General features: G+C 37.2%; 8 protein-coding genes across 14 annotated transcripts; 4 read left to right on the top strand and 4 right to left on the bottom strand.

Annotated features, from left to right (window-relative positions):
• Positions 1-52,801: 52,801 nt before the first annotated feature.
• On the top strand, positions 52,802-69,767 carry LOC137396806 (serine/threonine-protein kinase DCLK3-like). The gene is made up of 11 exons (XM_068083119.1): positions 52,802-52,920; positions 53,262-53,694; positions 55,280-56,068; positions 56,647-56,747; positions 57,708-57,913; positions 58,294-58,426; positions 61,031-61,291; positions 65,979-66,125; positions 66,748-66,880; positions 67,555-67,722; positions 68,730-69,767. The coding sequence occupies exons 2-11, from the start codon at positions 53,295-53,297 to the stop codon at positions 68,981-68,983; spliced, it is 2,592 nt and encodes an 863-aa protein (XP_067939220.1). The 5' UTR covers positions 52,802-52,920; positions 53,262-53,294; the 3' UTR covers positions 68,984-69,767.
• Positions 69,768-70,393: 626 nt separating this feature from the next.
• LOC137396816 (serine/threonine-protein kinase MAK-like) lies at positions 70,394-83,636 on the top strand. The gene is made up of 14 exons (XM_068083131.1): positions 70,394-70,518; positions 71,903-72,091; positions 72,256-72,310; positions 73,216-73,337; positions 73,774-73,853; positions 74,523-74,655; positions 75,002-75,173; positions 76,182-76,349; positions 76,777-76,971; positions 78,559-78,746; positions 79,912-80,054; positions 80,375-80,539; positions 82,690-82,789; positions 83,313-83,636. Exons 2-14 carry the CDS (start codon positions 71,991-71,993, stop codon positions 83,323-83,325), a joined length of 1,635 nt encoding a protein of 544 aa, XP_067939232.1. The 5' UTR covers positions 70,394-70,518; positions 71,903-71,990; the 3' UTR covers positions 83,326-83,636.
• Positions 83,637-83,780: 144 nt separating this feature from the next.
• LOC137396825 (dynactin subunit 2-A-like) lies at positions 83,781-85,246 on the bottom strand. The gene is made up of 2 exons (XM_068083139.1): positions 84,424-85,246; positions 83,781-84,312 (listed from the first exon to the last, which is right to left on the bottom strand). Exons 1-2 carry the CDS (start codon positions 85,237-85,239, stop codon positions 83,989-83,991), a joined length of 1,140 nt encoding a protein of 379 aa, XP_067939240.1. The 5' UTR covers positions 85,240-85,246; the 3' UTR covers positions 83,781-83,988.
• A 166-nt stretch (positions 85,247-85,412) lies between these two features.
• LOC137396836 (ras-related protein Rab-10-like) lies at positions 85,413-106,647 on the top strand. 2 transcript variants are annotated; one of them, XM_068083149.1, is made up of 7 exons: positions 85,413-85,625; positions 86,902-87,046; positions 93,407-93,467; positions 94,003-94,141; positions 95,266-95,355; positions 101,401-101,511; positions 106,093-106,647. In XM_068083149.1, the coding sequence occupies exons 2-7, from the start codon at positions 86,920-86,922 to the stop codon at positions 106,171-106,173; spliced, it is 609 nt and encodes a 202-aa protein (XP_067939250.1). In that variant the 5' UTR covers positions 85,413-85,625; positions 86,902-86,919; the 3' UTR covers positions 106,174-106,647. The 2 variants fall into 2 exon arrangements, with proteins under 2 accessions (XP_067939250.1, XP_067939256.1); XM_068083155.1 differs by lacking the exon at positions 85,413-85,625 and having other exon boundaries at positions 86,821-87,046.
• An 83-nt stretch (positions 106,648-106,730) lies between these two features.
• LOC137394436 (3',5'-cyclic-AMP phosphodiesterase 4C-like) lies at positions 106,731-203,277 on the bottom strand. 6 transcript variants are annotated; one of them, XM_068081157.1, is made up of 16 exons: positions 203,112-203,277; positions 126,863-127,036; positions 126,573-126,635; positions 122,841-122,939; positions 121,425-121,495; positions 120,107-120,219; positions 119,276-119,384; positions 118,958-119,070; positions 118,309-118,419; positions 116,909-117,007; positions 115,659-115,823; positions 113,605-113,704; positions 112,638-112,792; positions 110,992-111,114; positions 110,583-110,783; positions 106,731-107,581 (listed from the first exon to the last, which is right to left on the bottom strand). In XM_068081157.1, exons 1-16 carry the CDS (start codon positions 203,243-203,245, stop codon positions 107,384-107,386), a joined length of 2,028 nt encoding a protein of 675 aa, XP_067937258.1. In that variant the 5' UTR covers positions 203,246-203,277; the 3' UTR covers positions 106,731-107,383. The 6 variants fall into 6 exon arrangements, with proteins under 6 accessions (XP_067937258.1, XP_067937266.1, XP_067937288.1 ...); XM_068081165.1 differs by having other exon boundaries at positions 115,668-115,823; XM_068081187.1 differs by lacking the exon at positions 203,112-203,277 and adding an exon at positions 183,254-183,303.
• A 10,890-nt stretch (positions 203,278-214,167) lies between these two features.
• LOC137405931 (UPF0415 protein C7orf25 homolog) lies at positions 214,168-220,495 on the bottom strand. Its single transcript, XM_068092408.1, has 3 exons — positions 220,422-220,495; positions 216,568-217,308; positions 214,168-214,814 (listed from the first exon to the last, which is right to left on the bottom strand). The coding sequence occupies exons 2-3, from the start codon at positions 217,285-217,287 to the stop codon at positions 214,272-214,274; spliced, it is 1,263 nt and encodes a 420-aa protein (XP_067948509.1). The 5' UTR covers positions 217,288-217,308; positions 220,422-220,495; the 3' UTR covers positions 214,168-214,271.
• Positions 220,496-223,063: 2,568 nt separating this feature from the next.
• LOC137392157 (dimethyladenosine transferase 1, mitochondrial-like) lies at positions 223,064-238,622 on the top strand. Its single transcript, XM_068078791.1, has 7 exons — positions 223,064-223,134; positions 229,206-229,371; positions 229,805-229,923; positions 230,195-230,415; positions 234,128-234,270; positions 238,148-238,301; positions 238,396-238,622. Exons 2-7 carry the CDS (start codon positions 229,224-229,226, stop codon positions 238,619-238,621), a joined length of 1,011 nt encoding a protein of 336 aa, XP_067934892.1. The 5' UTR covers positions 223,064-223,134; positions 229,206-229,223; the 3' UTR covers position 238,622.
• A 36-nt stretch (positions 238,623-238,658) lies between these two features.
• Positions 238,659-241,704, bottom strand: LOC137392148 (UPF0415 protein C7orf25 homolog). Its single transcript, XM_068078782.1, has 2 exons — positions 240,611-241,704; positions 238,659-239,858 (listed from the first exon to the last, which is right to left on the bottom strand). Exons 1-2 carry the CDS (start codon positions 241,646-241,648, stop codon positions 239,664-239,666), a joined length of 1,233 nt encoding a protein of 410 aa, XP_067934883.1. The 5' UTR covers positions 241,649-241,704; the 3' UTR covers positions 238,659-239,663.
• Positions 241,705-265,651: the final 23,947 nt, after the last annotated feature.

The following is a 265,651-nucleotide window of genomic DNA, read 5'->3' as shown; positions in this document are numbered from 1 at the left end:
TTTACCTCTAAACATAAAGTAATAACCTCTAAGCATAAAGTAATTACCTCTAAACATAAAGTATTTACCTCTAAACATAAAGTAATTATCTCTAAACATAAAGTAATTACCTCTAAACATAAAGTAATTACCTCTAAACATAAAGTAATTACCTCTAAACATAAAGTAATTACCTCTAAACATAAAGTATTTACCTCTAAACATAGAGTAATTACCTCTAAACATAAAGTAATTATCTCTAAACATAGAGTAATTACCTCTAAACATAAAGTAATTACCTCTAAACATAAAGTAATTACCTCTAAACATAAAGTAATTACCTCTAAACATAAAGTATTTACCTCTAAACATAGAGTAATTACCTCTAAACATAAAGTAATTATCTCTAAACATAGAGTAATTACCTCTAAACATAAAGTAATTACCTCTAAACATAAAGTAATTACCTCTAAACATAAAGTAATTACCTCTAAACATAAAGTAATTACCTCTAAACATAAAGTATTTACCTCTAAACATAGAGTAATTACCTCTAAACATAAAGTATTTACCTCTAAACATAAAGTAATTACCTCTAAACATAAAGTATTTACCTCTAAACATAAAGTAATTACCTCTAAACATAAAGTAATTACCTCTAAACATAAAGTAATTACCTCTAAACATAAAGTAATTACCTCTAAACATAAAGTAATTACCTCTAAACATAAAGTATTTACCTCTAAACATAAAGTAATTACCTCTAAACATAAAGTAATTACCTCTAAACATAAAGTATTTACCTCTAAACATAAAGTAATTACCTCTAAACATAAAGTAATTATCTCTAAACATAGAGTAATTACCTCTAAACATAAAGTATTTACCTCTAAACATAAAGTAATTACCTCTAAACATAAAGTAATTACCTCTAAACATAAAGTAATTACCTCTAAACATAAAGTAATTACCTCTAGACATAAAGTAATTACCTCTAAACATAGAGTATTTACCTCTAAACATAAAGTATTTACCTCTAAACATAAAGTAATTATCTCTAAACATAGAGTAATTACCTCTAAGCATAAAGTATTTACCTCTAAACATAAAGTAATTACCTCTAAACATAAAGTAATTACCTCTAAACATAAAGTAATTACCTCTAAACATAAAGTAATTATCTCTAAACATAGAGTAATTACCTCTAAGCATAAAGTAATTACCTCTAAACATAAAGTAATTAAGTCTAAACATAAAGTAATTACCTCTAAACATAAAGTAATAACCTCTCAACATAAAGTAATTACCTCTAAACATAAAGTAATTATCTCTAAACATAAAGTAATTACCTCTAAACATAAAGTATTTACCTCTCAACATAAAGTAATTACCTCTAAACATAGAGTAATTACCTCTAAACATAAAGTAATTATCTCTAAACATAGAGTAATTACCTCTAAACATAAAGTAATTACTTCTAAACATAAAGTAATTACCTCTAAACAGATTCAAGAGCGCATAACACTGACACTGTCTCTTTATGTATCACACATTATTACAATAATTTTATCTCTTCTACAGAGATAACATGGCAGATTCACATAATAATATTGAGGATGATTTAAGGATCTCAGTTATAGATTCTATATTGTTTAGCACATTATATTAAAGTGAACATTTCAAAAACCTTGAACGCTGACCCATGTACTTTAGCGCAACTAGCTATGAAGTGGAGAGGCTCACTAATCTAGTATCGGTTTTGCTTGCCACTAATGCAGTGAGTGAGAGATCATTTTCTGCATTGAAGCGAATCAAAACATCGATGAGGAGCACCATGGGACAAGCTCGTCTAAATAATCTTCTAATAATTAGTACATATATATAAAGATGTTGAAATAGATACAGAATCAGTTGTGAAAGATTTCTGCCATGGACAGATTGACAGAACAAGAGCTATTGCAATAAAGAAGTAATAGCTCTTGTTCTGTCAATGTCCCTTACAGAAATCTGTAGTGTCATGAGTTTTATATCATTCGTTGAGTAAAGAAAAAGTTTTGCCTACCATAAACAATATATTTATGTAGATTTTGATACTTGTAATTAATTGCATTTATGCATACTTTGAGGGATGTTGATGCTTGAAAGGTTGAGAGCTTCGAGCCGCTGCCTCGAACCCCATTGGGGGCTTACAATGCCCCGCAAACCCCAAGGTGTTCATAACTAGTCGCTTAACATTTACAGCCACCCCAACTTGCAACCAGGGAATACAGGCCTGCTGCGTAGTACGCAAAACCATTGGGTATTTGCTCCCATATAGTGACATATATCGTCTAGCAAAGAAATCAATCTCTGTGGACTAATGGTTACAGTGTTGGACTAACAAATGAGAGGGTCTGAGATCGAATCTTCTTTGGAATGGGTCCTTTATTCCAAGATTTTAATAGCTATAGGCGGAATGCAGACAGATCCACATACATACATACTTTGAGAAATACAATCAAACATGGATAACTTGAACACATGGTTAACTCGAATGGTTTCTTTGGTCCGTTCTCACGTAATGATAAATTGTTATAGATAACTCGAACTCAACACTGCTAACTCGAACTGTTTTTTGCCCAACGGCTACCGAAACGGTTGTTATCGCTTTAGAAAATCACTTTATTCCAAGCCATAGAGGTAAACCTCAACTTTTTCGTAATTCATAGGCGTCGTTATTACCACAGTCGGCAAAATATTTTTGTCAACGACTTTTCTAAAGGTTTGGTGAAATTTGATTTATACCAAAGATCCGCTTAGCAATCGTCCTTCGGAAGCAAGGTAAAGTGAGGTAATCTTTGCATAAACTTCAAGAAAAATCGGCAAAATTGATCGTGGGTAAAACGCTCAAAAGAAAAAAATGTCTTTTTTTTGAGCATTTCAACAACGATCAAGTTTTACCAATGTCCATCTAAAAAACGTCCTGGCAATAACATCACCTCAAACAACAAACCAATTTCAAGTAATAAAAAAATCTCTATACTTTTTGATAAAAACGTTTTAAACTTTACATTAGAAGCATTTAATTTGAAACAAGCCATTTGTGCTTTTGATTTATATTATAGTTTGTATATGTACATGTATCTACTAATAAATAAGTAAATACATGGGCTTGTGACAGTGCTCTGATAACTTGAACGCTCTGATAATTCGAACACTTTCGCTCGGTCCCGTGAAGTTCGAGTTATCCATGTTTGACTGTATATAATACTAGCTGTGCTACCCGGCATTGCCCGGGTAATAAAAAAGTCTTTGGACAGAAAATTGATTTGTAGTTAACATATCACAACATTTCCCATTCTAACTTTCAAACTACATATCATGAGAGAAGTGTTTTGTGTAGTTGAAATAAATTAAGAGAAAAATAAAAACAACTGTAAAGGTTTTAAAACTTTGTTTAAACAACTGAAACTTTCAAGCTATTAGCCTGGCACATTGCCAATAGAAAATTCCACTAAGCTAGTTAGTAAGCTTCAAATGCCGGTAGGAAATGACATCGCATCAGCATTGTTGTGCAGCTAGGCTATTCTAATAATAGCTATAGCTGGAATGCAGACAGATATACGACATACAGACATACAGACATACTTTGAGATATATATATAGATATAGATTTCATTTTGTAAACATAAGATGAATTAATGGTATAGTCTGAAACAAAATATAGCAATAGGAGGTGACTCGATAGTTGAACAGTTTCTCAATCTTACTGATCAGTAGCGTGATTGATAAATAAAGTGTAGCTACAGTCAGTATCATGGTGAGCTTTTTCTAAACCACTCCATAGATACGCATTTAAAATACTTTTTATTACTTCATCTGCAAAGACTACTAATAGGAAACTTTCAGCTCAATTATCTTGAAAAGGACCCAAAGCAAAATTCATTTCGGCTCATATGAACCAGATAATTTTAACCAGTTTTTTGGTGGATCATGTGGACCTACAAGCAAGTCTTACTGTTGAGCTTTTAGTGTTTGCAATGCATCATTGGGAGGACAACTCTGAAAACAAATTTAAAATTTCTCACCTCTTCCTATGTGACAGACTGAGCTTTAGCGAAATACTTTTAAAAAATTGCATAACCCTTCTATAGACTTCCCAAGAAGTGCGAGTTGTTAAGACTACTTCCCGACATTTGAGTGATTACATTTTTTTTTCATGACATGTTCTGACATATTCATTATTGTAATTTCTGTATGTTCTGTATTATTATATAACCAACAATTTCTTAGTGCTTTGTATAATAAGGCTGCATTGCTTGCACTGTCAAGTTTCCATTTAAGTTTTATGCAGTCTTGTTAGATGACACGAATTTTATAGTGAAGATGTAGAATTTCTTTTTAATCTGAAGATTTTTTGCCTGAATCATTGAAATTAAACAGTCACCTAAACTACACACAAGTCTACTCGTGCAATTTTAATGCATTTTCATATGTTTTACTATATCTCACAGCAATATGGCCAAAATTGATGGAGATAGAGAAAGTCTACTCGTTAGTAGACTCCAGGTTCTGGCAGGTTTGTTTGGCTGGCAGTTTCTGGCAGGTTCTGGCAGGTTCCAGTTTAAGTATCTTACCTATCACTTTCTAAACATCTTTAATCTTGCTGTTTTCTCTCTAATTAAGACATCATGGGGCCGATCTGGCTCTCATCACTCGCACTAATTCAGTACTTCATAATTTGACCTGCGATTCTTGTCAGAACCGGTTAGATGAAGGCTCCTTAGTTCCTGTTATGAAGCGTGAGTCAAAAATGTAATCAAAATATTTTGTGCGAACAAGTGCATGGTATCAAATTAATTTTTTATAAGAGAGCAGTATAGCCCAGCATTTCCTTATTTGTAGCAAAACTAAGTGCCTCGTTACGCTGATTTGATCTACACCAAAAAATATGTCATTAAGCATACCATCACAGTTGATGAAAAAAACGTCTTTTTAAAAATAAATTAACTAGGTAAGGTTATACCAGAATATAATTTTTTAAAACTAGTTGCATCACATATCAGCATTGGTGATTCTTACCAGCTGCTTATGCTGTCAACAGCATCTTTGTCCACCAGCTACTTTATATTGTGGTGCAGGGGGCATCCAACTCTATCGTACTTGTATGACATTGTAGGTAGACTGTGTCATATTTTATTGGTATTACCAATATAAACATACTAATGACTACAACATGTTTTACCAGGAAAAGTATTTATACATGTATAGATAAATGAGCTAGAGATGTATAAATATAATGTAGATATGTATAGATAAACAGATAGGTATTTTCAGGGTATCACATTAATGAGTACAAAATGTGTTACTCTGAAAAGATTATTTTTGAATGTCATCGCATGTCCTCATGATGTTGTTGACTCACTTCAAGGGCTACTGACCCACTTAAAGGTTGACTTGCAATAAAATTCACATTACAGTTATTTGGTATCAAAAGATTCACCATGTCTTACTCTGTTGTGTTGTAGGTGCCAAATATGTGGAAATGGGATTACAAGCTCTTAAAAGCTCAAAAACGAAAAGCGACGGTAGATTGGAATCTCTTCATTTCGATGACGTAGCCATGAAATTTGGTTATTGTCTTGTCATGCGATGTTCTCACGTGAATTGAAAGGGCAATAAAAAGCTCAATATAAAACTTATCGTAGCACTAGTTTATGACAAACACTTTGGGTTTTACCAAAGACCCCGTATCAAATATAGATGCTCGCTACTTTACAGTTTTGTTTTGGTTTGGTCTAATCGGCAGGTCGTAATCTGATCATGTGACCCAATACTTCGCAAATAATTTTTGCAGCACTTTTCGATTATCACAACTGACCAACAGGCTCGTCATGATTATCAGACAATGATATGTACTCCTTCAAGCTAAGGCTAAAAAAATAAACGAATTTTTACGGTAAGTTATAGGATATCACTGCTAAAAGTGACAGCATTACGATGAGGATGAAACAGACGCGTAAGAACAATAGACATAGTTTTATTGAATGCGTGAAGTATATTTGTGAAATTATTTTGATGAATAAGATTGCATGAAAGTATAAACAGAAACCATCTCTCACAACTACGTCACATTTGAGCCCTTTTGGAAAGAGATACCAAACTACAGCGGTCTCGTGTGGCTGCGATTAATTGTTCGTTTTTTAGCTTTTAAGAGCTTGTAATCACATTCCCACATATTTTGCACCTACAACACAACAGAGTAAGACATGGCGAATCTTTTCATATCAAATAACTGTAATGTGAATTTTATTGCAAGTCAACCTTTAATATAATGCCTTCAGCACTCAATGACTGCCTACTTCAATATTTTATGTATTTACTATAAACCCCTACGCAGATGAATAAAAAGATTTTTGCTCTTTATTTCAGTAAAAGCCTTTGAATTGCTTAGATGCACTCTGATTTGAGTCAGCTAAAAGAGAAATTATCAAAGTGAAATATCTATAGAAGTCAACTTTAGTTACTAGCTGTTCTATGGTGCGGTCTGCGAGTGTCTGGCTCAAGCTAAACGCATAGCTCTTTATATTAAAATGGAGTTCAAATTAGTTTGGTAGATTTGATGAAGAACTGATACGCAAAGTGCTTCATAGATGTAAACCTATATAGTCATACATTTATAAAAAAGCCGGAAAACCAGCTGAATGTAACAAAGTTAGTATTAACAGTTTTAGATGAGGGTAAATGTATCTGGTAATACATTTTGTATATTGGCAAAAACAACTAGGTTTTGTTTTACCAATGTACAAGATATATAATAAAAGGGATTATGAATACAATTATTCATAATCCTTTGTATCTAACAGTTTTGTTTTAGAAATTTTTGATTTGAAACTCTACATTGTCTCTGGCATTTCTTTTTATACAAACCTCTACGTTGTGTCATTAGACTGTAAAAGATTTCTGTTGTTTTAGTCATCAGGCGATAATAACAACAAGTATGCATAGATTTGTGCCGCCAATGTACATTTGTCCTCAAGTCGTCTAGCTAACTCTGTGTAATTGAAATGGTTTCAGTGCCAAATCTTTACTCTCGTGCATCATGGCAATACTTGTTTACTATAACTACACCTTTTAGCTATATTATGAACTATTCTTGTCAAAATTTATGGCACTCCCATAACAGTTTTGAATTTGAATATAATTAGCAGTCTGTATCTAGTACCTAATTGTGAAATACAAATACACTGCAGCATGTAGATTGAACCAAGATCTCTTAGCTTGTTTAACTATATGCCCTCTTATATCTGACTTTATTAATACTCAGTGCTTAGTACCCGATAGCTTTTTCTGATGTTCTTTTTAAAACAATCTTTCTTAACTTAATCAAATGGGTTTGTACAATTGTTTTTATCGATTTGGCTGATTTTTATTGTGATTAGTAGAGTGACCCAGTTTTTAAGCGATAACACATTTAGGAAGGTAAGTAATAGTAGAAGATTATTAAAATCAAGCAATAACACAGCATAAAGGGTAAATAGCAGTTGGAAGTTAACAGAACCACAAATAGTTTAAAAACATTAGTAGCAGAAGGTGAATGACGACATTAACCTACAAGTAGTCTATCTGTATGCTTTTTCTAGCTGTCATTAGTATAATCTTGTTAGAATATATTGTACAGTGTATGAATATTATCTATATAAAATACATTAGTCTGTGACAAACACCTCAATGTATAAGGAGTGTTTGACTAACAAAGACAGCAAGTTTTATATGTAGTAAAATAACAGCAAACTACAAAAGTAGTTGTATAAGGCTGCTGATAGGTCAAGCAACTCCTCTTAAACTGACTAACTCATACCGCAAAATGTTGCTACACATTTCTCATATTTTACTCCACCTACTCTGTATACGAAATCATATTCAGTTCTCCATGAGCATCTTATTACATCCGCATTTCGAATGAATCCTCTACACTCCTCATCTTCGTTTCCAGTGTATACAAATATTTGAGTGACAACTTCAACATTCAAAGGCATCTCTGAATTGGTCCAGAATGAGTAATATCCTCCACAACTTTTTAATGGTGGACAAGTGTTTAGAAAACGGTTTCCTGTGAACATGAAGTTAATTATCGATGCACTTTTTATGGTTGCTATTAATAACAGGTGAAATCAACTCTAGTAAGGCTTTATTTGATAGTAATACAATCGATGGCTGACTTTATATATACATGCTCTCTTAAGGAAATACATGTAGAATATATAATCTTTGTTTTGTATGCCTCATAATGTCCAAAGGCATATAAATAATTGTTGTTAAACAAGTTTACTTCCTATTTCTAGAGTCATCATACATCTCGTCAAATTTTTAATAGTCTGGCTAAATTACGAGAAATTTCCACACAAGTAGAAAAATTATTTTACTTCAAGTTGTTTGTAGAAGTGGCGGCTGCTATTCTGCTAGATCCATGAAGCAACAAGCCTACATATGAATTTATGGGCAGTGTATCACTCTATCAAGTTATCTGCTAGAGTGTCTTTACATTGCATCAAAACCTTGCGCAAAGAATGACAGTGAATTACAAAAGAACCCAACTTCAGTTAGGCAAGGTCATAGTAGAATGAGCCCACAGCTTGACACTTAAGCTAGTCAAAATAGTAAAGATGTTATTTCAGGACAAAAATGTTTAGGTTTGACTTGTTAACTTTGGAACCTTGATCAAGTACCAGACCCAGGGTTCAAAGGCTATTTCACTCATATTTGTTGCTTACAATTGTAAATTAAGTGCTGTATTTAGAGGTGACTACACTAACACAACAGCAAAAATCTTGATTATGACTAAAGGAAAGCCTTTGTACAAACACTCGTGAAAGTCTCACTCTTAGGCAAGCTAGAAAAAGTTTCAATTACATGTAGCCCTACCAGATTGATAAAACTTTGTAGCAACAAATATCTACTGTTTGTATAATGACCAAGTGAAACCTTAAAATACTATCCCTTGGTAAAGTGAACAGGAGTCAGTGTTATGAACAGGCTCACTATCCTGCAGTTGGTTTATTGCCAATATCACCATGGTCTAAAGATGCCTTGAAAAGCACATGACTCCCTAATATATGGGAAGGGTAGAGAAATGTATAAGCTCATGGGCGAAGCAGATACTTCAGTGAGATTGGCTGACCGTAAAAGCAAATACAGATCCTAGGTAAATGGAGATTGTTTCCCTTTCCATACCAATAAGGTCAGATCATTATTTTGATAAATTGATACTCAACAAGAGACTATTGCGCCTGTCTGTTGTGAAGATGGCTTACTATAGTTGTCTTAACTGGAAAAATGAAAGTTGAGAATTTCAATGAGGAGTTATCTTTCTGTGAAAAAGCGCTGATTACTTAGAGCCATACATGTCGCTTGAAGATGAATCTGACGTGTAATGCTGAACCTCTACAATATTTTTATTAAAATATTTGCTTCACCTGTTTATGCTTGGCTTACCTGCTGCTTCAGTGAAACGAAACCATTCCAAGTTTTCATGGAGATCACAAGCGTAGCCAAGACTGGCATGCGGCCCAATTCCTAGTCTTATGTCAGCCCCATTGTGCTCCAGTCTCCAATAACGTGTTAAGTTTTGTGCAGTTTGACAGGCTCTCAATGGGTTGGTTGTTGTGGCGCCAGGAGTGCCAGGGGTTTCAGGGATGCTAGGGGTTCCAGGGGTGATTGGGGTGTCAGAGGTGCTTGGGGTGCCAGGGGTGCGAGGAGTTCCAGGTGTGCCAGGAGTGCCAGGAGTGCCAGGAGTGCCAGTGGTGCCAGGAGTTGAAAGCTCCGAGGAAATAGTGGGCCGTCCGACAAAAGGGTTAGTTGTCCAATCATCATTCCCAAAATCAGCCAATGTGGTGGAGGTGATTCCTATTTTCTTGTCTGCAGGGTCAGTTTTTTCTGCAGTGTGATAAGTAAGAGAAAATTGAAATCTCAAAGTTTACACAATAGCAAGAGCACACACAAGACAAAGAGCACACAAGAGCAAATACACTGTGTTATTTATTTGAAAGTAACATCACAGTCACTATCCTTATATATAACTATATACTATTTCAGCTCTGATATATACAACTGGTTGATAGTATATACTAGTAAAGGTAACATCACAGTCACTGTCCTTATATATAACTATATACTATTTCAGCTCTGATATATACAACTGGTTGATAGTATATACTAGTAAAGGTAACATGACAGTCACTATCCCTATTTGTAACTGTTTATATCCTATATTATATATCTTATTATATACACGTTAAACATATAATATTATCCAAATCACTAACCTGATAGATATTTTCCCATAAAGAAGATGAAGCCACCGATGAGGCACAAAAGAAACAAAAGAAACAAGCAGGCAAAGATAACAATGGCAGCAATACATCTTTTCTTTTTAAATGTGAGTTCTACAAAAGCATCATAGTTTGCAACACTGAAACAGTTTAGATAGGAGATGCAACATACCATGCACAATCACATATCACTACTTAGCATTGTGGTCCAATACAGTTCTTACAAAAGCCTTCCTTTGAGAAATACATGTAGGTTGTAAAGCCCCATGTTGATACTGTCTTAAATACTGGTTAGGCCGAGTATGTACAGGTTGTTTTGGAAAAACTCATATTTTTATGTACGCTAGATTATGAGCGACCAAATTCTTAACAATCTTCCTTTTCGGCCTTCTCATAAAAATACAGACGCTACCAATGATATCTCAGCACCGAACTTCATATTTCTTTTACGATAGTATTGTTAGGAACCTGCTGGTGTTGTTGAAGGTGCCGAAGCTGGGTTAGGTTGAATTTGTATATAGTCAGGAGTCACATACTGAGGAGAGGACATCTGCAAAAGAATAACAAAAAGAGATGATATTTACAATTGTTGCAGGATACGTACCGATGACCTTGTAACTGAATAAACAGCAATGACTCAAACACATCACTACAGTGTTCATATTACTAGAAATGCTATGAAACAGGAAAAAAGTCACATGTAGAGCATAAGCTCTGTGGCTATGAGTTAAAATTAAACACTAGTTTTGGCATAAATCTTCAAGAATTTCGCAAAACTGATTCGCGGTATCAATCTTAAAAGCAATAAAATGTGAAAACTAAAGCTCTGCCAAATACCATCTAGAATATGTATATGTTGATTAAAAATAAATTTTCTGTGAAAAAGCTTTTTTTGTGATTCTTGCAACGCCGGGCATTCAGTTAGTCATCTATAACCAGAACAGCTCTAAAATTGACAACAATATGCAAGATTATTACATCAGCAACTCATTTACTTTGTGTTACCACAAACACTACTATCACCAACTAAAGACCTAGTAAAGACAATCAAATAATTCAATAACAGACATAAAGCATTTACCTCACGAACATTTTCAAACTGATGAATCTGGTTGTGAGAACTTGTAAACCCCATATTTTGAAAGCCTCTGTTTGCTGGTCTGCAGAGTCAATATAAATCAAACATATTAACAACATCTTCTAATTTCTATATAATGGGGAACTCAGGTAACTGAACCATGCTTTTACAAGAGAAGCTTTTACATTAGTTAACATTAGTCCTTTTAGTTTTACCTGATCATGGGATGGCCAGACATATCAATATAGTCATATATTGTCTCCTGGGGATTTGTTTCTGGTGTCATTTGGCTGCGTGACAGCTGTCTGAAATTAAAGTAGAATTCAATACACTCTTATTTGGTAGTACCTGTACCTTGATATCTATGCATCTTCAGCATATATCTGGTTCAACTGATCATGAGAATCTTTCATTAAAAGATACTGACTAAATGACCCAAATGAAATGTGTGATGGAAATACTGACACCTTATGGATGTCCAACTCTAATTAGCAGGTTATCGTAACCTGGTTTATAGTGTTTATGATATAAAATATATGTGCTGTCATAAACGTGTTGCAGTAATATCAAATATGTAAAGATTGTATAGGCATGTGATTCTTTCTGCATGTAAGATTTAACAATTCAATTGTGTTCAGTGTGTTAGCATTCTTCATATTGAAAAAGTAACAATCTACTTCTACTGTGACTCGTTCACTGGCTTTAGTTCAGCAGCTAAGGCTTGTCTACTTCATGGACTATGATGAGAAATGCAACTACCTTCCATTAAGGTTTTTACATCTACAGTAGTTAGGAGCTACATGCGTCAACTACATGCTGTTAGAGAGAGCTGACTATAGCTAGCCTTAAATCTCTCTAGCAAGCGCACTAGGTAGTCAATAAGCACCACCTAGGAAATTAAGCTTTATGTTAATAAGAGCTATGACTATAGGCCTCCAAAATGTGAATACTTTTAAGCTAATTGGGTTGATAGCTGATTTTGGTTGAGCAGAGAACTTCTACAATGTATTTCAATACCTTTTAACTCACGTACAAATTTACCAGCTAGTCTGATGTCTGTTGAGTTATTTACTCCGTGAGAGACAGAGTTAGCGTGAATCACATTGTCACAAAACTTGGGGATGTTAAAATGTTTCAAAATGTAGTAACTTTTTAAAAAATAATTTGTGAACAGGCAACATACTTGAATACATTAATTGGTATTGGAGCATACCAGAAAGTAATGAAGCAATCACTGCATGTCTCGCAGTAACTATCACATACATGTATAATGAGCAATGCAGAGTGATAAATGTGCTAAAACACTAGGTAATTTTGATCAGAGAACTACGGCATGTGATCAAATATTATTCGTGTTCTAATTGACTGTAATCCATAATAATTGAGTTACCTCCTTTGTGCTTTGATTCTTTTAGGAAACAAATACTCTCTGTATATCTAATTTTGACTGTTCATCAAACACCTTTTTAATTAGTCGGCGAGGCTTTTACATAACACACACACACACACATATATATACATATATATATGTATATAAATATTTATATATATATACATATATATATATATAAATATTTATATATATATATACATATATATTTACATGTACATATATATATATATATATATAGATGTTATGTGAAAGTTAAAAAAAAGTGAAAATACTATAGGTTACTACCAATACCCTTGAAGATCATGATTGCGTGAGAGAATATTAGGCGTAACGATTATAAGTACAATTCTGAGCGCAGCTCTTATTATATTAAATATTTACATTAGTTTACGTTACTAGCTTAAGTTACTCAAATTTATTGAGTATAAAGACTTAGTCAATGGCAAGTGCATTAGCGAATGAACGAATGTGTAGCATAAGCAGTAAAAAATGTTTTTCAACAATTTGTTTCAGCTTTTAAATATTTTAATTATGCACTGGCTAGACCCACAAAAATAAACACACTCATTTAAAGGTTAGAATGGTAAATGTTGTATATGTTGATCTAAGATAAATTTTCTGTGCAAACACCTTTTTATTACCCGTGCAACGTCGGACATTCTGCTGGTACAAACTAATCATTGTCTATGTCAGTAGTGTTTGTATACATTGTCTATATCAGTATAGTATTTGTATACATTGTCAATTTCAGTAGTGTTTGTATGCATTGTCTATATCAGTAGTGTTAGTATACATTGTCTATATCAGTAGTGTTAGTATACGTTGTCTATGTCAGTAGTGTTTGTATATATTGTCTATGTCAGTAGTGTTTATATACATTGTCTATGTCAGTAGTGTTTGTATACATTGTCTATGTCAGTAGTGTTTGTATACATTGTCTATTTCAGCAGTGTTTGTATGTATTGTCTATATCAGTAGTGTTTGTATACATTGTCTATGTCAGTAGTGTTTGTATATATTGTCTATATCAGTAGTGTTTGTAGACATTGTCTATATTAGTGGTGTTTGCATACATTGTCTATGTCAGTAGTGTTTGTATATATTGTCTATGTCAGTAGTGTTTGTATACATTGTCTATTTCAGCAGTGTTTGTATGTATTGTTTATATCAGTAGTGTTTGTATACATTGTCTATTTCAGTAGTGTTTGTATACATTGTCTATTTCAGCAGTGTTTGTATGTATTGTCTATATCAGTAGTGTTTGTATACATTGTCTATGTCAGTAGTGTTTGTATATATTGTCTATATCAGTAGTGTTTGTAGACATTGTCTATATTAGTGGTGTTTGTATACATTGTCTATGTCAGTAGTGTTTGTATATATTGTCTATGTCAGTAGTGTTTGTATACATTGTCTATTTCAGCAGTGTTTGTATGTATTGTTTATATCAGTAGTGTTTGTATACATTGTCTATTTCAGTAGTGTTTGTATACATTGTCTATTTCAGCAGTGTTTGTATGTATTGTCTATATCAGTAGTGTTTGTATACATTGTCTATGTCAGCAGTGTTTGTATATATTGTCTATATCATTAGTGTTTGTAGACATTGTCTATATTAGTGGTGTTTGTATACATTGTCTATGTCAGTAGTGTTTGTATAGATTGTCAATTTCAGTAGTGTTTGTATGTATTGTCTATATTAGTGGTGTTTGTATACATTGTCTATGTCAGTAGTGTTTGTATACATTTTCTATTTCAGTAGTGTTTGTATGCATTGTCTATATTAGTGGTGTTGGTATACATTGTCTATGTCAGTAGTATTTGTATACACTGTTTATATCAGTAGTATTTGTATACATTATCTATATCAGTAGTTTTTGTATACTTTGTATATATGTATTTGTGTATTTATGATGGTGGGTAATTTTGCCATTAGTATCATGCTAATAACATTGCTAACATTTTGTAGAGTATGTATTCAGGTGGTACTAAGTGCTGCCTTCTTTAGCTGATCCAGCCTGCTACATTTACCTAAAGGAGAAGACAGAATTGTTGCCACTTTGAAGTTAACAATCTATTGATGAGTAAAGCAACAATAGATTATACATTAGATATATAATATATTTTACCTCCACCATACACAGTTATTGCAAGAAAAGGAGCCTTCCTACCTTTCCGTTATCTTCCTCTCTTTGATCTTCCAGCTTACTCAGGTGCGTGCTTTTCTGTACATGTCACAGCAAATTAGGTTAAACAATATGATACAAGGAAATACCTGAACAACAAATATACTTTATTATGATTTACCTTATATCAAACTCTTCAAGCATAACCAAACTAGACTGAGATCATGATTACAGCTGAGTCATGTTGTGTCTGCATATGTACATATGCATAGATAGTAGGACTAGCAACTTGCAAATTCAATCTTGAGAACTCGGTCTGAAAACTATAAACCGATTAAATCAATTAATATTTTTCTTATTAGCATCATCTTAGTTGTTTAGTTACTAAAATGAGACTAATAACTCTCAGTTTCCAGTATTTGAATAAAACTCATAAATTTATTCTTAAATGTTTTAAATTTGTTCCCAGTATTGAATAACTGGTAACAAAATTATAAATTTGGCTGCAAAGCCATTTAATGTCATTAAATACATTTCTGGCATTCTCAAAGGTTTGTTTATCAGAGTTGTAAAACAGAGTTTTAGCCATAAATCTACAACTTACGGTCACAGGGAAGATGGAGTCGTATGTCAAATGTCCCATATTCTTAGAGCGATTACCATTTAACTCTCTGCTCTTATTTTAAACCAGCTCATCCCCTTAGGTTTACTATATAGCTGGGGTTCATAGAGGGATTTCAGTAGATCACAGGGAGGTCAAAAGAGTTATTACTCTATTTTACCAGAGGTAATGCACTCTTTCTGTATATGGAATAGATAGAGAACTTGCTGATGCTTATTATAGACCTCATCACTGCATTTAACTAATAATAAGTGTCCATACAGTGATAGTGTAATGACACTTGAGTGCGCCTGTGACAAACTGATTCGCTCTGTTGACAAGCAGATTATTTTTCTATAAGGAGCTATAGTAAGGTGATGGTTATATAACGGATTATGTCCAGGTTGTATCTTTAAAAGATTAAGGACAAACGAAGCTACGAAGCAACAGGAAAAGCAAGACCCATGCACATGCACATGTGCAATGTTGTTGGTTGCTAAGGCTGTTGCCATGGCACAAAGATGGTGCATTGCAGACAGCCTAAATTAAAACAAATCCGTGTATCATCTTTACACACATTTCACAAATTTTTTTGGAGCAAAAGGCAACAGTTTCACTAACACATTTATTTTATTTGTATTTTCCTATAATCAGTTATAAATAGTGATTAGTCAGTTGGCCTGTGTTAAATAATATTTTTATTAGCATGCCGAGACAACTTTTATCTATAATCAGTGCAGTTAGTTGTCTTCTTTAGAGCCAAACAATTGAGAATTAGAATTTATGTTTACTAAAGAAATTCATTGTATAAATGTGTTATAATTAGCTGTACTCGTAAAACCGCTACTGTAGGTAAAAATATAACTACAAGTGTTTCATTATTCATTTTTAATTTAATAAAATGTATCAATTGTGGGTATTGATAAACTAGTGTTATATAAACCGACCAATAAATTATTGCTTTAAAATCTACAAAGAATGATTTGTACTGCATATTTAAACGATTTGTTAGAATACTGTGCTAGCCCATAACTTTTACCTTCATATTACTGTGCTGCTTCACTAGACAGTTAAATACAGTTGACAGCTGAGTGTGAAATTATCCTTTCTAGAGACAGACCACTCACAATTAAAAACTCTGTTTGCTAAAGGAATTTATTGTATAAATGTGTTATTCTCAGTTGTTATACTTATAAAACAACGAATATAATTAAAAAGATAACTAAAATTTTTCATTATTCAGGTTTGATTTCATAAAATGTATCAATTGTGAGTATTGATAAGCTAGTGTTATACAATCTGACCAATAAGTTGCTTTAAAAATCTACAGAGGATGATTTGTACTACATATTTGAACGATTCGTTAGAATACTGTGCTAATTAATTTTGGTTCACTATTACTATGCTGCTCAACTAGACAGTTAATAACATCCATGTGATGACAGCTGAGTGTGAAACCACAAAAATAAGAGGTCATCAGCAAGAATATGTAAATATGGACATTTAAAAGATGAACAATAAATGATAAATTCTGTAAAACTTTATGATCTTTTATAGAGACATGTGCAAGTATATGAGTTGGTTGATAGAAAAGATTGACTTATATGGGTACGGTTTGATGCTTCTTAAGAACACCTGGATCAGAGACTAAGTCTATATTTAGACATTTGAGTAATTAAGATGTCAATGATGTTTGATCTCTACTCTCCCCAACATTGTATTGTTTCTATTCACCATGTACTGAGTATGACACAGTAATTGAAGGGATTAAAATATTGTCTCATGTCATACAGTCACTCACTATATAAACTGGTTCCGCTGTTCCAGTAAAACACAACACAATCTGATATCAGAAAAAAGACTCACTGCTCAGAATGTCTAGTGGCAGCGCTTATGAAACAGACGATTATAATTTCAGTGATGAAGAATATTATGTACTACAACAAATGTATGCAGCAACATCTCAATATCATTGCCTTGGTAGAAAGTTAAGAGATGTATCAGTGAGATTAGAGAAAGCTGAGACAAGAGAGAACCCACATCACATGATTATGACTTTACAACTACAGTCCCCTTCTCTAAACATACTAAACTCTAAACTAGACTCTTGTCCATAGTGAATTATTTTGAGTCTGATAATTTCTCTTAATGCCAGTTACAAACTGCAATAGATAACAATAAAGCCTTTCAGATTCATAATTATGGCAACAGCAAGTGCTTAAAGCTATTAAGCACAAAGCCTAGGAAAAACACTATGTTTTAAAAATAAATAAAAATGAAAACCGAAAATAGAATGAAAATGTTTTATTCCGTTTTCGGTAAGCTTACACCAAAAGATATTTGTTTGCACATAAAATACTATTGTATTCAAAATACTTGCTGAAACTAAAAGTAATAACTTCACGGATGTATTCACGCGGTTTTAAAAATATATTTGCTACAGAAACCAATAGAAGTCAAAATAATTGAAAAAAATCTTGCAAACGTTTAAAAAAATTATGGCCTTTGCTGCTACAAACAGTGTCTAGAACCGAGGAAAGGTACTATACAATAGGCACTCCAACATTGTAAATAATTTGTTCCAGGAGCGTTTATGTCGTAGGAATTTTACGTTATACGGACAGTAAAATACATGTAAATTGCTTAAAGGTTGACTTGCAACAAAATTCACGTTACAGTTATTTGATATCAAAAGATTCACCATGTCTTATTCTGTTGTGTTGTAGGTGCCAAATATGTGGGAATGTGATTACAAGCTGTTAAAAGCTAAAAAACACAAATAATATTTGGGCTATGCTGGGCTTTTTAGAAAACTTAACTGACAGCAGGTATTTCCATGTTTCAAAAAAATTCTTTAACTCCTTTAGCTCCGTAACAGATATTTCATTTTATTAACAACTTGAGCTAACGGTAAGGGAATATAAGTCAAACAAGAAACCTTGACCTCTTTTACAGTAAACTGATATTAAAAGTTTATTTTCATTGAGACCACTCAGAGGAAGGCTAGAACCAGCAATGGCTAGTTTAACTAATCGTGGCACAGATGTGGTGGGAAACTATTACTGCGAGTATTGTAAAATGTTGACACTGTTGCAAATCAGCTAGAAAGATAATAAAGAAAGATACCTTCTGGCAATATGGGAAAGTATATTGCTAAAGAAGGTATACCAGTGAGCATCATAGAGCAACTCTATCTGGTCAAAGACCTCTAGAGAACAACACTCTTTAACAAGTGAACATGAAAGACCAACAAACATTATGGAGCAATCAAAATCAATTATAGATACAATATCAAGTGTCACTTCGGCATCTTTAGACTAAAAGGCAATTCTATGTCTTGTGTATAAATTATATGTCATGATATACAGAATAGTAAATAAAATAAAGACCTAATAAATCTAGCCATTGTTGAACATATCTATTGAAATCTATTGTAGTAATATCGGTGCCAAGCAATTGCCTGTGTTTTAATAGAAAATTTTTAACAAAACCAACTAATGCCTGAATTGTCACTGTTGTTAGTCAGAAATGAAAAGACTGGTGTTTGTTGCTGCAACAACTGTAGAGGTTAGATTGGATTAACTTGTTAACAGATATTAGTGGTCAAGCCTAAGCATTTGGTAAAATAATTAGTAAAATATAAAACTATGTTTTTGCATAAATACCTTTTCGAGTATAAGAGTTCTTTTTTAAGGTTTGTACATGTGAGTAGTTGGAGAGTTCATAAATACTTTTGGTAAGTATGATAAGATGTCAGTTTTGATCAACTTAATAGAGCTCGCGTACCTAGCCACAGATCTGTACTTGCCCAATTTAGTAAATAAGTCAAGCCTGATTTGTCTTTTTAACCAAATTTAAAACTAAAGTTATGCATTTGTTAAACATTTCTAGAATCGATAAAACTTCAAGTTAATTTTGTAATCTTGTGCAAGAAAACACGCTTACATACATTTCACATACTACACATATCTTTAGCCAGAGAGTTCTAGAAATACAAGAACTGCCCTACTCTCAGTTTTTTCAATATAGTAAGATTGGATTTATTACTTAAGCAATTCAAAAACACACAATTAACAGCATTTTAACTTACATAATAACAAACAGATTAAGTGTAAGCTTTAAAATAAACCAGCAAAGGTTATGATTATTTCTTTTAAATATTTGCCAAATTCAACTCTCTCCTCCCGAATGACATAAATCTGAAAAGGTGCTGTTGACTAATAGAAAGAAAAAGTGTTTTTTTAACTCATCATTAGCTTCCTAATAAGCAATATTAATATACTCATTGCTAATATATTGGAAGTACCAACCATATTCTCCTTCTGACATTTTCTAAGGTTATGTCAATTGCTGAAGTAGTAAAACACTCCACGGGTAGTTTGAAGGTGAGTACCTTCAAGATAAAGCGGGTTCTAATGAATGCAAGCTGTTTATAGCATGAACCATTCATTGATCTGTGTAGTCGATATGATCTGTGGACAACACTAAAATAAACTTAAATCGTATAATTGTATCCCAAATAGTTTTGATTGTAATCATAGCAAAACAGACTATATTTAGCCATTACTTGCTAATTATTTCACACTTACATTTAAACACCTTTACAGTTTTCTTTTTGTTCCTAATTTATTTTAAGAAAACACTTCTTTCATGATATGACATTTAAAAGTTACAGTTATTTGAAAAAGTTTGAAAATCTTGACAGTTGTTTTCTTTTTTCTCTGAATTTATTTGAGCTGCACTAAAAGCACTTTTCCCATGATATGAAATATAAAAGTTAGAATAGTAAATGTTGTGTATGTTAAATAACAATAAATTTTCTGTGTAAAGACTTTTTATTACTCGGGCAATGTCGGGCATTCACGTAATTTAAAATAAAACACCTTCTGCAATATCATTGATGAACAAAGTTTTAAATGAGCAAAATCATGCTAGTGTGCCTATTTTCATAAATCGAAAAATTTGCAAAAATTATTGTCTCAGAGTAGGAACCACCAGAGCCCCTAGTGAAACCATCTCTCATCTACCAATGAATGCACATAGTCTTTAATTACTACACAGAGTATAGATAATTCATGATGGATATTAGAAATAATTTAGTCAATCTTCAAAGGAATGTACATGTACTAGTATATGATTACTTTTGGAGTTGTTTTTACCTTACAAATGTAAGAGTAGATAAATACTCTTGAATATATGCATGTAAGCTGATGCTGTGACACCGCCACTATTTGATTTATCAAATACCCTAAGACACTTATGTATTCGCCTCATCTAACTTTCGTGTTTTCATGGAGTAATCCTCTCGCGAAAATTTCGTGTGCAAAACTAAACCATCCTAAAGAATGAGCGAAAACGCGAAATTAAATAGCTTTGTTTATTGATAGTCCAAGAAACAAATGGCAGCGAGCGATCAAATTACATTATCGACCTTTCCCTCACCATTTTACCTGCGGTTCACCATTACAAACTAGCCCCAATTTGAATGTTTTTTCTTACCGATGAACCGAACCTGAGGAATCTAATTATGTTTGTTCCACTGCATTTATTTTCCCATCACTATATTTTCGCACTCATCAGAGCTGCGAAATTAAGTTGCAGCGAAATTTTACTCTGTATGCTACTCACAAAACTAAATACTAGCGAAATAAAAGTGTCCTAGGGTAAGTTGATGGATCCATGAAAAAGTAATCAATTAGTATTTGAAAAGTATGTAGTGTGTGCATCCATCAATTAAATTGAGACTGTGATGAAAGATATTTTATTTTAACTCGCAAAGTTTGCCGGGAATGTTGCTAAAAAGTTCTATGCTACTAGTTTTACCCTGTTTGTTAGACTACATTGATGTGAGATCAGGCATTCTCTATAACTCGTGTAAGTATATCTTTGTCTCATATATAACAAAAATCTTGGCTATAATTGGAGCTTTGTCTCTTCATCTGTCTAAAGCTAAGGTTGGGTTTGGAAAACTATTACATCATATGTTATTCTAAACTACCTCTGCCAGCATGACAAACCAAAACTCCAACAGATGTGTTAAACGACTGCCAACAGTATTCCCAGGTATTTACAGAAAGTGTTGTATATACATGTACATATTTATCTTATACACAACATCAAGGTCATCCTTCTACCAATCTTCTGAGTCCTCTAATAACCTGTGTTGTGTTATATGTAAATGTTCTTAGTTATACATGTAGCTTAAGATACAAAGTAAACTACTCAAGAGATAATTTGCATTAGTTTATCATTCTACTTGCGATCATCTATTTATAGTTATCTGCTTTACTTGCTCCAAACAATTACCTATTCTTAAATTTTTTCTTACCTTTATGAACACTTATATTGGAACTTAATGAGTGCTTTGTAGTAATGAATGCAGATAAAAATATTTTGAAAAAACATAGATTTGTTATGGCTTGTTTTGTGGCACACTATGTCAACTTGCTATGTCCACTAGACAGACGAGACAGCTAATAATATTTAGAAATCAAAGCTTAACTTTGCTCTCTTGGTGCCAGCTGGTCAGACCCAGTTTATGCAACATTTCATTAAAACTTTAAGGTTTTCATTAGGTGAGGTATATTTTTATTAAAATCAAGCAGAGATGAGCACAAGTTCTAATTTAATAAAAATATTGTTTTAGCTTTTCAGAAGGTATACATTTCTTATAGTAGTGTAGACAACACTAGAAATACATTACGCTTTGTCTGTGGAAGCAATGATATAGGTATGATTCCACCAATGATATACAGCCCCCATGGAGGGCTGTATATCATTGGTGGAAGAAGGTAAGAGTAAATTAGATTAAAAGGTTGTAATTAGTTATTACATAAAATATTCATTTTTGTATTCATAAAAGTTGCACACAACTTTGAGCTCAGTGAAATAAAATCACATAGACATCTAGCAGTTTCCAAGCCTATCTAGTCCATTCCTGGCTATGCAATATAAAACAGGGTGTTTCGGTCGACTCCCCTTCGATTCCATGACAGCTTTATAGCAGTCCTTGGCCTTCTCTTTGTCTCCAATAGTCTCATAAAACAGTCCCTTGTCACTTAAGTGTGACTGTGAATATGATTCACGAATCCAGATATGCTCAAAAGACCTTTCCACATTTTCATGGCTGTCTCCCAGCAGCATCAGAATTCTCGGGTAAAACCTGGGCGCAAAGACACAGCCCGGTATCAACGCATCACGGATAACATTTTTGGCTTCCTCGAGATAAGGTTTGGTTGTAGAGGAGTCATCCGGTTTTAGAGTATAAAAATACCAGACCAGGTAATTCCAGTACCTTACCTCGCCCTCTACAACAGTAAACTTGTTAATCATGTGTTTGGGGTATACTGCTTCTTAAAGGTTGACTTGCAACAAAAGTCACATTACAGTTATTTGGTATCAAAAGATTCACCATGTCTTACTCTGTTGTGTTGTAAGTGCCAAATATGTGGAAATGTAATTACAAGCTCTTAAAAGCTAAAAAACGAACAGTTAATCGCAGCCACACGAGACCGTCGTAGTTTGGATTCTCTTTCCAGAACGGCTCAAATGGGACGTACTTGTTACAGGATGGTTTCTGTTTACACTGTCATGCAATCTCATTTGTCAAAATATTTTCACAAATATGCTTCACGCATTCAATAAAACCATGTCTATTGTTCTTACGCGTCTATTTTATCGTCATTGTAATGCTGTCACTTTTAGCACTGATATCTTATAACTTACCGTAAAAAATCGTTAAACTTTTTAACCTTAGCTCGAAGGAGTACATATCATTGTCTGATAATCATGACGAGCCTGTTAGTTACCTGTGATAATCAAAAAGTGCTGCAAAAGTTATATTCGAAGTATTGGGTCACGTGATCAGATTACGACTTGACCATTGAATAATGCCGAAACAAAACTGTAAAGTAGCGAGCCTCTATATTTGATACTGGGTCTTTGGTAAAACTCGAAGTGTTTGTCATAAACTAGTGCTACGATAAGTTTATAATGAGACTTTTAGTGGCCTTTCAATTCACATGAGAACATCATGTGACAAGACGATAACCAAACTGTAATGAATACGTTAGATAAATAAAGATATTCCAATCTACGGCGGCTTTTCGTTTTTGAGCTTTTAAGAGCTTGTAATCACAATTCCACGTATTTGGCACCTACAACACAACAGAGTAAGACATGGTGAATCTTTTGATACCAAATAACTGTAATGTGAATTTCGTTGCAAGTCAACCTTTAAGCAGACAGTACATTGTGAGATAATATGCAGCAGCAGTGGATAGCACTGAGCACCAGAACCTAATGTAAAATAATATTTGGCAAACTCTAGTACTAATCACTCATAGTACTTAAGGAAAATTACTTGGTTATTGGTGTAGCCAATTACATGATAATATGAATACTGCTGCGACCTTCCACAAGGCACAAATTGCTTACCATAGCGAAACACCTTGTTCGGTCGGTCTATTCTCTCTACGTAGCTCTCTACTTCATCTTTGTTCTCTTCATAGTACTGAATGGCCCATTTCCACATGAATATCTCAGCAAAAAGGTTTGGTCCTCTCTCTATTCGGCTGGCTTTGATTTCTTGTGACTTCTGGCAATATGTTAGAGCTTTGTCTAGCATTTCAATTCGCCTATCTTTCTCGTTCAAGCGGAGTGACTGCTGTAAAAATGCTTTTCCAACTTTCGCATAATAATTGGAATAAACTTTAGACTGGTTGCCACTCTCTATAATTTCAATCATTTTATTAGCACATAGAACAAAATCAATAGAGGCAGCAGACTCAACTTCAAGTGCTCCAAGCAAGCTAGTAAATTTTAGACCTGACCAAACATTCAGGTGTCGCTGCAATTCAGCAAGGACGCTCCACACTTCCAGCTCATATATCTGTTCCCTGGAACTTTGAAGTATGATGAGCTGATCAACGACACACTGCGCAATTCTTGTTCTTTCTTCTTTGTGGTTCCACTCCAACTCTTCGCCTCTCAGCATTTTCATATAGTAGTAGTGGTGTGTGTAGTCATAGGGTGGTACTTTGGGAAGTAATTCTTTGAATGTTTGTAGACCGCTTTTTCTCGACTCTTTAGACCTTTTGTGAGTGTGCCGCCAATAAGCTTGCTCCAACTGAGCATCTTTTGCGGGCTTGTCTTCTTTGCAGAGTTCCTCTATCTCCTTCACCGCTTGTTTAGCCTCATCGAGCCGAGGAGGTCGTTGTGCAAGATAAAAGAGACCTTTGTTACACATTGCATGGATACTCTTTGGGTTTTTCTGAAGAGCGAAATCGATGTTTTCTTTTATTTTTGATCCCCATTCTTTTTTCAAAATAAATATGGCAGCATTAAAGTTAGCTTCTGTGTACCAAATCTCTTCATCCAGCGGCATTGTATGCAGTTTCTCAATTTCATCTTGAGAGAAGTCAGCGAACAGCGAATATTTCCATCCTTTGAGACGAGCCTTTACATTTCTTGTCTCTGCAATATATATGTGTTTTATCTTTTGATAATTTGAGGTGAGTGTAGGTGAACATAACAGCTGTATAATGAGCAATTCAAACAAAAGCATATTTAGCTCTATTTAATTAAGTTATTTAGTATTACTACAACTAAAGCAAGAAAACTTGACCTCAAGCTATGTGTCTCAAACCAGCAAAAGCTGGTACAATAATCTCGACACAGGTTCAGTAAGAAACTATTACAGTTGTTGTAAAATGATAGCACTTGCAAACAGTTTTAAAGACAGAAAAGAAAAATACTTTTTGGCAATATCGGAATATATATAGCTAAAGAAGAAAAACCAATGAATGTAGTAAGACAACTCCATCTATCCGATTACCTTTATAGACAAGCCTATTTCTACCATTAACAATTGTAGAGTGACACCTTTTAATCAATGAACATAATAAACCAACACCTTTTATCAGGTGTGCAAAGACAACCCTTTTAGTCAACAAACATTGTAGAACAACAAAAAGCTTTAAAAGTAATAGGGACAGTGACCAGTATAAATTTGACATCTTTAGACTAACAGCCAATCCTATGTCATGTATATAAATTGAATGTCATGCCATACTATCTGATGAATAAAACAAGGCCTAATACATGTAAATCTAGCCATTGTTGAACATATCTATTGAGATTTATTCTAATAATCTTTGTGCTAAGTAATTATCTGTGTGTTAATAAGAAAACATTTATCAAGGCGATCTAATGCATGCAGGACCATTGTTGTTGGTCAGGAATGAACACACTCGTATTTCTTGACACAAAAATAGAGGTTATATTATATTACTTTGTTATATCTATTCAAAACTCAGTTTTAGCCTAAATAAACAATCGGGTATAAGAGTTCTGTTCTTAGGTTGGTACATGTGAGACATTGTAGAAGTTCAGGAATACTGAGCATGATGAGATGCCTTTGTGAATCGATTTACAGAGCTCTCCTACTTAGCCATATCTCAAAATTTTCCTATTTTAGTAAATGAGTTAGGTATAATTTGTTTTTTGTAGCAAAGTTAAAACTAATATTAAGCATTCATCAAACATTTCAATGTGGTTCAATAATCACTAACATTTTTGCCTTAAATATTCTAATCAATAATTACATATATATAAAGATTCTAATCAACAATTACATATACCTGGTATATAAAGATTATAATCAACAATTACATATATATAAAGACTCTAATCAATAATTACCTATATATAAAGATTCTCATCAACAATTACATATATATAAAGATTCTAATCAACAATTACATATATATACAGATTCTAATCAACAATTACCTATATATAAAGATTATAATCAACAATTACATATATATAAAGACTCTAATCAACAATTACATATATATAAAGATTCTAATCAACAATTACATATATATAAATATTCTAATCAACAATTACATATATATAAAGATTCTAATCAACAATTACATATATATACAGATTCTAATCAACAATTACATATATATAAAGATTCTAGTTAACAATTACATATATATTAAGATTCTAATCAACAATTACATATATATAAAGATTCTAATCAACAATTACGTATATATAAAGATTCTCATCAACAATTGCATATATATAAAGATTCTAATCAACAATTACCTATATATAAAGATTCTAATCAACAATTACATATATATAAAGATTCTAATCAACAATTACATATATATTAAGATTCTAATCAACAAGTACATATATATAAAGATTCTAATCAACAATTACATATATATAAATATTCTAATTAACAATTACATGTACATGTATATAAATATTTTAATCAGCAATTACATGTATATAAAATAAGCATTTTCCTATTCATAAAATATGTAACTTTCCACTCGGTATAATCAAATCGCATAGCCATCTACCAGTTTCCTAGTTTACGTAGTCCATTACTGCTGTGTAATATGAAACATTGTGTTTCAGTTAATTTTCCTTAGTAACAGCCTTATATATCTATATATATATTTTTCAAAGTATGTCTTATGTATGTATGTCTTGTATTTGCATTCCTGCTATAGATATTAAAATCTTGGAATAAAGAATTCATACCGAAGAAGATTTGATCTCGGAATCTACTGTTTGTCAGTCTGACACCCTACCCAATAGGCTACAGAAAATGAGTTGTTAGTGTGCTAATATAAGTCGCTATATGAGAGCACTACCCAACGGTTTTGCATACCATGCAGGGTGATTGCTAGCCTGTCTTGACAAACTGTTGTTTTTGCGGAGTTGTTCACCCATCGAGCGGCGAGCAACACAACGTTGTGTTGCTCGCCCGCTCGATGGGGGATAACTCCACAAAAACAACAGTTTGTCAAGACAGGCTAGGTGATTGCATAAGTAGGTGATCGCCATTAGTAGCTTATTAAAATTTTCCATTGGCAATCTGCCGTTCTAATAGCGAGTGGCAGGCAACTCTCATTACTTCTCATTGTTTATAAGCTGATTTTTAATACTCGGGCAACGCCGGGTAGCACAGCTAGTATATAAATATATATAGGTCCTTACATATTACTATAATATGTACCTATAATTATGTACTTATAATATTAGTGTAGTATAAGTATATAATATATATCTATACATATAGATATATAATTATATATATAAATCTCAAAGTTTGAGATTTATATATAAAAGCGATTGTTTCCATACCCTGATTAACCCATATGAATGGTAATTTTTGCTCTAACTCGGGTCTCCTACCAGAGACCTGGGAGTTTGACCACTTGCCTCAAGATTTTAGCTGTTCCCAATAACGCACTTTTTTGCAACTCACTTGAGTTGATTGCTGCCGGTATCTGGGCAAGCCACATTTTATTTTCCGGGTTTATTGCGCCCAGTGCTCCAATGATTATTGGAATTACAGTTGTTCTTACAGCCCAGCATTTTTCAATCTCTTCTCTAAGAGGGAGATATTTATCCACTTTTTCTTTGCTGGCTATATTGTAGTCATTGGGTACTGCTATATTTATTATAGTAGCCCTTTTGTTCTCCTTGTCCCCCACTATATCTGGTTGGTTTGCTAGGAGATGCTTGTCAGTCCAGATGTAGAAGTCCCAGAGGATCTTAGCCCGGTCATTCTCATTGACCTCACCAAGAGCTTCCCACCAGCATTGTGGTTTATTAAGGCCATACTCATCAGATAGACTTCTATACACAACACCTGCAACATGATTATGTCGCTCAATGCATGCACTTCCAGCTAGCTGCTTGCATCGACTGATGATGTATTGCATGGTCTCAGATGCATCTTTGTACAGTCTGCATTTAGGATCGTCTCTAGTGTAATAGAAACAATCTTCGTTTGAAGTTGCCTTGTTGGGAGCACTTGCTCCTGGGCTGCCATGAGTAGCGACTCTGTATTGACAGTAAAGTTTCCTTTGTTCAGCCACATATATGTCTGGTAGAGATCGCCAACCTTAGATATTTGTCGGTGGTAAGCACCATGAAGAGGTTTCATGTGCCAGTCAAGTTTCTCACCATCACTGTGAAGCTCCATTGTCAGAGCAGCTGATTCAGCTAGCAACTTATCTGTGGTAGCAATGGAGGCTGCATAGGTTTTAATGCTTTGTTCTTCTTCTCTCACTGTCTGCTGTACACTTTTGAGTTCCCTACCCCCATCTTTCCTATTGAGATACAATCTAGTAGTATCAGATTTTTGGTGGAGTGCTCCATGCATCATAAGCAGTTTGCGAGTTGCTATATCTGTTGTTTGATAGCTTCCTCAGTCCACTTTATTATGCCTGCTGAGCATCTTATTACTGGCATTGTGTAGGTATTTATTGCCATGACTCGATTCCTGGATTGAGCTAGCTTCATGGGACCTGCCAAACACGTTTCTTGTATTCGGTAATGGCTTTGTGACGTATTTAGGGTTCATGGTTGATGTTGCTTTAGATAATCCCCAAGTACTTGTACTGTACCCTTCTTCTATATCTTTGATAGTACAAATTGGAATTTCTAGGTCATCTGTGTGCACAGAATGGCCTTTCTTGAGCATTAGCCTTCCACATTTCTCATTACCGAAAGTCATTACCGATTTCTGTATACCTGGGTAAGGTGTATTAGCGAATCAATGGCCTTGTTCCTGTTAGCGTATAGCTTGATTTCATCTATGTAAAATAGCTGGTTTATCTTATTGCCATTTTTAAACTGGTACCCATGTTGAGTCTTCTCCAGCATATTACTTAGAGGGTTTAGGCTTATGCAAAAAAGCAGCGCTGATAAGGAGTCGCCTTGATAGATGCCTCGCTTGATTTTGACACTAGTCAGCTTTTTGCCGTTAGCCTCCAGTTCCGTCTTCCATTTGATCATTGATATTTTGATGAACACCACAAGAACAGGGTGAACATTGTACAACCTTGGGCACTCAAGTATCCAACTATGGGGAATTGAGTCATAGGCCTTTTTGTAGTCAATCCAAGCCATGGTAAGATTGGTATGCCTTCTCTTGCTGTCTTGACAAACCGCCCGATTTACCAGCATCTGATGTTTGGCTCTTTTGGTGTTGCGTCAATTTTCTTTCTGAGCACTGGTCCTATAGTGACTCATGTGCGTTTCCAGTTTGTCTACAACTACTCCTGAGAGCAGTTTCCAGTTGATGTGCAAGCATGTTATTGGCCGATAGTACTTGGGAATTGGCCCCTGTTTTGGGCCTTTCATCAGAAGTGCAGTTCGTAGTTGATAGGCTCAGTGAGAGATCTAACAACAGTTTGGAGCGTCCAAAAAGGGAAGCCACAATAAAAGCTCTAGAATCTGCCAAACAGCAGCTAATAGCACTCTCGGCACGAATGAAGCGGTACACCAAAGAGCGGGATAACAAGAGAATGAACAAACTGTTAATTAATAATCCATCTAAAGTGTATTCTCAGTTCAAAGGTGAACTGCGGAGGCCAATGTCAGATCCTCCCCGATCCAGCACCTCAAAGTTCTGGAAGGACATTTGGGAAAAAGAGACTACTCATAACACCACTGCAGATTGGCTGAAGAGGCTTAAAGAGAGCCACCAACACACTGTGGCTCAGCAAGGACTCACCATCAGCGAAGTGGACATCAAGTGCAGAGTGCAGCGTATGAAGAACTGGGCAGCACCTGGCCATGACATGATTCAAGCCTTCTGGTTGAAGAAATTGACATCACTTCACACTAGAATGGCTAAGCAGATAGAATGCCTAATACAAGAAGGCGACCATCCGGAATGGCTGACCAAAGGACGAACAGTACTTCTGATAAAAGATCCAAAGCAGGGCCCGATTCCCAAAAACTATCGACCAATAACGTGCTTACCCACTACTTGGAAACTGCTCTCAGGAATAGTTGCAGACAAACTGGAAGAGCACATAAGTCACTATATGACTAGTGCTCAGAAAGGAATTGGGCGCAACACCCGAGGAGCCAAACATCAGTTACTGGTGGATCGGACGGTCTGTCAAGACAGCAGAAGAAGGCATACCAATCTAGCCATGGCTTGGATCGACTACAAAAAGGCCTATGACTCAATTCCCCATAGTTGGATACTTGAGTGCCTCAGTATGTACAATGTTCACCCTGCTCTTGCGACATTCATCAAGATGTCAATGACCAAATGGAAGACGGAACTGGAGGTTAATGGCAAAAATCTGACTAGTGTAAAACTTAAGCGAGGCATCAAGGTATCAAGGTGACTCCTTATCACCGCTGCTCTTCTGCATATGCCTAAGCCCTCTAAGCAATATGCTGGAGAAGAGTCAATATGGGTACCAGTTTAAGAGTGGCACCAAGATAAACCACTTCTTCTACATAGATAACATCAAGCTGTACGCTAACAAAGAAAGGGACATTGATTACTAATACACCTCACTCAGGTATACAGCAAGGACATCGGAATGACCTTCGGTATTGAGAAATGTGGAAGACTAATTCTTAAGAAAGACCATTCTATGTTCACAAATGGCCTAAGAATGCCAAATGGAACCATCTAAGATATAGAAGAAGGGTACAAGTACTTGGGGATTATGCAAAGCAACATCAACCACGAAGCCGAGGTACGTCACAAAGCCATTACTGAATACAAGAAATGCCTTTGGCAGGTCCTACGGAGCCAGCTCAATGCCAAGAACCAAGTCATGGCAATAAATACCTACGCACTGCCAGTAATAAGATATCCAGCAGGCATAATAAAGTGGACTGAGGAAGCCATCAAGGAAACAGATATAGCAACTCGTAAACTGCTGACCATGCATGGAGCACTCCACCCAAAATCTGATACTACTAGACTGTATCTCGATAGGAAAGATGGCGGTAGGGGACTCAAAAGTGTACAGCAGACAGTGAAAGCAGAAGAGCAAAACATCAAAGCCTATGCAGACTTCATGGCCACTTCAGATAGGTTGCTAGCTGAAATTCAATCGGCTACTCCTACAATGGACCTTCGCCCTGATGAAGAGGAAATTGACTGGCACACGAAACCTCTTTATGGTGCTTACCACCGACAAATATCTAAGGTTGGCGATCTTCACCAGACATATATGTGGCTGAACAAAGGAAACCTAACGGCCAATACAGAGTCGCTAATCATGGCAGCCCAGAAGCAAGTGCTCCCAACAAGGCAGCTTCAAACAAAAATCTATCACACTAGAGACGATCCTAGATGTAGACTGTGCAAAGATGCAACTGAGACCATCCAACACATCATCAGTGGATGCAAGCAGCTAGCAGGAAACGCATACATTGAGCGGCATAATTATGTCGCAGGTGTTGTGTATAAAAGTGTATGTGATGAGTATGGCCTTAATAAACCACAACACTGGTGGGAAGCTCCTGGTAAGGTCAATGAAAATGACCGCGCTAAGATTCTCTGGGACTTCTACATCCAGACTGACAAGCATGTCCTGGGAAACCAACCAGATTTAGTGGTGGTGGACAAGGAGAGCAAGAGAGCTACTATAATAGATATAGCAGTACCCAATGACTGCAATATAGCCAGCAAAGAAAAAGAAAAGGTAGAGAAATATCTCCCTCTTGGAGAAGAGATTGCAAAATGCTGAGATGTAAGAACAACTGTAATCCCAGTAGCCATTGGGGCACTGGGCGCAATAACACCGGCGCATAAAATGTGGCTTGCCAAGTACCAACAGCAATCAACTCAGGTGAGTTGCAGAAAAGTGCGCTATTGGGAACAGCTAAGATCTTGAGGCGAGTGCTCAAACTCCCAGGTCTCTGGTAGGAGACCCGAGTTAGAGCAGAAACTACCACCCATACGGGTTAACCGGGGTGGGGAAACAATTATATATATATATATATATAAATATACATATATATCTACATGTATATCTATATAATGATATATCTCATCAAAACAGCTTATAAAGCTATGACAGGCCACTACATTACCTGCCACTGCTTTATAAGGTGTTTTTAACACCTATGCAACGTCAGGCATTCCGCTAGTCTAGCAAATTGATAAAAAATCCAGCAAGACTGATACAAAGCAAGTCTTAGATAGTTGTCGGCCCTTGTTCGTGTCTATGAGTAAACAAAGTAAAAAGAAGGTGAGGAGATTCTGTGAAAGTCAAAATAATGAACTGAATAAAAACTGCAAAAAAGATTTCAATTCTACACACTGACGCCAAGATTTGAAATGGCTGAAAAATTATTTTTGCTGTAGAAAAAGAGAATGAATTACTTGAATTAATTATTACTTACCTGACATTTTTTCTGTTCTTGTGACCCTACTAGCTAAATTTAGCTAGTTGAAAGGAAACTGCCTTGTGACAATTGTTTAGCATCATGATATAGACTTTGGAGTTTAAGCTGTGATAGATAACAACCTGATTGTATCTTTGATGGTTGATTTAAACGTGCATTTGAAGTAGTTTTATCATTTTGTCTATATCAGCAATGCTGCTTCCCCCTGTAGCTATCTTATCATTAAATATATTGTGGTGGATGGCGTCCCCTTACATTTAGCCAAGCCAAGCCGATGTACAGCCGAGTCAAGCATAGCCAAGCCAGAGCCGTACCGACTGAAGACCGAGCCGAGCTGGACCGAGCTGAGCCGTGCCGTGCTGGGTCTAACCAAGCAGAACAGGGGCAAAGTTTAGCAGCTATATAAGCCCGAACATTTGTCTAGTGGAGGAGAGCTGTTTTGGGCCTGTTCATTGCTTGTCACTTGATTCATTTCTTGTACACCTTGATGAACTAAGCAGAAATATATGTATTGTACTCATGCACGAGTTTTGTACTAGTGAAGGAAAGTGAAGGTCGCACAAAACCTTTACACTGGTGGCAGCAGTGAGATTGGTAACAATCCTAAGAACTCCACCACATGACTTGCATTGGATCACTGGACTCTGGATAAACTGGGCTGCGGAAAAAATGGCAGTACCACTCTTACTGGAAGAACTTCCTACTGGAAGAAACCCAGAGAGGGTTGTGGAAAGACCTACCGGATTGGTAAATGCACCGCTCCGGAGCAGAAACCTACTAAGAGGACCTATCTGAGGAGGCAGCCGGCTCCTACTGGAAGAACTTCTTACCAGAAGAAACCCAGGAAAAGCTGCGGAAAGCCTGCCAATCGGACCGGTGGATGCCCTGCTCTAGAAGCAGAAACCTACTAAGGGTTCCGACAGGACTTGCTTAAGGAAGCGGTGTGCCTCTACTAAAAAAACTTCCCACGGGAAGAAACCCAGAAAGGAGCCAGCAGCCGCGGACACAGTAGAGGCACCGCTCTGGGAGAAGAGTAGAAACCTACTAGGAGCCAGACATGGCTAACAGGAAAGCCAGGAGCGCTGACCCGGGACCTAACCGACTAGTCGAGGCACTAGAGCGGGTGTTGCTGATGTCGAGAGCTCAGGAACCGGCGCCGCGCTTCAGGACTCCCCAGTATATTGAGAAAGGAGATGTGGAATATTTTATTGCTCGCTTCACAGAAGTAGCCGACGCCAACCAGTGGACCGAAGGAGCAACTCTATTGCATCTCCGGGAAGTGTTGGGCGAGCAGGCTGAGGACTGTGGGCGAGCCGAGGACCAGGGGGCCATTTTCAATGCCCTCCGGGCAAGGTTCGGACTATTCGCTAGGCAGGCGCTGAGCCAACTCAACACCCTTAAGAGAGAGGAGAGAACGACGCTGCAGGAGCATGCTATGGAGGTGGAAAAGCTGGTACGCATTGCGTACGGGGACCTGCCAAACTGCCACCAAAATAGCATGGCTATAGAGACTTTCTGCAGCTCGCTGAGAGACCCTGCCCTGCAGAGACATCTGCTGGCCGTACCTACGCCCACGCTGGCGGACGCTGTACAAGACGGAAATGACTATCTCCAAATCCCCGAGGGGGCGAGCGTAGGCCCACAAGATTCTCGGTGCGAGTCCTGGAGGAAGGAATCTCTGACCAGATGAACTCGGCCGAGACCGATGTCATAGGAAAACTAGCCTGGCTGGTCCAAACTCTCACGGACAAGGTGGAATGGCTCCAGGAGCAAGTGGGCACCCCAGCTGAGAAAAGGAGCCAGCCAGCTACTCTTTGCTGGGGATGTGGCCAACCGGGGCATGTACAAAAGAACTGCCCTCACCACACCAAACCGGCTTTGGGAAACGGAGGACGGCCACAGCAGTAGCTCCGGCTACTGGCTGTGCCAAGGCCAAGCAAACACGAAAATATACTAGGATTTCACGGGACTCGACGACAGTTGATGGCTGGTCTCAACCGGCAAGGACTAGGCCAAGGAGAATTTGTGTACAGGAAGGACCTGTGGTGACACGGAATTATTACCAGTCCTTGGGTGAGATTAGTTTGGACAGCCCCCTTGTCCCGGATATTGCCTACGCCCCTTCATGCGAACGGCAGGGACGTAGCCCAAAGCGTAGGAGGGTGACCCCCAAATCCCTTCCGCCCCAGACACTGAGAACCATCCCCACTGGACTGAACAGTCGGAAGCCTGCCTTAAAAGTGACAGGGCTGACCCTTTCTCCGCCTTGAGAGTGGCAATCACGAGAGCAGCAGAACTGCTCCGGGCGTGGTACGGCCCGAAGTGCTGACCTCTGCTGACTGCTGAAGGAAGCCTTCCAGGCCTCACGGAGAATGTCCTGGAGGACACCCCTAAGGCGCAAGTCCTCAGCCAACCGCACTCCACCAGCTATTTCCTCCCAGGAAAAGTGGAGGGGCGGCCCATCCAGTTCCTACTAGACACCGGATGCACCACCAACCTGATCAATAAGCAGGTATTTGATTGATTGCCAGGAACCGCGCGGGACCGACTCGAGGAGAGTGACAGCCGCGGACTATTGGCTGACGGAACACGGCTTCCCTTCTACGGAATAATCCGTCTAGCTTTCCGCTTGAGGGACGTGAAGACGGAGGCGGTTTTCGTAGTGAGCCGACTAAGCGAAGATGCTATCCTCGGAATACCGTTCTTCGAGGCTCACCAATGCGCTCTCGAGTTTGAGCAACCGGTGGTTCGGGTGGACGGCCGACAGCTAATCTGCACGGACCGGCATGGGCGGTTGCTCCAGAGCAAAGTGCAGGTAGTAAGGGGGGTAGTGGTTTTCGCCCGGACAGAGATGGCGATACACTGTCGCATCACCACGCGGAAATATTGCCCCATGGGACTAATCGAGGGATTTCCTGATGGACCTCTCATGGCCAGTAACCTGAACCAGCCGGGACCCAAGAAACAAGTCATCACCTGCTGTATGAATACCACGGAGCGGCCGCTGACCTTTCGGTACGGAGCCACTATTGGCACGTACATGGGAGTGGAGGCCCCGCAGGTCGAAGAAGACGATCTCTTACTGTGTGACGCCGGTCCGACTTCAATCAATGGTGTGCCGGCTCACCTTGAAGAATTGTTCCAGTCGGCCCGGCCGAACTGTGAGGACAGGGGACAAACGTCCAGGCTGGCAACCTTGCTGCGTCGGTATGTCACCGTATTTAGTATGGGTGATGACGACGTAGGAAGGACCTCGAAGGTGGAACATTCTATTCCACTTAAGGAGAGTACTCGGCCAATCCGACAACCCCGTCACAGACTCGGACCAGAAAAGGAAGCAGAGGTAGGTCCAGGACCTGCTCAAGCAAGGACTCATCGGGCCCGCCAGAGGAGCTTGGAGCTCCCCCGTAGTGTTGGTCTAGAAGAAGGACAGGAAATGGCGCTTCTGTATTGATTAGTGGTGTTTCAATGCCGTCACGGAGAAGGATGCCTACCCACTACCCAGGATCGATGGCAGCCTGGACACCCTGTCCGGCAGTCACTAATTTAGCATGCTCGATCTGATGAGCGGGTACTGGCAGGTGCCCCTGGATGCAGAAGCACAGGAAAAGTCAGCCTTCTCGACACGGTCCGGGCTGTGGAAGCGGAAGGTGTTGCCTTTCGGTCTGACGTCTGCTCCCACCACCTTCCAAAGACTCATGGAACGCGTCCTACATGGCCTCCACTAGAAAACACTGCTGCTATATCTAGATGATATTATCGTCATTGCCCTGGATTTCGACAAGCATCTACATCGGCTAGAGGAGATCTTCCAGAGACTCCACAAGACCAGACTAAAGCTGAAGCTCTCTAAGTGCGAGCTACTACAACTTCAGGTTTGCTACCTGGGACACATAGTAAGCCAGAATGGAGTCTCTACAGACCCCGACAAAGTGGAGGCAGTAGCGAAGTGGCCGAGTCCACACAGAGTAAGGGAACTCCAAGGATTCCTTGGGACAGTCGGTTATTACCGACAATACATCCCGGAGTTTGCCACTATAGCACACCCCTTGCACTGACTGACTGCAAAGAGAGAGCCCTGGAGATGGACGGAAGGGGAACAGGCCGCCTTCGACACGCTGAAGGAAAGCATCAGCACCGCCCCGATCTTGGGCTATCTGGATCCTCAGAGGCAGTATATCCTGGACACGGACGCCAGCGGATGTAGAGTAGGGGCCGTGCTGTCTCAAGTACAGGAGGGCTGCGAGAGAGTCATTGCCTACTACAGCAAGACTCTCACCCTCTTGGAACGCAGTTACTGCATCCCTCGACGGGAGCTACTTGCAGTAGTAAAGACGGTCAAGCACTTCCAGCCGTATCTGTATGGCTAGGAATTCCTCTTGCGGACGGACCACACATCACTTTGGTGGCTATGCCGAAGGAGGGAACCCTCATACCAAGTAGCCTGGTGGCTTGAGATCTTGGCGGAGTTCCGCTACATCCTGGAGCACCGGTCAGGGACTCGCCACGGGAATGCGGATGGATTGAGCAGGCAGACCTGCGAGGACTGCTGGCAATGCGCGAGCATTGAACAGAAGGACAGTGGCCCCTCACGGAAGGAACTAGCTAAGGAACAAGGGCCGTTAGCCATGTGGGTACCGACCAGTTGCCTGGATGGGACTCCCGCCCTCGATAAAGCGGGATCGACCCTGGGCCACGTCGCATACCTTGGGGGACTGGCCGGCAACTCGCATGGGACTCCCGCCCCAACAGTGGCGAGATTGAACCTGGGTGCCGGAGGTTCCCCCGAGGGGCTATCAGCCCCGCCAGGTGTGACAGGACCAAAGGGCGAACTGGCAAGGACACAGGCTACCGGACAGGGACCAGTGGCCATCATGTACCGTGCCATCGCCGCAGGAGAGGAGGTGCCAGCAGAACACCCAGAGGTCGGGGGCAGAGAGCTAGACATCGTGCATCGCATGCGGGGCTCTCTGCGCATACGACAGGACGGCATGCTGGCAGCACGCGTGGCCCCGCAGGGCCACGCCAGATGGTGCGCCATCTGCCCTCCGGCCATGCGAGAAACCACGGTGTGGCAAACGCACGCCCTGGCTCACTCTGGGGTGGAAAGGAGGATAGGTCACCTCCAACTGACGTGGTACTGGCCCGGACTGACATCCACAGTCAGACGGCTCATCAAGAGTTGCGAGATGTGCCAGGCCGCAAAGCATGGAGGGACAAAGGCAGCCGGAGAAAAAAGGAGGCTCTACGCAGGACGACCCTGGCAGAAGGTGGCCGTGGATCTGGTGGGGCCATTTCTTGTCACGCCAAGGGGGAACAAGGGGGTGCTGGTTCTCACCGACCACTTCACCCAGTGGCAAGATGCCTTGGCACTACCTGACGCCACGGCCCCGGTGGTCTCGAACGCACTGGATGAGCCGGTGTTCTGCTACCTGGGATTGCCTGAGCAGATCTATACAGACCAGGGGGCGCAGTTCGAGAGCCAACTGATGGCCGAACTGTGCCAACTCTGGAACATGGAGAGGACCCACACGACTCTGTATCATCCACAGACAAATGGAATTGTGGAGCGGAATAACCGGGGACTCGGAGACTCCTTGAGGGTGCTGCTCCTGGCTCGGGGACAGGACGAATGGGACCTACTGCTTCCCCAGCTGATGAGAGCATACAGAGGCACCCCCCCCCCCCTCCGCGACTGGAGAGACGGCCAACATGCTAATGTTGGGACGGGAGCTGAAGTTGCCAGACCAGCTGGAAAGTCACCCCCACCGACCGAGTTCTTTCCTGCCTACAAGCACGCTCTTGACGTGCAGCGGAGGCTGCAGACAGCACACGAGGCGCTCCGGCGAAGCCAGATGGAGGTGTAACAAGAGGATAAGGAAGAACTACCGCTGTATGCCCCAGGCGACTGGGTATGGCTCACGAACAAACGCTGAAGACGAGGAAAAAATCCCAAGCTACAGGCAAAGTTCGTGGGACCATACCAGGTCTTGAAGGCTGGGGGAACCACATGTATCTGGTGGAACGGCAGGGACAGTCTTCCATCCAGAGCGAGAGAAGGCTGAAGCCTTACCACGCTTGCCCAGAGAGGTTGGGGCAGGCCCCAGTCACTCTGGAGCCAAGGAGGGGTCCAAACATGAAGGGCGCTCGACCCAGCAGGTCGGAGAGAAGGCAAGAGGAGGGCAGGATAGATCCTGTACCAATAGTGCCACCCCCAGCTGGAAAAAATTGCTATTAGAGGCTGCAAAGAATTGAAGAGAGGAGGTAACTCCTGGGGAAAATCTAGCCAGACTGGAAAAAGAAGGAAGTCAAGGATGCCCTGCTAGTTCCGAAGAAATCAATCCGGCCACACGGGATAAAATTCCGATGAACCGGAATCAAACCCGGTAGAGACCGGAGAGACCGCAACACCAGATCCCATCAGCCCCGCAATCCAATCAACTCTGGTCCGGCACAGTCTGAGGTCTGCCCGAACAACTAGAAGGCTGGAACGATACGGAGATGGTATATTCTACTCGATGGAATTAACGGAAAATGGTCCGGAGGTCGCGCGGGAAGGAGGTAGAACGGTTCTCACGGACGCAACCAAAGATTTCTTATTAAAGCACTCGTTTTTGCTGAACGACATTAGAACGCTAGAAAAGATGGAGAGCGAAGGCAACACACTCTACAGGATTTACTGACTTCGGTCACAATGAGTTTGAAAGAAACTGGAGAAGGAGTGGGTAAGCCAACACTGGCAAACGTGGTGGCCTACAAAGGAGTAACACGGAGAGGGACGAGGCACGACAGCCAGATTCTGCCGTGTTGGAGATTACGGAGGAAGGAGAAGAGGCGCTACTGGATGCCACTCTGACAAAAGATAGTGTAGAGGAGCTACTGAATGAAGTTATGCCAGAACCAGTGGAAGAGGAGTGCCGGGTGGCTGCTGTACGCACGAAGAAGTGATGGATCATTCTCCTTTCATCGGAGTTGTCTTTTTTTCCGCCGGCCATTGCCGTGAGGGAAAGCCCACCCCTGAAGCAGCCGGAGCCAGAGAGGGTCAGGCCACGGAAGAAGACCATCGTGAGGACTATTAAGTACCTGTCTTCCCCGGACTGTGGCACGGGCGGAAGAGCTGGCGCAAGATGGAAGTTGCCGGATCTGCCAGTTCACAACCAGCACCCGGTGAAGCCAATTTCATGTGCTGCAACGCTACGCCGTGTTTGTGTGCCCCTGCGATTGGCAGCACGTGTCAAGGGACCAGATGTTACTACACCACGCGACTCACCAGCAAGGAGGAGTAGAGCCGGTGGTATATCTGGTGGATCAAGACTCCTGGGAGCAGTTTTGCCAGGAGAGCACGAGGGGCTCTCTGATGATGGCTGCCTGCACACCCACTACCAGAGGAAGGAGACGTCGCAGCCCCCTGAGAGGAGTACAGCGGGCTGGGACACCACCGTGCCCCCAAGCCCGGGTCTGCCCTGCTTTGACCAGGAGGAGCAGGACGACCGTGGAGCCCGCTGGGTCACGCACCCTGGCCGAAGTGATAGGACGGACTCCGGCTAGCCAGACCCTCCTGCAGGCGCAGCGCAGCCGGGCCCGGTTGCTAGCGCAGGATGCACAGGAATGGATGAGGACTGCTGAGACTATGCAGGCGACCCTGCGGCAGGAACACCTGGAAGGCCGGGAACGCCAGCTACTATTGGAGGAGATAGAGCACCTCCGATATGGAGCCTGCCAACATGAGGCTCTGGCCCAGCTAGTCCTCCCACAGGATGTGAATTGGAGACCCTAGTCACCAATGGGGGGAGTGTTTGGTGGATGGCGTCCCCTTACATTTAGCCAAGCCAAGCCGATGTACAGCCGAGTCAAGCATAGCCAAGCCAGAGCCGTACCGACTGAAGACCGAGCCGAGCTGGACCGAGCCGGGCCATGCTGGGTCTAACCAAGCAGAACAGGGGCGGAGTTTAGCAGCTATATAAGCCCAAACATTTGTCTAGTAGAGGAGAGCTGTTCTGGGCCTTTTCATTGCTTGTCACTTGATTCATTTCTTGTACACCTTGATGAACTAAGCAGAAATATATGTATTGTTTTCATGCACGAGTCTTGTACTAGTGGAGGAAAGTGAAGGTTGCACAAAACCTTTACAATATTAGTAGTTTTGAAGCAATATTACAACAAGTTTTTTGTTTATAAACTTTTAGATATTTTTTTCAACTAACTTGACAAAACTTCTGTAGAAAAAATTATAATGTTCAGTTGTAGATATTAAAAACTGTTATTTCACAAAAAGAGCAGTAAATCTTGAAAGTTATTGTTAAACAATCACTCCAAAAATTTAATTGAGGAGAAGGAAACTTACAAATTTGTTTGTTAGTGATTCTAGAATGTTCTAGAAGGCATTGGTAGTCTATAAAAGCTTTGGTATGCTAAAGGCAATAAAACAGTTTCTGTCAACAATAATAAGTACCTGAACAAAAGTGTCATGAAGTGAGATACTTTGAGATAAGGATGAATGTTAGGAATTATTAATCAGTGAATAAGTTTGCCATCACAAGATATGGAAAGTATGCGCACGCTTATCTCTCTTATCACGCTTATCAGCTAAACTTCAGAGAAAGTATGATTTGTGTAAACAGCATCGTGAGTCCACTTTGAGTGGTTGAAGAATGTTTCCTAAAAATTTATAAAAAAAAGTTCTGCATCTGAAAGTGTTTCAAGGTTGTTGTTTCTGAGATTGTTGTTCATGAAATCCTGCAAACAGGCTGCATGTTACATTTTTCAACGAAGGCATTTTTTACACTTTAGTAAAGTTATTATACTATATATAATTAGTCCTAATGCTATCAAAGTGAAAAGGTGCAAACGAATAGATATTAATGGCAGTTACAGTTATATACTGTATGCAGTCTTCAAAGGTCTTAAGACATTATTATTCTTCAACTGGTAAACATGTAGTGCATCAACTAATAAAGTCAAAGTAGACAGTTCTGAAGGATATAATTTTATTGAGTCAGCCAGGAATTACTTGTGGGATTTGGGGATTTGTGCGATCAAAGACAATGGCTTCACAAAAGATGACTTGGACGCTAAACTCTCATCTTCACTGTGATTAAATCTCACTCTGGTATCTCATCAATACTTTCACATGACCCTGATACATTTAATACAGAAATAATAAAGCTCGTGTCCATATTAACCAATGTGTGAACAGAGAGATAAACAAATTCTGCTCAGCTAGCAAGGATATTCCAAGTTCAAGTTCCTCAGTGATAGCTCTCCTACCCTTGTCGATATAATAACTATTATGAGATCATAATCTGTGTGTAGGTATATCTAAACACTTACAATGTGAGTGCATGCTAAGTTATTGAGGAATTAGCTATGCTGTTCATTTCAACTTAATGTCATACGAAGCCTGCACCTAACCAAAATGTTTTTTAAAATAAATTAAAACTTGGTTGTTCGCAATCTACAAATAAATTCAGTCTGCATTAAAACTTATTTTAATACAGGAAGACACAACTACTGTTTAACTTGACAGTATGAGTAAGTAAAATGTTGAATCTTACTGCCGTTTGCATTGTATTATGTAATGTATTATGTAATACCCCTTTGTCACGTAACTACAACTAGCATTGGTGAAAATGCATGCATAGCGTCAAGGTGGAAACATGTGATTTTTCTAATAAACCACAAGCTATTTCAGCCCTAAAACAGCAGTAAAAATGTCAGTGAAGGTATCCGAGTTATTCAAACCCTATGAAGTTGGTAAAGCGGTGACTTTATTGTCTGGGTGGATAAGCTAGAGTTGGTGGCTAAGCTTCAAAAAGTAGATGATCTTACAACATTCTTACCACTATTCTTGTCAGGAGCAACATTTACTGTTTATAAACATTTAGAAGGCCATGTCAAAGAAAACTACTGTAGCTGACTGCTCTTTGTGTTAAATTAATTAATCCAGTGCGGTATGTCACCTGAAGTCTAGTGGGCTATTTTGGGCTGATTCATGCTTCCGAATCTGGCCGGTGTCATCTGGATTGATGCTTTCAGCGCTCTGTGCTTTGGGTGCCATCAATAGAGCAGCAATTATATTGGTGCAATTTCTGAATCTTGGCTTGGCAGCTCTTGAAATTAGTTAGGTTTATGTCCCATTTTATTGCCTCTGCTTTGGCGTTGTCTGCGAGGATTGGTGCACCAGCCGTTCAGCTCATAACAGTAACCCTTAGACCATTTTTATAACCTATTACATGCCAGGTACATCATATAAATACACCTCAGCGATGATATGACTAATCATCAACTTTCTGACTGTTTTAAATTTTTTAAGCTCTCTAGCTCTGAAATGAATCAGCACATTTCTGCTAAAAGACTGCGCTACCATTGCTTACTTAATTCTCATGCTAGAAAGGATTGTCGAAGCAGTTCAAGTGTCGAAAGTGTCAATGTCCGCATTACACCAGCATGCACTTCAATGATCCCCTACCCAGGGTAGATCAGCACCAGCAAACGACTAAATCAGAATGTGAACCTGAACCTAGTCATCAGTCTAAATCTACTTCTACAGTAAACAATGCTATTGCTAAAGTCAATTCACTTAAATCTGAGGAATCAAAGCCTCATCATGCTAGTATTCGAAGCCTCAAACATTCCAAGTTTTTGTAGAGGTCACAAGCGTATCCTTCATTGGCATATGACCCAAATCCTAGCGTTTTGTCAGCCCCATTGTGCTGTGAAAATGGCTTACTAGTTGCTTTAACTAAAGAGACTCATCCAGATCAGTCTCTACTACTCACCAAGATGGTAACATAACAAAGTTAGCTCTTGAAAACTTTGCTAAACTTTACTTATCGATTTATCAACATAATACTTTTATTATAGTAGAGACTTTCCGGTATACAAGAGATTATACCAGTTAGATATTTTAAATACTTTCAAGTGAGAAGAAAATAGACGTACGTTAATTTTTATCTTTCATGACATATACATCTGGTTTGTTTACCTCTAGTAATATCTACAAATTATATATGCATATTTTATTCATACATTTTATCTACCACTGACATCATCATAATCATTCTTTACTCTTTATAACTTCTAGTTTTTACGAGATTTACTGGTCAATAAACCAATTATCTCTGTCCAAAAAGCAATCTCCGAAACCTCAATATGAGCCTCAGCTACAACTACCCTAAACTGAAAGCAGCTTTGTTGACAGCTTATAGTGTAGACAAATTCAATGCTTATAGTCAGCTGCAAAACCGAGCTTTAAGAGATGATGAAGCTGTGGGTGTATATCTGGCAAATCTGAACCGTTTAGCAACTTTGTTGGGACAATCAGAGCCTGACTCGTTGCTTAAATGTGCATTCATGACAGGATTACCTTCAGAAGTGGCTACACAACTGAAATCTATTGCTTCTGTAAAAGATATGGCTCTTTTGACACTAGTGAACAGGGTGAACATGATGTTAACTGCAGGAAATGGTGAAACTACCTCATGTGCTGCTGGAAAAAGGAGGCAGCATTGGCAGCGCCATGAGGTGAGATGCTACTGCTGTAATAAACTTAAGCACACCCAGAAAAACTGTTTTCAGGTGCAGGGAAATGCCAGTGAGGAAGTGTTTGCACCGGCTCTCTCCCCAATGTATAAACTCTGTACTACCATTTTTTATGTGTGGGTGGAAGGCACAAAAATAAAACCATTGGTGGATAACGGATGTGAGCAATCAATTATACAACAATAATGGGCACAGCAACTAGGATTGCTGCCGAAAGGTCCTCAGCAACAAATTATGATGTCAAATGAACATATCACTACATGCAATGGTGAGGCAACTCATGACGTAGAACTGGATCACTCTTGTAAAATTACAGTACTGTGTATAATTGCTCCAAAGCTAGTAAGTGGTTGCCAGATGATGCTAGGAATAAATGGCATTGCAAAGCCAGGTGGGATTTCTATAGATAAAAATAAAGTGTACTTTTTGGACCACAATAGTTAGGGACAGTTGGTGTGATGCTACGTAACAAAGCTAGTCCTGACAGTCATAATGAGGACCAGCAGCCACAAATAGTTATAGCTGATCGAGACTTTAAAGCGTAATTTGATGGTCACAAGTGGACAGTTGTTTGGAAATGAGTATGTTGAGAGCCTACATTGTCCAATACATGTGGCAAATAAATAATATCGTCAGAGAAGAATATGAAAAACAGGTTATGCAATGGATAGACATAGATGGCTGCAGCCACACCGAGAATCGCTTGTTGGACCTGTAACTGGCATTATTCCATTGTTGGCGGCTGCACAACCTAACAAAGAGACAAAACTACGACCTGTAATGGCTTATAGCAGAGAACTGAATGGGAATGTCAGCAGTCATCCTGGTTTGGATACCGCAGTATGTCAAGATAAACTGCGCGAGTGGCGCAAATTAGGCAGTGATGCTTGCTTGTTAGACTTAAAGAAAGCATAGCATTTACAACTGCATGTTGATGGTAGTTTGCCAAGATTTCAAGCTGTTATGTTCAAGACTAGGTTTTGGTCTCAATGTAGCACCAAAGATTATGTCCAAAATATTGTCAACAGTGTTATCATTTGATCCTAGGGACGCTGTTGGTACTGATCATTATATTGAAGATATTTTACTAAATAAGTCAGTAGTGCCAGTCGAAGCTGTGCGCAACCATTTGTTAAATTTTGTTCTAGTCACAAAAGAGCCTGTGGATTTACGTGAAGCGCGGGTTTTGTGGTATTGCTTGACAATTAGTGAAAAAAGAATATGTACATAGCAGCCCGACTTAGCTGTGCCAACAGTAGAAAGCGATAGTACAAAAGGAGATTTGTTTTATGCGTGTGGTAAACTGATTGGTCACTACCCAGTAGCTGGCTGGTTTTGAGTCACATGCAGTTACATGAAGCGGTGTGCTGCTGGTGGCAAGTGGGATGATGCAATAGCAAAAGAAGCGCTGAAGATATTAGATAAAAGGCTAAATAGGGTATCGAGGCATGACCCAGTGCAGGGCAAATAGTCTGTGGATAGAGTTGAGCATTGCAAGGTCTGGTGTGATGCGAGCTCTATAGCTATTCGTGCGAGCATGGAAATGAAAGGTAGCATTGTAGAAAACGTATCATGGCTGACAAAAATCGATCCATCAACATCAACCAATCAACAATCATTAACCAGCCAACAAAAACCATCAACATTGGTATACATATCAATGTAGCTGAACTTGAAGCAGTACATAAAGGATTAAACCTAGCAATAAAGTGAGGAGTAAAACAAGCTACGATTGTTACAGACTCATTATCAGTGTACAACTAGGTTAATTTTATTATCACAAAAAGCCATCGCTTCAAAGTCAGTAGATTTTCAGAAATTATACTCAAAAGATGGCTTGAGATTATTGCGCAATTAGTAGAAGAATATGGCATCACTCTACGAATGTCTTTGGTCAAGTCAGCTGATAACCGTGCTGATGCTTTAACTAGGTTGAACCAAAGATGGCTGAAACCACTAGTATCATGTGTGGGTGAAGCAGCAGAGGAGGTTCATGCATAAATTTCACCATCTAGGAGTTGACAAGATGGATTACTTAGCTAATCAGAGGTTTGGTGACAGGGGCTCAAAGGATATAAATGAAAAGGTTGTGAAAGAGTGTCAAATCTGCAAACAAATTGATCCTTCACCGGTGCATTGGGAGAAAGGAAGTAGGAAAGGTGTGGCATAGACTTGCTGTTGACACCACACATGTGGGCCGAATACCTTATTTTATCACCATGGATTGCGGCCCTAGCAGATTTGCAATAATTAAAAGTGTTAAAACTGTTAAAACTTAAAAATAGTTAAAACTGAGAGATGAGACAGCTAACTCTGTAATAGCACATTTGGTACGCATATTTGAGGAGCGGGGTCCCCTACCAGAAGTGCTTTCTGACACCGGTCCATGCTACAAAATCGCGCACTTGTCTAGCACACTAAAGACGTGGAACGTAAATCATTTGCTAAGTTGCACTTACAGGCCATGTGGTGATGGCTTTTTCGAACGTAACCATAGGAAAATTAAAAGAATGGTTGCACATTCAGGCAACGCTGTTAACAGAATGGTGTTTTGGTACAACAATACCCCAAACAGGCAAGGTGTTGTACCTTCACAAATGGTATGCTACTACGAAGTAAGAAATCCTGACATTGTTGTAGAGCCTCAAAAATATGCCCGTGGAGTGTTAAGAAACCCATACAAAGTTGGTGATACGGTGTACGTTAATCCAGTGCATGCTAAATGTACTAATGTTTGGAAAAAGGAACAGTCACTGCGCTGGTATCCGGTGTAGTCTTAGAGGTCGATGGCACAAACAGACACATTGCAGTAATATTTGTAATAGCGAGGATACCGGCAGTGATAGGGTGTCAAGTGACAACGCTGTGAAAGTTGAATTTGATTTTGATATTCTCAACATCTGTAAAAATGGCAATAGTTCTGCAGACACAGATGCTGAAATTGACAGTGATCATGACAATGAAAATACTGTAGTGAGCAATACCAGGCCTATTAGAGGCAGGCGACCTCCAGAAAGATATGGAGAATTTTATGAACACTCGAGCTGTGTTTGTGTTGTGACGGTCTATATTTTCAGTTCCGATATACATGTACATGTTCAGATTATGCTAGTCTGTAATCTATTAAAATTTCTGACTGCGCTCCTTGTGATTTATAAATCAAGGGGTGATATGGTTTGCATTATATTATGTAATGTATTATGTAACACCCTTTATCTTGTGACCACAACTAAACCTTAAAGCCAGCATTGGTGAAAATACATGCTTAGCTTCAAGGTAGAAATTTGTGATTGCTCTCATAAACCACACTTATATCTAACAATGATCAGAAATACGAGTGAAACATAAAAAAGATTTAACGAAAAGTCATTGAGTTGAACCTGTTCTCATTCACTTCATGTTAGTTTCAGTGTGCTGTTTCCTCTCTAGCGGGTTAACTAGTGGATATTGTAATAAATCATAAATAAATAATGTAGGAAAGTCGTAGCATAATCAGTCATTTGGCAGGCATTAGAGTCTGGGTCTGAAAGCATCCTAAATCTTTGACTGCAAAGCTACTGACACGCAGTCAGATTGTCGCTTCTTGTTTTACATTGATCTGTATAATAGTCATCATAAGCAGTCTGGAGTTATTAGTCATCATAAGCAGTCTGGAGTTATTAGTCATCATAAGCAGTCTGGAGTTATTAGTCATCATAAGCAGTCTGGAGTTATTAGTCATCATAAGCAGTCTGGAGTTATTAAGCATCATAAGCAGTCTGGAGTTATTAGTCATCATAAGCAGTCTGGAGTTATTAGTCATCATAAGCAGTCTGGAGTTATTAGTCATCATAAGCAGTCTGGAGTTATTAGTCATCATAAGCAGTCTGGAGTTATTAAGCATCATAAGCAGTCTGGAGTTATTAGTCATCATAAGCAGTCTGGAGTTATTAGTCATCATAAGCAGTCTGGAGTTATTAGATTATTTAGTATTAGCTTGGATTGCAAGTAGGTTCAAACCTTTAACAGAAAGTTCAGTTTTTCTAGTACAATTTATGTTATTATAGCAAAAAAGAAAATGCCAAAGTGAAGCAATGAAGTGAATTCAATAAACTCTGCAAGAACTTGCTTTATTAAATAACACACTAAAACACACACGCACACGCACGCACGCATGCACACACATGCACACCCATGCCCACACATGCACATACGCACACGCACATACACACACACACACACACACATGTGCACACATGCACACATACACACATCCGCGCATACACACATGCTCATACACGCACATGCACACACACAAGCCTCATAAATATCATACCTATTACCAGTAAGGCTCAGTTTAGTTTCTTTCTTTACCTTGGTGGTATTCACCAGGCCTGGCAGTTCACTCTGATTCAAACACACACGGAGATTGTTTTACCTTTGTTTTCCATCGTTCACTTTCATTCAGCAAATCAATAATTCTGCTTTTTGAAAGTTTAACTATTTTGATAAAAGACGTACTTTGACTTGTACATTTACAACCACTTAGTATAGGAAACTAACTAAAAGGATTTGACTTGAAATCCATAGTTTTAAGACTCATTGAATTCTCGCTCTAAGGCTGACTATAAATAGTTTTAATTACTAGATTGATAGAACTTTGTACCAACGTAATAGCTATTAACCAGTTATATGACTCGAAATTCCACTGTCATACAGCCCACGACCAAAGTGATAATGGAAAAAGAAAGGTACTGCTGGTTGTTGAAAAAGTAGTTGTCAGCAATAATTGACAGAGTATAGTGTAAATGAGAGTTGTTTGAAATGATATAAAATAAATTTGAGGGAGCACGACTCCAAAAAAAACAGCTAACAATTTATTTTGGAGGCAAAGTTGGGTTGAAACCAGGTATATGAGTAATTGGTCAATTGTTGATATTACAGTTGCATTTGGTAGTGTAATATAAATAGATATATGAAGGTGAAAAAATTCTATTTTAGAAGTGTAAGTATAGAAAAATGTTAGGAATGTTGTGAATGGAAAGTATATGGAGAATGTTAAGTTGTATATAAAGTAATAAAATGGAATAATGGTATATGATATAGAATAATGTAGTAAATAGATTTATATGTAGGCCCCATATAAGTGTATGTAAAGTACCCATTTTGATTACTTCCCAGACTCTGTTCTAGTTATTCTTGACCATTTATTAACCTGCCTCCTATCTGACTTATCCTACTGATAGTCATCAGGTTGCATGTAGAGTTATAACACAATTTTGCATTAACATATTATAGCCCATAAAGTTCTACATAGGAAAATATTTCAGGAAACAAAATAGCCTTGCTTTCAAAAGAGAAGCTTTTACATTGATTAAACATTTCCTTTTTTTAATCTTTCAGGATCATGGGAAGGGCCAGCTATTCTAGCATAGTCATATATTGTCTCTTGGAGATTTGTTTCCGTTGCCATCTGGCTGTGTGACAGCTGTCTGAAATCACGGTAGAACTCGATACACTCTTGTATTGTTGTATCAGCATCTAGATGAGTCAACTGACGATGACAATGTTCTATAGTACCAGACTAGCCAGAAGACTCAACTAGAATATGAGAAGGAGTTTTCCAAACTATTATGATGTTTATTTTTGTAGCCACTTTGTGATAGATAAAGGTTTCTTGTGGAGCTCATTTTTACAAGAAAATAATATGTTGCAGTGCATGCGCCTGTTGTCTGAATATATCATTGATAAAACATAATGTTTAGGGCTATGCTCAGCCTCAGTGCTTTAGAATAAGTATTATATAAACTGCTCTCTATGCTAAGTTTATAATAAGAGAGCTAAGTTGCGAGGTAATCTACTTTTCCATATTACGGCCAATGAGTTATTTATCAAGGTTGGTTCATAGAAACACATTATTTAGTGTTATGATTTGTTTGTAAGTATGAATCTTAATTCTTTTATTTGTTCTTTGGTAATCAAATATCAAATCAGTTTTGTATTTGGCCAAATCAAATAAAAACCAACTCAAATCATAATATGTACATGTAATTTGTTTTACATGTTTGATCATCAAAATCACCACTAGCTTGAGATTGGGCACAGATTTTCTTACAACCTCTGCCTAAAAAATAGCAGATTTATGTATTACTCCAATTCAAAAAGTGGTCATTTAATTATACTTTTTGATATGAACACACAATATTACAAAAATATTAATATATTATTATAGACAGCAATAACTGATCCAAACAACTGATTTTTGTTGTCAATGATAATGACCATATTTCCATTTTTAGTAATTGACCTGAAATATATCAGAGAAAATGAATACATCTGGAAACTGAAGTAGTTACCAAAAAAACTATTATCATCAACCATCTTATAGTGTATGTATTGAACCGGTGGTAAGTTCGGACATCTCTAGCTAGCCCAATCCGCTGCCTTCACCAAAAAGAGAAAACAGCCTTACTATCACTTTGAAGATAAAAATCTATTGATCAGTAAAGCAACAACGTAATTATTATACATTAGATATATATTATATTTTACCATCACCATACGCAGTTATCATAAAGAGAAAGAACCTTCCTACCTTTCTGTTATCTTTCTCTCTATAATCTTCCTAGTTAATTAGGTCCATGCTTGCTTCTGTACATGTCACAAAAAAGTAGGTTAAACAATATGATACAAGGAAGTACCTGAACCACAAATATACTCTATAATGATTTATTTTATATCAAACTCTTCAAGCGTAACCAAACTAGACTGCGCTCACTTTACAGCTGAGTTATGTTATGTTTGTGTATTATATGTATGCATAGATAGTAGAACTATCAACTTGATCAATTTAAAAATATTTATAAATATAAATTATTGCAATAATAATGAATCTATATAATTAAAAAATCATTAATGAATGTAGTGGACCTCTATTTTTATTATTTTAGTGTAGCAATTTTATTTAGTTCAAACTAATGAGGGCATTATGTTTTTTTAGCAACCATAGATGTATTGTACATAAAGTGCCATCATAAAGGTACAAACACTTTCAAAAAAACAAAAGAACAGTTAGTTGTCTTTAATCTGACAGCTTTCAGTAGTACGTACATATGTTGTACACTTTTATGGCTTCTGGAAAACTAACAGAAAACCAACAAGAAGGCAATATAAGTTTTTAATATCTTACTTTGGCTGGCTCTGACAATAATGCAGGTATAACTTATGACAACTTCATCTTACCAACCGAGACTCTAACAATGTGGAGAATTAGAAATAAACTGTTTTGTCACCAGTACAATACCACTATACAACAGAGGGATACCTTTTCATGCATTGAAAATGCAAAAAAGAACACTTTTGTGAACACTTGTTTCAAAACGCATAATATTATTAGTTGTAGAATGATTGTGAAATATAAAGTAAGGCGTATTCAGATTCCTGATTCAATTCTGTTCAAGCTTTAGTACAAACTTATAAGAGAGTATTTATCGAGGAAAGCGCATAAAGTTGGCACAGCTCTCCTGTAAATTATTTAACAAGAGAAAAATAAAATACTTTATGATTTCTTGTATCAATTCGATGATGAATGTACAAGATGGGTGCATGCACAGAGTTTTGAATACACATTTAGACCTTAAAAGGCTATAGATTCCTAACATGCTGAGACATTAATAGGCATCTCTTAAAGGTATGGGTAGAGATGGAAGTCATAATTTTACTAGCATGACAGATTCAAACTAAGTTCTTTTTTACGCTGGAACTCACTTGAAAATCCTTCAAAAGACTTTCAATAGATCCCTTGTTATTACTACAAATCAACCCCTTTAAACCTATACACTTGAGTGTTAGTAGCCATATTTTACCAACTTATCTTAAAATTTAAATGTGTGTATCTACCCTATAAGAATCTGTTAAATCACCATTAGTTTATTGATTTTTTTCTAAATCATACCCATCTTTGTTAAGTATCAACTAATGTACCGTATATAGATTCACATATGTACTCGCATTTGCAATATTAGAAACTACATGTATTTAGTCTTAGTGTCATTTGTTAGTGTCAGTTGAAATCTCAAAATATTAATTTGGAGTTGTCAAACTTGTATAAAGAAACATAACTCATAAAGAGACGCAGCTGATGGCTTACATTATTAATGGGTTGTTGGGGCAACCACATGTCTACAGTTAACATTGACCGATCAACTAAATTGTTAAATTATATTTTAAGATAACAACACGTATTTTTTTGTTTAGTTTTGTATTTTTGTTTGTTTTAAACATTAAAAAATTTAAAATAATAATTTCTTTACGAATTGTGCAATAATTTTGTTTAGTTTGATCGATATTGACTGTTCTACATTTTACGTCGATGGCGCCAATGTCGTTCTCGGCAACTAGTAATAAAGTTGAGAAATTTTTCGCTGTCGTTGTCGTGTGATACTGTCTGTTTTTTATTATACTATATATCTTATACAGGCAGCATACGTAAAGCTTTGCAATGTGACATCATTTATATGGCGTTATGATGATGTTACGTGTTCTTTTTTCCGTCATTGGCTCGTAAAACCCATTAACAGCAGTCATTACTGTAGATAAAGAAAACTCAATCATTGTTATATATCCCGCTATTCGGTTTGCTTTGCTGTTGAAAGACGACAGCAACAGTGATCTACAGATAGTTCAATATTTTCTCATCAAAGGTAAGTACAGTGTAAAAAAATTAGTTGTAGACATACACGAGAAGCAATATACATCACGTTTATTATTAATCCTAGATTCGTATAGCGTGTTGATTAGCTTTGCTTAACATTAATACAACGTTATAGGTTAACTCATATCTACTGAAATGCTATAGTATTATATGACAAAATGATTTGAGTAAAACAGTGGCTCAGTTACCTTTTGTGCAGCTTGCTGATTCTTGCTAGGATAGCTAAATTGTTTTAGTACAAGCTCATTACTTGGCTCACCATTTTACCATCACATTACACATTACTTATTTGGAAGGTCTTATTTTAAGATTTCACATTTGGTGTTTTAGAATAATCTAATATCATCACAAAAAGGATCAGCCATGTTGCATGCGGATGCGATGCCACAAATTAAACCAAAGAGATACTTTGCTGATGTTTCTCAGACTCACAAAGATTTAACCAATCAGAAATATCGGAATTTAAGGCGACCCAAGAAGGTGACATTTTTCTGTAACGGTGATAAGTTCTTTAAAGGAAAGCTACTTTTTATAACACCTCATCGCTACCTCTCCTTTCAAGACCTGCTCGGGGATCTCACCGGCAAGCTTCCTACCACTTCATCTTTGCCATACGGAGTTAGGCAGATCTACACACCTTCGGGTGGTAGAAGAGTTCGTGATATTGAACACCTGCAAGATGGTAAAGAATATGTGTGCGCCGGGTTTGAATCTTTCAAAGCGATGAATTATGGAACACAAGCTTTGGATCTGTGGTCTACTGGTTAGTACTCTAGTTCAGCCTTCAAGCTGTATGAAATTGTGGGATCTTTTTAAATTAGCTGAGGCTCATAGAATTTTTGAGTTTGTATCAGCATTATTATTTCATTTCAGATGCGTAGGTAACTGACAGGATGTGGATCTAGGGCTAGGTGTTTTTAAGTACATTCTTATCCCAGATGTCCTTACTCACTTGTTAACCATCCGTTGTTTAAAACAAGATGCAGTGAGGAGTTTATTGCTAACCAATCTCAATGAGAAATCCTCTGGTGAACCCTTTCTGCCTCAGCTATGCCAACAATTACATCACCTCAATTCGTACATATTGGCAGCGTCATCTAACCTATGGCAGCCATCAATACTTTCCTTTTACAAAACTCTTTAACCTATTGATGTGACCTTTAGTGGTAGCTGCTGTAATAATATTGTTTGTTGCTGTATGCATTGTTTCTCTGTGTATGTTCATTGCGCATGAGATACAATTAGTCACTCGAAATAGGTAAAAAAACATAACGTTTTTACAAAGTATATTTAATGGATTCGATGGTCTATTCAACAAGCATTGAAACTCCTGTAAGGGCATTCTTAGTTGCGCTTTACTGGCATGGCTATAAATATATCATTCGTGCTTTAGATTTCAGACATTATTCGACATCTAATAACCTGTTGTCTAATGTCAATAGCATGTGTTTTATCAGCTAGCCCTCATTGTGTTTCATTAGATGCAATAAGCGATAAAAATATCAGCTTAAAGGCAGCGCTACCTGCTGACTTCCAGTCGCAGCCACTGCTGTCTCAACAGGGCTGTTCATTGAAATGCAATTTAAAATTGATTATTCTAGTTAATTACACAGCAGTTGAAGTGCTCTAATATTCAGTATGAGATATAAAAATGAAATTCTTATAATAATATCTTAATTAAAAATTAACAATATAGCCTCACATTCTCAACAGCCTCCTTCATTAACGAGAGAGGTAGTTGGCCACCCAAACAATTCCCTCACTCTGATGAGTTTGCTACTCGAGTTTAATTCTGGTCAGTAGAAGATGAGTAGGTATGCATTTGACCTTGGCTCACCTCTACTAGTTTACGTCATTGTAACCAGCGAGCAAGGGCGGTACGCAAGGGGTACTAGGAGAGAGAGAGCTGTTAGTAGTGGCTGCCGAGGGCTATGAATAACTACTATTATCTTTATCCGAGTGACTACTATGGGCATGTGAGGAGAAAGGCAAAAGTCAACTCGCAGTATGTCGATAATATAAACAAGGTTATAGGAACTGTTGACATCGGTGCCGGACCACCACTGCTCACGAGGAAATACATTTGGGGTCGAGAATGTAAGATGGTAACTTGTATTTTAACCTCTAGTGTATCTGTATTTGTATGGCCTGTGGTGGTATCATAGCTTTTATAGCAAATGTATCCGCACTTGGAATTGTAGCATTATTGTAGAGACCGTTGAGTTTAAATTAGCTAGCAATATATTTAGTTTTACAATCTATAAAGTTATATCATGTCATAATATTTATTTAAATTTCAATTCCACTTGTCATTGGAAAATTTTTCAGATATGCAGTCTATTTGGTAGGTCGCCCACACCGACACACGGAGCATCCGTCTACTCTCGACTTGAAGGGGGTGTCTGCTCTTCCAAACTCTTCTTCCCACGGGTTGACCCCACGCACACATTTCGACTCCTATCCTCAGCGAAAGGCTCTTCGACCAAACAATGACCCTTACACTCTCCGAGATGATGACCGCAAGTATGGCACCATCACAAAACCAAAAGTCATCACAGTGGTTCGGGCTGGTCGGAAACCGTATGCAAATATCAAGATTCTTTTGAATCGTCGGTCTGTTCAGTCGTACGAGAGACTTCTGGGCGATATCTCCGAGTCGTTTGGCCCAAAGTGGAAGAACAATAAAGTTCGGTCACTTTACACTCTCACCGGGAGAGAGATTATGAGCATTTCTGATTTTTTTCGAGGAGACTCGATATTTGTGGCTGTAGGCAATGAGAAGATCTCGCTGACGGATGTGCAAGACATCATTGAGACACTTTACCCAGATAGTCCGTATGCCAAAACGCTGCTTAAGAACATTGAGAAACAGAAACGTAAGGCCAAGCAGCAGATGCTGCAGTCATTGGCTGAGGATAACCAGGAGCTGCAAGACAAACAGGCCCCTGAGCGTCCTCATAGGAAGGCAGCTAAGCCATCAGAAAAGGGTAACAATCTTGACTCCAACAGACCAGAACAAGATGCTGATGTCGATGACACCAGTAAAAGAAAGTCGCGGCAGCAGAAGCCAAGCAAGCGTGCAGCTATGGACTCTCCACGGGAGGACAAGGAGAATGAGGTGAAAACGAAAGTGAAAGGTATGTCCCATGGCATTGCTGACAAGCCATCGCTGACTCGTAACTAAACTTTAAATTATAATAATGCCAAGTCTAGTTGCTTGATAATTGTATGATCATTTTTCTGCCATTGCTGGTAGTAGCTCCACCACCTCTTTATTTCATAGACAGTGTAATAACATTACGGATAGTCCGGTGGTAGCTTTATGATGAAAATTATAATGTGAAGGTAGCTTTTCAGCTAGAGTTGTTGTATCTCTATAAATTTTAGCGGTACCTCTATGATTTGTGTTGTCATTGTCGGTTGAACAAGTCCTAGGGTTTTTCTATGCCCTATGATCGCTATGACAACTGTTCCGCAAGCATTTTAAAATCTTTCGGCTTGCTGCTGATTCCAGCTGTCAAGATGTCAGGGGTTGAATTGTATCACTCTTTGAACAACTCTCTGTCAGACTGGTTAGACTGATCTACTAGATGCATAGTTTAAAGCAAAGATGTTCTAGCTTGGCTGTTTTGACCATTCTAGAATAAATCGTCTTTTTCTTTCTTATGGTTGTAACCTTAATAAATCAAATGGTCACACAGCCGGTATGTTTTAGAAAGCCCCGCAGAACCTGAGGAAAACTTGGAAAAACTCAAGCCAAAGAAGAAGCTGACAAAACGAAGCTCTCAGATAAAACCAGTTGATATTCCTCCACCGGTAGGTTTTGGGAATTACACCTTTTCAACGTTGGCCAAGGTGTTGGGCTTATGTAACAGGCGCCTGCTATCATCGGCTATAGCCGGAGGGTATACCATGAGCACTCGAAGGACTGCCCACTCAATAGAGACAGCAAATATTTACTCCACAATTAGACCCTTGATATAGCTTAACCCTTTATTGAACAGAGAATTAAAACAGCTTACTCTCGGAGACCTATTTGCACAATTTAATGGATTCTTAAGCCAGATCTTGTTTTTTCTTTAGTTAATTTCCTGTTATCTCTGCGTTGGCCAGTTTTTCCAACAGAGGTGGCTAGCCTCTCAGACATTCATGCTAGTCTCCTGCATGCATTTGACCTGCCTTCGATTATCCTAGTAGCGATCGCAATAATTCATTTGTTCCGCAACCCAGGCACGAGCCCTGCGCTGACGGACTTCAGCTAGGCTGTCGCATTGGAAACTTTCCGTAGGTTTCAGGTTGCAAATTCCGATTCATCAGCAGTCCTTTCAAGTTATATTTAGAGGATTATCACACAGTTAGCTTGTATATTTGCTGCCAAGCAAGTATTTACCAAACCCTCTGCCGTATTGATATTCGCATGAACTATGTTTGCTGCCAGTGAAAAGCATCTATTCATTGCTGTCACTAATGCGCTATTGTGCGCGACCATAGGTAACCAGATGCCCCTTATAGCAGCGGAGTGTAAAATATAATAGCAGGTTGTCAAACCTTTGTTCTATTTATTGTTGTAATATACTCACTGCTAGGTATTATGGGCCGTGTGTGACACTGTAGGTCTGCTGTCTGTGGTCTGTTCATCTTAGTAGGATAAGATAATACCGTAGCTTCAACTATGTGACCACTCCAGCCTCCAGTATGGGTGTCATTTACACATGAGTCCTGCTACGTAGTGCACCTCCTAATATATAATATTAATTTATGATACGGCCATTTTAGGATGTGCTTCCAGAGGTTGTGGAGGCCGAAGAAAAGCCACACCCTTCTCCTCGGCAGCCATCAGATGCAGATGAGTCTAAAGATAAAGCTAAGCCTTCTCCTGCTAAAACTAAGCAACAGATAAGAGAGGAAAATGACAAAGAGAAAGAACGCCTTCTCCAGGAAAAGCGAGACGCGGAAGTGAAAGCTAAGGCTGACCTATACAAGTTAGTATGGAACTAAGGCTGACTCACTTTAGTAAGAGTGGAGATAGCGGCTAGTAATTACAAGTTAGTATGGAACTAAGGCTGTCCTGTTAATTGACCGGAGCGTGGGACTAAGACAGACGTATACAAGTGAGCATAAAACTAAGGTTGGCCTAGATTAGTGAGCATGGACCTAAGTCTAACTTATATGAGCAGTTATAAAACTATGACTGACCTACATCAGCAATTATAGGAGTGATAATGGAACTGTACATGACTTCTGTACATGACTCCTGTACTGAGTCACATACATGAGTTGTGAATAGCTTTACTGTTGTGGTACAATTCATATGATGCAGTATCTTATAGTTTGAGAGTTCTTATACAACGTACCTTTCTAGGAGTCTGGAACATCAGGTCAACCTTGATTTAGCAAAGAAAGAGAATCAGAAAGAGGTTGTTCCAGAAGTTAAGGAAGAGAAAAAGAAGCCTTCAATCCGTCAAGCTAAGAGCAAGGCGGAACGTACCATAGATGTAAGCGTATAGCAAAGCTATTCACATTTTATTGCTGTTGTATCACAGGATGCTCTGTTGATTTAAATGTGGTATAGTTGATGCTTACATGCCATTTCTGGCTGCAATCAGCACAGATTTATCTTCTCTTGACAATGTATCTGTGAATCAAGCGACTAGACTTGACATCGTTATAACTCCAAATCTAGTTAAAAATTGTGACTCGATTCAAACTAAAAGCAGGGGCTTACCAACCCACAATGTTCAACATCTCCGGTGAAAAAAAGCAGAGATGAACACTCCGGTTGACATGCTTGCTCGAGTACATCTCACAAATTAATCTAATTGAATCGATTCTTTGGTATCTGTTACTCGCTGTAGAGTCGAGTTGATTCAGACCACCGTATCAGTAAGAATTGAATCGGGTCTGTACTGTCACTGCAGTAGATGAATTGACTCGATTCTTTTTTTCAATAAGCAAAACGACTCGAGTCAAAATGCACCAATGCTTTTCTTTATTATTACTGAGTTGACGGAAAATCCATCACAAACAATGATATCCTAAGTGACCCAATCTGTTACTTATCTGTGCCAAAGCGAAGATGTCAGTGCAAACCCATATTGCCAGTTACACACGTTTTCACAAGACCTCAATATCATTGCATATATTTTATTGGTCAATAATATGTAGGCTACTGCGCACTAGTATAGTATAGCTCTATGGTTTGCCTGCTCTATGGTTTGCCCGCGCACTGACAATAAGCTTATTTATAGGCTTTATAACTGATCGCGAATATCGTTCATTCTGCTGAAAAGCCATTATAATGACTCGCCTTTGTACTTATACAAAGCAATGATCACAGACCGCAGTGTCAAGATATCCACCCTAAAATGTTACAAGAGTTTTATGAAGTTAAGTTATAATTTTTTCAAAAAACGAACCAGTTACTTTAGGATGGATGAAAAGAAATATTATACACAGCAACCCAAACGTATTTCTGAGAGTGAAATTCTTTAACACTAGACCAAAGACATTTTTGACTTGTACATTTTTATATTAAATAATGTGTGTTTGCATTTTGTCAAACTGCAAAAACAATAACTTTTTTCTTTTGCATTTTGCAGTCGGTTTCACTAAACTACAAAATATTAAACGTTCCTTTTGTTTGTCGAATGCATTGATTATTGTTCGGAAATTTTTTGCTGATTCTAAAAAACTTTAAATTGAAATTATATGACAGAAACTCTGCTTTTACAACATACTGTGAACACAGAGTGTATGCCAGCAAAAACTGGTTGGCATGACTCAATTCCATCCGAAAAAGCAATAAACTCCATAGTAAAATAGTTAATATTTACTAAATAAACAGTAGAGATGCTGAACAAATGTGTGTAGCTAAGTTAGTGATTGTGGTTTATTGTTATTTTGATAGATCACCATAAGTCAATTTTTTTGGTAGGAATTGATTTTCTTTATTTGGGAGAATTGAACTGATTCATTGAAGTTAGGATCCCTACAGAATTGAGAATTAACTGGTGGCGTTTTACAATGAATCGTGAATTGAATCCATTCTTACACGACAAATGATGCAAAAGAATTGGGAATTGAATTGTTAATTTTTTGATGAATTTTAAATTGAACTGATTCATTTTTAACGTTTTAAACATCTCTGGAAAATAGCTATCATGCTTACAGTCTTGTGGGAAAACTAAAGCTTGCTCAGGTTTATGGTTCAAGCCGAAGAGCTCTTTAGTATTTATCATATGTAATGGTACTAAGTACAGTAGACCCCCGGTTTGATGTCGTATGGCGGTCATCCGCTGTAATGTACCATCTTATGGCATCTGGTTAACTCCATCTAGGGTTCTCACTCCTCCTTTAGTTGTCAGTAATATTACTTGTTCCAGATTAACAGGGTTTCTGATAGGCTCTAACTCTTTGCAAGCTTGACTTGTGTAGCCTGTGTAAGTCTATCAATTATTCATCTCATGATTATAGGCCCAAGTTTGTTCTTCTTTGTCAAATCTGTCGCCCTATTTGTTTCATTCTGCAATAAACTCGGTCAGAGTGTGGGTGGAATTCCCTTGTTTCTTCTGCCTGCATTAGTTAACTGAGCCGTCCAAGTTAATGCATTTTGATTATCTCTAGTTCCTGTTTTAATTAATATATGAATGATAATTATACGATATTACAATTATTGGTAGCTCTATGCTTCCATATAGCCTAAAATTAATAACTGTTTGCAACTATATGTTGCTGTATATCTTCACAACTATTTGTAACTTTATGATTCTATATAACATCACAACTATTTGTAGCTCTATACTTGTGTATAACCCTCAAGCTATATTTGTTGTTAGTAATATTTTTTGATGCATGATTTTGTGGATTTGTCAGACTCTTGTACGTCTTCATAATTGTGAACGCAGCATTGTATAACCATGATTCAGCTCAATAACCATATAACAAATTATTGTAACAGAATATTGTAACAGAACATTATAACATAATATTGTAACAGAATATTGTAACAGAATATTCCATATAAGAATGTTTCTTAGAGTCTTGTCGTTGTCTCTCTGCTGACAAATTCTCCTTCGTAAACGTCTCTGACTCCATTTTAGGCCGATGAGATTAAGGAGAAATTTGACATCGGTTCAACATTAGGAGATGGCAACTTCGCAGTGGTCAATGCTTGCCAGCACCGTGATACGGGGCACCGGTATGCCATGAAGATCATAGACAAGACAAAGCTGAAAGGCAAAGAGCACATGATAGAGAATGAAATCGCTATCATGAAGGCGTGTGACCAGGAGAACCTCGTGCAGCTCTATGATGAGTTTGAAACTCGGGAGCACATCTACCTGGTGCTCGAGTACATCAAGGTACTTAAACATATACTTGAAGTACTTATCAACATACTTAAACGTATACTCAAAGTACTTATCAAGATACTTCAACTTATACTCGAGGTACTTACTTATCAAGGTACTTACACTTGAGGCACTTATCAAGGTACTTAAACATATACTTGAGGTACTTACATATCAAGGTACTTACACTTAAGGCACTTATTGAGGTACTTAAACATATACTTGAGGTACTTGCTTATCAAGGTACTTAAACATATACTTGAGGTACTTGCTTATCAAGGTACTTAAACATATACTTGAGGTACTTGCTTATCAAGGTGCTTAAACATATACTTGAGGTACATACTTATCAAGGCACTTAAACCTAGAGCTTCACAATTTCCAAAAATCATCAGATGTTTCGATATTGCAAATACATGTACATGTATATGATTCGCGATGTCGTGATATTATTACGCTAGATGCTCCTATAATGTATACTTCCTATTACATAAATTCCAGATAACGTAAGGAGTTTGTGTGAAGTTTTTGCTTCCTACTACGTCAAAATTCCATATAACGTAAAGTGTCAAGACAAGTGAGTTCTCAATTTTGATTTGGACGTTAATTTACCTTGCCGTACTTGCAAAAGAAAAAATGACATGCGTGTAGCATTATATTTGTTATATATACAACTTTTGCAACAATCTAGTTCATCGCGATAGATCGTCAGAAGTGTCAACAAAACGGAGAATAGAAAAGCTGCGCAATTGTTCATAAATACAAAGGCAATCGATTGGTGCAGGTGTTACATCGTCGATCCACTAATCCAAATGTCATGAGTTAGAGTATCGTTTATGTATTCTTTTATCCTAATATTGACTCCTGGATACAGATAGATGACGAACAGGTAGTACCACTTTTTTTGAATTATTTTACTTTCACGTTTTACTTTGCAAGAGTAGACTTGACTATTTAGAAAAAATAAGCAAATCATTGTAACTGAGGATCGAAGGTGTACGCTCTACATCAACTTATTGTAAAGTTACCACAATCATGGTCTATTAAACCAGTGAGATTGATCATAAAAAGGAGAAAAGTCGTTGATGCAAACTAATATTGCTGCAGCTACTGTACAGATCACAAATTCAAAAAGTTAAAGTTTTTCCTTTTTGTATGCCGAAAGGAGTGAGTTTGGAAAAATCTCGGAACGGATTAGACAATTTACAAGTATTTTACTGTTTTTATATCCCTATAATGTAGACGTTCCTGGAACAAATTATTTATGTAGGAGCGCCTACTGTATTATGTAAAAAACTTGTAAATTATTTTTTTCGTTTTTTTGTATATTTTAACTCAAAAAGAAGCTGTTCTCTGTTCATAATAATTAGAAACATTTATTTCATGGATGCCCGTGTGCCTAGTAAGGCCATGGAATAAGCTTATTATATGACTAGAAGGTCCGTGTATTTTAGTTCCAGTATCACTCACTCTGAAAATCGTCAGGTGTGAGAGAAATTGTCATTACACAATTATATCGTTTATACGATTGGGGATATTTCTTTAAATGTTAGCGATATTCAAATCGTCCTTCAAAACCACCACCAAGCAATTAAATCGCCATATTGTGAAGCTCTACTCAAACTTTTTCATATGGACTCGTCTCTTCCTCTTTCGTCATTAACTGATTTTTCGTATTTCTTAGATACCTAAGTAAACACTAACAAACAAATACATCTGAAAAATCGCATCTATGTGTAGGGAAGGAACCGCCTCTTCTATGGGAAGGAACCGTCTCTCAAAGTTGGCAAGTCGTGCCATTTAAAATGCCAGGAATAAATACAATAATGATAGCAGATCAAGCGAAGCTTCAAAAAGTTTTCTAAAACACTTATTAATAGAATAAAGTTTTTCAATTCAAAAAATAAAACCAGGCAATGGCAGCATTAAAGATTTATATGTTATGTAGGCATAGATTGCTATGAATGATTTGAATTAGTCGTCTATGACTTCAATTGTACTATGGCCACGATCTAAAGAGTAAAGTGCAATGAGAAACCCTGGTTAGACACAGTGTGCTGTCTATGTCTGTAGTTGTTACTATGGTTACTGTCTGAAGAGTAAAGTGCACTGAGAAACCCTGGTTAGACACAGTGTGCTGTCTATGTCTGTAGTTGTTACTATGGTAGCTGTCTGAAGAGTAAAGTGCAATAAAAAACCCTGGGTAGACACAGTGTGCTGTCTATGTCTGTAGTTGTTACTATGGTTACTGTCTTAGGAGTAAAGTCCCATGAGAAACCCTGGTTAGACACAGTGTGCTGTCTATGTCTGTAGTTGTTACTATGGTTATTGTCTAAGGAGTAAAGTCCAATGAGAAACCCTGGTTAGACACAGTGTGCTGTCTATGTCTGTAGTTGTTACTATGGTAGCTGTCTGAAGAGTAAAGTGCAATGAGAAACCCTGTTTAGACACTCTATGCTGTGTGCTGTCTATGTTTGTAGTTGTTACTATGGTTACTGTCTGAAGAGTAAAGTGCAATAAAAAACCCTGGGTAGACAGTGTGCTGTCTATGTCTGTAATTGTTACTATGGTTATTGTCTAAGGAGTAAAGTGCTATGAGAAACCCTGGTTAGACACAGTGTGCTGTCTATGTCTGTAGTTGTTACTATGGTAGCTGTCTGAAGAGTAAAGTGCAATAAAAAACCCTGGGTAGACACAGTGTGCTGTCTATGTCTGTAGTTGTTACTATGGTAGCTGTCTGAAGAGTAAAGTGCAATAAAAAACCCTGGTTAGACACAGTGTGCTGTCTATGTCTGTAGTTGTTACTATGGTAGCTGTCTGAAGAGTAAAGTGCAATGAGAAACCCTGTTTAGACACAGTGTGCTGTCTATGTCTGTAGTTGTTACTATGGTAGCTGTCTGAAGAGTAAAGTGCAATAAAAAACCCTGGGTAGACACAGTGTGCTGTCTATGTCTGTAGTTGTTACTATGGTTGCTGTCTGAAGAGTAAAGTGCACTGAGAAACCCTGGTTTGACTGGCTCACATAAGTAGTGGAAATAATTTGAGGCTCACACATTGATTTGCTCAGACTTAGCAGAGCACACGCTTAAATTGGTAAAAATTAAGCCACTATCATATCAGTGTAAATATGTATTTAATACCGACTGCCGTCCCAGTAAATAGCCTCAGGTTTATGGCGTAATCTCAGATTGATTATTAGAATACGAGACGCGCCCGTGGCAGGTTGAAAGGATGAACATACCGTGTGTCAGATAATTAGTTATTGATTCTGTAGAAACACAATTGTTAGCTTCGTAGGTTCAACGAATCACTTGAATATGTTGCCAGGCTTGTTGTGTTTGGAGGAGTTCGACAGCGCCGCTGACTCTAACAGTCAAAAACCTTGTATCTATACTGCATCTACAAATCTTTTCTTGAAAAAGTTGTTAGCATCCAAACGAATGGGGTTAACAAGTATTTAATGTTGAAAACTGTTATTTGCTATCAACAAATTATTATAAAACCCCTGCTGTTTTTACCATCGAATGAAAGGTTTCTTAAAGGTTGACTTGCAACAAAATTCACATTACAGTTATTTGATATGAAAAGATTCACCATGTCTTACTCTGCTGTGTTGTAAGTGCAAAATATGTGGAAAGATGATTACAAAAGCTAAAAAACGAACAGAAAATCGCAGCCACACGAGACAGCCGTAGTTTTGATTCTCTGTCCAAAACGGCTCAAATGTGACGTAGTTGTGAGGGATGGTTTCTGTTTACACTTTCATGCAACCTTATTCGTCGAAATATTTTCACAAATATGCTTCACGCATTCAACAAAACCATGTTTATTGTTCTTACGCGTCTGTTTTATCGTCATCGTAATGCTGTCACTTTTAGCAGTGATATCTTATAACTTACCGTAAAAATTCGTTTAATTTTTTAGCCTTAGCTTGAAGGAGTACATATCATTGTCTGATGATCATGACGAGCCTGTTGGTCACTTGTGATAATCGAAAAGTGCTGCAAAAATTATTTGCTAAGTATTGAGTCACATGATTAGATTACGACTTGCCGATTAGACCAAACCGAAACAAAACTGTAAAGTAGCGAGCATCTATATTTGATACGGGGTCTTCGGTAAAACCCAAAGTGTTTGTCATAAACTAGTGATACGATAAGTTTTATATCAAGCTTTTTATTGGCCTTTCAATTCACGTGAGAACATCATATGACAAGACAATAACCAATTTTCATGGCTACGTCATCGAAATAAAGAGATTCCAATCTAAGGCGGCTTTTCGTTTGTGAGCTTTTAAGACCATGTAATCACATTTCCACATATTTGGCACCTACATCACAACAGAGTAAGACATGGTGAATATTTTGATACCAAATAACTGTAATGTGAATTTTGTTGCAAGTCAACCTTTAAGCCAGGTTTACTGGCTGTTGCTATGGTTATCCTCTGGATTTCTTCAGGTAGCAGTTGGAAAACCAAATTTTTTTCAGTTGGTCCAATAAAAAAGTACATTTCAAAAAGTGATGGTGTCCATGGGTTAGTGAAGGCTAAATAAAATTGAATCACTTTCAAATTTTGGCTGAAACGTATTGGTTGTATTTTCACGATGAAAGTGGCTTCGCTGGTCAAATACATCGTAAGTGCTGCTCATAACCCTGTTTCACAGCCTCTTAAAGCTGCTCGATGCTCTGTATTACAGGGTGGAGACCTTTTTGACGCCATTAAAAACAGTGTGAGATTTACAGAGCCAGTTGCCTCGCAGATGACCACTGATATGACCAACGCTCTGTTTTACCTGCACAGTCGAGGCATTGTGCATCGAGATCTCAAGCCTGAGAATGTTATGGTGAGTGCACATTTATTCTGGTGCCACATGCTGCGTTTAGGTAAAACCTTCCGGAGTTGTCTTTACTCGATTTCGTTATTCAGCTTTTGTTGATTGAAGATAAGCTATTAGAGTAACCAGAGGTTTGCTACTTACTGAATGAGATTACATTATAAGAGGCAGGAGAGAACAACTCATCAAACTGACATAACAGTAGATTAGGTATGGTTTATTTATTGCTCGCGATAAAGATCACCTGGCATTCCCTCTGGAAATAATTACCTGTGTTTCATCTTGTTCCTGTTTGAGTAATCTCACCGGGGCTGAGATTTCCGTTAAAATTGTTTATATCATGAGGAACCATGTCTTGAACATGACATGAGGAATATCGTCTTTACGAATATCAAGTTTACCCATCATTAAAAATAAAAATTTTTGCATCTTCACACAGTGGTCTATCAAATTAAGCTTTGCTTATCAAAAATACTGTATTAATGTTTTAATATGTCATTAACAGCATCTCACTTTTCATAGCAGAACTAGTCGTTTAGCTCAAGTTTTCTGTGTAGCATATGGAGCCAGCCTCCGCTAGGTAGACAACGGGTTAGCGCTGTTCACTTTAATTCTTATTCAATTGATGCAGGTGATGAGAAATAAAGACGACTCCATTTCTCTCAAGTTAGGCGACTTCGGTCTGGCTGTGGAGGTGAAGGTACCGATATTCACGATCTGTGGCACTCCTACATACGTTGCACCTGAGATCCTTTCCGAGATAGGTACAACCTTTAGACAGCAACCATAGTAACAACTACAGACATAGACAGCACACTGTGTCTAACCAGGGTTTCTCATTGCACTTTACTCTTTAGATCGTGGCCATAGTACAATTGAAGTCATAGATGACTAATTCAAATCATTCATAGCAATCTATGCCTGCGTAAGATATAAATCTTTAATTCTGTCATTGCCTGGTTTTATTTTTTGAATTGGGAAACTTTATTCTATTAATAAGTGTTTTAGAAGACTTTTTGAAGCTTCACTTTATCTGCTATCATTATTGTATTTATTTCTGGCATTTTAAATAGCACGACTTGCCAACTTTGAGAGACGGTTCCTCCCCATAGAAGAGGCGGTTACTTCCCTACATGTAGATGTGATTTTTCAGATGTATTTGTTTGTTAGGTTTTACTTAGGTATCTAACAAATACGAAAACCAGCTAATGACGAAAGAGGAAGAGACGAGTCCATATGCAAAAGTTTGAGTAGAGCTTCACAATATGGCGATTTAATTGCTTGGTGGTGGTTTTTAAGGACGATTTGAAAATCGCTACAATAGCCTTTCATCTCGTTCGCTTTAGTTTTACTCAGGCCTTTTTAGGCTATATATATATAAACTAGTGGTATTACGGGCTATTTCCTGATAGTCATGCGGTATGTTACCAATCGTTAGGTTATGGACTGGAGGTGGATATGTGGGCTGTTGGCATCATCACTTACATCTTTCTCTGTGGATTTCCTCCTTTTCGATCATCCGATAACAACCAGACAGAGCTGTTTGAGTACATAAAAGCGGGAGAGTATGAGTTCCTCAGCCCATACTGGGACCACGTGTCAGTAGGTAAGAAAAAATTGTTGTAAGTCCTGGTTAGGTTTTGGCCTGCACCAACATAGTCATTTTATAAGGTAACTTAGCCTCGGTCAGGTATCATTTGTGATAGGCTCTATGTTACTAACCAATAAAACCTGAACTTAGATTTGCTGCTACGGCAAGGCTGCTAATGTTTTTTCTGATGTCTAAAATTATGCCTATCGTAAGTGTACTTACGTGCAATATGTGTAGATGTGTGTAGATATACGTGTGGTATGTGTAGATGTGTGTAGATATATGTATGGTATGTGTAGATGTGTGTAGATATATGTATGGTATGTGCAGATGTGTGTAGATATATGTATGGTATGTGCAGATGTGTGTATACATGTAATATGTGTAGATGTACATATTAAGCATCTACTTGATGACTTTCTATTTCCATCCACGAGGTATAAAATTGCTATGGATTTATCAAATTAGAGGGCAATTTAATAACGTATCAAGGTCCCAAATTTTTGCTAAACAAAATTCGTAGTAAATGAGGCTTAGCTTATGTCATGAACAAACAGCCGTCACACAATAGTGAACCTATATTTGGGTAATTGGTTATAGTAGTAGAGCAGAGTAGTTTATGGCTGTAGCTATTGTTAGTAGTCGGACAGAGTGACTTATTTCTGCTTTAGGCCTGAAATTGGCAAATGATCTTTGTTAGATTGTTCAGTTTTCATTTTTAAGCAAACTTATCTTTTTATCACTGTAATGATAGTTAGCTAGTAGCGTGTTTCTCACTTGTTTGAAGTTTCAAGTTTTGAACTCAGATCTGATGATTTTCCAAGGTGAAGTCTGTTTCTTGATATTTAAGATTTTTTTCATCGTAAAAAGTAAAAATAATCCTTAAAAGTGTTCTCAAAAGGTTTGAAACTTTATACAAGCTCAACCGCTGCTCAATGCGCTGGCTTATAGGACGAGTTCAATGCAGTCAGCTACCTGATACCGCATATTAACCTCTGTCGATAAACTGTTTGTGTTTTTAGAGGCCAAAGACCTTATTAGCCATCTGCTGGTCGTCGATAAGAAAGTACGATTTACAGCTATAGATCTCTTGTGCCATCGCTGGATTATAACGCTCGGAGGATCAAAAGAGCTGCCTGCAAACTTTTCGGACTACCAAGACAATGTTAGGAGTGAGTTGGTGACGAAAGGGCGTAAAAACCTAGCAGACTGGCGGGAGAATCGAGCTTACGTGTTCGCTAACTCTGTTTACCACACGTCCGCTAGCCAACTATAGTCTCAAATCCTTTTGCGGCTTAGCCAATTTAAGTATGAGTTACCTCTAGGGTTGATGCGCTTAGAACTCACACTAATCGACTCTCTCAGTCCCCGATGCCTTCCTTTTGCCTCCTTCATGCTTAGTCCTACTATTTGTCCATTTTTGCTCTCTGTAACATTCGTGTACATTGATTTTATTTTTATATGACTTCTATTGGCTTAGCCTGTTCAAATTTGCTCAGCCGAGTGTATAGCAGCCATATTTGTTATTTCGTCAGCTAGTTATTTAATAATTCTTCGCAATGTTTTAGATATTTGATATCATGTTCTCGCTGCTCCTTCCATGTTCAATGTTCATGGACTGTTTTTCTATTGACACCAGCTGTGTGTCACTTCAATGACCTTGTCAAGTGCGCATGCCATTTTGGCCTTTTTATATACATGTACACTCACCACATTCACTTGTAATAGGTTATATTTCAGGACTTTTGAGTCGCAGTGCAAGTGCTTTAAGAGACCCTGAAATGATATTTTTGATAAACTGTCCATATATATGTTGCTCCAGCCATCTATTTATTTTGGTAGAACTGTTATAATGATTGACTACTATATTCTCGATAGTTTTGCTCTAGCGAGCTCTAGTCAGTGATAAACTAATATGCATGTAATTCATTCATATGCATATATGTATTTGTCTTGGAGTGCAAGTTTTTATACAATATAATAACTTTTATGTGTAGCAAAGCATTCATTTGTGGAACATTCTGTATCACTTCTTTTTTGTTGCCATATTATAGTAGGGATGATGCGTTTGCAAAATATATAATAATAATACATTTTATCCTAGCCTTTTATCTTTGCGGTATTAAAATAAAATACACGTAAAAGACGCACAAGTACAAGCATTACCTCTGATACTTTGATAAATGAGAAATTAAAATTGTTAGATCTATTTGGCATATCAATTATAGCCAGATTTATTAACAGTTGCATGTTAGATTGTGTCGTGCAAGCAAAAACAAACAGTGAGTAGTGCTTTCAGTCATTACAAACAAGACGGGTTATAATAGCAAATTTCCAGATAACTAATTTTATGGTCATTCCTGTTATATCAACAAAAAATCTTGCCTAACCATAAACTCTGCTTGCTTCTTAGCAAATGATCATCAAAATTACATTGATGGATGAAGAAAGTCCAAAAAGGTAACGGATAGTTCCGGCATGATAAAAATGTGATGGTTTGTTGGAGTTGCGTAACTCTTTTGTTCGGAGGAAACAACTCACGTTTAACATAAATTGTTGAGTAGTAGTAGTTGCCGTCACTCAGAGGACGAACTATCTCGTATTCTGGAGTCGCGCAGTCTGCGTGAATGGTTGCTATAATAAAAGGCAAGGTTAATATGGCCGATTGACAACGCTGACATTCACATTGCTCGACTGAAGTTGAATCCAAAAGCGGAAAAGGAGCATCTACTGGAGTTCTTTACGCGTTCTTCTTCATATTCTTCTGTTTTTAGTGGGCAAAGCAACATTTGTAATTGTTTGAGCCGTAAAGTAAGTCAGTCAAAGTATCTATCAGAATATTATTAATCGTTGCAGTTGATTGCTATAAACTTCCATCATAAAAAGTATCTTCCTCAGACTGACGGTTATGTTATTGTATGTTTTAAACTGCTTGTTGTATTTTGTTAACTATGCTAGCTTAGGAATAAAATTTGCAGTTTCAGGCATCTCTGAGTTAGTTTGCTTCTGTAACACTAAATTATTTGAGCCTAGACTACGCACATCGTAGTTCTACGCTGTTTAGTTTTAGAAGGTTTAATTGAATAATTTAGTTAGTTTAAACATATTACTGTAGTTTTTTTTATCTATCAGTAGCGGTTAATCAGATTGGGTATTACAAATTAAAGCAACACAAAAAGCAGTCTAGTATTTTTACAACCTTGTTTTCAGTTTACGTTAACATCGTTACATTCATGGATAGGAAAATGTTTTTAGTGCATTGATTGGAATATTATTTATTACCAATTTTATTTTAATTTATTTTATGCATACACACTTACATTAATATGTAAAACGTATTAAAAGCGTAAGGTAAAACACACACATGTTAGTCGGTTAGCTTCTGGGTTGTGTTTTCAACCTTAGAGTAAGCAGACTTCTAAGAGATACGAGGTTTGCGAAAGTTTTCTTTGTTTAGTCTGAAAGTAATTTTGACCATATCAGTTTTTTAACTCAGATTTGGGCTGAATAATGGCTTTACATAATTAATATAACAGTGTATAAGAAACTTATTACAAAAAGTTGATATCATGGTGGTAAATGTCAACAACAAATCTTATTCGTGTAATAGTATGTACATATGTAATGAATTGATTAAGAAAACACCTTCTCAGCTGTTTAAACGTTTCCATCAATGAAGGTGGTAATCATTCAATAATACTAATTGAAAAACTTTATTAAAAATTACCACAATCCATTTACTTCTGCAAAACCCTTTGATCACGTTTGTGGTTCAGGCCATTCAACCCATGCAATAAGTTTACCTCTAAGCTCTTTACTTTGCATGTTATGAGTTGTCATTGATTACAGCATAGGCCTCGCTCCATCATACTCTTAACGTGTATCATGAGGTATACCGAAGGCTTTAATCACATGATTTTTCATACCTTGTTTGCTATTATCTTTTGAAAACACTCTAACTGTAACTGACAATTTGGTTTTCATAGTTAAAAACTTGGTAGCCTTCATTTGTCTTGCCTGAACTATAGGACAATTGACAAAATTTTTACTTGGTATTTATCTCTACACATAGATAATAATCATTAGTTGAAATGAAGTTTTGTACTGTTTGCGGTAAGAGCTCAAATCGAGGCTTGTTCTATTACTATTTGTTTAAAACTCTCATCTAACATACCATTGACTTTTTTCTCTACAGAGTTTTCTTTAAGATATTGACTGCGTCAACTTCAAATGGTTATAACGTGACTGCCAACCATCAAGATGCATGCATAGAGTGAGACAACATGAATCGATATAATGTGTCTAAGCAGCTTGGGGACGGTACCTATGGCAACGTCCTTTTGGCTGTCAACCTTGAATCTAATGAAAAGGTCGCCATAAAACGGTTGGTATCAGCTTTAGTTGGTCATGAGATATTCTTGTCTAACTGCTTATTGACACTAAGCATAAACTACTAAATGTAGATAAGCCGGTCATACATGGCAACTCCTATTTTTTTGTAAAAAAAATTTTCTTTGTGATAAATTTGATTCCTTTGTTGATTTTCAGCATGAAAAAGAAATATTACTCATGGGACGAGTGCCTCAACCTACGAGAAGTCAAGGTGAGTGATAACATGCACAAAACTTGTGATGTATACCTAACATGGAGTGTAATTTATGTTCGATAGTAACCTGTCTCTCTGTGTCATCTATGGGACATGTAGACAGTTTTGTTAGAGTGTGGTGGCATTATGTCAATGACACTCTATACAACCTGTTGCGTGTGATAATGTGAGCAGGTTAGTGTTGATGCACTAGGGTCTGGTAGCAGGTGCTCGCATAGTTTTGTTATTATTGTTGGGAAGATGTTTCGCTTTCATGTCGTTCCAATCGATGAAGTGAACAGCCTTCCATGAGTCTCGGTGTTTGTACTAACCTTTTGTTTAACTTCATAAGTTATCCATTCTGCCAGTTTGATTGAGTCCGGCAGCTAGCTATAATGACTGAAGTCAGTGTCATTACCAATAAATGCGGGCGATGCTCTCTGCACTTAATCAGGCTGAAGAATAATATTGTATTATCTTTTGCTAATAACGACTCTGATTTTGCTGGATGGCGGCATGCTGAAGAATCGACAACACAAGAATCAAAGTTTGCTGACGTTGACAGCAGGCTAGTAGCTCGCTAAAATATTCAATATGCTCATCGCTGATGTAATATTTTTCACACAGCATGGAATATGATGCACATTGTATGTGTAATACAATAGGTAAATCAAATCCATATAGGAATAATAGCATTTGCAGCATGCCATCGCTACATGAAAGCAGCAGCTTTATTGATGTTGATGCGCTCTATTATGAACTATTGACCAAATAAACATAAAGTTGCCACAACTGATCTGTATTGTATTTAGGCATGAGTTGTTTGCCTCTATTGATGCCATTATGCAGGCCCAGTCATGCCAGATGGGAATACCGCATAGAGTTGACAATATATGAACCTTTTCTATGTTTTTGTTGGACAGTCCCTGAGGAAGCTGAACCATGCCAACATAGTCAAACTCAAAGAAGTGATCAGAGAAAATGACAACCTCTATTTTGTCTTCGAGTTCATGAAAGAGAATCTGTATCAGATGATGAAGGACAGGTATGTTTCTCTTTGTAATGACTCATTTTTCTTCAACGTTGCATCACTTTATTCAACCATTTATAGACAAACCGGGGACCAATTGATCTGAGGGCTAGATCTATTCCCAAGATTCTCTGTTTCCAATGGTGTTTGTCACACGAAATGTCGATTTACTTGATTGTGTTCAGCTTGAAACAAACTCCTTGCAAACGTTACTTCGACTAGCTTCATAAAAATTGTGCTTTATGTGTTTTCGCAAAGATATAAATTGAATCGGCATTTACATGGCTCTTCCATGCTGGTCGGATAGTAGCTGAAGATGGTCTAGTCGTTATCGAGGGTTATCTGACAGTAATCAAAATAAGACTGACTGGAGTGAAATGTCTGAAACAGTGGCATCTCTGATTACTTTTGTGTTTGTACCATCTATTAAGATGAATCTTTTGTTCTATAGAGATAAGCTCTTTCCGGAATCATCCGTGAGGAATGTCATCTATCAAGTAATGCAGGGTCTTGCTTTCATGCACAAGAATGGTATGGATTATTATATAGTATCATATTCAGTATGGTGTCACTATATATCAACTCTTATCATAACAGTCTAGCTTTAGGCTCCACAGGAACCCCTTATACCCAGGAACTTATAGTTGAATTATTTCATTTTTTATAATTTTTGTTTCATGCCCCGATTAGACTACAACTAAGATGCACAGAGTATATTAAGAAATACAAACAATGCAATAGTAAGTATACCAGGGTACACATGCTCTACAGCAGTTCGAGTGCTCCATACTTGTTGCAGGATTTTTCCACAGGGATTTAAAACCTGAGAACTTGCTGTGTGACGGAGTACAATGCGTGAAATTAGCAGATTTCGGGTTGGCTCGGGAGGTTCGCTCTCGGCCTCCCTTCACAGACTATGTGTCAACTCGATGGTTCGTCAAGAGACTGGGCTTGTCTTGATGCCAGGCTAATCCATGACTATGCTAACAATATAGAAGTGTGAATGCCCCTTCCATGGAAAAAAGCTTAACACACATGCATTATCTAATTATTTCATTGTGAATAGTGTTTTAACCATATATGGCTGAGCTCTTCTATGTCGGGGCATTCCCTTAACCCACCTTTATTTCTGTTGCACTCAGGCTTTAATTAGCCAGGCACTACTCATTCTAACAATTATCCTCTCTTGCTTTTTGCCAGGCTATTTCCACCGCGACTTGAAGCCTGAGAACCTGCTTTGCGGCGGGCCTGACAATGTCAAATTAGCAGATTTTGGTTTAGCTCGTGAGATAAGATCAAAGCCTCCATTCACAGACTACGTGTCAACCCGATGGTTTGTAACCAACCTTCCTCACTAATCTAACTGCACTAACTAACATTGCCTACTAACAGCGCTAGTGATATTCGTTAGCAGCCATCTCACAACCCAACCTATTATATTCAGTTCTATCATCAGTGGTGGCTCTTGTGACACACAAATAATGATATAATTATATTATTTATGGCTGTTTAACTGAAACTAAAGAATACTTTTACTATGTTTTTGTGAGTGGAATATTAATTGAAGGCTGTTGTTAACTTGCCTTGTAATAGTGAATTATATTTTATGTTTTTTTAATTTTCTTTGTAATTATTCGTCTTGATTAGTTCACGTATGACCGTCACCTTTGTCGCCACAGGTATCGGGCTCCTGAAATTCTTCTACGTTCTACCAACTACAACTCCCCCATAGATATTTGGGCTGTTGGCACCATAATGGCGGAGTTATACACACTTAGGCCTCTCTTCCCCGGCAGCAGTGAGATAGATCAACTGTTTAAAATATGCTCAGTACTTGGAACACCTGCCAAGGTAGGACCACTGAAAGTCTAAGCATATCTTTAAAAACTACAAGCTATTCTTAGATGTGACATCGTGAAGCTAAATTACATATTTTATTTTCTGAACTTCACTTATAGACTAACTGGTTTTATCCGAAAATATTTAAAAAACTAGATATGTATATTCGTACATGTATATATGTACATTCGTACATGAGAATTCTCGGTATAATCTCGGTAGTCTTCGATTGCAGTAAACAACTCAAAGGTTATTGATCATTATATACATATATATATATATATTAACTAAAAGCAAGTGCTTTAGCACTTGCTTTTAGTTAATATATAATGCGAATTCGGTAAAGCTTTTCATTTTAGTACAATCGCGTCTGATGAGTGCTCCGCACGAAACAAATTTGTAACGCAAATACTAAAAGTTTACTTTTTTCACAATAATTTTTCAAATATATATATATATATAGTCTTTGCACCTAACTTACAAGACAATTAATCTATAAATAGCATTGGTATAATGCGAATGACTATTATATGGTCTGCTACCAGTCAACTCGCCACTGTGCTCTATTTGACCTAATTTACCCTCTTATTTTCATATAATCTTGGATCAATTTGTTGAGAGCCTAAAGTACCCAGCTTCTTTGTGTGTTCTAAGTTATTATATAGTAAGTAAACACTTGAACTTTTAAGTTTCTCAAGTATGTCTGGCTCAAGTCATTTCATGAGCTTACATAATGCTCTCACATTTCTGTAACACACTATCTATGATTTTTATTTATTACTAATAATAATATTGAACCTTGGAAAAGTTCTAAAAAAAGGCTGTTCAACTTCTGTACCAAAAATTACTAAATTAGTTTGTTGAAATGTAAAAAGCTGCTAATGTACAGTATTATCGTGCTCTTCTCGAGGTTGAATACCATCTTAATAAAATGACCACAAACTGTAGCCCCCTCCTGTCACTTTCAAATCTCATCTACAACTGGTTCTGAAAGATATGATAACTTCTCTGTTGCTACAGCAAACTTGGCCAGAGGGCCACCAGCTAGCCGCAGCTATGAACTTCAGATGGCCTCAGTGTATAGAAACAAACCTACGAACGTTGATACCGAATGCCGGTAATGAGGCCATCCAGCTAATGAAAGAGACCATGATGTGGGATCCTAAGAAGAGGCCTACTGCCGCACAGGTACAACTTCCTACTTGTTACAATTTCATGTACCGCCTCGATTTCTTCCAGTGCGTCTTGTCACGTCAGAGAAGTATCCCTGTGAAAGTATCTAACTCATCAAAAAATATACTTCGATGGTGACACATTCAGCCAGTGGCACTTTGGAGAACCTACACATTAAACTAGTACCAAAATTATTAGAAATGTGACACATTAGGCAAGTAGTACATTAAGCTTGTGACACGCAGAGGAAGTGATGCAATGATGTTGTACATGAGAATCAAATGCTTCATCGCAAAACACGAATCTTTCGTTCAGACAAAATATTTGTCATGCCAAACACTGTCATACATTCACATCGCTCCACTAAAACAGTCTCATAGTGCTGTCTCGTTCATAGCTAATGTCTTCATGCCTATCTGATATCAGTAACCTTATTTTGCAGATACTGAAAAGTCCCTATTTCACAGTGGGCCAGAATCTTGGTGCTAAGCCTTCCAACACATCTCTCGCGCCCGCTTTGAAGCAAACTCAGCCAGTACGGCAGCCCTTTGCGGACACAACCAAGCAGCAGAACAAAATGGATTTGCCATCTATCGTTCCTGAGAAAAAACCTCATATGGAATATGAAACATATAAGGTGAATGCTTCTTTTTGCTTTTTTGATTTCTAAAGTAGGAGGAAGGTTTTTGCTAGGCGGTGACTAGCTACGTTAATGATACGTGATGAGGCTGTTGTACAGCTATTCTCTTAACTTTGTTTGTAATTTCAAAAAGTTCATAAGTTCACTAGGTGTGAGAAGCATTTAAAATAAACAATTCAGTACAAACAAACAGAAAAGTCATTAAGAATACATTGTTTGAATTTATAAAGGTTCTTTGAATGGCTGCCAAGAAGAGTAAGGATTTTCGGATAGCTGCCAAGAAGCTTAATGAGTCATATATTAGATTTCCTACAATAAAATATTTTGCAACCACTGCCGAGATACACCTCATGTTGCAAACATATTCATTTGCTGATAGAAAAAAGGTTCCTGCTCTCAATTTGTACTTGCACCGTGTCTCGGTAGCATTACGTAGTCACAAATAAAAGGCTTTGTTGTTTATCTAAAGCTGGTATCTGCTTATTGCAGTATCAAGTACCTGGTGCTATAACTACGGCCCAAATGAAAGACAATAAAGCAGATAGTGTAGCTAAGGCTAGCAAGCCTAGCAAGGCTGCTGGCAGTAAGGTAATGCAAGAACACACTATCAGAGGTCACTTGTAAGGGCCTGCCGTCAAGCACCTGTTTTAGAACCTCATGATTGAAGGCTATACAAATTGAAAGCACTTTCGTTCTATTTCAGTTCTGCCTGTGCTGTGCTTATCGGTTTTGAGTGATTATTTGTCTGCTCAGTTGGTCTGACAAATTTTACGTTTGTCGTTAAGGTGGCGAAGTCAAAAAGGATTTGGTTGGCGCAGTTCGTTAAAATAAACTTTTGGTGAAAAATGAAACAACCTCTGTGTACAAGTGATGTAGAGTCGATCTTAAACATACCAGATGCTAGTTTGGGCATTAGATAAAAGTACAAGAAAACTACAAAGCTAATTTGCTGTATAGGTCAATAGGTCAGAGTCTTTTTTTCTTGCTGTATTAAGCATTGTTTTTCTGGAGACTGCTAACTTTGATTTAAAAATCTCTTTGCATTTCAACCAGCATCGTCTTACATTCTCGTCACACATTTAGTCGACCTTCATGTAAAAGGGTCATTCAAGTGTATGTCAGTGTTGTTGGCTTAGTAATGTCGTAATGTCAGAGTCGTGTGACATTGTGAGGCTGCGATTTTATATTGAAAGTGTCAATATTTGCTTGATGTCACTGTAAAAATTCTATCACATGTGATAACATGAACAGCAAGTGACTAAAAGTCGCAATATGTGTAAACAGACATGAGGATATGCTGACTAACATGTTGACGAGGTGTGAATTTTATGTCATTACGCCAAACATTAGTAGCTCAAGGCCTGAGAGGCTCATGAATGTTGTTGAAAACTCTTTGGAGATGCTGACACGCTCAATATTCTGTCAGCATGATTGGTATTGGCAGCAGCTATAACAATGGCAGCTGTCGTCTTCCGACCCGGGCAGCTCTTTCCTCTCGTAATGAAGGCTAAAGTCGCAGTACTACTTTAGAGTTGTGTTAGGGTAGCTTAGAAACACTAATTATCGCTCTTATGGTTGTTACAGCCTCCAGCGGCCACCAAGTCAAACAATCCCCCTGCTGCACCCCGTAAGAGGTGGGGTGCACAAGATAGCTGGGATGACTGGGATGAGTTTGGTCTCGATGACTTTGGCAAAAGCACGGCAGCAACAAAACCTAAAATGGCAGCCCCGGCGAACAAGAAAGTGGATTTTGATGATGACGATTTTTTGAAGTGAGTAAGACGAAGGTGGCCATTTTCAGAGTCTAGGGTTTGTAGTCAACTCTGCATTTATAATCACATCATATTATTACTAGTTTCTTACCTTGTATAAACCTGGTTTTTGCAAAGCTGGTTATTATTATGGGCATGCAACATGTGAGTTTTCAATTTTTCTTGTTCTACCTCTCACTACGCCCAATTTGCAAAAACTAAGATACCGTATCTGTTAACAAACATACTAATAACTGTTTGTTAGCACATTCAAGAATAGTAGATGCTATATAAATTTGTCATTTTTGTGTCATGTAATTGTGTTATGCGTACACTTTTCATTAATTAAATTTCTACTTTGTTTTTTAGTTTCTGAATGTAACTTACAGCAAAACATCAGCTTTTAAACATCTTTCACTCGCTTGGTGTTGAAGTCACGCATCTGCCTCAGGCCCAGCGCTAGCAATACTTTCACTCGCTTGGTGTTGAAGTCACGCATCTGCCTCAGGCCCAGCGCTAGCAATAATTATATTCGTATAATCATCAGTGATCATAACATCATAACTGAATTCACGTAGAACGTAAAAAGCAGAATGAGGTATTTTGGAGCAAAACAAAATTATATAACGTACACAATGCGAAAATATGTATACAGTCTATGGTTGCATGCTGGCAAAGATCTTTATTTTTTAAACATCAGTTTTTCGGTAGCAATTTTACAATCTTCTCTTTTGCCAGAACTTTTTCTAACAAATAAATATTTGCTAGAAAGGGCTCAATACAAAATTCTAATAGTTCAATAAAATTACTAGAGCTGATCAACATGCTGCCAATCAAGAATAAACCTTTAAAAAATACTTATTCATATGGCTATGTTACATCCTAACAATCACTAGCTTTTCAACTTTCCTCTATGTGAGTGCTTTTTACTCACATCTTCTGACTTGGCATACGCAAGACGATTCTTTAATCTGTTGTCCTGCAGGTAAAACTGCCACCAGGGGGCACCAATTAACCAAAGCAGTTAACTTGCTGCCATGCTGTTTTATTTCTTCTAACCAACTGCACTCCTTCAGCATACCAAACAATTCTAGCCTACCAAACTGCAGCTGCTCAAAGTGTATAATTTGTCAAACGCCGCGATGCGTCGCTCGACCTTTCGGTGAGTTGCTTTCTCTTTTTTCAGTTCTTTCGGTGGTGCAACCAAGCCATCCTTTAACAATAAGAATATGTTTGGTGCTTCACATCGTCGTAGCTCTATCACATCAGGACGCTCTTCGGCCTCTTCTGCCAAGCAGCATTACATGAATAAGGCTAGGTACATGCCTGGTAAGTATTCCTTGACTCGCTTTCAAGTTGTGAAAGCGAAATTAATAATCTATAGTAAGGTAGAAAGTACACCTTGAAAACTGAAATTTAACGATCATTTTACTCAAATATTTAAATTTAGCAATTTGTATTCCAATTAAACTCTAATAGTGATTACGATTCCTGTCTAACTAACTCTGATTCTAAAACTAACTCGTTATGTCACCATAGGAACTTCTCTGTTTCTATTCAAAGCATTGTTGGCCATTCATAAGCTTGGAATAACGAAATTATTTAACAAATTGTTACTCCCTGAAGCTACGGGTAATTGTCTATCGCAGGAATAAACTCAAAGCAATCCAAAGACGGCGGTGATTGGAACTCGTCGTTTGGCAAAGGTCAAGCTCTTCCCGGTATCACCCTTGGCAAGCCAGCTGCTAAAATTAATAACATCAACAATGCAGGATACGTCTCCTCATTCATGGGCTCTGCCAAGAAGCCATCTAGTAAGTCGATGAGGTACTCTTGCAAATACTTATTTGCATGTACCAAGGTGGAACATGACGCTGTCACCCTTTATTAATGATACTTTTGTACTTAGGAGTCGTAAATCAAAGTTGTGACTCGTGTTATCATCAACGCAGCGATAGTTTTTAGCAGCTCTACCAGATTAAAGCAATAACAATGGCCGAAACTTGTGTAAAATTTTTTTAATATTTTCAGTTTCAAATGGGCAAGCGTTCCGCCATCTATTTTTGAAACACTCAGTTTTCAAAAACTTAATATTGAGAAAATGAACTGTCAGTCAGATATTCACTGTTATTAGAAGTCTCCACCTTTTACTGAGTGAGATGTGTCAGCCATAAATGAAACTTATTTCATGTTACTTACAATATTACAAACATAGACTCCTTAAATGCTGACCTTGATTAGATGCCGCATTTCCGAAAATGAAGTATGTGACCAGACCAGGTCAACTTTCTGACAATCCTCGATGCCAATCGTGACAAGAAATGATTAACTTGTGTATAACTTCAAGTGCTAAATTTAGGCACGCTTTACTAGCCACCTGAAGAGCTTGAAATATAAAATTGGAGAGAAGGTACTGATCCTTTTTCCTTTGAAAGTGCATGAGGGTAGTACATGTATATATTCAGCGATCTAGCAAATTTTGATATGAAAGCCTCAAAAATTAATCCTCAAGGCTTGTGAATAATACTTGAAAAAGTATACATATCTCCTTCGGTAGCACAGGTAAGTCTATGGCAAGTATAATCCCACGACCAAACACGAGCGAAGCGATTGGTTGGGAGATTTATGATAAATGCACATGTGCACACAACTCCCGAAAATTATTCATTAACGGCCGTCGCAAACCCTTGTACTGGAATCTCATCAACAAATTTGACCATTTTTGTGTAGAGTCGTTTAAATATAATAACGATACAAAACACATATAAACCTATTTAAATATGTTACCAAGTCTTTGAAAGGTTACCGCAAGACCCTAAAACTAGCCCATCTGATCGGATTATACATAAATAGACAGATTAATTTGGCCAAAAATCGCAATAAAAACTTGACAAGCTTTTTCTAATCAAAATTAAGACTGGCCAACGAAACGTCAATAAGGCCGTGCGACAAATAGTAGAACTATTAAGTCGTGCGCATTTCACCAGAAAAACGTGCACATTTCACCAGTCTATAGCATTGTCTAATTGCCGAAGGTTTCTGTAATTAACGTAAAAGTACTGAAAAGTTATCGTTTCTTTTTTGCTGATTCTACGGGTCTCTGACATTTTGGACACTTATAACGAGTACTTTAGTATTCCAACTGATGTCCAAAGCAGTGAAAGTAAACGAAATGACGATGATATTTTTCTAACGATTCTTACAATATTACCTGTAAAATTATTACAATATTTAATTGTAAGAATGATTATTCAATTTTATAAGATTTAGTTATAAGAATAATCATTCGAATTTACAAGATCGAAGTATATAGTGACCAATGGTGTGCAATATGTTACTGTTATTATTTTTTAAAGATTTTGTTGATGATACTGCGGCTGTGCCCAATATCGCGGTACTGCCAAGCCGTTTTTAATATCTGCAAAATTAAGTAATAGTCCTCCATTTTCTTATAGATATACATCTATTTCTATGATAACAAGTTAAAATCTGTTTAGATTTTTAAATTCAGCATAATTCTTTAGATATAAATACAGAAATCTAGATAAATATCACAACCTCTTGATATTGGTTGCTATGACCAATGATATACAGCCCCCCCCCCCCAGTCTGTGTATATTACACAGCAGCTTTCCATTTTACTTCTAATATTGCATTTCTCCTATTGCAGGGTGAGATATAAACATATAATCTTTTCCTTTCATTATTGCTGTTTGTTGTACATAATATCACCCAGTACATTACAGCTACCATTGCAGCTACCATTGCACTGCAGTGCCATTTGACTGCTAATATTGCATTTCTCAACCATCAGTACCCTTTCTTTTTTCCATTATCACTTTGGTCGTGGGCTGCATGACAGGGGAATTTTTACTAATATCATAAAGAAAATGTCTTGGAGTTCTCAGAATTCTTGTTGGCTATGATTTGTTTGGCGTGTAATTAAATGCACTTTGTATTTTAGACACACAGCCTTGGAAGGCAGCCAAGTTGGCTCCTATTTCTGGACAGCAGCCAAGTGCTAAGACTGGGGTGACCGTCGGAAGAACTGACTGGGCTGCCAAGTAAGTTACAACAGTGTATGTGACACTCATAGTATCTGTCACACCTACAGTATATGTGGCACCTACAGTATATTTTACACCAACAGTATATGTGACACCTACAGTATATGTGACACCTACAGTATATATGACACCTCCAGTATATGTCACACTTACAGTATATGTGACACCTACAGTATATGTGACACCTACAGTATATGTGACACTTACAGTATATGTGACACCTACAGTTTATGTGGCACTTACAGTATATGTGACACCTACAATATATGTGAAACCAACAGTATATGTGACGCCTACGGTATATGTGACACTTCCAGTATATATGACACCTACAGTATATCTGACACCTACAGTATATACGGCACTAACAGTATATACAGCACCAACATTACTATATACAACACCTACAGTATAGATGACACCAATAGTATATATGACGCTAACACTCGGTTGCACTTTGCTACGAGTTGCTCACACCTGTTTAGACTCATCGCTTACATGGTGTGCTTGTCTGTTGCAGGTACTTGAAGTAAATCAGCCCTTCAGATGCACATTTTAGCTACATGGAAACCTCCGATGACACACACACACACACACACAACTGCTGTATAAACTACATCTGTTGTGTTCAATAACTGTTTGATGTGGCTGGCTTGGGGTGTTCCATAGACAAAATAGATTAGGTTTTAAAGTATTTATTTTTACAGTGCATGTGTGGATTGTTTAAGGCCTGTATGGTACTGTTACCTCCTCTCATATTCCATAGCATCTCAAGTGACTGAATTAAGATCAGCTTTGCTTTAAGCTGGCATATATACTGGGGGTGTCTTCACAGAGCTATGTTATACGATAGCGCAAGTTACTTTCCTTCATATAAAACACATTACAATTAAATGCTATATTTTTTATAAATTTCTGGCCAGATATTTAGAGATTTTAAGCCTAAATTAAGAAACATACATTCGTCAAATACACTGCATTATAGAGGTCAAATGGCTAGAAACAATGTTTATTTGTTAGTCAACATCTCCAGCTAGTTCATCATTTTTGTAATGAAATAAAAGCTGATTGTGAATTCATGATGACAGTAAATGCTGAAACAATAAATACACGAAAGGTTCACCATCATTTTCTAGTTACAAACAGCAAAAAATTAAATATTTCAAAAAGCATTACAAAACATCAATAGCAGGATATTATTTGAGAGCACTAATTCTCTTCTCCATATTCTCTACATTACTCTTAATGGTGTCCACATTGTCAGAGAAAGTCTTTTGAACATCAACGAGGAGTTTATCATGAGCACCCATACTCGCAGACAATTCACTCTGGGCTGCTTCTAATGCCTTCAGGCTAGATGAGAATTCCATAGCTTGCTGGTGTAGTTCTTGCAATGTATAGAGCCTATCCACTATTGTTGGTAAGGCATCGGCGCAGGAATCCCACTTCTTTACCAACTCGTATAGTTCATTCACCTTTTCCATATCCTGGGCATTTTCTGTCGCACTGCTTTCATTTACCTGTTTACAGACAATCAAATTTGAATTTTTCAGAAAACAAACAGTTGGTTTTACTCACTGGTATATAAAACAAGTTGGGCAGTGCAGACGATTCAAGATGGGCAACTTTACCTTGGACATTGTTTGCAATAGAATTTGCAATCGAGCTGAAACTTTATTCACATTATCTTCATCCAACAAATGCATCTTTGAAGACAATAACTGAAGTGTGTCCATCAGAGAATTGGTTCCAACACTTTCAGCTAACATCTTTTGATCACTAGCAGAACCTAGCAGCATCTCCAATTGACTAATTCGAGCCTCAAGATGTGCCTCCTTTTCAGCATGCGGTGTACTACTCATATGTAGCTCGAATACCGTCTTGTTAGGCTCAGTGTCATGACTCGTTGTAGGTTGGCTACTCTTCTTCGGACTCTGCCTTGCTGGGGCTCCAGCTTTAAGTTGGTTTAATAGTTGACCATAATTTTCATCCTGTTTGTTTCCTACTGCCGATGAGTGTGTACTGAACAGCTCTAGTTGATGTTGAAGCTCTTCTACTTCCGTTAAAATTGTAGTGGGGTTTACCTCGTCGTCACATATCTTGCCAGCAGCTTCTTGGACTTCTTTCAATTCGTACTTTAAACGCTGAACTCTCTGTAATACTGTTTCCTCGTCCTTGTGTGCAGATGGAAAAATTTCATAATGCACTGAGTAACCTTTTCTGCCAGCAACAGCTTCTTCACTGAAGTTTGACCCACTACTGTCTATTGTCGCTTTATTAAAACGTTTAATAGCATCTTTAGGATCAACTAAAAGTGTTTCGACCGTTCCCTGGTGTTCGTCTGTTTCGTAAAACGCTTGATCGGATTCAGGAAGATCTCCTGTTTCGTACACATCCGCTTGTCCTACCGCTATATAGCGTAAATTTTGATACTTCGGGTCAGCCATTGCAAACTTAACCGGAAACTCTTGTAGGTCATTACCGAAATATTCACCCAATGGGTTTATCTAATAAGTATATTACCTCGGTAACGTCCAATAGCAAGATAGTTTTCAATGTCACGTGGTAGGTTATCGAGGGAAATTTTGCGTTTTCTCTTTCTCTCCTATTATGAGCAATTTTTCCTATGTTAATAGTAGTTTTAACGCCTTCATAATGAGTAATTGTATGCTGTTAGCACTCCTGAAGAATTTTTCTATCAAAGAATAAAAATATGCAATGTGTCATTTTACTATGTTTTATTGCTATAACGAAGATTTTGTATCTAGAAATTCATATGATTGAGGATACATACACCCGAGATCTAAAATGAACTACTGTTAAAAACAATATGGTAAGGTCTCACTGCAATGTTCTAAGCTGGGGGATTTTTAACACTAGGTGGTATTGTAACGACTTTTTTTGGATTTTATCATTGTCATATCACTAAAAAACATCCTAAGTTTGCATGTTTTAATTGAGTTCACAACCAAGGGGGCGCCTTTAACACCGATCGGTGTAGTTCTATTGAGATGCACTAAACGGTGATGCTTGCAAAGGTTTTTACCTGATGGGCATCTACAATTTCTAAAAAGCCACATTGCTATCCAAAGTGATTAATGCAGTTACTGTTTGATGATTCATACTAGTAATTTAAGTTGTTATTACAAATTTAAAAAAAACTACGCAAACCCCAGAACGAATTGCTATATAAATTGCTTCATCATTAATTGTTCTAAATTGACTGTACACTGTTACAAGTGAAATGATAAATCAGTTTCAGTTGATAGTCTTTGACCGAATGACCTGTTTTTGTGGATTGTCCAAGCAGTATATATATTTATTTGTTGATTTGTTGGCCATCATCTTTTATCTTCACATTGCCTTGAAGACTTGCATCTATTTTTGGCGGCTTTTTCTCAATTAACTACTACTTGATTTAGAGCTATAGCTCACAAAGTGTATTTATACACATAATCTTTGCAAATCATCTCGAATGGATAATTGTTAACATGATTAGCTCAGTAGGTTTGTTACAGTTTTTAGACTAGAGAATGACCTTTGCATGTCCTTGACCATTTTAACATGATTGGTCATAACATTTATTAGCGATAATCACTAACATTTTGCTAGATTTGAACTATGTATTAAGATGTGCTTTTAACTAGACTGCCGTCAAGGCTCACTATTTACATAGATATTCTCTCCAAAAATATTTTTCAAAAATAGTCTAAATTTTCAATAAAAAGTATTTCAGCATTCCAGACCTCAATTTGGCACAGGTCATGTTGCATTGTTTGTATTTGATCGTTATTGTGAAAACAATTGTCTACAACATGCAAAATGATGTATATTGCCAAATGCTCAACAAATTGCTCAAATACATGTTAGCTCAAGTCAAGCAACAATGCCGAACCTGAAAATCAATATCGAGCCCTATGGTGTAACGACTCTGTTTTGTTTAACAATGTTCAGGTTTCTTTCTATGTGGGTTGGAACAATGTACGTGTTTGTTGGACAGGAAGTGTGATTGCAGTAGAGGTTAGCTATCATTATATTATCGTAAACTTGTTTGAAAAGATGTTTGTTATAGATAGATTAGATTTATCAGTACCAAGTGCCATTTTCAGGTCAACCGATAAGAGACGATGGCAAAGAAAACATACGATTTACTCTTTAAATTGTTGCTTATTGGGGACTCAGGCGTTGGCAAAACTGCACTTCTTTTTAGATTTTCTGATGATGCCTTCAACACCACCTTTATATCTACTATAGGTAACTCTTCAACACCACCTTTATATCTACTATAGGTAACTCTTCAACACCACCTTTATATCTACTATAGGTAACTCTTCAACACCACCTTTATATTTACTATAGGTTACTCTTTTCCACTGACCACTTCTTACTACCTCTGTTTTAAGAATTACTCTGAAGGTAATGGATGATTTGTGCTTGTAAATATATTAGACTAAGATGTAACATTATAAATACTGTATATTTCAATATATATTTCAATATAATTGTGATGATATGATAATTTCAATATATATATTGAAATTTATCATAAGTAGAAATAAAATCAGTGCTCAACGTAAAATGGAGCAGTATAAATTTGTAGAGAGTTAGATAGTTTGCTTATCTTGGTTAGCTACTGACAGTTTCGTGCTTCATCAGGCTTTCGTGCAGTCATCAGGCTTTCATGCAGTCATCAGGCTGTAGATCTCAACTCTAGGTTGAGATCTACAGCCTGATGACTGTGCAAGCACAAAACTGACAGTATCTAACCAAAATAAGTGTTTTATCTAATTCTCTACTAATTTATATACATTGTATGTATGCAGTGCTGTTCTTAAATAATGAAACTCTTCTGTTTTTCCATGCAAAATTGTGCTTTAAACTTTGGCCGCTATTTCTGAAATGTTCTCATAGTAATGCCTCATCAAATTTATGTATCAGCAAAAAAAGCTCATTCTCCTCTTCTATCTGGTTTAAAATTGACTGAGATTAGTTGATGAGGTTTTTAGTAAGACTGAAAACCAATCATGATCATATTAACTGAAATAATCCGGTTTTTTCTCCTTTTTCCTCTTTGTATTAGTGAAATTTTCTCTATGCTGTCAAGTTTGGTAAATCCAGTTGAAGAACAATGCCGATGGTAGTATGTGCTACACATAGACATGACTTGGTGCTATAAATGTGCGAGAATGTAACAACAGTTGTCAGTAACACACTGCTACGATGAAGAAACATCTCGGCAGTAAGAAGTGTGCCATCAAAATTCACCTGTACAGATCTGTAAAATCGTTCTTAGAAATGGTCTCTATGGCTGCAAAGCAAAACGAAAACAATTCTTGAGACAGCTCCAGAGGAAAGCAAGATTGCTTTGGGCAAAAAACCATCAGTTTCAGACTAAATCACATTTGCAAGAGTACTGTTTAGTGATGAGAGCACTTTCACTATACAAAACCGCAGCGGCAACAATTTTGGTCGTGGAAGACCAGGTGAGGAATACCAGCCAAACTGCATTCTCCAAACCATAAAGCATGCAACCTCTGTAATGATATGAGGCTGTTTTGCTACCAGTGGTCCAGGATATTTGCATGTGGTTGAGGAAACCATGAATGCAAAAATGTATGGTGAAGTGCCGGAAAACAAAATTGTTCCATCTGCAAGAAATTCGTTCCAAGAAGACAGGTTGTTTCAACAAGATAATGCGCTTTGCCACACTCCAAAAGTCATTAAAAGTTGGTTCAAAGATCACAACATCAAAGTGTTAAGCCGGCACGAGTGTTAGGCCGGCACGATCACCAAATCTTAATCCAGTAAAGAACTTATGGCAGATGGTTGGATTCTTAATATCCAAAGACAAACCAACCTCTAAAGTCAGTTTGATTGCATGTAGCATCAAGGCATGGCACAGAGTGGTGACAAAAGAATATCTATGGAAAGTATGCCCCATTGCTGCAGGGCAGTCATTAAAAGAAAAGGAATGCCAACTACCGTAAAACCTCTAATTGAACGCTATGGCGCTCTATTTTTCAACCCTTCCTTTATGATGGCGGCCAATTGGAGGCGGCGGTTCAAATAGAGGCTGGCAGTGTATTTTCCAAATAGCTTATCAGAATTTTCGGAAAATTATTTTAGCCCTATTACCGGCGAAGCGAATGTCATCTATATTTTGCCCTCTTTTTCTGGTGGACTGATATTAAACATTTTGAATGCATAAAATAGGCTAACTTACCTCTAACATGTCAATGTTTGTCAAAGACCTCTTAATAAATATCCACCAAGAAACCGAGAAATATCTCTACCAGTTGATATCTATCGCTTGCAATTGACCTGCGATGATATCGCCTGTGTCCATCTTTGCAATTTGTTGACATTTTCAATTTTTATTTTATTTCAAGGTTGAAGACATATTTTTATTTTATGTTTATATTTAACAATCTTGCGTAAAAGCTCATTACACTCACTGATATGTTTGCTACAGTTTGCAGCCACAACTAGCTTTTTATGTGCAATAGAAGTGGAGTTATGAGCATCGATCCATTGTAAGCCATGTTATGATAGCCACAAAATGCTATTAAATAACATGCTATAAATATGCATATTTATAAGTTATACAACATTAATCTATTACATGATACAAATATATATATTCATGAACAAGTGACATAAATGAACCACACTTATATTACATGAAGAAACAAAAATTAACATTTTTAAAACAAAAAATATTTCTATTGATTGCTCGGATAGCTGCGTTCTCATTGTTACTTTCGATGGAATGAACATCTTCAAGTTGTCCAATACTTTCCACAATATCTTCTAGCTTCAATTATTCTTCTGCACTGCTGAACTAGTCAGTATTAGCATCCAAACATTTTTTTTGGCAGAGCAAAACTTTCACGTGCTGCATTTAGCATTGATGTAGTGCTAAAAGTTTGCTTGCTAAATGTATAACCTTTGGTCCAAAACTTGCGAGCCGGTTTTCATATGCATGTCCTTTGAAATATTAGAACCACGTTAAACAAGGAACGATTTTTAGCCTGAGATAGTTAGTAGTTATTTCTATGGCGTTGCTTTCCAAGTTCCATCTACCATCATAAATTTAAACCATTTTTATATATATGTACATGTACTTCGAAGCATAAGGACCGCGTTAAACAAGGAACCACTACTAGCCTGAGACTAATTATTTCTGAAGCGCTGCTTTGAAAGTTCATCTACCATCGTAAATTTAAGCCGTTGTTTATATATGTAGGTTACTTCGAAGTAGAAAGACTGCATTAAACAGAGAGCTACTACTAGCTTAATACCGTTATTGATTATTGCTACGGTGTTGCTTTCAAAGTTTTAAGGACAAAAACGAAAAAGTTTTGGAATTGGACATCGAGAGAATTAACTGTTATTGATATAAATGATTCATTATTAATACGATTTTGTGTACACTTTTTTACTGATCAGTTGATAATATGGGTCGGAAAGATCAAATAATGTCAAAGTGGCAGTCAAATGGAAGTGGCGTTCAATGGGAGAGTGGCGGTCTACTTTTCAACCTTTTTCTCAGGGTGGCAGTCAATTGGAGGTGGCTTTCAAATAGATGTGGCGTTCAATTAGATTTTTTACGGTAAGTACTAGTGCTGCCAGAAACATACCCCAACGACCTTCTTCAGGGCCACCAACCTACAATAGATTTTGTTCTGACTTAGTCATTTCTTTTGGCATACGAGAGCTGTTTTTAAAACTGCTACGGTCACTTAAGTTGTGTTATCAAATCAGAATATTTACGTAAAAAGTACATCTATTAGTTTTTATGCCCGATTTTTTTCCGTTTAGCATATATGCAAGTTTTTGTATACCAAACGAAAGAGGTATATACAAGCTTTTTCTTTAAATATATTGTTGTGATGTGGTAATGTAAGAAAAATACACGTGCTATGGTGAAATTATGTATGCATGCGTATGCTCAAATCATTGAGGCGTCCCATTATTAAGAACAGCACTATATATATATATATATTACATTTGTTTTTTGTAGTCTTGTAGCTTCTATTGTTGGTAAGATACTAAATATAACTATATACATGTATGTAAATATATATATACACTATTGTTACAAACACTAGTTTCATAAAGCACAATAAAGAAAGAGCTCTCAATATACTACGTGTAGAGTAAATAATACCATAATAAGAGGAAGAACACAGGTGCTTTTGTGAAGTATATTTGTGAAAATATTTCGACTAATGGGGTTGCATAGAAGTGTAAATGCAAGCCATCTTATTAACTATGTCCCATTTGAGCCGTTTTGGAAATGAATTCCAATCTACGGCGTTTTCTAAACGCCGGCTGCGTTTAGAAATTTGTTTTTTAGCTTTTAAGATCTTGTAATCACATTTCTACATATTTTGAACCTACAACGCAGCAGAGTAAAACATAGTGAACATTTTGATACCAAATACCTGTAATGTGAATTTTGTTGCAAGTCAACCTTTAACATATACAACATATATCGTTTGTTTTCCCACGACCAAACACGAGCGAAGCGATTGTTTGGAGGTTTATGATAAATGCATATGCGCACACAACTCCCGAAAAATTATCTGCCAACGACCGTTACCAAACCCTTGTACCGAAATCCCATCAAAAAATGTAACCATTTTTGTGTAGAGTTGTCTAAGTATAGTAAAAATACAAAACACATATAAACCTATTTAAATATGTTACCAAGTCTTTGAAAAGTTGATGCAATATCCTAAAACTAACCCATCTCATCGGATTATACATAAATAGACAGATTATTTTGCCCTAAAATCGCCATTAAAACTTGACAAACACTTTTTAATCAAAATTAAAACTGGCCAACAAAACGCCGATAAGGCTGTGCGACAGAGAGTAGAACCATTAAGGCGTGCGAATTTCACACACAAAAATGTGCACATTTCACCAGTCTATGGCATTGTCCAATTGCCGAAGGTTTCTGTAACAAACGTAGTACTGAAAAATAATCATTTCTTTTCTGACATGTTGGACACTTATAATGAGTACTTTGGTATTCCAACTGATGTCCACAGCAGTGAAAGTAAAGGAAATGACGATAATATTTGTCTAACGATTCTTATAAAATCATTACAAAATTTAGTTGTAAGAATAATTATTTGATTTTATAACATTATTATAAGATTTAGTTGTAAGAATAATCATTCGAATCTACAAGATCGAAGTATATAGTGACCAATGGTGTGCAATATGTTACTGTTATTATTTTTCTAAAGATTTTGTTGATGATACTGCGGCTGTTTCCAATATCGCGGTACTGCCAAGCCGTTTTAATATCTGCAAAATTAAGTAATAGGCCTACATTTTCTTATAGATATACATGTATTTCTATGACAACCAGCTAAAGTCTGTTTGGATGTTTAATTTCAGCATAATTTTTAGATATAAATACAGAAGTCTAGATAAATATCGCAACTTGATATTGGTTGCTATGACCAATGATATACAGCCCCCCCCCCAGTCTGTCAATATTACACAGCAGCTTGCCATTTTACTTCTAATATTGCATTTCTCCTATTGCGGTGGAGATATATAAACATATAATCTTTTCCTCTCATTATTGCTGTTTGTTGTACATAATAACACCCAGTACATTACAGCTACCATTGCGGTTCTCATATTGCACTGTAGTGTCATTTGACTACTAATATTGCATTTCTCAACTGGCAGTACCCTTTCTTTGTCCATTATCACTTTGGTCGTGGGCTGTATGACAGGGGAATTTCTAGTAAATAGAACTGTTCTTATCAGGCGATAACATACTATATATATATTTGCATGTATATAGTATGTTATCATATGATAAGAGCAGTTCTATTTAAAACAGATTTGTAGTGAATTGACTAACACTTGTGTTCTTCCTATATTTTCTATTATGGCATAGTTAGCTGTGCCACCCGGCGTTGCCCGTGTAATAGAAGAGTATTTGGACAGAAAATTGATTTGTAATTAACATATTACAACATTTGCCATTCTAACTTTCAAACTACATATCATGAGTAAAGTTTTTTGTCTTATAAACAATGAGAACTAGTGAGAGTTTTGCTATTAGGCAGTTTAATAATGTGAGCGAACAGCTTCTCGTGACGTTATGCTATGACCCGCGTCATACGTAAAGCAGTTAGGTATTGCTCTGATATATCGCAGTATATTGGCAGGTTAGCAATTTGACTTCCATAGTTCAGTGGGTTAGGCGCATGACTTGTGAATGGCTTGGTCCGAGATTGAATCCTCTTTGATGTGGAACATTTCTTTTAAGATCTATTGCCGGATTTCGGACACACGGACTTTGAAAAATATATATATATAGATTTACTCTACACGTAGTATATTGAGAGCTCTTTCTTTATTGTGTTTTATGAAACTAGTGTATCTAACAATAGTGTGTATACATGTATGTAATTATATTTAGGATCTTGCCAAAATTAGAATTTTCATATACCATATATACGTGTATATTAAATTGTTGTCACGCAGCATAGGTCGACATCTGCTCATGCATATTTCAGGGTGCTGGTGCATTCTTTTATTTCAATTCAAGATGATTTTATCACATTTGTTGTGTTTTAGGAATAGATTTCAAGATAAAAACTGTAGAAATGAATGGAAAGAAGATAAAGCTGCAGATATGGTTAGCACAAAGCTTATAATATCAGAGCCTTGCATTGCTCCCAATTAACTACTACTTACCCTGTATCTCACATTTCATCAGTTATGGTAGTCACGAAGTATTTATTGGTTGTAAATTTAGTTTCATTCTGTTTAAGCAGTTCTGTCCAGTAATATTGCGCAGCTTTTGCTAGTGCTGGAGTGTGGCATTTGATGCAGTGTTGGGTCAGCAGCCTGTCATAGCATTCTGTTATAGCAGGTTGTTATAGTGGCCTGTTATAGTGGCCTGTCATAGCAGGTTGTTATAGTGGCCTGTCATAGCAGGTTGTTATAGTGGCCTGTCATAGCAGTTTGTTATAGTAGCCTGTTATAGCAGTCTGTGTCAGTAGAATGTTTGTTATTAAATAATTTTTTTAAATAAGGTTCATCTGCAAATTTTTTTAATTGATTTTAATTTTACTCCACTCGCATTTGCAGTTTTTGCATTGTGTTTCTAGTTGGCAAATACTTTTGTTCTGATATAGAGATATATAGCTGTAAGACATGGAACATTCTAGGGATACAGCTGGACAGGAGAGGTTCCATACAATTACCACATCATACTACAGAGGAGCCATGGGAATTATGCTTGTGTACGATGTCACCAACCAAAGATCTTTTGAAAATATTTCCAAGTGGTTGCACAATATAGACGAGGTGCGTTTCCTTTTGTCTCTGAGCTTAGCTGGTGCCGTACTTACGAATAACCTGCAGCAGGAACACTGGCATTTGTTCACTTAAATTTAGTTCTCATGTAAATTGGAACACAACCAGAGACTGTTTACGTGTGACCTGCAGCAGGTATTATCTAGTAAGGCATGCTTGTATTTACTGTACTTGTTGTTGCCCTACATTTGTAATTCTTTATAGCATTTCTTTAGGAAGACACAAATTATTTGTGTTTACCAATTCATGTTGTTATGTTTTTGTGTGTATACAATGGAAGATCTACTTACAAAAGACTACATAGAAAATATTGAAGTTACGAAACGTCTTTTGGCAGAAATTTTGTTGGACTATTGAAAGATATCTCGAGATACGATAGGCCGAAAAGCCTTTCGGGCTTTGGCCCGTTTGTTAGTTCCATGTCTTGGCTGTTTGTTTCTCATGTGTGCGACTTGGAATGCACCTCACTCATTTTTTTTTTTCAGGCAAAAGTTCGTAACTCACAGGTGCTTTATTTTCGCTTGTTATATGAATTGGAGTTATCGTATGACGCATACATGGTGGGACAACTTCAGTTCCTACCAATTCATTTTCTGTATAATTTGTTTTTTAGTTCATGCCGATGTAACATTTTTCTACTTGGGTTTTTAAAAACACTTATTTTGACCAAAACAACAATACAACACTCACCACTTCTGGCCGTCATCTTCCAACTTTCTGTAGCCTTTCCTTAGCTTAGTTTCCTAGATGGCCAGCGTCAAGGGTAAACAAACATCATTTATAATTTTTATTAGTTATTTTTCTGATTTTTCATTTTTTGCTTTTTACTTTTTCCATTCTGTGTAGCAATATAATTCTAACATGTATCTGTTACAGGTTTTAACCATTACATGTATTTATAATGTGTGCAGATATTTTATCTGGGCGTTGTGGAGGCTTGAAACATATTACGGAATTTATCTGGTAACATCGGTTTTTACTTGTAAATTATTCTACTTATGAAAAGGCTTCCAGAACGAGTTACTTTCGTAAGTCGAGGTTCCACTGTATATGGAAGATTTTGAGGCCATAGGATATTAGTTGCTGTTTGATAACAGTAAAGGTATATCTTACAGCATGCCAATGAGGATGTTGAAAAAATGTTACTAGGCAACAAATGTGATATGGAGGAGAAGAGGCAGATCAGCACGGAAAGGGCCATGATGGTAAGTACCCTACAGGATGAATTTATTCGCGGAGTTATATTTCGCGAAAATTGTCTTTTCATGCATATTCGCGGATGAATTTACTCGCGGCTGAAAACTGCCACTCTCTATGAAAAGTTAACTCTATTGCGGCTAGTAATAGTTATTCCTACGTTTGCGCACACCGCGTGTTCCGGTTTGTATTTAGCTTACAACTGCGAGGCGATCGTGCTATTCTACGGTAGACAATTTTTGCTGCGTCCAGAGGTTTTCACGAATACTCATTGCTTTGGATGCCTTTGATAAGCCAACAACTTGTGGTAAGTAATGAGTTTTTTACATTTACTAAATTAGTTGAATTTTACTTTGATTCTTCGGTAAAACGCAATACTAATTTTTTCCATCCCTACCGCTTCATTATTTGTTTTAGTGTGAAAAAGAGATTTTTCATCATACACCGAAGAACAATGATTGCAAGGTTGGTAGATGTCATTCTTAGAAGATCACTAATCATTCAGGGAGGTCTGGAAATTGAGGTTGAAGTGACCGCAGCTACTTACGAGAAGAATATATCTGTTTTTAAAAAAGGAACAAAAACGCCTTTACGAGCACAAATCTTTGGCCAACCGGCAGAACTTTGCAATAGTAAGCCACGAGGAGAGTTCTGATGATAACTTCCTTACCAGCCATGTAGTAGCGAGAGAATCGCCTGCAACACCTACCCAAGACAGTGACTGCGACAGAGCTGCTATTACCAAAATAACTAGTCAGAAAGCATCATTACACGCTATTATTCACATATCAAGAGTACCAGTTTAATTTTATTGCTAGACAACCGCCATATGGACTAAACTGTTTATATTTACTGCATTCATCGTTTGTAAAATTTTATTTGTATTTGAAATATTTTATTTGTACACTCAAGTTTGTAATAAATTATAATATATCTATACATGAAATAAAATATATAATTTAATCATGTTTGCTACAGCGATATCAAGGAGTTGTTGTCGATGAAGGGGTCTAGGTTGACTGGTTGCCTCTCTGCCAATATTCCTGTCTTGATGAATATTACTACTTGTCTTTAGTTTTCGTAATCGGAGTAGGTTGTTTCATTCTCAATCTGCAGTAAACAAAAAAAAGATAATATTAAGGAGTGTTGAGGAAGTACAAAAACAATAGCTGAAGTATTTGATGAAAGCGATCAGTTTTTAAACAAAAGAATTAACTAAGGCAGTTGATCATGGAAAAACGTATCTGCGCTGCGAATCAAATACATACCATAATGTCCAGATCAGAATCATGATCGTCCTTGACTTCGGTATTAGAGATTGATGGAGTTGATTCTAATGTAAAAAGACTAGGAGAGTTTTTTTGCTATGCTGAAGCCATGCCGAAAAACTTGTAAAAACCTTGAATAATTTTGTAAAGTTTGACGCAATGGCAATAAAGCTCGGAGCCTGGCGATGATTTTAAAGAAGTTTTGGAACTCGGCTCCGTTTAGTACTTCTGCCTAGCGGCTATTTTTGCGATGACGCCATTCTGCGTATCTTGTGGCAACCTCGAATAATTTTGTAAATAAATGTGATGCATTGCCAATGGTGTTAGCTCAAAGCTCAGGCAATGATTTTAAAAATGTTTTGAAACTCAATTACGTTTAGTATTTACATTAAAAACTAGGCTAGCGACTAGTTTTCAATTTTATGCAGTAGTTATTATCTCTTGTGATTAAAAATAAAACTAATTATTCACTGAATTTAATAATTCGCGGTATTGACTGTTCGCGAAATCGCGAATTTTTATGACCAACGAATATTTTCATCCTGTAGGGTATTATATTGGTGGTATTGTAGTATATAGTGGTATTATATTGTCTTCCGCTTCAGATTCTTCAACACAACATATGAGCCTCCTCATAGTTGGAATTTGTCACTTGTAATGATGAGCATCCCATTATTCTCTGTGTGTAAAAGAACATTTTAGATGCAGTTAACAGTCTAGAGATTAGATGCTGTGAATATAATTTCTTATACTTGCCTGTTTAATCATCGGGATTTGTTTGCTCTTGTTATTAATGCTTCCTTGGATACTCCGTACTCTAACATGAAACATGGCTCATTCCTATTTATCTGAATGCTTGTATTGCATGTATAAAATTCGCTACAAGTTTATTGTTTAATGTGCTAAAGTTGAGAGCTTCTGTCTATCCATTTTTACATGATGCTTTTTGTTTCTAAGATAGGCTCTTATAAGCCATATATAGTCTGAAATTACATAACATCGAACACTTTGATTTTTTATTTTAACATAGTTGAATTTGCATTAAATTCTTAATTAAAAAAGACCGCCCTTAACAGGTTTATGGTATTACTGTTCTGTTAGGTGGCATCCATCATTTCTCTCTTAGCATTTACATGGTATAAATAGAAACATGCTCCAGTATAATAAATTTTTACCTAGATGTATTTTATTTAGATAGTATATTTTATTTTCAAATATTTATCATGATAAAATTAAATAATTCCTTAATTGTGATTTTGAGGAAAGAAAAAAAAACAGTCAGACCTCAACATACAAAGTTAATCCATTCCGCCGTTTGCTTCCTAAGTTGCGACTGTCAAAAGTTAAAGCCAATACCCTATTAGCAATGGAGATACATGAACTGAAATGTAGGCTCAGAAATGTGTAGGTTCGATAGTGGAGTACGTAATAGATATATGCAGTACCGTACTTTTCGGACTATAAACTGCACCCCTTATATAAGCCGCATCTGCTTTATTTTCCAAAAACCGATAATAAAACAATACATAGGCCGCACCTTTGTATAGGCCACAGAACTCAGGACGGTGCTTTTTAACACGGCAGCAACCTTGCTGTTTAAAACGGAACAATGTAATGGCACGTTTCGTATTAACCGACGTTTTTTAACCTAGTGCCTAGCGGAACAGTACCGTGAGGCATTATTTCGTATTTTCTTTCATCGCTTAAGGTGCATTAACCGTAGATTATGGTTAATGCGCCCTAGCAGTCAAAGAAAAAGCCACAGAATAACCGCACCCTTATATAAGCCGCATGGCTCAAATCATCAGAAAAAAGTAGCGGCTAATAGTCCGAAAAGTACGGTATATCGTACTGTATATAGTACACTGTATATAGTACACTGTATATAGTACACTGTATATAGTACACTGTATATAGTACACTGTATATAATATAATTTTACACGGTGTAGATTGTTTTATTTTTACATTTTATATTTAATTTCTATCATCGCTGTTACTTTTATTCATAAAATGATACTGTTTTGAAAAATTTTGGTTGTTATAGGCTGAAACTTACTTTGCATTTCATGACAAAAAGTCCAAAAGCCATTTTGTAAATGTTAGACGGTGTTTACAACTTCGGAAAAAAATTGATCAATGCACTTTTATTTATATAGTACAACAAAAATGCGTTCACATTATTCGCATTATAATTTGTATAGAATAATTTGGAAAAATACATATTTTTACAAATTCATGAATACGTTAAAATCAACGATTATTTTACTATTAGTAGAAAGGAAGTTATAAAATACAGCATTATACAGCTAACTCACCTTGTACAGTAAGCGCCCCTACAACGTAATTAATCCGTTCCAGGAATGTTGGCATTATAAGGAATTTACGTTATAAGAACGGTAAAATACATGTAAATTGCTTAATCCATTTTAAGATCTTTCCAAACACACCCCTTTGGCCTTGCAAAAGGTAATACTTGATGTAACTCTTTTAATTGGTGGGCTGTACCGTAGTTGCAGCATTATTGGTTTGCATCAACAACTTTTCTCCTTTTTATAATAAATTTCACTGGTTTTATAGACCATGATTGTGGAAATTTTACAACAAGTTTGAGGACTGCACATTTTCGACGTTCATATACGCGGATTTGCTTATTTTTTCTGAACAGCATAGTCTATTCTGCAAGGTACAACTAATTTCAAATATTTTGTATATCTACAATATGGCAAAACGCAAAATATTTTTACTATAAAAAGCAGTTCGACTTGTTCGTCATTCATCTGTTTCAAGAGGGTTAAGGTTAAAACAAGAGATAACTTTCGACGATACTCCAACTCGTTACATTCGGATTGGTAGACTGACGCTGTAATACCTGCACCAATTGATCGCCTTTCAGTAAGTATTTATGAACACTTGCGCAGCTATCCTGTTCTATGTTTTGTCAACACATTTGACGATTTGTTACGACCAACTAGAATGTCGCGAAAGTTAAACATAATGGATACATAACGCTACACGCACGTCTTTTTACTTCAGCTAGTGCAGCGACTTGAACTAACCTTCAAATTGATTTTGAAAACTCGTCCGAATTGGCACTTTACGTTATATGGAATTTTTTACGTAGAACGAAGCAAAAACTTCACATAAATTCTTTACGTTTTCTGGAATTTACGTTGTAGAAGGTATATATTATAGGAGCCTCTACTGTAATTATATAACAGCTGTAAATAAACACTAAACCGTTGCAGTTTCGAGCAGTTTGGGAACTATTTCAACAGGTTCAGAGGTCGAATAAACAGTGTACAGTGATTTTGATCAATAATTTTATGGCCTATAGTTACCATGAATTATTTTACGAAATATTGTGAAATTTAAATGTTTCTATAATGTCGTGAATGCCTTTGCACTTGAAATAAAGGTTGGAGCTTGGTTTATTAGAGAAATAGAAAATTAAAGAATAGACCGTTTACCAGTCTTGGATTAGACAATAGACTGTTTACCAGTCTTGGTTTATAGAATAGACTGTTTACCAGTCTTAAATTAGAGAATGAACCGTTTACCAGAATGAACCGATTTACCAGTCTTAGATTAGACAATAGATTGTTTACCAGTCTCGGTTTATAGATTAGCCTATTTACCAGTCTTGGATTAGAGAATAGACTATTTACCAGTTTTGGTTTATAGAATAGACTATTTACCAGTTTTGGTTTATAGAATAGCCTGTTTACCAGTCTTGGATTAAACAATATTAATATTATAATAATACTATTTTGTTGATTTATGAGCTAGTTTACATGTTTTTAACCAAGAATTTAACTCAGAGCATTAATCTATTGAATGTAATGAATGTTTGCAAACAATGTGATTTGATTAGGTGTTATCTCCACTTACTGCGTTGCCTGTTGTAACAGCGGTGTGGCTCTTGGACACCTAGCAAAAATGGTGGAAACATTCCACACTCTTTGAAACAAATGAATATTATTCAATTATTATTGTTATGCAAACAAGTTTTATGCTGTCAGTACTGTTACCAAATATTTTCTATCATACACACTTCAAATACCTTAAATAACATAATATCATTGAAACCAACTAACTTTCCTTGATATATTGTCTCATTTACGGTTTATTTCTGTACAACTTATAAGTCACTTGATACCTTACGTTCTCTTTTCAGTGAAATTACACTTTACTAAGGTCAGGGTTGCAGATAGTCCAAAAGCCCCAGAAACTTGTTTATTCATAGTGGATTTTTCATGGCTTGCCGCAGAGAGTAAAATTTTTGGTGTCAGTCTAAGATTAACAAAGTTTTTATGTGAATGACTATGCTTGTTTTAGCATTTTAGTTGAAACAATGCTGTAGTGTTGACCAGGTGATTATCACTGTCCTGTATTGTCTATGTTCAAGATGGAGATGACCACTAAAATGTTGCTGCAACTTGGTCGATTGTCTCAAGTAACTGCAAACTTACATAGCATATTAGATAGCTAATAGCTTTAGTTTGTATTTAGGTAATATTAGTTTTATATTCAGGTTACTTTGGATAGCTTTATTACAACATATTATTATATTATAATTGCTCAACTCGGTGTCATTGAACCTTTTTGAGGCAGCAGTATACTTTCTAGAAGATCTGCCATTCTAATATTTTGATCCATAAGATGCAGTTAGTCACAACTCCCAGTTTCTAGTCTTGCGATGTCCGTCTGTTCACCGTTTGTAACAAGATGCAGTTTTATACATTGTTCGTACTTGGCTCAGTTCATTCAGTGTCAACACTTGCAGGTGGCCAAGCAGCACACCATAACATTTCTAGAGACGAGTGCCAAGACGAATGTGAATGTGGAGGAGGCGTTCATGAAACTAGCAGGAACCATCCTAGAGAAAATGAACAAGGTAGGGGGCTATGAAGACTTTCCCATAGTTTGCATGCTTACAAGGCTCCAGATTTCTTGAGGTTCTGATCACGTAGGTCTAGTGCTGCACGATAAAACGATATTACATGATAGGTGTCGATTTTGTGTGGGGCGATATCATTTTGAGGCGTTTTGTAGGTCGATTCTGTAATCGGGTATATTGACGTTTTCAATATCATGTCAAGACTATAAATATCTGTGTTTAATTGGTAGAACCAACATCGATTATCGTGGGCCTTTGTGACTCAATATCGGCACAGCACTAGTTCCTGAAAACTTATTTGCAAGCCCGCGGATTTCCTTTCTCTTTGGGAATTCTCTAGAAACAGACCGACGAGGTAGAAAAAAGTTTCTTAAATAGAGTTAGAGAGAAAAGACAACTCCTAATTTTTTTTGTATTTGGACACCATTATTGTCCTTGTATTTCCGTTTTTTGTGAAACGTAACAATTTATATCGAGAGAGCATAACTCCAAAGTTTCGATACTGAATGATATTGATAGCTCACAGGGCCAATATATCGTTTTGGCATGGGGTGTCATATCGCACAGCACCACCTAGGACCTTTGAGAAGCTATAGCTTCTCTGACCACATAGCAATTTAGTTGGTACTACAACCGTTGTAGATGTCTCGATCGGCTAACTGTTTTCCTATGCATCAGGGCCTAAATTGAACAACAGCATATTTCTGTCAACAGACTTGGAAATAACTATAAGTGCTGCCGCAGTATTTGGCAGCGGTTACAGGATTTACTTTGTGTTTTTATTTTTGTAATAGTTTTCTCACACCAGTTGTAGAGGTGTCTTAAGTCCTAAAAAGGGTACAGCTTGTGTCACTACCATGGATGTGTACATATACACATGTACTAGCAGAATGCCCGGTTTGCCTGAGTAATAAAAGTCTTTGGACAGAAAATTTATTTTTTGCTTAACGTATCCGACATTTACCATTCTAACTTTTAAACTTCATATCATAAAAAAGTGGTTTGTGCAGTTGAAATAAATTAAGAAAAAAAATAAACAACTATAATAGTGTTTAATTGTAAATGTGAAATAATTAGCAAGTAATGGCTAAATAAAGCCTGCTTTGCTACAATTAGCATGAAAAAGGATTTGGTAATGATATGATTAATACAAACTGAGAAAACAAAATAAAAATCATCAACATGCTGGATTAATAATAACAATTCTACCTACTTAAGTGTATTTAGTGGTTATGATCTGCGACAAACTGTAATATTACAATGTACTATGTGCAGTATTGGAAGTTACCATAGGGAGTGCTTACCTTCAAGACAGACATATAACATAAATGTAGAATTTAATTTAAATTAATTTAGCTTATTAAACACACACTTAGCGCTAAGTTTTAGTATGTATTTCACTGAACTTCAACTTTTTCATTGGCTAAAATTTTATCGCCTATCTGTTTTCGCTTTCACTATGATTTATAACGAATAACGCTGAACTGAGATGAGGCGAGTGAGCATCGGACCTCTTTTAAGCGTTGTGTGCAGACTTGCGGCAAATAGTATATTGGCATCTTTGTTATTTCGACATAATTAGCACACCGGTTACCAAATTTTAATTTCAAGAAAACTTTTTTTGATATCGTGTGGCGGGGAGAAAAGCCGAAAAAAATTTTCATCATCGTACGGCGAGGATGGAAAAACATCATGTTCCACTTTGTAAGATGAAAAAATCGTATAACAGGGGCATCGTAACCCGAGGGTGCACTGTATTTATTAATGATAAAAAGTGTGCATTTAGCGTGCGCAATTGTGAAAAGGATATATACAGTATAATTATGGCAAAAGCGATGGGTGTGATAAGAATCGCTTAGTCTTGTGATTACACGCTCACTTATTGAGACTTGCAAATTGAATGTCGGGAGTTCAAATCCAGTACAAAGGAGATTGTTTGTTGCTAAGACTATCGCTATAACTGGATAGATGAAGACAGAGAATTATGTATATACATGTAAAAGTATGTCTGTCCCTCCAGCTATTATAGATCTTAAGATCTCAATATTACAATTCTGTTCTCTGATGGATATGAACTCTCTACGAATGCATCATCAAGGTTCATACGCGTATGCTCTACCACTGAGCCACCACGACTTAGTGATCAGTTGCGCTATCATATACCACATAATCCATGCGTGTGCTAATTATTTTAGCCTTGGGTTTTTCACCAAAGATTTTGAGATTCGGTCGTCTCCGAGCTCGAATATAAATTCGGCTCTCGACCAAACCAGAGCATGCGCATTGCAATTGAAAAAGCTCCGGAAACGCATGGAAACATTCGCTAACAAACGGAGAAGCATTTTACGATGCATAAATTCTTTACAAAAAGGGCGGAACCATCTGGGACGACGTCTCCTCTACTGAAGAAATTTTCTTGGGATATAGCCCCTCCAGTCGAGCTACCCTAAATTTTTTTTAAGGATTTTCCTTTAACGATGTGAAGTAAACGTGCCACTACTGTTTATATTTTCTTTTTCCTACGATTTTTTATGTAACTGATCTGTTGCATTTTTTGCTGTTTCATTATCATTTTTTGCATTTTTAGAATTGTATCTTAACCTTTGATGTTTTTGATGTTTTAAGAGCCAAACATACAAAATGTTTACTCTTGTTTTCTATTTCCATCATCATTAATTGAAAACCTTTTATTAAAATTAAACACGATCTGTATCTACCCGTTTCTATTTATAGCATGCAGTATACAGTACAGCTTATGGTGTAAAATGTTGAAAAAATACTTTACCGAAGTTGTTTTCTTGCCTTAGAACGGATTACATAATTTGCATAGTTTTATTTTAATGGGAAAAATTGTTTCGGATTTAGAACAACTCGGTTTTCGAACAACCTTCTTACATGTCGCTGAAAGTTATGCAATTTTAAATTCAAAGTGGTTTGAAAACCTTTACAGTTGTTTTATTTATTTTTAATTTGTCTTGCACAAAACCTTTTTTTCATGATATGAAGTTTGAAAGTTACAGTTGTTAGAAAAAGTTTAAAAACCTTTACAGTTGTTTTTATTTTCTCTCTTCATTTATTTCAATTACACACAACACTTCTCATGATATGTACAGACGCTCCCCAACTTACGAACGAGTTACGTTCCGAACGATCGTTCGTAAGGTGAATTCATTCGTAAGTTGCTTCAGTGCTATATTTTGTATTATAATTTATGTTCAAGGCCTATATAAGTATATTGAAGGTTTATATAAGTATGTTAAAGGCTTGTATAAGTAACCTGTATTGGTTTGTACTGAAAAAACAGTTAATAAAATGGAGAGAATACTGTGGTGGACGCCGGGCCATGACACGGCATTTCTTATTTATTGTATGTGTTGTCCTTTTTATTATATCGTTGTTTTACACGTTATGCTATCACTTATCGTCACTTATATTGTTGTCATACCAACGCACTAGCGATCCTATGTATTCACCTTGTTAGCTGGTGTTCTTATCGTGTGCCGTTAGCCGGAACGGTTGATATTATTGTATATAAAGGAGTGCGCTCACTTAGTTGAACAGATAGCCGTACGCTCCTCAGCTAGTGAAATTTCCTTCGCTAATAAAAAGCTGAATGAAACTACACGCACTCTCTTCTCTTTATTTATTAGTTTAGATCGTGCCAAGTAAAAGCCGGCAAATTCCTTTACAGTACGTACAGTAAAAATAAAAAAAGTTCTTTGCGCACTGGAGATACGTTCACGCACTTATGCACTGCAACGAACTGGGCAGAGGAAGGTGGATGCTGGGTGGTGCTTCCGAGTAGTGCCTCTTTTCGACGGTAATACCGTCACCAATAGCGTCGGTTTCAGCGGCGGACATGTGCAGACATGTTCGTATGTACCGTTGTTCGTAACTCGAATGTTCGTAAGTAGGGGAGGTTCTGTAGTTGGAATGTTAGAGTGGCAAATGTTGTTATATGTTAAATAAAAATAAATTATACTTGATTATACTAAATTATAATTGTATAAAAATAAAATAGACTTTTTTATTACTTTATTAAATAATTTTTCATTGTAGTCATAGCTAAACATATTATATTTAGCCATTGTTAATTATTTCACATTTACATTTAAACACATATACAGTTATATTTTTCTTCCTAATTTATTTCAACAAAACACTTCTTTCATGATATGAAATGTAAAGGTTGTAGTTGTTTGAAAAAGCTTGAAACCCTTTACAGTCATTTTCTCTTTCCTCTTAATTCATTTGAACTGCTTAAAAATATTTTCTCATGATATGAAGTTTAAAAGTTAGAATGGTAAATGTTGTATACGGTATGTTATATAAAATATATTTTCCTTGTGCTAGATTTATGTTAAACTCCACAACTCTGCGGAATTTGCTCTAAAACCGAATGAACTTGGAAGCTGATTGGTTGAGCCATTTTTGACTGGACCTATAGCAGTTGTGGGAAGCTTCTCAGTCACTCGCTCAAATTTATTTTTTCTTTAAATCCCATAGTTATAAATGCAGGCAAGTTTAGCTAGACAAATTCAAATTAAGGCTAGTAATGCTGGTTCCATGCATTTGTAGCAATCTGCGAAGGTTAATGCTACTGGCGATCGTGCAGACGTGAATCTTACCTCTACCTCTACATCAAAAAAGTGCTGCTGACACCAATTGTGACGTCATCATGCATCTGTGGCCATGTCGGGTCACAGCTTACTCAAACCAGGACCACCAACGTCAAGTGTTTATCACATGGCATACCTTTCCTTCATCACAGCGGCGTGAACTAATCAATTTATTTAACTGGGACAATCACAGCTTATATTAATATAATATTATCTATTCATTTTCTCACTGTGTGTAGTATGCTTGACAAGTTTGTTCAACTGCGCTTGGAAGTATTCTCGTGCTAGTAATATTTGGAGTTGTACACTTTTTGTAATGATGGGCAACTCCAGTTATCCTGTTTTACTATTTATTACATTGTTATTAGCTGTTATTCTCGCAAATTAATTTTGGATGTTCTTATATATTTCACTCCTTCCTGCTCATACAATCTCCTCTAGATGGGTGTTGTTTGTTACCACCTCTTCTTTACTCGGATGTCTAGTCAATTGTAAAATAAAACAGTGCATTTGGGATAGCCTTTGCGTTTCGTCTGTAAAATGATGGTGCAGTGGGACAAGTCACTTTACGTATGCGAAGACTACAGCGAGTTAGGATTTCATAATATAACAGTATATTAGACCATATAATTATATAGCTCATGTCTATGACGTGACTGATTGTATTACGTGAGGTAAAAAATAACATCTATGAAAGGCGGCATTTGCTGCACAGCACATACAAGTTTGAAAAGGTTCATAAATTACATTAGGCAAAAATAGACTCTGGGAACTGAGGCTAGGAAAATACGACAACAAAGCGATAAGGCTAGTACAATATTTATGACTGATATCAAGATAGAAATAGAAAGGCAAACTAGCAATATTTCAAGACTGGAACAGAGTTATTTTAGGAAATGAGTTGACGATGTCTGCTGCAGTGCGAGCTTCTGAGTGGAACACAATATTATTTTATTTGGCAATTTTTTAAGCAATGGACAAAGAATGTTAAAAGCATCCATTTACATAGCTGCATGTCAACCACTGTTGTACACTAAAGCTCATAGTTACTAATCTCATTTGCTATAAGCATATCTTGTATTGTCAACATCTACATACTGTGAACGATTTGAATACTGTACATGTACACTGTCATTGATGTAAATAAATACTGCAAGACCAGGCTAGTAGGTGGCAGTGTTCAAGCGGTGTGAAATGGCTGCGCGTGGCAACCAGCGTAAAATGGCTGCGTGTGGCAACTTGTAGAGAGATTATTTGCTTTTGGCTGAAGCAGCCCCTTCCGATTCATCAGCCGCTGAGGTCGCATCTCTTTTTTCTAAGCACTCTTGGTAGACTCGGTTATAGTAATCACGGTTTTCCTCAAGGTGGGCGAGCTGAACCTCAGCGTTGCTCACCAGATCTCCCCATGTTTCCCACAGGGGATGTACTATGTAGGTTATGAAGCCAACCTAAATAACAGACATTCCACATGACTACAAACACATTCAGTGTGTTTCGACGCTTCAATTGGGTTCGGAGTTGCTTCCACTCTAAATCTTTAAAATGGAAAAATCCGAAAGCAATCTACGCTATTTCGCTTCGCTAAATTTGCGTGAAGGCATTTGCTGCGGGAATACTATTTGACATCAGAGAAATGCTCACTGCTGATCGATATGAATAGATAATACTCAGCTAAGCTCTCACCAGTGGAGGTAAAAAATTTCAGCACACAACCCGGTGGTTCTCTGCTACGAAATCGTTTTACTGCTACTCGTACTTTTTCTGTTTGACTTTTGTTTTTACTTTAACATTCACATGCCAAGAATAAATTGCTCGAACAAGGCTAACGAAATAATTACTTTTTAGATTCGGTGATTTGCTACGCATGAATTGAAATGCAACTGTGACCCGAAGGCGAGTCTACTTTAGCAAGCTCTTTGTTTTGAAGGATACATCGCAAATCTTTAAAAAGACCTATAGAGTGCGACCCTAAATCACTGAAATGGTAGGGTGCGAATTCGTCGACAGTGGCAACTTCAAACCCATTCGAAGCATGGAAACACAAGGATTGAAAGGTAATCAGCATCATTGAAAAATTCACTGATCAGAAAAATAAATCCAGATTTAAGTGTGAATAATGACCTTGCCACAAGGTCATTAGTTTGTTATGTAACTCTTGTCTTTCTTGTCTATTGCTTAATAGATTGACTAACATACAGTAGTTATCTGAGACAAATATTGTGGATAAATTCACCGGTGAAACAATGATAGATATACATGAAGGTATGTGTATATGCATTGATAGAAGTACGCACAAGTATATGCGTTGATAGAAGTACGCACAAGTATATGCATTGATATGTTTTCAATTATGAATAAATATAATTTTTTGAACAACTAAATTTTGGTATTCATTACAAAAACTGTTTTAGTGTATTAAACAATTTTAAACCCACTGCTTTCATGAGCCATCTATAAGCATCTATAATCTGTGGATTCTGGTGAGTAAATGAGTGTTGACCTTCCACACAATGGCATAATTTCTCCCCTTGAGTACATATAGTTTCAATCTTAATAAAAGACCAAGGAGCCTAAAAGCTAGCATCTGCTAATTGATCGCACAAACCAAACATTTATAGAAAATTTAAAAATAATTTGTCCTCTTAAAATGACATCAGCACAAGCTTTTGATAGTAAAACTAGCGATGAGGCACATAGGTAAAATAACATCTTTTTTTACTGTATCATCTGGAATCTACCAGTCTCTCGTTAACACCCATAGCAATATTAAGAATTAAAAATATCAACTGTTAATGAGGTTAACATCTTGAGAAGTTTGTTAAATAAATGGATCTGCTCAATTAGCCTTGAGTCCAGTGTTGAATAAAGTCCCACATTCTCATAGTACAAAAGGTTAATAGGTTGTCCTAATTTGCCCCAAACTACATGAGGAATAAATCTAGTCTAGAGGTTGAAGTGATTGTAGCCTCAGAACCAAAGCTCAGCAAATGTCTGGAGCTGAAGTTAAGAGAGACCAGTAGCTTAGCTATAGTTGGGTAACCTTGAATTTTTGCAATTGTAATAGAGTGGCTATTAGTAATATATAACCAACTAGCTGTGCCACCCGGCGTTGCTTGAGTAATAAAAAGCCTTTCGACAGAAAATTGATTTGTATTTAAAATATAACAACATTTGTCATTCTAACTTTCAAACTACGTATCATGAGAAAAATTTTTGTGTAGTTGAAAAAAATTAAGAGAGAAAATAAAAACAACTGTAAAGGTTTTCATACCTTGTCAAATAACTAATTTTCAAACTTCATGTGATGAGGAAAATGTTTTGTGCAGGTCAAATAAATAAAAAATAAATAAAACCACTATTAAAGGTTTTAAATATAAATGTGAAATAATTAACAAGTAATAGCTAAATTAAGTCTGTTTTGCTACGATTACAATAAAAGATGAATCGGTAATGATACAATTAATACGAACATAGAAAACAATAAAACTCCTGAATATGTTGAATTAATAATAACAATTCTTGCACAGAAGTCTGTGTGTTTAAAAAAGTTACTGTTCCACCAGAAGCTATCCATCAAAACTTTGAATACAACGATAGTGGTACAAATGTAAAAATGAAATTGTACTGTCATTGTCTGACAGAAAGGAAAGAAAATTTCGAGGCTCTTACTACGGAGATAATATAATTGTCCACAAAAGAAGAATTGGCCTTGACCCCAAATATAGTAATTGAACCTTACGACAATTGTTTATTAACAAAAGCATCGTAACGCGTGGGCACAATGTTAAAGTAATGATAACGCGTGAATATGATATGGGGAATATAATAACATCATATATTAAGATGCTATTTGTAGCTCAGTGGTAGAGTGCTTGGACAAACAACTTGCAGATGCATTTGTTGTGAGTTCAAATCCATCAGTATGTGACACTTTAATTTATGTGAAGATTTTAATATTGTAGCTCTTGATGAATCCACACACATACCCACAAACTTTGAAAAATATATATATTGCATGCCACCAAAGACTACAATTGTGTATTCTAGAATCCCAATGCTCTCAAATGGCTTCAGTTTTTAGCAGTTCTCCCAATTTTCATGTTTGCTCTTTGATCTTCTGGTGAAGGCATGAGGAGAGTTTCTCAAGCTTACTTTTCACCAGCAAGTCATAGATTTAAGCTTGGCTGCTAGTATTACAACAATTAATAGCTATCAGCCATTCATTTATATTTTAAATTTGCTACAGTTTTCTCCTTGTTTTCAGCTATAAATGTTGTTGCCATAATTTGTATTAAAAATAGAATTTATCTTGCTGGTAGATCCAATCATACTCTGTAAGTATATCGACTCTGTCTATTTTATTACACTCTGAATTAGCATGTGGTTTTCGAGTTTTCCAAAATTACAACACACTTCAAGGTGAGAATCCCAAGCTATTTCTCTGCTTACCTGAGTTTTGGCTACACACTCATTGTACTCCATGTCGCTGTTTGGTCTCTCGCACATCGGGCTTATCGCTATATCCAACTTTTTCTCCTTGTCGCCTTGTCGGAAGAACTCTTCAGTGATTCGTGTTGTCCACTGATTGTAATAGTTTCGTGGTTTAGTTGGATTGCTTAAGTCAGCGCAGTGAACGAGGTTTTGTAAAACCTGCAACAAATGATATCCCATGTAAGCTAATAACAGCTTGGTTGTTTAGAAGCACCTGTATCCTTTGACAATATAGACAGTTCAATTAGTTCGAGACTGAACCAATTATTCTCAGGTACCTGTCTACTACTGTCAATGACTCTTCAACAGCAAATAGCAATAGTTTAGCAGCTCTTTGGCACCTGCTTGTCCCATTACTTTTACACACCTGTATTCTTTCAGCATAGTTGTCTAGTTTCAACTCGTAGGCAGCGGCTACTTTCTTCGTCTCCACCATCGTCTTCAGATCCGCCAACAGACCCATATGTTTAGACATATCCGTTGCTAGCACCTAGTAATACAATAATTTTTTTTTTTACTTTTCAATAACATAAAAGTGCATCGCAGAGTTTTAGTATATTGTTGTGATGTTAAACTCTGGTACTGCGTGTTTGGCAAGTATAGACTAATATTGGGATACAATTATAATATCATTCTATATAATTATCATAACGCCATTTATTAAAACCTAAACCTTCCTATGGCCATTATAACTTTTGCTTAGTGACAATTTATTATTTTCTGTAAATCATCACCTTTGATGCTTGCCTTTTGTGTTTGTCCTTTCACGATATACTAGACTAGCCGCTGATCATACTGATCTGAAGATTATCATAGATTTTGATCTGATATTCAGCAGGAGCATTGCTCAATATAACAATACAATGACAGACAAATTTGATAGCCTCAGGTAGCGTCAATCTTAACAAATATGGAAGAAAAGTCTTTTGTTGTCAATCATCAAGGGCTTTGGGGGCGGCCTTAGCTATCCTGGTTTTCACCCACTCACGCCCCCCTTAGCTAGCAAATAATTTATGATTAATATTTCCCAGGATTAGACCTTCTCAATAAGATGGGCTGACAATCAATAAATAATCTATGCGAAGCACCGATAACTCTAAACAATTTGTGATTAAAAGGAATTCTACTTGTATATGTTAAAAATGACAAGGTGAGATAAACCACACACTCTAGTAAGTCTATATGTTAAGCTTCAGGACGTTAAGTCATGCATACTGCTGTAATTCAGAATATGAAACTCTGTCATCATATGCAAACACTAGTACAATGCTTTAGTTACTTTTAAATACGCTATCTAAACACGAATCTCTGAAGTTCATGTCTTTGTTCGCTGCCGACAGCGACCACACACCTCAGTCCGCTGAGAACAAGGAGATTATATTCTATACTGACATCATCCGTCCTAGGCAACGTTGATAGCATTGCACTCTCACCTCAACGGCTTAGATACCCATTGCCTGAGAGAAATGAGCTCAAGCAGAAATTGAATACTATGAATTCTAAGTAAATATTGACAGAGTCACTTGTTTATCTAGCGTAGATTACACTAGAAATAATAGCCTTAGTCCTCTCTAATTCTTTGTATTTATGTAATAAGTTTGTGTTCCCAACTATTCATGTACAGAGATTTAATGATATATAGAATATATCGGGGATTGGTTGTATGCAGTGGCAGTCAAAGGGTACTAAACTTTTAGCTGCATTCAAAAAGCTCAAGCAGGAAGAAGCATTAGCAGCTTGTGGTGAAATGACTCCGACAAAAATTTACCTCACTTCAAACCACTCAAAATACTATTCGTTCAAGTCACACAAAAAAAAACAGAAGCACCAGGGAAACCAGGAACACCAAAGGCTAGAACCATGATTACCAACTAAATAGGAGTTGTCTTCACCCATTAGGAATAAGCTGGTCAACTATTTGTATAGTCTGAATTGAGTTGAGACTAGCTGCCATCAGCAACTTCACAGCCAGCTGACTGAATAAAGCTTATTTATCTCTTACTCTTTGCTCACCATGTCAATAGCCATTTTTCTTACAGTCTTCCACTGCTTAGGGGTGAGTTGGGAGAAGACATTGCACCCTTCGTCCTTGAGTAGCTGAAAGCCAAGTGCTATGTGATGATTCTCAAGGACAGATTCGTCATTGTAGAGATAGGCTAACTCCGCCTCTGCAATGCGCAACAGATGTGTTTGGCCTGCTTTATCATTAGTGAAAAAGCAGGGAAACCATGTTATTGCTGCAGATGTCAAATCTCTGATAACTATACAGAGGTAAGCAAGTAAGAACACATGAAATAGGTACACACTGGTTTCTTGGAGAACATAGTTCCACATTTATTAGAATGCAACTGCTCGGAATCAGACAAGTTAAATGCTAAATCTTATTCTATTTTTATATATAAAATATGTATTTAAACTAGCGTAATTAATGATTAAATTACTTATTAATTAGATAATTACTTACAGATAAACCCCTCATCACTATAATTGGATATTGAGTTTACGGAATTGTTTAAAACAGAAAATTTGAATATGATCAGGATATTCTTAGCAGATGTAGTTGGTATTTATTTTATTCTAAATCTAGAATATATATCTATACTTTATAGACTGCTCAATAAATCATTTTTATAGAAAAAGTGTGTCACATATAGTGACACAAAAACAAATATAATCAATTTTTTCTTATTATTAAGCATTTCATTTTGTTATTAATTCAAGTATGTTTATTTTAGTCAAATATTTCATAACATTAAACGCATTATTTTAATTAGAGAGCTGTATTTCATAGTCTAAAAATATTTGAAGTCCATGATAAATGTTTCAAGCCTTGAATGATACCTAAAATTTCTGAATAAATTAAAAGACCACCTCAATCAACTAGCAATAAAAATTTAATTTATTTTAATTTTAAAGATGTTTGACATTTGATGGATGCCAGAGAATTTTAGCTGTCTGTTTGAATACTCCATATATTTACCTGTAACAACCAGAAACTGGTTGGAAACTCCAGGATGGTCGACATCATGTGCAGCACAGGCAAATAATGTGGCTAGCACTTCCAAATCATTAAATATCGGCTGCAAGACAATGTGCTACATGTGATAGTTAAGCTATTAAATATAACACAATTTAATAAAGTATAAATTGTCTAAAGTGCAGTAAAAAAAGCTATTGGAGCCATATGTGAGACATGGGAAATATTTGACACGAACAAACAGGTGTTCATAATCCAGCAGTTTGACCGCAAGCAACATATATAATCACCAGATATAGCACTTCAGCACCTTTTGCCCGCATATTGAATGCATAGCTTTGTGACATTTACCAGTCAGTGAGCGTTGCCATTGAATAAAGCGTTTTATGGCAAGGGCTAGCAAGTGGTTGCTACTTCAACATATTGCGACACTTGCCGAGTGAAACAGTATAACATAAAAGCAAGCAAATAATATATTAAGTAATTAGCATTAGTAATTAGCAAATAATTGTTTAGTAAATCCTAGTCACTCGATGACGCAATTAATTTCTAGAGGAACAAATAATGGTTTGATGATATAGCGGGTACACTAAACTAATATCTTGCTTGCACTGCCTCAAGCAGCATAAAATTAACTATTGCTTGTAGCCAATAATAGCCAAGCTATTTGTATAACTACAATTGTAAAAGCTGCTTTGAGGAGTGTATGACACATATTGATATATCGGCATTGCAAGCCTTGAGTTCTAGTTTCTCTATATCGACCAGTGCAGTCACCCCGCATATCAATAAGCAATTTTTTTCTAAACATAGTTTTGTTGCCCTCAAAGGTACAATTATGTATTTCTTTGATAATGTCGTTGCGTGATTGCGCAAAGCTTGTCATAACCTTCTACAGTTGTCATAATCTTCTCCGATTGTCATAACCTTCTACGATTGTCACAAACTTCTACGATTGTCATAACCTTCTACAATAGTCACAAACTTCTACGATTGTCATAACCTTGCTTCAATGAAATGTTAGACTGGGGAGTTGTAGAGGATTTTGATATGACTTTTACTACGATACGACTTTACACAAGAATTTCCTAAGGGCTCAGAAAACTACCGGATATTTACTAAATGATTTGTTTTCCAATTAAGACATTTTATAAATATAGTATTGTATAGAGTAACTAGGAGCACAGGCTATGCTTCTCATCAATAAAAACACTCTGTAAGAAAATTCTTTGCATATTTATGTTGCAAGTCAATTGTTACAATATCTATAACAATCTTGCTAGTAACACTGTGTGAAAGTTTTTATTGCCACCTGCACATATTTGAAAATATTTATTGTATGTAGTGTTCAAAATTGCTGCTAGTTTTAGTAAATCATAAAAACCTACATTATTACACAAAACAATTAATTAAAAGAGTGACTTCAAGTCATAGCAGGAAATAACTTCTATCATGTTTATGCAATACTCATCTACCAACAATTTTATATGAACAGAAAGTATGATAAAAATTTGTCATTATTTTTGTTACAAAATAATCAAACTGGAATGTCAAAATTAATTAATTTCATTTTGTACTTTTAGCAACTGAATATACAAACTTATTTTCTAGAATAATCATTGCTTTTTAATAAATTCTAAATAATATATTCTTGTAGTTCGCAATTAGATTTTTTCAAATATTTTTTTAAATTGCATTTTACACTGCAAAAAGTTCATGTAGGGTTATCCTGGTTTGTAGAGCAACCAGCAACTATTTAGGATAACTCAATAAAGAATGTGCAATGGTATAAGCGTACCATATAGGGCAATTTAGCAAGATATGTTTAAACATACTATATAAGGCTACAGAGTAAATAGTCTGTTAGGAAGAGCTGTTTAGACATACCGTATAAGGCAAGAGATTAAATAATTTGTTACAGTGTCAGCATACAAGATTAGGCAACTAAACGAATGTTGTGTAGTGCGATAAGCATACCATATACGGTAATTTAGCAGAGAAACACCTGGGAGACAGTACGAGCTCGGCAACAGAGACTAGCTGAAGCAGCAACCAACCTTCAATACCTGTGCATTAAGTAGAACATGAGCTGACTGTACGACATCGGCAGCGTGCATGTTGTTGTGATAGGGCACATCTGTGTGATAGTGCGCCTCCAGGTGCATGAGGTAAGTGACAAGAGTCTGTGGATTTATCTGGAACAAGTTGAGTAGATTCCTCTTCTACAAGAGAAATGAATAGCTTGTTAGCAACTCAAAGCTAGAAGAGAACTTGTGCTACGGGTGTGATAAATCTATACAAGGATGTGATAAATCTATGCAAGGATGTGATAAATCTATGCAAGGATGTGATAAATCTATGCAATCTTTGCCAGAGTGAAGTAAAACACAAATCAGTCATACAACTTTAAAAAAACTGTGTTTATGAACATTTTTAAATGTTTTGTACAAAATAATTTTGGAAACATGGACAACTTTTAAAATTAGTATACTTAAAAGTTAGCTTACATTCTTAACAATCAATTATGTAATTTTTCGACCTATAAAAAGTCTATACTCCATTTTTACCAAATTTGAATGTACTCAGTTAAGATTTTTGCGATTTCCATCCAACCTCTTTTTACGATCTGTGAGTTGATAGCAATAAATGATAACTACAAGAATACGTGTTTCTTTGATAGAATAGCTGAAGCAACTAAAAATATTGTAATACTGTAGCATTAAATACGACTAAGGCATCGTTAGAGGATCAGTTTAACGATGATGTTTAGCTTGTCAACTTTCCGACAAAAATGTTGCAATCGACATTTTTTTGTAATACGCTAAAATGTTAGTTTTTCATTGAAGATTTTCTAATAGACAACTTTAAAAAGACATATTGAGACCTCGGATAAAAGTTAATACAGGTGGCAGCAGGCGATTTTGAGTAGCTGCAGAACAATTGTTGAAGTGATATTTCTCAGCTTGTCCTTCTTAGGCATCCAAAACCAGAGCCATGTAAGCTCTCAGCGATTAGATTAAAGCCCTCAATAGACACAAAAAGTCTGCTGACATCAGGCCAAGTCAAGGTAGTTGAAGCGACTAGCGCATTCATCATCTTTCTTCATAGAGTGTAAATCTTGCACAATCACCATCATTGTAGACGAATGAACACCGACTATTTATCAAATAGCAGTCACAAAGAAAAGAAAGACGATGCCTACCATCGAACCGCTGACTCTAATGTGCCAAAAGATGATTCAGCTAAGTTGCTACAAGACATAACACGCAGGTGGCAGGTCGTTGGAAGGAAGTAAGTAACCCAATACCTTCATAATTGTGTAGGCAATGCAGGTAAGAGGTCTGTCATTAGAGAGTTGAGCTATTTTAAATACGTCTATTCCCCAGTCGTCTACCTTCTCTAGGTGCTGTAATAAAAAATCATAAAGTACTTCGCATGCGTGGACATTTGCGTGCAAAAATAAATCCAGATTTAAGTGTGAATAATGACCTTGCCACAAGGTCATTAGTTTGTTATGTAACTCTGGTCTTTCTTGTCTATTGCTTAATAGATTGACTAACATACAGTAGTTATCTGAGACAAATATTGTGGATAAATTCACCAGTGAAACAATGATAGATATACATGAAGGTATGTGTATATGCATTGATAGAAGTACGCACAAGTATATGCGTTGATAGAAGTACGCACAAGTATATGCATTGATATGTTTTCAATTATGAATAAATATAATTTTTTGAACAACTAAATTTTTTTATTCATTACAAAAACTGTTTTAGTGTATTAAACAATTTTAAATCCACTGCTTTCATGAGCCATCTATACAACGACAAATCAAGGTCGCAGGTCCCACTTCAACTTTACACCCTTTTTCCAGTGTTATCATAGGCTCTTAGACAGTAAAAATCCTGAGAGCTCTCAGAGACTCAAGTAATGTTTCCTACTTTCATTGTTTGTTGTTCTCCCTACTATCAACATTATCTTCAACTCATAGCTTTCCCACAGTATAGAAACTTCTCGCAGAACTTCTAGTTGGTATTAGAATAGCATTTTACATATTCTCTAGGATCAAGTTGTTTTGTCATTTGCACATGCGCATAGCACGTAACATTCTTTGAAATGCTTTATAAGTTTTTTGCGTTTCAATAAAAATAGGCACGCTTTGGCTGACTTTGGATGATTGTTTTTGTTATGGCATTGCTGTAAAGGTAACATGTCTTCACGTTATCCGTATGTTATATACGGAATTACGCATAAGCTTAGTTTTATAATAGTGTGTACCTCTGGAAGCTAGTTGAAAGAGATTTTTAATTTAGACTACATTCATTTTGACTGCTTACAATTTCCCTATTTATGTTTGGGTATTACAACATGTTCCCTTTCTACTTAGTTGATTCCGAGGCTATGCTTATTGTTTTGCATTTGTTTGAGGCTACGTTTCTTGTATATTAGCTACTCAATATTGTGCTTTTTAGATGCTATACCGCCTATAAATAGAACTTTGGAATTTAAATTCTCGGTACATAATAATTTGAAGCTATGTCTTTAGTATATAATCACTTGAAGCTATGCTATTGACATACAAATTGTTTGATCTTTCACTGCCAGTAAACAGATTGCTTAAAATTATGCCTTTTACGCATGAATTGTCTGAAATGTCACCTCCAGCACCAAGCGTTGTTTGATGTTTCATATTGAAATACTTACTTGCATAAGCTCTGGCTCTGATGGAGTTGTCACACCAGAGACTGGAATATCTTCTGGGCATTCTGGGATACAGCTAGCCGAGCTAGTTTTGGAAAGAACCTTATGAGAGATCTGCAATGAATAAAAACCCAAGTCAGGTGTTAGGTTAAGAATATCTTGAATCCAATAAGCTGAAAGCCATGCCTCAGGTCAATACTCCTGTTTGCATTGTAATTGGTCTCGGGCTAATCAAGCATGATGCAATGACGTCAGTGCTGACTCATGCTAATTGCTTATTGATCGGTTGCTTAAGACAGAGGCAGTTTTCTAGTCGGCTAGAAGAGTTGTCTGACATCATAAGAACTCGCAACAGGCAGTTCTCTATGTATCTGAGCAACGATCATGGAATCATCGACCTTTCAAGGTCAAGGCTTGTTCTGAGATTGCTACATGTAGAAGGCTCTAGTATTCTGAGAGTTCACAAAATTAAAATATACTAAATATTAGATTTATGGTTTACATGACTTTCAAAGAATAAATCTTTTGTAAATATTAACAATAGGTAAATAGATTACTTGGCGGCAGATGTGAACACGCCACGAATCGAAGACTGTTTTGTGTTTAATTCATTTAAAAGGGTTTTCAAGTGAAACAAAGGAATGAGCCATACCTTGGGTTGAATAGCCTCTGTCTGTATATACTCTGAGCTACTTGCGGCCTGTGGAGCTGACTTGCCGCCTCCTGAACCTTCTGGGTAAGGCAGTTCAAGTTCCTGCTCTTTATCTAAACAGTCAATAGATCGTCGCGAGAGGCTGGTAAATCAAGTGGGGCACAGGCTAGCCTTGAGTATTTGTTCCAATAAATAGAGAGTATTGGTTGGACCTAACATGTTACTTACCCAGGTAAGTATTTATAAGGATGGGTCCTAACACGACACTTACCAAGGTAAGCAAATATTTATAATGATGGGATCTAACATGAGACTTACCAAGGTAGGTATTTATAATGAATTCAGACACTCTGCTGTTTCCTGTTGCTCCTACGTTGTTGCTGGCAGCTTCGAAAGCTGATAGCTCTTTTCCAAGCATTTTTCTAAACTGAAACCAATCAAAACTTTGCAGAATGCGATATTGAACAGACGATAAAAAATGCAAACAAGCTACGTGAACAATATGGCAAATACAGATGCCAAATCAGTCTTGGTTAAGCTACCCACTTTTAAAAGAAAACGGATAAATTTATTGGTTTGTTAAAAAGTTATCGTAAAGCTTTCAGAGTCAATCAGCCACATATGTATGATTATAATATAGCCAGTTGGAATGATCAAATCACATTCTTTGCAGAGTTTAGTGTGGATTAATACACCCTGTTTTCATTGTACAGATGATGCAAATTTGGAATTGTGTGCACATGGTGTTCCCATGTGATAATGCAGGGGCTTTGTTGAAGAAGATAAGGAATTCAATGCCAGAGGTCATGGCTATAAGTTCTTGTCTCACTTAGCAGTTTGCTTGTGAAATAGGAGTGGCTGAAGAGTGGAAAATATTTAAAATGGAATGTCTTGTGGAGCATTTTTTGTGCATTATTCGCAAGGGCCTTTTTTCTTCTTTTGCAAGCAAGAAACATTCAATAAAAATTTGCGAGTAACAATTTAAGTCAATCAAGTCAAATCAAACTCGCAAGGCAAGGGAATCGAGTAACAAAACTCGATTGACTTGCGGGTTTTTACCGATATTGCAGATGACTCAAACTTGCAGGTTAACCTCATTGAGAAACATGGTGATTATTACTATGTGTGCTATCATGTCTGTTTTATTACCTTAGTGGAAGCCAGATCACCGACAGACCTGTGGGTATGCATTGTCTCTAGCTGGTCCAAACACCAGTCTAGTTCCTCCAAGGTAGTCCTTGCTATTTGTTGGTTTTCATCCTCTGTCCAAAACACATCAAAAATTTAACTGATTTGCTGGTAATGATATACCATCGATCGCTATTATCATGATATATATTATTATTCTGTGTTATTATTATTACTCTCCCCTTGTTATTACTTCCTGCTCACAAGGTTCAATGTATGACCAGAGTTTCACAAATTAACTTCTACCCTATGCATGTACGACGCTAGACTGCGTATTGAAAACTACCGAAAAGTTTACTTACCAAATTATTTATTACAAGAGCGCAGTAATAAAAAAGTCACATTGAAAATAGGCAGTTAAACTCTCAGGAAATGACCTAACCCAGTCAATAGCCAACAACCAACATATTGAAGTTATATAGCTACTTTACAAGCTTGCCGCACACTGTTGCGAAGCTGTCTGTACCACGTTACAACATTTTTAAAAAGCATTCCTTTTATTTTCATCAGCATAGAAGAGGCTCACAGGAACTGTCACGTGGCACATCAAGCGTCTAATTACAGTTAGCTAGTTTGTTTTTTCTTGTTGCTATAGAACACAAATTCTAGAGAAGTTTAACTGCTGCCTCTGAGCAGAACCTAGGCAATTAGCAGAATTAACTAAACAATTTGCGTTAGCTAGCTTTTACGTTAGCTAGCTTTTACGAAGGATACAAGCTGTATAATGAGAATTCACTACAACATACAATATTGAATTAGCACTCGCTGCCACTAATGCAGCTGCTAATGCTGCTGCTAATGTGGCAAAGCTTTCTTAGCGTGGAGAAGGTCGTGCGTTCTCAAGGGAGCTTCATTGCAGAGCCTACGTCATCTCGCATAACACTCATAACTGTTAATCCGTGCCACTAGCTTAAGTAAACCTTAAAGAGACAATAACCTTTGTTGACCAATTAAAAGCTTGCTATAGACAGTATAGCATAGCACTCCCAGCGCTACTGTGTGCCAAGTATGTCTGTGTATTCTGACAACTATAACAAGTGCTTGTCTTCTGACTTTATGTCAGGGAGCTCTGATCTAGATCCACCAAAAAAACTTGGAGAGGAATTATTTTATATACATTCATAGAGTTAATTTAGATATTACTAGATCTTACAATTATGCGAGGAGGTTCAGAAGAAATGGCTCTGTTGTCTGATGTAGCACTATAAAAATAGATAAAACTAATTATACAGAACCTATGACAGAAGGAGGCTAAGTTTAGGACAGCAAACGGTCTCACCTGCCATTGTATGCTTCATGTTGTTAGCAAGAGAGTTGCTAGGCTGGGGAGTAGTTGAGCCTCGACTGCCTCTACAATGTTATCAGGAATGATCACATAACGTAACAAAATAATATATGTAAAAGCTACACTTTTTGCTAACTTTAATCATGGTAGAAGCTTTGAAGTAAGTTGCCTCCCTTGAATACTTCGCAATAATTGGCTTATGTTGAGACAGAAGAACGGCAAGGTTTTCAGGATATCAACATTAGAACAACGAGCGTTAGCTTGTTTGCATAAATTATATTATGGTCAGTGACCTCTAAAGGGAAGGTTTCTTGACCTTTGTTGCGTCAGACAGCGCTTGAGCGCAGCATCAGTTGATGTGTTTCCCTTAGGAACAGCTATTTGTTTATCATGCCTATCATTCCAACCATCTCGCGCTAACGATGTCACAAAAGCTCTGCACCAGATAATAACTAGCTTGCTTGGTTGACTCTGACGTGGTTGTCTACCTGCCGCAATTTCCATTATGGTCCATAGAGCAGCAGACTACTAATAATTATGACAGCAAATAATTACCTATTCATCGTTTTTTTGACGTCATCAAGCCGTTTGCACATGTGCTCGTTCACGGAAAGCGGCCATATTTGTAGAAAACGATCGTTACTCTTTTATTTAATAGTATTTTTTGATGTTGTTTAGACACTTTAATAAAAAAAAGGCAAACAAAAGCATCCTTTTCCAAAATTCATTGCAAAAGCTTCACGTTTTTAACGATAAAAGTTGTCTATAAAGATGACCGACAATGATAAAATGACGTCATGAAAAAACGAAGGATTGTTTTTGCACTAACCCTAGTAAAACTTTTTTTGTATATTACGTTACCAAAAAACCAAACTACATGTACGTTTTAAATTGAAAACAACATGTGACTTGCATTGCAGAGATTTGTAATTAGCCATCAGCCCAAGTTTGATTAGGCTTTGTAAAGACCGATTTTACTAAAATGCAAAGTTTATGTTTTTTGGTTGGCCCATGAAACGTCATATTTGATTAAAGCAATGTGTTTCATTTGATGTAATGATCGCTGTCGCAGTGAATATGCAATTGGTGTGCCAAGGTCAGCAAGAATGTTAGCTTACTCAGCCTTGAATGTCAGTATATTTGACTATATATATCACTGTGCGACTTTATGGCTCCGCTTGGGCCCAGTCAGAACAATTTTAAAGAGTTGATTTTCTTCAAGAAGCGAAATTTCCTTGATTAGATTAAAGATTTGATTACATTAATGTAATTTTTGTTGATCATTATGATTCATGGCTACATTTTTATCGACCTTTTACCTTAATGATCTTTTGCCGATTAAATTTCTGTCATGTACAGTAGCATCATAACATCGACCGTTTTTTTGAGATCGGTAATATAATCACTTACTTAGCATTGGTAATCTTGGTAATGTTTATGAAGTTGCTTCGTACAGTTCTCAGTGTTTGGAGAATCTGGGCGAATGGTGTGACAATGACATCTTCGTGTCTACAATAGTAATCTTTCATACATGGGACAGCAGCATGAACATCTAGCAATTGAAACAGCAAGGGAAAAATAGAAATAAAGAGCAACATAAATTTGCAAGGGAGGAAAAGGAATTAGACAAGAAAATGGGGAGGAAAAACATTTCATGGCGAACAATGACAGGTGACGGCAGACGATGGTAAAAGATGACAGGTGATGACAGGTGATTTCTTGTTATCTCACATCCCAGTTGAGTATTAGACAAATTACAACAACAAGTATAATTGTAGTATTTAAATTTTTATTAACAAATTACAGCTAATCATTTTATTAATTTGAAAAAATAGAAAGCAAGGAATCTTTCTGTTCAAAAATATTTACACGTGCATACAATCTTTTGAGTAATTTATAGTTTGCTTTCATTAAAAGTGAAGTTTTGCAATGGTATTTCTACTGTAACTTTGATGAAGGTTTATCCTATGTATTTCAAACAGTGATTAATAACACGGTGAATTATAAGCACACCTGGTAAGCAATTAATGATACTCTTTGTTTTTTTTTGTGGTTGCTTCAGATTTACGCTATTAAATCTAACCAAACGGAGAAACAAGTACAAGTTTAAAACTGATATGCAAGATTTTTCGTCATAATGTTGAGAACTTGTACAAGCATGAGTACCTTTTTATCTATTCTTTATCTTTAGAATCTCTGCATACTTTATGATTCACAGAGTTGTCAGCTAGTTTGCAGACAGTGTAAATACATGTATGTGCTAATTCCGGAATCGTACAGCAAATACGGTGTATGCAGGGTATACTGACCATAGACTTGTGGTGAGCTAAGTATACGAGTTTAAGAATTTTTAATTTAGAGTCAGCAGGAAAGCTTACTGCTGTCATAGCATCAGGAGAGCTTACCATCACTATTACATTATTAAAATTAAAAACCAAACAATATAAACTTCTACACCTGATAATTAGGTTTGGTCCAAGTTAGACAAGCTTTGAGAGTTATCTCCCTGTTGGAGTAGCTCATCGTATATAAATGCTTGACTGACTGTATGATGCCTTACCCTGGGTTATAGCTAGAGTCACTCTCATCGATGCCGCTGTTGAAAAATGAGCTCCGGTAGTTTCGCAGCGGAGTCGCTGATCGCTTGATTCCTCGATGAGGAATTTCTAAAGTGTTAGACGACATGCACGCTATAGCACACCTATCATACGTCAAGTCGTATCGCGATGAGCGTAAACCGAAGTTAGCGCTGGCCACAACTGCCATTAGCGACGAGCCGGAGACACTTTATAACATCCGAGAAAGACCTGCGTTACAATCAGCGCTGAGCATGTTCGCACCATCCTCACAACCCCAACACTGAGCTGTGAGTGAAGATTTTAAGTAGTGGAAGTAGTGTGTTATGCTACGTCAGAGAGGCCTTATTATTCTTGCTAGCGTTAAATCAATAATCCGTGTGAATTGACAGTTATAAGCAACGCGCTTTGTACTCGCCTCCTGCCTTCATTCCAATGTTGTTTCTTTATTCTCTGAAAGGTGAGCTCTGCATTTCTTAATTTACGACATTGCGGATTACATAATAGCAAAGGTGTCATACGCAAAGAAATATGGATATTGAATCTAGATTAGTTGCTGGCGTTATGCAATGTCTACAATGTCTGCCAAGCCTGTAGTAGCTTAAGTACAAGGATTATTTTTGACAGGGCTGCACAAGTGCTCACAGTTGCTTTTTAATAGCAGTTTTGCTAATGCTCATTATGTTTATACCATGGATCAGGGCATACACGATATTGCTTTGAATATACATGTTTTTGTGCTTTTTACAGACAATACCGTAATAAATTAACTTAATTAAAGTGATTCTTAAGTAAATTAGATTATTGGTATCTTATAAAAATAGCAAACATGTTATATTTTTTAAACTTGTAAAATATTTTCATGATAGGATTTTCCATATTGACATATTTTGTGTGACTTTTTGTTATCAAGGCCATGGTAGCACACAAGTTACTCACAGCATAAAACAACTCTCAGGTTGACAGACAGGCATGAGGAGATGACCATGAGCTGATGAGATGAGATGAGTATGGTAAAGGTAGTGAGCGTGAGGGAAAATGCAGAGCATATTTACAATGACTGTTGCGATGAGTGTCCTTTCTTCAGAAAACGAATAATATAAAAACGGCAAAAATTCAACAACCTTACTAAACATTAGAAAACAATTTAACTAATATACTGGGCGCAATTTCATGTTTTAAAACTTCTTAAAAATTCGAAACAAGCAGCGCTTTTATTGGTAAAATGTCAAATTAATGACAGTATCAACATGGTTAGCATAAATGTCTGCAGAAAACTTGAAAACGCGGATAAAACTTGATAACTCTTGAGGTAGCAACAAAGTCTCTGGCAATACATGTCTTTGTTAAAAAACTTTTAGTTACTACAACTAAAAATAATAATTATTAAACTGGTAGTGTTTTCAATACCCATTAATTTACGCAAGCTTCAAATCTTGCTTGCCCGCGTTTGACCAAATGGTTTGGAATGCGGAGTTGTCTACTTAATTCTATGAGTATATAAATCCAAAGTAGATAATTTATTTTGAAAAACCTCAGTTTGCAGTATCAGAAATTTGAAATTCTATAGGAAATTTATAAATTTCTAGAGCAGACTTTTTAATGCATTTGGTGAATCATCAACCGACGAATTAAAAAGTTCTATGCTTCTATATAATAATGATTATAAGTCTGACGAGCAAATAGCAAGTATCTATTCCAACGAGATATTGAGACTGGAAATATTTTATTAAAAGTTTTGCAATTTAAGGAAGATTATGTGATGATACCAAATTTATTAACAACAGACCAGCACTGAGCGTAAGATACAGCATGACGCGGAAAAGCTGAGCGGTGTGAATTATTATGAAAGCGGGAAACACTTGGAAACAATGGAAATATTTCTCAGATTTTTTACGAATTTCAATGCATAATTTAGAATAATTTTGGTGAATACAAGTTTAGACATTTGAGTTATTGTCTTTGTTTCCATGATTACAAAGCCTTTGGTCACATGATAAGCGGGTAGCCAAGCATTGGTGAACCCAAACATCTTGTAGCATCATGTTCAAGCTAGGTTCTCAGGCAAAGAGAACTTCCTGCCTCTAATAGAGAAACATAGATTGCTATAGCGAGGCAGGCAGTAAGTTGGCAAGCAACAGGGTTCTCCCTATAAAACGGATGATATATTTGATAAAAATTTCAAAAGGTTCATAAATCTAATCGGTAAATGCGAAAGACTCAACTAGCAATGCCTCGGAACAGTTTTTAGGATTTTTGTGGTTACAAACTACATGCTACAAACTCATTTGTTAACAATAGCTTATAACATTATAACAATAAAAATATATTTAATAACACAAAAAGTTTACCAACCAAAATATTAGCTAAAAATTATAACGAACTTTTAAAAACATATAAACAAAGGTGAGCACATGCGAACTACTCCTATTGCAACCTTGCTAGGATGAGCCTAAACCAGTCTTAAAGAAGGTAGATTCTACGGATTTGTGAAGGAATGGCGTGATGTGCAACTAGCTGTAGGGGGAACCCTGTCACCGCTAACCATTGTAATACAAGAACGTACCTAGTTGTGTTTCCTGTACTCAACTGACTCACTTTCTGGAGTCGACCCAATGTGGTCGCATCTCTGAATTGGATCAAAAACAAAACTAACTTTCACACTAAGAGATTTCATGAGCAGCATTTAAAGATTATACATGAACATCAATATGCGCTAAACATATTTCTTTATCTATTCAATCAATGAAATTAAATAGAACATTTGAGCAAGCTTCCTAAGGGAGTTACCTTCCCATGACCTAGTCTGCTCACGACCAATACTTAAGATGTGATACATGAGCCTCAACTACTCACATGCATGTTTCGCTGGCGAGTGATGAGTGGCGAGAGATGGACTTGTTGGAAATATCGTACTCGCTATCTGATCTGTAAAGGAAGGATTCTCGTCTATGCTGACCCATGCTGCTGAGATAGAGGCTGGAGGCAGGGCTAGCTCCATCAGCATATCCTCTATCATCTCCATCAAAACTGTAGCAAAAACCATGACTTGACATCAAACAAAGGTTTTGATGTAACCATGCAAGATACGTACAGAGTTGTCTTATTCTTCCCTCATAAATATAACAGGAAAGTTCAGACTTGTAAATTGTTGCTTAATTACTATAATATTTCATATTCAATTAATTGAAATATGATCTCTACAAGTGTCATGCACATGGTAAACATAGGCAAAAATACCGTAGCTCAGTCTGAGGTTGCTAAGGAGTGATAAAATAAGATAACAACCTACTAAGACAGCTGTCATGCTGGGTAAAAGGGTACAATTGATAGAGATCAGCTAAAGCCAAGCCTATCTTAAATGCTACTTCTGTTTAAAGAAGTACGTGTCAGATGAGGAGTGGCTAGTCATGAGCATGCTAACCAAAACTGGCTAGTTATAAAAGTTACCAAGGGCCAAAAGTCTTTTGTGGGTCAGCAAATATCATGGCGACCGACGACCTGTTGCAGGATTGCTACACCCTGTTAAAACGAGTATGTCTAGAAGTCTAGCAACCCTAGAACTAGTCAACCATCAGACTTCAAAAAGCTATCAATGGTCCAAAATATAGGCAGCATTGCTGACCTGATTGTGAATAAAATAGCGGTAATTTCCCATTTGTGTTATCCTGTCCTATATAAAATGGTTGTTGCTATAAGATGGACAGTAGATAGTAAGAGAGATTACCTGAAGTAAGTGCCGTTACCCAGTGTCCTATGCATTAGCGGAATACGTTGAACTCACGCAGACTAGCTTTATACTGAGACTACGGTTGATCTAGTGGTATGTGGGCAGGTATCCTATAGCCGTGCTCTCTCTTAGGCAAGTCATACACCGATAGACTCTATTAATTAGCTAGATGCCTAATCAGTCAGGGTTCAAATTCTAAAACCTCATTATTCTTTACACATATTTACACGTGTTTACACTTGATGATGGAACAGCAAGCAAAGCTATATGCAAATAATTTTCTCCAAAAACAATTACAGTTCAGGTACTTAAATATTGTTGTAGTTTTGTATTTAGTATTTAAAGGAGACTTTTTAAGATGGTTTTGATGGATCAATTTTATTATTACTAGGTGGCAAGTGCTAAAGTACCTTTTTTAAACGGAATGTCTAAAAAATTTTTTCCTTTCTAACAGTTTCCTAACATACAAAAAGGTATTATGTACAAATTATGTACCAACCTTGACCTCTACACATATTCAACCATTTTGGTAGTGTCCTCAAGACTCTTTTTAATAAAACTTCTAAAAAGGTTAGTCAAGATAAAAGGTATAAAGTAAAATCCATCAAACTGAGTCAATAGAGAGAAAACTAGTTCTGAGTCAGTCACAGAGAGAGGAGGAAACTCCCACAATTTACTAGACACTCGCTGTTGTACTTATTGAATACAGTGCAAGAAAGTTAGCATTGGATTTACCTCTTTCGTTTTTCTTGATAAGAAGATGGTGGGTGGGGATTAATAGTAATAACCCCAACCATGATCATCAGTCTTTCAAATCACTTTACTAGCCTGCATATTTCAAAGTGTCAACATTGACAAGATATTTGTAAAAAACTTTCTGGCATTCACTGTGATCATTTTGTGCATACCAGAGTTAATTCCTAATTCTGAGGTCAAATAATCAAATGAGCAGCTTTCATAGGGTTTTAAAAAGAATATCCTTGATTAAATGTTATATAAATACTTAATGAGTAAGATATGACACTGGAGCAGAGCACTCGATACTGAGTTCACATGCGCTGGCAAAACTCAGCGGGTAATCAACTATTGGATAACAAAACATGATAGCAAAATATGGCCTACCCGACAAGCTCTTAAATCACTCCTCTGCAGGCGATAGAATTCAACCTTCCTTAAATCTTTACAATCACTTGAGACTTATTGTTAGCTATTAGGCAACAACCAGCAGGCGTGTCTCTAATTCTCATTAAAAACTTATGCAAAGATGGTCGCTCCTAAACTAATTCATAAAGCTGTATACTGCATGAGAGGAAAAGCTGCCATCAGGACAAACCATGACAAAGAGATGATCACTGGTCGCTGTAAGGCCAAAGTCAATGAACGACAGCAGACGATAATGGCATGGAAGAAGATTGCCAGTGACCTTAGTATTATAAACCTAATGCATATCTAAAAAGTGTCAAGGCCATCAGGCTTTGAGAGAAGAGAATATGTCAGCTACTGCAGTTCTGTCTACCGCAGACAGCCTGTGAATACTGGCTTGTTTTTGGTCAACTGACACCAATTCAACTGAAACTCGATAGCGAAGTCCTGTTTCTTTTTAAGGGAAAATGAGTTATATCCGCTCAGATCAAAGACTTAGATAGCATTAGCTCTATAACCCGCGTTGTAAAACATAGAAATTATGACAGCCTTTATATGCTATAGTTTACATATTAGTATAAGCTCAGTGGCTAACTTCAACACAAGGGCCTCTGCAAAAGGGCGTTAAGCTTGGAAAATCTGATGCAGCTAATGAGGATATATAGATCTATGGCTTGATGACATTGCACAGGGCTGAAGTTCATACGAATGTATATGTCTATGGCTTCATTGTCTGACTTCAGTCAAAGTGAAAGCGAGGAAACATACACAGAACTATTTATATCCGTAACATCATGATATTAAAAAGGGATTAAAAAGATCATACAAAACTGGCTGTGGTTTAGCTCTATGTATGCAGCATGCGCAGAGGAAGACCAGAGGAAGACGAAAGGAAACACTTTATTCATTTTGACTTTTGACTTCTCTGTGACAAGAGGGACACAGCTTCTCTGGTGGAAAGTGTATTAGTAAAAATAATACCTACTTACTAGTCAGATCTAAGAGATCTACCGCAGTGGTCTTCGAGCGTGAATCATAGTGGTAATTGGTAAACATGTATGATTAATGTGAACATTAAAAAGCCTGATTTGGGACTTAAACGTAGATAGTCATTTTTAGTTGACTCTTTTACAGACTTATATAAAGTGTAGTCTATCTCTTGACTAACACAACAAATGACTCAATTTTTCTAGTCAACATCATCTATTATAAATCTTTTTTAAACGCAGATTTCAGTGCTTTTTCTTTTTAAATAAGTCAAACATGCAGCTGCGATTGGCTGAATATTCTTATTACAGCCAACTTACATTATATAAACTAGTACGCTGGCAGTCTGGCACACCGTAAGGTATCGTCAACTGTAATAGTTATGTGTACAATTATTCTTCAGTTTGGCAAGGCGGTTGAGTGGCACAGTTAGTAGTGTGCCTGGTACAGAATGGAATATCTGAGTTTGATTCTCATGCAAGGCAATCTTTTTTCCTACACAATGTTTTGCACTTTGCGTGGCTTCAGATGGACAGACAGACAGACTGACCCGGCTATTATTATAGTAAAGATTTACAACCCTGTTTTAGAGAGGATATCAGGTAATACCTCATAAGACATCCTATAGCAACAGTTCCTGTCTGCTAACAGCATTGGCAGACAAAGACCACCATGCTACACACAAAATTCCAATTGTGATACCGTTCCTCATCGTTGGGTGATTGCAAGAGGAACATCTCTTTCAAGAATTTAAGTACAGCAGCAGGTGTAAGGTTCTGCCCAGATATTGGTCAAGTCTTTAGTTTTAAGCAGCTGATATAACTATAGCAAGCTTCTGAAGACTTTTAACTGCACAGTTAGGAGCTGTATAGCAAGCAGTACGCCATAAGTCTGGAGACAGACATGTTGTAAAGACCAGGCGACACTTGAATGAAAATTGCCTAGCGTAGACACATGTTATGGCTACACACAACAACTGAGCTCACCAACAACACCTTGCTGAGTAATGGTGTTGTCTTATAAATTGATCAATAATAAATTGGCCAATAAATTGACCAATAGTAGTGTAAACAATGGTTTACACTATATCACTGTATGCAGGCGTTAATCCCACAATAGGTACTTTGGTGATGTCTCTGATAGCAATGTTCACACTTTCACAGATCAATCCGCTTTTACATCAGCGAATAATTCGCAGCGACGAAACAATCTTTGGAAACAACGAAATACTAGACCTGTCGCAGCTGCCATGGAAAAAAGATATAGGTCAAGCTAACTGCGACAGTCGATTACCATCACTGAACTGGTGCAAATTGCACGGACTGTCATGGATGTTCGACGAACTACCAGGAAAGCTTGACAGCTGCAATTCTTTTTTAACATATACGCATTGTTTCGACGATGCCATCAGTATTCGGTGCACATAGTTGACGAATAATCGCTGAGAGTACAATGCGAACGATGCGGTGTAAACCGGCCTGAATGAGTGCCCATGAAGAAACCTCAAAGGAAAATGGGACTGATTTTAAAATGAGTAACATCAGTAGCCTACAGGTTACGTTTCCACTGACAAAGACCCAACTTGTCTGTCAGCCACCCATTAACCAGGTCAATTATGTTATTCGAAGGTGTTTGTAGCAATGGTTTACAAGAAACAAGACAGGCAGCTTATAAACTGCCTATTTCTATAAAGTTCGTCCTCAGCAGCATGTTTGACCTTTACTATTAGTACATTAGACTTACTGTGACCGTCTATTTTTATACTCCCAGCAGTTCTAGAAGAATACGTGACACCCATAAATATACATGGTATTATCATTGTTTGCACACTGCCAGCATGTATGTTTTCTGTTATTCACATTATCCTTGTAAAATATGGCTTTCGTTCTACAAGAAAGATTAACTATTGATTAAATATTTAATTGTGAGTGAGGTGACAGAAATCTTGCTCTGGTTTCGATATTTTGAAAATCATTTACAATAAATCCGTTTATATCTGAATTACTTTAAAGTGAAATATAGAATAGGAAAAAGCAGGAATAACAGCAGTATCTTGTCTTAAATACACATTATTTAGCCAAACAAGGACCGACATCATTGTAGGCAGCTTAGTTTAGATCAGTAGGCACAGAAAACTCGCTAACGATGAAAGTTTTAAAGTTAGATGTTGAAAAGATCATCACATCTGTGGTAAAAAGCAACAACTTTCACAAACGGAAAGCAAGAAGGTGAGTCTTGCTCCATGATTATTGCAGCACTTTTTGAGTCATTCAGATATCTGTACTGCTATTACTTCATTTGAATACTTACACCTAGTAGTACGTGTATCTCGTTATGCTATAATATTGTGAACTCTGTTAAGACATTGAAAAATGACGGCTGCACACAACTAGTACTATAGTTATTAACCGCGTAATAACATACCTACGGCTCAATCCTGTGTAGTTGTCCCTTTCTTTACTCAGGTGACATTAGTAAGGAGAAGAACAATACACAAGATATTCTCGTGATCTAGTTATGCTTGTATATGTAATAGCTCTAAATATATATCTTATTATATATATTGAATATGATATAACATATATATTAGTAATTGTTGCATTATTATTTATGATATTCACATTTATATATCCATGTATTCATATATTTACATGATGACATTTATATGCGATAATAGGTATCTACTGGTCATAATTAATATATCCTGATGGCAAATATTACATGATGGCAAACATTACGTAATAATATAAACGGCGATAAACACTCAGGAGCAGTAGTGGCGCAGGCAAGTTCTAGTGTGTATATACAGTAAGGTCTGAACAACGATAGCGCCATTCAAGAAATGATTCCAGAGAACTTTTTGGCATAAAAAATTAGTAATGCAAGATTTCTTTTTATATTACATAATATGATATTTACTACAACAAAACCGTGTTTGTTCATTAGTCTGTCCACAGGCACACTTATAGGTTTGGAAAAATATTGTTTTTAATGGGAATTGAGCTCACGGCTTTCAGTTCTCTATACCTAAGCTCAGCCAGCTGCGCGAATCGACTGCCCTCCCACATTGTGCAATATCTGTGTAGTTGGTTATTACGCATGACGATGTCTCATGGCGTATGGACAGCCAGGATACTATATAATATTATAATAATGCAATGTTTTCATACATTTTATGATTGCTTGCCAGAAACATCAAAACTCTGTTCATTGCCAGCACCTCTGCTACAACCACCAGTACCTCTGCTACAACCACCAGTACCTCTGCTACAACCACCAGTACCTCTGCTACTACCACCAGCACATACCATATGCATATCTTACACTTAACCCAGTGGCCATAGTTGCAGCAAGTTCTCTGTGTATTTCAATTTTACTGCGTGCATCTCAAAGAATGTCACAACTAACTTATCATATCAGATGTGTCTGGCACACAATAATCCATCACACATTCAGCAACAGCTGCTGTACACGACCAGTATTAGGGTATAGCTGGTGTACATGACCAGTATTAGGGTATAGCTGCTGTACACGACCAGTATTAGGGTATAGCTGCTGTACACGACCAGTATTAGGGTATAGCTGCTGTACACGACCAGTATTAGGGTATAGCTGCTGTACACGACCAGTATTAGGATATAGCTGCTGTACACGACCAGTATTAGGGTATAGCTGCTGTACACGACCAGTATTAGGGTATAGCTGCTGTACACGACCAGTATTAGGGTATAGCTGCTGTACACGACCAGTATTAGGGTATAGCTGCTGTACACGACCAGTATTAGGGTATAGCTGCTGTACACGACCAGTATTAGGGTATAGCTGCTGTACACGACCAGTATTAGGGTATAGCTGCTGTATACGACCAGTATTAGGGTATAGCTGCTGTACACGACCAGTATTAGGATATAGCTGCTGTACACGACCAGTATTAGGGTATAGCTGCTGTACACGACCAGTATTAGGATATAGCTGCTGTACACGACCAGTATTAGGGTATAGCTGCTGTACACGACCAGTATTAGGGTATAGCTGCTGTACACGACCAGTATTAGGGTATAGCTGCTGTACACGACCAGTATTAGGGTATAGCTGCTGTACACGACCAGTATTAGGGTATAGCTGCTGTATACGACCAGTATTAGGGTATAGCTGCTGTACACGACCAGCATTAGGGTATAGCTGCTGTACACGACCAGTATTAGGGTATAGCTGCTGTACACGACCAGTATTAGGATATAGCTGCTGTACACGACCAGTATTAGGATATAGCTGCTGTACACGACCAGTATTAGGGTATAGCTGCTGTACACGACCAGTATTAGGGTATAGCTGCTGTATACGACCAGTATTAGGATAGCGCCACTGTACACGACCAGTATTAGGATATAGCTGCTGTACACGACCAGTATTAGGATTAAGCCACTGTACACGAAATTCAAAGTACATGTATTCAAATCTAGCCTCTGTGCACGACTAGTGTTAGGTTGTCCTTTTATGAAACCATTTTATGGCAGCCCATTTAGAGCATTGATGAACAGCAATAAAAGTAGTGGCAATGCCAGAGAAATGTCAAGGACGATAACATGCATTACACAATTTTGAAAATGTTCATTTTTATTTTGCTCCTTATATTAGTATTACGACTTATAAAGGGAATTGTAATCTGAAATTTTCTCTTGCCATATTTGTCAGTTCGTGAGAGCACAACTATTGCTTGTGATCAGGTATTTTAGGGCAGATTTCTTTTACTAACAGAATTTTTTCAACATTGTTGATTTCTAAAACTGGGTGAGAACAGCTTTTGATGTTTTTACTGGTCCGATTCAGTCAATAGCTAGAATAATATTAATTTTCTGATGTATCAGTTGTTTTTTATTTAGTTATTGTCTTTGACACTGGGTCATTGACATGGATACTGCTGAAGACGTGTCCAAATAGGCTATATAGACAGCATCACACTAGTGCCACTTTATGACGATTTTGATGAGCTTCACTAGTAAAGATAATAATTAACTAGCATGAACCTATATTAGCGATAGAGAGTGTAAAACTATGTATGAAAGAGTTAATGAACAAATACAAAGAGATGAATTTCTTTTGAGACGTAGTTTGTGCTGTGATGGTAAGATAGCAATAGAATCGGCCCTGTTTAGTAGCTAGTATACGCAGTGTAACTACTGCACACTCAAATCTTTGTACTGTTTGAACATTAATAGGGCTAGTTATATCAAACATTTTGCAACCTCAAAACATCTACTGCAGAAATCACACCCATAATCACATGTCTTGACAACTTTACTCGCAATAATCGCATGCGATCTGTCTCGGGCGCTTTGAAGCGATTTGCCACAGCCTAATACCCAATAACAGGTAGTATAATGTAGGTTTGTTACAGGAGTACATCTTATTTGCTGGCATGACCATATGACTAGGCTCATCGATTAACTATTTTTAAAAGCAAGCGAGATAATATATAGTATTATCGATCGTTTTTTACTGACTTCTTTTAGCCATCACTAAAAGTAAACAAACTACCATCGACTACCGGTCCATCGAGTACCAGCTGTGATCGAATTTTTCTCAAAATATTTGATTACAAGTTACCGTATATCTCCAAGTCAGCTATTGTACAGCAACCTTAAATACCTTATGTTTTTCTTTTGAATCAAGATTGGGCTTTGTGATTGCCTTGTGTAGGTACGAATTGCCGACGTAGTAAGGATTCTCGATAGCATTCGAGTTATACAATCTCGTCGTTAGTTTGTTGTCAACTAACACGCCTTCAGTCTCTCTTTATGAACCAATGCCTAAAGGTTACCTGGCTTCTTCAACTCGGCTGTCACAGTTCCCAGTCAGTCCCCTAAGATATTCTACCAGTGTCCTTGACCCTAGCCATGTCTAATTCAACAGCACGGACTCGACCTACCTAAATATGGGAATGGACAGAGTAGAAGAAGCATTTGAGATGACCGAGTCCGCTCTTGGAATATTGTGAGTCGAACATTTCCGATTGATTGATTCGGCAGAGCATTTTCTGTTTGTCCAACTGCTTTCTTTGCGACTACCATGACTTTTGTTCGAACATTGACTCAAGGGAAGACCACTCCACGAATCCTTTGAACCTCTTCTTGACTCCATAGTCAGAGAGTTTGTGCTGATCTCCTTCATCCTTTCTCCAGATATCGATTATGCCATTTGCTTTATGCAATCCTACCAGAGGTGACTAGAACTCGTTATAGCTAGCTAAGCGGGTCACAGCGTGTGTGCTCTCTTGCCCTTACTTCACCAATCCTTATCACTGTGTACAGTTGTGCTAATAAGTGAAAACCTCTGCTAATTTATACAAGCCGAAGAATAGCGCTATAAATAGACAAAGAGCAGCCCCACACAAGAGATTGTACAAATATCTTATCTGGCATTATAGCAAGGGTCAACGCCTTAGCAATAAGCTAGGTGAATCTTTGTTTAAACGAGTCAGTTTTTTTCGTGTGACGTCTATATTTGTAAACTTGCAATTTGTTTTGTGTTACGTTGAGTCTTCCTGCAAAAGTGCTAAATTGTTTATGGGTGAGGCGATTTTCTTTATCTCAAAAAAGTAAAATATTTGCATAGAACTAGTTAATAATTAGTAGCAAAATAAAATGCTATTAACCATTATGAAAGAGAAGAGACGAGCTAACAAACTACAGGTGGGCACCAAAACATCATCGGTAGCTGACGGAGGAGTACGGAAGGAACTTCCACATACAGTTTGATTATCAGAAGTACAAATAATTGCTGAGGAATTCTTATTTCATATTTGCCAGAACACCTGGACGCCAAAACACAAGTGTTAAAAACGCCTAATTTCAGAAAAAACAACAACCATCTCTCACCTGTTAGAGACTTGCTAAAAATGGCTACTTGTAAAAAAGACCACCTCTCACCTGTTAGAGACAACAAATGTAGGAATATGCAGGTGCAGAGAATGCGCTGCGCAGTCACAATCTCCATTACAGTCGAGCCTTTCCTCTCCAGACATGGTAGATTTTTAATACTACGAGCTGTCTGCTCAGTGCGCTACGATATACTGATACTTGCATGCAATGGTCATCCTATTTAATTGAATGTCTCTTTGGAGATATACAGCGTGCATAACAGGGTCGATAGCTGTGACCACGCAAGAACAATACATAATATGCAAACTCTCTCAACACTGATTGGCTTTCACAGCGGAAACCCATGAGCCAGAACAACAAACAATCGTTATACTTTGTGGGATTACGCTCTTCTGAACCCACTGTAGGAAATCTGCACTGATGACTTATTGATAGCATGAATAATATCTCTATGCCGCATGATTATAAGCTGTTAAATCTACTGTAAGAAATCTCTACCGACTGATTACACGCCGCACAAAGGGCACACGTCACGCTTCGCATAGTCGCATCCATAAAACATTTTTGAAGGACTGACTGTCCCAGATTTGAGCCGATAAGGCAAGACACTAAATACAAATTCTGTGGCAGAGATGCTTGTTGATGATAAGCAATGTTTTGTTAACATGAGTAGCAGAATTTTAAAGATATGCATTGAACTTTATTGTTTTCTGCATCGAGGTTATGAAAACGCATTTTAGACACTAGTATTGAGCAATCGACTGTTAAGCTACTGGCTACGTCAATATTACGAGTCAGGCAAGCAGTAATTATCAATTAAAGCCTATTATGATAAGCGTTTCGCTGACCACAGGACAGTTGATTGCGTGTGCGCACGAAAATCTGATGATTACAGGGTTGGCAAAGTTTGTCTCGTTCCTGTGTTGAATCTAAAACATCTCTCATGAAACTCTTCTTTTTAAGTATTCTTTTGCTTTACCTCTTTTTCTGTTTTCTTAAAAGACTTTTAAGGTTAAAACTATCCACTAGATAAACCGTTGTTTCAGTACTCTAGCGAGATCGCTTACTAAATATATTATGTACTGAATCTAAAAAACGAAGCTAGCATTAGCCAGACAGGCAGCTGCAGAGTATGTTTTATCAAACGGCTTGCTCTATTAAAATTTTTTTAGCATAAAATTGAAAAAACAACTTTCTTTAAAAAAATAATTTCTATTTTCTTGTATAGTAAATGAAATGAGATTAGGGAAGGACTTTGCTGTCATATGGAAAGAAAGTTATCCTGCACCTCTGACTGGTTCCTTACTTAAAATTGGTGAATAACGCTTTTCAGTTGTTCGGTCAAACTGGGTCCATCTCATTTCTAGGGTGTTTGTTTAATTTAAAACTATGATTGAAACTTTTTCATAAAAATATTTTTGATAAAAATTTCTGCATATTTTTACACTAATAAAAACCATTGTTTTGTTCAGAATTTTGAAAACCAAATCTTTATAAAACTGTTTGCTTGGGGTTACCATAAAGTTTAAGTGGCCACAGAGTTAAAATGGTCAAGTTTTGCCAACCATTCACTTTGCTACGATAGAAGTCGCCATAATTATGTAAAACAAAAACACCAAAATTAGTAAATTCTAGCTTGTTCACACTCTCATGCGCCTTGAGATATCACCATAATGTGTAATTCCTGCAAGGTGGTCCAGTGGTGAGGTTGGTAGTGCACCTGGCTGCAAAACTCGGACACCTAAGGTTGCACCCGTGCGGTGTAATCTTTTCTCCTCTAACACTCATAGCTTGGCTTCAGACAGACGGACAGATGGACAGACGGACAGACATGGCTCTTATTATAGTAAAAATTTATGTTCTTACGGCTAAACTATTCGTAGCACAAATATCACTGTATTTTATACCAGCTAAACTTCATCACTGCGTTCTGGCTAAAATATTTGTAGAAAACCTATTCAAAATCTCAAAAAAATTACACAAAGGCTTCTCATCACACATTAATTTCCTCATCATCAACCATTTTTTAGTATCAAAATACCAGATTATCAGTAATTGAAAATAACCTATAATTATAATGAACTTTTAAGCAGCAATTTTATGTCTTTTCATGGTTATAATATGAGTTGCAGCCAAAAGATTATTGTACTTGCTTTTCTATAAAGGTTGATAGCTGTAGCAGTGTACATAATCTGCTGCAGTGTTTATAGTCATCTGTAGTAGCGTACATAGTCTGCTGCAGTGTTTATAGTCATCTGTAGCAGTGTACATAGTCTGCTGCAGTGTTTATAGTCATCTGTAGTAGTGTACATAGTCTGCTGCAGTGTTTATAGTCATCTGTAGCAGTGTACATAGTCTGCTGCAGTGTTTATAGTCATCTGTATTAGTGTACATAGTCTGCTGCAGTGTTTGTAGTCATCTGTAGTAGTGTACATAGTCTGCTGCAGTGTTTATAGTCATCTGCAGTAGTGTACATAGTCTGCTGCAGAGTTTATAGTCATCTGTAGCGGCGCACATAGTCTTCTGCAGTGTTTATAGTCATCTGTAGTAGCATACATAGTCTGCTGCAGTGTTTATAGTCATCTGTAGTAGCGTACATAGTCTGCTGCAGTTTTTATAGTCATCTGTAGTAGCGTACATAGTCTGCTGCAGTGTGTGTAGTCATCTGTAGTAGCGTACATAGTCTGCTGCAGTGTTTATAGCTATCTGTAGTAGTGTACATAGTCTGCTGCAGCAGTGCACATAGACCTTTGGCTATTCACTCAAATCGCTGCCTACTTAGCATATTTGGCATTAAAAGTGTTTAGAGCGCGCCTTCTGCCTGCTGTGTAGTTCAGCAGTCCAAGTCATAAATTATGCTCATTCGACATTTCTCTTGGTCTTTGCCAATGATGTTCACTTGATGCGTTTGCAAATCTTCAATGAGGTAGCGCTGTCGTTTGCAAAACTGTTAGCCAGCAATATTTTCTACTAAAACAGCATGCTTTTATTTGCTAAAAATTTAAAAGTTTCATTTTTACTGCCAAACTTATTATAGTAATTGGATCTACGAAATTCTTTTCTGTTACCAAATGGTGGTTAAATGGTGGTTACAAAATTATTTACAAATATAGCAAAAACACCTATACATAGATGTTAATGTAGATGTATGCATAGATGTATCTGAACTCTTACTGTCAGCAACTCTGCTTGCGATATGGCCAGTACAACTAATGACACCAACTGATATGAGAGCACCAAGACTGATCTAGTTCATTCTTTACTAAATTATTTTAAGAATTTCTTTTCCTAATTATGATCATGGAAAACTATTCAAAATATCTATTCTGGAACATTCTTATACAAACAAGATTTTACAAGCGACGAACGCAATTTATTGTAAAGATATAATTTTAGTACTAAATGGTTCCAGAGAACAGAAAACTAAATTTGAAGATGCCTCCAGATTCTGAGTCATATAGTTAAACCATAACTGCCACGTACAACCTTTATCATTTTATCTAGGTAGACCAGACACGCTGATCAAAATACACGCTCAAAATAAAGATTGGTTCACTAACTTTTAAAATCAAAAAGGTTTTTTTAAAGCGTTTCAATATCCATCTCAAAAACAACACAATCGGCTCAACAAGCTCCGCCCATAAATATGTGACGTAGCCTAGCTTTTTAGGAACGGAAGTTAGGAATGTTTAGTCCAATTTAGAATGATAGAGATGGGTCTCTTAAAACTAATTATTATCTAAATTCAGCCTTCAATATAATCTCAGTCTTTTATGAAAGGTAGATAAACTATTTAAAATTGCTGGTAGCTTGTTACACGATGTTTAAATAGGCTGAACGCTGAGAAAAATGAGCTCAAAAAGCACGATTTTATCACAAGCTAGCTCATTTTTAAATAAGCAATATTAAATAGCTTATCTACCTTTTAAAAAGACAGATTATTTGGAAGGCTGAATTTAGATAACAATGGGTTTTAAGACACCCATCTCTATCATTCTAAATCGGACTAAACATCCCCAATTTCTGTTCAATAGGTATCAATTTCCGTTTGACTATCAATAGCTGTTGATAGTCACATAAATTCAGGCTGCATTTAATTTTTAGCGCAGATGTAATGGAATCTCAACAAATCATTGGTTGACTTCTTAAAATCAAGATTTTAACATTTGGTTATAAAAGTCTAAAAAGCTGATAGTAACATGAATAGAAATATAAGGTTTCTCTTTTGCAATAGTTATAAACTCTTTTGAATCGTTTGTTTGTATTTATGGCAGCAAGGCAGCAAATGTTAAAAAAATCATGAAAATTTAAAATATTGAAAAACTATGGTTCTTTAGTTATATGTAAAGTATGCATTAATGTTTTTCCATTCTTGAATTTGCAAAAGGATCATTGCATTTTTTATGAAACCCAATAATAAAAATGAAAATAATAACAATAATGTGAAAATTGTGTATAACAAAAATTTAAGGCGTTTAATTTATCAATTTGCAAATATAAAAGCTGCATTATGCAGTCAATTAGTTTTTTGAAGTACATACCTGTAAAGGCCTGTATTTTATTACAATGCTATGTGTTAAGTATTTATCTGATGTTTTTAATTCCCGATTATCTTTATAATTGTTCAAACTGTATGTAGTAAATCATGCTAAAAAAATGATACAAATGATAATATTGCGACAGAATTAAAAGAAACTATTAAAACAATGACGAATAAGTTTATAAATGTCTTTGATTAAGTCTTATAAAAATGTAAACAGATGATAACCCGTTGAAAAAATCAAAACAGAATATACGTACTTCTTACCAAGCGTGTTAAGCAAGAATTGTTACCCTAAAGAAATTTATGTTATGTAAGAAAAAGGGATGCCAAAGACACTCCCGAAGAGCAAGGCCAGTTGCCTCTTTACCTCATATCCTTTTAACAGATAGCGTTGGCACGTGCGCTCAGAGAGGCAATTTAAAATATGCTACAGCTTGCCAAATATTCATAAAATTAGTTAGGGGTGTAGCAACTTATCCTCCAACCTGCACAGATCATGCATAATCATGTATAATAGGAAACTCGCTGCCACCAACTTGGCAGCAAGCATTATGCCTGGAGTCTGACGGGATGTTTGCAGCTATCTTATCAGTATATCTAAAGCTGGAGACCCAAGGCTGGCGCAGGCTTGTTTATGCAAATGGAAACGGTACTTTTGGCTGCATCACGCCTGACAATGATATGATAGAGGAGAGGAAGCCACGTCATTTACTCTGACGCACATGGCATTCCTTACAGTTAATCAGCTGAGAGACTCTGAAAACCCATGATTTGTAAAGTAATTGCTTTATATTTCCTTGTTATTGCGAGTGACTGCAGTTGGAGGACGGTTATCATTGCCAAGTGTGATTAACCTATGGAATTCCCGCAAAAAACCAGCTAGCTTCTTACGAATGTATTAACCGTAATGTGCTACAAATCAAATAAGAAATCAAAGTCTCTGTGTGTTACTTTTGCTGAAAGTAGGACAGTCCTTCAGCCATCACGAGCTATTTGAAAGTATAAATGTATTACTGTCATCGGTACATATGTTGGTAGTAGTTTGGAAGGGCAGACAACCCTAATTTGTTCAGACTAATCCAGACATCGAAAATGTCTAGACATTGAAAATAGAGTGCATCATTGTTCATAAAGCAGCCTATGTTTTCTATGTTGTCTCATAAACATACTCTTAAGGTCCAAACACACTAGGCGATTTTATCGTGTGTGTCATAAGGAGCACGGAGATATCGCTGGCGTGTGCCGAAACACACTTGATCAATTCACCAGCAAACGATAACGTGGGCACGCTCACAAACTGCCAATAAAATTCTGTATCATTTGTTTCTTCGGAGTTAATAATAAATTTAAGTTAATATGGCGTCTTCTAGGCAACGATGTGAATAACTTCTGCTTTTGTTATTAGGTCTATCTCATTTTCATGGGTTGTTCACTACAAAAAGACATAAGAAAAAAACGATTGTTGTATTTTTAACAGCAATATTTTATGATTTTTTTATTTATATATATATATATAGTTTACTATATAGTAGCTTTTTTATTTTTAATATAATAAATATTTAATATTCTCAAGATGGTCAACCTGCACAACGATTGACTCCCAAATGTTGGTTTTCAACTGGGTTTCTTTGTAAACCTTGTGTGTTGTGTCGTACAGGACTGGGTGTTGTCTTATTAAATCTATGAACAATTCAGTGTTTGTTTTGATGATGTTTCAATTGTAAAAAAATAGCAAATGTTGTTGCTGTACGTTGGCAAACATCGATACGAAAACATTCCCAGCCATAGAACTGCATTCCGAGAAAAACCAACCGATCGAAATGCATCTCCCGCGCGATAAAGTTGTGATAGAGAATGTCTAGCGTTACCGCTCACCATTAGCTCGCTGAGCGAGTTCTAGCGCAGATTAGCGCCATGCAGCGCAAGATCGCACTAAACATCGCCTAGTGTGTTTGCACCTTTAGGCTACGATAAGGTAAAATATGCATATATAGTATACATGAGAGAGTAAAATATGGTTATACCTGCAATAGGGTGCAGTATAGTATTAATACATGCAACAGTAACAATGACAAACAATGTCTGTGGTGAGACCTATCGGTCAAGGTTGTCATTCTTTGGACAGATACGGCTGCATCGGACAATCATCCGGACACGGGTACATTGTTTGAACAATTACAAATCTGGTGAAAAACTCCCACGCAAATGTGTCACTCAAGTCATCTGCCGGGGAAACACATATAGGGCCTAAGTCAAATTGCCATCGTTTGAGCAGACATGGCTGCTGTACGGACAATTGAAAGCCTGAAAAGGCGGAAGTCAATTGTATTAGGGGAGCGGGAGTCAACTGTATTAGTTATTTCTGATATCTCCTGAATGTACGCACAAGGCCTTCGAGTTGAATTATTGTTTTTTAGTCTGTTTTATCAAATGTGTGGAGTCAAAAAGTGCTTTTGATAGTTAATATTCTTGTCTATACCTTAGTTGTAATAGGTCAGTAGGAGAAATAGCTCTTTATGAGATTTTTCTTAGAAAAGAATTTCATTAGCTAAAGCTAGTTATTACCATTATTAGGTTTTAAAACTTAACAGGAAGTTAACCTTACTAAATCTTAAGGCTATTACGTTTCTGAAATCTATTCCCCGGCTTCATGTATAAAACAGTCTTTCGAAATGCATAATACAGATATTTGATTTCAATTTGATATAAAAGCTTACTCTAAAACCTTTATTTGAATGCCATGGTGCTCTATTTTTCAACCCTTGTCCTATAGTGGCGTTTAACTAGAGATAGCATTCAAATAGAGGTTTTACGGTATATTGATCTTTGACAGCTGAAGCCTTAGTTTAAATAATGGTCTCATAATTTGCTCGGATATTCAGTATATTTTTCTTCTGCGTGGTCTCCAACGGCAGCATTAGTTTCATGTCCTGCGAGAGCACTTCTGACAAATTTAGCCTCTTAGTAAAATGAGATATTACATGTATACTCGTGATAGTATTAGTACTTCAACAGCTGACGTCTTGATGCAGCTTGATGCCAAACACCTGAACAAGCAAGTGTAATGCTGTCAAAGTATTGTGGAGGACCGGGACATACATGTATATTATTTACTGCACTTATATATATATATCCGCACTAGCAATTACCCGAACCTCTCGAACTTCCTTTATCGCATACTTGAACTGCCTTTTTATTATTATATAACTATACTACTGAACTGCCTTTTTGTTACATAACCATACTAATCCTGTTATATCTTGCATGTCCTTTGTGATATAAATAGATCGGTAGGCGGAGCTAAACTATAGGCGCTGGCTATATAAGCCAGCGCGGTAGATAGGCAAGGTGTGCTTGATTCCACTCATACTTGTGCATACTTGTATTGAAGATATCGATAATAAACTGCTATATACTCATACGAACTGCTTCTATTGACGCCTGCCTGGTTGGCTCACCGATTGTACAAGCAGGCTCAGTGCAACCAACAGACGGAATTGCCAGGGTGACTCTAAGAAGGCTAGGAGGCGATCCACGGCCTTGTCTAGGCTCGATCGGGTGTGCCATGGCACTAGAGATCCAGTCTTAAGACCAGCCATTAGTGGATCCAGACTAGCCTGGGATAGAGATCCAGAGGCAGGCCGGGGGTTTGGTTTCGGAGCAAGCCTGACTACTAGATTCTTGTCTTGGACTGACTGGACCGCCACAGGCAGGTCAATCAGGCCTCGGACAAGGTCAGACAGTAGCCCAGGTTGCGACTCCCTTGTTAGGAAGTAAAGCTGACTCAGCTACCAGAGTCAGATCCTTTACACTGGTGGCAGCAGTGGGATTTGCTTAACCCACAACAGGACGACTAACAGGGACTAAAAAGACGACGCAGGTATGACCAGACGGACTCGCAGCGCGGAAAGACCGGAAGCTCTCCGAACGGAGGGACTAGGAGGTCTAGAGCGACTGACAGGTGTCTTGGAAAGACTGCTCGTCAACCAGGGAACACAGGGACCCCCTGCACCAAGAGAAACATTCAGAGCCCCAGAATATGACGGGAATAGCGATGTAGAGGCTTTCATCAGGCAGTTCAACGATGTAGCCGTTGCAAATGACTGGGGGCCAGGGTCCGCGCTGTTACACATCCGAGAGAGACTGCGAGGACAGGCTAAGGACTGTGGACACGGGCAGACCATACACGGCGTATTTAACAACCTCCGGGCCAGGTTTGGACTGACACCCAAAGAAGCCAGAGCCAAACTGCAGGGCCTAAAAAAGGACCAGCAAGCAACGCTATTTGAGCACGCCACCCAAATAGAGAAGCTGACCGACATCGCGTTTGGGGAAATGTCAGATCGCCTAAAAGAGGAGATGGCCGTGGACACGTTCTGTGGTACGCTGGGCAATGTTTATTTGCAGCGACATCTGCTAGCGGTGCCTACTCCTACGTTAGAGGCAGCCGTGAGAGCAGGGAACGAGTACTTACAGGTTCGACCTAGTATGGCGTCTCACCAAGCCCAACCCTTCAAGTCGGACGTCAGGGCAGTCCAGCCAGACGAGACAGGACAGGGCGAGGGAGAACAGGGCCCCGAAGAGCCGATTGTGGTGGCTAGGACTACCCCGAATACCCTCGAGCTGCTGTTGACCTCGGTGACGGACCTAGCCAAAGAAGTGGCCAAGTTAAAATTGTATATCCATCGACCGCAGTCTATTACAGAAAGCGGGACGAAGAAAAAGGAAATGGCGAGATGCTGGGGGTGCAACCAGGAAGGCCACCAGAAGAGAAGTTGTCCGCGGAGGCAGGCAAATCAGAGGACACCCTATAGGCAGGACCAGGGAAACGCCTACGGCCCGCAGCAGTAGGTCTACCTGCTGGCTGCACAAGGGCACCTGGACACGAAAAACACAGACAACGTAACAATACAAGTCGAAGGGAATCTGGAGTTGATCCGGAGGGTTGGCAGCATCCGACTAAAACGGCGGCACCGGTCAAGAGACCCCCGGTAGAAACGATTCCCGTCTACAACCCATATCAAAGTCTATGGGAACTGGACGAAGAGGAAGAGGGATGCGAGGCGAGCCCCCGGGACTCATCGCGGGCGGCCAAACAGGCGCAGCGGCAATACCTCCACCAGATCCAGAGACTGGATGAGAAACGAAGAGTTTATGGACGTACCAGAGAACCAGAGAGGCCAGGGCGGAAGAGAGGTCCCACTAGGGCCAAGCACCCCGAGCGATCTGGACAGCAAGGGTCGGGACAGAGAGCGGATTCAGGGGTAACTGAAGCTCTCGAGAGACCAACGCTGTACAGATCAGGAAGGAGGGAGCTTGCGACCCAGATGGAACCCTGCCGTAAGCCTAGACAGGTTAGGTCAGAGAGAGATGGCCCCACCGGCGCTGATCCGTTCAGGAGATCCGTATCAACCGGATCAGGATGGAACGAGGACCCAGCAATGGTGGAGCATCTCCAGAGACTGGAGTACCATAGACCCAGAGACGAAAAGGGCTGGAATGAAGCCGAACCCCCGAGACGGGGGCCGACCCGAGGCGGCCATCTCCGAGGAGGGAATCTAGGCCAACCCACGAGTCCGGTGTCGGGTTCGACGGGCCGGTACGGGGAGAGCACAAGGCCAGCTACTCCCGAGGAAAGCCTGGAGGACCAGCTCGAAAAGAGTCCACCACCGGACAGGCCTAGGGGACGTCCGAGGAGGAAAAAATCGGAAGAGATGCTCGATACCGCCGCAACGGGGGAAGGGTTGCCAAGGGTTGGAGCCTTGGAGAAACCCCATAGGTCGAGCTACTTCCTACCGGGAAAGGTAGAGAGGCAAGACCTCCTGTTCCTCATAGACACCGGCTGCAACACTAACCTACTCTCCAAAAAGGTGTTCGACAGAATGCCGGAGCGAGTGAGGGTGCAGTTAGAAGAGAATGACCGGTACGGACTCATGGCAGATGGTAGCAAGCTCCAGTTTTATGGACTGATAAGGCTAACCGGAAGGATCAGTGACGTGGCTATGGAGGAGAACTTCCTCGTAAGCCAGATCAGCGAAGACGCTATTCTGGGTATGCCTTTCCTGATCTCCCACAAGTGTCAGATTGAATTCGGCCGACCCGTCATTTCCCTAGGGAATAGGCAACTTACTTGCACCGACAAATACGGGAGGATAATGGTGTCCAACGTTCACGCCTGGAAGAAAGTTACTATCCCTCCCTTGTCGGAGGTAAGAGTGACGGGGAAGATCTCCGCCAGAAATTACGTCCCGATGGGCTTGATAGAGGGCTCTGATCCACACATACCCGTGGCATGCAGCCTGAACAGGCCTGGAGAAGGGGGTGATGTCACCATACGATGCCTGAACCCCGGACGTCAACCGATAGAGTTGGGCGCCGGACATGTCATTGGCTCATACACGGCTGTGGAAGAAGAGGACATACAGACGGATCTCTGGTCTGGGCCGGAACACGGGAGCCTCGACGAATCAGGAGTGGGGTGTGCCACTGTAAGGACGGGGGAAGCCGTCCCGGGTCACCTGGTTGAGCTATATCGGCAGGCCCTCCCAGGATGCCGGCACGAAGGAGAGAAGCAGAGCCTGGCCCATCTTCTGACCAGGTACCAGGACGTGTTCAGCAAGTATGATGGCGACGTAGGAAGGACCGACCGAATCGCCCACAGCATACCCCTGATGGAGGGTGCCAGGCCGGTCAGACAACCCCCCCACCGGTTGGGACCCCTCAAGGAGGCAGAAGCGGACAAACAAGTACAGGAACTACTGGAAAAGGGTTTGATCAAGCCTGCCAATGGGGCATGGAGTTCCCCGGTCGTCATGGTGAGGAAGAAGGATGGCGGATGGAGATTTTGTATTGATTATCGACAGCTGAATGCGGTCACCCAACAGGATGCGTACCCCATCCCTAGGATTGATGAAAGCCTGGACGCCCTGGCAGGAAGCCGATTTTTTAGTACGTTGGATCTGACCAGTGGATACTGGCAAGTACCGCTAGATCCGGACGCTCAAGAGAAATCCGCCTTTGCCACGAGAAGCGGGTTGTGGAAGTGGAAGGTACTGCCCTTCGGATTGACGTCGGCCCCCGCCACCTTCCAAAGACTGATGGAGTCTGTACTTCACGGGCTCCATTGGAAAACCCTCTTGCTATACTTGGACGACATCATCGTAATTGCTCCAGACTTCGAGACCCATTTGGCCCGTTTGGGAGAGGTCTTCCAGAGACTCGCCGCCGCGCAGCTGAAACTGAAGCCCTCTAAATGCGAGCTCCTCCAGAGGAAAGTGAGGTACCTTGGCCATGTGGTGAGCCCGGAGGGAGTGTCCACGGACCCAGAAAAGGTAAAAGCAGTGGCCGAATGGCAAACCCCTCGAAATATAAAGGAACTGCAGGCCTTCCTGGGGACCACAGGGTACTACCGACAGTACCTGCGAGATTACGCCACTATTGCCAAGCCACTCACGATCTTGACTAGCAAAGGGAAGCCTTGGAGGTGGGGAGAGGAAGAGCAGCAGGCATTCGAGACCCTCCGACAAGGCCTGATCTCGGCACCAGTGCTGGGGTACCCCAACCCAAAGAGTCAATATACTCTGGACACCGATGCCAGTAATGTGGGAGTGGGGGCCGTCCTGTCCCAGAACCAGGGGGGCAGGGAGACCGTAGTGGCATACTACAGCAAGACCCTCAGCCCCGCCGAACAAAATTACTGTGTAACGCGCCGAGAGCTCCTGGCAGTAGTAAAAGCCGTCAAGCACTTCCGGCCCTACTTGTATGGTCAACAGTTCGTGCTCCGCACGGACCATGCCTCCCTGAGATGGCTGTGTAGGAGGAGGGAGCCGTCGGCTCAAGTAGCTCGGTGGCTGGAGATTCTGTCAGAATTCTCGTACTTACTGGAACACCGATCAGGGGTCAAGCACGGGAATGCCGACGGCCTGAGTCGACAGGTCTGCCCAAACGACTGTCGACAGTGTATCCGAATAGAGGAGCGAGACGGGGGCCCTAGCAAACAGGCATTGCTGGAAGGAGAGTCCGACACCGTGGCCGCAATTAAACTACCAGGAGACCGAAATTTCCGACAGCTGGTACAGAGCCAAATGGAAGGGACACAGGCCGTGGCCAGGATGTACTGGGCAGTAAAAAATGATCAAGAGCTACCAGAGGAGGAGCTGACTCTAGGGAGTAACGAGCTCCGGGTCCTACACAAGAGACGGGAGGCTCTGAGGTTATCCCCAAACGGCGTCCTGGAGGTCAGACTAACGACGGACGGCCACCCCAGATGGTGTACCCTATGTCCTCGGGCGGACCGAAGCCGGGTAATGTGGGACACGCACAGGCTTGCCCACGCGGGGGTTCACAAGACTGTAAAAAGATTACTACTCAATTGGTATTGGCCGGGACTGAATGCCGACGTGAGACGACTCATCAAGACGTGTGAGATCTGTCAAGTGGCAAAAACCGGCGGGAATCACGCAACTAGGAGCAGACACCGATTGTACGCCGGGCGACCGTGGCAGAAGCTAGCGGTCGACCTGGTGGGACCAATGCCAGTGACTAATCGAGGGAACAAGTGGATCTTAGTGATTAGCGACCATTTCTCCAGATGGCAGGATGCAATAGCGATCCCGGATGCAACTGCCCCGGTGGTAGCCACAACCCTGGACGAAAGGGTGTTCTGTTATTTTGGCCTACCCGAAGAATTACACTCCGACCAAGGGGCTCAATTTGAGTCTAAACTCATGGGAGAATTATGTAGTCTATGGAACGTAGACAAAACACGGACTACACCATACCACCCCCAGGGGAATGGCATTGTGGAAAGAAACAATCGGAGCCTGGGAGATTCCTTGAGAGCCTTGCTCCTGCGCCGTGGGCCTACAGAGTGGGACTTGTTGCTGCCACAGATAATGAGGGCTTTCCGGGGCACTCCCCACTCCGCCACGGGAGAAACCGCGAATTACATGATGATGGGCAGGGAACTGCGATTGCCAGACCAGCTCTCAGAACCCGTTGCAGTCACTGGCCAGGCGGTACAGCCCTACGTACTGGAACTGGCCAGCCGGCTGGAGGAAACGTATGAAATTCTCCGAGACCGCCAAATGAAAATCCGGGTGGAGGACGATGAAGAGCCCCCATCGTTTGGGACCGGTGACTTGGTGCTGCTGGTCAACAAGAGACGTAGACGTGGAGAAAACCCCAAGTTACAGCCCAAATATGTGGGACCCTATACAGTCACTAGGTGTAATCCCAACCATACATACCAAGTAGAGAGACAAGGACAAATATCAGTACAAAACGAGGAGAGATTAAAACCATACTATGCGTGTCCAGAGGCGGATGGGAGGGCCCCAGCCACCAAGGAACCCTCCAGAAGGCCAAACATGAGAGGTGCCACTGGACGAAGAGAGAGGAGGCTGGAAGGGCTAGGAGAGATGCTGCCCACAGTAGAGTACACTAGAAGGGAGCCCCCTCCGCCAACGCGGCAGGAGAGGATGGAACCTCTCCCGGATATGGACAGTGACACGTTTAGGAGACGACTTCTGGAGGTCCTGGCCAGAGAAAGAGGGTCCGCCTCGGGCAGTCACGATCCTACCGAGGGGGTTGGAGAGGCAACAGAGCAACCCGGTATATCCAACACAGAACCAGAGGAACCGAGTCTCGGGCCCTGTTCCGAACCCCCGGTGGAGCCTCCCGGACAGGAGCTGACAGAAGAAGAGGCAGACAATACCGCAGTCGATGAGACGTCCGACTCCGGGGTCACCGAGCAAAGGGATCCGCCCCAACCCGAAGTTTCTATACCAGCACCAGCTGAAGAAGAGGTGCGAATAAACTCAGAACCAAGGGGAACAGAAAATAGTATGGGAGAAAGACGAGACGGGAGACCCCGGCGAATGGTGGGTCCTCCCATCAGATACGGCCAGACTGTGTGCCACCAAATCGACCCTGAAGAAGAAGGATCGGAAGCCAGAGAAAGACAAGCCGAACTCAGGGAACGGTACCAGTCTACCAAAGTTATGGTGGAACAACTGGAGACCTTGATAGAGAGGGAAGGCCTGAGGACGAATCTAGAACTGATGTCTCAATACACAATTTTAAAGGAGTCAGTTGCCGAGCTAGAAGAGATGATGGCCGCGAGCCACCACGGAGAAGAGCAACCAGAATCAATCATACCTGACCGAAACATCTCGGAAAAGGGGGCGGAGACGGAGGCAGACGAAGAAAATCAAGCAGGAGAGGAACCGTCCGGCAATGAAGGCTTTCGACAGCAGACTCCGAACGGCAGAAAAATTCAGGAAGAAGAGCACGGCGGGACCGGAAAGCGGCCATCTTCTATTGAGACTGCCTCCAGTCACTTCAACCGTTGTACGCTAACGAAGAACCAGCTCTCTCCACAAACCTATATCGCGAAATTAAATATGAGACCAACTTCAAATGAAACCGGAGCCATCGAGGACCAAGAACTGCAGGAATTATTGACAGAATTAGATGAGGTCCTGGAAGAAACCGAGATAACGACAGGAAAACAAGAAGTCGATCAGGTAAAATTACCTGGGAATAACGTAGCCAAGAGAAATATCGCATCCATTGCCTATAAGGGAGAGAGGCCGGTAGAACCGGCAATAACCAATACCAGGATGGTGCAAATGGTAGGGAACAGGACGCCCCAGGACAAAGCCAAGCCAAAACAAGCCAGGCAAAATTCTGAGGGCCAGAGTTTCCAAGTCAGGAGCAGAGGTAAACCACTCCAGGGTGGCCCTCCGCTAGAGACTAGCCAGAGGCACCAAATGTATACTCCACTACGACCAGGACCAATGCAAGCCTGCTCGATAAACCTACCAACGATTCCGGTCGATCAGACAAAAGAGAACGGACTGCCCAAGAGAAGGAAAAACCGGGAAACCCTCGACGGAGTAGCTGAGGATATCTGGTACTCCCCCACTTCCTACGAAAAGATGGAGGCCGCAGAAGACCGCCAGAAGGGGGAATGCAGACTCTGTGGCTTTAGAAACAAGGACAGTAGGGTAGTAAGGAGACACATACGGCAACACTTCTGGCGCTACTGGTGCAAATGTCAGAAAAACTCATCGTCGTTCTTTAGTATATACAAGCACCAAAAGAAAGCCAAGGATTCCCGACTACACCCTAGTATTGTATACCAAGTAGACCAGGAGTGGTATACCGATTTTTGTACATACATGAAATGGACAGAGTGCCCCCCGTTTGGAACCTGCCTTCCCATAAAGGATGGGAATAGATGGGTACGAGGTAGAAGGATAGGACAAAAACGACTAAGGACAAATTCACCAGAAGAAAAGGGGTGTGCTGAACAGGAGACCCTCCAAGAAGACGGGAGGGACGGACAAGCCGACCTCCGCGTCCACCTAAACCGATGCCGAACCGCCGAAGGAAGGGAGGAGCGGGTCCAAAGGCCTTTCCCCCAAGGGTATGTAATCCCAAGGGTAAATCAGAGGAAAGCGAGACTCATTAGTCAGGAAATAAACACACCGCCTAAGGGAGCTGGGATAGAGGTAGCAGGAAAAGGCGAGACCGCTTTAGAGATACACGTCAGTGCGGACGATATCGCTGGGGTATATGCCGGAGCCGGTGCCAAGACCAAGGAACCTACCAGCAGCAAGGTAACCAGGGCCAACGAGAACACACGGCCCCGGCGGGAAGAGTACAACCGTAGAGCAGAAAGAGAAGAGGAACGATACCAACGTTACACCCGGATGGCCGAGGAATGCCGTATAGAAGCTCAGAGGTTGAGAGCACAAGCGCGACGTTTCCGCTGAAACGTTACTTATGGTCATTACTTAATTGTTCACCCCTGGCCAAACAATTGGGGGGGAGAGTGTGGAGGACCGGGACATACATGTATATTATTTACTGCACTTATATATATATATCCGCACTAGCAATTACCCGAACCTCTCGAACTTCCTTTATCGCATACTTGAACTGCCTTTTTATTATTATATAACTATACTACTGAACTGCCTTTTTGTTACATAACCATACTAATCCTGTTATATCTTGCATGTCCTTTGTGATATAAATAGATCGGTAGGCGGAGCTAAACTATAGGCGCTGGCTATATAAGCCAGCGCGGTAGATAGGCAAGGTGTGCTTGATTCCACTCATACTTGTGCATACTTGTATTGAAGATATCGATAATAAACTGCTATATACTCATACGAACTGCTTCTATTGACGCCTGCCTGGTTGGCTCACCGATTGTACAAGCAGGCTCAGTGCAACCAACAGACGGAATTGCCAGGGTGACTCTAAGAAGGCTAGGAGGCGATCCACGGCCTTGTCTAGGCTCGATCGGGTGTGCCATGGCACTAGAGATCCAGTCTTAAGACCAGCCATTAGTGGATCCAGACTAGCCTGGGATAGAGATCCAGAGGCAGGCCGGGGGTTTGGTTTCGGAGCAAGCCTGACTACTAGATTCTTGTCTTGGACTGACTGGACCGCCACAGGCAGGTCAATCAGGCCTCGGACAAGGTCAGCCAGTAGCCCAGGTTGCGACTCCCTTGTTAGGAAGTAAAGCTGACTCAGCTACCAGAGTCAGATCCTTTACAGTATTATCAAATTTAAAAATCCATCGCCAGTCGATAAAATATAATAAACTCCTGAATGAAGCTACTTGAATTGTTTCTGACATTCGAATCGTGCAATGCTTGGGTTGAACCTCTCGACTGAAGGAATGAGTAAGGATCAATAGAGGAGTTGTTTACTTCTGACTATTCCTTATCCGTGTGCCTAATTTGGCTTTTCCCAAGGGTATGAAAATCAACCCTTTAGTGGTCAGCCACACAATCTTGAATTAAAACTTCGCAGCCTGAACATGTCAGTAACGGTAAACAGCAGTAATAAAAATAATATCATGATTTTTTGCTCATGTTTGTCAACTACGGATTAATTAATTTTCCCTTTAATCTTTACTATAATAAGAGCCGTGTCCATCAGTCTGTCTGTCCAACTTTCCGTCTGTCCGTTTGTCCTATTCAACGCTTAAAGGTTAGGAAAAAGATTACTTCCTATAGGATTCAGACATACAATTTTTGGCATCACTACCCAGTACACTGCCAGCTTCACCCATCATTGGCCTTGCAGTAATTTATAATTATTGTGCGTATACATGCACATGTTTTTTGTGCTTTATGACAGACCTAATAATTTCTTGCTTCGCTCGAGACTTCATTGATACTAGTAATAATAAATACAATAAATATTTTATTCAACAAAGAGTAATTGATTAGATATGATTGAACAGTCTGCATAAAAATATTGCATGTCACATGACATGTCACATGACTACAGATTTTGGGCTCTTGTAGTTTACCGAGCGATTGGCCGACAGCCTAAATAACTTATTTTAATGTAAATGTCACATGACTATCATGTGACCATACCCTCGAAAAGCTATCGGTTTCTCACACCTCACCTGTTATACCCTAGCTGCCCCTTTATTGGCTTCTTAGAAAAATTAATGTAAAGTTGTCTGTCAGGAATGTATTAGGAAATATGGAAGTAGCTGCTCGGTGAAGCAAGACTGCAATGCCTAGTTTGTGCATTGGCATGTTCAGAAAACATCTGACAAATTATGTAAATTATTATTCATCGGGTTTTCCATTATTACGTAAGAAACTTTTTGTGAATCAGAATCATGATTAAAAACCAAGGTTTGACATCAATGCCAATTATCTGACGTAGGTTGTATTGTCAGTGCACGGAGTGGAAACCTTTGGGGATTACCGCTTTATCGCATCATCTGCTAACTGTTGTCACTCTTAAAAAAGCAAACAACAAACTTTGATCGTGTGCTGAATGCTTTTTGATGGTTTAGCACGAATTGCAGCCTACATGGTTTCCTCTTTGCCTCCTATGAATGCTCACTTAATGTCTAGATATTATGTCAACTGAGTATACGAGTGGGCTAAACCATCTACGGTTTGATAGAATTTGCTCTCTGAAATGCAATATCATGTTATGGCTATCTACTTGCTCATGCTTTCATGCCAAACAAATTGATAAAATTTTTTAAATATTGAACTTGTTTGTATTCAATTTCAAGCAACTATTTCATAACGAAATTAAATTAAAAAAGACTTCAAAGCTGAACAAGTTTGCTTTTTTACTTTTGTTGCATTTAAACAGTTTCAGACCGGTTAACTTTTTATCTTTGCAATTTGTTTCATAAAGATTATTGATTTCAACAATGGTTGTTGTAATGTCTTTTTTAAACTACAGTTGAACACCACTTTGATATATCCTTTGATAAAGGCAGAGCAATAAAATTAAAATAGAAACCATAGAAAGAGGATTGTAAGGAACAAAGCCTCATCTCAACTTGCCAAAATAGTCTTGCAGTATTAGTATAATTGTATAATTATAGTATAATTATTGTATAATTATATTAATAGTATAATTAACACACTGTGGTATAATTTGGATACCAACCAAACTCTTAGTAGTAAATAACCTTGAAAACAAATAACTTATTGTATCTAAAATGTCGCAAAATTGTTCAGGATTAGAGATCATTGTTATAAGACATGTTCAAGGTCATGTCATCTAGCAGAGTCCCTAATTACAACAATCTCTCAAGGCTCAAACCACTAAGAAATTTTAAGTAAGTCATCAGAGCATAGAGTAACCTTGATTGTGAACTTTAGCTCATTTTTTGGTGTAGCGCTGTGTCATCATTGCTTATATTAATTGTCGAAAACCATGAAAATTGGAATCTTGATGAGGTCATAGCAACAATCTTTAAACAAGATTTATATGATTAACAATGGTGGATTAAAAATGGTTGCTCTAGCGTAACGCTGTGATGTCAATATACAGCGTCTAAGGAAACTTTTGCAACCTTGACCTCCTAACTAGCTTAATATTATTGCTCTGAGCTGCATATGTTTAAACCTAAAGAAAGTCAAAGTGATAGTAAAGAGCACAGACTACTTATTGTCTTATCAGCTAAAATGATGTAAACTGGTTAATATACAAATCGGCTGAAATCTTTTAGCAGATTTATTTAGATAGAAACTAAACCGTTTGTACATTAACCGAAGATTAGGTCGATTTGGCCAAATTCTTCATTGACTAGTAGATTTCGAAAAACTTATTTTCAGCCGGCTAACAATGTCTCAACCAATCAATTAAACAGCAGTTTGAACTTGTGTTCAACTTGCAAACGATTATACGACTGCCTGCGAAACCGACAATAGCAAATTGTCTGTCATGCCATTTTTCCACTCATAACTACAGTACATTGTAGCTAGTTTGGGCTAACAATAACAAACTCGTAAGACCAATCATCAGTGTAGATCAATCCATGTGTTGAGAGAAGCAAATTACCACTCACAAAAATCTGCGAAAGCTAATAACAGACTATTTGCTAAGGTATGCATAGCTTATGTAAAAACTGGAAATTTCTCTACGATTAAAGCTGTGTTCACACTAGTCGATTTTATGCTGATAACCTAGCCTATTTTCCGACTGAATGAACATCGCATCTTGTGAAAAGAGCAAATGAGCCCTAACTGAATTTGTCTAGAGAAAAAGTTTATCTGGCCGTGCACGATCAGTGAACAATTCTAGGCTGATTTTCAATTTGAGTAGCCAATGAAATCACTCTCACAACGAGTCATACAATGTCATTTAAAGTGATTGCCACAATTTTTTCACATCTGTGCACGTTTACTGTCATAGCTTCAATCGTAACAATAATTCCGTTGATAGCGCTCTTCAGGGGTGTTATCATGTTCAAATTTTATAGCAACAGCATGAGGATTGAAGCATCTGCCTCAATTATTATGCAGTTGCTATAATAGCTGAAGCAGATTATGATAGCAAAAGATCGTTCTCTATATAGTTATCTATTATTAATGAGCTGACAGAGCGAAATAATTAGTAACCTTGCTATAAACGTAGGAAGCAGTCAACAAAATGCAAAGTATAACTCACTGAAAATATATCAGCTAAAGTTATCTGACTCGGCCAATAAAAACTGGTAAAATTGCCCACTCTCGGTCCAAACTCATCCTGGTGTGAACAAAAAATATCCGGCTGATGGCTCCCATAAAATCGTTCAGAGATCGGCCACAAAAACTCGATTTGCAAATCGGCTGGTGCCAGCGTAGCTTAAAAGAAAGTTAGTTCTTATGTTGTTTCTATTTTAACATCAAACAACATCAAACACTAATGCCATAGAATGTCAGGTTTCTTTCATAAGCCCTTGTAATATAACCTTTGTTATTTAGTCTGTAGGCATACATCATTTCTGGCTAGTTTACTTTGGAAAAACAGCAAATAATTGTAGATCAGTCTATGCAAACACTTTAGTTTCTCCACACAATCCATAATCATAACGCGAAGTTGATTGTAAAGAACTATGGCTATATATATAGCAGTTTGCAGGCTTCGGTTGATACTCAACAGAATGTTTAGTCGAATCCTGACATAGCAGTCGCGTGGATTAAAGGGCTTCACTTTGTATAAAAAAGGTAAACATATTTTTTCAGTAGAGCTGACCACTCAATGTTCACAAATTCTTATGGAAATCAAAGTTAATATTAAACAGTACTAAAAGAACACTATTTTATAAAAGCTGTCTGTAGTGAAAGGTTGCTAAAAGGCTGCTAACAATGCTGCAGAATCTCTCAATTCAAGCCACTAACTAAGTTACAGCAGGTATAAAAAATGATTTGGCTCAAACAGCAAGCCTAAAAAATGATGTGTTGAATAAATTTTTTCTCAAAAAACAAAATTTCTCTAAAATCTTCGCTCGTGTAGCATAGTGATATACTGATCTATATTCTGTGATGCGCTGACAAAAGGTCGTTATAGAAAGTGCTTCTCTGTAGAAACCCACTCAGAGCACCTCAGAGTACTCAGAGCAGGTATCAGCTTCATTTATATACAGTTGCCATGACAGCAGAGAGGAACCAAATATGCATGTAGGCTAGAAACCTTATGATGCAATGAATGATTCCAAAAATTGTTACATACACATAGTGGCAAGAATTTTTTTTCAACATTCGACATTCTATCAGTTTTGTAAATTTCTCTGCTGTTGTTGAGGTAGACAAGTTATACAGTAGTATCTATGTCTAGTAAATCTATGTCTAGTAAAGCCTTTTCAACTGTGGTAGTAGATACGCTGTGGAATCCACCAATGACAGCACTCTTTACTTAACTTTAATAGATGTTACGTATTAACCTAATGCGATGGTTCGTAGTAGATTATGACGCAGTGATTATGTATATACATGTAGCTTAGACATACGTAAGAAATGTTTTGACTAACTAATAAAACCATTGATAGATAATAAATCAATGTATAGGCCATGAAGGCGTCATTGGATATTTATTACCAGACACAGACCATGGATAGTATTGAGAAACTAAACTATATGGGAGGCCGGTCTTTATAATCCCTGCAATGAAAGTAATATTCAATATACATTAGAATGCTAGAATGAAGCCGAAACCATCGCAAAGGAGGTTCTCAAACCATTTTCCGACTTAACACTGTTGCAAATTGAGCACAGGTATATTCAAAAGAACGCACCCTGTCCTGAAACTCGCTTGTCCATGATGACTGGAGCAATGTTGGACTTTAATCAAATTCATCAGTTAGATGTATACATCGATTAGTAAGCACTTTCACTACTGCTTGGTAACAGTTGACCACTGCTTGGTAACAGTTGACTAATTATCGTTTAAAAACAGCTGATTAACTTTCTGGTAACAGCTGACCACTGTTTGACAGCGGCTGACTAAATGCTTGATAACAGCTTACTAACTATCTGGTAACACTTGACTAACTATCTGGTGACAGCTGACTAACTGTCTGGTAATGGTTGACCAACTACCTGATAACCTCTGACTAATTGTTTGGTAACAGCTGACTAACTTTCTGGTAACAGCTGACCACTGTTTGGCAGCGGCTGACTAAATGCTTGATAACAGCTTACTAACTATCTGGTAACACTTGACTAACTATCTGGTGACAGCTGACTAACTGTCTGGTAACGGTTGACCAACTATCTGGTAACACCTGACTAATTGTTTGGTAATAGCTGACTAACTGTTTGGTAACAGCTGACTAACTGTTTAGTAACAGCTGACTAACTGTTTGGTAACAGCTGGTGAGTTGTCTGGCAACAGTTAACCACTGTTTAGTAGTGGCTGACTATCTGCTGTTTAGTAGTGGCTGACTAACTGCGTGGTAACGGTAACAGCTGTCTAACTGTTACTGGCTGGAGGCTGACCAGCGCATATAGCTCAAAGCCAGCTCTTATGGACTAAATTTTGTCCTTGAGGAGGTCAAGGTCAGTTTACAGTATTACAACTCCAACAAAGATTAAAAAGATTCCTACTACAATAGACTTAACTGATATTATTTACGATTAAAGCCCTAACCTTGTGGCCAATTGCAATGCTCCGTCTGTCTTGATGAGCATTGCTAGAAACTAGAAACTAATACACTAGGTATTATCCATAGAATTGCAAATGCTTTAAAAAATTTATAGCTTTATACAATTTCCTTAGTTATGCTATGACAGAAAAAGATTTAATTTTGCAGCGTTGCATGCAGGCAAGAGGTGATTGGGAGAGAAGACTTTGGCTAGACTTGGTAACCCCTCTAAGATCGAAGTTGCTATTCCTTTGCTTGTTGCGAGCTGAAGCTGTGCATTGTTGTAAGAGCGTTGTCTCACACATAGTGGCAAGGGTATTAAACAAAGGGTGATGCATTCTATTTAGTAAGGTAGTACAACACCATTAGTCAAATAAATGTTGATTTAAATGTAAGCTCTACCTTGTACCTTAAAGGCTGGTTTACACTATATCACCGTATCTCGGCGTTGTAGCCACAATACTTCGGTGATTGTTGATAATAACAATGTTCCCAATATCACAAACCCATCCATGTTTCTCCGTGACATAGTGTTCTCATTGTTCTTTTTAATGTTTCTCGATTGGGACATACTTTGTTTTGGTGTGCCTGGATCAAATACTAGTCCCGCAGTAACTATCATAAATGGAAATAAATATATAAGGCTATCCGCAACAACGAATTACCATTGTCAAAGTAGTGCACATTGTACAGGGTGTCATCGATGTTCGACGAAATATCGGGAAAGTTTGACAGCTGCAAATTTTTCCGACGTACCCGCGTTGCCTCGTCGATGCTATCGGCTCATGGTGCACATCATCGACGATGAACGGCGAAAGGACAACTCCGACATATGGCGATATATGTAGTGTGAATCAGCAGGGTTTGAAATGACAAACCATTAAGAGAGAGAGAGGGTTTGCCATTTTAAAGAATTGACTACAGACCTAGAGCTGTTTAATGTGCTAAATAGTTTCATACTAGAATTGATGAACCTCTAACAGATATAACAATGCAACAGAAAGGCTACAAAAACAGGATTTTTTGAAAGCTGCCTCTGGTCTTTGCAATTGTGCATTATGCTCTCTCAGTTATGGACGCCAAAAAACATTTATTATAAATAACTCTATTAGTTATTAGCACATTCAGAATAAGAGCACAGTGTCGGATTTACATGTTTTTAAACTTAGTGCTTAAATATCAACCACTTTCATCATTCATTTATATATATAGATTAAACGGAATAAAGAATGTGCCTTTTAACAATGCATGCTATTGTTGTAATCAAGTGAAATACTGAGGATACAGGTGCACTGACAAGCCTTATGGGGTCTAAAGATGTGTAGTAATGACATGCTACATGCTGCATGCAACATGTTGCTTGTAGCATACAACATGCAGCATGCTTTATGCAGCAAGTTATAGAGCTCAACGTGAGAACAACTCCTAAAGCTTGATGAAAACTTAAGGTAGGATTTTCTTGTGTAGTTGTTTTTTTTCAAAGCTGAGTAACTAACGATATGAAATAGTAGTATATATAGCTTTGGTTCCTATATAGTTAATAAAATTGGGCCACATGTATTTATAAATCAGGGCTAGATTTCTTATCGCACTACAGATAGAAATAATAACATATGGAGTTTATGTGAACAGGCTTCAACATTTTAGCACTGCAAGATGCGAACAGCCCACCTGTTCAATATTACAATGTAGCTCACAAGAAACTCAGTCAAGTTTATCACAATCTACATTAGTAACATTTAGAATTGACTGAAATTTAATGTAACTCATTGTTTTTGACAGATTCAGGTATTTTGATATCTTGCAGATATCTTTTGATGCCGTCACATGCTTAGAAAAGTTGGAACATCCTGTAGATATCGGTTTTGCATAGGAAATTAATCCCAACAGGAGAACTCATGTCAGACACAAGTTTCCTTGGTAAGGGAATGACCACAACAAAGCAGAAGATGCTGAACTGCTCACTGAACTGAATATGTCGGCCAAGCTCAACTATTTTGGTTCAGTCAAACACAACAGACCTCAGCATTCAGGATATTTAGTCGCTGGTCGTAACTGTCCATTTAACTGTCCATATCTGGTAACATAATATGGACTGTTCGATCAGCCTAAATGCCCTGAATGCTGAGGAGCTAAATGTGTTTTAGATATTTGCTGTTTAAAATACTCAAATCGTATCTTCAATCTGCCTGATCATTCATTAGATTCTTACATACGCAAAAAACCACAACACCTTATACCAGACACCAACACCTTGCTAATTTATATTATAGAACAGAGTTATGCAAAAAGAGTTTTTTCTTTCAATACACATCATTCATTTTTCTTTATAACTTTTTTGATTTTTTGTCCCATGATTTGATTTGCTTTAAATAAAGTGTAAAAAAGTTAATATTATCAAATGAGATAAAATAATATATTATTAAGAATGCAATTTTTGCTGCATCACTTTAGTGTCACATGACCATAAAAAAGGATGTTTATTACAATTGGCATCTTTGATTCAATGATATATTGTGATTCAAACAATTTTTTCTAGTCACTGCTACTGCTGCATACACCTACATTGTACATTAATATTACTCTTCAAGTTGGCGGGATGTGATAACTCCTTGCAAACTTTGGCTTCATCAAACAATTATGAGCTCATCGAAAGCTCCACTTTGGTTAGTTATGCAGCCCACGCTTTATGCCACCCATAACTTACTCATCTAGTCGAGACAGTCAATTGATGCGCATGCTGTTAGTGTTTTACCCAAGGGATGTGAAAAACATTAAAAACAATAAAGTAAGGTTAGTGCTCCGGCGGACTAGGAATTTCATAGTTATGTTTGCAGTGGTTTAAGTCTCACATATCTCTGCTGCGGTTTCACTCTTTTCACTCTCTATGTACAATTCAAAGCAATGTTTTGTCTACAGGTTAAATATTCATTCAAACTAGAAGTTACAACAATAAAAAGGGTGTCACAATTTTTTGCTTTAGCTCAGAGTGCTCTATTCTCTTTTTATATTGACAATTTCGAATCCCATTTGATGGAATCTTTTTTCCCAACTTCCAACCACGACTTGTGACAGATGCACAAAAGGACACAGCCCTTATTATAGTAAAGAGTGGAGCGCATAACTATGCATATGATCAGCCACTGTGTAGAAGGATGTTTGTATGAATCACATTTATTTCTCTTCACCAAATGATTGCCAATAAAAGGGCGTATCTGGATTATGCTAGCATTCTACAAAGAAAAATCAGTCACGTCTGATGGACTTGTTTACCGCATTTACGTAAACTGCAGAAACTGTAAAAAAGGAAACTGTTTGATGCTAAGCAAGAAGTTCCCATGGTGCTGGTAAAGCTAAAATAATCTACACTTTTCATACATTATGAAAAATTTTATTTAAAATGTGTTTTAATTTTTTAAGAAAATATGCTTAAAGCGCAATAAATAAGTCTTTTAACCTTATCACAGTTTTGGCATAGCTTATATTAAAAGCTTTTCTATATCACCTATTTGATTTGACCAACCACAAGTTGTATCTTGTGTGATGGAAGAAAAAAAACTTTGCTTTAGATGTTGTGGCATGTTGCATCTCAGTTGATAAAAATTACCCATTTCAAAGGTAAAAACCATAACACAATCAAAAGAATGCATTGCTAATTTTCAGAGCAAACGCCAATGAATGTTTAAAGATTGGCGGAATATTTATGTACTTAGATGCCTCATTTTTGCCAAAAGCTAAGCAGACTGTTCTGTTTACAGTGTATAAGTAGAGAAACGACTACAGCTGGCAAATAGAAAGCGGTGGTAGATAACACCCGTGGGGCTTCATAGATTAAAATCATTGCTTTGACTGAATCATGTTTTATGTTTATGTTTGATGCATGTTTTTGTTCTTGGTTTTAATATTTAATACTAGTTTCTAATCGATGCCTGATTTGAACACTTGTCAATAAAAGTATTTTGATATTTATTTCAGACTATAAGTAAATTTTTTGTCACGATCGGAGCATCACTTCCACGGAGTTTAGACCCAGCAAAGTTACTGTCAGTTTAAGCAGAACTTACTTGTGAAAGGCAAATGATAGAGGAGCTCTATTGAGAAATATCAATAATTGTCATTAATGTGATCACGGCTCATATCTGTTTTCTATTGTTGCTTCATCAAAGCGAAGATGGAGTTGTCTACTCGGACACTCAGAATTTGATGCATGTACATGAAATAACAACTAGTAGCCATAAACCATGCTTTTCAGTCAAATCATAATTTTGTTTAAAATATTAGTACAGTGCACACTCAGGATATGATTATCCTGATATTCGATTTTTTTCACCTTATGAAGTTGAACATGGTGAGATTTTTACCTCGTCATACGATTTTTATTTCACCCTACGAATTCGAGAAAATTTTCGCCCGAATTCAAATTTGGCAGTCTGTGTGCCTATTGCGTACGTCGAAATAACAAAGATGCCAAAATATGGTTCACCGAAAATATTTTCACAATGTTTAGAAGAGACACTATGATTGATTTCTTTCAGGTCAGTATTCCATGTGGGAAATTTTGTGACAAGGACATAGGCCTAAGCAAGAACAAATAATCATTTTTAGCGTTATTTTCCTTTTTACTATAAACTTTTATTCAGCATACGTATATAACTACAAGTATTTATATTTAATTCGTTAGCTATGGAATCTGAGACCGATTTGATGTATATTTGCATGTACAGGAAATGGCAACTAGTAGCTATAAACAATGTTTTTCAGTCAAATCATAATATTGTTTAAAATATTAGTATTAGAATAAGAAACATATAATATTAGCTTGTCACAGAATCAGCTGTAACCCAAATCTGCCTCGCAGTGAATACTGAATTTCGGTTCCAGCTCTCATCTGCTCGACTGCATATTTGTGGGTGAATAGAAATTAATTTGCAAACCTACAATGTTGTATCAGATCAACATATCAACGCAATAACATTAGAACAAAAGAACAAATCTAGCTTAGTAGTGGCGTGTTTCTAGTTTCAACTAGTGGCATTAGAAAAACACTTAAACAGTAGTAGCTGCTTCCGTGCGCTCAGAGCAAAAACTAAAAGCTCGAACAAGCCTTATTAATATAATTAGTGACCGTGTGCTAAAACTGGAGATAAATTAGCTGATTGTTTTTGTAAGTAAATAGAATGTCATTATTAAACACTAGAGTTCATTATGTAAAGATCCCTCGGGCAAACAGTGTCAGGATGTTTAAAGTGTGTTAATGTAGAATTATCAAAGTCCATTAACTTGGAGTAATAATGGTGTGATATTATTTGTGTTAGAGATGCAAAAGTGGTAACAGCCATGGGTGTAAACTATAATAAAAAGTGCCTGTCCAAAAATAAGAGCAGTGCTTAATTTTGAATTTATAATTTGCAATTCTAATAAAACTGTGTTAGATGTCATGTTCTTGTCCTTTAAGCGTTTCTAAGTATTTTGCAGTTTAATTAATTAAGAGTTATCCTCTCAACGGTGTTTGTTGAACGCAAATAAAACTAATCATGAATGACAAAGTGTAGGAAGTTGGAATGGTCTGAATTCAACACACGTTATGTATTATATGTAGTACTAGGTGAATGACAGGCGTCACACTAGTAATAAAAAGATTTTTGCACAGAAACTGTATTTTTCATCAACATATACAACATTTACCATTCTAACTTTTAAATGAAGGTATTTTGTTTATTTCTGTGTGCTGTGTTTATTTCTGTGTGCTGTGTTTATTTCTGTATAATTCATGCTGTACCACCTGCAGTGCCTATGACAGATCTAAATTGATTGCGATAGTCTTGTTGGCCATGTTCATTGAAGCAATTTCTTCACATTTAGGCCCACTTTTTTCTTCTGGCATGGCTTCACATAAACACTAGCTGCATTGTTAAGCATGAAGTCATGACAGGTTGGCATGTGTAATAATAATGTGTCCAATTCATTCCTTAGTATAGAAAGTTGGACAGCATAGTGTATTGGATAAATGCCACTCCGCAGAGCTGGTGGTTCTGAGTTCAAATCCAGTGTGCAGCAGATTCTTCATTCCTGAAACTTTTTTGCTATAACTGGACAAACGAACAGACAAACATTAAGATTTATATAGATTATTACGAGTTCTTTGCTTAAATCCCTATCCCGTAATTATAAAAAAATATCTTGTTCGTTATTCTAAGATATCTAGCTGCAGTCATTGATTCGCTACAGTCATGGGCAGAAAAGGTGAAGCTGTCTATGAAAAGTAAACAGTATATGATTTCCATCAGCAATTGTTAAGGTATTTTATCCAATACATAAAGTCATAAGCAGACGGTAATGTCTGTTTAAGGAATAACATTTGCTTTTACATCACATAGATAAAATGCTGGCAGGTGCCAGTCAGTGACTGCTCAGACAAGCTACGGTTCAAACAGTTTATTCATAGGAATGTTCTGGAACTAGTAAATTTCTGGAATAACCCAATCTACATCAGTGATGTATATTCTGGTATTCAGGCAAAACAAAAACCACAGCTGCTAATATAAATGACAGGAGCGTCTTACGCAAAACCTATTAAGCAGCTTTTTAGATTGGCGAGGGATGGAAGATAAGTGGCAGGAAGTATCAAATCCATGTTACATCAACCAATCGCTAAGTATCTTCGATACAGCTAATAAGTGAGCTGGAGACAATCATAACCTACACATGCAGCTTATGGTTTGCGTATAAATACAGAATTGACACTCAAACAATAGTTTTATATTTACGAGCATCTGAGAGAATTGCACAATAAGACTGCCGCTACGTTACTCGAGCTATTTATGGCCACAAAAACCTTGAGCTAGTAGATGATCTACTAACCTACATCAATGGTGAACATTTTATGTGTGAGTAATTCCTTGAAGATCAAGTATGCTGTCTGCTTAGCAGACCCTGTGTGTGTTTTAATAAGCATTGTTACACAAGCAATTGCTCCGTGACTTTGGCTGGACATGTCTGAGTCCAGTGACAGGAGAACCTCAGCAACAAGCTCAGTTGCAGAGAGCAATTTAAGGCTGGTTGCCTTTATTGGAAATTGAACTTCAACCTGTTGTTTGCAGGTCAGCAGTTTTAGACCACTAGTAGTTAAATCAGCAAAATCTGAGTGTGACTAAAAGAAAACAGAAACAGACATTAATAAGTTGTTGACTACTAACTACTTGAAGCCATGTTATCGATTTCCAGCTTAATTTGCTCAAACTTGCAGCTCAATTTCATGAGCTTTCTAATTCTAGATCCAAAGGCTTCCCAGTCAATAAACTTTTTTCATTGCTTAAATTTGCTTAGTTTTATTAAAAGCCAAAAGCTCATCATTACATAGTCAAAATCAAAGTGAGTCAATGTAGTTTTATTTATCAGAAAGAGCAGATAACTCCTTTATTTACACAGCACCTCATCAGCTATTAATTAAAGTTACAGCCTTGCGTCTAATAAACGAGGATTAGGACTTTCAATATCCTGATATGAAATAAATTATGGAACTTTGAATGTTGCCATGTCCTGCTGGAGTTAATCCAGGTATTTTGGCAGATGAGACTTGCATTTTAGAAAATCTATTATTTTTTATATATTGGGGTTGATTTAGAGTTCATAAACATGTTAGAATACGGCTAAATGATAGCTTTCGTATTACTCACTCGAAAAAAAATCATGCACCACCATTTGACCATTTTTTCTGGTTTGAAAATAATGCTTGCTACGTTTAGCCAAGCATGGTTGGACTTTGCAGCTGAACACAGAGGGTTCAGCTACAGATGTGTGTCACCAGTGCTATAAGGGCATTTGATTCAATGCATGCAGACTAACCCATAGCCGCCATCCTGTTGATATTCGGTGTGGTTCATCTACTGCAGCAACCGTGGCAGCAAAGCTTGACAAAGAGTAGCTGCAGGCAACGTTTACCTTTTTTCTGTCAGCAAGTGGCTTGCGCTTTGGATTACTCTGACTCATCAGAGGGAGATGATTGTATTTGTGATTCCAAACATACTTATTTTTAAACATGTTCTTATAAGAATAGTGTTATCGATCATGTCATTCATACTGCATGTAATGAAAACTTGTATAAATAAGTATCATTTTTATTTACACCAGTCGATGCCATTTAAAGACAATGAGATAAAAACAAAAAATAGTAAAGTAAATTATGCGTATTGAAAGAAAAGCTCTCTTTGCATAACTCTGTTATATAATGTAAATTTGCAAGGTGTTGGTGTCTGGTATGAGGTACAGTGGGTTTTTAGGTAAGTAAAAATGTAATGGATGCAGTGTATGGTCAGGCAGATTGGACATATGATTTGAGTACTTTAAATAACAAACATCTAAAAACACATTTAACTTCTCAGCATTATAGATATAATGCTGAGAAGTTGTATGTGTTTTTAGATATTTGTGACAGTTATAATAGTCATGGGCAGTTAGACGCTGGTCATAATTGTCAATAACAGGTAGCATAACCCTAAAGCATAATTTCTTAAAGCATTTTAATTATTTTTTATTAGTTTTCGATACAAAGGATACCAGCTTGGAACAAAATGTACAACATACAATTCTTGCATATTGATTCTTGAACTTAATATATAGATGTGTGAAATATATATAGATAGATATAATATATAGATGTGTGAGAACTGCTCACATTGAAAAAAAACAAATATTGGTAATTGTTTTTACTGGAGTAATGGTAATACGAGCACCGATTGGCCGCCAAGCTATGTTGATGCGCTTGAAATAAGACACGGTTTTATTCCATGCACTTAGACACGGAGACCATCACTGAGGCTGCTGATCCCAAGAGTTTTGCTATATCTTGCTGTTTACACTGACGGTTTATGGCGCTTGCATCATCAAAAATGCTGGCATTTCAAAATCGAGGCTTTTTACATACAAGTTTTAGTGTAAACCCACCAGTAGGACAAAAGTGCATGTTCTGATTAGGATAATCAGGACATGGCCTTGTTTTATGGCATCTCATGGGCATTCTCATCTTACATACATTATCCATACATTTACCAAATTACAGGTGCTTGATGGCTAGTGTATAGCCTCAGCACAACCATCCTTATCGGTTCAGGCATGGGTGGCTAGTGTATAGCCTCAGCACAACCATCCTTATCGGTTCAGACATGGGTGGCTAGTGTATAGCCTCAGCACAACCATCCTTATCGGTTCAGGCATGGGTGGCTAGTGTATAGCCTCCCATGCTCCCAAATGTTTTACTCATCTTAACTTGTATGCTGGGTTATGTTTATGGTTATGAAGTTTGCAACTTTAAAGCTAAATTTCATTGCTTAAACTTGGCTGAAGTTTCTCAGCAAAGAGAGCATAACAAGTAATTGCATATAATAATAAGTATAATATACGATATAACAATTAATTGCAAGCGTATCGCTCGTGTGTCATATACATATATATTGTGTATCGCAGCACTGGCAGAAAGATTTGTGCCAGTACTCTAATCTCACATGCGACACTTTGTTCCATGTGTGACACCATGTTCTACATGTGATACCATGTTCCATGTGTGACACCATGCTCCATGTGTGACACCATGCTCCATGTGCGACACCATGCTCCATGTGTGACAAGTGCTTTATGTGTGAAACCATTTTCCACATGTGATTCATTCCCAAGGGTAGCAAACGCAGGCCTAATTAAAGCATTTGTTGGACATAACAAGCAAATCACCTCAAAGGAAACATCTCCTTCAAGTCTTTCAGCTTTTGAATGCTGCAGGAAATTCTTCTTATGGAGTGTAGAGGAAACTTTGATTATAAGTTTTTACCAGCATGTACCAGACCTGTTTTTTCTTAGCCTTTGCTTATAGCCTGATCAAACCAATCTATTTTTATTTGATTCAAATTTTTAGGTATTTTTAATTTGCTCAGTGTCGCCAAGGTACCCAACCTAATATTCCGTTTGCTTTTCAAATGACTCAAAACTTTTGTCCTTATGCACGAATTACACCATTAAGAGTATGTTAGAGACAAGAAATTCATGGCTAGACAGCAATCTTTAAAGATTATGTCTCTCAGAGGGAGCTAACCCATAAAAATAGAGTAAATTATGTAATAGAGTTACTTTGTGTATCATTCACTACTCACAATTACATGCAAAAGAGAACAACTCTAAACACAAATTTGGAAACCACTTTTTAAAACAAAGTGAAAACACTTCTGCGTTTCAAGGCCATGGTTTAACAAAAACCTAATAAGTTAGTTGTAGCCTGCGACCCTGCTAATAAGTTTGTTGTAGATAGCCTGTGGCCCTACTATTACAGTAAATGTATCTAAAACTGTTTTCAACAAACTTTACAAAATTCAGGTATCAGATGAGGCAGCATATTTGAGGTAGAAAATTGATGTGTATGTAGAAGTTAGAGCTTATTTTCTCCAACTAAATATATATATAAAATATAAATATGTAAATATAAATAAATTCACACAGAAATAATCTTTAAAACAATAAACCTTGTAGAAGATGCAGTGACCAGAGCTGAAGCTATTAAAACAGATTCATTATAATTAATTGGGGTTTTGTAAGGTTAAATTGGTCTACCAGCTACAACTATGACAGTCATGCCATTGGGTTAAAATTGTAGGTCACTGTGACATGTTAGTTAGAAACTAGTCTCAGACTCATGTTTCTCAAGTCATTTATTTGTGATCATTATTGATCATTATTATTGGAAATATTGATCAGCTAATTCCGCTTAGCATTGCTTCCAAAGACAAATGCAACAACCCTTCTGTGAGCCCCTTACCCCCTCCCTACTCAAGGAATAGCTTCTATGATTCGTCTACATAATCATTACACCTAATTGTTTATTCTTGTGTTAACCTTTGGCAGGTCTATGTACATAATTATTGTTTAATGTAAAAAGCCTAAGAACTAAATAGTGTTCATAATTAAGGCTTGTTTAGGCCTGCTTTAATGATTTACCAATTTCAGCCAATGTCAAGCCTTTGACCAGCCAATATTCTGGTGACAACCTTCACACAAAATTTTTTTAAGCTACAAATGATTGATCGAATGCGATCACTCCCGTCCATTAAGTCGTTGTCGTTTTTGCTAAGCTAATAGCTTATAGAAACAGTATTTTACCATTTTCATAATAAATAAAGGTGAATAGACTCACTAATATTTAGGCTGCATTTTGATTGGCTACCGCAAGCAATTACGAGGCACAAACCAACCAAAGCACCAGCCTTGCCAGTTTGTAGTGATATCCACAGTTTTAGTACAAATGATGAAACGTCGGCATAACATATTAGCATTTTTAAAGATTGGGTTTTTCTTTCTTAAAAATAAAAGCGGCCATAATGTACAGGCGTTAGAAGAACAGTTCTCAAGTATGTTTATAAATAATAGGGTATGAAGAACTCTGAGTTGAACAAAAGTTGACCAACTGTTTAGCTGACACGGAAAGGTACTAGCTGTAACAGTGTTGAGTTTCTGCAACGATACAGTAAAGTCAACAAGTAGAGTAATAGGTGTGACAGAAACGAAGTCTTAGATTTTTGCAAAGCCAATTGCTCATTTAACGACTTCGTACAAATTCAGTGATAGCTTCATGAAAGAGCAACAAATATTTGACATGCGTGCACACGAACAGCTGTGCAGGTGGATAACAAATGTGAACTGCTTTTTTATCTCTGTACAGCTAACCGTCAACTAGTCTAGTCGGAGCACAGACTGAGCTGTATACTTTTTGGTAGGCTAATACGTTTTTCAGAAAGCTGCTAAATTAGTGGAGTTGTAATAAGGAAGGAGTCTTTATGTTTAATATAATTGTGAGACTGTGTTATCTGGTCTCAGTTCAGTAAACTTCTACTACTACTAATACGAGTAATGTTATATTTCTATGCTTATGGCTCAAAAGTCAAACAAGCTTAAATCTATGAAGTAGCCCAGTTTTTAAAATTTTTGTGAAATAGGTAGCTACATATGGAGTATTGTGTATCAAGTACTTAAATGTATATAGCTGGCAGTCAGGTAGCATTCCATCGCGCAATGAACAGACTAAAAGAGGCAAATCTATATTTGGTCCAAACATGATGAAATTATTACCATATAAATTTGACAGTTCTCGCGTCACACTTCCTTTGAAAATGATACAAATTTACTGTTAGATATTGCACCACGCTGAACTCTGATTGGCTAATTGCATTTGTGACACACTTTTGTCAATAGTATTTTGATAAAACAAGATGTCTGACGTAGTGATATCATTTAGTGTTTTATACAAGTTTAGGTATGTTTTAATCATATTCTATTGAAATATTATTCTGGTAAAACATGTATCAGTTGTTTTGTATCTGGTATCATCTGTGTCTGTCTCAGCATTTATTGGTCGGTATATGTCTGAAAGGAGTGCTGACTTTTGTTAACTCCGTTAGACCTTCTTTAGCATGGCTAATGCTATTATTATTTTATTAGTATTCTTATCCCTATTACTGTCGAGCCTTAAAATATAAAATCTATCGATTTTGATATTTTTTTCATACATGAAAATTGTCTTATAATGGGGCAAATATGTTTTATAAAACTGCATCTTGTTTATTTGTTCAAGAGTCCAAAAATAACAAAAAATATTTTAAGCAAACATATATAGCATTATATGAAACGGTAAAAACTAGACTTTAAAGCCTAAATTATATGTAAAAATTAAACTAACAGAGTTACACTCAGAGTGAAAAACAGTTTTAATTGTTACTTTACCTTGAAGATATTTCAATAGATGTGAAGGTTTGTCGTTGGATAAACTCATATTCTTTCTTATATGAGATAAATTTAATGAAATTTATATACTATTTCATTATTTGTGTCCTTTTTTTAATTTTCACCAACCTTTTTGGTTTTGCGTACAAAATTGTGATGCTTTGCTGAATTTTAAAAGTCGTATGAGACAGAGTACTTTGTTTATAGAAATAAACATTTGCTTAGACTTATTTCGAGTGTCAAAAATTCATGTGTAAAGGTGATCGTAAGTCAAGGTTTCATTGAATTATCGATCTCATTATTACTACTACTACTAATATCATTATTACTATCAATATCATTATTAGTATTACTATCAATATTAGTACTATTGTTACTATCATTATTTAAATTAAAAGAACATTGATTGTCTCATCTATACTTATTAAATTCTTACAATCAGAAAAAATAAAAATATAGTAGATAATAGTAGATAAAAATTATTATCATTATTTGATAAATTATTAAATAAATAATCAATTTAATTAAATTATAATAATTGATAAATTATTATTATTAGATTATTTAAGCTGCTGTTTGTCTATTATTTGTATGATTTATATTTTTATATACAAAGAGTTTGACTTTAAATTTAAAATTGATACTTTTAGATGAAGTAGATATAAAAAATTTATAGAGCATCAGTTGGTTCGGCCGTATCCAATATTGTAGCCTTGCTGTGCAAAAGTCAAGGTACATGAACAGGTTGACAAGTGATCAGGCAGCATCTTATTTATCTTACTCTGCAAAAACCTTGGCAACAGCAATGAACTTGCGTCTATACCGCTTTTGACAGATCACGAATAGATTTTCAAAAGGTTTTGTTAAGGTCAAGGTACAAATGGCTTCAGTTAAAGTCCACTTTAAAATCCACTTTAAAATGTCATTCACCAAGCAAACATCATCGGCTCAATGTTTACCCTGGGTGTTTTCCTGCTTATAAAAACTTCATGTTGGCTTGTGCAGAATGTCTGCATATTTTTTAGCAATATCACTTCCATTATAATTATTTTGGCGTGTGCTGACCTTTTTATTGAGATTTCATTCTATTTCACATTGTCTAGAAAAGATTTTTAATTCGTTATCTAATCATGGGAGTTTTATATAAACATACTAACAAAGAATATATAGCATGTTTAGTATTTATGTGTGCATATAGAGGCTGCTCACCTTACCATGTGTATTTTGAAGGCTGGAATTTAGTTGCAATTCAATGAGACCATTTTTAAAATTTCATCACACTTTATCAATTCAATTCTAAGTCCTTTATATATTTTTTATTTATTTATATCTATTAGATATTGTTGCAAAATTACAATGCTTTTAAATGTAGTAATGAATGTTATGGCATTAATTAGTAAAATAGTTGTGCATTAAACAAAATACAATGAAAATATTGAAAAAAACATTTAGTCCTATCTCGTAAATACTTTTGTTTGGTCATTGCGAAATTGTAAAAACAAAAGGCAATGTAAAATTAAAAGATATTTCAAGGCAGCACAAGATAGGACAAATCCAAAACTGCCAACACAAAGCCTTCGCATTCAAAGCATATATATTATTTTCTACTAGGATAATAGCTTATATAGAAGATAAAATATATTTGTTGTTGAAGTCTTGCAGCAAGTTTACTAAAAAGCCATCACAGCAGGGTTACTTCGGCTTGCTTTGCTTTTCACAGCAGCAACAATAATATCTGAGTGGAAGTTCTTTACAGCAGCCATATTATTGGAGTTTAATCGTTGGTTATTAGTGCTGCGGCAGTTGTCTCAAAATGAGCTGGGGGATACCTGATGCTCCGACATTAACTAAACTGTCAAATTAGTTTATGAACTGCTACAGTAATAGTATTTTACACAATCCATAAAACTCGAGCAACAGTGTTATGTGAATATTAGTGATCCTCAAATAGAAAGCATAATAAAAACATTAGTTTTGCTCTAAATATACCCATACTTGCCAAGTCTCCCGGTTTGGCCGGGACCCTCTAGTTTTTTAACTCAGTCTCCCTTTTGCACAAAATCTCCCGTTTTCCTCCAGCTTTTTCAATAAAAGTAGTGGTTTAATTTTTTTACTTGTCATTTTCCCTTTGTTTACTAGTTGTGAGCTTGCATCATCATACAAAGTTAGCAACAATGAAACAGACCGCTATTAAACCGTATGTTTGCCATAAAACCTGGGCTATTTAGATTTAGCAACATTGATGTCTAACGATTTGCTCTACAGTTTTTCATCAATAAACAAAGATTATACATGGAGCTGTGACATAGCATTGGCAAACAACCATGACCTCACATTGATAGTAGAGTACCAGAACATTGAATAAAATCATAGAAGGGCCTCCTATGTAGGTACCAATGAAGAAAAAAAAACTTCACAAATAAATCTAGGCTTCAGATTCAACTACTACATTTACCGTCAATCTCACGCATTTTTTTCTCAATGACTTGGCAAGTATAAACATATTTTATTTGAATGTATTTTTTCTTTTCTAATGTTAAGCTTGATAGAGAGACCCTAATCAATGGTAATTCATTAACAAAATTCATTATTCAAAATTTGTGTGTTCTTAGCAGTTGACCTTTTTATTGCAACAAAACCTAGGCTATATATTTTAAGAACACAGGTTCTGGTCAATGCTTGACATATCATTTGGTAGATTCCCAATGTGGCAGTTATGTGTATCTCAGAGAATATTTGCATTAACACAAGCATATCATTCAAGAGTATGAATAAAACAGTTGGCAGACAGTTTCAGATCTTAAAGGTCTGACGCTAGAAAATCAACAACTTTATACTGTAAAAATATTTTCACACTTTAAATCATTTTAAAACCAATTATAGATTTGCCTCTCCTGCGAAGGGCTGTTACAATGCTAACCACTATAAGTGACGAGTATGCTATACTTTGTGTCTATAACAAAGTATTGAGCTATTTTCATATTTTCATTGCAGCTAAAATAAAAAAATTTTCCTGTTGTTTTTGTAATATTTAATATGGTTTTAATGATGGCAAAATAAAGATTCGACCAATATTAAACTTTGTCGACCTGCGAACTGTTGCAATAGCGATGTACTATTGCCAAAAATATTATTCTATATACACTAGAATGGATACAGTAGACCTAAATACCTAGCATCAAATTTGTTATCAATAAGATGTGTTTCCATGAAAAATGCTTGGCTATTTCAGACGGTTACTGAAAAGCCTCAAACAACAGGAAACAGTAATAACACATTGAAAATGATGTAGTAATAGCACATCGCCCAGAGCCATAACTTGTGTAGTCAGTAAAGGAAATAGTCTCCTATATAGCTACCACAAGACTGTATGTGACCTTGACCTGTGTTACTGCTCATGAGCAAGTATCGTAAACAGTTATAGACCGTGTTAGAAGGAAATCACCCTTAATTAAAAACAAGTTGTCTCCCAGTACCGATTTTTGTAAAATGTGTCGACATTGCCGCTGTCACGCCTCCTTCAAAGTTAGATTAAAAGTAGCATTAGAACGGCGTCAGCTCATAAGAACTAGGTGCCAGACACTTTTATATTTCTCACATTCTCGACAAGACAACATCGGTTAGTTAACTAGAGTGTTTCTGCTTGATGGTCCCTGCAGGTATAATTAAATACTGGAGTGATGCATAAGATGTGTGGATTCCCAGAAGTGTTATTGTCTGTCTACTCAATAGAGAAGGTGAGGTAAGATGAACTCTCGTTAACTTAGACACACCGTGGATGTCTCACGGATGAGTTTCATGGCTCCACTCTATTGTAAATATTGAATGCCGTCAGCTCTGCCATCTAATTTATAACTCATCAAATTTCAGTGACATCTCTGGCATTTGCTGATTATCTAAATATAGATCTGAGCTGCTGCGATAGAGAACTCTTGCAAAAACTTGTAAATGGATGCACCACAGTTATAGTAGATAAGCAAGCTGTTCATGTCACAAACTCGATCAACTGGAGGTCAACTTAGACAATTGGTAAAAAGATAGCCATGGATTAGCATTGCACAAGCAAAGGTCGACAGTAATTGGGTCGATGCTACTCAAAAGATCGATCGCGTCAAAAGAAATTGCTCATAAAAACTGAAAGATCGATCAGATGGTGGCAAAAAGTAGTTACAGCATCATAAAGTGGTACACATGGAAGACATTATTTTGCAGAGATACCGAAAAATGTTCATAATAATAAAAAAAAATTATCAACACAAAAATAAAAAATAAAGTTGTTATTTATGCTATTAACCTTGACACGAGTCTAACATGGCCGCTACAGTGATTATTTTAGCATTTATCGCTGTAAGACGTCATAGATTGGATTGAAAAAATATCGCAACTTTTTGTTTCACCATGATTAATCTTTTACAAGTTAAATTACACTTTGGTTGTAAACGCTGGCTGATCGTGAGATTTTGAGGTAGGCTTCCACTGCCCCAGTACCTTCTGAATTTTTCAAATCAATCATAGCTACAACAGCTCTATATGTGAGTAGTGAATACACTGGACATATTCACACCAGTCCAGACCAACAGACCAATAGCAGATCAATACTCTGGCAGCAGACCAATAGCGGATCACTACTCTGGCAACAGACCAATAGCGGATCACTACTCTGGCAACAGACCAATAATCGATCACCAACCATAAAACACTTATTAAATACTTGTATATCATATGAACTGCTGCTAGGAAGTTCATTCATAGTTATTTTGCTAAGAGGAGGATGAGTTGAGAGGAGCAGGGGAGGAGCAAAAAGGAAATCACCTATATCAGAGACTTTGCCAAAGAAATTGGGCCCTTTGCTTAGGAATTTCTGTTACAACCAAAAATGCTGTCTTCAAATTATTCTGTCATTATAACCATACCCAAACAGGAAACAATGACCTTAAAAGCTATTAGTAGCATTTTGTTTATATAAAAAGTTCTGCCGTCAAAAGATGGGCAAGTGTCAATTTCTCTTCAAGAATGAGGCAAACCCAGAATTTTTTGCTCAAGTTGTCTAAGGAACCAAATCAGTTGCCCGCAAAAAGGAGGTAGAAAAAAGCAGGCGCCCTGTAAAATGCCACACGTTGAATAAAACCGTACTATTCGCTGTTTGGAGAAAAACAATAAACTTGTTAGAGAGATCATTATCTATAACAAGAATGTTTTATATCAATAGTGGGATTCGCAAACACCTCTCATATAATACTCAGCCCTTTACAGCCCTAGAGGAATTTTTTGCCCGGCTCAGTAACGGTATACAGAGAATGTTGATTCGAGTTACGTATTGTTTGTGCAGGGTAGCTGCTGCTGGCAACAGACCCCTAAATGTTAACACTAAATTAGCTAAAACATTTTACTTGGCGTCACGCCGGCTCTTCGCTATTGTGGGTGTCGTACCTTTTGGCAAGCACTTTGTGTGAATTTTTATTTCCTCGCTGAGCTGCCGCAAAAAAAGACGTGGGAGCAGAGACAAAACCTTTAAACAGTCATGAGCATGACATGTCAAGATCTGCTGACACTAGTATTACATATAGATCATCTGTTTTGACTGTTACCTACTTGAGTGTAGGTTGAAACTTGTACGCTGCTTTACATATTGTCATCTTCAACTCGTGAGACTCATCCACAAATTTTTAAATTTTTCAGAATCTTAGAGTGACTTGAAGTAAGTTTCTTTAACTGAACTATACAGTCTGCAAACTGTTATTGTATAATTAGACTTCAAGAATTATGAGTGAGTTATATTTTTTGAGCAGTATTTCTATTGACTGCCTCCAGAAGCCATTTATTGTTAGTTTAAAGAGAACAAACTTGATGGCCAGCCACTATCTTTATTCAACTAGCATGAGTGTGAGGCTTCTACTATCAGGGCAAAAGAACAGTTTGGTGATATTGTGGAAACTAAAAGCGCATTGCTATGAGCAGCTGCCTGGAGGACAGCGGAGGACAGCGGCGCTGACTAAAATATCACTACAAAAAATGCTGAAAGAATGAAAGAGCAAGATCTTAAAGATGCAACTCAAAGGAATGTTAACTATGTAAGTGATATACTATCTCAGCTCCTCCGAAACACTTTTGGATTATCAACTTTTAAAACACATTTGTTCAACTCACTCAATAATTCCTGATTTCTGTCTTTTCATTTTGTCTTTTTAACACGTAACGGAAAACATCATTTTTATTGATTATTTACTAATTAATTACCAATTTACGTATGTACATGCATACGTACATATGTATGTATGTACATATGTGCGTATGTACGTATGTACGTATGTACATATGTACGTACGTACGTATGTATGTATGTCTGTATGTATGCATGTATGTATAACCTTTTATTGGCATTAGTAAATAATCAATAAAAATGATAGTTTATGATAGTCTTCATCAATAGAAATGATACGTATGTAAATACATACACACACATACAATCATATATATACATACATACACTCACACCCACACACGCACGCACTTACACACTCACACATACGTACATACATATGTACATAGGTACGTACAAAGTCAGTGTGATGAGCATTGTTTTTGGTTTCAATATGTTTGAATATCAAGTATGTTTTTAAAAAAAAGCTATACTTATTGGGAACTAGCAGGGAGCTACATACCCTAGGACACTTACATGTATATTTCGCTAGTATTTAGTTTCGTGAGTAGCTCACAGAGTAAAATTTCGCAGCAACTTAATTTCGCAGCTCTGATGAGTGCGAAAATATAGTGATGTGAAAATAAATGCAGTGGAACAAACATAATTAGATTCTTCAGGTTCAGTTCACCGATAAAAAAAATTTCAATTTGCGACTAGTTTGTAATTGTGAACCGCAGGTAGAATGGTGTGGGCAAGGTTGATAATGCAATTTGATCGCTTGCTGCCATTTGTTTCTTGGACTATCAACAGGCCCGTTTTCACTGGGGCAGCTGGCCGGCTGAGCCGCCCCAACTTTTTGGGAATTTTTACGGTAAGTACAGTCCAACTAGGATAACTCGCCCTCAGATAAAATGTAACATTTCATCTCAAACACAAGGTCAACTCAGACGGATTTGTTTGGTCAGTTCCAACGCAATGATAAATTCTTTCAGATAACTCGACCTAAACATCATTTATTCGAAAAGTTATTTGCCCAACGGCCATGGACGCGGTTTTTATCGCTGTAGAATATCACTTCATTCCAAGCCATAGAGACAAACATCAACTTCTAGTAGTTCTTAGGCGTCATTATTATCATCATCAGAGGCAAAATATTTTTGTTAACGACTTTTATCAAGGTTTGCAAAAGATTAAGTTTTATCAAACACCCGCTTGGCCATGTCCCATCGAAAGCGTAAAAGCCTCCGAATGAACTTAAAATAAAATCCGCAAAATTGATCTTTGTTAAAACGCTCAAAAGAAAAAGATGTCTTTTTTCTGAGCGTTTCAACTGCGATCATGTTTTGCCTATTTTAATTTAAAAACGTCTCGTCAGTCACATCACCTAAAACAAAACAAATCTCAAAAAATTACAAGTTATTGAAGAGGTGTCAGTGGTGAATCCAAACCTTTCCGGAGCCATGCTGCTTGTGTAGTACTGCGAGTGTCAGTGCATGTGTCTTATTTTCTTTCAACACACGGTGCTCACTGCATTGATTGATGTCCCCAGCAAACGTTACTAACGCGTGTGCATTGACATCAAATTCCTATCATTATAAATCATTCTTAATGGGAAAATAATCATAATTAATTGCAAAATAATAACGTAATAAATTTTGACAGTCAAATTATTTTGTTGGTTTATATTTTAACGATTCTATAGTGGTCGTTAAAAACGTTAAAATAAATGTCGTTATAAAATTCCATTCTACAGTATCAATGAACAAAGCTATTTAGTTTCGCTTTTTCGCTCGTTTGTTATGATAGTTTAGTTTCGCACATGAAACTTTCGCGAGAGGATGACACTGCGAAAACGCGAAAGTTAGATGCCGCGAATACATAAGTGTCCTAGGGTAGCTATCCTAGCTACAGCCCATGGGTTATTCATCCATTCCATTGGAGAAACAAGCAAACAAAACTATGAAAAATATGAGGGTGTCTAGAAGCCATGAGATAACCTCTTTCAACACTATCATCTCATGGTAGCGTTATGAAATGCCAGCCAATAAAGGCTAAAAGCAACAGCTAGAAAAGCATTTTTGCTTATCAACAGTTATTGCAGTAGGTACGTCCATTCACATCACTGCAACAACTTGTGGTCAACTTATAGACATCCGGATTACGTGGAAAGAGTTTGCGTCATCGAGGTTAACGCTACAGCTGATGGATGGCAACTTCAGGAAGGGTGCAAAATACTTACCTATTCTAACACACGTTTCTACCTCTCTAGTTCAAGGCGAAGAGCAAGCTTTGGGTTATCACAAAGGTTTAAGAGATAAGATGGGCACGTGGACTGCAGTTAGCGTCATACGAGTGCCGCTAAGCCTAGTTAGATTAACAAACGTTCACAAGTTGAACAAATGTTAAGTAGGGGTCTTTGAGATAAACTGATAGGTCTGACACTTAGCGAAGGCATTCTATGAGTCTGACTTAAGTCTCTGTGATAAATGCTTAGAGATGGCCCGACATCTTGCATAATCCTTGCTAGTGTGAAAACCGGCGTTTTGAGCTGGCCTATGTCATGTGCTGTGTATGTCATGTGTTTTGGTTTCAAGGAATCATAAATAAATATTATATGAGTTTTTACATGTATATATGTTTCTACTAAGTTACATTGAAAAATTGGTCCAGAGATGGTGAACCAAACTACATGGTAAATTGTATGCTTGGATGTTCGTTGACATTCGAGTAAGCTTAATCGGTATACAGGTATATCGGTATACAGTAATCGGTATACAGGTCGAGTGTCAAGGAAGCATTATAGAGCTTGGGCTAAGTCAAAAAAGGGAAGACGACAATGTGAATTGAGTAAAAATTTTAGTAGCTAGAAATTCATCAGTTAATAGGTTAACAGAAGCTTATATACAGAGTACAGTTCTAATATCTCGCATGCAATGTCAATTTATATTTCCGGCCAGCAAAGGCGAAACGACTCCATACTCAAAGTACAGTTATGACATGTTAATCAACACAGACCTTTAATGCACCTCAGTCGAAGAGTCTGCAGTGGAGTGATAGACTAACAAATGTTTAGCGACTCATTTCCGTGTGTCGACGAACCAAATCTTCGGCATAATGTTGTATCATAAAAACTTGGCGATTTGAACTAATTTATGTTCCAACTCTCTGATTACGAACATAAATTAGTTCAAATTATAAAGGATCTCATCTGTTATACTCTTCTTAAAAGGTTAATCTGTTAACCTGTTAACCTCCTTTAAGGGCAATCCTTAAAACAAAAATCTCACTGTTACCAGTTAGTAACCGTAGGCACCTACTAGCTATAATGGTGATGCAGTAATGATATATCTATTACATCGTGAGTGCTTGCCGAGTCCCACGTGTGCTTACAAGGCACCCCGTGTGTGATCATTTTTTACCTGCTTGTGTTGTTCACCAACAGCACAGGTATATTCAACATGCACTCTACACAAATGCTGTATTTTAGCAATCACTGATCAATTTACTATAAAATTTTGGTAAAAAATCAAAAAGGTCAAAGGTGCTGAGGCTAGGGTACAGCACAATGTACTAAAACTTGAAGTTTATGTTATATTTCTTTCTTGAAACTAAACCGTTGCATTAAACATCTTGGCGGACTGCAGTTGTCTTCAACTAACTGTAAAGGCTTTTTGCATTGATTAATGTTGCTCATCACTTCAATGCACAAGCAGTTTATGTCTAGCGATGGTGAAACATTCAATTGAATGAAGCAAATTACGGTTTAATTAGATAAAACAGAGAAGATATAGCCATTGAGTAAATCCATGCAATTGCTAGTAAGTTGCTGAAAAGTTGAGTAGCTGTAACTGACTACAGGATACGCAGGGAGCGAAGGAAGACGCGTATAGGAAATTAATTTCAATGAATAGTTAGATGCTAACAGAATCTCTCCACATATCTTTAATCAATCTCTGAGCCTACCAGATATTCTAGGTGTAAAGATAGCTTACTCGCACAAAGAAGAAAACATAGAACAGTTCAATGCGACTAGCTCTATGATAACAGAGCACCATCCGAGAGAAGATAACTGTCAATACTGTTCGTTTTCTATGTTTTGACCAATAAATAATGAGATCCTTCAGTGATATAGTTGCCTGACAAGAATTCAAATATTAAGCCCTAATTTGGAAATTATTGGTCAAACAATAGAGCAATTTTTATATCTCATTAACTGCAGTTCAATCTATCCTAAAGTTACTAGGTAAAAGAGCAGGGCTACTCGTAAAGAGGGCTTTGCTAATGACCAGACCATATATGTTGGGGTGTTGGCTATTGTATCTATAATACAAATGTATATCTTTGTAGCGTCTGTGGCATTCATGGCGAGTGCAGTTGAGAACAAGTTTTTTTAACTAAAGGTTAAAAGTAAAAACCGAAATTATCTGCAGAACCATGAAATGTCATAAATGAAAAGGCAATCAACAGTGTAGACCCGATTTTATAAAATTGGAGTTATGACACAAAACATCCTCAAGGTGAAACCCATGAGCATGCGGATACGTAACTGAACTGGAGCAAGAGCAGCCTTTATTGTTTTCCAAAATAGAATGTATCACGAAAGCTGTCAATAAAGCGGATTAAATAAATCACATCAGAACCACTGCTTACCTCTTTGTCCCTGAAAGAAGTCGTACCAACTGCATCGCTTGAATATCCAGGTGCTGCCCATTAAAAGAATTTCTATGTTGAGTCAGATATGCATGAGGAGTCGATCTGCTTCTCACTCGGATATACCGTGGTGGGGTCTTACTCAATCCCGGCTCATGATTGACGGAATTTAAACTATTTATTGACATCGTTCTTGCTTGCAGCAAAAAATACGCCTATTAAATATGCCTACCTCTCAGTGCGATGAGTAAACAAATACCGTTTTCTAGTAGTGTACAACTTTTTCAACGCAGCAACAAGCATGTGCCTAACACCCGCTTTGCATTGACAGGCCTATCAGAGGCCACGGATGCGCGTTCTAAGCCCGCCTCCAAGACCCGCCTCTGTGAGTTACCAGCGATGTAATTACACATGCGGCGTGAAGAGAATATAGTCTTACAAGAAGAGATTGATTACTTGTCCGTGCATGTCATGCATGATAAAAACTATACTTAAACCTCTACAGCTGGGAGTAAAGTACACTAATTGCTACAAGCTGCCATTGCATACGCTGCTGCGTCAAAGGCCAACAAGCAATGCTAGGGATAAATGTCCTGTAGCCAGTTTTCCTTTAGTTGACAAAGTCATGTCAGGAATTGACAATAGCGCTCTCTCTCAAACTATTGTCAATAATTTTTATAGCTTTTCCACACGGCTATTATATTATATAATATATATTATATATAAGATGGTGGAAAAAATTGCACCAACCACTTTGATAAGACAAACTCAAGGTTGGCAGCGCATACGCTTCCGAAAGTAGCCCCGAGTTTTTAGTCTAGGCTGGAGGTTCAGTCAACTGGTGGTGACCTCTCTATACAAAATTTATTTGCTGTCAATTGGTTATTCTCAAACGTAATCCAGTTACTGTCAAGTATTGAGTGTATGACAGTTATTCCCCGCTGTCAAGCCAAGACATCGCATTCAGTGCCATGCATGATTAGCAGAAAGTGAAAGCAAACATAATCACTACTATCAACGCATTGATTGGCTAGTTAACATCAATTTAGTAGCCATTTTAATTTTGACGAAAAAGCTAGTTGGAATTATTTTGCTGCCCCAATTTGTCAGAGGTGGATTCTCAATATTTCTTCATTATGCATTGAGGTGACTGACTATTTATATAGACTGTGAGTTTGTGTGAAGTTGCTATCAATAAAATAGCTGAGTTCTTATACCGCAAATGGCCTTGAGTAGTTTTCTTGATCCTTTCACTCGTTCACCAGGACTACTTGTATCACAGTGTCACATCAAACATATTATAATACCATATGATGAATAACTAGATTACAAATATAGAATCTATTACCATGTGGCTGTAGATATAAACATAGTCAACAAGTCAACTTTGGAATCCTCTCAAGCAGTTTGAACAGCATTTTAAAGGAACTCAGCCTAATGTCCGGCTTTTGACATGTATTAGTATCCCAGCAGTCCTGTGTGCTGAGAGAGATTATAATGCGCCAATAAAACACAGAGAATAAATATATGCACAATAATACATGACAAGGAAGATGATTGATTGATGCAGTGGTTAGTGTTTCAGTCTACCAACATGAATGGTTGTGGGTTCAAATCTTGCATGATGCTATCTTTTTTCTTAACATCCATCTTCAGACAGACGGACAAAAGGACACAACTTTCCTCCATCGTTCTTTTTGCGTCATCAAGACGTTTGCACATGCGCTCGCTCACGAAAAAGCTGCCATATTTGTAGAAAATGATCGTTAATCTTTTATTTAATAGTATTTTTGGTGTTGTTTTGATAGTCTAAGCCTAATAAAAAAAATTGCAAACAAAAGCATCCTTTTCAAAAATTCATTGCAAAAGCTTCGTGCTTTAACGATAAAAGTTGTCTATAAAGATGGCCGACAATGATAAAATGGTGTCACGAAAAAACGAAGGATATTAGCAAAATTAAAATAATTGCAGATCCTGCTCTTGGAATGAATTTTTTAAAATAACTGTTTAAAACTCAATTAAAGTATGTTTCAGGGCTTTACAAATGAATTTTATTGAGGCTTGAAACTATGGCTAAAAATAATAGCTTTAATATACAATTTTTGGTTTTAATGGTTTAAATAAAGAGGAGATACCGTTTGTTTACTAGTAATAGCTTTATATAGAACAATTTTTTGTTTATATAATAACTTCCTGAGCTATTAAATTGCCTTTCTTAAACATAGAAAAGGAAACATAGAATTATAACATTTCCCATTACATTTCCTTCATGAACGTAATATTAAATTAAAGTCTTTTTATTGAAATTATATTTTTCTCTAATCAGTTTACAATTGTTATAGAATGAGTTTGGTAGAAGTTTTAATAGAGTCATTTTAAATAAAGAAATGCGATTGTTATAGAATGAGTTTGGTAAAAGTTTTAATAGAGTTATTTTAAATAAAGAAATGCAATTGTTATAGAATGAGTTTGGTAGAAGTTTTAATAGAGTCATTTTAAATAAAGAAATGCGATTGTTATAGAATGAGTTTGGTAAAAGTTTTAATAGAGTTATTTTAAATAAAGAAATGCAATTGTTATAGAATGAGTTTGGTAGAAGTTTTAATAGAGTCATTTTAAATAAAGAAATGCGATTGTTATAGAATGAGTTTGGTAAAAGTTTTAATAGAGTTATTTTAAATAAAGAAATGCAATTGTTATAGAATGAGTTTGGTAGAAGTTTTAATAGAGTCATTTTAAATAAAGAAATGCGATTGTTATAGAATGAGTTTGGTAAAAGTTTTAATAGAGTTATTTTAAATAAAGAAATGCAATTGTTATAGAATGAGTTTGGTAGAAGTTTTAATAGAGTCATTTTAAATAAAGAAATGCGATTGTTATAGAATGAGTTTGGTAAAAGTTTTAATAGAGTTATTTTAAATAAAGAAATGCAATTGTTATAGAATGAGTTTGGTAAAAGTTTTAATAGAGTTATTTTAAATAAAGAAATGCAATTGTTATAGAATGAGTTTGGTAGAAGTTTTAATAGAGTCATTTTAAATAAAGAAATGCGATTGTTATAGAATGAGTTTGGTAAAAGTTTTAATAGAGTTATTTTAAATAAAGAAATGCAATTGTTATAGAATGAGTTTGGTAAAAGTTTTAATAGAGTTATTTTAAATAAAGAAATGCAATTGTTATAGAATGAGTTTGGTAGAAGTTTTAATAGAGTTATTTTAAATAAAGAAATGCAATTGTTATAGAATGTGTTTGGTAGAAGTTTTAATAGAGTTATTTTAAATAAAGAAATGCAATTGTTATAGAATGAGTTTGGTAAAAGTTTTAATAGAGTTATTTTAAATAAAGAAATGCAATTGTTATAGAATGAGTTTGGTAGAAGTTTTAATAGAGTTATTTTAAATAAAGAAATGCATTTGCTTTAAAACTTATTTGTAAATGTTTCTTCGATGACTGAATAAACTTTTCATCCTTTTAATTATTGTAATAGCTTTCTATTTGAAGATTAATTGTATTGATTCACCTTTGATTGATTCATATTCCTATTGATTCATAAACAAGTATACCAGAATGCCTCTTTGTAGCTTTAAAGCTAATATGCGCGCAAGCTAAAAGCTACAGTAGGAATAATAGCTACTAATACGCATGTTTTTATATTACTACTCTTTATTTTATTTTTGTTGTTGTCTTATGGCCTAATTTACCTTTAACGGCATTGGCCATTGATTAGGTAAAGTTCATATCCATTTTTTTATTTGAAACATAATATCATGCGTTCTTTACTATGATTCTTGCAAAGCAAAACCAATATTGTAGCGCGGTAAAGTTTTCAGTTTTTTCTAAAATCGATAAAAAAACCATTTATTTAATAGATGCTTTAGCCTGATCAGTTTATTACAATAAACGACTTTTTATTGGTTTATCGAGCGAGTTGGCTGCTGGGAACTAATTAAAAAAAATTTTGTTTTAAACGATTATCATAACAGCTCGCTCGACAGTCTTTTGATTAGCAATATGTTCAAACTTATTCCAATGTATGGCTAGGGAATGAGTTGACAGTAATATTTTTTAATACATGTATGTGGTTAGTTTAGACTCTATAATGTACCAGCACAACATCAACCAAAATTAGTCATCATTTCTGGTAGGTCTGAAAAGACAGCCAAACGACAGCAACAGGGGTTTGCATAGAGTCACTCCGTTGTATGAACTATGATAGTGAACAACAGACTGCAATCTGCATATATGAATAATGAATTGGTTAGTTGAACTCGTTCAAAAGTTTTGCTGTCTCAGAAATTAGTCTAGCTTTTAAATCTTCAGATATATTTTCAAACTAATCCAATTTTGACCAATAAGCTGCACGAATAAATCAGTAGTACAATCAAATGTCATCTTCAGTAGTGCCTTTTAGAGCGAAACTAATGTTGACCGAAGTTGCTTAGTTGCAAGGTTTTTAGATTCGGTTCCACTTGCCAAAAGCTTCAGTTCAGCATGACAGGGACCTTACTGAAACTCCCTGTAATTTACACTTTTTTCCACCGCCAGCTTCAAATATTTTTTTAAAACACGGAGTGTTTTGGACAATCAGTTCATAGCACATTTAACCTATCAGTATCAAGATATGCTATCACAGACCTCACTGCTATATTTACCAAATTAGAGCAAACTTGGGACATGAAAGTTTGTCTATCAGGAAAGACGTGTGAGACTGTATACTTCACATATTCAGACAAGGAACTGAACAGTTATTTCTGAGAGGGTGGGTTAAAATAAGACCAAATGAACAGGCAGAAAGCGTGACCTTCAATATAAATTAGATACGAGGCATAATTTAGTTGTCTGACTGTTCTGGAATGATGAAAGTCATCAAAAGAAATTAGATTTGTTACTCAAGTGCAAACCTCATCTCCTCGCAGCAACAGTGTGAATTAATATAATATCTAGCTACATTTTAAAGGTTAGCTAGAGAGTCACATTCTGTTTCAACACGTAATTCTTTAATTGAAACCTTCAGAAGTTCCTTCACAACACAATTACGATTCCCAAAGTGTGATTCATATTTTCTGCCTCATGAATATCACACCTGCCTAATGTGTTTACATACATACATATAGCTGCGAGGGTGGTTACTTATACAAAGAGTTGGAAGGCGCTAGCAAATGGCATATCCCACCCTTTTGCAAACACAGGTGGCTAATGTACTGCCCACTGCACCATTTTGCTTGGCATGCTAAGCATGTGCCCACATGTCTGTGAGGACAGGAATACTATTCCTGCAAGCTCTGACTACAGTTCTCATAAAACGGGATATTTTTTGGCAAAAAAGGGAGTATTTATAGCCTACATATTATCCAAGTTCCACAGAATTTGATATATTTTGGCAAAAAAATAAAAGATTTTTAGAATGATCATTTTGATTGTGCAACATCAGCACAAAAGGAGATAGAGTAAGGTTACCATAACATTACCTGCTGTAGTAATAACAAAACTATAATTCTATTGCTATAGCAAGGCTTCAACATTAGAGAATATTGCAATTAAACTAAAAGGTACCCAATAAGTTTAATATTCTAGCTTGTCTCATTTCTAAGTTTCTAAACCCATCTATTTAGTTTGGCAGCGTAAAATGTATTTCATCATAAAAAACTCATTTGCTATGATGAAAATGCTCGAACTATCTAGTCAAACACAAAAGATTCAAATATACTGAAGGAGCGGATCAAAATAACACCAGCAGCGGCAGCTCTACATGCGGGTACAATGTGTGGTAAATATATTACTAAGTAACAGTAAGTCCGTCGTAGCCAGGATTTCTTTCATGTTTAATCAGATAGTCTGCGGGTGGATGTTTAAGAAGCCTCAGGAACCAGATGGAGTTTTGACACCAAATATATTTGGCGACCTGGCGAAAGGCATGAAGCATATGTGATGAAGTTTGGATGAAATCACGACAAAATGTGAAAACGCACGGCGCAAGCACACACTAATATGATTATTATCATCGGTGTATGACACTTATATTCATTGATTTTAGTTCATTCAATTCTTTTATTTTTTTTATTTGTTATTCTTATTTAATTTTTAGTAGCCCTTCCAAAATATTACATCATGGTATAACTTTTAGTTTTGTTTAGCATATAATACATATCTGTCTGGTCAAAATTTGATATACTTTCTTAAAAGATATTTTTCTTCCTCGTTCAATAGTACAAGTATTTGTAGTTGCTGTATATAGGCAGATCATAGATATATATACCTATATATATATACCTATCATAGGTATATATATCTATGAGGCAGATGGAATAAGCTGGAAGCACTTTTCATCTGTTGGCAAGGTCATCAATTAACTTGCAATTTCTTTATATCTCCTTACAGCGTTTTATAAGTATAATGAGAAGGGAATTTATATATTTATATAAATGCACAATTCTAATAAAGAGAAAGCAACTCTCAATGTCCAAAATTAGTCATAATGAGGTTTAATTGCTACAGCACGTTGCATTAAGATGAACAGTATAGAAAGGAAAGAGAAGGATGGAGGGGATTGGGTTGGAGGGGAGAGGGCCCATAAGAGCTCGCTCTAACTATAAACATACCATATGTTTAGTTACATGTTTAGTTATTGACATAGGTGGGATTACTTTTGGTAACTTTAAAGGTTGACTTGCAACAAAATTCACATTACAGTTATTTGGTATCAAAAGATTCACCATGTCTTACTCTGTTGTGTTGTAAGTGCCAAATATGTGGAAATGTGATTACAAGCTCTTAAAAGCTCAAAAACGAAAAGCTGCCGTAGATTGGAATCTCTTTATTTCGATGACGTAGCCACGAAATTTGGTTATCGTCTTGTCACATATGTTCTCATGTGAATTGAAAGGCCAATACAAAGCTCAATATAAAACTTATCGTAGTACTAGTTTATGACAAACACTTCGGGTTTTACCGAAGACCCCGTATCAAATATAGATGCTCACTACTTTACAGTTTTGTTTCGGCCTGGTCTAATCGGCAAGTCGTAATCTGATCATGCGATTCAATACTTTGCAAATAATTTCTGCAGCACTTTTCGATTATCACAAGTGACCAACAGGCTCGTCATGATTATCAGACAATGATATGTACTCCTTCAAGCTAAGGCTAAAAAATTAAACGAATTTTTACGGTAAGTTAAAAGATATCACTGCTAAAAGTGACAGCATTACAATGACGATAAAACAGACGCGTAAGAACAATAGACATAGTTTTATTGAATGCGTGAAGTATATTTGTGAAAATATTTCGACGAATAAGGTTGCAAGAATGTGTAAACAGAAACCATCTATCTCAACTACATCACATTTGAGCCGTTTTGGAAAAATAATCCAAACTACGGCGGTCTCGTGTGGCTGCGATGTTCTGTTCGTTTTTGAGCTTTTAAGAGCTTGTAATCACCTTTCCACATATTTTGCATCTACAACACAACAGAGTAAGACATGGTGAATCTTTTCATATCAAATAACTGTAATGTGAATTTTGTTGCAAGTCAACTTTTAAACAGTAAGATATGAATTAAAAGCTGGTGTTGTTCGTGTAAAGAATATAAATTTGTATCTACTTTTGAGAATAAGCATGTGTAATAAATTTTAAACTATAATTAAAATGAGACACTTGCCATGATGATCACTATGTCTCATCATAGTGCATCCGTTTTTAACATTTTTGCTAAGGGCTTACCAAGGCATTCTTTCAACACCCGACCATCTGGTGAAAAAAATATTTTTAATTATAAATTAATTAAATTAAAAATATTTTATTAATATCATACTAGTAATCTTCGACTCACCATTAGCGTAAAAGAAGCTGACCTAAATTACTAGCTAAGAACCTACAGACAGATCTTTTATTATCCTTGCAGGCAGCTCGCTAGCTAGCTACAGACAGATCTGGAGGAGCTTACGAAATTATTGATATGTATTTTATTAAATTGACTAGCTTTTGCTCCTTTCTATGATGTTTGTGTGGCACAATTTAGAAAATATTTCTATTTGAAACAAACTTATAGCTGATAAAGTAATCTAAATATATATAATAGTTCGGTATTAGTGCATAAAACGATTATGGCTTTATGATTTCTTAATCTCAAACTTTGGCCCTAGCTCTAGTAGAATGCTGGTAATAATTAGAGATATGACCTAGTTTCTGCTACTCTATGCAAAGTATTGTAAGATATGAAATCAACAACAGCTGTCTCCGAGTGTCAATGAGGAATGTTATTAGGAGGAATTCTAACAACGCACTTGACTGATAGCTGTGTGTTCACCGGTCTCTTAAGACAGCTTTATCAGTTTGTTGTTCAGAATGCAGTCTATAAATAGATCTATCACTGGTAGGACCATTTCAAATGATCTCTAGTGATAGCCTTAGCACCACTGAATACAATGGCTTTTGGTCATTGGCCAAGCTCATCTTCATTGTTTTAAAAAATCTCTTATCAGCTTGTTTTTGAGAATCGCAGTAATAAAGGAAGTAATATATCATGGAAAATAACATTCCAAAATATTTTTATGGTGATAACATTTTCTCCTTTCAATACAGTAACTTTGGTTTCGCTGACCCAAACTGACCCTTAGCATTCCTAAGCATTTTGTAAGTTTGTCAAATAATAACATTATAAACATGAACAGAAAACTCCAAAACTATTGCTACAGCTCGCTTGCTGTCTTCCATAACTAAAGATTGGTTTACACTATACCGCTGTATGTTGGTGTTAAGCACCCAATACTTTGGTGATCGTCTGTGAAAACAATGTTCACACTTTCACGGATCCTTCCTCAATCACATCAGTGAAATGTCTGCTAAATAGCCGTCCCATTGTACAATGCAATCGCAGACACAACCAAATACTAGTCCCACAACAACTGTCAAACAAAGTCTGCAACAGGCAATCACCATCACAAATTAAATTTTTAAAATTTAAATTATATTTCCGTTTAATAAAATCAACACCTAAATTTAATTTTTCATACAAATATTTCATTTTTTTCAATTTCACCATTCTCAACTGTTTAGTTATTAAACCCTAAACTTTAGTGTTTGTAATAACTAAATATTGTAAAATAGTTTGTCCATAAACCTATGGTAGCTGCAAAAGTAAAAGTCAAAAGGTGCTTTAATGATGAGACAACTCTAAGTTTTGCTTGTAAGGACTATTCAAATGGATTTAATACTGCTGAGTATTATTATTGCTATTATCATCATTATTATTATTATTATAAAAAGATTTTTATCACAACCTTTAAAGTTACCCTAGGACACTTACGCATTCGCCTTATCTAACTTTCGCGTTTTGGCGGAGTCATCCTCTCGCGAAAATGTCATGTGCGAAACTAAACTATCATAACGAACGAGCGAAAATGTGAAATTAAATAGCTTTGTTCATTGATAGTCCAAGAAACAAATGGCAGCAAGCGATCAAATTGCATTATCGATCTCGCCCACACCATTCTACCTGCGGTTCACAATTACAAACTAGTCTCAAATAGAAATTTTTTCATATTGGTGAGCCGAACCTGAAGAATCTAATTATGTTGTTCCACTGCATTTATTTTCACATCACTATATTTTCACACCCATCAGAGCTGCAAAACTAAGTTGCAGCAAAATTTTACTCTGTATGCTACTCACGAAACTAAATACTAGCGAAATATAAGTGTCCTAGGGTAGTCGTAAGTGAGCCCAGACGTTATCTAAGGGCCAAAGGTTTGCCACTGTCTTCTTTTGCTGTATAGGTTTTCTCAAATTTTGAGCTGTCCCTCAATTGCAGTTTTCGGTATGGTTTTGAAAAACTTATCTGCTCCTACTTCTGCCAGGTATAAAACCGTTCTGCAGTTTTTTGTCCTGAGAGCTCCAATGACGATAAGTATCAAATTCGGGCTAATATCCCGCAATCGTCCGAGTGCAAATCCTAGTTCGCTGTACTTTCCCATCTTTTCTTCCAATAATAATAATAATTACTATTATTATTATAACAATTAATTAATTTTTTCAGCTTTTTGGCCGGTTATTTTTTGCCTCCAATTACAAGCCTAACTGGGATTGTCCAACATCTTTCTCTGTAAAGTGGTTGATCCTAGTAAGACAGAGAACTGCGCTTTGTCTGTCTTCTTATTCATGTCCAACGTGTCTAAAATTAATATTCTTTCAGTTTAATTAAGTCTTCCAGTGCTTCCACCACTACAGGTATTGCTGTAGCAGATGTTTTCTCTAGTTTTACAATTTTTCTTGCCAGTTCTTTATATTTTTACTATAGTTATTATTATTATTACCTTTACAAAAGTTTGTATGATTTGTATTAAGTGATACCCAGACTATAGATATAAGAGTTTGTATGATTTGTATTAAGTGATACCCAGACCATAGCTATAAGAGTTTGTATGATTTGTATTAAGTGATACCCAGACTATAGCTATAAGAGTTTGTATGATTTGTATTAAGTGATACCCAGACCATAGCTATAAGAGTTTGTATGATTTGTATTAAGTGATACCCAGACCATAGCTATAAGAGTTTGTATGATTTGTATTAAGTGATACCCAGACTATAGATATAAGAGTTTGTATGATTTGTATTAAGTGATACCCAGACCATAGCTATAAGAGTTTGTATGATTTGTATTAAGTGATACCCAGACCATAGCTATAAGAGTTTGTATGATTTGTATTAAGTGATACCCAGACCATAGCTATAAGAGTTTGTATGATTTGTATTAAGTGATACCCAGACCATAGCTATAAGAGTTTGTATGATTTGTATTAAGTGATACCCAGACTATAGATATAAGAGTTTGTATGATTTGTATTAAGTGATACCCAGACTATAGCTATAAGAGTTTGTATGATTTGTATTAAGTGATACCCAGACTATAGATATAAGAGTTTGTATGATTTGTATTAAGTGATACCCAGACCATAGCTATAAGAGTTTGTATGATTTGTATTAAGTGATACCCAGACTATAGCTATAAAAGTTTGTATGATTTGTATTAAGTGATACCCAGACCATAGCTATAAGAGTTTGTATGATTTGTATTAAGTGATACCCAGACCATAGCTATAAGAGTTTGTATGATATGTATTGAGTGATACCCAGACCATAGCTATAAGAGTTTGTATGATTTGTATTAAGTGATACCCAGACCATAGCTATAAGAGTTTGTTTGATTTGTATTAAGTGATACCCAGACTATAGCTATAAGAGTTTGTATGATTTGTATTAAGTGATACCCAGACCATAGCTATAAGAGTTTGTATGATTTGTATTAAGTGATACCCAGACCATAGCTAAAGATCAAAAGTTTTTCCTTTTTGTTCTTCTACTCCAAATCCTTCCTCAAAATCTGTACTGACTGAAATTCTCGACTTTTGAACAACCTCATACGGAATATCAGCTCCAGAATGAAATAATTCTGCTTCTTTAGAGTGCTTATAAAATCGAGGGTGATGGGTATCACTTTTGGTCTGACATCTTACAATTATAGTCTGCATTCACATCCCAGTTCCCTAAACTTATCAATCTTCTCTTCTTTTCTTGGTCACTGTTTGAGACGCTCTATCTCTTTGAGACTAATGGCTCTCCATACTTTCTCCTCTTCTTAATTTCTATTTCAAGGTTTTTATATTGCATAAATGTTTGCCGTCTCTTCTTAATTGACATTTTCATTTATAGGACAGACTACATTGATGATGGTAACTTGTCTTTTCATTATTATGAATAATTATATTTGGTCTTCTCGCATGAGCTTCTTTGTCAGTACCAACATTGAAGCCATATAGGAACTTGATTTTCTCATTTTCAGTAACAGGTTGTAAATTGCGTGCTTACAACTGATTGGTTCGTTCTAGGTTATGTTCTTCACGTAAGATCCAATGAATTTACTTGCATATGGCTTTAAATCAGCTTTTATATGCTTGGTTGACAAGCACTTCAAATCCCGATACTATATAGTACCAGCACCCTGACAGTCTGGTGTGATTGAAAGATTTTCAGAGGTGCTAACTTTGTGTACCAATATTCTGAAACCCTGGAAGGTGAGTGGTGGAGGTTAGGGTCTGTCCTTGTACTAAACTGATTGTCATAAGTTCGAATCCGGCATGAAGCAATTTTTTTCTAACTTTCCAACTATGGCTTCAGACAACCGGATGGGCGTACCGAGGGCATGGCTCTTATTATAGTAAAGCTTATTATTGTTGTTATTCGCTAATTTTTGTTGATTTTTAGAGGAATATCGTATTTACCCAAAACTTGCAATAGAAAGGTTGCAAATTGGTTCCTATTATTCATTCCTTCCAAACACAATCCTACTGTTTCTACGAATAGGTTAATAAGGTTAATAGCCCAAACAGCTATTTTCCTATTAGAGGAGAAGAAAGTATAAATTAATATGACATTGAAGTGAATAAACTTATAATAACGGAATAAATGACAGCAGTGCTGTATTTATAAGTATCTATTCTATTTCCTGTAATCTAAAATATCAAAATCGGGAATATTGATGTGGACATTCATTGAACTGTAAAGTCACCGAAGGCCATGATACAGCGTATATAAGCTAAATTATAACTCAAGATTTCAAGAAACTCCTAAAATGTTCAGTAATGGCACAAACTCACTGTTTTACTTCAAAATTTTACAAACTAAAAAAAATATTTGAACGTTTTGTGAAAGTATTGCAAATTAGGTTACCCAAATTGTACATATACTGGAGTTTTTGTCATTGGCTTTAGTATATTATATATAAAACCTTCATTTGCTACCATTAAGTTAGTAAACAGGAATTTCTATACAAATGTGCGAGAATTGATAAAAAAGTTGTTTTACTAAGAAGACTGCGAAACAAATAGCAAAGCAGTAGTTATTTGAGGACTAGTGTAACCATAAAACCAAACTTTGTTTTATAGAAAGCCCATCAAATTAAACCTTAGTTATTGTATCCAAATACAACCCACTACTTCTGCATTGTGTTAGAGCAGTAAGATGAATAGTCAGCGGATTAGATGGTAAACCAAGGGAGACAAATCTAAAAATGGTTTTGACATTAAACCAGCGTATGAGAATGTTATTACAAGTAGCGTACAGCTTTTGTGACACTTTTATGTAGCGTCACCTTTAATCTGTTACATATTCTGATAGTTTTACAAAGTTACATATTGTGGTAGTTTTACGAAATTACATATTTTGGCAGTTTTACGAAGTTATATATTATGGTAGTTTTACGAAGTTACATATTGTGGTAGTTGTACAAAGTTACATATTGTGGTAGTTGTACAAAGTTACATATTGTGGTAGTTGTACAAAGTTACATATTGTGGTAGTTTTATGTAGTTACATAAATCTAATTTACGTTACTTTTATATTCTAGTAGTCTATGAATCCTACAAGGGAAGCAGTGATTTTGGGAATTTTTTATAACTTTCAAAACTTTCTAAAATACTTTTAATTTTCTAGTAGATCTTTGGAACAATCTATGAATTTTAGCAAATGGAATATAGTGTGTTATATCATGAACTCAGACAAATTTAGTCAAACACAATACAGATTATTTTGTTTACACTTGATAACAAGCCTTCGACTTGACAGAAACTGAGCTGTTTAGGTTGCTAGAGACTGTATTTTTGTAAAAAGCCAAACAAACTACTTACAACTTAACACTTATCACATCTTTCTATTTGTAATAGAATTGTTTTTTTAAAGCCTGGTTCCCATATACGTCGCAAAGCACGGGCGCCAGCACCGCAGGCTATTAGCAGTGAAATGGGAACATATACTCACCGGGTAACGCCAAGAACCGCCGGTAGTTGCCGACGACAACGCAACCGTTTAGCGCTGTTCAAATTTTGCGAAGAGCCGCAGGCAAAACCTTCCCAAAATGTACTGTACAGGACTGGTGAAGATTAGCATTATCGAAACGGCATGGTGAGAGAACATTGTATGTGATTATGCGATTATGTTTAGTGATGCAGCTTATATATGAACAGAAGCCGCCGAGCCTAGCGTCGCGAGCGTGTTGCTGTGCAAGTTACCGCCGTAGTCTGGCAATCGATATTGGAACCAGGCTTTATTGATGCATGCATCTCCAAAGTAAAAATATTTTAACACTATTCAAGTCTACATGTAGAGCAAAACAAAAAATTTGTGAGCAGTTTTTGCAAACAATGTAAAAAAGTTTTTTTTTGTTAAATATGTAAATGCATATTATTATTATAGCACAAAGCTTGAAATTCATCACTTTTTTAAATCTGTAAGCATTTTTGCCAAATATAATTATTTTAAATGTAAATTTAAAATGTAATATCATTTGAGACTAAGTTTTTATTTATTGTGAGATATGTACGAGAAAAAAACACTTCAAATCTGTTGGGGCTTATTTCTTCTAAATTCAAAAATTAATTGTGTAATTCTTAATTAAATTTAAATACACACCTTTCAATTCAATATATATCTTTCAATTTATTATATATCTTTCAATTCAATTCAATATATATCTTTCAATTCAAATATACATCTTTCAATTCAATATATATTTTACTTCAAATATATTACATCACATAGACATAGTCTGAGAATATACAGGATTGCGTGTCTCTTGAACAGCTTAGGAGGAGTTCATGAACAGACAGATGGTACAACGTTGTTGTATTAGATGTGATTAGTGGTAATTTTGTTCACAAACCTTTAGGCTTGTAAAGAACAACCCGGAATGAACTAATTAGGCGTATTACCTAATTAGCAGCAGATTAGCTGAAAATATCTTCCATGCGTAGACACAGCAATAGATGTAGACACGGCAATAGATGTAGTCACAGCAATAGCATACAGCTCTATTCTTTTTCAGCGCTTGGAAACATTAGTTAATCTACCTATTGCGACAGCATTATAGTGTAATATATTCACTGAGTTGCTATTAGTTGCATGTCCATAGTTACTCTCTTCTGTAGAGAATTTACTCAAAGCAGCAGCAACATTAGTATTAGTAGTGGTGGTAATACATGTTGTGGTAATGATTGTAGTAGTATTAGTAGTGATAATAATAGTGGTAGTTGTTATAACAGAAGTAGTAATAGTAGTAATAGTAGCAGTAGTAGTAATGGTAGTCGTAGTAGTAGTGGTGGTAGTAGTAATTATAATAGTAGTCGTAGTAATAGTAGTAGTAGTAATAGTAGTAGTAATAGTAGTAGTAGTAGTAATAGTAGTAGTAGTAATAGTAGTAGTAATAGTAATAGTAGTAATAGTAGTAATAGTAGTAGTAGTAGTAGTAGTATTAGTAGTAGTAATAGTAGTAGTAGTAGTAGTGGTAGTAGCAGTAGTAGTAGTAGTAGTAGTAGTAGTAGTAGTAGTAGTAGTAGTAGTAACAGTAGTAATAATAGTAATAATAGTAGTAGTAATAATAGTAGTAGTAGTAATAGTAGTACTAGTAGTAGTAGTAGTAGTAATAGTAGTAGTAGTAACAGTAGTAATAATAGTAGTAGTAATAATAGTAGTAGTAGTAATAGTAGTACTAGTAGTAGTAGTAGTAATAGTAGTAGTAGTAGTAGTAATAGTAGTAGTAGTTTGGTGCTTTTGCTTATTGACACCATAAATTACATTTTGCATAATATCCTGTATTTATAGGCAAAAATCCAATTGTGCATTTGAACAGTCCAAAAGAAATTGGTCGCTGTATCTTTATATTTATACTTTCTCTCTTAATTTTTTAAATTTATATAATTGAGACTATTAACAGCAGATTGATGTTGTATGACCTATTTAGTTGATGTATCTCAAAAATCTATTTAATCTAAACAAGTTTGTTCAGACTCTTTGAAAGGCTTTAGATATATCGGAATCCCTCAGAACTAATGGGATTTCCATCGAATGGTAAGAGAATCCAGCTACTGGTTCTGAGATTATTCCCCAACATTTCCAGTTATTAAAATTTCTGTGGCCCGCCTTGTTATTGATCCGCCTTAAAGATGATTTTCTCTAGCATTTTTCAAACGATTGCAGTTATCATTATATTATGATGGTTGTAGTCAGCTTCCTCATATCATCTTAGTGGCAAAACATTGCTGATTAGGTGTTGACCTTTTTGAGGAAGGCTGTTATATCTTTAGATTACATGTCTTATAACCCTGAGCATGCTTTCACCAAATCTCATGTAACATAACATGAATAATAGCACCTATCCTTCAAGCTTATGATTTTTTGCTTATCCTACTATATTATTTTATTATTATTATTTTATTATTATTATAGGAATTGTTTAGAGAATAGAATCTCAGTTCCCCGGTTTGAGGCAAACAATATTGTCTTTAACACATCTGTAGAGCACAGCAGAATCTTGTGTGATAAGATATCGCAACACATAATTTTGACCACAGTGGGTGCTTATTAAAGGGATGTATTATCAATGGCTTCTCTACTTCCAATAGCTAGATATGACAATTACACAATCCGCAAAAAATAAATTTCTTTCAATTTTTAAGTTTGATTAGTTAGTTTATTAGTTTAGTAATAATTAAAAAAGGCCAATCTTGTTAGGAAAATAATAACAGTGACAAGTTCTTTCCAAAGGAGTTGGTGATATTTGTAGGTAAATAGTGACATTTTAGAGAAAAGTTGGCTGGTTTTGCTGGGTTCACACAAAGATTCATCAGTTCATTTTGGTTTAACCCCAGTAAGTATTTTCTGGGTCTAGCCTAAAATCATCTATGTTATGGTGGTTAGCGTTAGTTTCTACATTTCTATCCACTGTTATGGTAGCGTTTATACTTGTCATTTAAAAATGGTAGATAAACTAAAAATGTATATATATAATTTCTTTCTACATATTACCGTATTATTATTTTATTTCACAGAAATTTTATGTATATACATATGAATTTTTTGAATTACAACTAGGGTGCTACTATAATATAAAATAATACAGTAAAGCAATACTAAAATAAGAGAGCTCTACAAGACATTGGAGCAGATAGTAATAGTTATGTAAAATAATTGTACATGTACTTAACTAGCAGCTACTGGCAGTTTCCTGACTTCTTTTGTCAATCTTCAGGTTGCTACTAATAGTAGCCTGAAGATTGACAGGAGAAGTCATGAGGCTGCCAGTAGCTGCAAGATAAATACAACTATTTTACATAACTATTACTATGTATTTTTTATATACATGTATATAGCTTATATAGATTAAAACTTACCTCCAAAGTCGATTTTTTTTCATTAAAAATCTGTTTTGCAGTGTCGCTTGTCAGGCGTTTTTGTTCAAAATACTTACATTATATATTTATATTAACTATATATGTAAATAAACACAAATAAATATATATAAATATATATATATTCAGTTAGGCTACTGAACTGCTAACTAAAAAGATCTCTACATAAAAACACGAGAGCTGCAGATATATGCAGATAAAACTAGCAAGTAAAGGCTTTTAACAAACTCTTAGATGTAGAGACAAAGATGTCATGCTCTATTCAAGAGAATAAGGTATGTGATTGGTATGGCAAGCAAAAGACACACTCACATATATATATATATAACAAGATTAATTATGCCAGCGGCATCTCTGACAAGATGTCTATTCATAGCTCAAGTTGCTAATTTATGACAGGCATCTTTAAACCAAAAATATCTGTATTGATATTTGTGGTAGAGATTGAAGCGTTGGACAGCGTCGTATCTCCTTAATAACACACCTGCCCATCAGCTTCACACAGCAAGCCCAGCTGACACTACTTTTAGCCAGGTCATTGTCCTATATTTATATTAGCTGTTACAAAGAAAAGACATTCAGATCAGGCCTTATATGGTGATTTTTGGTGAAACCTCTATTTTAGATAAGACTCAGGTCGATAACCTAGTCAAGACTGCCCTGATCACACAACTTCTGATAGACTTGCCGGGGGACAGTAGGCTATCAAAAAGAATGATTTTCAGTGTTCCTGGTACTATTGCTACATATCTTTAATTTCGGTACCATCCATCGCTATTTTAGCAAACTATAGATGCATAAGGGTGGCCTAATTTTCTTTTTGGGGGTTGGAGAAGCCACTTGTAAACAACTGCTACTGCGGTTCACCAATTGTGTTGACTGCATGGTTTTCCTAATGCCATCAAGGACCAGACCAATATAGAGATAACTTTTCTAATCAGGCACTGCCATCTCACAATAACAGTGGTACAGGAAAACTAACAAGATGTCTTCAGCATCTAATGACTTTACGAAATAAATTATTTCAAATTTTAGCTGCGGTGTAGTTTGAGGATTCACAACATTAGACAGATTTTTACAAGCTGGTTCAACAATTGAGCCAAATGCCAGTGTCATAAGATGTCCCCAAAAGCTCAGTGACATCTATGCAGATTGGTTAAGTCCACCTGCTGTCTGGTTAAAACTACTAACATGAAGGTGCACGCATTACTTTTGCATTCATTGGACTAAAATATTTCAAGGATACATAGTTACATACCGATATATCATAGCTTTACGGCTACTACGGTATCTATATATGTAAAACAGAAGTTAGTGAAACAGAAAAAGAAAAGGAAGCACCGTTCTTGTTCTTGTCTTCGTTTGTGAGGAGACAACTTAGGTAGAGAGAGAGATGGTTGGTAAAAGAAGGAGTGGTTGTTGACGCAGAGAGGAGAGAATTAATTAGCTTAGAGGTTGGTAAGGACCACTTCTAGCCCTTCCGTCTTTACTCTGACCACAGATAATCACTTGCAGCTATGGTCTAGCACGCTGCACCTTGTCATGTCTGCTCATGCCAAGAGCAGACATGACAAGGTGGGCATAAACATTAGTTACCCTAGGACACTTATGTATTCGCCTCATCCAACTTTTGCGTTTTCGCGGAGTCATCCTCTCGCGAAAATTTCATGAGCGAAACTAAACTATCATAACGAACGAGCGAAAACGCGAAATTAAATAGCTTTGTTTATTGATATTCACAATATCGGCCTATAGAAGGACCTAGAAGTCATTGATAGTCCAAGAAACAAATTGCAGCAAACGATCAAATTGAATTATCGATCTAGTCCACACATTTCTACCTGCAGTTCACAAATACAAACTAGTTCCAAATTGAAATTTTTTTCTCACTAGCGAACTGGACCTGAGGAATCTAATCTGTTTGTTATACTGCATTTATTTTCACATCACTATGTTTTCGCACTCATCAGAGCCGCAAAATTAAGTTGCAGCGAAATTTTACTCTGTGTGCTGCTCACGAAACTAAATACTAGCGAAATAAACGTGTCTTAGGGTATTTTGGTTTTTTTGGCCTATTTTATATTACTCTGGTAGTTCTCTACCAACCATAAAGTTCCATTGGGCAAAGTGTTTTGTTTTAGCAAGAAGCTTGAGAACCTATCAAATGGGAATTTAACTTATCTAGTTTAGGTCCTTGAGTCTGCATTCTGCATCAAAAACATTGGAACACCAGCTAGAGGGTCTACCTTACATGTCTTAATTGATGGAATCTTTAATATTGTAAACAGTTCATTGTGTCAGACACTTTACAAAACCTGTCAATGGTATTTCGGTATGTAATATGAGTGCAATCTATTCGAAATTTCCTAAATACAGTTTGTATGTCCATAACAACACCAGTCCTGTATAACTTAGTTATCTGATTCTCCATCCCTTGAGATGGTTTGCAATTCCAACCAGCATCCTATTGAGTTCACTCATTTTTCTTTCGCATGAACAGCATGATTATATTAAGAAGTGTGTGTAGGATAGATTGAGTGTGACCCACAACCCATCTGCATCCCACAAATAACATAATGGAGTTGATGACAGGTGCAATAAGAAGAGATAGAAAAACTCACTGCGTTATGACAACTCTGGGAGCATTCTCAAGGTCAGCGTGGTTAATCCAGTTATTTAATCCTCCGACCACACGATGCAACAGCGCATCCCACTTTTCCTTTAATGTCATTCTAGAATCTCTTCGACTAACCATGAGTTAAAGTGAAGTTATGGAACGAAGAGCGATACAGAGAACAACCACACGAGATGCGAGCAAACGAAGAAATCTGCAAGTTTTTTATGAGTGCTGATGAGTCACCATGGTGTTGTTTTGCAAGGCGAGGTGGATACAATCTCAAGATGTCTATCAGTGTGCAGAAGAGATTGTATGGCTCTGGAGGTGAGCGAACTACGTAAATCCTTGTATCCTCATCCTTTGAGCAATATCCTGTGACTAATGAGATCTTGTCTCTGGCAGTTACTCCGAGTCCTCAGCCGAGATATACATCCAAAGATGCAACAGGTAACGAGAATTTAAGCGGTATGGATGAGTGTGTCACGCTCTACCAGCTAGCACTGCCCGTTGACTAGCGAATCACCAGACGAGTTTCGAGATGCGCACATTCAGTTGCAACGCGTTAATCAAATACAAGCTGGTAACGAATAGAGAGCAACAGCACTGATGAGTTGATAATGAATAATATAGCATGGAGAGGTTCAACGGTGCACCGCTGCTTTCTACCATATGCACTGGCAGCACCGTCACACAGCTGTTACTCTTTTCACAAATAGCTGAGTCTACACTCATTCATTAAAATGAAGGGTGGATGACAGTATTCTGCGTAAGAACGAACGCGCAGCGGATAAGGAGGGAGTTTTTTAAAACTTAAATGTTAAAACATGGGTGTAGTTGCTCTCTGACTGTTTTTTATAGTTATAGATAAATTTTAACTTAGCCCTGGATTTAATCGTAGTAAGACCCCACCCATAGTCAGCTGCCACTCTGTTGCTTGGGCCAATTGCTAACTCCCTAAAGACTAGTTAGTGTGTAGAATCGATGGCTATACATAAAACAACAGATTTAATTCATAGAAATTATAGATAAAGTTTCTCTTAGAATTGAAGTGAATTACGGAGATAAGAGCTGCTTTGGATTATAGTAGTATGAAATATAATAAGCCATCTACAGAATACTGACATAGGGAGTGACCTACAAACAAGATTGTCTTATGAATTGAATAATTACATAACGACAGCGAAACCTAAATGACTACTTGCACTTGCATAACTACTTGCAATATCTATATGCATAACTAATAAGCTATATGCAAAGAAAGCTAAAATGCTAGCTACAGGCGAGACTAAAGCATTAAGTACATAAATGATTTAAATGGTAGCCACGTGAATGACTAACACACTCCAAGGATGACTCATATGTTAGCCACATGAATGACTAACACACTCCAAGGATGACTCATATGTTAGCTACATGAATGACGAACACACTCCAAGGATGACTCATATGTTAGCCACGTGAATGACTAACACACTCCAAGGATGACTCATATGTTAGCCACATGAATGACTAACACACTCCAAGGATGACTCATATGTTAGCTACATGAATGACGAACACACTCCAAGGATGACTCAGATGTTAGCCACATGAATGACTAACGTGCTAGCTACATATATGACTAATATAGTAGCTCCTAGTATGACTGATTTGCTAGTTACATGAATGATCAACATGCTAGCTATATTGATAACTTGTATGCTAGCCACATGAATGATCAACATACCACTTGTTGATTATTCAGTAAATCTGTCAACTGAGAGAGACGAACTAGTGTAAATATATGGCTTTTCTTCAAGCAACAGTGTTAGCATACTATTAGCAACAGTGTTAGCATACTATTAGCAACAGTGTTAGCATACTATTAGCAACAGTGTTAGCATACTATTAGCAACAGTGTTAGCATACTATTAGCAACAGTGTTAGCATACTATTAGCAACAGTGTTAGCATACTATTAGCAACAGTGTTAGCATACTATTAGCAACAGTGTTAGCATACTATTAGCAACAGTGTTAACATACTATTAGCAACAGTGTTAGCATACTATTAGCAACAGTGTTAGCATACTATTAGCAACAGTGTTAACATACTATTAGCAACAGTGTTAGCATACTATTAGCAACAGTGTTAGCATACTATTAGCAACAGTGTTAGCATACTATTAGCAACAGTGTTAGCATACTATTAGCAACAGTGTTAGCATACTATTAGCAACAGTTTTAGCATACTATTAGCAACAGTGTTAGCATACTATTAGCAACAGTGTTAGCATACTATTAGCAACAGTGTTAGCATACTATTAGCAACAGTGTTAGCATACTATTAGCAACAGTTTTAGCATACTATTAGCAACAGTGTTAGCATACTATTAGCAACAGTTTTAGCATACTATTAGCAACGGTGTTAGCATACTATTTTGTCTATGTTTTGGGAAAAAGTACTGCACTGTAACAAAGCGAAAACCAAGCGTAAGTAATAACAAGTTTTGGTCGTGCAAAGCATGATAATGTGTCATGGTAATCATAACAATTGAATCGCCTCATAAGGAAATTAAAGTATTCTTGTTTTCAAACCACAAGAGCTATGGCAAAGTTTTAAAATAGAAATTTTGATCTGACGTATTCTTTCTTCACGTAAGTTAAATTTATTTATTTATTCTATTTGTTGATCGTTTTTAATGAGTATATTTTTTCTGCTAATGGTTATTAAAAATGTCCACAACATGTATTTTATGGTAATTGTCATACATGACTAGACGGGAGGTTCAATGTGAGTCAAAAATGGTGCAAATGAAATCTTTGGATCAGTTATTAAGATGTAACTTGAGAGATTGTAGCATTTTGCTTTTGAAGGATGATAGTTATTGCTAGCATTGATATTTTACTGAAGATATTAAGTACGATATCAATGAGCCTAATAAATGAGCTACAATTAAAGACATATTTATTTTTTAGAACAAAAAGTATTTGTTAAATTCTAACATTTAAACTATGTAATGTCGTGTTATACCTCAAAAGCTTGTTAGCTAAGGGCATTGTATTTTTAATACATTATTTGATCATCTTTAATACATGGGTCTATCCATCCTAGTAATAAATGTACCAAAATCTTACTTAACCCTTATATTCTTGGCACAAATGTTTATTGTACTGTAATATTAATAGCTCAAATAATATTTCATTACATAAGTTACTTTAAAGCTCTTCTTGAAGAAGCTGATACAAAGTTGACTTTTAAAATGTATACATATATATATTAGAAAAAATGCTGGGGTGTAAGAACAACTGTAATTCAAGTAGTCATTGGGGCACTGGGCGCAACAACACAGGCGCATAAAATGTGGCTTGCCCAGATACCGACAGCAATCAACTCAGGTGAGTTGCAGAAAAGTGTGCTATTGGGAACAGCTAAGATCTTGAGGTAACCCCCAGGTCTCTGGTAGGAGACCCGAGTTAGAGCAGAAATTACCACCCATATGGATTAACCGGGGTGAGGAAACAATTTATATATATATATCAAAGTTTGTTCGTGATTCTGTGTGTACAGCTATAGCTATTAAAATCTTGGAATGAAGAATCCATATCTCAGAAGATTTGATCTCGGAACCTCCAACTCCTCAGACGATATGCTAAACCATTGAGCTATGCAAGATCAATGGTTTCATTGGGCGATATATGTCGTTTTGTGGGTGAAAATACGCATATCGCTCTCTAACGTCATTTTATGCTTGCTCTCATGGCTCTTATTAGTAAGTTTAGCATTATACACTAGCTTACTCAAATTAGTCATTGGCAATGTGCCAGGCTAATGGCAAGTGGCAGGCAACTACATTACCTATCACTGCTTATAAGCAGATTTTTAATACCCGTGCAACGCCGAGCAGTTTGTTTGTTTGTTTATAGATGTACACTATTGCAAATAAATGTTATGGAATGTGCACCTTCAGAGCCCACAGAGCTGTGTCGACAGTGGTGAGGTACTTATATAACCATGAGGGGATATTTGGTGACATGGAATTATTGGCCCGCCTACACCCTGTCTTTCTGTAGTAAATGCTTTAAGCATGAGAAGTTCTCTTAGCAGTTGGTTTACTAAGTCAATATACATTGCAAATGAAATGATACCAAAAGGGAAATTTTTCTGACAGTTGGTGATTTGTTAATGCTCTAGAAATTTGAGTGAAACCAAGTAGTCACAAGCAATTCTCTTCTATGAAAAATTAAATGCGAAATTTAAACATGCAAAAAAGATTTTAACTTTAGTATGAAATTAGCTTTGCTGTTGGTAACCTGTGCCTTAACAAATAAAATACAGGATATTAGCACTTTCGATGTTGGTATATAATTATCACGTCTGCACACAAAGCTGTATGAGGACACAAACTTAGCAATTCTAATTGCTCACCAGCTAATGTTCTTATATGGCTACCATGAGTCGGTCTATGACACTTCAAGCTTACACATTTATAAATATTCCTCGTATTCATTTTACAAGTTTCTATTTGTAGACAAGAAGACAACTCCAATTTATAACTAACTTTTCTTATATACTGCAGATGTCTTACAAAAACAAAAAAGTATCATTCAATTTCATAAAACTGGCAGCATTTAAACCAACAAGTGACAGCTTGTGTCACATCAGTTTAGCCTATTCAATAGACTGAGCTATTCCATAACACGCACTAGAAATGTATTGTGTTATAATTCGCATTCGAAGTCTCCCAAATTGTCCCAAATTCTTTTAGAACGTTGTCATTCAATAGGAATTAAAAACTATTTGATGAGATTATGATATATTTTATGTCTCAAAAAATCAGTGTTACTTTTTAAGCTAATTTTGCCCGGTACAGTTTGTAGTCAGTGCTGCAGTAGGTAGTTATCAACCGTCAACTGAGTTTACGAAAGATTATATTTACGTTATATTACGGCAACAAATTCAGCAGAAGTTATGTAATATAAAGTTATTGATTTATCCTTCAGTAAATGATTCAGTTGACTCTTACAAGTGAAATGCAATAATATTATTCAACTAAATAGGAAAAAAGGGAGTGACAACTCCCAACTTTTATGGGAAGAGTATAAAAAGAAGAATAGAACATAATGAGATAAAACAACATCCTTTTTGTCTTCTCAAAAAAGAAAAGGCATTCCAGTGCCATAAAAGTTGAATATTGATGCAGAAATGAAAGTTGTGACCAACATAGCATGGTCAGTAAACGATAAAACACGCTGGGCACTGTAACTGAGTTCAAACCTGTAAAAAGGTTCCATTTTTAAACGTTTTCGCACCACCTCATCAATTTATTTTGTAAACTTTTTTTGTCATTCAACTATCACAGGGTGTGACAATCACCAAAGTCCAACTTGGCTAATAATCTGATAAATCGTACTCACACAGAAAAGCTCATGGCCCGCTGATTGAGAGTGTGATACGACTTGCTGCCAGAGATGCTCATGTTTTGAGACTGGCGATGCCGGAGGCCCATAACTCGCTCAGACCTTCTCTGCATTTCACTGGTATGAGTGATGGTCTGTCGACGTATAGGAGGTGCGTTGTCTTTCAATGGCAGAATCTTTCGTCTGCTCATCTCATTTATAGCCGGCAGCGGATCCATTTTTCTAGAGGATATTAAAGAGTTTTCATATTGCTTCTAATGCCAGTACCACTGAGATACAACAAAAGATACAGATTTAAAAATCAATCTATTTAATCAAAAGTTTGCGTCAAATGAACAAAAGACCTCAACTTCTAAGAACACAATGAAATTACCTAATGGCTGTGGTTCAAATAGAGGCGCTATTGGACAGTCTGTGAAAGAACCAGACAGCGGATAACTACTAAAATTAATTGGAAAGCTTTGCACAAGTGTGGTTATAATGAATAAAAGTATACAGCCAGACTAAAGTACGCTTTACTGTAGATTTGTTTTGCACTTCAAAGTGATATTCAAAAGTCTGTGTTCATTTTTTTAAAGCTGCCAGCATTGCTGCTCTTTTATACAAACTCTGGTCTGCAGCTAAACTTATTCTTTTACTATTAATATCCTTATATATGTTTTCATCAAGAATTGTTCAGTAATATATATTTTGTTGGTTTTTTTTAACTTATTAGCTGATTTCTCCACATTTTCAAAAACTATTATAAAGAGCGCTTCCACTGTATTGAATTTAATAACATAGAGAAGGTTTAGCCATCTTTTTCTCTAAGCACTAAATAGATGGCTGTTTAGAAATTGCTAAAAATTGTTCATATATGCATCTCTTCTTCAATACATAAAAATTTAAGTTCATCCATAATACTAACAAGGTGTCAGTCTGTTTTATCAATGACATATCATATTTGTGTCTGTATTGCTGTCAATCACTCTCTGTGTTGTCCTATGTTATTTTAGGCTCAGCAAACATGGACTCATCCCAAAATTTAGCATGAAGTATTTTAGATGAGAATAGATGCTGATGAATGGGAACCAACAAAAGTCAGGCACTCCAAACACAATGATTATTTCTAAGATGCAGAATGTTGTTTGCCCCTAGAACTTGTTTCAAAAACTCATAGCCTTAGATTCAGAAGCTTGAATTTGTTTGTCTTTGATGAAATCTTTTGTGTTATCTAAAGTGCATTGAAAATTATTTCATTTAATTGAAGAAAGGTCAGAGAGACGGGAAATTTTAAAAAAAATAAAAAATGCAATCTTGGCTCAAAAACCAGTTAATCTTTTCAATTAATTTATATAGCAATATAACATAAAGTGAATAATAAAATAAGGAGGGAAATTTTTGTGTAAATTCTGATCAGCATGAACATTATTTAGCAGTGTTTTCAATAACTTTTACATAATATTATTACGATGAATTACATTTTAATCAAATAAATGAGTAGCACACATCTGCTTACTGTTGGTCTCTAACTCAGAACTAATAGCAAATATTTTTGAGAAAAGAGGGGAGTGAAAATCTTCTACCTGTCACAGTGGAGTAAGTGTGTGTCCACGAAGCTATATTCATAGCAATACTTGTTACTATATTAAGTGTTTGCTTGGCAACATCCAATCAACACAGAGTACTCTCATATGCGTTTCACTAGATTATAAATGCAAATTAATTGAAAATATTCCCGAAGGCCGGACTACTAACCAAGCACACAGCAATATTTGTTACTATGATTTGGCAACTGTCAACTAGGATTTGGCAACTGTCAACTAGGATTTGGCAACTGTGAACTATGATTTGGCAACTGTCAACTATGATTTGGCAACTGTCAGCTATGATTTGGCAACTGTCAGCTATTATTTGGCAACTGTCAACTATGATTTGGCAACTGTCAACATGAGCTTGCAAACTGTCTAAGAACCAACTAACACAATAGAGAGAATGTAAAACAGTACATTATAAAAGCGTTGATGAGATGCATGGCTTAACTCTCATCTCTACCTCTGTCCACCCTAAATAGATCTTCTTACCATGTGAAGCGAGTTTACATCTGCAAGCACATCTTTTGCAGTTTGTGCTAAACAGCTAAATTTAACACTAATCCTCCTAATTTGCTAGATGTATGTCTTTGGAAAAAATGTATTCGGTGTGCTAGCATGCATGTAATTGCTAACTAAAAATATGTGGCTGTAGTTGTCAAGCAAAAATATCACTATAACAAAAGTATAACATAACTATAACATAACTGTAACATAAGTATTGCATGAGTATAGCATAAGTATAACATAAGTATAATATAAGTATAACATAGGTATAACGTACGTATAACATAAGTATAACATAAGTGTAACATAAGCATAACATAACTATAACATAAGTATAACATAAGTGTAACACAAGTGTAACCAAAGTGTAACACAAGTGTAGCATAAGTGTAGCACATTCTACAATGCTTATATGACTCTGAACAAGGTTCTTACATGAAAATGAATATCCTGTCTAACCTATATACATGTATAAGACAGTTTTATTTAGAATATCACAATCAGGCATGGATAAGATAAGGCACACCCCCAGACACCAAGCAAAGCATAAAAAGCAAACCACAATGCAAAGCGTTTCGGTTTTCTCCCAACGGTAACCATGGTAATCAGTTTTTACCTTAGAGCCCCTTCTGCAGCCAATACCAATGCCAGCCAATACCGATTATGGAAGGTAATACAATGGCACCCCGCATAGCTAGGGTTTGACCTCTCTGTTGAACATAGTATATGATAGCTAGGGCTAGACCTCTCTGCTGAACGTAGAATATGATAGCTAGGGCTAGACCTCTCTGCTGAACATAGAATATGATGCGAGATATTGGTACCAGTCATAAAACTATTCTATCAAAAATAGTTTATGATGCAATCAGATCATCTTGTCTAAATAGCATTACGTGTGTCAATCTACATACTCTAAAATGAGAGCCATTGACAGGAGCTTTTATGACACTTCAGATTCCGGCTCTGCTTGGCATATGAAGTTACAGAAATGCCAGTTATTTGACAATCAACACCGTTCAAGAATAGTGTTACGATGTTTTGGCAGCATAAACGCCTTAGCATTATATAGTAAATCATATTTTAAGCAAACTTTTTGCACACAATTTTTAGACTAGTTCTGACGCATAAGATTATCTTCTTAACAATGTTGTCTAGACATATCGGCTGTCAGCAATTCAAGGCAAAGTCTATCTATGTCTACTGCCACATCCGATGCAATGAAAAGTGATTAACATTGAATTAGTAAAGGTTATTCAACTAGATAAAGCAATAATAATGTTTTATAAAAATGATAATATATCTATTATGTTACAAACACATAACCAGGTAATTCATATCAATTTACTGCTATCGTAGGCTAAGAAACAAACCGACGCTTCTCCGGTAATAAAGTGGTACTCAGAACACAGAGTTGCCAGAGAATGTGTAAGAGACCCACCGGGATAAGCTCTGCTCAGAGAGGTGTCAGGCAGCCACTCGAATGAACATCACCAACACAAGTCGAACATATTAAATGTGACTTTTATATGACTGCTTATATTGATCGGCTACCTTACAATTTATATCTGACAACAGCTGCTGATACGAGCTGCTGCCACAATACTTGAGCATGAGCTCCTTACAAAACATCGCTGCCGCTTGACTTGCGAGTTCCTGATCACATATCCTATGGGAGTCGACTACTAAGTCACAAATCCAAGACGACGGCAAGGCTACGAACTGATAATGCATGCTGCAGAGGGTTCACACTTGCCAGCATTTCCTGGAGTATGCAAATTGCTTACTACATAGAAAGTTGAACAGCATTGCATGGAGCATTATTATAGGAAAAGCTATCAAAATGAAAACTAGTGGAGAATTAAATACAAGTTTTGGTATTATCAAGCGGTATTGAATTGGGCCACTGAGTTCGTTTGACCATGTGTACAACCCAAATATGCGACTTCGTAAATGTGTTTACGTGTGGTCATTACGATTTTGGCAAGAATTTTAATATATTTTATTGTAAAACCTCTTCTTAAAAGCCACATTTATTTTAACGATACCTCTAAAGGAACGTCACTATCAGAGAAGAGTTGAAAAATAGATGACCATGCATTCAAATAGATGTTTTACAATAAATGCATAGTCGACATTAATTTTTCGGTAAAGTTGCCATGAAATATAAAATATTACAAGGTGAAGTTTTGGGTACAACCAATAGAAAGGATTTTGCAGCATTTCCTTCATTTGTTTCCATATTGACTACCGTATATATGGTAGAGCGGGAATGAACCTCCTCGCTGACAGAAATCAGAGATATGGCAGCATTGCTCAGCAACGATATTGAAGCTTTCCACAAGTTCACTCATTAACCTCTTCAGTAACAGCACAGCCTCTCGAGACTAGAAAGCTTCATGAATCAATATCAGGTCTTTTCAAACTACTCACCTTGATAGAAAAGCTGTCGAGAAGTGAATAAGATATGTTTATTGCAGAAAGTTATACCTTACAATCTTTCCAAACACTGCTAATAAAAATCTGTCGCTCGAAAATAAAACTCGGAATAAAATTATTACATAAGGCCATTAAAATATTGGTGGCAAATTTATTGCAAGACCATTGTACACATCATATAAGAAAAAAATAAAACTATACCAGAAAAGCAATATAAACTTAGGTAATCAAAGTGCTTAACTACACTGATATTCTGATGGATTAGTTAAATACCAACAGAGTAATCTATACTCAAGTAGCTGGAGTATCTAACTACACTGATAATCCGATGAATTAGTTAAATACCAACAGAGTAATCTAAAATAATGCAGGTAGCTAGAGTATCTAACTACACTGATAATCTGATGGATTAGTTAAATACCAACGGAGTAATCTAAACTCAAGTAGCCGGAGTATCTAACTTCACTGATAATCTGATGAATTAGTTAAATACCAACAGAGTAATCTAAAATAATGCAGGTAGCTGGAGTATCTAACTACACTGATAGTCTGATGGATTAGTTAAACATGCGAGTGACTTGCAACTTACCAGCCAGTACAGATAAATTCCTTCTCCCTGATCAACACTCGCAAACAATTGTCTCTAGAGTATAAGAGTCGTCTCCCTACACATCGATAGCTCATAATCTTTACGCAATTGATATACATAACATGAAAGCTCCCTAATTAAATAAGAAGGATCCTTATTCTGTTGCCATTTAATGTAACTGTCAGTACAATTCTCAACAGAGCAATGCTAACATATCCGCAAAGTGGCCTTTAGAACTTGGGAGTATAATAACTTACAGGTTCACTACACACGAAGTTTCATGTTTGTTATATTAGAAACTGTCAGTCAATGACAGGGATTAAATATAAGCCTACCAGAATTCTGAAGCGCAGCAAATATGTGTGAGAAGAAACTCTTATTCAATGGGATATGACAAGCAACAATGCAGTTGCTACCTCGCAGTAGTCTGTGTAATAGCAAGTGCTTCAATGACCAGCTCTTGTCTTGTACAGGAATTGCCTTGGTGTAAACATTGACAATTTTGACTTATTGGAAACTAAGTTTGAAACACAACGTATGCACAGAATCTTGATTGCGATTGTAAAACTATTTTATTTATATATAAAGAACAGAATTAACTTAAACTGATCAGATGTGCAATGCATGTTCAGTCAACAGGCTCAAAAACATGAGAGAAGACAATTAACAAATTGTCTTTTCTTCACTGAGAGCGCGCGGCTGATGCACAATGGCTGCTATATGTATATTTTGAGCAGCAGCAGCTCGAATAAAACCTTCATTAGATGTTAGTATCATGCAATGCAGCATATCGGCAGCACCAAAAATAACCTTTGACCTCTCTCTGATCTGGCCGCTGACAACGAGAGACGAGAATCTGCTTGAAATACAGTCAGGTACAACAACCATTTGGTCACATAATGACTTCGCTCTAGCCTTCTCTCTCGGCCCCGCCATTATATTTACTATTCCCCAATAATCGTCGAGAGCTGACTGGCAAGTGACAAGCTTCTTGTTGGTCATATGAGGCAGTATCACATCGAGGGCAGGAAGTTGTCTCTCCTCAGCAGCCTGTTTCGTGAGCACAGACTCGGCAAACTGTTTATCACAGCCCCCATTACATAAGTCAGACACATATACTAGCATAGTCGTGATATCCATAAAGATCTTCTGATCCCGACTTAGGTTTTGTATATCTTTGATGAGAGAGCAAGTTGAGTCTTCAGTCTAAAATACCAAAGTACCAATAGCTGAAGACTTTGAACAAACATGCATTGTTGGGGTTTCAATACTATGTCTTTATTCAGACTAGGATTTTGCCACGGAAGGTAGACTTCAATAGAAGCGAAAGGTTTAAAAACCAGTCCCTGAGGGAACATTAAAGTAATGGCTTTTCTATATATACCAGGTAACTAGCCTAACAGAACAGAAGAAAGATGTTAACCAGAGAACCATCTTACTGTATTATGGTATGCCAGTACTCCAGTGCAGCTAGGACCAAAGACTCAAACACTATCAAAACAGATTATCGAAACTCCCTTAATGAGTCCCAATGCTTCAACGATGTAAACTTGGCGCACAACCACATAACACAGAGCGCACAACCACATAACACAGAGCGCACAACCACATAACACAGAGCGCACAACCACATAACACAGAGCGCACAACCACATAACACAGAGCGCACAACCACATAACACAGAGCGCACAACCACATAACACAGAGCGCACAACCACATAACACAGAGCGGAAAATTAGTATAAGTCTTGGTTCTTAATGGGATTTACGTGAACCTATTTGTACGTGATCATGCACACGTTTCCACAACATTATCAACATAAAGCAAATGGACATGTTTTTTTTTCATCGCACACTGCATGACCTACGTGAAGTAAACTATACATAACTGTGCGCTTCCATGAGAGTTCAGCTCCTGATCTAGATCCTAGAAGTGTTGTTTTTCAACTAACACAAGTATGATCTCTAATGAATCACTGATGCTGACTGCAATTCAGAAGTTATCCTCCCTCGCTTTACAAGCGAGGGAGGATAACTTCATATTGATGTGTACATTGCGCGATTTTACAAATTGTATGCAAAGAAACCTTTCCCTATTGATCAAAAAAATCTATATACAGTCATACCTTTACATACGAGTGCACCGACATGCGAGAAACTTGAGATACGAGCTGACTTTCCATCATGTTTCTTCCTTTGGATACTAGTAATCTTTAAGATACAAGCGTACGAGCAGGTTTTCGATGGCCACTACACTATTTGGACAAGTTTGTGAGAGGCTGCTTTCGAGAACAGCATCGCTCGGTTTTTATTATTGATTCAGTTTGAAAAAAGTTTTTAAAATGTTGGCTAAAAGTTAAAGTGAACGCAAGACAAAAAAGCATAACCAGAAACGGATACTTAAAAATATGACAAAGTTAAAGGAAGTTTTGTAAAAGATTAAAACTTAGCTTCAAATGTGTGTTTTGTAAGCTAAATTCATTAAGGTTAAATTAAAAGTTTCTGTTACGTACCGTCACAAAATTTTAGTGTACAGAACGCGTTGCTCTCTAGTCTCTCAGAACGCCGCTATCCACATCGTCTGTCTCGAAGGTAAAAACTCCATTGGAAAGTGTACATAGTGATGTTACATTTTATTGCAGATCATAACAAGCAAATGGGTCTTTTTTACTTTGTTAGTGAAGGTACTGAATTATAACAAATAAAAACACTTTTATCACCGTAATATTCTTTTGGGTGGTTTTTATATGGTAACGGATTAATTTGTACTTAGCTATTTTCTATTAGAAATAGTGCCTTGAGATGTGAGTGAATTGGCATACGAGCTCAGTCCTAGAACGCATTATGCTTGTATGTCGAGGTATGACTGTAATGGCAAAATAGCCAAGAGAGAGAGAATCCAACAACAATGTTAGCATGCAAAAAAAGCGTACAAGAGAGTATTAGCAACCATTTTACCTCATGTTTACTAAGCGAAGAGGCCTCAAGGTCAGCACAATTGGGCTCAGCAGATAAGGTCGAGTAACCGATACCAGGAACTGTACATATTGTTTCAGAAGCTTCGTCATCACTATCATCTGAGTCAGCATAGACAGCAGTCAGCCGCTCTTCGACCTCCCTTGAAACATCTACCCGCTCGCCTATTACCTCGATGCCCATGCTCTCCAATGTTTCGGCCATTTCATGTGTGACTCCATTGCAAAATACATAAACTATATTTGGAGGTGAGAATTCGCTGCGTTGCTTAGCACAGACAAGGTATCGCTCAGCCTTTTTCACGATATCTTTAGAACCGTACTGACCTTGCCCAGCCCATATGAGGTGAAGAGATTGCGGATTACGGGCTATCACTTTTTTCCAAGTCCTTCCTCCATTGCATACCACATCCACAACTATACCATACTTTCTTATATAATAAATGACTTCCGAAACATCATCGGATTGTTTCACGACTTGGAGAATTCCAGAAAGATACGGAATGTTGCTGCTCGAGACTGAGCAAAGGGTGCTGTCGGCCAGAGCTGTCGGTGCATCAGCTTGACACCTTTGGAGAAAAAGGATATCAGCAGTGATCTTTTTTGACAGTTTTGAACAGACTTTGGTCAGTTTGCTATTGTTGTACCCCAGTGAATTAGTTTCTTCTAGTAGATGTTCAGCCTTAGCAAGCTCTTCAATCATTGCTCAGATCGACAAGATGTACTACAAGCAGAAAAATAACCCTTATAAAAATATTTGTTAGTGTAGTTTGGAACAGGAACAGTATACGCATCCCAAACTGTTCCATCTATTGCTTCTCTACCATAGTCATTTGATGATTTTCCTTCCTGAGAACGGGGCACTCAGATGTTCTACTTCAAATCATATCAGTGGCCCAAGGTGAGATTTATTACAATAAGCATGCTTTCGATATAGCCTAGCCTTCAGCTATGTTTAAAAGACCATGTGTCAGCAGCCTTTGATTCAGTGGTGACAGCAATTCTGGCTGCACAACAGATCAAACTAACTCAATAACTATTTAGAACTGCCAGAACTCTACACAAGAAGCTTGCTGCAGAATAGTGTCTTGTATTCACAACTGTTTATGTTATTTATGAGAACCCAGGATGTTGAACAGCATTTGCAAGAATATCTAGCAGTTGAGTAGAGCGTCGCTAGGCATTTATTCAAGGAACTGTACAAGATTTCTGCCGATACAACACAAAAAATCAAACTTGTGAGGCTATGAGCACATGACAAAACAACGGATAGAAAACGTCCTCTTCGACAATAAGCAAAATTCGATAAAACAGAAAAATGGATAAAACTGGCCTGCAGTTTGCAAATAACTTCACCATACTTATGAGTGCCAAAAATTCAAACGTGGCTACATATATGGCAGTAAAAAAAAATGTGTTGCTATACATATCAGACACCAAGACATGGACCAGTAGTGACATAGGAAGACCAACTGCAGCAAGAGAAAAATTGCTATTTCCTAGGTACTGCTTCAACTTAAATAGCATAACTTGGCTCACTTATAGTTTGTTTTGACAAGAAAAGTTCTGCTATTCTTATACTATGCAGCTCCTAGCACTAAAATTTTCAAAACAAACATGACTGTGAGATGTATTAAATGCGTTTTAAACAATTTGAGTTATGCTGTACCATACAACCTTATCTATGGCGCCTTACAGTGCCTCGCGTTGCGCATTCACAACTCGAGTTCTACAACTCGAGTTGCACAACTCGAGTTGTGAACACGCAACGCGACTTTTCAAAAGTAAGGTGCAATATATTGGTATTACGGTAGCATAACCGTAGATCTGGTTATATTAACAATGGTACATCAATAGGCACCCGTTAGCTAATAGAAATTAAACTATGTATGTACGTACTGTAAAACTGGAACTAAATGGCGAATTATAGCGTGCCGAGTTTGCAACTCGAGTTGTACAACTCGAGTTACACAACTCGAGTTGTGTAAATATAACTCGAGTTGTACAACTCGAGTTGCACAACTCGAGTTCATCAAAACCCAAGCCGAGTTCTTTCAACAACAACTCGAGTTCAACGACTCGGCTTGAGAACATCTCATCATTTCATTTTCTCTAGCTACGGTATATTTTATATGGAATTTTTTTTGTGCATCCTTAAACGTCGTTGACATAATTTCTACGTTTGTTTATTTCCGGTGTTCATTCAGTTTCTTGTCAGGTTCTAGAGAGATAACTCTTTTTCATTTGAAAAAGAAGTGTCCCAGCTCCCATATAGATTGTTTTTTAGTTTGCTATTTACATTCTACAATTGTTTTTGTCTCGTTATATTTATAGAAACAAATGTACGCAAATATCGCTAATATATATACTTTAAATGTGTATATATATTTAAATTATTAGTGTTAAATTTCTGTAAATGTTCTGTAAATGAGACACCCCAATTACTCACTTTGCTTTCTTTACAAACCCGTGTTAGTTTTGCGTAACACAACTCGAGTTCATCAAAAACCCAGGCCGAGTTGTACAACACGGCAACTCGAGTTGTACAACTTGAGTTGTGAACGCGCAACGCGAGGCACTGTAAGGCGCCATACTTATCTCTAGGTCACCCTTGATGCCTATTACAATATTTTTTTCAGACCTGCCTTACGCGTCTAGTGAAGCTCCGTTAAAATGCCAAGTTGTAAGAGTGAGGCTTTAAATTTATATTATTAATAAATCCCACATTGTTATTGTGCTCGTATCTGTTAGTCAGTGTAGACATTATGAGTGTCCACATTGTTCTGCCAATTTCATCAAAAAATTCACACGTTTATGCTCTGTACCTTTAGCCAGGTCGTCAAAATATTTTAAGACTTTTTAAACACCCATCTGATTAGAAACTCAGGAATGAGTCTTCGTATGCATTAAGAACAATCAACCTTAATGAACGCTCGTGTATCATGAAATCATTATCATGAAAGCAGTTTAGCAACATGCATTGAAAATCTACACATTAAATGCTGGTTATCTGAGTGAAATGAAGTAGATTCTGGGAAGAAGATTCTGGGCATCAATGATATACAGCCCCCATGGGGGCGGTATATCATTGATGGAACAAATAAAACCTAGATTTGTAAACTGAAAGGAAGAGATAGCATCACCAAAGCTTTAGATACTTTAAATATGCAAACACTATGTGAAAGACGGAAGGTCAGTAGACAAAATCTGCTAATGCGACTCCTCTCCTCTGACCAGAATCACAACTCATTAATTACCACCTATGATGAATTAATGCAGGACCGAGTTAGTACGACTGTCACACGAGCTGCTGGAAGAGGCGATCCTCCTACTATATATGCAAGAACGTCTGTTTATCACAACAGCTTTTTACCAAAGACTGTTCGTGAATTTAAAAACTGTACATCACATCAACAATAAACAATTATTTGCTAATATGGCAATAAATTACAATATTATCTAGTGTTAACAACTGCTCAACATATGAGGCGTGCCGCTTGCCGCAACCGGCTCTAGTACGTTCTATGAAGAAGATGTAAGATGTAGATATTCATAAATATTAAGAACAGCACAAACAACTTTGCGTTGAACCCCTTAGCCAAAAATGATCGTTATCCTTTGTATTTAATTAAATGACAGAACAACCCAGCCTATAGAACATGAGCTGAATAACATAAGGAGTAAGATCTAAACAACGAACACAAACAATTGACTTAACTAGCGATACCCTTTACTGTCTATTATTTGTTTTGGGACTTCTATACAGATATGCTAATTTAATTTGTATGTTGTGCAAAAACTTGCACTTATTATAACCATCGTAAAATATTTCCATACTTCATTATAGGTGCTACAATGTATAAATAATGAAAAGTGTTGGTCTTATACATCTCATAGAACTTATGGAATATACAAGACGCTTCGTAGACTCCGGTTTTTGAAGCTGCGGCGTGAGCATAGAATTATTTATGAACGGTAACTGGACTTTTGGGCGACAGTCATTAGGGCGACAGACACTTAGGCGACACTTTCGGTTCGAAAGGCGACAACTTCAGACGGAAAGGCGACACGGCAGACAAACCGGCGACAATCCCAAACTGAAAGGCGACAAGCTGGTTTGCTGTTTGGTTGAAGACAAGGTAATGTACTGACAAACTATGAGATGCTGTCGTCGTGTGCAATGCTTGCGTATATTTTTGAAACGTAGCCTTGACAGTGTTATTGTTTTTTACAGACTTTTTTTCGAAAATGCAACATGTATTTTTAAACGCCATTGGTGGGATTTCTCTGATTATGCTAGCCCAGACAATTAACAAAATATTAAGGTTTTTTTTCTAAAAATGCATCTAGCTTATTCAATTAAAACACCAAAATTTGTTTTTGTATCAGCATGTTTGTTCAAAACTGTTCGAAAAGTCACGTTCGCGGCTGAATTGTCGACAATCTTGTCTCTGATTGTTGAAACTTTAGAGTTATCTTACCCCGAGAAGAAATAGTTTTATGGTTTCGATAGTCGAAATTCACAGTAGCTGGGAGAAGAGTTTGCTCTTTGTGTGAAATGAAAAGACAAATCCTTATTATTGTGATTTCTCATTTACTTGTGGAAATAAAGATTTCCTTATCCTTGTTTCTTTACAATTATGATAATAATTCAATGTCATTATAATGCAGACTCAATAGGCTAAATTGCGGTTCACACTGATCTATGTTTGTTGAGATTTTATTTGAGTATGAAGAATGAAGGCTTTTTCTGACATAGGTGTCTAAGATATATCCATATTTTACTAACTTCTGCAGCTTGTTGCAAGAAGACTAAACAGCATCACAGAAAGCTTACGGAGAAATGATCCATTCCAAAGCATAGAAATCAACCGGTCCTGATGCCATGTTACCCTTAGAGTCACTTGAGATATTTGACCGAATTACCCTTGTCACAGATCCTGATGGCCCACACAAGCTGAAGTTTGAGACAATGAGGAGTGATCAACACCTCAAAGACCTTTGTGATATATACTCAGTTGCAGGTTCATGTTGCCATGTGACACATCATATACTATATTTTGCATTTTAACACGCACTATGAATCTTTTTTATACACAACTATTTCAACAAAGGACAAACTTCAAAAAAGATGGGAAGATATTACATAGACAGCCATCGGCTTGAACTTTAATGACAACTTTATTAAATAGCGGTGTAGAGAATTTCCTGCAATTATTTTTGTGTATGATTGGAAGTGCAAGTGCATTCGAGTACCTGCGAGTCACTGTGTACAATTATACTCCTGTAATTCAAATTATCTTTTCATGTAAGTTTTAGAATTAGTAAAGTAATATTCAGTTACCAATGTATAACCGTGACCCTGATCTCGTCATTCTAAACAGGAAAGAGAAGTTCTATCGCTAGATGGGTTTATCTACATAGTATCAATCAGAATAAAGTCATTGTAAAAAAGATTAATGCTGCAAACTATTGATGTACGTATTTTTGAAAGTTATATATGATAAAAATCAGCTTTACTATTTGTATAAATATACCAAAAAGCAAATTTATTAAAATGTATCAAGCTAAACTCATATGTATGTATTTATTTTCATCCTGCAATCAGTACAAGAATATACATTAATTTGAGAGCTACTACTGAGGGTCCTAATACATAATACATGAGCCAAAGATAGTATAATGACTCATCAACAGCGGTATGCTAATGACTCAAGAATGCATCGCTTCAAAGGCGTTAAAAAAGTTGGTACCTCTATGATGTCATAAATTAGGAGGTAAGGAATCTCAGACTTTTGCCACACTGATAAACAACTTGCCACTTTTTCCAAGCATTCAAGGAAGGAAGTGAAAAAGAAAATAGTGACTGGCTAAATGACTTCTGAGCGTGTTGACAGACTCGAGTTAAATTTGTGGAAAAGGATGAACAGAAGAATAGTTGGGCGATTAAAGACAGATTAATCTCAGCAGTTTTTTAAAATAATAACCATCTCAATTAAATAAATATTTGGTACATTCATTAGTACAATATGAAATTCTACTGTGTGTAAAAGAATAATGTAATCAGATTAATGAGGATATAAGCAGGTAACAGATGTCAAGGAAAGAAGGTGGGGCGATGCGTAAAAAATATACTAATGCAAGATTTCCGATCTAGGCATCAATAAAGTTGGCGTCTTGTTAGTGTTCACTACTAATTCACAACAACATAACAGGCCTTAATATTTTGAATTAATCCTGCCCTCAGAATTGTCGCCTCAGTGTCTAGAATTGTCGCCTGTTTGTCCGCTGTGTCGCCCTTCCGTCTGAAGTTGTCGCCTTTCGAACCGAAAGTGTCGCCTAAGTGTCTGTCGCCCTATTGAGTGTCGCCCAACCGTCCATAATTCTTATGAACACCATTTACGTATTTGCCCTTATCACTTCATGGTAAAACTGTTTATGAAATCATCTAGGTTAAGGTTAAAAACCGTTCACAGTCAGTCTTGGACAGCATGGCTATCTGTTAGCAAGGTTCTGTTCAAGGCATCGCTCTATTAATTATCGATGTTAGGTAGTATGGAATTAGTACAAATTTTTTATATTTGTTGTTTAAACAATAAAAGAGTGCGAAAACATGGCACTTTAGTTATGGTATATGTATCATGAATGCATTTCCTCTGACTTATGGTATATTTGTTGAAGATATTTGATGAAAAAATATCAAATAATGTTGTTTCAGTTTAATATGTGCATATATCCACTCGTTACTATTGTCATTTTAACGTCTTTTTGGTCGTATTCCAAAGTCGAATATGCACGCATGCTGAAGCGAGCCCAAGGATGCAAAATGAAGAAGGCAAATCTCATGTTTAAACTCGACGATTTTTTACCTCGCTATATTTGCTAAAACCAACAGAGTTAATAGACTCATTTTTTATACGACTAGCTAGAACCAACAGAAGAGATTGTAACATGAGGTATCTATTAGTATGGGTGTAGATTTGTGACTATATAATATTATTCTGTGCTAGACCCAGACCTGCCAACCCAAGAGTGGGGCAATGCGTGAGATTTGGTTTTGGGGCAATTGATGTATCAATGATGGTGTATATAAAATTGTGGCAATTGGGGCAAAAATCTCACGCATTTCTCACGCATTTTCATTTTTTCTTTGGGGTAATTGCGTGAGTCTCACGCCCAATGCGTGAGAGTTGGCAGGTATGGCTAGACCTGTCGTTAATGTTGTTGTATAGAAGTATGAACGAATCGAGATATCATAATGGAGAAACGCCTTAACACTGGAGACATACGCAATATTACAATGAACATGACACCAAATACATTAGAGGACAAGCAATAACGACAGTCATCACATACATACTCATCAACAAGCAACTTAGAAACCTCCTGTGGAAGTAGCTGATGAGGAAAGGGACATCAATTGTTATGCCAGAAAACCATTAAAAGATATTAGACCTGTACCAGACACGACCAAGACAATTGGAGTTAGTCATAATTTCCAATCATTACACTCCCATGACGTACTTTAGACAAGTTCAATCAATTGGTAATCCTCTGCGACATAAAGAACAGAACCTGAGCTCTTAAACCCCTTCCCACAAGCTAATAGAGACATCTATAAAAGAGAACAGCTCCAACGGCTCTCTATCATCTGCAGTCGGTCTGTCTATCTCCCCTTCCTGAAGGACCTGTTCAGGCTCCCTCCGCCTGCTGAGGTGCATTCCTTTGCCTCTGGAGCCTCCCTCTTTTTTCCTCTGGAGCCTTCCTCTCTCTTCCCTCTGCCTCTGGAGCCTCTACCTCTTCCCTACTTATGGAGTCTCTTTCTCCATCATCAGCTACAGATCTTCTTTTGCTTCCCTATCTCAACTACCAAGCCTCCATATAAGGACTGCCATGACTCTCATCCGACTATCGGAACTCGCAGCTGTACGAGACCGAGCAATCAAACATGGATGACCATTCGAGTAAGAGCGTAACATTTGTTAGCTATTTTACTCTTTTTTCATTAAAATTATTGTTTAGAATTTTGTTAGTTGTGTATTTTAAATGTTGGACTTACAAAATAAAGAATTAACTTTTACTGGTAAATATAAGTATCGCTTACAACAGCTAAATACCTTTACTTGTACCTGAAACAGTAATAAGCAAATTAGTTCCCACAAGTTAACCAAAAGTACTCAACTGAACATAGTCAAAATAGAATAATATGACAAGCAAGTTCAACACTGATGTGTGTGGATTTGGATTAGTTATGCATAACATAATTTCTTCCTATTCACCCATAACAATTTTAACAATGTTGTTGGTGTGAAGATCGAGAGACAGATTATTGCAGAGTTTGCATTCTTAAATTAGTGTCTTACAGAAGCCCATCGCGTGATCAGATAACAGCAAACCTAAAGAACACAACAAAAAGGTGTTGTGTGTGAGCAGTGAAACAACGTAAACAATAGTGAAATATAAACATGGCATAAACAGCATTAGTAAACACGATGATGGGATCTATAATTGATTATGTCACATCTCCACCTTTTCAGTTGTAAGCTACGCATTGTTCAGATTGTCTTTGAGGTGACATATGACTTGGCCAGAATGCATGGCCATTTAGGTGATGGAGAGATTGCTCCACGACACTCCTGACGGATGACAGTGTCACACTTATCAGCTATATTCGATGGAGTTTCAGCTGGTTTGGATGACTGTCGAGCTGTTGATGTATGAACCTCCGGTGGTTGAGGTGAGGGAGGACTCAATATTTCTAGCTTGTGAGTTTTCATTCGATGGAGGAGTCTCGAGAAGGTATTCTCTTGTTCTTCTGTAGGAATTCTCAGTAGTGTCCTGCACAATATATGAGCTATTGGTGGGACCTTAGGAGATTACATGTGATTATTTTTTATAGCCCTTGTCATCTTGGATTTGAACCACATCCCCTGGCTGTAGGTTGCTAAGAGGTTTTCTCTGCCTGTCAGCATATGAAACCTGTTTCTGTCTACCTTCAAGTTGTCTCTGGATATTTTGGGTCTTAGATTGGGTCTTGGGAGATCACGTGCAATAGAGAGGGTGGTCTAGATGGGATGAATTTCCTGAGATATTTGGTCATCCCCAGGAACTTGAGCAATTCGTCTTTGGTGATGGGGGGGGTAACTCTGCAATGGCTTTCACTTTCTCGGGGTCAGGTTTCAGTCTTTCATCTGAGAGGATGTGACCAATATATAGTACTCTCGACTTATTGTAGACACACTTTCTGACTGAGAGCTTCAGATTTATTTCTCGCAGTCTCTTCAGAGTTGTGTGCAGATTACGATCGTCTTTTTTCTCAGCTGGTCATGTAACCAGAATATCATCTACTACCACCTTACAGGGATAACCTTCTAGAATTGTTTTACGGTTCTCTGATATGCATCTCCAGGCGAGCATAGTCATATCGGCATTCTTAGGTAGCGATATCGCTGTAGGGAGTGATGAAAGTAGTGAGATGGATGATTGTTCATCCAGAAAGATCTGGTAATAAGCCTCTCTTGCTTCGATGACCGTGAAAGATTTTGCATCAGTTATGTTTGCTGTAATCTGTTCTATGATTCTGGATGGATGATGAGGGCGCTTGATTGCCTTGTTAAGGTCCCATGAGTCGATACAGGCTCAGGGTGACGGATTTGACTGGACGCACTACTGAATCAACCTTCTCGCCCACTTTGATGCGATATTTGACAGGTTTATTACCAAACGGATCGCTGTACTCTTTCAGGATCTGATCTGGTAACAGAGGAGTCTGTGCTTCAACTTCATGTACATCAGCAGATAGTGTAACAAACCTTAACCTGACACAATCTTTTAAACAGCAATGTATTCTCACAGTTAAGTACTACATGAAACTGTCCAGAAAACCGCTCACCACTCTAATGGCATATTATCTCAATAACACCTAGTGACCTGGTTACACTACCAATGAAACCTATCAGTGGCTTACTCTCAGCTTTATCAACATCACATGGCTGAAGAAACATACATGCAGTTGCATTAGACATTACATTGGCTTTCGCCCCAGTATCGCACTTGGCACGTATGTCATTGTTTGGTTAAAGGATATCAAGCTTTGTGACAGCACTCGAGGGTATGTCAGAACAGTTACAATCTATGGTTTCAATCATCAGACTGTCAGATGCTTCATCAGCTACATCGTCTACAAGCTCATTAACAGCATTGACACTGGATTGGCATACTCTGATATGGTGATTCATATTTTTAAACTTAACACAGTGTTTACCTTTGGCTGGGCAGATAGTTCCTCTGTGTTCTTGCAAACCACAGTTACCACACTTATTATTCTGTTGTTGCAGTTGTTTGAATCTCGGCTTGGGCCTCACGGCATCGATAGTGGCGCTCTCAGTAGCTTCAGCTTTGAACACAGACATTTTTCTCGGTAGCCTCGTTTATCTGGCAGATTTGCACTGCTCTGACAAGAGTGAGATCAGATGTCTTAAGGAGCTGTTTCCTGACTGTGTTGTAGATGCCTGCCACTATTCTGTCCCATAGCCATTCATCACTGAGGTCACCATACACACGCTGACTGATGAAATTTCTGAGATCTGTGTAGAATTTGTGAAAATGACTTGTCTTCTAATTAGAACCGTGTGTTGAATCGATATCTCTCAAGGATAACATTTGTAATGGGATTACAGAGTTCTTGAATGTTCTTTTTAGTACTTCTGGGTCATCCTTCGTCTCAGCTGGCAGATGGGCATCCCCAGGATCAGTAGGTTCTCTCTCTCCAGAAGGTATGTGAAAGATCTTGCCTTCTCTATTGCTTTGGAACCAGCTAGATTGAGCAATAGAGATGCTTTCACCTTAGGAGATCTCTCATCGAACCTGGCAGCTATGTAAATGTCATATTCGAGTTCAAATACTTGCCAGTTCTCTGTAATATTTCCCTCAAATGATAGCTCTTTTGGTCGTCTCAAACTCTCTATACTCAGGAAATGAAATGGGTTCTTTACAGCCTGGCACTATGTAGCATGAGGTATTTGTTGAGGTAATGTTGTTAGTATGAAAATCGAGAGACAGGTTATTGCAGGGTTTGCATTATTAAATTAGTATGTCTAACGGAAGCCCATTACACGATCAGGTAATAGCAAACCTAAATAACACAAACAAAAAGGTGTTGAATGTGAGCAGTAAAACAGCATGAACAATAGTGTAATATAAACATGGCATAAACAGCATTAGTAAACACGATGATGGAATACATTGATAATGTCACAGAGGTTTGAAACTTAGCTGCTATTTTCTGCTCAAGTCAGCAAAGTGCATTCCTGTAATACAAACGACCTGGCTCAACATGAGTGACCTCACCATTTTAGTAGAATAATATCGTCATCTGAATGTATATATATACAGGAAGACCCATTATGCCTGTGAGCATTACATGGATATTTACTAAAATAAAAATGAACATATCAAATAGAAAATTTAGTTTTTTGCCTCCTTTTTCTCACTAAAATGAAACAAGGACTTATTCACAATTTACTATGACGCTTGTGCCAGTCTATCTAATAAAACTCTGATTCTGTTATAAAATGAGAAGTTGAATTGGGCCAAGCAAAAATGAAAAGCGACAGTACCTTTTCGAGTAGAATGATTTATTAAAAGATACATTTATTTATGTCCATGTCGTATTGACCAGATTAAACCTTTTCAATAAATTTTTTATTTAACTTTTGTCGACAAGCCTCAATTGTATCTATAGCATGCTCTTTCACACAGCTAATGGCACTTTCTGATTACCCGTCTAAAAATCCATCTAATGGCACGCCTCTGGATAGCTTCTAGCATATCTATTAAGGACTTATTATATGGCGATCACACCTGACAGGCATATTCCAAAATTATTGTGCTTATCCTTTATCATTCCTATAGTAAATGATTGTGCTATCGCTCCCTTCAATATTCCTAAGCAAAAAGCTAGTTTTTTAATGAATAAATGATTATATCTAAGCTTATTAATCAAAGGTCTGCGTAACAAATACGCTGTATTTGGTTTGCAGTATTCAATCACAAAACTCGACTAGGTTTTATAAGGGTTCTTACTATGTAACAAGATTTATCTTGTAATTACTAGCAATGATTGCTTAGCGCAATGGCTACATACAAAAAGCGCGGAACATAATCTTACGGTGGTAGGAAAGCATATTTTCAGTGTTATAAGCAAAAAACCAATTTCATTTAGCAAGAATTGCTAATGTAATGAAAAAATATAACTTTGATAACTTTAACAACTACATGTAGTAATTAAAAGTTAAAAACGCCGTTTTTCATCATTACTAAGTTAACCATTAGCCAGCCTGGTACAGATAGTTACTTTATGGAATTATAGACTAAAGTACCATTCACTCAAGCAACTCATGAAGGTTTCTTTCCCATCTAATGGCCCCTTTTACGAGCATCACTAAGTTTGTAGAGTGGTTGTATCCATTAGCTTCCTGTTTTACTGTGATACATCTGTCCCTTCTGAAAACTGGTATGAACTTCCAAAATGTTCTCTAATCACAAGCCATTTCATCACTAGTTTAGTTGTCATTCGCTGAATTAGCTACTGTAGGCGTGCTGTCTGTTCTCTCTGTTCAGTATACAGATATAAATGCAATGACTCTGCAGAGGGCTCCACCTCTGCCAACTATTCAAGAACTGATAAGGATTTACAAACTTGGTGCCATTAAAAGGCTCTCTCAAAACTTTCTTCTTAACCAGTCAGCTATCAAGAAGTTGGTGCGCTGCGCCGGAGACCTTACAGGTTTGCTGACTAGTTGTTTTTAATTGGCTTGTTGGAGCATTTTGGCCTATGCCTTACCTCGTATGACAAGCATTTTGACTTTCTGAATGCTAGACTATTTTTTCTGCCTGCCTAATTTATTATATCTCTGAGAAAAGATGGGTCAGTTGGCTCCGACAGCAGTTTGTTGATTTCTATAACTGATCACTGCTAGTCTTACAAAATTTTGAAGTTGTACTCAAATTATCGTAAAATCTCTAATTGACTGCCATGGCGCTCTATTTTTTAACCGTTCCTCTATAGTGGCGGTCAAATTATGTGTATTCCGCTATAGTTTTTATAGCATATTTTGTTAGCCAAGGAAGTTGTCAACCTATTTTTTGTGATTTTTCCTCATCAAACTTCATTACTGCATTTGCCAGGTTTCTCAGTCATCTAAACGTGTTTATTGCAGATTGTCACGTGATTGAGGTTGGCCCTGGACCAGGTGGCATTACACGTCAAATTCTTTCTGCTGATATAAAACATCTCTCAGTAATAGAAAAAGATGAGAGGTTTATTCCTATCCTCAAGGTAAAAATCCCCAAAGGCTCTCAGAAGCATTTCAGGCGTTTTAGAGACAAGATTAGATATGGTGCTTTTGAATCAGATTTGATTCACATTGATTTACAGACTGGCTGGTCATTCTCGTTCATCAAATGATTAGCAGTAAGGTATAAGTATAGATTACATGCTATAAATGGTCGTGGGTAGTTTTGGAAATGTAGAAATCAGTATTGTCATAGTCTGAGTGGGCCAGTTAGCGATAGCTAGCTGTAACATTGTGGGTTTTTGGTTGCTGCAGTCTCTCTCTGCTGGGTACAAGTTCACTGGCAAGGACTTGAGGATTTTCCATGGAGACGTACTCAAGTTCAACATGGCGCCACTGTTTCCTTTCGAAGAAAAGAAAAAGTGGACTGATTTACCTCCTAATCTGCATGTTATTGGAAATCTTCCCTTCAATATCTCTTCTCCTCTCATCATACTTTGGCTAAGGCAGATTTCAGAGAGAACTGGTGCATGGAGGTATGGTATGATAGCGTCACATAAGTTTACTTGCAATCGTGAGTATTGTCCTTTTGTATCCGTGACACCTGGTAGTATACGTAGTGAATATCTGTAGCATTGCACAGGTTATCATTGTTTCACATCTTCAACTACAGTGTGATGTCTGCTCTTCACCAGGATCCATTCCAAAAGGTTCTTTGAAAAGAAATTTATATCAATTCTGAAATGGTTTTTTTAATTACAAATAATGTAAGCAATGTTCACCCTTGTTAAGTTTAAAAACTGATTTTAAGCATTTTTACATCATTTTACACCATAAACTGAATACAGTGGACTCTCGCCCTATGGTTTTAGTTCCTTCCAGTGTTGGCATCGTAGGGGGAAATTTTCATATAGAGGGTATAGAAACCCGTAGTAAATAGCTAATGCAAACCACCCGTGGTCAAATAGAGGCGCCTTTCAGATAGAGGTGGCGTTCAATTAGAGGTTTTACAGTAAATGAATTTAGCTTACTAAACGCATACTTAAAACTAAGTTTTAATATGTACTTTTAATTATTTTACTAAAATTCAGCTTTCTCGTCAGCTGAAATAATATCACCCATCTGTTTCCAGTTTCGTTACGGACAATAGCTAATAACGAATAACGCTGAACTGAGAGAGATCAAGCATCATATCTCTTTCATGCATCGTGCGAGGCATTTCGGTGAATAGCATATCGGCATATTTGTTATTCCGACGTATTCAGCACACTGACTGCCAAATTTGAATTTCAAGCAAAATTTTTGTTGATATCAAATGGTTATAATATTTCGTATGGAAAGAGTAGAAAAATCATCGTGTGTTATGTCATAAGGAGAAAAAATCGTATAACAGAGTCATGGTAACCAGAGGGCACACTGTATAAAGAAAGGAGGTAATATATAAGGAACGCTGAGTTTTCCCACGACCAAACGAGCGGAGCGAAGTGTGGGAGTTTTTATGATAAATGCATGTGCACACAACTTATGAAAATTATTCATCAACAATAAGACGAACCCTCGTCAAGAAATTTCATCAACAAATTAAGCATCGTTTTGTAAAGTCGTTAAAGTATAATAATGATACAAAACACATTTAAACCTATTTAAATATGTTACCAAGCCTTTGAAGGGTTACCACAAATTCCTAAAACTAAACCATCTGATCGGATTATACACAAATAGACAGATTAATTTGAACGAAAATCACCGCAAAACGCTTGAAAAGCTTGGTTTAATAAAAGTTAAGACCGGAAATTGAAACGCCGAGTGACAGATAATAGAACGATAAAGTCTTGCGCATTTCACGAAAAAATAACGTGCACTTTTCACCAGTCTATAGCATTGTCGAATTGCCGAAGGTTTCGGCAATTAACATAGGAGTACAGAAATTGATTCATTTTTGCCGATTTCAATTTTTTCATTTTCATTTGCCGACACATTTGAATACTTTCGCATTCTAACTGATGTCCAACGCAGTGTAAGTAAAGCAAATGACGATGATATTTTTTGACGTTTCTTATGAGATTATTACAATAATTAATTATAAGTTTGGATGACTACAGAACAATGACTACGTAGTACAGATTTTCTAAAAATCTATATAAATATCACAACTTCGTGATATTGTTAGCTATGCCGTTTTGAAATGTAAACAAAATTGTGCATTGGTTTTATATTATTACTATATAAATAATATTGGTTATTCTAATAATATCAGTGCATTTTACTTCTAATATTGGCCAATATTGCATTTCTCTTTTTGCAGGAGGAGAGATATAAACATATAATCTTTTCCTTTCATTATTGCTATTTGTTGTATATAATAACACCCACACCCAGTACATTACAGCTACCATTGCAGTTATCCTATTTGACTGCTAATATTGCATTTCTCAACCATCAGTACCCTTTCTTTTTTCCAATATCACTTTGGTCGTGGGCTGTATGACAGTGGATTCTAGTTATAAATACTCCATCGATAGACTAGGTCAGGGAATTCATCACCATAACTGTAACAACTCGTACCTCAGCATCATTTTTCAAAATTTTTGCGTAGAATTAGCAAGGGTAGAAATAGTTTTAATGGTTTATTCGAATGAAATATAAAAATAAAATAATACACAAGAAAGTACCGCAAAATACAGTCAGTATTCCGTAAATCGTATGAAACGTGTCTGCATACTATCATGGTTCAATACTAAAGATAACAAGACACGTTGCATCAGGTGGCGGCAAGCTGTTCAAGTTTCCAATTTTTATTTAACACCCAAAGCACAACATCTTGAACTTTTTGTTCGATATCCCAATTGTTTGAGATCTGGAGCGTAGTTGAACAATGATGAGTTTGCGTCATGTCCATTCACGGCAAGGTTTTTATACTGTTTTAAAGCTGTTGCTGTAAATGCATAAGGATTGTAGATTATAAGTAATATACATGTAAGTAGTATACATGTACAGTGATACTTCAACTTACGAGTGCTCCAACGTACGAGAAACTTGAGATACGAGCCAGCTTTCAAGCAAGTTTTAGCACTAACATACGAGCCATGTTTGAGATACAAGCACTTGAGTCAGTTGCCAAGTATGCCGGAGGTGTTTTATGAGAACAGCATCACTCTGTATTTTTCAACTGCTCAGGTTATACTGTTGTACCGTGTTTTTTGTGCACGATTTCTGTGCAGAATTATGTGAATTAAACGTACTGTGCGTAGACTAAAAGTTTGCCAGTAAAATGAAAGATAATACAAAGAAAAAGCAAATGATAACAATTGATATTAAACGGAAAAATATTGAAAAATATGCGAAATGTGTATGCGTGATTGAGCTAGCTCGGCAATATGACAGAAATACATTCATAATTATCAAACAGAAGGATTATATTCAGGGCATTTAGTTCGCAAAAGGACTAACCATAGTTTCTAAACGGTACAGCGATCTTCACGACCGCTGATGGCATTGGACAAACAATTGGCCGGTGACAGCGTAACTGAAACGATGCTATGTGAAAAGGCCGGCGCTATCTATCCAAACTGTTTAATTGACATTCGGACAAGCTGGCTAGTGGTCGTGCATTAACCATTTGTGACGACACCTGTGTTCGTCCTAATCGCAACATGTTGCAAGGGCGACAAAGGCAAACGTCCTTAGATAGGTTTATCTTAAAACGGCCGGCTAGTCGTGAAAGCGAAAAAAAAGGAAAAATTTCTCGCTAACCAGCGACAAACTTCAAACTATGAACGCCAAAGAAATTTTAATTACATTTAGTTGAAAATGAAAGTTTGCTTTTAGGTTTGCTTCTAAGCTTGTCTTTTAACACTTTGATAAAATCCAAATTTATCAAAGTCAAATGTTGTAACGAAGGATAACTTATATCTCCCTCCCTGGCAAATGCGAGTGTTAACTGCTATTGTATGTATTTAATTTTACATCTTAATTAATCACATTTCCTTGCATTCTTTTTTATTTGTTGCTTTTTGAAAGCATGTAGTACGTAAGGACAATAACCAACATGTTCTTTCTGTTACAATATCTTGTTTTGAGTGTTTTATTTGCTTTTTTTAGAGTATGGAAACCAATCAATATATATTTAATTGTTCTATATATAAATAAATTGCACCAACATGCGAGTAAATTGACATACGAGCTCAGTCTCGGAACGCATTAAGCTCGTAAGTTGAAGTATGACTGTACATGTATTTCATTTTTCAGCTATGGTCGGACCAGATTGACATTGACTTTCCAGAAAGAGGTTGGTGAGCGAATGGTTGCAGATATTCTACACAAACAACGGAGTCGTCTTTCTATCATGTGCCAGCACCTGTGTGATGTAACAGTTAAACATGTCATCCCAGGTAGCATTTCTTATCTGCAATCATTGCCTTGCATTTATTCATTGTGTTCATTGAGGCAGAGTTGAGGGTATGTTAGAAAGTTAAGCGAATCGTGGATAGTTGAGGTGATGGCGAGGGTTGACAGGATGGGGGATGATTGACGGGGGAGGGGGTGTAATGTTGATGAGGCGAAGAAAGTCAAAGGAATATTGACGTTGGGGGATAGAAGAGAGTCGTGCAGAGGAGGTAGGGTTGAGGACATGGGAAGTGTTGAAGGAATGGGGAGTTCAGAAAATAGGGAAGAGCTGGGAGAATGGGGAGCTGGGAGGATGGGAAGAGCTGGGAAAGCTGGGAGGATGGGGAAACTGGAAAGATGAGGAGAGCTCGGAGGATGGGGAAAGCTGCATCCTCCCAGCTCTCCTATCCTCCCAGCTTTTCCCATCCTCCCAGCTTTCCCCATCCTCCCAGCTCCCCCATCCTCCCAGCTCACCCGTCCTCCCATGGGAGGATGGGTGAGCTGGGAGGATGGGGGAGCTGGGAGGATGGGGAAAGCTGGAAGGATGGGGAAAGCTGGGAGGATGGGAGAGCTGGGAGGATGGGGAAAGCTGGGAGGATGGGGAAAGCTGGAAGGATGGGGAGAGCTAGGAGGATGGGGATCAAGGGTGTTATGAACATGGACGCACCTTTTAGGTGCATTCTGTTATCCTTAGCAACTCATAGGCTGCTACTCAATATTCTCCGAGGCATTCTTGAGGATGTATACAACCTTCCCTAGATGAGTCGAAATAGAGCTCATACAAAATCAGGTCTTTGGTCTAGTATGGCAAAAAATAGTTTCCTTTTTTCAAGGTTGGCTTTACTAAGAGTTAAAATTACATGTACAGTGAAACTCGGATAACTCAAACTTCAAGGGACCGAGCAAAAGTGTTCGAATTATCAGAGCGTTCAAGTTATCAGAGCACTGTCACAAGTACATGTATTTACTTATTTATTAGTAAATACATGTACATATACAAACTATAATATAAATCAAAAGCACAAATGGCTTGTTTCAAATTGAATGCTTCTAATGTAAAGTTTAAAACGTTTTTATCAAAAAGTATAGAGATTTTTCTATCACTTGAGATTGGTTTGTTGTTTGAGGTGATATTAATGCCAGAACGTTTTTTAGATTGACATTGGCAAAACTTGATCGTTGCTGAAATGCTCAAAAGAAAAGACATCTTTTTCTTTTGAGCGTTTTACCCATGATCAATTTTGCCGATTTTTCTTGAAGTTTATGCAAAGATTACCTTACGTTACCTGGGATTCATTAAGAGTAACACTCCGAGGCAGTTCAATTAAAAGTTTTACGAGGTTTTACGGTACATTGTATATCACTCACGCTTTTTGAATGGATACTTATTGAATGTACACACGTATTCTGTTTTTAGGTCAAACGATGAATAGTTTTTTTTAGCTAAGACAACGTATACGTTTAATTACAACAATTTTTAAGACGTTTTAAACATTCAACATTCCGACGTTGATTCAACACGGAATCAACGTCGGAAAACTATTCATCATGGGCTAGCCGGGTCACGCACTCAAGGATTTTCGCCACGCAAATACAAAACAAAAACAACATGCTGTTTTTGTTTTGTATGTGCGTGGCGAAAATCCTTGAGCGCGTGACCCGGCTAGCCCGTGCTATTCATCGTATAGCAGTATAAATCAAATTTCACCAAACCTTTAGAAAAGTCGTTGACAAAAATATTTTGCCGATGGAGGTAATAACGACGCTTATGAATTACGAAAAGTTGATGTTTACCTCTATGGCTTGGAATAAAGTGATTTTCTAAAGCGATAGCAACCGTTTCGGTAGCCGTTGGGCAAAAAACAGTTCGAATTAACAGTGTTGAGTTCGAGTTATATAGAGCCATTTATCATTGCGTGGGAACGGACCAAGCAAATCCATTCGAGTTAACCATGTGTTCGCTATATCCGAGGGCGAGTTATCCATGTTTCACTGTATTTAACACTTGAAGCATTCTGCCTGAATCGAACAGTTGAACATTTTTGGTGGTTTTAGCGGCCATGGATCATCATTCAACTCTCCTATTTGTCAATACTTTAGCTAAATGGTTGGTTCTGGTTCGGAATGTTAGGGCCTGTTCATTGTAAAATATCTTTGTTCAATAATTGTTTATAAAATCACTGAAAAGTATGCAACACCTTTGTGTGTTATCTTCTGCTGTAGTGTTACAGTCCAGGGCACTCATCGATTTTTGCATAAACTTCTTGGAATCTCTGCTGATGTTCATCGTTACATGAAATTTTGGTTGCCTTGTTCAAGTAGTACCGTCTGCAACACAGAGTACCGTCTGCAACACAATGGTTATTCAAATTTAAAACTATCAACTAAAAATGCTTCACTGAAATTGTGAAATTAACAAAAATTCAAATTAATAAAAATTATTTTTAATTAGTTGCCTTGAGGTTTAGCATTTTAGATATATTCTATATAAATGCAACACAATCATTCTGTAGTTATATACAAATATTAAACATGCTGAGTATTTTTTTCTGTGCACTTAGTATGTTTTAACAAAACATTTTTATAAAAGTAGCCAAGAGTCTTCCGAAAAGCTTCATAAATTCTCGAGAATTTATGAAGCTTACCTTAAAGGTTGACTTGCAACAAAATTCACATTACAGTTATTTGGTATCAAAATATTCACCTTGTCTTACTCTGCTGTGTTGTAGGTGCAAAATATGTGGAAATGTGATTACAAGCTCTTAAAAGCTCAAAAGCGAAAAGCCGCCGTAGATTGGAATCAGTTTATTTCTCTGACGTTGTCATTACATTTGATTATTGTTTTGTCACGTGATGTTCTCACGTGAATTGAAAGGCCAATAAAAGGCTCAATATACATGTAAAACTTCTCGTAGCACTAGTTTATGACAAACACTTAGGGTTTTACTGAAGACCCCGTATCAAATATAGATGCTCACTACTTTACAGTCTTGTTTCGACTTGGTCTAATCGTCTAGTCGTAATCTGATCATGTGACCCAATACTTCGAAAATAATTTCTGCAGCATTTTTCGATTATCACAGGTGACCAACAGGCTTGTCATGAATATCAGACAATGATATGTACTCCTTTGAGCTAAGGTTAAAAAATTAAACGAATTTTTACGATAAGTTATAAAATATCACTGCTAAAAGTGACAGTATTACAATGACGATAAAACAGACGCATAAGAACAATAGACATGGTTTTATTGAATGCATGAAGTATATTTGTGAAAATATTTTGACGAATGGGGTTGCATGAAAGTGTAAACAAACCATTTTGTGCAACCACGTACCATTTGAGCCGTTTTGGAAAGAGATTCTAATCTACGGCGGTTTTGTGATGGCGGCGATGAACTGTTCGTTTTTGAGCTTTTAGGAGCTTTGTAATCACATTTCCACATATTTTGCACCTACAACACAGCATAGTAAGACATGCTGAATCTTTTGATACCAAATAACTGTAATGTGAATTTTGTTGCGAGTCAATCTTTAAAGTTTTTGTTTACACTTTTTTGATTTGAAAAAAGTGTAAACGAAAACTTCAAAGGATCTCGTTTGTACTGTATAAATATTTGGCAACACTTTTTCGACATCAATTTTCGTTAAGGATATTGCGATTGATGTGCATATAGGTGAAGCTCATCATATGCGACATTTTTTGGGCTATGGCGCAAAGAGCTACTTTCAAGAGAACATAACTCTTATTGATTTTCTCATTAGCCAGCTGCTTTGCTTATGAACCAATCAGCTCACTTATTCGTAGAATGTTACATCACACTTTAACAATTAGTGGTCTTGGAAGATCCTTCATACCTTCTGAATTGTAAGCTTGTTATAGGTAAAGTGTTTGTGCCTCCGCCTGAGGTCGATGTTGCAGTGGTACATTTTGTTCCACTTAAGTACCCGAGAATTGAGCAGCCATATCACATCGTGGAGAAGCTAGTTCGACATACGTTTCACTACAGACAGAAGTTCTGTAGACGAGGCCTCGTGTGAGTTTCTCTAGTTTCTGCCATACTTGTACTAACCTCAAGTAAAAAAACAGTATGTGTCGATTTTCTATTCTGTCGATTATGTTGTTTTCAGTACCTTATTTCCTGCTGAGCTGGCGCACCTCTGCGATGAAATGCTTAGTAAAGCCGATGTAGACCCAACCACTCGACCCCAGGAGCTTTCTATGGAAGACTTCCGACGACTATGCAATTTCTATGGAATGTACTGCGAGAGACATCCAAGGCTTTTTAATTATTACTACAGAGATAGAGAACCTGACTTGTCTTGTCTCCAAGGCTTGACTATCGACTCAGCCTGACATTTTATAGCCGTAGGCAGGTTATTTTGAGAGGCATGGCAATCTGTCACAGGTGGTTGGTGATGAAATAAAGCGCTGTTGACTGTCATTGGCATGCACCTTATTCGCGAAGCAAGTGAATTGTCAGACTGTCACTCGCAGGACTGGAGTTGATTGGCTGCTGTGTGATGTACAAAAACTGTCACTATTGTCAGTATGGGTGACAGTCTAAGTGTCACTGTAAGAGTAGCGGGTGACACACATTAACGCCGTGTTGCAGGTATTTGTATATATCTGAAGGTACTTTCTACATGAGCAGAGTAACATTCATTCTGGGTGACCTAAGAATGATTGCAGTAAAGCATGCATGTCTTTTGGACTTGATATGCGCACATCCGTTGCTACTCTAGGCTTTCAATCGAGTGTTTTTAAATTCACTTCTTTTTTATACATTTCGTTGTAGACAGACAATTCTTAACATTTTAAAAATACAATCTTATATCCTTTTTCCTTTTAGTATTACCTGCCTTCTGTTTTGTGCTAACTTACGGACACATTGAAGTGTGCTGTAAAACTTGTATGACACCGGGAGGGACTAGAGCATTTCCATAATATTTGCTGATAAACCTACACGTCTATTTCATATTTAAATAGTATATATTTATAGATGGTTTAGTCAAGGTCACACTCAATTAACCTCTCTTCTTTTATAAAAGCATTGTGATTTTCATTGTTTCTCTTCAAATGTAATCTTGTTGTATTACATGTACATAATGATTGTCTAATATTGAATGTTCACAATATGCGATATTGAATATGCTATTTCATTCATATGTACATGTAGTGTAAAGAATGATTGTATGCTTAAATAACATGCAAACGAATACATGCTATATCACCGAACACACATAAGTATACCAACAGTGTTAAGATATTTTTAAGAACGACTTCAGAGTATTAATTTTTAGTAAGCTCTGTAAACATTCGGCTTACACTGATAAGCAAGGCAAGCATTTCTTCTTGAGAGGCTTATTCCTCTGTAGAATGCCAACTCAGCCGATTATTACTCTTGATCTTTGTTGATTGTTCCGGATTCTTCCAGTCGTTTGAGCTCACTGAGGGCTCTAGATTGATGGACGATTGCTGACACTGTTACACCTTGTGCTGCCGCAGCTCTTAGGAATGACTCATTTGATGTTAGGATATTGCATCGCAGCTTGTCCGCTGTACCAAATATTTGTTTCGATCTTTCTTTTATCTGTAAAATACATATTGTTTACAAACAACATGATAATTAAGGATAATGGTGTAACAAGAGCCAACATGCTTGATAAAGCCATGATTTTGTTTCAAGCAAGAATATCTTTGTGCTTTTTCATACTAACAAATGGCCTGCTTTCCCATGTTTTCATAGACCATTGGCTACAGTCGTTTCATATTACAAACTATTCGTACTCGTCGCAATTTGCTGATTGATTAGCTAACAACTTTTTTGAATTTTTAAATGTTTTAACAAACAAGTTTGTTAAAACTTGTTTGTTTGTTGTTTGTTTATTATGTTTTATGAAACAAGTTTAAATACTGCACCGAATAGGTAAAATTTTTAATCTTTAGTCGGTCACGAGATAGAAAACTACATTCCACCAACCATTTTGTTGTTTGATATAAGCTTATTTGAGCTATTGCTTATGTAGCTTTAGGTGTGCACACTCTGCAGGGATGCTGTTCAGTATAGCCAAAGGCATACCATGGAAGGCTAATCGGAGCCAATTTTTCAAAGCAGGCGCTAACTTATTGATTTTTAATCATTCCAAACACTATCAAGCCTTTCAACAGTCCTGATTGAAATGTGCTTGCACATTATATAGGCGTTAGTCATTCATGTCAAGCCTAAAAGTTGGAGCGTCCTGATAGACCACACTGTTGAGGGATTTGTAATACATAGTTAAGAGTTGTTTCACCATTTTGTATTAAGATTTCTATCAAACATTTGTGTATTGCCTAGCATACCTTGCCATGTTCTTTCAGCTTACTAAACTTCTCTGACATGTCATTGGGTACAACAGTCACTCTCTTCAAGAGCTCTTCTGCCCTCACTTGTTCCTTCTTACCACCCAAGAGCTGCATGAAGCTTTTGTAGTTGTCCAGTGCGGCTTGACATGTTACAAGGAGGCGGTCATTAAAATGTTCCTCTATAAATGGCTTTACCGGAATTGCTCTCTCTTGTTCGGCTTGCTCAGCCATCATGGAGTCCTTGAAGTCGAATGATTCTCCACCATTGCAAACATCTGAGACATAGATGACGAGAGTCGTCACGTCTAAAAAGACTTTTTTGTCTGTTGGAAGAGCTATAATCCTTGCAACCTCCTCGGAAGGAGGGCTGCTAGAGGAACACTGTCCTTTCACATTGTCTTCTGAGACCTCGTCACCGGAGTATTCTTCCTCGCTATCAGAGTATTCTGAAGAATCTTCAAGTTGAACTTCAGCTCCTTGAAGACGGCGTAGAATATCGCTTGAGACCGCCACTCTTTCTCCTTCAACTTTAGCCCCTAGTGTTTCAATATACTCAGCCATTTCATGTGTTACGCCTTTTGTAAACACGCACACCACGTTTGGTGGAGAGAAGTCCGACTCTGTTTTAGCTGCCTCCAAATATCTGCTCACAATGTCAACAGTGTTTTTGCGGCCATACTGACCATCTCCTGCCCACACAAGGTGAAGAGACTGTGGATTTCGAGCTACTACTTTCTTCCATGTTCGGCCACCATCACACATGACATCTATTCGCAGTTTGTACTTGGTCCAGTCAGCAATTACTTGTTGTATGCCGTGAGACTGTTGCACGGTGTCCAACACACCATACAAGTATGGTAGGTTGCTTGAGGACCGGTTAGCTCGTGTTGTCCTCTTCTCTAAGAAATCTATCTCACATCTGAGCTTCTTTTCAATCTTGATGTAGGCTTTCAGTAGTCGCACGTCGTCTATCGTGTTCTGTATGAGCTGCTGTAGATTCGCAAGCACCCGCTTTGCGTTGTCAATCTGCTCCATGCTCCAGTACAATGAGTGGCTTGTTTTCAAGCTCCTGACTATGCTAGTACAATGCAACTACGCTTAAGTCTGTTGATATCCAAAATGTGATTACAACTTAAATACTAAGGCGGCGCCAATCAGTGAATTTTCTAGAACAGATAATCATTAATCACCGATTGATTGCATCAGCGAGCGGTGACATTGTTTGCGCTGTTATTGCATGATTGTACCAGAATGTACTGCTGCAGTTGAAGGGAAAGGGTTTTCCTGATAACAGCTACATATGTATGACGTGTACTTAGTTATTAGACCAGTTTTGTTCTTTTCCTTGTTTGCCCTGACACACAAGTCGAAGGGTGAAACGATCAATTGAATCATTGCATCATTGCGTTTCACTGTATTTTCATAATGCCCAACTGATACTGCTGAGAGTTTGAAGAATATTCTAGAATGCTGGAAGCTAATGGACTCAATAATGATGGCTACTATTCCAACTTTGTGCATATCACCATATATATATATATATATATATATACATACACAAGTATGTGTATATATGATATTTATATATATATATATACATACGCATATATTTGAACTAAAAAATATGCTATATACATATAGGATATGGTATGTGTGTATATAGTTTATAAGATATATATACCTCGTATATAGTTTATGAAATATATATATATCTCAAACTATGTATGAGGTATATATATATATACTAGCTGTGCTACTGGAATGTTGCCCGAGTATTAAAAATCAGTTTATAAACAATGAGAAGTAATGAAAGTTGCCTGCCACTTGCCATTAGCCTGGCAGATTACCAATGGAAAATTTTAGTAAGCTAACTAATGACAATCACTTATGCAATCACCCTGCGGGGTATGCAAAGCCGTTGGGTATGTGCTCTCATATGGCAACTTATATCGGCAAGCTAATAATTCATTATCTGTGGCCACTTGGGTAGGATGTCGGTTTGGTGAATGGTAGGGTCTGAGATCAAATCTTCTTCGGTACGGATTCTTTATTTCAAGATTTTAATAGCTCTAACCAGAATGCATACATACGAACATACTTTGAGAAATAAATATAATATATATATCTGTTATATATATAACAGATATATATATTATAGCTGTATTACCTGTCTAGGTGAACAGATTTACGTACAGCAAGCAGTTTATTGATAGTTGTCTTTTATACTGTAAAACAACTCAAAGTATGCAGTCTACTGAAATTGTTGCCCTGATCAGAGTATGCATACACATATGCAGTCATACATGTCAATAATGTTGGGGAGAACAATGGAAATCTGCAATGTGTTTTACAGCTAGATGCCTGTAAAATCTAGTAAATATTCTAGATTCATACATCTAGATTCATGCATCCGTTCATACCCATCTATATTTGCAGTTGACAATTGCGCGCTTTTGCTGCAGAGTCTCCGACTCGGCCGACCAGTCTTTACCCGCCAAGCAGTTGACAATCGCGCGCTTGTACTCGCCTCGCAATCAATCGCCTCACACTCGCCTGGCACTCTATCGCTTTGCAATCACTCGCCTTGCACTCGCCTCGCAATCATTCGCCTTGCAATCAATTGCCTCACACTCGCCTGGCACTCTATTGCTTTGCAATCACTCGCCTCTCAATCAATCGCCTCTCAATCAATTGCCTAGCACTCGATCGCTTCGCAATCAATCGCCTCGCCAACTCGTTCATCCAGAGTGCCGCGTCTGGAGACTCCCGCCGCATTTGGGGTGAAAAAGATCTCACGTGCATCCCCGTGTGACGCCATGGCCCCAAACCCGAACCGCTAGCTGCATTACCCATCCACAAGGACAGATTCACGTACAGCAAGAGGTTTATTGAGAGTTGTCTTTCATACTGTAAAACAACTCCAAATATGCAGTCTACTGAAATTGTTGCCCAATCAGAGTATGCATACACATATGCAGTCATACAATTCCATAATGTTGGGGAGAACAATGGAAATCTGAAATGTGTTTTACAGCTAGTCCACAATGCATTAGTCTCAAACCACTCAAATTGGAGTTGTCTTATTTTTGTACAGAGAACTGATAATGAAATTGACATTGCTAGTCAAACTGAAGTTTTTCAAACTGGCAGTATTGAAAGATTTTGCATCTTTTAAGAAATGCTACAAAATATTTTGCTATCATCAGCATTTATTGAATGGAGACTTCAACATGCTTAAAACACGAATCATGGCTCACCAGTTCTATGTCCATAGCCCGTGTTTTGGCAGGGTATATACAAACAGCGCTGCATTAATGTGGTTGTGTTGATAAAATTTATATGTATAACAGCACAGACAGTATGATGTGAAGGTAGACACAGCATTAGCATCTTACAATAATAAAACAACGCCAACATGATTGCCTTTATATGAGATAAAATGAGGTAAACGAATGTATAAAAATATATACCGTATAGGCTGAAAAATATTGTAGAAAGTGCTGCGTGTAGATAATATGTAGGTATAGCAGAACATGAAGAACATAGCATGACATAACAATAACATAATGTTAATTCAATGCAAGCATGACATAACAATAACACAATGTTGATTAAATGCAACACTTGCGGATAGACAACATTTTTTGTTTTTCTGTCGGGTGTATGAACAAACAGTTTTCGGCTTGTGCCTACTTTTGAGCAGGCAATGTACAGCTGGCCATGGCTAAAGCAGGGTGACAGTAAGTCAATACCAGCTTCTCTCTTTCTTCTCACCGTTGCCTATCACAACGCTCGGAGTACCTGTGCAAGTTCTGTAGTAGCTGTAGTACTTGTAGCTGGAAAAAAATATAAGTAACTCTACTGCGGAAGGAAATGAACACGTTCACTATCACGAACAGTGGCAAATGCAACGTTTTTAAGTAGTGGAGATGTGGCAATTCATAGACAATACAACATTGAATGAGAAGTACTTACCTTTTTGAGGAGGAAATTTAGAAGGTAAAACGCAGTAGCAATACCCGTGCAAGTTCTGTAGTAGCTGTAGTACTCGTAGCTGGAAAAAATTAAAAGTAACTCAGCCGCAGAAGAAAATGAACATGTTTACGATCACCAACAGTGGCAAATGCAACATTTTTAAGCAGTGGAGATGTGGCTATTCATAGACAATACAACATTGAATGAGACGTACTTACCTTTTTGAAGTAGAAATTCAGTAGGTAATTTTCGAAGCGAAAACAATTGTCAAGGTGGCCGGAAAAAACAAACGTTCACGTGACCTTCCGTTGGCCGTAACTATTAATTTACTACTCATTAATTTATTTAATGAGTAGTAAATTTTATTTAATTTTGTTGATTTATTTACTACTCATATTAATTCACCTTTGTATAACCCGCAGAACTCAGGATGTGCTTTTTAACCGGCAGCAACTCTGCTATTTAACCGCACTTAACCATCGCTCTTTAACCTAGTGCCTAACGGAACAGTACCGTTAGGCATCGTTTCGTTTTTTTTTTCACCGCTAGACGCGCACTAACTGGAGATTCCGGTTAATGCGCCCTAGCAGTGAAAGAGAAAACCAAAGAATAGCCGCGCCCTTACATAAGCCGCATGGCTCAAATCATCAGAAAAAAGTAGTGGCTAATAGTCCGAAAAGTACGGTACTCATATTAATTCAGTTCGCTTCGTACGACCGAAACGGAAAAAGGAAAGACTGCTCTATAATGTGGACTAACACACACATACACACACACAAATATACAGACAGATTTTTTGCCGTTTATATAGTAGACTAGCTGCATTACTCATCCACAAAACAGATTCGTGTTCTGCAAGAGGTTTATTGAGAGTTGTCTTTCATACTGTAAAACAACTCCAAATATGCAGTCTACTGAAAGTGTTGCGCTGATCAGACTATGCATACACACATATGCTGCCATACATGTCCATAATGTTGAGGAGAACAATGAAAATCTGCAATGTGTTTTACAGCTAGTCTACAATGCATCAGTCTCAAACCACTCAAATTGGAGTTGTCCTATTTTTGTACAGAGAAGTGATAATGAAATTGACATTGTTAGGCAAACTGAAGTTCTTCAAACTGGCAGTATTGAAAAGTTTTGTATCTTTTAAGAAATTCTACAAAATATTTTGCTATTGAACTGCTGAGCTATCGCCAGCATTTATTGAATTGAGACAAAAACATGAGACAAAAGTGTTAAGTTTTGTTTTGACAGATCGACTCTCTTGGAGTAATCATGTCGACACTATTTGTAGTAAGGTCACGAAGTCATTGACTCCGCTCCAGTTTTGCAGGCCATACATGAACTCAAAATCTGCTATTGCATTTTATTATCTGTTTATACTTTGCCATATTATTTATGGTATCCACATTTATTATAATCTAGCTCCAAGATATGTCACTAAGGATTTATTTTTGTTGCAAAAAAAAGCATTTCGACTCATTGCAAATCTACATCATATTCTTGCATATATTATTCCAACGAATGATCTTTCCAAATCTTTGCGTCTTCTTACTATGCGTATGCTAAATGTTTATTTTACTTCAATTCAAGGTTTCAATATTTTTCATGGTTTGTGTCCTCGTTTTTTTACATGACAGTTACAGGTTCTCAACTCATTTCAACTTACGTGATAGGAACAAATTGCATACAATCACTAACAATGATTTTGAAAATATCATTGCCAGCTGCTTTAACAATCTTCTACCTAATATCCGTTCTCTTAGCAGAGAAATGCATTTTAAACACTATTTGTCAGACTATTTATTCAATTTTAATGGCTAACTGTTGCTTTTTTCCCCTTTTTTTTTGTTTTACCATTGTTGTATGGTCTAATTGAAAAACATTTCTATTTGTGAAATGAAATTATTGCCAACAAAGTACTATATATATATATATCTATATATATATAGATATATATATATATATTTATATATATATATATTATATATATATATATATATATATATATATATATATATATATATATATATATATATATATATATATATATATATATATATATATATATATATATATATATATATATATATATATAGTACTTTGTTATATACTATATATATAATGAAGACTTCTACATGCTTAAAACACTATCATGGTTCACCAGTTCTTCGTCTATAGCCTGTGTTTTGACATGGTATATACAAACAGTGCAGCAGTAATGTGGCTGTGTTGATAAAATTTATTATCAGTAAAATTTACATGTATAACGGCACAGACAGTATGATGTCAAGGCAGATACAGCATTAGCACCTTGCGATAATAAAACATAACGCCAACATGACAGCCTTTTTGCCAAGCAGAAACTGCTGAGCAAACACGGTTACGGCTAGAACAGGCCAGAACTGCTACTAAAGGCGTTTCTAAAAGTGAATGAGATGGTTTGCTGTTTTGTATTATACCCTGCTCTCTTTCTTCTCACCGTCGCCTTTCGCAACGCTCGGAGCACCCTTGCAAGTTCTGTGGTAGTAAGTTACAGTAGTCACAGCTGGAAAAAAATTAGTAACTCAGCTGCGGAAGGAAATGAACATGCTTACTATCACGAACAGTGGCAAATCCAACTTTTTTTAGTAGTGGAGGTGTGGCAGTTCATAGACAATACAACATTGAATGAGAAGTACTTACCTTTTTGAAGTAGAAATTTAGTAGGTAATTTTCAACGCGAAAACAATGTTTTTTCCGGTGGCGGAAAGAAACAAACGTTCACGTGACCTTCTCTGTACATGTTGGCAGTAAATATTAATTGCATGTAATTTATTACTCATTGATTTATTTAATGAGTTTTTTGTGCAATAGCAGATTCAATAACATTAATTTATTTAGTGAGTTGTAAATTTTATTAATTTACCACTAATATTTACTACTAATTTAATTTTACTGCTCGTATTAATTTAGTTCGCTTTGTACGACCGAATCGAAAAAGGAAAGACCGCTCTGTAAGGTGGACTAACACGCGCACGCAGATTTTTTGCTATTTATACAGTAGATATATATAACATATAATCATAGTCTGTTATATATTATATATACATGTATATCTATATTTCTCAAAGTATGTCCGTATGTCTGCCTGTCCGGCTATAACAATTAAAATCTTGGAATGAAGAATCCATATCTCAGAAGATTTGATCTCAGACCCTCCGTTCACCAGTCCGACGCCCTACCCAATAGGCCACAGAGAATGAGTTGATAGCTTGCCAAAAAAAGTCGCTATATGGGAGCACATACCCAACGGCTTTGCATACCATGCATGGTGATTGCGTAAGGGTCTTTCCATAAAACTCGCCCATAAAGTGTGATTAAACAAGTCAAATGTTTCACGTTTAAATTATCACAAAGTAAAAACAGTGTCATAATGGATCAGTGTTCGCTTGGATAGCACCAATCCAAACCTCAATAGGCACAAAGTACGACTTCCAGCGACCAACACTTATTGATATAAACAGCATTATTATGTGGTGTCCTCGACAGCTTTTGTTGCAAAAAGTGTGACATGAAAGCATTGAGGTCTGTAATGTAAGATAATGTACTCCAAGGAAGCATTATTTTATTTTGCAAATTCATTTTCTTGTCATCTGCGAAGTTGAATTCACTCTGCTGATGGTACCAATGTAACAGGAACACCGCATCACCTGGTGTCCCTGTTACATCGGCAATCTGTATTAAGGATAACTAGCCTAAATAACTGGAAACAAAAGATATAAACATGTATAATCACTGTTATTTTATGTTGGAAGTAACATTACTTCAATTTAATGACATAGTGTTATCATTTGGTAATATTACCAGTGTAACCGGGAAATGGTGTCCCCTTGTGTCTCATCGACAACCTGGATGTATAGGAAGACGGGCAATTGTTTTATGTAAAGTATATTGTTTGCACTCCATAGTTAACTGTTCTTATGGCATTGTAACCTTATTACCCAATTATTAAAGCAGGTGAAAGATGATTAAGCTTGTGTCTTTTTGTTTGATAAAAAGGTATGATATGCTGTCTCCTGTTACATCGGTCACCTGTCCTTGACCTGTTGTAGAAACATCAATATACTGCGAAATTTAAAAAACAAAATAGCAAATAACTGTTTTGTTTACACAACTTGAATAGTTACGCGTCCTAAAAGTAATGCTAAATCTAGTGTAGGGGTGATTTGAGACTTTGACCTCTATGTCACACTTTGTGGGCGAGTTCTATGGAAAGACCCATAAGTAAGTGATTGTCATTAGTAAGCTTACTAAAATTTTCCATTGGCAATCTGCCAGGCTAATAGCAAGTGGCAGGCAACTCTCATTACTTCTCATTGTTTCTAAGCTGATTTTTCATACTCAGGCAACGCCGGGTAGCACAGCTAGTATATATATACTAGCTGTACCACCCGGCGTTGCCCGTAATAAAGAAGTCTGGACAGAAAATTGATTTGTATTTAGTATAAAACAACATTTACCATTCTAACTTTCAAACTACATATCATGAGAGAAGTGTTTTGTGTAGTTGAAATAAATTAAGAGAAAAATGAAAACGACAATTTTGTCAAACAATTGTAACTTTCAAGCTATTAGCCTGGCACAATGTCAATGGAAAATTGCAGTAAAGCTGCTAGGCTTCTAATGACGGTACTCCATGACATTGCATCAGCATTGTTGTCCAGCTGCAGTTGTTCTAATAATAGCTATAGCCGGAATGCAGACAGACGTACGACATACGACACACGGACGACATACTTCGAGAAATATATATATATAATATATATATAAATTGTTTCCTCACCCCGGTTAACCCATATGGGTGGTAATTTCTGCTCTAACTCGGGTCTCCTACCAGAGACCTGGGAGTTTGAGCACTCACCTCAAGATCTTAGCTGTTCCCAATAGCGCACTTGTCTGCAACTCACCTGAGTTGATTGCCGTCGGTATCTGGGCAAGCCACATTTTATGCGCCGGTGTTGTTGTGCCCAGTTCCCCAATGACTACTGGAATTACAGTTGTTCTTACATCCCAGCATTTTACAATCTCTTCTCCAAGAGGGAGATATTTCTCTACCTTTTCTTTTTCCTTGGTGGCTATATTGTAGTCATTGGGTACTGCTATATCTATTATAATAGTAGCCCTTTTGTTCTCCTTGTCCACTACCGCTATATCTGGTTGGTTTGCTAGGACATGCTTGTCATTCCAGATGTAGAAGTCCCAGAGGATCTTAGCACGGTCATTTTCATTGACCTTACAGGAGCTTCCCACCTGTGTTGTGGTTTATTAAGGCCATACTCATCACATAGACTTCTATACACAACACCTGCGACATGATTATGCCGCTCAGTGTATGCGTTTTCTGCTAGCTGCTTGCGCTAGAGATTGAAGCTCAAGCTTCAATCTCTTCTCCAAGAGGGAGATATTTATCTACCTTTTCTTTTTCTCTGCTGGCTATATTGTAGTCATTGGGTACTGCTATATCTATTATAGTAGCCCTTTTGTTCTCCTTGTTTACCTCTACAATATCTGGCTGGTTTGCCAAGACATAATTATATGTCAGTTCGGATGTAGAAGTCCGCAAGGAGCTTAGCACGGTCTTTCTCATTGACCTTCTCTGAAGCTTTATCGAGGCCATACTCATTTCATAGACTTCGCACAAACTATACTTGTGACATGCTAAGATTTGCCTATGCGGCTCAATGTATACTTTTTCAACTAGCTGCTTGCATCCACAAATAATGTGTTGGATGGCCTCCGGTGCATCCTTGCACAGTCTGCATGTAGAATCATTTTTGATGTAATAGGTTTGTGTTTGGAGTTGTTTGGAGCACCTGCTACTGCTTAGCGATCTGTATTGGCTGTCAGGTCACCTTTTTAGAACTACTATATATATATATATACACACATACCAAATCCTGTTCCAACATAATATGGTATGTGTTGGAACTGAGATTCCGTACCCTATATTGAATATTTGATTGTTTTCTCAGCTCTCCCACTGTTCTTGTAGACTTTGCAAAACCGCATTGTGTAAGTTTCGTTCATGATGAAAAGTTCATAAACCATTTATCAACTGATCTCCATCTTGCAAGATTTGTCTCATAAAAATAATAATTCGGTTTATATAGTGATGAAATTTGCCTAGGCACTTAAATTCCACAATGAAAGATATGTTTGTTTAGCTGGATCGTGACATCTAACCTACTGTTATATATGTGATATAAACACAATGCAAATAGAGGTTATCATTGAACATGTTTTGGAATGTAAATATCATGGCAGGGCCTGTGGCATTGGATATTTAAAAGCTTTGTATAGGCCTGCTAACGAGTATTGACTGCCTATCTTTGGGTCGATAGAAGTACTCTTCCGCCATCTGACACTTCATACAGTACACAACCTATGGTATGTACAAAGGCGTAGACATGCCAACATATATTTCAGGAAGGCAATTATCTTTTGCATTTTAAAAATTTATTTATTAATGTACCACACAGACAGGTCAGGAACTTCATGTAGTTAATATTTGAGGTATAATACAACAGGTAGTTGCTGGGTGTCTGGTGACTTTATTGGAATAGCCTGACTACCAACGACTTCAGCAGTGGGTGGTTGAAATTGTTCCAGTTTATGCTTGTACCACGTTTTGTATTGTATCAAACAAGTGAGGCAGATATTCGAATGATTCATATGCGTTAGCTGTGAATGCCTTCAAATCCCAGGAATATGAAGTTGATTGCAAGGGGTCTTTAAAAAACCCTTTGATATCAACACTTAATCGAATAAAGTCATGTAACATCCTGTTTTAGTAAAATTGTGAATAATTTAAAAAAAATTCAAATTTGATTGTTTTATAATACAGAACGATCTCTCAGAAAATGTATGCCAACTAACATCTATAGTTATTATGTAAATATAATAAATAATATTGTTTTGTCTTCATGTGGTATAGGCACAAATATGGCATTGCAAATGCTAGTCACTGTATGTAGAATCAAAAACAATGAATATAAAACAGTTTTAATATCTATCAAACCTAGAGACTACTCTGGTGTGCTAACACATTAATCTTTGATCATATATGTACAGACAAGCTTTAAATCTCAGCTTCTGCACCAAACTAGTGCATTTATGCTAAAGCTACCGAGTATTTCATAAACATGTGCTGACAATGTTTTTATGCTTGTGACAAAGTTATATATAAAGGTGAGAGTAGCGTATCAGGTGATCCAATGCTTGAAGCATGCTCGAGCAAGCTTCACGTCCCTGAAGCAGCAGCATTAAGGGGATTCGTCTGACCTTTTCTAGTTTTCTAGATTTGTTTTAGCCTCTAGCAAACATTAATTAATATTTCGAAGTGTTTGCCTTACCTACAGTAGGCATGAGATAGCATGTGATTATATTTTGCTAGCTGTTATATTTGCTGATATTGCTAGATATCATTGCTGACATTCTCACAGGCCACCTGCAATAAATCCTCAGAGAGATTATTTTTTAATGCATTCCTATATGCATTATACGTTTTATACTGGTGCGGTTTTATTCAAAGGGATGATTTGGCAGCAATATTTTGTAGAGGTTAACTATGTTAACAGTGTTAGCTATGTTAACTGTATATTGTGTCTAAGCTGTATTATTTGTTAAATACCTCAAGCGTTTAACAAATAGTTTTGGTTTAGAACAGATTTGCCTCTAAACACTCTGCAGAGCTCCTTCGCAATCATGTCCAACATCCCCAGTTTTGTCATTTTTCCGGCCAATTTTTAGTTACAGAATTCTGATACAGTTTGAACCTGAAATAGTAGAAGAATCAAGTTACAAGGTTTCTGACTAGAATCGCATGAAAGCGCTCATTTATTTTACATTTTTGCATAATTTTTATGCAGACATCATTGCGAGCTATCCAAACAACGCAAGAATATAGTTGAATCAAAGATGAGCAGGAGTTGTATTCTCTTCATCTTTGCAATCTGCAATTTGATACTGAGTGAGGGCTACCTTGATCCCAAAAGATTTACTGAGCCTTTTTGTGGCAAGAGGCCAGTAGGAAGCAGGTGCTGTTGCGGTAGGAATGATGATTGCTCACTGCCAATAGATCGCAATCTGACTCGTTGCTATTGTGACACCTTCTGTGACGATCGTCTCAACCTCAAACACGCAGATTGCTGTCCAGACATGAACCGCTACAGATATGAATGCTCTAAATGCTCCGAGCCTCCAGGTAGCAAAACAGCTTTGCTAATAGTTTGTATTTTTTTATAGTAATTGAGTTGTCTCCTCGCTATACTGACTTATATTTGCAGTAATTGCACGAGTTACCGAAAACAATTTTTCATGTTTACTTCAACTGAAAATGTCTGTCAAATGTGTGCTAATTTGTTGAGCTAAGGCTATGCAACAGTCATAGTCTATGCATATAGCCCAGGTAGTTCTCATTTTTCCTGTCTTAACGCATGCATACAGCTCATAACGCTGTAGATTTTCTGATGCATATATATAGCCCAAAAATTGTGTATTTTTCTCGTCAAAGTGAATGCGTATAGCTAAAAAAAATTAAATATATATACAGGACAAATGATATGTATATATATATTATATATATACATACTCCCATTTGTCATACTAACCTTGGTATTTATTCCATAAAGTATGTTAGACAGGAAAAGTGGCATTATTCAGACATTGGTGTTCAGGTCACCCATGATGACTAGAAAGACCCTGTTGTTAGTTAGCTCTCACTTTTTAGCTTTAGTGGTATATCTAGGTTTCTGTCTCGCAGCAATCCCTCAACAACAGGTATTTCATTTTAAAACTATATTGAATAGGTTTTGCAGATCCCAAAATTACGTTTTATACCACATGTTTTGTAATTGCCCTTCATTTGTGACAAATGAACGGTCAAAAATAGCCATTTACTTGTTGACACTAAAAGAGGAAATGACATATGTACTTTATAAAAACCAGTACCCTAGCAGCCTAGTGCGCGGTGAGAGATCGTCAGTTGTAATAACTATATGCACAGTTATACCAAAAAGCGGTGAGGCAATCAAATGGTGCAGGTGTTAGAGTTTTGGTCCATTCAGAAAGGTTCAAATCATGTGTGGTGCATTCTTTCTCTCTGACCTCTAACCTCTGACCTCTAACCATTGATTCAGATGAATTGGACACGGTTCTTACTATAGTAAAGAAGATGTATTTATTTTCAATTCTGTGTTGTTGGTGCCAACTGACTCATAGTAAGTGTCTCTAAAGCAGCCTAGAGGCGGGCTTAAAGATGGCGGTTGGACAGTCAGATGTCAAGTTATGTTCTGGAATATGCTGAGTCATAAAAACTAGCTGAAAATTTTTTTGGAAGTTGTGAAAAAATAGTCAAAGTGGGATACGGCAGCACTAGGCCATATTGCCTCGCTACCAATGTAATTGCCCTGTGTAACAATCTGTTGTTATGGTCTTGTCCCAACCACTGTATCTAGCCATTTGTGTTATCATTGCACATTCCAAAAAAGCTACTATACAGTCATCAATGTTGTTATATATATATATAGTACTTTATTGGCAATAATTTCATTTCACAAATAGAAATGTTTTTCAAATTAGGCCATACAACAATAGTAAAACAAAAAAAAGGGAAAAAAACAACAGTTAGCCATTAAAATTGAATAAATAGTCTGACAAATAGTGTTTAAAATGCCTTTCTCTGCTAAGAGAACGGATATTTGGTGGAAGATTGTTAAAACAGCTGGCAATGACATTTTCAAAATGATTGTTAGTGATTGTATGCAATTTGTTCATAAGTTGAAATGAGTTAAGAACCTGTAATTGTCATGTAAAAAACGAGGACACAAACCATGAAAAATCTTGAAACATTGAATTGAAGTAAAATAAATATTTAGCACAGGCAGAGTAAGAAGACGCAGAGATTTGGAAAGATCATTTGTTGGAATAATATATGCAGGCATATGATGTAAATTTGCAATGAGTCGAAATGCTCTTTTTTGCAACAAAAATAAATCCTTAGTGACATATCTTGGAGCTAGATTATAATAAGTGTGGATACCATAAATAATATGGCAAAATATAAACTGATAATAAAATGCAATAGCAGACTTTGAGTTCATGTATGGCCTGCAAAACTGGAGCAGAGTCAATGACTTCATGACCTTACTACAAACAGTGTCGACATGGTTATTCCAAGAGAGTCGATCTGTCAAAACAAATCCTAACAATTTTGTTTCATGTCTACAAGTGATGGATTGACTGTTAAACTTAAGAGTAAAGCTGTTTCGAAGGTTTTCATCACTATTATAAAGAAGAAAGTGCGATTTTTGTAAATTGATTGTCATATGATTTGCTGTACACCAGTTGCTGATAATTTTCATGATGAGATTGCAGTTCGTCTCAAGAAGTTGCACATCTTTGTGATAACTAACAAAAACAGTATCATCGGCGTAGGCAAAGCCTTTTGGAATAAGTCTAAGAAGATCATTTATATATATTTAAAATAATACTGGCGCAATAAGTGACCCCTGTGGAACACCAACATTTATATCTAGTGTCAATGATTCCTTGTCATTCATGACGACCTTTTGGCGCCTTTTGTGAAAATAGGATTGAAGTATTTGCAACGATTTATTTTTAAAACCAGCAAGTTCTAGTTTATGATATAATATTTTGTGACTGACACAGTCAAAAGCTTTGCTGAAATCCAAAAACATCAAGCAAATCTTCTCATCTCTGGTTTTCAAATCCAAACAATCTGAGATTAGTTTATGAACAGCATCAGTGCATGAGTGACTTTTTCTGAAACCACACTGATAAGGATGTAAAATATTATTTTTGGACAAATGAGAGTAGATGTAAATATTTAAGTGCTTTTCAAAAACTTTAGATAAAATAGGGAGTACTGAAATAGGGCGGAAATTTGATGGGTTGCTATTATCTCCTCCTTTAAACAATGGAGTAACTCGTGCATGTTTCCATGCTGAAGGAAAATAGCCATCAATCAAAATTCTGTTAAACATATCAGTGATAATAGGTACAATGAATGGAAGAGTTGCTTTTATCATTTTTACAGAAATATTGTCTATGCCTGAGGCTTTGGAATTAGGAATGTTACTGATGTATTTTACAATATCATGAGGAGTAAATTTGGGAAACTCATTAAATGTGGTCTTCAACTCGGTGTTTTGACAAGACAAATAAGGATTGGATGACGGTAAAATTGAATTTGAAAGTTTACTTGCAATAGACACAAAATGTGAGTTAAGTTCTGATTATTTAGTAGATTTTACTTATGTATATATATTGAAACTTTCTAACTGAATGTCTACTCTTGTAGCCTGTGCACCAGGAGATTTCTATGAACAGGACTGTAGTCAATGGTATGTAGGCGTCTAACAGCTTTCTCTGTAGCTATAATCACACAGCTTTAGAAATTTCACAAAAAGTTTTCAGTTTTATCAAGTTTCAAACTTTTTAACTATTTTATTTGCGTTTTTTTGTTTTAGTTCTATCAGTCAAGACTGAAGGGGAGTCAACATTTCAGACTGGCATATTTTTCAAAAGTTGAAACATTTATGCTAGAACCGGTCTACTGCTGCTAACTGTAGGAGCACAACTTCCAATTTCTCTCTACAGCTGTAACAATTTTTTGTAGCACCTGTGTAGCTGCCTTCACCTTACCGTACAACAGTAACAACTACCAATGGAGATGTACCCAGTTTGTCTGCATTAATGACCCGACACTTATCAAAAGAATTAACAGCAACCGCCAGCAGTATGGGTGAGCTAGTTGGAATTTGATTTCATATGTTTCATGTTTTGACAATCCTATTTACAAAGTTGACTAGTGAGAAATTTAGTTGCTGCATCGTTTAACCGGTTTCCTGTTGTCATGTTTGCACCAGACATTTGACCATCTTGACACATGCCTTCGATTTAAAAGTTTTTGCATCAAACGGCATGGAGCTGAAGCGAGCTGAGTTGATGAACCTGATATTTTTCCTGCAGCTGATCATACCTGGGGAATTTCATCACAAGGAAATCTTGCAAATTACCAGAACTATAAAAATGGACTTTAGTTGCCTGAGTGTTATAAAAAGCTACACTGGAATCTGAAATACTGTAAACATATCTGTATTTATCTGTAGTTACAGGCCTGTGTTTACCCCTGTACCTTAATTCATTGTGATATCATTTACTCATGCTGCAGTTTATGATTATGTAAATGGTTAACAATTCTTCTAGGTTCTCATATATTACATACTAGCCGTGCTATCCAACGTTGTCCAAGTATTAAAAATCAGCTTATAAACATTGAGAGGTAATGAGAGTTGCTTGCCACTTGCTATTAGTCTGGCACATTGCCAATGGATAATTTGAGTAATCGTACTAATAAGAGCTACGGCTTCTACGGAGCTAAGTCATGACTTTACGTCATGATCGAAAGCGCTAGCCTGTTTGCTTCAATATACCGACATATATCGCCTCGCTAATCAATCAAGTTTTGTGGCTTAGTTAGTAAGGCAGTTAGAATGACAAACAAGAGGGTTTGAGATCAAATCTTCTGCGATACGAATTCATTTTTTCAAGTTTTCAATAGCTATAGCTGGACAAATACACGGATGAACAACTTTAAAAAATAAATACACGTATATAGATAAGCTGTAACTCAAACCGTCAATGAGTTAGAACCTGATATTTTTCCTGCAGCTGATCATACCTGGGGAATTTCATCACAAGGAAATCTTGCAAATTACCAGAACTATAAAAATGGACTTTAGTTGCCTGAGTGTTATAAAAAGCTACACTGGAATCTGAAATACTGTAAACATATCTGTAGCTACAGATGTGTTACAGATAAGTAAACAGATAAGTAAATACAAGCCGGTAGTTACATCATAGTGGTACCAAGACGGCTCGTGGCAGGATCTATGTCTGACGCCCATGGCAACAGATAGCCGTGGACCTGGTGAGACCATTGCTAGAGACTCCAAGAAGAAACAAGTGGATCCTGGTATTTACAGACAACTTTACTAGTTGGCAAAAGGCTCTAGCCCCCTCTAGTTGATTAATGACTGAATTGCGCCGACTCTGGCGAGTGGAGAAAACTCATATTACGTCCTACTGGCAATGAGCCAATGGTGTTGTCGAACGCAACAGCAGACAGCCCGGCGACTCCCTGCAAGCAGTACTGTTGACCCAGGGTTAGGTGGAGTAAGACAGGTTGCTCCCTCAGCTATAGAGAGCATATCGAGGCACACCACACTCGACCACGAGAAAGATGGCCAATCTACTGGTGTTTGGACGGAAGTTGCAATTACCTAACCAACTTAAGTGTAACCCATCTCTCACCAAAGCTCAACTCTTACACGAATACATGGTAGAGACACCACAGAGACTACAAAAGTGCATGCAACCTTCCAAGAGGAGCAGAAGGCCATCTGGCAGAAAGACCAAGAAGAGCCTCTGCTGTACGCACCAGAAAACTGGGTTTGACTCCTGAATAAGAGGAGAAACCAAGGAGGCAACTCTAAGCTACAGGCCAAGTTTGTGGGGCCTTTCCAGGTCATAAAGGCTTGGCCTGACATTTATCTGAGAGGTGTGGCTAAACCACACTTGTCTGATAGAATGACAGGTCCAGTCTTCAGTGCAAAATGAGAGCCGACTGAAGCCTTTTCATGCTTGCCCAGAAGAACTCGGACAAGCACCTGCCACCATTGGACTCCGGAGAGGCCCCGAACATAAAAAGGGTGAAGGTCAGGAGGCAGGAGGCTCAGGCCAAGTGTGGAGATGAGTTGGAGTTGGTAAGATGAAGGCAGAGGCCTTTACCACCCCTGCCTTTAGCATAGAACTTGAGACATGGTTACAGGAACTCCAGAAGAAGCTCGAACAATATGAAGACGATGTCCCGAAGAGCCAGCCCGGCTTATGAGTCCAAAAAAAGGCTTTTGGAGCCACTCAGTATAATCCTGGCCGACCTGGTTCACTCAGCAACCAGACTGGTATGGGGGAGTGGGCGTGGCTATCGGTAGTGGCAGCCAATTCGGAGAGGCACCATGTAGGGATGCAAAGACTGAGGGGAGAGGGGGAGCTGAAGATTAGGGAGTCAGAGTCATTTGCTTCTGCACCTCACAGTGACCCAGTTCTCTCATGGAGGCACAGTGAGATTCCTACTACACCTACCACTACCAATCTCTCTTCTAACTAACCTGTCGAACTATCATGGCTAAATCAGGTGAAGCTGTTAACTTTTTAGCTGGCATGTTAAGCCTGTTGGAATCAGTAGAGACAAAAAGGAGGAGATGTTGGCAGACTTGCTGACCCCGGATAAGGAGTTTGCCTTATCCGGGGTAATGCTCATGATTCCTAAAGAGTAAGCACACTCTTTAGGAATCATGAGCCAATAAGCACACTCTTTAGGAATTATGAGCCAATAAGCAGACTCTTTAGGAATTATGAGCCAATAAGCAGACTCTTTAGGAATCATGAGCCAATAAGCACACTCTTTAGGAATCATGTACCAGTTAGAGACCACGGTAACTTTAACAAATTATACCTACTGCACACTACCTAGAATTGTGCACCAAGAACTCTACAAACATATTTGTGGTTAAATCTATATTTTTCGTACAATTGCCAGATTTTTACAGTTTTGAAAATCTTTCAAGTTATCAATATGGAGTTGTCTTCTTTTACTGAAGTTTCATAAAAATAATTAGCCAAAGCAGCGCTGCTCAAATTTGCATGTAGTTATTGCCCACAGAGAATGATGATATTGCAAATAAACCTACCGACTTTTTAAAGCAAGATTGCAAAAGGTTTACATATTATTTGCATTGCTATCAAATTGGTGTAGGTTTGAGAAGAATGCGGAGGCCTTTTTATATTTAAAAACCTTGAAGGTCTTTCCAATAACTAGCAACTAACTTTGTGGCATTGCACATGAGTCGTAGTCATATTTTAGTATGAGGCTCGGGCTCTGACATACGGACGTATGTCAGAGCCCGAGCCTCATCTCTATCTCTGATGACACAGTGAGACCCCCTGACAACCAAAAAGAGTGTTCTAGTTAGACTGTCTCCTCAGGCTAATCTGTTAATCACATAAACACTTGGGTCGAGGCACACCTGGTTGACACTCTAACTACCATCAACCAGTCGATACACGCTCGCTTAGTACCTTTTAAAACTATACCAAGCAGACAACCAGCTGATACACCGTTGGCGATTCACGAATGCCTTGACTGGATAGAAAAAGTAAAGAGGGCTGAGTGGGCGATACATTATCAGTGAAACCTCGGAGCAGTGAACGAGGCCTTAAAGGAACACGGAAACCTTGACGGCCTGTGCGGAGTGACTACTAGTGCCCATGCAGTCAGCAAAACAGCAGAACAGGCAGCATGCGATGCAGCATTTTGCTGTTTACGTCTGCCACCGCTGGTACCAGCACATATTGTGGGACTAGCTAATGTCACACAAGAAGGCGTGTGCACCCTTGATGAACCCAGGAAGGCCCATTTCCTCTTTGGCATCGGAGCCAAAAAGGAAGTTAGCCAAGGAACCTCTAACACAGATGGAGTCACGGGCCGAGAGGCTGGCTTGCCTCTACGGCGCACCGGCTGCCGATGAATCTCTCTACAGCCACCATGAAGAGAGAGAGAGCGCACCAGCTGATGGAAAACAGTCACTACTGGCAAACGCTGGCACTACGGATGGCCAGGTTTATTCAGGCCCGGTGCTTGCAAGGAAAAGACCAGGCGTTCGCCGAGTCAAAGGTGGAGCAACTCGATTTTGGGGCCAGCATGGCCTCTCAGCGCTGAGTGGACAGCTCCCAGAGCCTCCACTGGGGGGGGAGAGTATAATGGCAGAGCACCGTGACCAGGGCCAGCAAGACTTACCCTACGAGCGCCAGCATAGCTGAGCTGACTTTTTTTATCACAGCAAGAGACTCGACCACCAGTGAGCCAACTCGGCAGATCGAAAGAGACAAAGGAAAGATCGTGGGAAGAGATAAAATAGGAGCGGAGCCTATCGCAATGCAGTCAGTATGAAAGGAGCCAGTCAAGATTGTTACGGCAGAGTATTGCGCACACTTTTTGCAGGTTTGTTCACTTTTTATGGCATTGAACTTCATGTATTCTTATATATTTATTAGTAAATATATATATTCTTGTGGCTTAACACTCGGTGTGTTTATTCGCTTCGTTATTTTGTGGATAGTAAAATGAGCAGATTCCTCTACAATATTTTTAACGTTTTACAGAAAGTTTCAGTAGCTCATTGTAGCCTATTTTCTTCCTTTTTTTCAGCCACATTTTTTCACAGACTTGAAGATCGCGCTGCCAAAGCAATTTCTCTGGATGACTTTATCTATGCTGTCTTTAAGAAAAAACAACTAGTTCGGCAATGTTTGTCTAGATAGTAATTCAAGAGTTGCCTAAGCTAATAGCTCATTTTTTATTAACATTGGAATCTTTGTCAAATGAATGTTGACCCACCTCCTTCCCTTGCAGACACAATAGAAATGTGGCTACTGGAGACACAGTTGCATGTACAAAAACTTGTTCTGCAGTTAAAATATTAGTAAAACAGGTACACAACTGAGAGAGCTGAGGTAATTAAACCATGCTGCCATCCATGGCCTTGATCGCGCAGGTGTAAGCAAAGCTATTGGAAATGTTTTTTAAGATTAACTTTGACATCTAGCAATGTATTTTTTGTTCTGACATGATTAGCCATTTGGTAATCTTATCTTAGTTATAGGGTTTAGAATCCCAAAGACAGCTCATCACTATTGGTCAGCGGGCCCATTTATTGCAGTACTTTGTTAATTTGAGGGCTACATTCGTGAGATGTTTAGAATAGCGTTTACTTGAAACCAACTAAAGTTCTATTAAACCACTCAATTCAAGTGATACAAGTATTAGAGCTGTGCTCTCTTGTACTTTTACCGGCTTGTCATGCATTCTGTTTACTTAAAGTATGAATACATCAGCTACTGCACAGGATCATCCGTGTCAAACATTTCACTGTTTGCTTAGACCCTCCTCAGCAGCTGCTGTCAGGCTGCAAACCCGGCACGAGAGCCACTCGATATCTTTTTGATATTCAATCACTTTCTTTGTTGATACTGTTTTCATGTAAACATAACATTGTTTGAAAGCTTACGTATGCCTATGACATAAAATAATGCATTCGCTATTTATTTGACTACTTCCTGTAAATCCTTTGATGTATATGTCAGTTTTATCTCAACCTCAGAAGGGAGTTTTTTGATTCCCAATAGCAGGCTGAGTGGCATGTTAGCTGTTCGCAATAGCAAGCTACCAGAAGAAAATTTTACTCAAATGTGGACTGAGGGATCTTAGGTAGTTTACTTGTGTAGGAGCTAACAACTCCTTCCTAAAATATTTTTGCTAGGTGAGGTTCAACGTTGCTTCTTTTAGTCTGCTCAAAGTATGCTTGTAAAAAGTTGACTAAAGCTTGTTGTTATACTATTGTTGCAGGTGGACAGCGACGGCGCATGCTAAGTTTGCTGGCTTGAAAGTTGATGATGGCATGAAATATTTTTTGGGAACTTTGCCCCCAACAACTCAAGTACGACTGCAGGCTCCAATTTCTCTATACGGTGAGAACTTGAGGAGATGTTTTGATGCTCGACAGCACTGGCCACAGCTGATCCAACCCGCCGCAGACCAGGGTCGCTGCGCTGCCTCTTGGGCTTTCAGTGCTGCCAGTATGTACAATGTAGCCCCATAATAATAGACTAGCTAGTGGTATTGTAATGCAGGTGTATAAGCTCAACTTTGAATTGACAAATCGCACCCAATAGCTGTATCTCAAGTATTTTAATATGTTCCTAATATGTCGTATTCTCAATCTATTTTTAATTTTTCATTTACATCTGGCTGCTTATATTCGTCTTTCAGCAAGATTATGTTTGCTGTCCTAACATTATACATTTTTCAAATTGATGCTTGATGGTTTATTGACTTTAATTTAATACCTAAAACTGTTATTTTATGTAAATTTAATATATTTTAGCAACTCACTCAGGAATGTACCTTTTACCTTTACATTAACTGCTATGGAGTATTCTAGATGTTTTTAAGGAATTACCAACATGAAAATTAGACATGTATTGCGTTTTGACTGCTGAATGATAGAAAACAACTTTAAAAGCTTATTCAATTCACGCTGCCTTAGAATATGTTTATAAGAAGTATCTGTGAGTTGTCCAATCTTGCAATTTTAGAAGGCCGTTAGTCAGCACAGAACAGAATGTATTTCTAATTTGGAATTTTTAATTTGTTTTCAGTATGTAGAATTGTTATATTGTTATAGTAGTAAAAAATTAATAAAGGAAATAGTTTAGTAGACTTTAGTAGTTTAGTAGTGCTCTAAAAATAAATCAGTCTTTTAAAAAATGTAAAACCTTTCAGAGGTGAAGCAACGCTCATTTTCGTTGTCAAACACTATTTTTGCAGGCGTCGCTGCTGACAGATGGGCAATACAAACTAAAGGATATTTCAAAAATCCGTTGTCGGTTCAAGAAATGATTTCCTGTAACAACTACATCAAGTCCCAAGAAGCATGTACTAGTGAACACGTAGAGCAGGGATGGTGGTGGCTTCGAAAAAAAGGGTAAGGTTAAAATGAGATGTGGAAACATTTGGGAGCCATGATCACAACACTGCATTGTAGGCGTGACAAGCAATAGTAGTCATGATCACATCGACTCATTGTAGCATGGCAAACATTGGTCTCGTGATCACACCACCTCATTGTAGACATGACAAGTAATTGTAGTCATGATCACACCACCTAATTGTAGGTAGGACAAGCAATGGGATTCATGATCACGCTATTTCATGTAGACATGACACCCAAACAGAAACCACTGGAATTTCACTCTCCATAAAACAATATAGAGAATACTTTAAACTCACTAGTAAAGAGAATTACCTAGGCATGCTAGTGTAACTGATTTAAAGGTATTTACCGCAACTTGAGCCAATAAGCACACTCTTCAGGAATCATGAGCCAATAAGCACACTCTTTAGGAATTATGAGCCAATAAGCACACTCTTTAGGAATCATGAGCCAATAAGCACACTCTTTAGGAATTATGAGCCAATAAGCACACTCTTTAGGAACTATGAGCCAATAAGCACATTCTTTAGGAATTATGAGCCAATAAGCACACTCTTTAGGAATTATGTACCAATTAGAGACCAATGATAACTTTAACAAATTATACCTACTACACACTATCTAGAATCGTGCACCAAGAACTCTACAAACATATTTGTGGTTAAATCTATATTTTTCGTACAATTGCCAGATTTTAACAGTTTTGAAAACCTTTCAAGTTGTCAATATGGAGTTGTCTTCTTTTACTGAAGTTTCATAAAAATAATTAGCCAAAGCAATGCTACTCAAATTTGCATGTAGTTATTGCCCACAGAGAATGATGATATTGCAAATAAACCTACCGACTTTTTGAAGCAAGATTGCAAAAGGTTTACATATTATTTGCATTGCTATCAAATTGGTGTAGGTTTGAGAAGAATGCGGAGGCCTTTTTATATTTAAAAACCTTGAAGGTCTTTCCAATAACTAGCAACTAACTTTGTGTCATTGCGCATGAGTCGTAGTCATATTTTAATATTGACCATTCTCAGATTTGAACACATCAATGGCTGTACACTACTTGTATTAGTCATCTATTTGTACACTACTTGTATTAGTCATCTATTTGTACACTACTTGTATTAGTCATCTATTTGTACACTACTTGTATTAGTCATCTATTTGTACACTACTTGTATTAGTCATCTATTTGTACACTACTTGTATTAGTCATCTATTTGTACACTACTTGTATTAGTCATTTATTTCAGCGCTGCGAGTGCAGATTGTTATCCTTACACAAGTGGTTGGAGCAGGCGCAAGGGAAGGTGTCTATATAGAGAGTTGTGCTGCTCTACACAGGGCTTTCCTCTCCGACAGAAAATGTCTCCGTCATACAGAATAAGCAACAAGGAGGATCATATCATGGCTGAGATCAGTACTTTGGGACCTGTGCAAGCGCTCATAACGGTTTGGTTTGAATATTTTTAATTAGTTTTAATTAAAAATTAAAATTAGTCAATTGAAAAATAATTAATTTTTTAAAGCTAAAGTTTCAATATTATAATCATTTTTTAATATTGTCAAGTTTTTTACATAATCACAGAGCATTTAAAATAGTGACTCACTTAGCGTAGAAAGAATTTGACATGGCGTTTGCCTATCTTAATAAAATGTATGAGAATGTCAGATTGGGGCTACTAGGTTGGTTAGCTTTTACCTTTCAATGATCGCTGTCAGAATGGTTAATCATGTTAGCACACAGAGCAGCAATATTTGATCTTATACACTTGAATGGAAAAAATATTCATTCGGAAATGAGTGTACGTATAGTGCTAGTTTTGCAAAAATGTGAATTCTTACTTGAAGTTGTCTCGTCTCACTTTAGGTGCACCCCGACTTTTTTCTCTACAAGTCGGGAGTTTACAGTTATACGCATCTTCCCATAGTGCAGGAGAAGGCTTACCATTCTGTAAAGATCATTGGATGGGGAGTTGAGGATGGCATAAAATACTGGGTACTAAACATTTTATATTTATTTATTTTATTAATTCAATCTCCTTTATGGCTTTAAAATTACAATGGTAGAATGTTCAACTTTTCACCATCACATAATTTCAAACAATATAGGTCATTCATAATTATTGGTTGCTGGTTTGACAGCATTAATCGAGTCACCTAGCCTAACTGCCGAGCTAAGGAAATACATTTTGAAATGTTAACAAAAAAAATTCCTTAATTTTTTACTTGGTCTCTCGGAAGCAATGGCTTCCGCTGCATAGATTAACACATTTCAGTAGCCGACTATATATCAAGAGCATTCTTGGTGTAGCGTGTATTGACCTTGTCCTCTTTGTTTTCAAAGGTGCAGAAGTTTAGTAAAAGGAAAGCACAACTTATA

The sequence above is a fragment of the Watersipora subatra genome, chromosome 1, assembly GCF_963576615.1.
Source record: "Watersipora subatra chromosome 1, tzWatSuba1.1, whole genome shotgun sequence".
NCBI lineage: Eukaryota > Metazoa > Bryozoa > Gymnolaemata > Cheilostomatida > Watersiporidae > Watersipora > Watersipora subatra.
Note: the sequence above shows the minus strand (reverse complement) of the source record. Positions and strands in the feature narration are given on the sequence as shown.

Bases quoted from the DNA above. Each gene is read 5' to 3' on its own strand.
- LOC137396806 (XM_068083119.1), top strand. From the start codon at position 53,295: ATGTTGCATGCGGATGCGATGCCACAAATTAAACCAAAGAGATACTTT. The intron at 56,069-56,646 runs GTATGTCCCATG...GGTATGTTTTAG, and splicing joins GGTGAAAACGAAAGTGAAAG to AAAGCCCCGCAGAACCTGAG. The intron at 66,881-67,554 runs GTACAACCTTTA...ACCAATCGTTAG, and splicing joins TGAGATCCTTTCCGAGATAG to GTTATGGACTGGAGGTGGAT.
- LOC137396816 (XM_068083131.1), top strand. From the start codon at position 71,991: ATGAATCGATATAATGTGTCTAAGCAGCTTGGGGACGGTACCTATGGC. The intron at 72,311-73,215 runs GTGAGTGATAAC...TTTGTTGGACAG, and splicing joins TCAACCTACGAGAAGTCAAG to TCCCTGAGGAAGCTGAACCA. The intron at 73,854-74,522 runs GTATGGATTATT...GCTTTTTGCCAG, and splicing joins TGCTTTCATGCACAAGAATG to GCTATTTCCACCGCGACTTG.
- LOC137396825 (XM_068083139.1), bottom strand. From the start codon at position 85,239: ATGGCTGACCCGAAGTATCAAAATTTACGCTATATAGCGGTAGGACAA. The intron at 84,313-84,423 runs GTAAAGTTGCCC...GTCTGTAAACAG, and splicing joins TATTGCAAACAATGTCCAAG to GTAAATGAAAGCAGTGCGAC.
- LOC137396836 (XM_068083149.1), top strand. From the start codon at position 86,920: ATGGCAAAGAAAACATACGATTTACTCTTTAAATTGTTGCTTATTGGG. The intron at 93,468-94,002 runs GTTAGCACAAAG...GGAACATTCTAG, and splicing joins AAGATAAAGCTGCAGATATG to GGATACAGCTGGACAGGAGA. The intron at 94,142-95,265 runs GTGCGTTTCCTT...TATATCTTACAG, and splicing joins GGTTGCACAATATAGACGAG to CATGCCAATGAGGATGTTGA.
- LOC137394436 (XM_068081157.1), bottom strand. From the start codon at position 203,245: ATGGTTAGTCGAAGAGATTCTAGAATGACATTAAAGGAAAAGTGGGAT. The intron at 122,940-126,572 runs GTACGTTCTTGT...TTACTATTGTAG, and splicing joins AGTACAGGAAACACAACTAG to ACACGAAGATGTCATTGTCA. The intron at 120,220-121,424 runs GTGAGACCGTTT...TGTTTTGGACAG, and splicing joins CATGAAGCATACAATGGCAG to AGGATGAAAACCAACAAATA.
- LOC137405931 (XM_068092408.1), bottom strand. From the start codon at position 217,287: ATGATTGAAGAGCTTGCTAAGGCTGAACATCTACTAGAAGAAACTAAT. The intron at 214,815-216,567 runs GTAAAATGGTTG...TTGGTATTTTAG, and splicing joins CTTCGCTTAGTAAACATGAG to ACTGAAGACTCAACTTGCTC.
- LOC137392157 (XM_068078791.1), top strand. From the start codon at position 229,224: ATGACTCTGCAGAGGGCTCCACCTCTGCCAACTATTCAAGAACTGATA. The intron at 230,416-234,127 runs GTATGGTATGAT...TTCATTTTTCAG, and splicing joins GAGAGAACTGGTGCATGGAG to CTATGGTCGGACCAGATTGA. The intron at 234,271-238,147 runs GTAGCATTTCTT...AGCTTGTTATAG, and splicing joins AGTTAAACATGTCATCCCAG to GTAAAGTGTTTGTGCCTCCG.
- LOC137392148 (XM_068078782.1), bottom strand. From the start codon at position 241,648: ATGGAGCAGATTGACAACGCAAAGCGGGTGCTTGCGAATCTACAGCAG. The intron at 239,859-240,610 runs GTATGCTAGGCA...TGTATTTTACAG, and splicing joins AGCTGAAAGAACATGGCAAG to ATAAAAGAAAGATCGAAACA.